Source organism: Medicago sativa, chromosome 6 (genome assembly GCF_051527215.1).
Source record: "Medicago sativa cultivar Bolivia chromosome 6, Bolivia_mono, whole genome shotgun sequence".
In the NCBI taxonomy this organism is placed as follows: domain Eukaryota; kingdom Viridiplantae; phylum Streptophyta; class Magnoliopsida; order Fabales; family Fabaceae; genus Medicago; species Medicago sativa.
Window position 1 is genome coordinate 88,900,208 of NC_140754.1, and position 258,483 is coordinate 89,158,690.

General features: G+C 33.9%; 21 protein-coding genes, 6 long non-coding RNA genes, 1 other non-coding gene and 3 pseudogenes across 51 annotated transcripts; 12 read left to right on the plus strand and 19 right to left on the minus strand.

The window, feature by feature from the left end:
* The first annotated feature begins 6,018 nt into the window (after window positions 1-6,018).
* LOC146917980 (uncharacterized) lies at window positions 6,019-16,542 on the plus strand. Its single transcript, XR_015015939.1, has 2 exons — window positions 6,019-6,925; window positions 14,934-16,542. It is a non-coding gene; the product is annotated as an uncharacterized LOC146917980 (long non-coding RNA).
* On the plus strand, window positions 6,937-14,255 carry LOC146917981 (uncharacterized). Its single transcript, XM_085719660.1, has one exon. The coding sequence runs from the start codon at window positions 7,900-7,902 to the stop codon at window positions 13,339-13,341; it is 5,442 nt and encodes a 1,813-aa protein (XP_085575786.1). The 5' UTR covers window positions 6,937-7,899; the 3' UTR covers window positions 13,342-14,255.
* Window positions 8,407-8,513, minus strand: LOC146917982 (small nucleolar RNA R71). The gene has a single exon (XR_015017110.1). It is a non-coding gene; the product is annotated as a small nucleolar RNA R71 (small nucleolar RNA).
* A 12,876-nt stretch (window positions 16,543-29,418) lies between the features above and the next one.
* On the minus strand, window positions 29,419-29,999 carry LOC146917983 (uncharacterized). The gene is made up of 3 exons (XR_015014220.1): window positions 29,796-29,999; window positions 29,610-29,695; window positions 29,419-29,470 (listed from the first exon to the last, which is right to left on the minus strand). It is a non-coding gene; the product is annotated as an uncharacterized LOC146917983 (long non-coding RNA).
* A 2,103-nt stretch (window positions 30,000-32,102) lies between these two features.
* LOC146917984 (uncharacterized) lies at window positions 32,103-34,244 on the plus strand. Its single transcript, XM_085719663.1, has 2 exons — window positions 32,103-32,405; window positions 32,892-34,244. The coding sequence occupies exons 1-2, from the start codon at window positions 32,111-32,113 to the stop codon at window positions 33,968-33,970; spliced, it is 1,374 nt and encodes a 457-aa protein (XP_085575789.1). The 5' UTR covers window positions 32,103-32,110; the 3' UTR covers window positions 33,971-34,244.
* A 1,305-nt stretch (window positions 34,245-35,549) lies between these two features.
* LOC146917985 (protein APEM9-like) lies at window positions 35,550-37,921 on the plus strand. Its single transcript, XM_085721975.1, has 4 exons — window positions 35,550-35,601; window positions 35,758-36,008; window positions 36,583-36,911; window positions 37,434-37,921. Exons 1-4 carry the CDS (start codon window positions 35,550-35,552, stop codon window positions 37,561-37,563), a joined length of 762 nt encoding a protein of 253 aa, XP_085578101.1. The 3' UTR covers window positions 37,564-37,921.
* Window positions 37,922-41,050: 3,129 nt separating this feature from the next.
* LOC146917986 (putative F-box protein At3g10790) lies at window positions 41,051-42,395 on the minus strand (annotated as a pseudogene).
* Window positions 42,396-46,031: 3,636 nt separating this feature from the next.
* LOC146917987 (F-box/kelch-repeat protein At3g06240-like) lies at window positions 46,032-51,631 on the minus strand. The gene is made up of 3 exons (XM_085721976.1): window positions 51,604-51,631; window positions 47,001-47,809; window positions 46,032-46,426 (listed from the first exon to the last, which is right to left on the minus strand). Exons 1-3 carry the CDS (start codon window positions 51,629-51,631, stop codon window positions 46,403-46,405), a joined length of 861 nt encoding a protein of 286 aa, XP_085578102.1. The 3' UTR covers window positions 46,032-46,402.
* Window positions 51,632-52,010: 379 nt separating this feature from the next.
* Window positions 52,011-53,781, minus strand: LOC146917988 (F-box/kelch-repeat protein At3g06240-like). Its single transcript, XM_085721977.1, has 2 exons — window positions 53,484-53,781; window positions 52,011-52,945 (listed from the first exon to the last, which is right to left on the minus strand). The coding sequence occupies exons 1-2, from the start codon at window positions 53,779-53,781 to the stop codon at window positions 52,011-52,013; spliced, it is 1,233 nt and encodes a 410-aa protein (XP_085578103.1).
* Window positions 53,782-58,949: 5,168 nt separating this feature from the next.
* LOC146917989 (F-box protein CPR1-like) lies at window positions 58,950-60,469 on the minus strand. Its single transcript, XM_085717344.1, has one exon. It carries the CDS (start codon window positions 60,426-60,428, stop codon window positions 59,076-59,078), a length of 1,353 nt encoding a protein of 450 aa, XP_085573470.1. The 5' UTR covers window positions 60,429-60,469; the 3' UTR covers window positions 58,950-59,075.
* A 2,169-nt stretch (window positions 60,470-62,638) lies between these two features.
* On the plus strand, window positions 62,639-63,877 carry LOC146917990 (uncharacterized). Its single transcript, XR_015014221.1, has 2 exons — window positions 62,639-62,758; window positions 63,497-63,877. It is a non-coding gene; the product is annotated as an uncharacterized LOC146917990 (long non-coding RNA).
* Window positions 63,878-70,228: 6,351 nt separating this feature from the next.
* Window positions 70,229-70,951, minus strand: LOC146917991 (F-box/kelch-repeat protein At3g06240-like). The gene has a single exon (XM_085721978.1). The coding sequence runs from the start codon at window positions 70,949-70,951 to the stop codon at window positions 70,229-70,231; it is 723 nt and encodes a 240-aa protein (XP_085578104.1).
* Window positions 70,952-77,949: 6,998 nt separating this feature from the next.
* On the plus strand, window positions 77,950-78,732 carry LOC146917992 (uncharacterized). The gene is made up of 2 exons (XM_085721979.1): window positions 77,950-78,366; window positions 78,436-78,732. The coding sequence occupies exons 1-2, from the start codon at window positions 77,950-77,952 to the stop codon at window positions 78,730-78,732; spliced, it is 714 nt and encodes a 237-aa protein (XP_085578105.1).
* Window positions 78,733-79,268: 536 nt separating this feature from the next.
* LOC146917993 (uncharacterized) lies at window positions 79,269-80,815 on the minus strand. The gene is made up of 2 exons (XR_015015937.1): window positions 80,675-80,815; window positions 79,269-80,117 (listed from the first exon to the last, which is right to left on the minus strand). It is a non-coding gene; the product is annotated as an uncharacterized LOC146917993 (long non-coding RNA).
* A 1,250-nt stretch (window positions 80,816-82,065) lies between these two features.
* On the minus strand, window positions 82,066-84,827 carry LOC146917994 (uncharacterized). Its single transcript, XR_015015938.1, has 4 exons — window positions 84,577-84,827; window positions 83,753-83,868; window positions 82,494-82,618; window positions 82,066-82,405 (listed from the first exon to the last, which is right to left on the minus strand). It is a non-coding gene; the product is annotated as an uncharacterized LOC146917994 (long non-coding RNA).
* Window positions 84,828-87,138: 2,311 nt separating this feature from the next.
* On the minus strand, window positions 87,139-88,567 carry LOC146917995 (F-box/kelch-repeat protein At3g06240-like). Its single transcript, XM_085719664.1, has one exon. It carries the CDS (start codon window positions 88,539-88,541, stop codon window positions 87,333-87,335), a length of 1,209 nt encoding a protein of 402 aa, XP_085575790.1. The 5' UTR covers window positions 88,542-88,567; the 3' UTR covers window positions 87,139-87,332.
* Window positions 88,568-91,803: 3,236 nt separating this feature from the next.
* LOC146917996 (uncharacterized) lies at window positions 91,804-94,323 on the minus strand. Its single transcript, XR_015014222.1, has 2 exons — window positions 93,820-94,323; window positions 91,804-92,014 (listed from the first exon to the last, which is right to left on the minus strand). It is a non-coding gene; the product is annotated as an uncharacterized LOC146917996 (long non-coding RNA).
* Window positions 94,324-102,094: 7,771 nt separating this feature from the next.
* LOC146917997 (uncharacterized) lies at window positions 102,095-103,950 on the plus strand. The gene is made up of 3 exons (XM_085717345.1): window positions 102,095-102,292; window positions 103,244-103,561; window positions 103,667-103,950. Exons 2-3 carry the CDS (start codon window positions 103,307-103,309, stop codon window positions 103,745-103,747), a joined length of 336 nt encoding a protein of 111 aa, XP_085573471.1. The 5' UTR covers window positions 102,095-102,292; window positions 103,244-103,306; the 3' UTR covers window positions 103,748-103,950.
* Window positions 103,951-104,078: 128 nt separating this feature from the next.
* Window positions 104,079-107,579, plus strand: LOC146917998 (uncharacterized). Its single transcript, XM_085721981.1, has one exon. It carries the CDS (start codon window positions 105,615-105,617, stop codon window positions 107,577-107,579), a length of 1,965 nt encoding a protein of 654 aa, XP_085578107.1. The 5' UTR covers window positions 104,079-105,614.
* A 219-nt stretch (window positions 107,580-107,798) lies between these two features.
* LOC146917999 (uncharacterized) lies at window positions 107,799-111,176 on the plus strand. The gene is made up of 4 exons (XM_085721982.1): window positions 107,799-108,638; window positions 108,757-109,297; window positions 109,694-110,390; window positions 110,570-111,176. The coding sequence occupies exons 1-4, from the start codon at window positions 107,799-107,801 to the stop codon at window positions 111,174-111,176; spliced, it is 2,685 nt and encodes an 894-aa protein (XP_085578108.1).
* Window positions 111,177-116,896: 5,720 nt separating this feature from the next.
* Window positions 116,897-121,459, plus strand: LOC146918000 (uncharacterized). The gene is made up of 4 exons (XM_085721983.1): window positions 116,897-117,681; window positions 117,979-118,304; window positions 118,449-120,146; window positions 120,303-121,459. Exons 1-4 carry the CDS (start codon window positions 116,897-116,899, stop codon window positions 121,457-121,459), a joined length of 3,966 nt encoding a protein of 1,321 aa, XP_085578109.1.
* A 3,441-nt stretch (window positions 121,460-124,900) lies between these two features.
* Window positions 124,901-126,162, minus strand: LOC146918001 (F-box/kelch-repeat protein At3g06240-like). The gene is made up of 2 exons (XM_085719665.1): window positions 124,978-126,162; window positions 124,901-124,939 (listed from the first exon to the last, which is right to left on the minus strand). Exons 1-2 carry the CDS (start codon window positions 126,160-126,162, stop codon window positions 124,901-124,903), a joined length of 1,224 nt encoding a protein of 407 aa, XP_085575791.1.
* A 4,692-nt stretch (window positions 126,163-130,854) lies between these two features.
* LOC146918002 (F-box protein CPR1-like) lies at window positions 130,855-132,171 on the minus strand. The gene has a single exon (XM_085721984.1). The coding sequence runs from the start codon at window positions 132,169-132,171 to the stop codon at window positions 130,855-130,857; it is 1,317 nt and encodes a 438-aa protein (XP_085578110.1).
* An 8,557-nt stretch (window positions 132,172-140,728) lies between these two features.
* LOC146918003 (putative F-box protein At1g32420) lies at window positions 140,729-145,369 on the minus strand. Its single transcript, XM_085721985.1, has 2 exons — window positions 144,263-145,369; window positions 140,729-141,169 (listed from the first exon to the last, which is right to left on the minus strand). Exons 1-2 carry the CDS (start codon window positions 145,367-145,369, stop codon window positions 141,068-141,070), a joined length of 1,209 nt encoding a protein of 402 aa, XP_085578111.1. The 3' UTR covers window positions 140,729-141,067.
* Window positions 145,370-149,392: 4,023 nt separating this feature from the next.
* LOC146918004 (F-box/kelch-repeat protein At3g06240-like) lies at window positions 149,393-150,632 on the minus strand (annotated as a pseudogene).
* Window positions 150,633-158,801: 8,169 nt separating this feature from the next.
* Window positions 158,802-160,362, minus strand: LOC146918005 (F-box/kelch-repeat protein At3g06240-like). The gene has a single exon (XM_085719666.1). It carries the CDS (start codon window positions 160,211-160,213, stop codon window positions 158,996-158,998), a length of 1,218 nt encoding a protein of 405 aa, XP_085575792.1. The 5' UTR covers window positions 160,214-160,362; the 3' UTR covers window positions 158,802-158,995.
* Window positions 160,363-163,890: 3,528 nt separating this feature from the next.
* On the plus strand, window positions 163,891-175,608 carry LOC146918006 (uncharacterized). 18 transcript variants are annotated; one of them, XM_085719681.1, is made up of 20 exons: window positions 163,891-163,984; window positions 165,310-165,351; window positions 165,487-165,567; window positions 165,672-165,701; window positions 167,081-167,128; window positions 167,313-167,402; window positions 168,238-168,349; window positions 169,554-169,599; window positions 169,722-169,793; window positions 170,961-171,023; window positions 171,130-171,284; window positions 171,372-171,436; window positions 172,279-172,429; window positions 172,561-172,666; window positions 172,782-172,917; window positions 173,609-173,673; window positions 173,768-173,932; window positions 174,159-174,231; window positions 174,319-174,381; window positions 175,274-175,608. In XM_085719681.1, exons 1-19 carry the CDS (start codon window positions 163,978-163,980, stop codon window positions 174,354-174,356), a joined length of 1,545 nt encoding a protein of 514 aa, XP_085575807.1. In that variant the 5' UTR covers window positions 163,891-163,977; the 3' UTR covers window positions 174,357-174,381; window positions 175,274-175,608. The 18 variants fall into 18 exon arrangements, with proteins under 18 accessions (XP_085575807.1, XP_085575809.1, XP_085575810.1 ...); XM_085719683.1 differs by having other exon boundaries at window positions 175,277-175,608; XM_085719684.1 differs by having other exon boundaries at window positions 175,312-175,608.
* A 1,105-nt stretch (window positions 175,609-176,713) lies between these two features.
* On the minus strand, window positions 176,714-180,252 carry LOC146918007 (protein PLASTID MOVEMENT IMPAIRED 1 pseudogene; annotated as a pseudogene). Its single transcript, XR_015015940.1, has one exon. The product of XR_015015940.1 is annotated as a protein PLASTID MOVEMENT IMPAIRED 1 pseudogene (transcript).
* A 2,010-nt stretch (window positions 180,253-182,262) lies between these two features.
* LOC146918008 (putative glutathione S-transferase) lies at window positions 182,263-184,640 on the minus strand. Its single transcript, XM_085719695.1, has 2 exons — window positions 184,281-184,640; window positions 182,263-183,257 (listed from the first exon to the last, which is right to left on the minus strand). Exons 1-2 carry the CDS (start codon window positions 184,587-184,589, stop codon window positions 182,886-182,888), a joined length of 681 nt encoding a protein of 226 aa, XP_085575821.1. The 5' UTR covers window positions 184,590-184,640; the 3' UTR covers window positions 182,263-182,885.
* A 9,969-nt stretch (window positions 184,641-194,609) lies between these two features.
* LOC146918009 (disease resistance protein RUN1-like) lies at window positions 194,610-200,854 on the minus strand. Of its 6 annotated transcripts, none has more exons than XM_085719671.1 (7): window positions 200,060-200,854; window positions 198,736-199,846; window positions 198,266-198,544; window positions 198,097-198,166; window positions 196,361-196,539; window positions 195,420-195,655; window positions 194,610-194,750 (listed from the first exon to the last, which is right to left on the minus strand). In XM_085719671.1, exons 1-5 carry the CDS (start codon window positions 200,557-200,559, stop codon window positions 196,436-196,438), a joined length of 2,064 nt encoding a protein of 687 aa, XP_085575797.1. In that variant the 5' UTR covers window positions 200,560-200,854; the 3' UTR covers window positions 194,610-194,750; window positions 195,420-195,655; window positions 196,361-196,435. The 6 variants fall into 6 exon arrangements, with proteins under 6 accessions (XP_085575797.1, XP_085575794.1, XP_085575793.1 ...); XM_085719668.1 differs by having other exon boundaries at window positions 198,061-198,166; XM_085719667.1 differs by having other exon boundaries at window positions 196,361-198,166.
* A 49,764-nt stretch (window positions 200,855-250,618) lies between these two features.
* LOC146918010 (cyclin-dependent kinase D-3-like) lies at window positions 250,619-256,835 on the plus strand. Its single transcript, XM_085719696.1, has 7 exons — window positions 250,619-251,054; window positions 252,104-252,402; window positions 252,480-252,588; window positions 254,259-254,384; window positions 254,905-255,140; window positions 255,232-255,546; window positions 256,157-256,835. The coding sequence occupies exons 1-7, from the start codon at window positions 250,950-250,952 to the stop codon at window positions 256,203-256,205; spliced, it is 1,239 nt and encodes a 412-aa protein (XP_085575822.1). The 5' UTR covers window positions 250,619-250,949; the 3' UTR covers window positions 256,206-256,835.
* Window positions 256,836-258,483: the final 1,648 nt, after the last annotated feature.

The following is a 258,483-nucleotide window of genomic DNA, read 5'->3' on the forward strand; positions in this document are numbered from 1 at the left end:
TGTTAAATAAATATGTAATTTATCAGCTCAAGTAACACATCAATATTTTTCCATGGTTACTTTCCAGCAAATACCAAAAGTCTTCTCATGGATAATTACATTAGGCTAAGAGTAACCACAAAGATGAAATTGACACCACATCTCCGTCCTAATCTTTAACGCACTAGGTATATAAGTCATCTCATTTATATGTTTCTCACCACATACTCTTGCATCCAATATGAAGTTTTAACTCATATATGACATATTAACATATCTCCTTTACGTGTGAGACTTTGTACATTTGTAATCTGGTAACATAACCAAATAAGATTAGAGAAAACATAACATGCTATAAAAGTGGGTTGGTGGTGATTTAATGAAAGAATGTTTTTATTCTTTTCATTCATGAGAAGAGAGAAAGTAAATTAGAAAAAGATAGAAGACAAAAAAGCAATTGTTGAATAATGCTTTCATTAAATTAATAACTACTGTGTTCATATGCATTGGAAATAAATAATGACTTGAAGTACAGTAAATGTAAACAAGAGGAACAAATGTGTTCAATGTATTCTTAATATATTTTTTTCAGTTTCTATGAATTATTAATTTATGATTTTCTTGGGACCGAAAATTATAAAGGGATCTCCCGAAAAATTATTATCTTATTATTTTATCGAGTTTTTCAATTTTTTACATTGGCCCAAGTCGGGACCGGACAAATTTATTATTTTAAAGAGTTTATTAATTTACCGAGTATTAAATTAAAGAGTTTCTACTGTATGGTCAATTAAAATCACAAAATGTTCAAAAAATTTGGTTCGCGGTGGTTTCATGGAAAGGGGTTTATGTTTCTTTCTTCCATGAGAAGAAATAAAGAAAATTAAAAGCAAAAAAAAAAAATCAAAAAAGGAATTAAAACACAAGGGAAGATAGGCGAAAGAAAATAAGTGTTGTGCATTTTTTGTGAGAGTATAGAGAATAGTGTGAGTTGCTGGTTATTTTATGGGTTGGTTGAAGGAGTCCGAGATTTTTGGGTAATTATTTTACCAAAAAATTAGATTCAATTAAACAAATGTCACATGATTTTTTTTAAGGAAAACGTTACATGATATTAAATTGTCTAATAAATATATATTTTTGTCAACTCAACATAACACATCAACAATTTACCATTTTCACCTGCCACAAAAGTCCAAAAGTGAATAAATTGAAATAATAGACGTTGAATGAAAAAAAACATATGGAAGAGAATGCCATATAAAAACTAAACTTTAAGATGAAAATAAACAAATGACATCCAAAAACTAAAAAACCGGTTGATAACAATATTGTGATTTTCGCATAATCCTACATTGAGTTTGATCATCTCAACATACAAAGATAATCCACACACGTGAGTTTGACACCACATCTTAACCTAAACCTTAAGAAATTATGTATATGGATCATATCACTTATATGTTGCTCAACATCTACTCTCACATCCAATGGGAAACTTTAGCTCACAGTCAACACATCAACATATCTCACTTAAGTATAAGACTCTCCGCAGCCGACATTTGTCACTGGGATTCACTCATGCTTCATTCGCAAAGTCGAACCGAGTTATAATATCATCATTCGGCCTTATGGAAAGGGTCAGCACTGGTGTTAATCTACTCATTAGACATAGAGCAACCACATAAATGAGAATAATACATCTTCATCCAATGTTTTAATTACGACGAAATTCTAGCCGTGCTTGGCACGGGTGTCCATACTAGTATATATATATATATCAAAATCCAAATCTCATTAAATTATTTAACTGCGCTATCAGTGATATCTGTTTTGTTGAGGCAATTATTTACTAATATTATTTTCTTATTGAAAGATTACTAATTTTCTTTTAACTAAATTTTTATCATCTATACTATATACTTCAAAAAATATATATTATACTGTATATAAAGACAATATATATATATATATATATATATATATATATATATATATATATATATATAGAGAGAGAGAGAGAGAGAGAGAGAGAGAAAATGAATTTAAAATACATGAGTTTGAATTCAATATTCCGTAACAAATTAGCCCTAACTTAAGTGTTTTTTTTTTCCTAAGAAAAAATTACTTCAAAAAAGTAATTGTAGTATAGTATGGACTATGGAGTAATGTTCCCAACTTGGCCAAGGTTCAATCCTCGCATCTAAATTCCATAGGTAAGCCTCAACAAGGCGTACAAATATAGTTTTAGATCACCTAAATATGAAGATACAAATTTTGTTAGTGAGAACTAATTATAAATTAGCATAAAAGCTTATTTATTTGAATAAGTTATTTTTTATAAACTCAAAAATAAGTCAATGCAAACATATCTTAAATAAGGAGCTTAAAGCCAATATGAGCCCTTTAAGTAAAACAAACGGGCACCCGACCCTTATGCTACAAGAGTATAATTGTCAAAACATCCATACTTAGACGTCAAAATCTATATATTGAGCAACCAATTACAAAATCAAGAACACATTATCATTCCAAAAACAAAAGCCTCAAAACTCCTTGAGAACTAATTGACTCAAGTGTTGGAGTATATTTGCCAATACACCACCTTGCACTGATGAAGAATCATCGTTGACCATCGCATCAGCTTCGTCACACCTCTTGCGCTCGTCTCTTTTAATCGTCTCTTTTAAAATAATAATTTTATATTCAATAAGTCTATCTCTTTCGAAATTTTAGTTAGTGTCCATTAAATATAGAAAATCATAAATTGTGAAAGACATCATAGAAAATTTTGATATTATGTATTTTTCAAGTTTTAATATAAGTTTTTTCCCAAATCTAAAATTATTTAAAAACTAACGACAAAATTCTACATTGAGTTTAAAACATATGCATAGATATTTATTAGTACTCCTAATTTTATTAAATTATTCTTATTAAGTATTGGTGTGTTACCACCAGTCCATCACTAAAATAGTTCAACTTGTGGTGATCTAGTGAGAGACCTCATTGATAGTTTTATTGAGCAATTCCACAATAAGCAATAAGCATGCTAGGGAACTTTCTCTCAATCTTGTTATTTTTGTGATGAACTCTTTTGTGACTGTTCATCTTGCTCCTCTAGCTCCTTATGACTTATGACGAAATTATTTCTCAACTCTCTAGATTCGGAGACTTTACTTGTCAACTAGAAGCAAATTGGGCGTCCTTTGTCTGATATTCGCCCGAGATCTGACTTGTTATGAGTTGAGAGACACTTTTAGCTCTCAAATTTTCAGCCCCCATTTCCTGGGCTAAAGTCATGCCGGCGATCAATGCTTCGTATTCAGCTTGGTTGTTGCTTGCCTTGAACTCGAACCTGAGGGATTGTTCTATGAGAATGTCGTCTGGTCCTTCCAAGATCACGCCTGCACCGCTACCCTTCAAGTTGGAAGAACCGTCTACAGATAGGAGCCACAGGAAAGGGGCTTTTTCCTGAGCTGGCGAGGAGAGCTCTACGACGAAATCCGCCAAGACTTGAGATTTGATGCTTCCTCGAGGAACAAATTGTACGTCGTACTCAGATAGTTCAATAGACCATGCTACCATTCTTCCTGCCAGGTCTGGCTTCCCAAGAACTTGCTTGATGGGGTAATCGGATTTTACGACAATCTTGTGGCTCTGGAAGTATGGTCGTAGCTTCCTCGCCGTTGTGACTACGGCTAGAGCTAGCCGCTCTATCTTCTGATATCGTAACTCTGCGCCTTTAAGCACCCTGCTAACGAAGTAAATTGGTTGTTCTCCTGTTTCTGATTTTTCCACCAAGACCGTACTCATGGCGTTTTCTGAGACCGCCAAATATAAGAATAAGATGGCGCCTGAACTTGGTCTTTGGAGAACAGGCGGCTTTGACAAAAAAACTATTTATTTGCTGGAAAGCCTCCTCACACTCTGGCGTCCACTCAAATTTTTCCTTCTTCTTGATGGAAGCGAAGAAAGAGAAAGCCTTGTCTCCGGCGCAGGATAAAAAACGAGATAATGCTGCTAATCTTCCCGTGAGTTGTTGTACTTCTTTGATGCATGGGGGGCTTCTCATGCTGATGATTGCCTGACACTTCTCGGGGTTTGCTTCAATGCCTCTTCTGGTTAAGAGGAAACCTAAAAATTTTCCCGCCTGTACTCCGGAGGAACACTTTACTGGGTTCAAATGAATTCTGTATTTCCGAACCTGGCTCAGAATCTCTTCTAGGTCGTCTGCATGACTACGCCCTTCTTTTGTTTTTGCTACTAGATCATCAATATACACTTCTAGATTGCGCCCTATCTGCTGAGAAAAAGTTGTGTCCATAGATCGTTGGAAAGTGGCGCCTGCGTTCTTGAGGCCAAAAGACATGACTTCATAGTGATAGTTCTTGGTGTTGGTCATGAACGCCGTTTTGGGAGCGTCCAGGGGGTCCATACGTATCTGGTTATATCCAGAATAAGCGTCCATAAAACTCAGGGTTTTGTATCCAGAGGCGTTGTCGATCAGGTGATCAATGTTGGGGAGGGGATAAGGGTCTTTAGGACATGCCATGTTTAGGTCAGTGTAATCTACGCACATTCTCCACTTCCCGTTTGCTTTCTTTACGAGAACCGTATTGGCTAACCAGGTAGGGTACTTTATTTCACTTATGAAGTGGGCGTCTACCAACTTTTTTACTTCGTCGTCTACGGCTTTTCTTCTCTCTTCGCCCATTTTTCTTTTTCGCTGCACAACTGGTTTTACGCCGGGCTTTATTGACAAATGGTGGCATGCTACGTCAGGATCCATTCCGGGCATTTCAGATGGGCTCCAGGCAAAGAGATCTAGATTCCTTCGCAGCAGGTTTGTCAGGGCGGTTTCTTCTTTGGGACTTAGGGACGTACCGATCTTTGTGGTGTGATGAGTTTCAGGTCCAATAGAGATTTCTTTTAAATCCTCGGTGGGCTCCAGGCGTTCTTGTTGAAAATCCTCCTTGGGATCTAGGTCAATCACATTAACCTCATGCGTTATCTCGTTATTGGACTTCTTCTTGGTTTTCTGCAGGCGCAAACTATTGTGGTAGCATTCTCTAGCAATTTTCTGATCACCTCGGATGGTGCCGATTTTCCCATCATTCAACGGATATTTCATCACTAAGAATTTAGTGGACAAGAATGCTCCCAGGAGATTGAAAGACGGTCGCCCTATGATAATATTGTAAGAACTAGGCGAGTTGATCACGAGATACCTGACGCGAATGGTTTTGGCGTGAGAACCACTTCCGAAAGTTGTTTTTAGGGTGATATATCCTCTTACATGAACCTGCTCGCCCGTAAATCCTGCCAGCGTCCCTTTGAAAGGTTGTAGTTGTTCCGGATCTAAACCCATTCGATCAAAGGTGTCATAGTACAGTATATCGGCCGAGCTGCCTGGGTCTATTAGGACTCTCTTCACATCCCAGTTAAAGATCTGCAGGGTGATGACCATAGGGTCATCATCGTGTGGCACAACGTCTCGGTAATCTCTGGCTGAAAAGGAAATGTCAGGCTCGCGCTGATGATCGTGCTCCTCATACTCTTGGCATAACATCACTTGCCGCACGTACTTCTTCCTGGATGAACTTGACTCGCCTCCTCCGGCGAAACCGCCAGATATAGTGTTCAATGTGTGCCTTTTTTCTTCGGCGACTTCTTCCTTCTTGCTCGCCTTCGGCCTTTCATCCCTCCTGTCCCGAGTGTATCCCCGCAATTTCCCGCTCTGGATTAGTTTCTCAATTTCTCGACGAAGATGTATACACGAGTCGGTGTCATGGCCTCGTAGTTTGTGATACTTGCACCATTTGTCTTTGTCTTCCCCCATGGTGGTGCGTTGTGTCGGGGGCGGCTCTGGGATCAGTTTTGTTTCGTAGATTTCTTTCATGATGCGCTCCGGCTTTGTGTTCAAGGGGGTGAAGCTGTCCAAGTTCGGCTTGCGGTAGTAGGGATTGAAAGGTCGTTTGTCTGCTCCTCTGTAGGGGGCGCGGTCCCTGCCGCCTGGTGGTTGATAAGGACTGATAACACGCAAAATACATTGGCTAAATAATTTAATTTTTATTTATTTTAGGGTCGTTTATTATGTTTTGTATGTCTTCTGGTTAGTATTTCGTTGTGTTTCAGGTAACAAGGGTGTTAAAAGTAAAAGAATCAAGAAGGAGGTGAAAAGAGCAACTTGAGTTAGTGATGACATCATGCTGATGTCACACCCAACCCAAGACAGATCAGCCAAGAAACATTCCCCTAAATTGTGCAGCAAAACATTCCATTTTTTCAGCTTTCTTGTCTGCTGCTCCAAAAGAAAAAAAAAAGACTTGGACTCTATAAAAAGAACAAGGAACGCACAAGAAAAAAGAGGAGAGCTTCATGTTGTTTAGCTCCTAGTTTATGATTCAGCTCTAGCTTTTACAAATTGGAGAATACAATTTGTTGTTTATTGTAATTTAAAGCTTTGAGTACTTTGTTCATTTGCAATTTCAATTCAACCGTATAAGCACATATAATTTCCATTACCATTGTTGTCATTCCCTTCATTTCAAGTGCTGCTACTTAATATTCCAATCCCAATTACTCTATATGTGTGTGCTGTGCATATCTACTTTAATGGAGAATTGTTATTGTCCTATTATCCATATATTTTCATTGCTTGAATCACTGTTCGGTTTCAATTCCATTTAATAATTGCTTGCTGCCTGCTGCCTGGTGTGCGCCGTACTCTCTCTCTCTCTCTATATATATTTCTCCATTTACTTGGGTACTATATATTTTCTGTTTGGCTACTGTAGGTACAAGCATCTCACCGTGTTTGTGCCTAGTTATTATTTGTTTGTTTGTTTAGTCCATTATTTTGCAGTACGGTACTAAAATATGCAGTCTGCATAGAATTGTTCGAGGGAATTTATACTCAATTAAAGTGGCCAGATTTTAACAGGTATAAATTATTTGCTTTTAGTATGAATAAATTAACACCTTGTATGTTTAATATAACTATGTGTGAGTAGATTTTTATAGAGTCCGGAATGTGATGAACGTCGTATCAATGGTACTCTGTTAAATTGTATGATTATAAATTGTAACAGGAATTATTTTTAAGTCTGAAAATTCTGATTTTTTAACGATTAATATTTACAGCGAAAGTTGAAATAAAGGGATACCGATTTCATATCGAAAGAGTGAAACCTGTATCTGACCGTAGAATTTTTAGGAATTGATTTTGAAATACAGCGAAAGCGTTTTCTTTAATTAATTTAGAAATTTCTAATTTTCAAAAAGGCTATTTTAAACTTATGGTCGTACACGCGAAAGCTGGCGCTTGTGAGTTTAAAATATGGTACCGGGCGCGCGAAAGCCGACGGTACCTTTAAATTAAAATTTCTACTAAAAATAACTTTTCGCGCGTAAATTGATTAGTTTTCAAACGGAGTTTTGAAGTTGTAAGGCGTACACGCGAAAGCGGTCGAATAGATTACAAAGTCAAAACTCGGTGTCGTACATGCTAAAGCTGGCGACCCCTTTAATTTAATTCTCTTTACGCGCGAAAATATTTTCCTGTTACAATAATAAAATATAACTTAACAAGTACTCACGGTCGACGCGCATTATATTCCGGGCTCTCGTCATTAAAATTAATTAAAAATAGTTATTTTCCCAATTTTGCAACCAAATCAATTAGCATCGCCTTAGATAAACAACGTGACAATAGATAACGGTACTTGACATTGGTCTCTGTGGGATTCGACATCTTTTATACTAAAACCGATATTTCCGTGCACTTGCGGAGGATATCAAGTTTTTGGCGCCGTTGCCGGGGACCAATTTAGGCAATATCGTAACTCCGTTGTCACACCGTATAGACTAAGGCATTTTTTTTATTTGTTTTTCTTTTAAAAAAAAAAAAAACTTTGCATGCGAAAAACTCGAAGTGCTGGAAATCTAGTCGGCTACATTGACGAAATCGAGCGCTACTTTCGAGCTAGACGCCGATTGTTCTCTCATACCCCGTCGCAGTCTGAGACTCAATCAGAAATGGGAGACAACAACAACGATAACCGGCCACTGAAAGAATTCGCTGTGCCCTCTGATGAGGAGCCTCATACGAGCATTGTACGTCCCGCGATTGCGGCGAACAATTTCGAACTCAAACCTTCTCTGCTGCAAATAGTACAGCAGAACCAATTTTCCGGAAACCCGACGGAGGATCCGAACTTGCACCTTTCTGTCTTCGTACAGTTCTCAGATACGCTAAAGGCGAATGGCGTCGACCCTGAAGCCATTCGTTTACGCCTATTCCCATTCTCCCTAAGGGACCGAGCCAGAGCGTGGCTACAATCCCTACCGTCCAATTCCATTACAATATGGAATGAGCTTAAGAAGGCGTTCCTAGCTAGATACTTTCCGCCAAGCAAAACAGCTCAACTCAGGAACCAAATCACCTGCTTTAGGCAGACAGATGGTGAATCGCTTTTCGAAGCATGGGAGAGATACAAGGAATTAATGAGAGCTTGCCCACACCATGGACTAGAAAAGTGGCTCATAATTCATACCTTCTACAATGGTCTATTGTATAACACAAGAATGACCCTTGATGCCGCTGCAGGAGGTGCTCTCATGAACAAACCATTTAATGACGCCTATGCCCTTATTGAAGACATGGCGCAAAATCATTACCAGTGGGGGAGCGAACGCGCTCAAGGGGATAAAACACAACCCAAAGCAGGAATGTACGAAGTTAGCAACCTTGACCACATGAATGCTAGAGTAGATGCGTTGTACCATAAGCTTGACAACCTGTCCCTCACGCCACCAGCTACTGCTGCTGCTGTAACTCCAAATTGTGAAATTTGTGGAGTCCTTGGACACATCGCTGCCGAGTGTCAACTGCTAGCTGAAACTAATCACGTAAACTATGCGCAAGGTAACCCGTACTCTAACATGTACAACCCTGGATTGAGAAACCACCCTAACTTTTCCTACAAGAATAACAATCCTACCTTTGCGCCCAGTCCTGCACCAACAAATCCACCTGGTTTTCAAGGCCAAAGAGGAGCCCCTGTTGCTCCTGCTGCTCCAAAAAAGTCAAACTTGGAACTTATGATGGAAAACTTCGTTTTGGCTCAAACTCAGCAAAATAAAGAGTTCATGAATCAAAACATTCATACCAATGAACTGATTAAGCAGTTGGCTAACAAAGTTGATGCTATGGCCACCCATAACAAAATGCTAGAAACGCAGATATCCCAAGTGGCCCAACAACAGGCAACTACAGCTGCCCCAGCCGGAACATTTCCAGGCCAACCGCAACCAAACCCCAAGGGACACGCTAACGCTATAACGCTGCGAAGCGGGACAGAGTTAGAAGATCCCATTGCTATGAGAGTTAGAGCCGAAAACAAAGGAAAAGGTATAGTCCCTGACAAAAACATTGAGAGTGAACCCGTTGACCATGGGCAAACATCCAAGCCTAAGGAGGTAGTGGAGAATGAAAAGGAAAAACCTTATGAACCCCCTCCTCCATACAAACCTCCAATCCCTTACCCTCAAAGACTCACAAAATCTAAAACAGAAGGTCAGTTTGAGAAGTTCGTAGAGCTTCTAAAGACGCTTCACCTCAGTATTCCTTTCTCGGAGGCGATAACTCAAATGCCTTCCTATGCTAAGTTTTTAAAGGAAATACTGACTAACAAGAGGAAGATCGATGAAGATGGTACTGTAGCACTCACTGAGGAGTGCAGCCCCATCATCCAAAATAAGATGCCGCCAAAGCTAAAAGATCCAGGGAGTTTTTCAATTCCTTGCGTCATCGGTAACCATATCATCGATAAAGCTTTGTGTGATTTAGGTGCTAGCGTGAGTCTGATACCCCTGTCTATTTGTAAGAGGCTAAATCTAGGAGAGTTGAAACCAACCAAAATGTCCTTACAATTAGCTGACCGTTCCATAAAATACCCAGTTGGAATACTGGAAGACGTTCCTTTAAGAATCGGTCAGTTGTACATTCCCACTGACTTTGTTGTCATGGACATAAGTGAAGACTCTCACACCCCAATGCTCCTAGGAAGACCCTTTCTAGCCACTGCTGGTGCTATTACTGATGTAAAGAGAGGAAAGCTTACCTTTGAGGTTGGCGAAGAAAAGATTGAGTTCATACTGTCTAAATTTATGAAATGCCCTGCCATAAATGACACATGTTGCTTTGTTGACATAATTGATGAATGCATCAAGGAACTGTCATCGGAAGCTCCACCAACTGAGATGATGGTTGCGACTTCAACAGAGGAAGTAAAGGAAAACGAGGATGAGATTTCTCAACTACTAGAATGCCTCAACCTTACTCCTGAACCTATGCCTGAACCAGAGCAACCAAAGATAGAGCTCAAAGAACTTCCCAAAAGCCTTAGATATGAGTTTTTAGACAGTGAATTGAATCACCCAGTAATAGTTAATGCTGACCTAGGAAAAGAGGAAACAAAGAAACTCCTTGATGTATTAAGAAGATATCCCAAAGCAATAGGTTACACAATTAATGATCTTATGGGAATCAGTCCCTCTGTATGTATGCACAGGATTATGCTGGAAGAGGATTCTAAAACCTCTAGAGAGCATCAGAGGAGATTAAATCCTAACATGAGCGAAGTGGTAAAGAAAGAAATAATAAAGCTTCTTGATGCCGGGATTATCTATCCTATATCTGATAGCAAGTGGGTTAGTCCGGTGCACGTGGTGCCAAAGAAAGGTGGCATGACTGTGGTGCAGAATGATAAAGGAGACTCAGTCGCCAAACGCACAGTAACAGGATGGAGAATGTGCATTGATTATAGAAAGTTAAACAAAGCAACCAGAAAAGATCATTTTCCTCTCCCGTTCATAGACCAGATGCTTGAGCGTTTAGCTAAGCACTCATATTTTTGCTACCTGGACGGTTATTCGGGATTCTTTCAAATCCCAATCCACCCGGATGACCAAGAGAAAACTACTTTCACATGCCCCTATGGTACATTTGCCTATCGGCGAATGCCTTTCGGACTGTGCAACGCACCTGCAACTTTTCAGAGATGCATGATGGCAATCTTTGCCGACTTCCTAGAAGACATTATGGAAGTTTTCATGGATGATTTTTCTGTGTGCGGTTCGAGTTTTGAAAACTGTTTAGCCAACTTGGAGAAAGTATTGGAGAGGTGTGTAAAGGTCAACCTCGTGTTAAACTGGGAAAAGTGCCACTTTATGGTAAATGAAGGCATAGTCCTTGGCCATGTGGTGTCCAACAGAGGGATCGAGGTTGACAAAGCAAAAATTGAAGTTATTGAGAATTTGCAACCTCCCACAACTGTAAGAGAGGTCCGAAGCTTTTTGGGACACGCTGGTTTCTACCGGCGGTTCATCAAAGACTTCTCAAAAATCACCAAGCCATTGACTGGCCTTCTGATGAAAGATGCTGAGTTCATTTTTGATGAACAATGCCTTGAGTCTTTCCAACTGCTGAAACGTGCATTGATCTCTGCCCCAATAATGCAACCTCCGGATTGGAGCCAACCCTTTGAGATCATGTGTGACGCTAGTGATTATGCAGTAGGTGCTGTTTTAGGACAGCGAAAAGATAAGAAATTACATGCAATCTATTATGCTAGTAGGACACTTGACGAAGCTCAGATTAATTATGCCACGACCGAAAAGGAGCTTCTAGCCATTGTCTTCGCAATTGATAAATTTCGTTCCTACCTAGTGGGATCGAAGATTATCATTTATACAGACCATGTAGCTATCAGGTACCTACTAAGCAAGAAAGATGCAAAGCCGAGACTTATTCGGTGGATACTACTGCTCCAAGAGTTCGACATGGAGATCCGAGATAAAAAGGGAACAGAGAATGTAGTAGCGGATCACTTGTCAAGGATCAATGATGGTAAAGTGGAAGAATTGCCCATAAACGACCATTTCCCTTATGATAGGTTGGTGGCATTTGTTAAGGCACCTAGATATGGTCATCTTGTAGACTTCCTAGAGGAAGGAAGTCCAGACATAAAAAAGGAGCCAGATGAGGCATTAGCTTTGGGTAAAACTACAGTTCCATGGTACGCTGATATCATCAACTACCTAGCTGCTGGAGTTCTGCCCCTCGATCTGACCTATCAACAAAAGAAAAAGTTTTTCCATGACCTTAAGCAATACTACTGGGATGACCCCCTTTTATTTAAGAGAGGTGTTGACGGTATCTTCCGTCGATGTATCCCAGAAGAGGAGATAGAAAGTGTCATTACCCACTGCCACTCTTCACCATGTGGAGGACATATGAGTAAGTCTAAAACTGTTGCAAAGATCCTTCAAGCTGGCCTTTTCTGGCCCACCATGTTTCGAGATGTTCATATTTTCACTATGAAATGTGATCGTTGCCAGCGCACTGGAAACATCTCCGGGAGACATGAAATGCCCCAAAAATACATCTTGGAAGTGGAAGTCTTTGACGTCTGGGGAATAGATTTTATGGGTCCTTTTCCAACATCGATGGGAAATAAATACATACTTGTTGCTGTTGACTATGTGTCAAAATGGATCGAGGCCATTGCCTCTCCCACTAATGATGCAAAAGTAGTGGTTAAGATGTTCAAAAATGTCATATTCCCAAGATTTGGTGTCCCTAGGCTTGTCATCAGTGATGGTGGATCTCACTTTATATCAAAAATATTCGAGAAACTCATGACAAAGTATGGAGTGCGGCACAAAGTTGCAACCCCGTATCATCCACAAACAAGCGGCCAAGTGGAAGTCTCTAACCGAGAAATTAAGACCATCCTTGAGAAAACTGTCTCAACTTCTAGGAAGGATTGGGCCGCTAAACTTAATGATGCACTCTGGGCTTATAGAACTGCCTACAAGACGCCTATTGGGACCACCCCTTTCAAATTAGTCTATGGGAAGTCTTGCCATCTTCCGGTGGAACTTGAGCATAAAGCATATTGGGCTATTAAAACCCTTAACATGGATTACAAATCTGCCGGGGGAAAAAGGGTGTTAGAGTTGAATGAGTTGGAAGAGCTAAGATTAGATGCCTATGAGAATGCTAAAATTTACAAAGAAAGAACAAAAAAATGGCATGATAGGCGTATAATCAGAAGAAAATTTAGAGAGGGGGAGCTTGTATTACTGTTTAACTCCAGGTTGAAATTATTCCCTGGAAAGCTCCGCTCTCGTTGGTCCGGGCCGTTTCAAGTGAAAAAAGTAACGCCTTCTGGTGCAGTCGAAGTGTGGAGTGAATCCACCGGCCCATTTACTGTGAATGGCCAGAGGTTAAAACATTACACCTCTGGAGAGGATGTTGAGAAAGGCGTTCAATACGCCTTGACAAAACCCTGAAAGCTGAGTAAGGCGTCGAGCTACCGACGTTAAAGGAAGCGCTGCGTGGGAGGCAACCCATAGTTTTTATTTATTGACTTTATTTTTGTGTTTATTTTGTTTTTAAGAAATAAAAGATCAGTCAGAATTGGCAAGGATATATGGATGATCCAGCATCATGGGATGCCCCAAGATGACCATGACAACAATTGATCTTCTGGGTAGTATCTTTCCTTCTCTTTTATTTTTATTTATTTCCATTGAGGTCAATGTCAGTTTTAAATGTGGGGGAGGAATTTCCCTCCTTAACAGTCTAAGTCTTAAGTATCGAGTCAATAAAATGTGTAGTTTTTGCTTTGTTGTCCAATTCTCCCGTGTTCTTGAACTTGTTTATTATAGATGAATTTGCTTGTTTACTTGACTTTTTCTAGTTTAGTAACAAATGTTTGTTCAAGTGGTATTCCAAAAGTTCAAAAGGAGGAGTGACTTGTGATTTCAAAGGCGAAGTGTACGACAGTTAAAGATAGGTAGTCACAACTCCCAGATATCATAACTGTAAGGTTCATGACCAAATTTTATTTTTCCAATTTACTTATATAGAGTGTTCCATGCATTTACATTTCTAGAACTTGCAATTTTTCTCTACTGTTGATTGATCTTTGTCATTAGCACACTGAGGCAAAAGTGCTTGGTCATGTGAGCCTTTTTGAAGCCTACCCTGATTTTAATTGTTATATTTTATCCTTTTCTTAGCCAAATTGAGCCGGTAGGTTTAGAACTTTTTGTTCGGTGACAAACTACATTACAAGCTTAGAGACTTTTAGGACTTGTCCCATATTGTTTTTCTGAGTTAGGCATTGTAAAATGTTGCTAAACAATAAGTTTAGGGTTGCTATTAATTAAGTTTGGGGTGGGGGTACTAGAGAACAAAGAAAGAACATGATCATAAAAAAATACACACAAATGGTGTATCAAAAAAAAAAAAAAAATAGAATGAAAAAAGGGACAAAACATTGAAAATCCGAGTAACTTTAAACTTGATTGTCCCAAAAGTTACAAGTATTCTCTAGTACCTTTGCAAGTATTGTTGTTCCAAAAGGTGATTGAATGATGGATTGAATTTTGTGCTTAACTTCCGTAGGAATGCCTAACTCAAATCTTGTGTAGCCTACTTATCCAAATATTATCCCACCTTCACCTAAGCCCCGTTATAACCCTTAAAGACCTCAAAGTGTGCATTGATATTGATTTTGATTGACGTTTAGAAACTTTTCAAGCATATGGTAATATGTAGATTGCATGTCGACTGTGTGTGAACCATTTTTATATTGTTGCGTGGAGTTGTGAATTGGTGGATGCGTACAAGTCAAACTAGTTCATCTTTAGCTAGTATGGTGTTGAACTTTTGGGTACTATCACTTGATCAGGTAATTGTTATCTTACTGTCGAATGTCAGCTTTGCAAGTAAATTGCTTGAGGACAAGCAATGATTCAAGTGTGGGGGAGTTTGATAACACGCAAAATACATTGTCTAAATAATTTAATTTTTATTTATTTTAGGGTCGTTTATTATGTTTTGTATGTCTTCTGGTTAGTATTTCGTTGTGTTTCAGGTAACAAGGGTGTTAAAAGTAAAAGAATCAAGAAGGAGGTGAAAAGAGCAACTTGAGTTAGTGATGACATCATGCTGATGTCACACCCAACCCAAGACAGATCAGCCAAGAAACATTCCCCTAAATTGTGCAGCAAAACATTCCATTTTTTCAGCTTTCTTGTCTGCTGCTCCAAAAGAAAAAAAAAAAGACTTGGACTCTATAAAAAGAACAAGGAACGCACAAGAAAAAAGAGGAGAGCTTCATGTTGTTTAGCTCCTAGTTTATGATTCAGCTCTAGCTTTTACAAATTGGAGAATACAATTTGTTGTTTATTGTAATTTAAAGCTTTGAGTACTTTGTTCATTTGCAATTTCAATTCAACCGTATAAGCACATATAATTTCCATTACCATTGTTGTCATTCCCTTCATTTCAAGTGCTGCTACTTAATATTCCAATCCCAATTACTCTATATGTGTGTGCTGTGCATATCTACTTTAATGGAGAATTGTTATTGTCCTATTATCCATATATTTTCATTGCTTGAATCACTGTTCGGTTTCAATTCCATTTAATAATTGCTTGCTGCCTGCTGCCTGGTGTGCGCCGTACTCTCTCTCTCTCTATATATATTTCTCCATTTACTTGGGTACTATATATTTTCTGTTTGGCTACTGTAGGTACAAGCATCTCACCGTGTTTGTGCCTAGTTATTATTTGTTTGTTTGTTTAGTCCATTATTTTGCAGTACGGTACTAAAATATGCAGTCTGCATAGAATTGTTCGAGGGAATTTATACTCAATTAAAGTGGCCAGATTTTAACAGGTATAAATTATTTGCTTTTAGTATGAATAAATTAACACCTTGTATGTTTAATATAACTATGTGTGAGTAGATTTTTATAGAGTCCGGAATGTGATGAACGTCGTATCAATGGTACTCTGTTAAATTGTATGATTATAAATTGTAACAGGAATTATTTTTAAGTCTGAAAATTCTGATTTTTTAACGATTAATATTTACAGCGAAAGTTGAAATAAAGGGATACCGATTTCATATCGAAAGAGTGAAACCTGTATCTGACCGTAGAATTTTTAGGAATTGATTTTGAAATACAGCGAAAGCGTTTTCTTTAATTAATTTAGAAATTTCTAATTTTCAAAAAGGCTATTTTAAACTTATGGTCGTACACGCGAAAGCTGGCGCTTGTGAGTTTAAAATATGGTACCGGGCGCGCGAAAGCCGACGGTACCTTTAAATTAAAATTTCTACTAAAAATAACTTTTCGCGCGTAAATTGTTTAGTTTTCAAACGGAGTTTTGAAGTTGTAAGGCGTACACGCGAAAGCGGTCGAATAGATTACAAAGTCAAAACTCGGTGTCGTACATGCTAAAGCTGGCGACCCCTTTAATTTAATTATCTTTACGCGCGAAAATATTTTCCTGTTACAATAATAAAATATAACTTAACAAGTACTCACGGTCGACGCGCATTATATTCCGGGCTCTCGTCATTAAAATTAATTAAAAATAGTTATTTTCCCAATTTTGCAACCAAATCAATTAGCATCGCCTTAGATAAACAACGTGACAATAGATAACGGTACTTGACATTGGTCTCTGTGGGATTCGACATCTTTTATACTAAAACCGATATTTCCGTGCACTTGCGGAGGATATCAAGGACGCCGCTCCGAATTGCTGGGCGCGCGTTCCCTTGCGTCTCTTGCCTTCTTCTCAGCGTTACTTTCTTCACCCTTGATGTAGCATTCTGCCCTGGCCATGATTTCTTCCATGGAGTCGGCGGGCTTCTGGGCCAGGGATTCATTGAACTGCCCTGCTCTTAGACCGTTCTAGAAAGCTCCTACGAACACCTCTTGGTTTGGGTTGGTCACCTTTATGGTTGTGTCGTTGAACCTGGCTAAATAATCCCTGAGGGATTCGTTGTGTCCTTGGCGTACGTTGAATAGGCTGGTTGCTGAAACTTTGCGGTGTCGGCTAGCGGAGAATTGTTGGGTAAGTTTTCTGGTCATGTCTTGATAACTGAGGATGGAGAATCGTGGAAGGCTCATGTACCATCGTAGGGCGGCATCCGAAAAAGTACCCGCCAACAGTTTGCATTTGAGAGAGTCTGGAGCTCCGACCACGGCCATCCGAGTGTTAAAGGCCGTAATGTGCTCCATGGGATCACTCTTGCCGTCGAAAACGGAGAGGTGGGGAGGTTTGAAGTTTTCTGGGACTGGCGCGTCCCAGATTTCGGCGGACAGAGGTTGTGGTTCGGGATCGTCCATCTCGCCCTGATTCGACTCCTCCTTTTCCTCTAAGTGTTTCTGTTGAATGTTCTCCATCGAAGCTTGTAAGGCATCGTTTCGATCCTGCAGTTGAGCGAGTTGGGTTCGCATGGACTCCAACTCTTCCTGTGTTGCCATGAGGAAAGGCTTTTCTCTAAATCGTACGTGGGGTGCGATTTAGGTTGGTTAAAAGGGCTAGGGTTTCTAAATCGCAAGGGAATTTTACGATTCAGAGGTCTAGTTTCAGGGTTTCCGATATGTCGATTCAGAAACGTGGTCAAGGTTAGTTTTACCTTTTCCCATAGACGGCGCCAACTGTACTTGCAAAAGTACCGTAAGGACTCTAGGGTTAAGAATCGTATACTAGGGAATGCTCCCACAGACTGATTATTGGATGATCTGGGAATGCTCCCACGAGTGGTATTTATAGCCTTCCATGGGCTTGGGCTTTGGTTACTTGGTTTCCAAGCAACAGGGGCATTTAGGTACTTATATTAGCTCCAGGCGGTTTCTAGAAGCTCCATGAGCTGGTGCCTTTCGGCAGGGCGCGCCCGAGCTGGGGAGCCCTCTTGGAGGGCGTCCTGGCCTTTCTGGGGGTCTTAAACCTTTAAAAGAGAGTCTGGGGCCCTTCTGGAGGTCTCCCGGGACTTTAGGAATATTATGACGGTCCAATACAAAAGAAGGATTTGTAACATTTGAAAATCAAAACAGAAAAGGATTACGAAGAGGAGGACAAACATGAATGAGTAGTAAGAGATTAATTTCAAATGCATTATATCATAGTTAGTATTTCAATTAGCATTTCATAATCGTACCATGAATCTATAACATATTATAACAAATTTTGTACCTTCATTGTAAGAGACATGTTGCAAGTTACTACTTATTCTAAAATTCATTAATTGACCATAATTTTGTAGATAAAAATTACTTGTTCTTTTCGACATGTGAATGAAACAATTACTAAAACACACATTTAGGCATGAAGAATGTAGTAGGAGTGGAGACAATTTCAAATTCTAAATCCAAAACACGCATTTGTCATTCAAAAAGAACATGAGTGTTGAAAGTGAAATCCAATGAAACATTCAATCAAACATGTAAAAGGAGAAGTAATTAAAGCTAATAAACTTCAACCAAAGGTGAATAAATAAAAATAAATGCATGGAAGAAGGAAACGCTCACTCTAGATCAGGAATCAAGTCACTTCTGCAATCACCATCACATAAACTGCCACTCAATCCGCTAAAGGAAATCACCACCACATAAAACGGCACCGCTGGCCTTTTTCAGACAACCACCATGAGAATAATGAAATTAGTGTCTCCAAAGCTTGTTGAAACCTTTTTCGGCAACCTGGCATAGATGGGAGAATCAATAAGAAGAATTGAAAAAGAATAAAAGATTGGTGGAGATTAAAGATATCTACAAATAAGGGAGAAGGCAAAGGGCACATACAACACAACATCAAAACAACGACACAACCGATGAGTACTGCGATTGAAGTTGTTGAGATCATGACCACCTTCTGCCACTTTCTTTGCTCCCTCTAACTCAATGTTCAAGAAATATTGTCAACGGATCTCCTTCGGTTCTGCTTCGTTATGCTACCACTGCCGTCTCAACATAATAAAGCAAAAACAGAACTTGAATCAGTCAACATAACTGGAAGAAAAAAATAAATAAGTGTCCAACAGAACTTGAATCAGTCAAAAGGAAGAGATGTCCATTTGCATACACAATGGTGATCCACGTACCACCAAATAGCTTGTAAAATCTCTGAAGGACCTCTCACCCATCTGCGAATTACACCTTTCCATTCTTCTTTTCAACTGCAATTTCAATCTCGTTATGATTTTGGTCACGTATCATAACAAAGGGGGCAACTTCTGTTGGAACATGTGTGGAAATTGAGTAAAAAGACTAAACACAAATTCTCATGTTGGGTAGAACTAGTGTTGTGTGAATTGAAAAAAGTGGAAGTCCCACATCGGATGGAACACACACATTAGTAGTGTTTATATAGTGGGGGTGTACCTCTAATTAATGGGGGTACATAAGCACTAGAGAAAAAAATATATATTGATATATATTTTATTATTTGGAAATGATAAATTAAATAATTAATTTAATCATTATTAGAAAGTGCTTTCTTAGTCCCCAAGTTTTGCTAAAATATTTTGGTACATAATATAATATATTTTTGTACTAAATTTAATATATTTTAGTACTCAATTAAGATATTTTTGTACTAGATCTAATATGTGAATTACTTAATCGCAAAGTAATATGTTACTTGTTCCCAAAGTTTCTCATATTACTTGTTTCGAAAGTTTCTCACTTATTAGTTGTGAATCTTCTCTATAAATAGAGAGCTCACACAGTGCATTCCACACACCAAAGAGTTTCATTGAGTTGTCGGGAACTCTTTCTCTCTTCTCCCTTTTTTGACTTGTGTTGACGAGTCTTTCATCTCTTCTCCCTCCTTCGACTTGTTTAACAAGTCCTTCTCCTTTTTCTACTCCTTTCTGTCCCTTCGAAATTAAGAGTGTTCTTAAGACCATAGTCCCTTTTCGGTTTAATGTCCCTTCGGAATTAAGAATGGTCTTAAGTTCATAGTCCCTTCGATAATATATGTCCCTTCGGAATAAAGAGTACTTTTAAGATCATAGTCCCTATTTGGAATAAACAATGTCCCGTCGGAATCAAGAATGATCTTAACGGTATATAAAAATTATTCAATAATTTTATTTGAGGAGAAATGGTGGTAACACCATATTTGAGTGGTCATAGTACTATATTGATATTTTGGAGAACTTAAAGGTTAGAATGGTGGAAACACCATATTTGAGTGGTCTCAGCACCATAATAGAATGGTAATAATACCATATTAATTTGAGTGGTTTCAATATTAAAGAGTGGTCTTAGTACCATATTTGACGGTGTAATTCACGAACGATTTTCTACAGTGCAGTAGTTAATCGAACAGTTGTAGCTGGGCTTGTTTTATCCTGGAGGCGGCGTGGTTGATAGTCTACCTTGCACAATTTTAGGTAGTGCCACGAAACGTCTTAAAGAGAGCGACCTGGTCGTGACTCAACCTAGTAACAACTTCGGTAGATAACAGAATTTGGAAATCCAAATTTAACAGTTTGGAAATCCAAAAACAACAATTTTAAGACGTTTCGATCTGCTATGTCTACCGAAGAAGTTACTTACTGAGATTAAGTTGTCCCTAAATACAGAAGGGATAAATCAAGCTATAAGAATTACATCTTTCAACTGAAACAAAGAAGTGTTTGCTGTTATAACAACAACACTAAGAAAGAAATTCACATAGTCTAAATATGTTTTAAACTTATTGTGAATAAAAACTCCAATTGTACGTGATTATCATTGATAAAGATAAAAATTGACAAGTTTGTTATAAAACAAAAAAAAAGGGGTTTTGGATCGGAAAAGAAATCATGAGAGGTTATTATTTGATGAACTAAGGTTTTTCGGATGAAACTTAAATCGCGTGCCATTTTGATGCCTTTCAAATCGTCACCATATGAAATGCTTATGCTTAGTTTTTATATAATTCTCATGATAAGAAACAAATTGTCTAAAGCTTTTGAACAGTTGGAATGTGTCGTGGAACAAACAGGAAAAGTTTTCCATTCAATTGGACATTACTATTTATATGAAAATGGATCAATTGAAAAGAAAAAAAAACGGTTTTGATGAAACGGAAATTATACGAGAATTTTGTTCCAAATGTTTTGTATAAATAAGAAAGAATCTGAATTTCAGATTTCTATTGAATAAGACTGAGTTGACTCAGACTTAAAGAGAGACTTGTGTGCTATGCATTCTTGTTGGAAAAAGATGGCATGTTCAAAATTAAAATTCTCCTTCTATGTTATTAGTTGTGTGATTTTAATATTTGACATATCAAAATTGATCACGAACAAGTGTTTAATTTTAAACATGAGTAACTTGGATTTAATTCCAACGTTATAATTAGACAATTTTATTTATTGCAGTCAAGAAATATGAACCAAAAGTTCATATAAATCAGAATTTAGAGAATATGAATCTCTAAACATAATAAATTATGATATGTGTGAATTTGATGGCACATAAATTAGAAATGATAAAATGATGTTTTTATCATATTTATTGATGACTGTGAATTTTGGAAAATAAAATTGATATGCTTGAATGTTCAATTTTTATAACGAAAATTGAAATTTATAGAGTACCCAAGTCTAAGAACAAAAATTCCAATTAAGAAATTTTTGAAGAAAAGACAATCCAACTTGTCTTATTTTTGAACTTGGGATTGTCCGTACTATATTTGGCTTAACACCCCAAGAGAGTTAAACTCACTAGTAGAGCCTATGAATGTGTATTCATTAGGTATGTTATAAATAACGAAGCATATAGGTTTTAAGACCTAAATGTTAAAGTGATCATAGAATTAAAAGATGTTGATTTCTATGAAGTAAGTACCCCTGTAAATTAAAGAATAGTGGGGGCACTAGTGGGGGTAAACTAAATTCCCCTTGTATATTAAGAACTAGTGTGGGCACTATATCTGATCATATGTCAGTAATCAGAAATAGTTATGAGAACATCGTACGAGATGTTATAGAACCTCAAAGAGGTAAGAAAGCAATAATTGCTAAAGAGTATGGACCTTATGGTTTATACATTGGAAGAAGAATCATTAAGCCTTAAAGAAGTTATATCCTCATTGGATGCTGAATTATGGCAAAAAGCAATAAACGATGAAATGAATCTTCTAGAGTCTGACAAAACATGACACTTGGTTGACTTGTCTCATAGTTGCAAAATCAATCGGTTGTATTTGGATTTTGGAAAAAGGAACTAAAACCTGATGGTACGGTTGATGAATACAAGGCTCTCCTTGTAGTCAAAGGTTTTAGACAGAGAAAAATATAGACTTCTTCGACATTCATTCACCAGTCACGAAAATCATATCCATAAGAGTACTAGTCCCTTTAGCCGCCGTTCATAACTCGATAGTACTCCAAATGGATGTGAAAGTTGCCTCTTTTTATGGTGAACTAGAAGAAGAAATCTATATGAAACAACCTGAAAGTTTTGCGATTCATACACAAGAAAACAAGGTCTGTAAGTTAGATAATTCTTTGTGAGGTCTAAAAAGGAATGACATAAATTTTTTGACATTCTAATGCTATCGAATGAGTATAAAGTGAATGAAAGTGACAAATAATATTTGCACGATCATATGTCTCTATGAAGACAACCTGCTCATATTTGGTTTAAAGATTCATGTTATGAATTATGTGAAATCATTGTTTATCAACAACATTGATAAGAAAGACCTAGACAAAGTTGAAGTAATTCTTGGTTTCAAGATTACTAGATCAGAAAAGAGAACTTTTTTGATAAATCTCACAAAGTTGAGAAGATCTTAAGGAAATGTAATTATTTCACCGTAAACTTGCAATCATATATTATGATCAAGTGTAAGAACACTTGAGATGGAGTTAGAAAAACAAATGTGAGCATCATTGGCAATACTTAGGTATGCCACTGAATGTATTAGACCCGACATTGCCGATGTCGTAAAACTCTTGTGCAAGTTTACTAGTAGACGGATGAGAAGCATTGTCATGCTATAGAAAGAGTCATGAGGTGCCTTAAGAAAACTATGACTCTAAGATTACTTCACTAGGAGGAACCTATTGTACTTAAATGGTACAGGATATAAAATAGAACATCTTTCAGATGAATATTTAGCGACTAGTGTTTGTATATTGAGCATCACTAGAGGAGTTGTTTGTTAAAACAAATGATATTGACTCAGTCCACTATGGAATGAATCTGAGATGAGAACACTAGAGAAAACTAGTGGAGAAGCAAGTTGACAAGATGTTTGCTAATTGAGATCCCTTAGTGGATAAAACTGTTTCCAGAAGTGTTAAATCATTGTGATAGTCTGCAGCTATTACAAAAATTGAGAATCGTTAGAGACGATAATTAAGGCATGAACACATAAAGGATTAGAGAGCTAGCTACTCTCAAAAGGAACGGTTAAAGTAGATCATGTACGTACTGATAAAGAATTAGTTAATCCTTTGACGAAAGGAATTACTAGAAAGAAAGTCCTAAACACATCCAATAGGATAGGACTAATGCCCAAAGGTCACAAGTGATGGTAACCCGACCTACATGACTGGAGATCCCAAGAAATAGGTTCAATGGGTAATAACAAGTCACAAGTGATAGAACATGCTATGATAAAAGTAAGAAAGCATGATTCCTGCAGCGATAGAAGGATGAGATAATAGAAACTCTTAATGAGATCTATACTCTATTTGGAGTGGAGTACATAGCTACAGGAGTACTCTTGATAGACTCACCTATATGAATGTGGAACTAAGGGCCGGTTCCTATGGGATTCGGGGCAGAATACCTAGAGCGTTCGTTAAAACCGGGATACACGTGCAAGGCCATAAACGCACGGGCTTTTAGAATACACCTTATGAAAAGGTTTGTGTGTGGGTTCTATGTCTGAGATAGAGTTCAATGCTGTAAGCAACTCTTGTTAATCAGAATTTTACTCGCTATGCAAAGGTTCAAGTTGTAGGCGACACCTTTGTTTACTAGCAAATCTTATGGAGACGTCTTTGACGTTATTTCTGAAACCATTTTTTAAATTCAAGTGGGGGATTGTTGGAACATGTGTGGAAATTGAGTAAAAAGACTAAACACAAATTCTCATGTTGGGTAGAACTAGTGTTGTGTGAATTGAAAAAAGTGGAAGTCCCACATCGGATGGAACACACACATTAGTAGTGTTTATATAGTGGGGGTGTACCTCTAATTAATGGGGGTAAATAAGCACTAGAGAAAAAATATATATTGATATATATATTTTATTATTTGGAAATGATAAATTAAATAATTAATTTAATCATTATTAGAAAGTGCTTTCTTAGTCCCCAAGTTTTGCTAAAATATTTTGGTACATAATATAATATATTTTTGTACTAAATTTAATATATTTTAGTACTCAATTAAGATATTTTTGTACTAGATCTAATATGTGAATTACTTAATCGCAAAGTAATATGTTACTTGTTCCCAAAGTTTCTCATATTACTTGTTCCGAAAGTTTCTCACTTATTAGTTGTGAATCTTCTCTATAAATAGAGAGCTCACACAGTGCATTCCACACACCAAAGAGTTTCATTGAGTTGTCGGAAACTCTTTCTCTCTTCTCCCTTTTTTGACTTGTGTTGACGAGTCTTTCATCTCTTCTCCCTCCTTCGACTTGTTTAACAAGTCCTTCTCCTTTTTCTACTCCTTTCTGTCCCTTCGAAATTAAGAGTGTTCTTAAGACCATAGTCCCTTTTCGGTTTAATGTCCCTTCGGAATTAAGAATGGTCTTAAGTTCATAGTCCCTTCGATAATATATGTCCCTTCGGAATAAAGAGTACTTTTAAGATCATAGTCCCTATTTGGAATAAACAATGTCCCGTCGGAATCAAGAATGATCTTAACGGTATATAAAAATTATTCAATAATTTTATTTGAGGAGAAATAGTGGTAACACCATATTTGAGTGGTCATAGTACCATATTGATATTTTGGAGAACTTAAAGGTTAGAATGGTGGAAACACCATATTTGAGTGGTCTCAGCACCATAATAGAATGGTAATAATACCATATTAATTTGAGTGGTTTCAATATTAAAGAGTGGTCTTAGTACCATACTAGTATGGATACCCGTGCCAAGCACGGGCTAGAATTCAACCATACTTAAGTATAAAAATGTTGTATGTATCAATTGTAAGTTACATTTCAACATTGAATAAAAGAGTGGAGGTTGGACAACATATAAGTTGGAAGACTCATATACTTAATACCTTAAATATTCGGTGAAAATGTAATATCATTCTCACTTGGATGATTGCTCTAGCACCAATGGATCGATCCACATCATCGTGAGTTCCCCCATAAATTCCAACGGTCGTAACAAAACTCGGTTCGACTTTGTAGCGGAAGCGCGAGTGGGAGAGTTGTTATTGTGTCAAATGTGAGTAAAAGTTCAACATTTGAATTCAAGAGTAGATGTTGAGCAACATAATATATCTAATGTCTTAAGATTTAAGGTGAAAATGTGGTGTCAATATCACTTATGTGGTTTCTTTTAGTCTAAAGTGATGATTAAACTAAATGTATGATCCCCGGTAGTAAGAAAATTATGAACTATTTTTTTAAGTTTTTAGATGTCATGTATTTCTTTCAAACATAAATTTTAAATGAAACATGTATTAAATTTGTATGAATAAAAGCTCTCGCCAATTTGAGATTTTGAATGAGTCGCTTATACACATTACTCATTTATCTTTTAATAATAATACTTAATAAGAATGTAATTTCTTTACTGTCAAAAAAAAAATAAGAATGTAATTTCTTCAACAAATGAGTTCCACAAATAACTATATTGTTATATTCCAACAACACTTATTTATTTTAAAATAATTTATTTAATTAGATCTGTATAAAAGTGAAGAGAGTCGTTTCATAAACATTATTCTTTATTAGGCCCACCACTGTTTATTATGGTGTTAACCCTATGGCTTTAAAGGTAAAGGGGTCCTAGGAATCTTAAATTAAGTCGGGAGGTTAGTAAAGTTTGACCATTAACTGTTCCACCTAGAATCAAACTCATGTTCTCCATAATAATTCGTCGTTGATGGAGCTAATTAACCACATGAACAAAATTTCTTGTTTTATTTATATAATTTTTTAATTTAACATCGTGGTGATTTTGTTTGAATCTACAACAATTAATAATCAACATTTATTTATCCTATAAAAAAATTAACATTTATTTATTCAATATTGGTATTAGCATCTTCTTTCTATTTTCATAAACTCCTAAAACATACAACACTGATTACATTCATATTTAAAAATGGTTTTTATAATATATCATTTCCATGATTTTTTTGGAGAGAATATCCTTTCCATTTATATAAATTAGAGCAATTAGAAAAATATACTCATGAGATATTTTGTATTTTTTCTCTCAAGTACTCCAGCGGTTAAATTCACACAATGAGGGGTATAAGTTTGAACATTGACACATGCATATCAATTTCAATGGAGCTTCCAACCGAGTTGCAATTATAGGACTGTAAAATTTATTTAAGCATTAATATGAATTATGAAATTAGAATTATTTGAAATATTTTTACTAAAAAAGCATTGATTGTAATGGGATTGAACTCAAGTGGTTAGTGAGTTCCAAATTAATCAGGAAACCCGAGTTTGATTTTTCAGTAGAACAATCTTTCGATCAAACTCCGGTATACAAAGAGTCCTTTACAACAAAAATATTTTTTTTCACAATGAAAAAAATTCCTATTTTGAGAGGTAAAAAATTAATTACTTCACAAATGTTTATAATTTAAATTTAATTTCAATTGAATACCGGTATTAATCATATTTATGTGGTTAAAGGTCACTGCATGAAATATATTAACAATATAAATATAAATTGCATATTAATAAAAAATGGGAATACAATCTTTGGTTTAATTTCAAAGTAACTTTTTAAAAATTAGCAACAAATTTGCTTAATTTTTTTTTTGTTGCAATTCTCATGGTCCAAGACAAAAAATTGTAAATTATAATTAGTGATTATGGTGCTATGAATAAGAAACTTCTATAATAAGCTGAAAAAATTTAATGTATATCGTATAATATTTAAGGCTTTAGTAAAAAAATTAAAGCATTTTTTTTACAAAAGTTTAAAGCATTGTTGTATACTTAGAAATATTTTATCACAAATAAATTTCAGCATATGTGGTCATATCAATGAACAAAGTTCATTTGATTAAATGTCATAATATTTTCGAATGAAATTCAAGATGATAAAAACAACAATTGGGACAAAGACCATCACTGAAATGAATAAAAAAGACCGTGTTGGCTCTTTTTTTGAATTCGATTTATGTCCCTAATTTTTTATCGGGTTAGATTTACATCCCCTACTTTTTTTTCTCCATAAATTTTATTTTTATCTTAAAAAAACTTGTTAGTGTAGATCCTTAAAATGTCAATTATTTTCTATTTTTAATTTGCAAAATGTTTTTTTTTAGGGAATTAGCAAAATGTCTTGAATAATATTTAAAATGAAAGACATAAGATTTTCTTGATTATCATAGTTTAAAAGTTATATATTTAATTAAGAAAAAAGATATCCTATAAAAAAAATGCTTTTGTAATGTCAAATGTTAGTAATTAGTGTTAGATTTTTTTTCTTTCCCGAAACAAAATTAATTGTTTTCTTCTTCATCCAATTTTGTACCAAAAACCTATAACATCATGGAAAAACACATTTAAACGAAACCAATAAATACATTGAATTAGACAATTGATATAAAATTAAATGCTTGCATGAGTTTGCATCTTTTGTAGAAAAATAAAAGAAAAAAAATATCATGTCCACATGCTATGTTATGGTTGAATGTTGAGTGGAAAAACAAATATTTTGCTTGTTATACAAATTATATTTGTTGGAAAAAAAATTATATTTAGCTTATTGTTAAAAAATACGTGTATGATTGAAACCTTTCATGATTTTGTTAAATCTAATTGGTCAAAAATTAAGACAAAGGATGCATGAATCCATTTGATTGGTTGAAAAATCAAACAATGATAATAATTTGATGGTTGTCATTGAAACGTGTTTTTTTTTTGAGGAGGCAAAGTGTCATTGAAAGATATTAATAAGAAATCAAAAATTCATTTAGTTTTGTTATTATAAGACTTTTGCAACTTTCCACTTATAAATAAGGTAATTAATACAAATATTAATGCAGTTTTAAAGCATATGTGATTATTAATTTTAATAATAGAATGAATGATGGATAGAAAAATATGACATTGAATAAAACATAATATTTTTTCATTTAAAAAACATAATAATTTAATAATCTTTAATTAGGATATTAATTTTAAAAATAGTATAAACTCATTTAAATATTTAATTAGGATGAAGGAAATAAAATATAAATGATTGTAAGGTTTACTATTTTTTTGAAAATGCACTTAAAATTTTAGGATTGCACCTTGCTCCCTTTTAGTTAAAGAAAAAGGAACTTTTTGACTCAAAAAACAAAAATCAAAGGTGCCATAAAATTGATTTTCTATTATGTATTTCTTATCTTTTTCACTCCAAAGTTATCGATTCAATCAATTTTTTGAAAATAGGATGTATTTCTTCTTGTCTATTGACTGGTTTCCATCTCAAGCATAAAGTAGCAAAAAAAAAAACCAAAATAACATATAAAAGAGCAAGATATTAAAAGTAAAATAACAACATAAGAAACATAAGAAAAATTAAACAAAAAAGAATAGATAGATAGAAAAAGTTGTGAGTATTGAGGGATTAAAATAAAACAAAAGGGGGATGAAAGTGATTATATTTGAACGTGGTAATAGAAATCCTTTGTATATATTCTAATTTATATGTGATGCATTTTTTCTTTTCTCTTGATTGGCTTCCATGTCCAAAATAAAGATCCGAACAAAAACAAAGAACATATAAACACCAAAAGAAATCACATAAAAAGGAACATAACAATAAGAAATGTTAAATAAACAATAAAACAATAAAAAATAAAAAAAATAAAACAAAAAGATAATGAGGTTGAAAGCAGTGATTTTTTATGGGAGGAAGAGAAAGATGAAAATAATAAAAAATCAAATTGTCTATATATAGGGGAAAAATCATATCATGATCAATTTTGATTGGTTGGTGAAAAATAAGTGAGTCGTGATTCAATTTTGATTGGCTAATAGAAAATGAATGAGTCAAGATCCATTTTGATTGGTTGATGGAAAAACATTAAATGAAATGGGGTGTATGAAGATGCCACATGTACTTTTGCTCAAAGATGTAAGCTTTTGTATTATATAAAGATTTGACGGTGTAATTCACGAACGATTTTCTACAGTGCAGTAGTTAATCGAACAGTTGTAGCTGGGCTTGTTTTATCCTGGAGGCGGCGTGGTTGATAGTCTACCTTGCACAATTTTGGGTAGTGCCACGAAACGTCTTAAAGAGAGCGACCTGGTCGTGACTCAACCTAGTAACAACTTCGGTAGATAACAGAATTTGGAAATCCAAATTTAACAGTTTGGAAATCCAAAAACAACAACTTCTAAGCCAAAAACACGAGAAAAACACGCTGGCAGCCTTCCCTTCTTCTGAAAAAACCAAAAAACGTGTTAACATCATATTCTGTTTCTGAATTTGAGTTCAGCATTGCTATCTGCATGCAACACCATTGCGAAACACAACAGTAAAACAATCAAAAGACAGCAAAAAAAACTAAAGAGAACTCACACTGCAACAGTCATATTCCATATGAAAGGTCCTCATGTTAACCAAGTCCTTTTTTCTGTCAATTTCAGGTCCAACATTCCCTTGAACTGGCATCAACAAATATCAATCAACATAGCATAATAGTATTTTGAAAGATCTCTACATTTGTTAAAACAAACAGTATTTCATACTATCACTAATCCTTACCTTTAACGGCGACCAACGATCCAGCAGATGATCTATCCTTAGCATACATAGTGTAGTTCTCCAGACGAGCCATACCTTCGTACCACAAAGCTCAAACCAAACCGTCTGAATGCAAGGTTAGAGAAGTTTGAATTGTGTTGATCTACTTCTTCCATCAAGGCACTTATATATAAGAAAGGTCTAGAAGAAAATGATAGCACATGAAGCAGTCATCATTGAGGGTTGTTCTGCTACAAATGTGAAAAGAAGACTTTTTTTGCCAATTAACCAATTTGTCAACATGTTTCCAGGTTTCAATTAGAAGGGCATCAGAGTAAAAACATACAAAAAACTAAAACCCTAAAATTTGCACGCCTGAGAAATTGCAAATCAATATTGTTGAGTTTTCAAAGGGGAAATCTAGGGCAACTTTGCAGTATTTTGTTTCTTTTATAATATTAAGATTAAGATTAAGATATTCCGGCGGCCAAAAAAACATATCAAATTGATTCTCGGATCCATGATAGACAAAAAAAGTACATGAATTCTGAATCGACTAATTCCATTCGAAAATACAACCGTAATTGATATTTCAAAATTCATGAAAGTAGGTTTCATAAAATTGAAAAACAAAACATAAAACTCAATTAATCCCAATAAATTAAAACATGAAAACCCGCTCTGATACTACTTGTTGGAAATTTAGATCTAATTTAATAAAACATGTGCAACAATTATGAATCAATAGCGGAAGCAAACAAAACATTGAACATGATTATGATCAGATCTACGACATGTTTGATTTATAAGGATATTTTTTTAACAATTAGACCCGCTATGTTTTTTTTATTACGATAATGCTTATAATTTTTGTTTTAGTGTCGTATAATATGTATAATTATTTTTATAAAATTTTGATTTTAATTAAAAGTACAAGTATAAATGCCTAAAAAAATTATACTTATATATATTTTTCACCTTTTATATTGTAACAAACTATGCATATCTTTTTCTTATTAAAAAAAACCAAAAAGATCTTTTTCAATGACACCAACAATGTAACAAATATAATATTATATAATATAAATTCTTACCTTTTTGAATGACACAAAATATATGGTATTCTTATTTAAAAAAAAAAATATGGTATTCTTATAACAAAATTTGTTATAGAGTACAATTGGAAGAGAAAAAAAAAACCAACTATTCTTTTTATATATATTTTGTACAATATTTTGTCAAATAACTTTTAACTTAAAATTAACTTTAAAACTAAAAAAAAAAAATATAGAAACCAAACAACTTTAGCTTCTTTCTTAAAGGCCTTTTTTTAACTTTGTTTAAAAGTAGTAGGGTGACAAAACGGTACCTTAATTGATACTGTGTTTGGCCTAACTTCTTAAAAATGTAGAGAAGTTGAAAAAAAGTCGGGTCAAACGGTACCTTAAAGTTCAATCTTTAACATTATTTTTCGCTCACGTTTGTTATTGTTAGAATATTTAGAGCCCGTTTGTTACAGTTTTTTTAAGAAAAAAAATCATTTTTTTTAACAAAATAATCACTTTTAAGAATATTGCCTCCGTTTGTTACAATTTTTAAAAAAAAAAATCAAAATCTATCTTCAAATGAGAAGCTCTTAAGAGCAGCTTCTAAAAAAATAGATTTTTTTTTAGAGGAGAGAGAAAATATGATTTAAAAGATTGAACTAACTTTGTAACAAACAAATCCTTTTTATATAGTTGTATCCAAACAAACTAAGTACCTGTTTGCCATCACGGTGGATACCCACCAAAACCACGTTTTGCCAAACTCTCCAATTTGGAGCTTCACAATTTTCACGGTGGAATGGGGAAAGGCAATTTAAGTTGAAAACGTGATGGCAAACACACGCTAAATTATTTGTTTGGAAAAAAGTGATTTTTATTATGGTAAACAAACGCAAAATAGATTCTAATTTTTCATAAAATGTCTAAAATATAATCTCTAAATTATTTTATGTCAAAATCACTTTTATTTTAATCCATAACAAACAGGTCCTTAAACCTAAATTTATTTTTATCTATTTGTTACATGTGTTATTTGCATTGAAAATTGAGAAACAATTTTTTAAAGAAAAAAGCCGAAAGGGTTGTTTTTCTTTATATATATATATATATATATATATATATGTATGTATGTATGTATGTATGTATGTATGTATGTATATATAAGAAAATTAGGGTTGGTTATGATACAACAACAACCCACACGCATCGCATCGCATCGGATCTGAATTTTGGATTAGTCGGTTTCTTCAATTTAGGATCGGTTTCTTGTTCGTTAATTCAACGGCCTCCATGGCAAACGAACATGGAATTGGGTTTCTCGAGGAAGTAAGATCTGTGTTTCATGGTAAGAGGGAAGAGTATGAAGAGTTTATAAAAGACATACATGCTTTTAAGACCACATGGATTAATGATTATCGAATCACCAGACTTGCAGTTCAAAAATTCAAAGAAAGGATGAATAAGGTACTTAAAGGGCATAATCATTTAATTTTCAGATTCAACGCCTACATGAAGCATTTTCGTATCACACTTCCAATTCCAATCCCAATCAATGATCATCAACAACGAGGAGGTCATAGGACTGGTTAGTACTTGTTTTTACTATTTTTTATAAGGTCGTATATTATTCCTTTGTAGCTAGGTATCAAGGTTTTAAATACAGAAACGATACCGTGATATCGGCCGTTACAAAACGGTATAGGCAGCCAGCGGTACCTTTATCTGCCGTTTTAATGTTGAGAGGAAAAATCACACCAAAATGCCGTTACGTATTGCTGTTACAGGCGCGAAACCCGCCGTTACGGTCGCGAAACATCCTTAATTATGCTAGAACTTCATATATGTTTCTTCTTTTCAGCTTCATTACTTAATCTACATTGCTTCCTCTTCTACCTTCTTGTTTTTACTATTTTTTTCGAAAAAATGGGAAAATAAATATTTCTTTATCTCCTCATTTTCTATAATATTATGGGACCATAATAAATAAAAAAAATCATATGTTTTAGAAATATAGAAAAAAAAAAAACATGTTTGTAAATCACCTAACATCATCCTTTGTTGTGATACAAAGGACAAAAAAAGAAGAAGGTAGAAGAGAACTGTCAACTTCCTTGGGATTTGCTTGACATCATTTTGAGGAATCTAGATTTTGATGACCTCTTTCAATTTGGTAATGTATGCAAAAATTGGCGAGAATTTCATAAAATTTATTGGAGGAATTTCATGGCATCCCAAGAACCATTACTTGTCCAAAGGTGTGTTGTTAAGAAATCTTTCATCTTCTTCAGCTTACCTCACCATAAAGTTTATCACTCAAAGATGATCAATAACTACTTCCGATTTGCCTATCAAGGGTCTTCTAGCGGATATTTAATCATGACACGAAAGGATAATTCATTTATACTTATTAATCCATTTACAAGAAGAAATATGCTAATCAATAACTCAGTCTTCAATGTTGATTTCAAACATTTTTCTTGCAAAGTCTTGCTTGCTTTTTCCAAAGGCTCGGAGGAATATGTCTTGGTGGTTTTATGTATTAATTCTGATAATTTGCATGTCTATCAATCTCAAAATCTTTGTTGGATTGCTTATTCGGGACCACATAAGGTTGTTGACTTTGCTGTTTTAAATTATATCGTATATGTTGTCACTGACAAGGCCAACATAGGGATACTCAGCTTGAAATATGCAAATATAAATTTTTTAGAACTGAAGAGTACTCCTGGTGTAACTTCTAATTGTTGGTCACACGTAGGGTTGGTTAGTTGTGATGGATATCTTTTAGTGCTTAATATTATGTCAAAGGTAACGTTTAACGTGTACAAGATAGACTTCTCTACCATGGATTATGTCAAGTTGGAATCTTTGGGTGACATTGCAATATTTTATCTTCCGACAAAAAAGTATTATGCACTGAGCAACCCGCGCATGTGGGGTTATGAGAACAATTCTATCTATGCCCTCGATGTTCCATGTGGCAAATACAGGGTGTATAAAGGAGATAACAATAAAATGCCAGAATTCATTCATCCTGGTGTTACACGCAGTGAACTTCCACATCCTAGTTATTGCTGCTCAAAACAACGTTACGTAGATTGGTGTTTTAGACATCTACAATATGAGGTAGATTATACTCTCATTGAGTAGCATGCTTATTATTCTACACTTTGGGTTGGACCTTATTCTATTTGTTTTTTCTTTGATTTGTGAATAAATGGACTGGATTGGAATATAGATTGGTGTTTTAGACATCTATAATATGAGGTAGACTATACTCTCGCTGAGTAGCATGCTTATTATTCTACACTTTGGGTTGGACCTTATTCTATTTGTTTTTTCTTTGATTTGCAAATAAATGGACTGGATTGGAATATGTTGTACTGGTTTACAGTTTTATTATTTTATTGGACAAGTTTTGGAATTCTGCTCTTATTGTGGCACATTGAGGAGAAGCATATCATGCAACATGAAAGTTTTAAATATTATAATTCTCATCTCTTTTAATCTATTTTTTTAAGGATCTCTTTTAATCTCTTAGAATCACTAATTTACATATAAAAAAAATCAATAGTTTTCAATAAAAAATTAAATAAATCATTAGTTTTCAAAATTTAATATCAGCTTTCTCATTGTTGTATATATAAAATTTATAGAAACACTGTATATAAAAGCCTCTTTTGAGAGTAACCCGTAGCAAAGGAATTGACCCATGCCCAAAATACCTCGTAAAATGCTTGTTGTATTGTAAGTAACGCAAGGGGAAAGGAATCACTATTAATTTCATTTTCGAGAAAATATAGGTCCCTGGATCGAACCAGGCTCTGATACCATATAGACTAGGAAGTTGTGTAATCCTATAAAATCAACATAATACTCCTTATAAAAAGATCATATATATTCCTTGATCTCAACCCATATTCGTCAACATTTATGCACACATATTAGTTTCATAGAATGAACAACAAACTCTCATCTTCCAATTCATTTGCAATAACCAACTAATGTTTTGAACTAAAGTGCACTCACTCGTTGTCACTATGTTATTCTCCTAAATGTTGTTCACTGTGACCTTCGCATCAAGACATAACTTTACTTTCTCATATCCTTTGTACACGCCATTTTTTAAAGGGAGATGCTATATGTCCAGAGAAAATATACAGCGAAATCATCCCGAATACAGTACAGCCATTGAATTTATCAATTGATTAAATTGCATGGGCAGATGAAAATTAAAAGGGGCCCACCACCCATACATATTTGCAGTGATGATCATATGTAACATTCTTCGTTATTTTGTTTTGTAGCTATCTTGTTTGTTCCATGTATGAAGAAGCTGAATCATTATCTTCTTCCATTTTGAAACAATTGCGCAATGATTATTATGATGATAAACCCATTTCAACAACTCAAGATATGTTTCAATCAACTTCTATGGTCCTCATTCAAGCTTTCAACCAACTTGGCAAGTAAGTCCCTTTTACATTTTTCTCAATATTTCATCATTATTGACCAGTTTGGATTGACTTATTTTTTAGCTTATGTAAATTAATAAGCTTTTATGTTAATTCATAAGTTCTTGCTAACGAAAATTGTTTCTTCATTAACTAACTTGACAATCTTATGAATGAATATTACTAAAAAGCTTGTTTATTTGCATAAGTTGTTTTGCATAAGCTCAAAAATAAGTCAATCCAAACGGACCTTATATATAAAATTACTAATTATCATGAATGCGTGGCTTGCTGCAGGACTCCAGAAATTCTTGATCAACTCAGAGAGTATTTCATTTCACTAAAAGCTATTCCTGCACAAGTTCTACTTACTGGGTATAATTCTTTTTTGCTTAGTTTTACAGTTCACACTGATTGTATACCATAATATCGATTTATAAGATATGATATGATATGATTATGTGTTTTTCTTATTTCTTTCAGAGCTTGTTCGAGAATTTCTCGAGGAGTTTCTTAACGGATGGAGTCTTGGGGATGGACAATATCATGCTGTCATTGCAGAAGAAAAGGAAGGCCGTGAAAGTAGATTTGAAAGACACTTTGTTCTTGGAATCGATGAATATTTGGAAGTTGTCGAGGTCTATGCCATCACACTTCTTGCAACGGTTTTAAAAGAGGTAGATCTTGCAGTTTCCTGGGTTGAAAATGCTCCATTGCCTGAAGAAAATCGACAGGTAAGAGCATTATCTGTAGATTAAAAGTAATTCTTCTACATAGAAGATTAAAGCTTTTTTATCAGGTATTTTTAAATGGAATTGGGAAACAGAGTTATGGTGTGTTTTCCTGATACGAAATGCTCAATTTGCCAGCTGACATGCACTTTGTGAATATCAAATCAACTAAATTTTCCTGTACGGTTAATGACGTTGAGTAGCAACGAGGTATTAGGTTATCATTATGCACAGATTGGAAGAAGCAATGTCAACGATTGTTTCTAGTATTTTCCTATTGTTTATGCATATTGTTTATGATTCAAAGTTTTAATTTTTTTGGGCGTGTATAGTTTAAAACAAGAAGTATATTAACAAATGTTACTCTAGGTAAAGTTACTAACTTTGACACAATAATCTTTTCCAATATATCTTAAGTTTTGAATCTGTAAATATTTGACCATTCTCTGCAATATGACGAAACTACTAGTTTAGAAAATTTAAAAATTCATCTTTTTCTAAATATCATGTTTGTCTTAAGATGTGATTTTCCCTTTCATTTGTTTTACTAAATATTGGTATGCCACTGTATTCATAGGAACTTCTGAGAAGGTTACGCTCTATACGTTCTCTTAGAAGTACCACATCGTCTCAAGTTGCCTCTCTACAATCGCCTACAAATGACAATGGAACTTATTCTTCGAAAGAACTACATGAGTATAAAGGATCACCTAGAGCCTTGACAAGCAAACATGCAGTTGTCTCAAAACTGTCTGAACGAATAGAGGCATGTTCCTGGTGTTTCCATGCTATTAACTTGAAGTTCGCTAATGCTAAGATTGTTGTACCTAGTGGGAAGATCATGCTTGGTTGTTTGATCTTGTTCGCCTGTTATGTTTTGAGAAGAAAGCAAGCTACTTTGAAAAGGTAATCACTTGAATTCTTGGCTCCCTAGTAGAATGTGTCTGTTAAACACCTATAACCCATTGTCCGTGTCCTCTCACTATATAAGAGCTGCCTGTCAAAATTCGCTTTGTTTAGATGATTTATTTTTCACTGTTGGTGGTGGCTGTATTTTCTTTATAAAATTTTAACATGTATTGAAGGCTAAAGGACTATCTTATATTTAACTTAACCTTATTTAATTTTTTACCAATAACTTGATAAAAGCATGCATAATTTTTACATACATTAAGGGGCTATTATTGTGAAGTTAACTTGGATAGTGTTTTCGGGCAAACGTAGGACTAATGGACTTCTAAATTGGGAATCGTAGCTTGTGAGTTGTTCTTGTTGGGAGCATGCTATACTGTAAAATAATACTTTTGTCACTATGCTTTCTTTAATGTAACCAAAACATGTTGAATTGACCAAAAGTGAATTCAACAATATTTACTCTACTATCTTAAGGGATTGTATTTTTCTGAATAAACACTGTTCATGGTTTAGGATTGTAAGAAGACAAGTGATTGTGACAAAGAAGGCTTTGGTCGATTTGTGGGAGCTTGCATTTTCCCATCAACTTAATCCTTTAGCAGCTGTTCAACCCCTCACTACTGCAACACTTCAAGGTCAGTGATGGTGTTGTTGATCAAGCCTGACCTTCATGAGTATGCCACAAGTAATCCTCCAAAGATCATTTTGACTATCCATCTAGTTCTGGAAAGGCAATATATTGTTTAAACAAAGCCTTGAGGTTTTAGTGCTTTGAATTTGTGTGAAAACTTGCACATGATAAATGATTATAATATTCTCTTTACTAGGAATGTTGATTTTAGGCAGCCGTAGGGGAGCACACCCAGCAGGCGCTTTGTGCTATGTTGTAAACCTTTTGCTTGGCGGTTATATACTGATATCAATGGCGATATCTTCAAATGTTTCAGTTGGATTTATTGTGTGACAGAAACCAATTCAATGTTAAATCATTTAAAATTAAATCTGCAATGTTTTTCATTTAGTTAGAGAAAGCATGCATAAGATCTTGCGAGCTCATAGTCATAGGATGCAAATCCACCATTTCTACTTTGTAATATATTTCATGTGGAAGAGAAAATTGATTAAGCCATATGGCTGAAGCTCTAATTAAATTTGAACAACACCATTCTTCTTATTCCTGAATACCAGGTAGTAGTACTTAATGAAATTGCAAGAATTTTGAAATGAAGAGAATTGAGTTGAAATGTTTGAATTGAATTGTCAGAGCTCATTGTAACATTCAAAGCAAAATGCAACATTGTATTCATCTTAACTAATTTCTTCCATAAGTACTTTTGGTCAATATATATACAATATCAATTATGAGAGTTTTATGAAATTATTAGCTTTCTTAAGCATTGAACCATATTCATCAAGATTGGTAACCAAGATACCTCGTAAGGATAAAGCAACATTCTAACATTGAGAACCATCATATCCTTGTATTTCTATTCCATCCTCAGCTAGCCAGAGGTAGTATTTGATTCTTCAAATGTGATACTTAAATGCCTTACAATTGGCCTTCTCCTACCAAAAACAAACATGTTTAGTACCTGTTTGTTCGTGGAGAAGTTATATATATACTCCTCTGTCAATAATTATAAGACTCTTAAATATAAGATACTCTATAGAATATCACATAAAGTGATGATTTCTTTACAAAAATATTCGTTTTAAGTTTACCTCGAAAAATATAAATATGTAAAAAAAAAAAAAAAAAACAAGAAACTAACTCAAAGAGTTTGATCTAGTGATAAAAAGACATGTCTTGAACTAAATCTAGTTTGAACCTCATGTTCTTTTAGCCATAAGATGTTCTTATTTTTTTGGTGAAGGTTATGCAAAATACAAAAAATAAAACAAAGGCTAACTAGAAATCGAAAGCATCAAAGTTGAGCAACGAGAGCAGCCCATCAGGGCGTGTCACCCAAGTTGTCACTCCAAGAGTAGAGTTCCTTTCCAACTTAGCCAAAAAATCTGCACATACATTGCCTTCACGGAGCACATGTTTGAACAGCCTATTTAGAGTAGGATGTTCTTATTTTGTTTCAAGGTAGTATCATCACCCTATTTTTTTTTCTTATAAAAAAGTAAAATAACAAGAAACTAAAATATAGTGTAAGCCCTCATTTGGGTCCCTCAAAATGTCATTCACTAACACACACGTCCCTGTATAACATAAATTATTAAAAACTCCCTTAATGTTAGTTATGTTAGTCAAATTAGTCCGAAACATTATCTCGGTGTTAACTTTGATGATGCATCCCTATTTTTCGCCATGTCAAATGCTTACTGGAATGCCCACATAGGCGAGAGACTAAAATGAACACAATAACTCTCTCATCTTCTAAAAAAATATGAGCAAACTTCAATCTTCGTCTTCTTCCTCCTCCCTCTATCAAACCTCCATTAAGCATCATCATACGCAACACCACAACAACAAAATCCAAATCCAGACACTCAAAATTAGTACTTTTATATTTATTTTCTTTTGAAAACCATCGACTAATTTATTCAGCTTTGGGCATGCAGCAGAGTTAAAACTCTTAGGGAGAACTTGCCGTCCATTTGGGTTCCACAATGCTCGAGGGATTATTCTCTGCAGTCGCGCGCGGAGGATACCCGGTTTACACAAAAAAATATAAATATAATAATCAAAATCCAAAAGTTCCGAATATAACGGATACATCTATGCTATTAAACACCAAGTTAACGTTTTGGATGCATTTTACTAATAGAACATACATTTCGGGAGTTTTTGATTCATTAAATTGATCCACTGACTGATATGATAGCGAATGCGAGTTTTAGAGATCCAAACAAGGGTTTACTCATAATATATATATATATATATATATATATATATATATATATATGAAAAATGCTGAGTAAAAATTATACAAAGCTGCATGCAACAAGAAAACTAAAATTTATCAAAGCAAAATAATCTGCATTAGTAAAGAATGACAAATTTGAGTTTACTTATTTTTTAGCTTATCTAAACTCTAGTGTAATAGTTAAACTAAATAGTATAGTGTTGCACTTTGTATCCTTCCATTTTGTATCCTTAAATTTTATTGAAGGTATGTCTGTTTTTTTAATGGCATTGAAGGTATGTTTAGTGTACGAGACGTGTTAATGTTTTACACCGGCAAGACATTGATGCATGTGATTACACTCAATCACTTCCATTTTCTATATTTATTTTCAGTGTCTACATGTTAGTGTTATTTTCGTGTCTATCTCAGTACATCATAAATGTTTAGAGGTATAATATACAATATATAACTTACGTGCTCATTATGGTTTATTGGTTCAAATCCCCTTGCTGAAAGTGTACTACTACCTCTCATACAATCTACTGCAGAAGAGGTTCAATGATTTTTTTTTCAATGTGTGGCATTTAAGAATACAAATCAAGAGTGATGAATAAACTAGTAAAGTGAACATTTTCTTGTTTTGTTTTAATTGCATAAAACTATACAGTTACTATATATTTTTTGCATGTTACTCTTCTTTCTTTGCTCTCTTCATAAAATTGTTTAGAGGCATTGTGTTTGCTCAGTTTGCAGCCTCTGTTTGTGTGAGACTCAAACGAGGCAGAATTCCGCGCAATCATTTTTGCCCTAGAATGAGAGTATTTTGTAAGGATTATTACTTTAAATCTATCTTGGTTCCTGCTTTTGGTGCCTGGGATATCCAGTGGAGTTTCTTCAGTCCTAAGTTTGTAGCTTCAGCAGAAATCTCTCCATTCAATGTATTGAAATTCCCCAATTATGTCTTTTTTTCTGGATCAGCATAAAGACATTATAGAAATTGTTCTAACTGACAAACAAAATGAGTTATTATAAACATCTTGTAAGTTTTCTTAGTACAATTTACATAAACCTTTTCATAAAGAAAACCTTGTACTGCCTTATGCAAAAGTTATTTATTAGAATAAGAATCAGACTTTAAAACCACATTGTTACAAAAACCTTGCTATGGAGGTGAAGGAAAGATAGCCTATATCAATGAATGATCCTTAGACATGTTGAGAAAGCTTACATTCAACAGCTTGTTGGAAAAGTACGAAATGTGATAGAAAGATATTAAACATCAAAATAAAATCCATAAACCAAGATTCATATCATTAATTGTTTTGTAACTTGTCTTGAACATAATATTATGATGTATACATGGAAAAAACCTAATAACCATTGCCATAAACCTCTAGGGTGAAATCTGAGATTAAAAAAGAAAAATATTCAACCATTTATTCCACCAATGAGAAGATGACTTTCCTTGTGAATGACTACCCGACAACAATGCCAGTATCCTTTAATATCAAACCAGTTCGTTATCATTTCCTCCGAAGAATAAATCCCCATTCTTACCCTCTCCAATAGGAAGATGAATGCCAGGTAAGGGCTCAAGAATGAAGAGTTTGGTCCAAGACTCCTTCACACCAACTTCACCCAAAATTGATATGTGAAAAGTAACATTTTCATAATATGAGATCAAAGCAATGTGGTCATTTAATAAAGACAAGTGTCTCATCACACATCTAAAGCGTCTCATCGCACATCCAGAATCAAAATCAATCAAAGTTGAGGGCATGAGTGTTTTACAAAACACCTCCTTGCTTAAGTCAAATGACACCAAATATGCTTCTTTATCATAATCATCATCATAAGTCCACCAATGACACACTCCATTCAAGTACACATAGACACCTACAAAAGTCGTCATACCACAAGGCATATCCAAATCAAGTTTCCTCCAAGAGTTACTTCTTAAGCTATATATCTCCCATACGTCGTCGCGTGACACACGGTAACTATCATTTTCATCATCACCTTCAGAGTCACTATAATTTTGATAGTCAGATAAATTTAATTCATAATGTACATGTCTAATGACGTTATAGTCATCTCTAACACGGTCATAACCAAATCCATGAAGCTTTTCCAGTTCAATCTCATAACGTACCGAGGGCTCTAACTGAGTAGGGCTTGGAGGAAGGAGCTTAAATTCGTCGGTAGTTGGATTCCATAATACAACAGTTGTACCATTTTGGCAAAGACACATGATTCCGTTAATAACGGGACCCAATATAAAACCAGGGTTGTTAATCTCTCTAAACAGAGGTGGCGGACATAATTTGACTTTCTTCTCAAGCGTCTCGCCAGAAAGCAAATACAACACATAACCATGATCGGACGGATCTGGCTGAGTCTGTTGTAGGAGGAGACATGAACCATCGTCCTCATAAGCATCAGATATGAAACTCATGCAGTACATGTTCATGAAAATAGGGTTTTCAAATAAGCAAGACCATGATTTACTTACTGAAGTAAATCGTTTCAAAGATTTTAGAGGCAATTTTGAGAGAATGGAAAATGCAATATCTTCGTGAATATGATTGCTAACCTTTTCAGTTGAAAGAGAATCCATCGATTTCATCACAGTAACAAGCGATAGCGTCTGATGTGAACCGCACTGACACTCACGTAGAGATAGTGTCTGTTGCTAACATGAAATTTAGGTTTTCAAATGATTTCTCGTTTTTTGTATACTCTAACAGTTTATACAGAAAAACTAAATTAATTTTTACTCCAAATCTTTTTTTTTTATATATATAACAAACTTCAAAATCCAAATCTGGTTGAGGCAATTATTCAAAATCCAAATCTGGTTGAGGCAATTATTTACTGATATTTTTTTCTTTTTTGAAAGATTACTAATTTTCTTTTGATTAGTTATCTATTTTCTTTTAACTAAATTAAATTAAGTTTTTTCTGCCAAGTTTCCTGTGAAGCCAATGGTTGTAAGGTCGTTGAAGTACACAATTCGAGACTGGCACCAAGAGAAATTAAGTTTTTTCACAAATCTAAAATTATTTAAAAACTAACGAAAAAAATCTACATTGAATTTAAAACATATGCATAGAGATATTCAGTAGTACTCCTAATTTTTATTTTATTTTTGGTCATGGTAGTACTCCTAATTTTATTAAATTATTCTTATTAAGTATTGGTCTGTTTACCACCAGTCCATTGCTAAAATAGTTCAACTTTTTTTTCACAAAATTAAATGATATTCATTCATCCAAATTGATAGAATACACAATACAATACAAATCCAAATTCGCTAAAAACAAAAAGGATGGATCTATGAATAAACTCACAGCATTCATGTTAATAGCATAAAACGGCAAAGTACCTATGCATAAATATGACTATATTCAAGTCTCTGAAATACTCATGTCTCCGGATCTGCAACGTTGACGGCGCCAAAGTCATTAATCGGATTTGCACTTGCTCAAAGCTAATCTTTCAACCTGAATCAAATAAACACCGCACTAAGACGGGAAATCAATAACACACCGCACAAAGACGAAAAATCAAAACAAATAAAGTCGTGCAGAGACGACAATATCACAAAAACAAACGAAAAAAACTGAAAATATGTGAAATCACTTATTCAATTAGGATAGAAGGAAAAACAACTCGGATGGATGATTTTTATCGAGGAATAATACACTGTGGACTTCATTTGTACTTTTATCGAGCAATTCCATAATAAACAAGGAGCAATAAATGCTAGGGAACTTTCTCAATCGTGTTATTTTTGTGATGAACTCTTTTGTGACTGTTCATCTTGCTCCTCTAACCCTTATGAGTTATGACGAAATTATTTCTCAACTCTCTAGATTGGGAGACTTCACTTGTCAACTAGAAGCAAATTGCTATATGAATTTGTTTGTAAACTTTGGTCACTCTAGAACTTTTGAATGCATACTTTCCAAAACAAAAATAAATAAATAAACTATTTTATGTCGTTTGGAGAACCATAGTTCAAACCAAATCGTCTGTTTATCGTACTTTTGATCTTGTGTAGTTTTTTAAAATCATACGAGATATAAAAGCTCTCATATTTTTATACCTAAAGTTCTCGACGTCATCGTTAATAGAAAAAACGGGGAGCTTCAACAGTGACAACGGTTCAATGATAACCAACAATCAATCAAGACACCGCATCTCTACTCAAACTCTTTAGACATTAAGTATAAATGGAAGGACATTCGGGGATCGCCACTCTTATATATATCAAACAATTAGTTCATTCTTAATCAATAAAGAACTAATCACTCACACCTCAAAAATTCATCCATGCATTTGTGTGTTCCTCTCATTTTTCTCACTCGGCAAAACCGTACTCTTCTGAATCTGGCACTACATTAATGATCAGGGTCGGCCATGAGGGGGTGCAAACAGCTCTACTGAGCTGAGCCTCCAAAATTTTGGGGCCCAATTTTTTTATTTTTTTTAAAAAAAATATACTGCACGAAGAAATTGAATATATTCTAAAAATGCGTCATTGTTTTAAGCTTTGTAGATATAGCGTAGCGGTTCACGTTCGTTTTGGCATGTCTCAGGTCAATGGTTCAACATCCAGAACCTCTATTTTGCTTCTTTAGTTTTAGTTAATTGAATTTTTTTTAGGATCTCCTTTTTGCTACTTTATTTAATTTTCATTTTTTATTTTGCTTCTTTAGTTAATTGAATTTTTTTTTAGGATCTCCTTTTTGCTACTTTAATTAATTTTCAGTTTTTTAGGATCACCATTTTGCTTCTTTAATTAATTTAATTTTTTTTAGTATAAGAGGGCACTCACTCTTTTTCCTCCAATTCAGTATATATCTCATTAGCATATTGGATTATATATTTACAAATAAAACCACAATATAACTTTTTTTTCTTCTTATTTTTGTTAGAGCACTTCTTCAAGTTTTTTGCACATACTTGTCGTATAAAATAACAATGTTCTAATAATGAACATTATAATCATTCTCTAGAAATAACATTATAAACTTTATTGCTCAAAAAATAAAAACATTATAAACTTTATTTTTTTGCCTAAGTATAAGCTAAAGAATATAACAACGTAGAAGGTTGATAAAGATATTCCTTTGAAATCTTTTGTTAATTTTATTGATTACAATATTGATCATTTCTGTGTTAGTTACAATGATGACCATTTCTTAATGGATCTTATTTTCAGTATGAATAGAGGCTTGCTCTTTTAAAAAAAATGTTTTTATTTTATGAGGGGCCTTTTTTTAATGTTAGAGCCGAGCCTCTGATTCTACAAGGACGGCCCTGTTAATGATCTAAATTATAATCTTCTAAATTACATGTGCATATCACCTAATTTATATATCATTCATTTCCCTAAAGTTTTGTTAAAAATAATGTTTTTACCATATCAAAACCATAACATCCTTCAACTTCAGAGATATAAACAGAAACACATAGCAAAATACACTTTTTGGTATGTCAGTGGACAGTGTATACTGATTTTGGTTCTTTTGGATGTAGCAAGGTTAAGGTTCTAAAACGGATAACAACTCTTAATAAAAATGTAATTAATTTTGGTAGGTCACCCTAACAACCAGGAGATAACATATTATTCATATGCTATTTCTAATATTTGGGAATTACGTCTGTGCATAGCAGCCTTTTACCATCACACCATGTACGTTGAGAACATAAACATTAATAATATGGTTGTTTCTCCATATTATGCTGAAGAGGAAAGACATAACGTCGAGTAACATTATGCTAAGGAGGAGGAGTATTATGTTGAAGAGGAAAGACATAAGGAAAAACATCATAGCGTGGAGGAGGGAAATTATGCCCAACGATTTCTGAAAGAAAAAAAAAACATGAATATCAACATAAAAAAATATATAAACTATTTCTTATCGTGTATCGGTACTTGCGTATTTGTTTGTGGTACTTCTGCTAATTTGTTCGCAAAACACCCTTATAATTCATAGAAACTGACAAACCAACAAACTGAGACAAATCCTGGATTCATCCACAAGAGCTTATAATTCAGAATTCAGATAACTGAAACGAGCTTATAATTCAGATAACTGAAACGAGCTTATAATTCAATGCATTTCAATATTTAAGCTTGTTCGCAAATGCTTTTGTTTTAAGCAAAACAACATATTTATTCCTTTACTCTTCTATTTCGAAAACCATAATGCACTCAACAATATATACATATATGCTACCTAATTACAATACCAAACTCAACAATACATTAGCAATTTAGCAAACCATAAGAAAGCTCAGTTTAATTAGAGGGGGAAATCATATTATCCCTTCATATACATTGCAGACTTATATGCTCCACAGAATGACCTCCACAGACAAGCATTAGAAAACAGGAGAAAATAAAAAACAACAAAACAGCACCCTTGAGTTTTTAACAAGTGTACTACCAGTGATTGTGTTTTGTTGTGGTAGGACATGTTAAAAACATCTAAAAGGGGATATAGACTTTTTAAAATCACTGTTTTGCTTAAACTCATGGACTAATAATAATGCCATCAAATATCAATGCATTATGTAAGCAGATTGGAGACTCTTACAGCAGCCATATGCCTTCTATGGAGGTGAAGGACAGCTACCCTATACCAATGAATTATCCACCTTAGTCCTTAGACATGTTGAGAAATCTTACCTTCAACAGATTATTGGAAAACAACGAAATGTGATCGAAGACTGTCAATCTCAACGCAGTAGAACTTTACTAACAATAAGCAAAAAGATGCCCTTCAAGTTTAAAACTTTTAACAAACCATTGAACATGATATTATTTCTACAAACCATTAAGCATGACAGAATCATGGAATGCAGCATATTAGCTAATCAAGTTTGCAAGTAAAAATTAATTCTACAAAATATTAGAGGTCATTCGGTAAAGGAAAAATATCATTCTTAGAAATGAAATAAAAAAGCAATTCACGAACAGAGAGATTAAACATCAAAATAAAATCCATAAACGAAGATTCATACGTCAGCTGTTCTATAACTTGTCTTGAAACTAGTTATGATTTGCGCAATTGACAAGCCAATTTGCATACAAGATAAAAGCCTAATAACCCTTACCATAAGCCTCTAGGGTGAAATCTGAGATTAAAAAAGAAAACAATCAACCATTTATTCCTCCAATGGGAAGATGGCTTTCCTTGTAAATGACTACCTGACAACAACGCATATAGCCTTTGATACCAAGCTCCTCCATCTTCTGAGTTCTCAAGTTAAGCCAAACCAGTTCGTCATCATCTCTTCTGAAGAATAAATCACCATTATTTCCCACACCAATAGGATGATCAACGCCAGGAAAAGGCCCAAGAATGAAGAGTTTAGTCCAAGACTCCTTTACACCAAGTTCACCAAAAATTGATATGTGAAATGTAGCCGATTTGTCATAATATGAGATCAAAGCAATGTTGTCATTTAATACCATCAAGTGTCTCATCTCAAATCTAGAATCACAATTATCAATAAAAGTTGAGGGCATGCGTGTTTTAAAAAACACCTCCTTGCTTAAGTCAAATGACACCAAATGACGTTCTTCATGATAAGAATTATAATCATCTTCATTGCACCAATGACACACTCCATTCAAGTACACATAGACACCTGCATAAGCATACATAGCACAAGGCATATCCAAATCAAGTTTCCTCCAAGAATTACTTCTTAGGCTATATATCTCCCACACGTCCTCACGTGACACGCAGTAATAATCATCTTCATCATCACCTTCAGAGTCACCATAATGTACACATCGAATGACCTTATAGTCATTTGTAGCACGGTCATAACCAAATCCATGAAGCGTATATTGAGCAAACTCATAACGTACCTTGGGCTCTAACTCAGCAGGGCTTTTAGGAAGGACCTTAAATTCGTCAATAGTTGGATTCCATAATACAACATCTGTACAACTACGGTAAAGACAAACAATTCCGTTAATAACGGAACCCAATATAAGACCATGATTTACTTACGGATCTAAATCGCTTCAAAGATTTTAGAGGCAATTTCGAGAGAATGGAAAGTCCAATATCATTATGAATATGATTGCTAACCTTTTCAGTTGAAAGAGAATCCATCGATTTCATCATCGTAGCGAGCAATAGCCTCTGATGCGAAGAACACTGTCAAACTCCACGGTAGCGATTGGTGTAACATGCAATTAGGGTTTTCAAACGATTTCTCGTTTTCTATTTACGCTATCAGCTTATATAGAAAAACGAAATTAATTTTTACTCCAAATCTATTTTTTTTTTACTCCAAATCTAATCTATATGAGGCGGTTATTTACTACTAATATTTTATATTCTTTTGATTCGTTATCTATTTTATTTTAACATAATTAGATTAGATTTTAACACCCGAAAAAACAGATTAGATTAGATTTTTATATAAACAATAAAAAATTGTTAAAAAGAAAAAACAATTGTAAACAAAAAAAAAAAGTTAGGGACTTAGTAAGCTTCATTTGGTTCGATTTTTGCTACCGTTCCTCTTGAAATTCAAATTAAATCAAACCAATGAAAAATGAGTTTCGTTTGTTGTAAGTTCAATCATATTTACATTTAAAAAAAATTAAAAACTTCACTTCATCTATCGACACAAACGTTAAAATCTATTTTATGAAGAAAAAAATGATTAAAAATCAATCCAAAAAAAAGTAATAGAATAAAATGTTATGTTGAAATCATTTTAATATGATAATGTTATATTTTAACTTAAATTATTTTTTTCCTAAAAAAAACTTACTTCAAAAAAGTAAGTCTAGTATAGACAATGAATTAATGTTCTTGGTTTGGCCAAGGTTCAATCCTCGCATCTAAAGTCCATTGACAAAGTTGAGCCTCAACAAGGCGTACAAATGCGGTTGTGGATCACCTATGCTTGAAAAGAATCGTGAAACACCAAACAATGAGTTCAAATCCAATATGAGCTCGTTAAGTAAAACAAGCGGGCACCCGACAACCCTTGTGCTACAAGGGTGTAATCGTTAAAACATCCATACTCAAGCAGCCAGCTGAAAATCTATTAAAAGAGCAATTCACTACATAATTAGGTACGCATTATCATTATATCGAAAAAACCTTAAAACTCCTTGAGAACCGATTGACTTGAGTGTAGGAGTGTTTTATCTAGTACACAACCCTCCGCTAGTGAAGAACCAATGTCAACGTCACATCAGCTTCGTAACACCCACTCTGCTTGTCTCTTCTAATCGTGTTCAAGAACAAGTAACATGTGAAAGACATCATAATTTTTTTTTTTGATGTGGTGTGTCTTTAAAGATTTTAATATAAGTTTTTTAACAATTATAAAATTATTGCCTGGAATATTTAATTTGATATAATCTCATTGGTTATGTTGATGGCACCGCGGCAAGTCCAACCACAATTGATGCAACCTACACTCATTTTGAAGTACATGATCAATTGATCCTTCATGTCAGTATCTCTCTATTGATCCCAGTGTAGACTTCACATCTAGTTTGATACATTCTCACTGAGACGTTTGCAAGCAAAACTCATGCACCAAAAAGAGAGACTCTATAGATTCATCAAAAGATCAAATATGTCATCAATACCAAGGTCGTAGTCTTAAGAAAAAACAATATCAATCACCAATACACAAGGAGCTTCAATATGAACGATCCTTAAATTAGGAGCTTTTCTTCCTAGATACAAATTTACAAGCAGTCATTCATCTCTAGTGTAAAATATGATAAATTTTCTTTCTCCTTTCACATCTTCTTATTTAAATTTAAATGCTCAAATCCAAAAAACTTAAAATCAAATACCTAAATTTTTGCAGCAATATCTTCATTCAAAAGCAATGGTTCGAATTTAAGAATAAAAAACAGCAAGTCATTCATCTCTAGTGTGAAACGTGATAAATTGACACCTGGATGTTGTTCATCCCTCGTTGCGGAACAAAAGTTGTGGTTCTAACTGCTAAAAAATGTAACATAAAGGACAACAATGCAATCTATGAGAGACCTCCTTCGTAAGTTTATCAAGAGATTCCTTATGAAGCAATAAGCATGCTAGGGAACTTTATCACAATCGTGTTATTTTTGTGATGTACTCTTTTGTGATTGTTCATCTTGCTTCTCTAGCCCCTTATGACGAACATTGTTTCCAAACTCTCTAGATTGGGAGGCTTCACTTACGAGCAAATTGTATTGTGAATTTGTTTGTAAACTTTGGTCACTTTAGAACTTTTGAAATTACAATACCTCCAAAAAAATAACTATTTTTATGTCGTATGAAGAAGTATATTTTTGAATAAAAACATTTTTTCATTGTATTTTTGAACACATGTGTGGTTTTTTAAAATCGTATGATGGGAAAAAGTTCTCATATTTTTATCTCAAAAGGTTTAGACAGTCTATAGCATGCAACGGCTAAATTAATTTTGAGGTTCTCAATGTCATCTTTATAAAATAAAATAAAAATTATAAATTTGTTAGGGAATTCGGGAAGCTTAAAGAGTAATGACGGTTCAATAATACAGGACCACCGAGAGATTGAAATATCACATCTCTACCTAAAACTTTTAGAAATTACGTATATGGTATGGATCACACGGATGTGAGTATTGGATTGGGGGAATGTTCAAATTCCAATGTCACTCACTCCTATAGAATGGTTCCTATGCTGGTCAGGTGTGAATTTCTCTGGATTTCAAAATTATCTATTGATTTCTCTTCGTTTTGTGGTGTTCTGGACAACCAACGAAATAGATTGATCTTAGAATCAGAAAATCCAGATTGGGAGTATGTGTTCTATATGATTAAATTGAGGCTAGGATTCTCGTCGAGTGGTTAGGGATGTTAACTTAGTACGTAATTGGAAATTTACAGGTAAAGTGAGAAGTAAAATCTCTTGGTGTCCTCCTCCGCCAAGCGTGTGTGATGGAATATTGACGGATATTCTAGGACGAAGCCTGGTCTGGCAAGTATAGGTGGAGTCTTGAGAGATTGTGGATTGTGCTAGCTCAGTTTGCAGCCTCTGTTTGTGTGAGACTCAAACGAGGCAGAATTCCGCGCAATCATTTTTGCCCTAGAATGAGAGTATTTTGTAAGGATTATTACTTTAATGCACTTTAAATCTATCTTGGTTCCTGCTTTTGGTGCCTGAGATATCCAGTGTCTTTTTTCTGGATCAGCATAAAGACATTATTGAAAGGAATCTAAGGGAGTTGGCTTTAGGGTTTTTCTGGGATTGTATAATGATCAACTGTATAATTCAATGACCCAACGACATATTATGTTATCCATTTTTAAATTTCGATCCAACATCAAAATGAAAAAAGAAAAAGAAAAGGAACAAAGATGCGTGATAACTTCAAAAATAACAGAAAGAAAAAATGAGAAGATTCAACCTGGTGTGAACACTGGACTCATTTAACACGCTTACCTAGTCAACTTGGAACCAAACGATGCATTCTTAGACAAATTTATACGATTAAAGCAAAACATTTAAAAGACATAATCAATTATACGCTTAAAGCAAAACATTTAAAAGAAAAGACATAATCAAGACCTGAAGAACAGTCAAAACCATAACATCCTTCAACTTCAGAGATATAAACAGAAACTCATAGCAAAAAACATCTTGTAAGTTTTCTAAGTACAATTTACATAAACCTTTTCATAAAGAAAAATGTACTGCCTTATGCTAAAATTTCAATTTAAAAGTTTTTTATTAGGATAAGAATCAGATTTTAAAACCACATTGTTACAAAAACCTTGCTAGTTACAATACCATGTTGTGAAGTGACATTTTTAGACATTGCCGTTGACGATTGTTCCACCGATGATCAACAACCTTATGTATTCTATGGAGGTGAAGGCATATATTCAACAGTAGTTTGTTGGAAAAGTACGAAATGTGATAGAAAGAGATTAAGTTCCCAAGTATAAATTACTTCTACATAATATTGGAGGTCATTCAGTAAAGGGAAATTATCATTCTTGCAAACGAAATAAAAAAACAAACCACAAATAGAAAGATACTAAACATCAAAATAAAATCCATAAACCAAGATTCATATCATTAATTGTTTTGTAAGTTGTCTTGAACATAATATTATGATGTATACATGGAAAAAAACCTATTAACCATTGCCATGAACCTCTAGGGTGAAATCTGAGATTAAAAAAGGAAAATATTCAACCATTTATTCCTCCAATGGGGAGATGGCTTTCCTTTTTTTTTGTTTTTGAAAGAAAAGGAAGACGGCTTTCCTTGTAAATGACTACCTGACAACTATGCATTTCGCCTTTGATACCAAGCTCCACCATCATCTGGGTTTTCAGGTTAAACCAAACCAGTTCGTTATCTTTTCTTCTGAAGAATAAATCACCATTCTTTCCCTCTCCAATAGGATGATGAATGCCGGGAAAGGGGCCAAGAATAAAGAGTTTAGTCCAAGACTCCTTCACACCAAGTTCACCCAAAATTGATATGTGAAAAGTAACTTCTTCATAATATGAGATCAAAGCAATGTGGTCATTTAATACCGTTAAGTGTCTCATCTCAGATCTAGAATCACAATTATCAATCAAAGTTGAGGGCATGAGTGTTTTACAAAACACCTCCTTGCTTAAGTCAAAGGAAACCAAATATGCGTCATTATCAACATAATCACCATCATCCCACCAATGACACGATCCATTCAAATACACATAGACACCTACTTGAGTCCTCATACCACAAGGCATATCCAAATCGAGTTTCCTCCAAGAGTTACTTCTTAGGCTGTATATCTCCCACACATCCTCACGTGACACGCTGGTTGGCAAACTTAATGTATGACTTCCAATTGCATAGTCAGGTACAACTAAAACATAATGTACATGTCGAATGACCTTATAGTCATTTCTATCACTGTCAAAACCAAATCCATGAAGCCTATCCCGAGCAAACTCATAATTTACCGAGGGTTCTAACTCAGCAGGGCTCTTAGGAAGGACCTTAAATTCCTTGATAGTTGGATTCCATAATACAACATTTATACCACCAAGGTAAAGACAAACAATTCCGTTAATAACAGGACCCAATATAAAACCACTGTTGTCATACTCTCTAAGTGGAGGTGGTGAACATTGTTATCAAAAACGCGACTTAAGTCCCAAAATCCTGGTTTTTGCGACTTTGCGTAGCTTCAACGACTCAAATTCATAGCAAAGTCCCAAAAACAGGCAAAATCCTATCAAAGTCGCACAAAATCGCACAAAATCGTGAAATCCATTCAAAATCGCAGGATTTTGATGGATTTTGAAGGATTTTGTTCATTTTTTTGATAAGTGTCAATTTTTGACCCGGTTCGTAAATTGACCCAATTTGAATCCATGATCCGTTCTATAAATACCCAAAAGGCAAAATTTTTTCATTCTTTCACTTCCCCCCACATTTATGTACTATATGCAATATATAACATATATTTGACATTATTTTTGTTTTGGTAGAATCCTCGATTTTGATTGCGATTTTACGAGTCCCGACTTTGCTATGCTATATCGATTCTACAAAAGTCCTTGAGTAAAATCCTTCGATTTTGATTGCGATTTTACGAGTCCCGATTTTGCTACTCCCTTTCGACTTGAAGTAAAGTCCCGATTTTGATAACCTTGGTGGTGAACCTAATTTGACTTTCTTCTCAAACCTCTCACCAGAAAGTAAATACAACACATGACGGCTATCTAATGGATATGGCAGGATCTGTTGTAGGAGGAGACAAGAACCATCATCCTCGTAAGCATCAGATATGAAACTATTGCGATACATGTTCATGAAAATAGGGTTTTCAAATAAGCAAGACCATGATTTACTTACGGAACTAAATCGTTTCAAAGATTTTATAGGCAATTTCAAGAGAATGGAAAATGCAATATCTTCAGGAATATGATTACTGACCTTCTCAGTTGAAAGAGAATCCATCGGATCACAGTAGCGAGCGATAGCGTCTGATGCGAAGCACACTGACAAACTCACAGTAGCAACAGCGATTGGTGTAATATGCGATTAGGGTTTTCAAATTATTTCTCGTTTTCTATTTACGCTATCAGCTTATATAGAAAAATTAATTTTTTTTTAAAGAATATAGAAAAACAAAATTAATTTTTACTCCAAATCTATATGAGGCGGTTATGTAGTACTAATATATTTTATTTTGTGCAATACTAATATTTTCTTTTAACTAAATTTAGATTAGATGTTAACGAAAAAAAATAGATTAGATTTATACACAAAGTTTTAACATCAAGAAGTTGTCAAAATAAAAAACAATTGTAAAGAAAAAAATAGTTTATATGGCAGCTCTGATTTTTTTTTTTTTTTATATAAATGGGAATTCTTATGTTGTTAGGCTGAGTATTTTCATGTGAATTCTAATCCTGACTTCCTAGTTGTGTGTAGTATTTTTATTTTTATTTTGACAAATGTGTGTAGTATTAGATAGTGTTTGTTGCCACCTCTTCCATTTTTGAGCCAACTTATAATCTCAAAGTGAGTGAAAGTCGTCAACTGATGATTAAATTGACTATGAGTAGTTTGGGACTTAGTCAGGTTCATTTGGTTTGATTTTTGCAACCTTTTCTCACGAAATTTGAATTAAATCCAGCCAATAGAAAATGAGTTGTTTTGATGCGGTTCAATCGGATTGTGATATGTCCGGTAATGATCAGATAGAGGCAACATAGTAGTCTTTACAGCGGAGCGAAAGGTGTCTGCGAACACGTTAGCACTTCATTGAAAGTAAATCATACATTATCCAAGTCACTGAGATAAATGTGGTTGAGTATGTCTAAGTGTATGTGTAAAGTGAATCATACATTGAAAGTAAGGTTGAGTCACCCTTATATAGGAGAAAGAGGCGCTAACCGTTTCCGCGAAATAAGGCACCTAATGTTAGGGCCGTTGGAGGCCACGTGCATGGTGCAGGAAGAGTGGGGGTGTGTTTCAATGCGGTGACACGCACTGGAACTAGCGTGCTCACTCAGGACGTTATGTCCTGCTTCGCAGGGCTTGATTCGCGTGTCTTCATGGGATTTGCGTTCTAGCCGGTCCAGCACATATGACATTTTTAAAAATTTAAAATTTTTACTTCATATACCTACACAAACATTAAAATATATTGTATGAAGAAAAAATAGATTACAAATATACAGTGTTATAAAATGCTATATGGAAATTATTTTAATATGATAATGTTATATTTTAACTTAAGTTTTTTTTTTTTTTTTGGTTGGAAAAGCTTAGTTTAAAAAAAGTAATTGTAGTCTTAATTATGGCGTAATGTGCCCGACTTGGCTGAGGTTCAATCCTTGCATCTACGGTTCATTCACAAAGTTGAGCCTCAACAAGGCGTACAAATACGGTTGTGGCAAGGTTGTCAAAATCGGGACTTTACTTCAAGTCGAAAGGAAGTAGCAAAATCGGGACTCATAAAATCGCAATCAAAATCAAAGGATTTTACTCAAGGACTTTTGTAGAATCGATATAAGATAGCAAAATCGGGATTCGTAAAATCGCAATCAAAATCGAGAATTCTACCAAAACAAAAATAATGCTTAATATATGTTATAAATTGCATATAGTCATAAATGACTTAAAGTTCAAAGATCATAAAATACATATACATAAATAACTCAAAGCCTGGATGCAAATATTCTTTAGTAGTCATAATAACGCTAAACAACCTTGACAAAATACTTAAAGACAATTTATGCCAAGATAAAATTCTTTAGTGCGGTGGAAGTGAAAGAATGAAAAATTTTGGCATTTTGGGTATTTATAGAACCGGGCCATGGATTCAAATTGGTTCAATTTACGATCCGGGTCAAAAATTGACCCTTATAAAAAAAATGAACAAAATCCAGCGATTTTGAACGTATTTCATGATTTTGTGCGATTTTGATAGCATTTTGCCTGTTTTTGAGATTATGCTATGGATTTGAGTCGTTAAAACTACGCAAAGTCGCAAAAACTTAGATTTTGGGACTTAAGTTGCGAGTTTAACAACCATGGTTGTGGGTCGCCTATGCATGCAAAGAGCCTTGAAACACTAAATTAAATTAAATAAGGATCTCAAAGATAATATGAGCCTGTTACGTAAAACAAACAGGAACACCCTTGTGCTACAAGGGTGTAATCATCGAAACATCAACACTCACACAACCATCTGAAAATTTATTAAAAGAACATTTCACAGCAAAATTAGGTACACATTATCATTCTAAAAAAGAGGCTCAAAACACTTGAGAATCAATTGACTTAAGTGTTGGAGTGTTTTTGCTAGTACACACCCTGACGCTGGTGAAGAACCATTGTCAACAGTCACATCAGCTTCATCGGACCCACTTCGCTCGTCTCTTCTAGTCGTGTTCAAGATCAAGTAATATGTGAAAGACATCATAATTTTTTTTGATTTTGTCTGTCTTTAGAGGTTTTAATATAAGACCATCCACAATGGTGGGTGCTTCACCTATTTAGCGCCACATTAAATAGGCACCTCCATTGTGGAGTATAACATATGGGTGCTTATAGAGGAGGGTGGCTATGGAAGCACCCCCCCCCCCCCCCCCCCCCCCCCCCCCTCCCTCTCCCTCTCTCTCTCTCTCTCTTCATTTTTCATGGGTCCCATTTAATAAATCTTAGTAAAATATGAATAAATTTTCTTAAAAATGTATTGATATAGAGTTATTTGTGGGGCCAATTTAATAATTTCTTTTGAGGTGCTGGGTTGGAGAAAATTGGTGCTTATTAAGTATTACCGTAAAATTGGTTATGTGGACATAGGGAACCCATTTAAGCACGCAATGTGGGATGCTCTGTTGTGGATGTTCTAAGTTTTTCACAATTATAAAAATATTGCCTGAAATATTGGATTAAATATCGTCCTTATGGGATATAATCTCATTGGTTGGTTATATTGATAGCACCGCTGCAAGTCCAACCACAACTGATGTAATTAAGTTTAAGTACATGATCAATCGATCCTTCATCAAATAATTATTTTTCCTCATGTGACTTGATTGAATGCATGTAAAAAAATGTATGCAAATTAAATCTTTTTTTTTTTTTGGTTACAAATCTATTATTTAAAATGTAGAAAAAAATCATCAAATAATTTAGAAAGATAAAACCACAATTATTTATTTGTTGGAAATTTTGCATTAAAACTAACTCGTACTTTTTTAGGAAGCAGGTAATTAGTTTTCTTATTAATTTTTCTTTTCATGAAAAAGTGTATATTACATCTTAACTTAAATAAGTAGGAATTGTTAAATTTTTAAATTAACTAACTAATTTATTTTGAGCTTTTTTTTTTTTTTTTTGAAGAAGCTATAGTGAATATATTAACACCGAAACAGTTCTCTACCTAGCATAAGAAGTGCCAGAGAAGGCACTAAGTTACAATGAGTCCAACAATGAAAACATAAAACAAAAAGAAATAAATAGAAAAGATCTACAAGGTTGCTCTCATACATGACAAAGGATTAAGTCACTATTTGTGATAATTAAAAGTGAACATAGCGTCGCCCCCGCTTGTAACCACACAAAGGATATTAACTTTATTTTGTACAATAATAGCTGCATATGGTCAACCTTATTATTAAAAATCTGATTGTTTCGTTCTTTCAAAATAACCCAAACAGTTGCGAACCATATGAGGTGTAATAAAGACCGCAAAACTTTTGAAGACCGACGAAGTTGTCCATACATTAAGAAATGATCCACTAAGCATGACGGATGAGAGGCCAAATTAATATTACCAAAGTGTAAGCAAGTGTAAGAACAGGTGCATTGCAGTTTCCACCAAATCACAACCATGTACACAAAGGTTATTGGCAGGTAGAAGAATTCCACGTCTAACTAAATTATCCCGTGTTGAAAGTTGATTACGAAAAAGACGTCAAACAAGTAACAAGACCTTCAGTGAAACTTGTTTGTGTTAAATGTCCAAGAAACGCTCCTCATCAGTATAGGCCCTTAGATGAAACCAAAAAATGGTATACCACACTGAATGAGTACCCTTTAATTAATTAATTTATATACTAAAATATTTTTTTTGAGGAAATATACTAAAATATTTGTTAAGTATTTTTTAAACTTTGTTCACTCTAGAACTTTTGAAATCATAGTTTAAATAGAAAAGTTTTTTTTTTATCGTTTTTCCAACATATGTGTGGTTTTTCAAAATCGTATGTGTGAGTGTGTGTGTGTGTTATCAATTTGTATATGCATGAATCATAGGTCTCTCTAGTGCAGTGCTGGTTGGATCAAACTATCAAAGGTATAGTAACCTTAAAATTCATTATAAACCTTAATTACATGTTTGTCTGTTTGTACCTTTAACATTGGTATACACTAATAAAAGAACAGAATTTTGCAACTAAATAATTTTGAGCCAAAATAAATAAGCAAACTCCAAAACCTATTCTCCCAAATCTGACTACCTATTCATTAACATGGATATGTCACGCTAACAACTAACAGATTATGCATATGACATTTCTATTATTTGGAATGCACATCTTTAAGTAGATGAATAACCCTCTAGATTCATCCACAAGAGCTTCTAATTCAGCTAACTGAAATGAGCTTTATAATTCAATGATTTAGATACAATAGTACAATATTTAAGGTTGTGTGCAGAATCTTTTGGTTTGAGCAAAGCAACATATTTATTTCAAAAACCATATAATGCACTCAACAATACATAAATGCTACCTAATTACAATACCACACTCGATTCTCAAGAAAACTCAACATGTCTAAGGAGGATCATTCATCGATATAGGACAGCTACCCTATACAAATGAATGATCCTCCTTAGACATACTGAGAAATCTTACATTCGACATATTGTTGGAAAACAACGAAATGTGATAGAAGACTGTCAATCTCAACACAGTAGAACTTTACCAACAATAAGCAAAAAGATGCCCTTCAAGTTTAAAGCTTTTAACAAACCATTGAACAGATTATTTACAAACCATTAAGCATGACAGCATCAAGAAATTCACAAAAAGAAAGAGATTAAACATCAAAATTAAATCCATAAACCAAGATTCACATCATCAATCGTTCTATAACTTGTCTTGAAACTAACTATGATTTGCGCAATTAACACAAGCCAATTTGCATAAAAGTTAAAAACCTCATAACCATTTTCATAAACCTCCAAGGTGAAATCTGAGATTAAAAAGGAAAAAAAAAAAATCAACCATTTATTCCTCCAATGGGAAGATGGCTTTTCTTTTTTTTGTTTTTGAAAAAAAGGGAAGATGGCTTTCCTTGTAAATGACTGCCTGACAACAATGCGTATTCCCTTTAATACCAAGCTCCTTCATCATCTGGGTTCTCAGGTTAAAGCAAACCAGTTCGTTATCATCTCTTCTGAAGAATAAATCACCATTCTTTCCCTCTCCAATAGGATGATCAACGCCAGGAAAGGGCCCAAGAATGAAGAGTTTAGTCCAAGACTCCTTCACACCAACTTCACCCAAAATTGATATGTGAAAAGTAGGCGACGGGTTATAATATGATATAAAAGCAATGTGGTCATTTAATACCATCAAGTGTCTCATCTCACATCGAAAGCGTCTCATCTCACATCCAGAATCAAAATTATCAATCAAAGTTGAGGGCATGAGTGTTTTACAAAACACCTCCATGCTTAAGTCAAATGACACCAAAAATGCTTCTTCATCATAATCATCATCATAATAATAATGATCATCATCATCGACATCGACATTCCACCAATGACACACTCCGTTCAAGTACACATAGACACCTGCATGAGTCCTCATACCACAAGGCATATCCAAATCAAGTTTCCTCCAAGAGTTACTTCTTAAGCTGTATATCTCCCACGCATCGTCGCGTGACACGCTATCGATTTCATCATCACTTTTAGAGTCCCTAACACTTTCATCATCACTTTCAGAGTCACTATCACTTTCATCATCACTTTCATAGTCACTATAATTTTGATCGTCAGATAAATTTAATTTATGATGTACATGTCGAATGACCTTATAGTCATCTCTAGCATGATCATAACCAAATCCATGAAGCCATTTCACTTTAATCTCATTACGTACTGACGGTTCTAATTCAGTTGGGCTTGGAGGAAGGACCTTAAATTCGTCAATAGTTGGATTCCATAATACAACATTTGTACTACTATGGTAAAGACAAACAATTCCGTTAATAACGGGACCCAAGATAAAACCAGGGTTGTTACACTCTCTGAACGGAGGTGGCGAACCTAATTTGACTTTATTCTCAAACCTCTCGCCAGAAAGCAAATACAACACATGAATATGATTTGATGGATTTGGCAGATTCTGTTGGAGGAGGAGACATGAACCATCGTCCTCGTAAGTATCGGATAGGAAACTATTACGGTACAAATTCATGAAAATAGGATTTTCAAATAAGCAAGACCATGATTTACTTACCAAACTAAATCGTTTCAAAGATTTTGTAGGCAATCTCAAGAGAATGGAAAATGCAATATCTTCAGGAATATGATTGCTAACCTTTTCAGTTGAAAGAGAATCCATCGATTTCATCACAGGAGCTAGCGAAGGCGTCGAACTCACAGTAGCGATTGGTGTAACATGAAATTAGGGTTTACAAATTATTTCTCGTTTTCTATTTGTTTACGCTATCAGCTTATATAGAAAAACTAAATTAATTTTTACTCCAAATCTATATGAGGGTGTTATTTACTACTTTTATTTTTATTTTTGAATTAATAATATTTACATTTTTATTTACTACTTTTATTTTAATCCTTATTTATTAATTTTGTTACGTATGCAGCAACTTAACCTAATTTTTTTCCCGTTCATTTGCTTTATTAGGTTTGCAATTATCTTACTTACTAAAGCTTAACCCCTAAAGCTAACCCTAACCCTAATATTTTCCCCCCATTTTTCCCTCCACTTTTCTAAGCCATTGGATCTTGCACATTTAGGCGCCATTCAATTTAGCCATTGATCATATTTCATATTTATCTCTTCTATTTTTTGAAACAACTATTTCATATTTATCTCTTCTATTTTCCGAAACAACTATTTCATATTTATCTTTTCTATTTTCTGAAACAAATATTTCATAGTTATCTCTACTTCCGAAACAAATTGGCCCTACAACTATTTCATATTTATCTATCTTACTTACTAAAGCTTAACCCCTAAAGCTAACCCTAACCCTAATATTTTTCCCCCATTTTTCCCTCCACTTTTCTAAGTCATTGGATCTTGCACATTTAGGCGTCATTCAATTTTAGCCATTGATCATATTTCATATTTATCTCTTCTATTTTTCGAAACAACTATTTCATATTTATCTCTTCCATTTTCCGAAAAAACTATTTCATATTTATCTCTTCTATTTTCCGAAACAACTATTTCATATTTATCTCTTCTATTTTTCGAAACAACTATTTCATATTTATCTCTGCTTCCGAAACAAATTGGCCCTACATATTTATCTATAGCCCTATTTTTCTGAAACAACTATTTCAAATTTATCTCTACTTCCGAAACAAATTGGCCCTACAACTATTTCATATTTATCTATAGCTCTATTTTTCGAAAACAACTATTTCATATTTATCTCTTCTGTTTTCCAAAACAACTATTTCATATTTATCTATAGCCCTATTTTTCCGAAACAACTATTTCATATTTATCTCTTCTGTTTTCCGAAACAACTATTTCATATTTATCTCTACTTCAGCTTAACCCCCCAAGCTATCCTTAACCCTAATATTTTCCCCTCATTTTTCCCTCCACTTTTCTCAGCCATTGGATCTTGCACATTTAGGCGCCATTCAATTTTAGCTATTGATCATCTTACATAATGCCAGCAGAATTTTGTTATCAAGTTTGCTATAATTTTGGCCAACCGAGTTTTGTTATGAAGTTTGCTATAATTTTGGCCATCGCTAAGCCATCACACAAGCAAACCCTAAAAAATCAATCTAAGTCAAATTTCTTCGTTTTATCGCAAACAAACCCCTAAAAAAAATCAAAAATCAATCAATCAAAGGTAAATTTTCTTCTTTGTTTTATCGATTACTCAGATTATTATTCGATCGATCCAATTTGTTATTGGTTTACTTGATTTGTAATTTGTTTTGTAACTTTGCAGAGTTGTTGGATAATGGATGAATGTGTTTCCAATTCTCACACTTTGATTCTCACGCTTTCGTTTCTCACGCTTAATTTTATCAGCTTCCAATGTTCCCTTGATGGTATGTACACATGGCTCAAGTTTCTTCAGATTAAGTGTTCTCTTTCTCTTTACTTTGAAAAAGGAAAAAGAAGATTTGCCTCTTTTCTCATTTCTCCTCCCATCGCCTCCTTTCAGTTTCATCATTGAAACCTAATCGTTTTCACCAGTAAGAACAACAATTTCATTCACCCAAGTTTTAAAACCCTCATTGCCTCCGCTTTCGGCAATGTCATCTGAAGACCACCGTCCATGGAGGTATACAATTTGTTCTTTCTCAATTTCTTACTCAATTTGTTCATTCTCGATTTGATATTGATTTCGATTTATGATTTCACTGACAATTCCAGTGTTAGTTATACTATTCCAATTCAATTTTTGATTTCGGTTGAATGATACTGGTGAGGATTTCAGCTTTTGATTTGTTTCTACCATAGGTTTTAGGTTCCATCATGTACCATGTTACAATTGATGGTGACATATTTTATATGCATCTGCCACTGCCAGATTTTAAATATCTTGTTTGTTATCTTTTTGTGCAGACTGTTTTCCCTGAATTTGTTGACCTAATATCACAGGGTTTGAATCTCTGAATAGTGCAAATGCGCATCTTAGGCAACACCAGAACTAATAGGATGGCAGTGACAGATGATATTTTTAGGTGTGCCACTACACTTGCATGCATTTATGCGGCTTCAATGACACATTAATCTGCTAAAAATTCTTGCAAATTATAAATATATCTCACATATATTTGCACTTTAATTTACTATAATTCCTTTGGCTTTTTGTATAGGTTATGATTTGGTCCACTAAAATGCATTTGAATTGACATAGCAATAACATACTACTTTGCACAAAACCCGCTACCATGTAAGGTCATCCATTCCGTTTTTCTTGGGTCCACATTGCTCTTTTGATTACTGAATACATTCATTCAATGTTTTATAATGATATGAGTGGCGCATGACATATTTATTCAACAGATGAGACTTTTCATCGTTCAATTAATATAGAAAGCACTGAAAATTAAGGGTGTTGCCTTCCATAACTTTGTACTGCTATTAGAAATTGAAGCATGTTATGAATTTGATTAAATGTCCAATTATTATGTGATATCTATTATTTTCATTTTAGTGCTTGCTTTTTCCTTAAAAGTCTCTGTAAAATATAGTGTTTGCTTTGCTTCAAGTCTTTGCAGCAGAAGTCTGAGATAGAAAATATAACGTTCTCATGTTTCAATTATTGTTTGCTTCAAAATACAAAGCTTAGATTCTGAGCTTCTACAATTATTTTCCTACTTTTATGCTGATTTAAAGAACAAATGCTAATTAATAAATTGGTAATGTAATGTTATTGAAACTATTTAGCTATTGTAGTGTATGTTTTACGGTTGCAGACTAGCCAACAAATGGATTTTGAATGATTACAGGGACCTGTTGATGCTTGCTTGATGAAGGAAATAGAAATGCATTTGATCCATTTGGCTGGTGAATTTCTGTTCAGTTCTCAAGTGATCACATTGTTGTATGGCAATGGAGTTTTGTAACTATATTTGTACGCTTCTATATGTGACTATGGTTCCTACTTTTTTTTGTAGATTAATAGTGATCATTGGTTGGTGTTTTTATCTTCAATTAAATGACTATTTATTGTTGCTTACTTACTTGCACATGCAACCACACTCTACTATGTTTTAACTCTTTACCTTCTTTGTACGATGGATCATCATGAGACCACATATTAGAATTTCAGAAATCTTAGATTCAATTTTCTATGATTGGCTGCTTGAGCATTATATTTGTATGAAAATCCTCACTTATCAACATTGGTGGTTTGTTTTTTTTACAACATTAAACTTTTTCCTCTTAGTGCTTATGTAACACCCATACTAAACGTATCTAGAAAGTTTAGCATGTGCATTAATCTGATACTGGATACATTAAAAATTTACAACTTATTACATGATAATTATACATCTTATACAACCACAGTGTTCGTACATTGATTCTATAACATAACTTATCCAAAATCTAGTTGGTGCTTCCTTGAATCCATGTCATCCTGCTGCAATTCGAACGAACACCTGCCGAAACATCTATCCAGCTTGTAGCTTGCCATCCCAACCTGTTTATCTGAAACAAATAAGGATTGGGATGAGACATAATGTCTCAGTGAGTTCCACCTAATTCTAGGCTATAGGCAACCTCAAGGGAAACCTACGGTCGCCACGTGTCTACTTTACAACCTGACGGTTGATTATACGTGTGTGGGGACTTGCATACTTAGACGGTTGTGCATACTAGGACCGTCATAAAAATCATCTTACTTGTTATAGGCTTACTAAAATCTTGGGTGTCATGGCGGTCAAGGGAACCTAAGACCACTATGCCAAGATACGGTAAACGCATCGAGGTCTTCATGTAACATGTTCATGACACAATCCTAAGCCGGACGATTAGGGAAACCTAAGAACGTCATCGGCATCATATTCTTTACTTGTCCTAGTCATGACTTGTACTTAACATAAACATACATGAGTACATTCGTGATCATAAACATATCATACATAATCGCGTCTAAGTTCATTATTCATTATGTTAGCGTTGAACAAACATTCTTATCTTGGTTCATTTTACGGAGAGCCCCGGGTGGAGTAACCCCGAGAACAATCCCATACATGACCGATGTATGTACATCAGACTCCCTCGGTGTCGTGCGGGTCCCTTGCGGATTGAACCGTTCCCCTTAGGTCGAGAACCTCCCGTATCCCCCTGACGTGGATAACAAGAGACACGAACACCGCCATGCGGTTATAATCTTAGTCTTAACGTCGTGAAAGATTAAACCTAATCATACATGCGAGTTACCTCAGAACCTTGATCGATCCGATTAAAGGTAAACTCTTACTTGATCATACTTATTCGTGGACGTAGAAATATTCTTCGCATTTTATCTTACATAAACATACATGATTAACTATCTAATTCTCGACAACTAGTCAAGGCTCTAGTTCATTCCCTTACTTGAAGTATAACTTGCTACCCGTTCAAGATTTGATATATCTCTAACATGCCATGCTTTACTATACAAACAAATACTCGCTTCACCTTACTAAAGACTATTTTAAGAAAAACCTATGCCTTGGGGACTAGTTATGAAGGGTTCACATTTATAAGAGTTTGCGGGAGCGAAGAACCGAACCAAGGTAAGACAAAAGGGAAGAGACGAGCGAACAGGGCAGAATGCCACCATTCACTCGCCTCGCGAGTGAGCTTACTCGCAATGGCGAGTAGCTACTCGCCTTAGCGAGCTTGGGGGCGAGCAACCCCCCCATTCGGCTCCTCATGCTCGCCTCGCGAGCTCTGTACTCGCAGTGGCGAGTTAGTGCAGTTCAGCACCTGCACAAAACCTGTTTTAAGCCAAAAATCTCCATCACAAAGTAACCCAAGGCATATAATGTCTCTAGTAATCATAGGAAACCTGTAAAACAATCATAGCACAAGTATTTGCAAGTATAATAAGCTTGGCATGAAAAGGGGTGAATCATATCCATGTACAGAAACCCTAGAAATATAATTTTCTCACAAGCATAAACATAAATTCCTGAAGGTGGGATCTAACTAGGATCTCACCTAACCAAAGTCTTGCTATTCCTCAAGCTTTAAACTTCAAAGCTTCAAACCCTAGCTTTTGATTCACCCACAACCATTGCTTTAGCTCATCAATCCATCTTCAAATCATATTTCCCTTTGTTGCCTAACCATGAGGAAACCATAGATTGCACAAGCTCATGCTTCAACTCCCAACTTAACCAAAACCCTAAATTGAATCTTTTCTTATGTGGAGAAGTAGAAAAATCAAACAAAACCAAGCTTCCATAAATTTAAGGGATCATGATGGGGATTAGTATAAACTTGTCATGGAAGAGAAGAAAATATCAAGGAGGGATTGTGAAGAAGAGAAGAGGAGGGCGTGAGGTTTAGAGAGAAGGAAAAGCAATTCCCAAAACCAAAACCTAGAGAGAGAAAGAGCAATGGATAATGAAGAAATTTGGGCCAAAATCACTTAAATACCCCTCTTGCGTGAAATTACTTAAATGCCCTTCATCTTACACGTGTTTGCACGTCTCTGGCACTTAACCCGTGACTGCCAGACATTCAAATTAAACATTTCCATCATACTTATTTTCCATAAACATTAATCCTCTGACACGATCGAATGGTAATATTCCGATACTGACAGGCGGGATATTACATTCTACCCCCCTTAAAGAAATTTCGTCCTCGAAATTTAGAAATCAACTACCAACATCGCAACTAAAACTTGCCTTCTTCGGTTTCTGTTAAGTAATATCTGATCATTACCCACTTCGAAGAGTTTCGAAGGATGCTTCCTTATCAAACATACTATCTTTGGTTTAGTCATACACTCTTGAAATAGTCCAATGTAAGCTTTCTTCATTTACACATGTAATTTATTATGTTTTTCTTAATCCGCATGAATCCGAACATATTCTTCTTGATGTTAATATCTTCCTCAAAATCCCTGAGTCATCTTAACACATCGTGATTAAAACTTACCCTTGCTTCATGTGGACTGGTTGTTTTGATTCCATAACCTATCCGCTTAACATTAACCATTCGTAGAAGTGGCTTATCATTAACTGGAGCACTCAGGTTTTGCCTTGCAACTCCCGTTTGCATCATAAGCATCTTATCGTACATACATATAGTCCATACTTAGTCTTTCTTACCATACCTTGTGACTCATACTTCCTACTTACTTTGGTTATCCAACAATTCTCTCATCGCATCTTGAAATCTCAGGAAATATTTCGTTTCTCATTGCATCCATATTCATGGCAACTCCTATAACTTGACATAGAAAAGCGAAATCAAATACACCGATACGCTTGACATCCATTAACTAATCTCTTAATTCGCAAATTCGGAGTCTTTCGTCTTAACCCAATTGTACCTGAATACCTTCCATAAAATTTATATGTCCCATATAACCCTCTGAAGAACATTATTGTTCATTTGCCAAACTTACTTTCCATCGCGTTTCATATACTTCCAAGTGTCACCTCTTGTTAGATAATAACGATACTTGTTCCAAGATATTGCTTCATAAAATTTTCTAAATATTGGTATATGGGTCCTTGGAACGAATAGATGCATGACTAAAAAAAACAAAATAACTTCGTTTCCAAGTTCCTCAATATCCATCTCTATTTTAGGAGTTTTAAAATCATAGTTCGAAATTATCTTAGCAAGTATTGTCATCTTTTAACAAGTTTAGCACTTGTGGGTATGAACCTCATCATGCATAATTCATGAGTCGTGTTTCCTTTCGTGATAACATTCTTAACTTCCAAAAGTAGATTCCTTCCTATTCCTTTTTATCTTTGCATGCATTTCCTAGACATACTTTACTGTTAAACATAAATCAGGTAGGATCTCTGATTCACTTGACAATATCTCGTTCTCTTGTTTCAAGAGCACTAAACTTGAATCTTAGGAACACCGTATTCGGATACTAGTCACATATTGTTATCTTCTCCCGATCGACACCTCTTCTTCATAACCGGTTATCACACTTGATAGCTTAATCATTACTTTAAGTCGCAAGAAGAAACCTTTTGAACCTTACATGTAGTCCTATTGCCATAAAGCATACACTTCTTAGCCAACTGACAGTTCTTGCACTGGTTCAACATCACCGATTAGGCAACCCGATTACTTCATATGTAGCGATTCTAGTCTCCCCTATCTTACTTGGTGGAGACTTATCCATAATATCTTTACTTAGCGTTTTCGGAAACTTCTTATTCGTCTCATAACATTCTTACCAAAATCGTGTTACTACACTTGTCTTCTCTTACCATTCCTCTCGTAGGTTCTTACTATCATACTCACGGCTCTGTAATTACCATCAAAAACCTTGCTGACCATTTCCGTTACGCCACTCTGATTCCCACATGTTGTCTTTAATCAATACCTTAACTCATTGAGACGGATAAAACTTCACATTTCCTTCTGCCCATGTTTACTATCTTATCAAATCTTCTATGTCGTAACCAACGCTACAACCCTGCACTTTTACCACCTTGCGAGATTAAGGCTAACGGTAGGTTTATCATATGCTCGCATTACTTTCCTTACATATATATCTTACATACTTATCAGTTGAACTTATCTCCTGACATAACGATACCATACTTAAATTCGTTCTCGAGCAATTTTGACCCACGGTGCACATTCGCGTTGCCACATAATTACCATGGTAGACTCATCATGTACTCATACATACCTTCCTTGAACATCCAACATTACATCTTCGTATTCTCACAAGCTACGCTTTGCTTAATCTTACTAATGCTTGCTCATTAATTTTCTTCTTGAAGAAAACTTCATAAATTTGCACACAGATTATTGGTGTTGATGTTTCTTTATTATATATATATATATATATATATATATATATATATATATAAAATATTGAATTTTGGGTCTCGGTCGTTACTATAAAATTCGTGGAACGAGTTGATAACACAACAGTGTAATCAAATCTTGCTCCAAGTGTTCAAATTATTTTTCATGTGTTGTAACTGACCGGTGCCTACAGAATTCCATTTAAAAATTACGAACACCAATTCCAATCACCCATATGCGTATAACTTTTGTAAAATTTTATAAACTTTGCAAATATTAAAATTTGTCATAGTAACGAGCCTTAGTAAATGAATTAAGCAAACCGTAGATTCGAGGGGTAACTAATACTCCACAAAATCTGAGAATCTTGTGATCTAACATAACTCCTCACCACCTTAACTTCTTACTTCCAGTCTTCACGTCCATAACGTCCGTTCCATATACCGGAACCTCTAAACTCTTGATCTAACCCCTTTCTAACCTTGACACATTAACTTCCAAAGTCACCTTAAACTGAGTCGACTCCGTTAATGGTTGTCCATGCCTTTTTCCTTTGAAAACCTTAAGTTGTAATGTGCATTCGTTACTTGATGTTATAAAGAGTGTTTATTGCAAAAAAAGGTTGTGAAGACAACTCTCCAATAGTCACTACGGACCCTTGAGACGAACTAATAGTTTTCGAGAAAAAGAAACTAAAAATGTCGCCCCAGGTTCGCTATCAGCGAAATCCACTGGAGTAATTTCGCTACTAAACAACACTCAAATGGAATGATTTCAATCATGTAAAAAAAGGTCAAATTGATAGATAATTACTTCTCCATAGTTTCTCTTTTCTTTTCAACAAAAATAAACACAGATTCTGCAGTGTAATAAATCAAACAACTGAATTTGAATGAAAAGACACCACAGCAGTAAAATTTTATGATGTTATTGACCTCATTCATTTGTATAGTTCAAAACTCAACTGCATATTATGTTATCCATTTTCCGATTCTTCATCCAACCAAAAAAACCCTTGTCTTGCCTTATGCTAAAATTTCAATTTAAAAGTTATGTCTTAGAATAAGAATCAGACTTTAAAACCACATTGTTACAAAAACCTTACTAGTTACTATAGCATGTTGAAAATTCAGTGACATTTTTTGACATTTTGAGTTTTTTTTTTATCAAAGTCATGTGAGTGATCATGTATGTATGTGTATATGTATGTGTCTCTGTGTGTTATATGAAAAAAAAATAAGGATCTTCTAAACAATACACCACTAATACTAATGTAAATTAGGGGACTTAAAACCTATTTAAGCTAAATACATACAAATGCATTTAACTTAGGTCACCATCAAGAATTTTCTGCAATTAGTTTTGGTATGTTGCCCTAACAACCAAGAGAAGACAGATTATGGAAATGTCATAATTTATATCATGATCAAAATCTAGGTTGACTTTCAATTAAGACATACCAGAGGATCTTCTAATTAGGTTATAATTGATCAGCAAGAATTTTACCAACAATAAGCAAAAAGATGCTCCACATGATACTAGAGGTCAGTAAGGAAAAAATATCAAACTAAAATCCATAAACCCAAATCCATAAAACTATGATATATGACAAGCCAATTAGCATACAAGGTAAAAACCTAATAACAATTTCCATAAACCTCTAGGGTGAAATCTGAGAATAAAAATGAAAATAATTAACCATTTATTCCTCCAATGGGAAGATGGCTTTCCTTGTAAATGACTACCTGACAAAAATCCATATCGCCTTTGATACCAAGCTCCTCCATCTTCTGAGTTCTCAAGTTAAGCCAAACCAGTTCGTCATCATCTCTTATGAAGAATAAATCACCATTCTTTCCCACTCCAATAGGATGATCAACGCCAGGAAAAGGCCCAAAAATGAAGAGTTTAGTCCAAGACTCCTTTACACCAACTTCACCCAAAATTGATATGTGAAATGTAGCAGATTCGTTATAATATGAGATCAAAGCAATGTTGTCATTTAACACCGTCAAGTGTATCTCACGTCTACTCTCATATTCAGAATAAAAAATATTAGTCAAAGCTAAGGGTATGAGTGTTTTACAAAACACCTCCTTGCTTAAGTCAAAGGACACCAAATATGGGTCATTATCAGCATTGTCGTCGTCATCCCACCAATGACACACTCCATTCAAATACACATAGACACCTTCATAAGTATAAATACTTCTTAGGCTGTATATCTCCCACACATCGTCACGTGACACGCTAGTTGCCAAACTTAATGTATCACGTTCAATTTCATTGTCAGATAGATGTAAATAATAATATACATGTTGAATCACCTTATAGTCATCTCTAACACTGTCATAACCAAATCCATGAATATGATTGCTAACCTTTTCAGTTGAAAGAGAATCCATAGATTTCATCATCGTAGCGAGCGATAGCCTCTGATGCGAAGAACACTGTCAAACTCCACGGTAGCGATTGGTGTAACATGCAATTAGGGTTTTCAAATGATTTCTCGTTTTCTATTTACGCTATCAGCTTATGATGACAGTCAGTCATTCATTATTTTTAGAGAGTCTTTTTAGTAAGTTTTTGGTTTATTTTTATTATTCTAGTATTTAATTTAGAGTTATTTTGAATAAATTAATGTTTTTAAGTTATTGTGTATTATTATTATATTTAAGTGAAAGAAAAGCTTGGCAAAATGGAATCTCATTGATGGCCACGTGAGAATGCAACAAAAGGACCATTATTGCCACCAAAATAAAGAATTCCACAAAAGAAGTGATGGCCACGTGATGTATAAAAGAATGTGATTGCCATCAATAAATTAATGCATAAGGGAATGATAGTGGCGAGCATAAACCAGCACAAAGAAATAAAGAATTGTGAAGCTATCGTACTACGATCCCTAGCATCGTACTACGATGTTGAGTTGTTTTGGAAATCTGCAGCTACTGGAAAAATCGTAGTGCGATGGTAAAGCGTTGTACTATGATGGTTGCTCAACTTTATTGTTTTCTATATAAACCAATGCTGTTGTTTGAGGAAAAGAAGCGAAATTTTGGGGAAATAAATACATGGAGAAAAGGTTGGAGACCAACAAAACTCATATCCGGTCACCAATTTCATGTAATAAATATTTCTTTCATATTAGTTATTTATGCTTTAGCCATGAATAGCTAGATCCTTTGTGATTAGGTCAAAAGATGATTCTGTTCTAGCTCATGTTTATGTAACCTGTAACTCTTAATCTTTATGAATGTTATTCTAGTTTATTCAGTATAAATTGTTATTAATGCTTTTATGATTCTGACCCAATATAACTGATTCTAGAGTTTATATGACTACTGACACTAGCGTGTAACTCTGACATATTTATACTGTTCAATCTAACGGACAATCTAGGGATGGAGCGTTGTTAGGTTGTGATAATTGAATTAACGGACTTAAAACCTTTGATGATTATAGGTTCACCTAAGGGATTACAGAATTATAATTATAAAAGAGGGCTTAGGATCAAGGGATTGACCTAAGCTATTTTGTTAATTTGTCTTGAACTGAATATCATTTGAAAAATTAAGAAACAGGTTGCTAATGAGTGATGAACAGATGAATTGATTGACCTAGTCATCTCTCCATATTATTTCTTAAACCAATTTTTCCTTAACCATTTTATTTACATTTGCAAACCAAATCTATTGCCTCAGTGCACCCCCCATTTTACATACATCCTTAATAATAACGTTACTACCGAGTAGAAGTTGAAACAGTCCCTGTGGATACGAACTTATAAATTTTATTACTTCGATATATTTTTAGTACACTTGCTAAAAGTCTATCAGCTTATATAGAAAAACGAAATCAATTTTTACTCCAAATATATATTTTTTTTACTCCAAATCTAATCTATAGAAAAACGAAATTAATTTTTACTCCAAATATATATTTTTTTTACTCCAAATCTAATCTATATGAGGCGGTTATTTACTACTAATATTTTATATTTTTTTGATTAGTTATCTATTTTATTTTAACTAAATTAGATTAGATTTTAACACCCAAAAAAAAGATTAGATTAGATTTTTATATAAACAATAAAAAATTGTTAAAAAGAAAAAACAAGTGTAAACAAAAAAAAAGTTTAACTAACTGAGTCAATGTTATTAGATTGAGTATTTACATGTACAAAGTGCCAGAACACAGGCACCTCCCTACCAACAAACAAAAAGAGTCAAAGAGGAACACTCATACAAAGAAGCGGATGTGTCCACCAATCATACCAGCTATAACTAAAAGATGTATACTTTGCTTTCATCCATAGAAAAGAGTAGCGCTTAACTTTGTCAAGTAAACCGTGAGTATCGGAAGGCTCGTTCTGAAAAATGCATCTGAATTATAACATTAACTTTTTGGTAATCGGGTTGTGTGTGAGTATCAGATAGTGCTTGTCACCATTTCTTTAATCTTCAGCCAACAACTTATAATCACAAGGTAAATGAAAGTAGTCAACTGGAGATTAAATTGACTATCATTAGTTTGGGACTTAGTAAGCTTCATTTGGTTCGATTTTTACCGTTCCTCTTAAAATTCAAATTAAATCAGACCAATGAAAAATGAGTTTTTATTTTTTTTATTTTTGTGGTGGCCGGGGTTCGAATCCCAAACCTTTGCATATATTATGCATTGTCCATACCAACTGAGCTAAGCACACGAGGACAAAAAAAAAGAGTTTTGTTTGTTGTAAGTTCGATCATATTTACATTTAAAAAAAAAATGTAAAACTTCACTTCATCTATCGACACAAACGTTAAATAGATGAAGTGAAGTTTTAATTTTTTTTTTAAATGTAAATATGATTGAACTTACAACAAAAAAAATTATGAAGAAAAAAATGATTAAAAATCAATCCAAAAAAAGTAATAGAATAAAATGTTATGTTGAAATTATTTTAATATGATAATGTTATATTTTAACTTAAATTATTTTTTTCCTAAAAAAAAGTTATTTCAAAAAAGTAAGTGTAGTATAGACTATGAAGTAATGTTCTTGGTTTGGCCAAGGTTCAATCCTCGCATCTAAAGTCCATTGACAAAGTTGAGCCTCAACAAGGCGTACAAATGCGGTTGTGGATCACCTATGCATGAAAAGAATCGTGAAACACCAAACAATGCGTTCAAAGCCAATATGAGCTCGTTAAGTAAAACAAACGGGCACCCGACCCTTGTGTTATAAGGGTGTAATCATCAAAACATCCATGCTCAAGCAGCCAGCTGAAAATCTATTAAAAGAGCAATTCACTACATAATTAGGTACGCATTATCATTATATCGAAAAAGCCTTAAAACTCTTTGAGAACCGATTGACTTCAGTGTTTGAGTATTTTATCTAGTACACAACCCAACACTAGTGAAGAACCATTGTCAACCGACACATCAGCTTCATAGCACCCACTTTGCTCGTTTCTTCTAATCGTGTTCAAGAACAAGTAATATGTGAAAGACATCATAATTTTTTTTGATGTTGGGTGTCTTTAAAGATTTTAATGTAAGTATTTTCACAATTATAAAATTATTGCCTGGAATATTTAATCAAATGTCCTCCCTATGGATATAATTTCATTGGTTATGTTGATGGCACCGCTGCAAGTCCAACAACAATTGATGCAGCCTACACTCATTTTAAAGTACATGATCAATTGATCCTTCATTCATGCCAGTATCTCTTCTATTGATCCCAATGTAGACTTTACAATTAGCTTGTGACATTCTCACTTAGATGTTTGCAAGCAAAACTCATGCAATAATCATGCACCTGAGAGAGAGACTCTATAGATTCATTAAAAGATCAAAATCCATATCTGAATACCTTCATAGTATGAAGGCTTTATCTGATCAATAAGTCATCATGAACTCTCCCTTAGACAATGTGGATCATGTCATCAATACACATACTAATATTACCAAGGTCGTAGTCTTAAGAAACAACAATATCAATCACCAATACACAAAATCCACGTAGTACTTAAGACTTGCAAATATGAGCGATCCTTAAATTAGGCCCTTTCCTTCCTAAACGCTAAGGCCACAAATTTACAGGGAGTCATTCATCTCTAGTGTGAAATGTGATAAATTTTCTGTCTCCTTTCACATCTTCTTCTTTAAATTTAAATGCTCAAATGCAAAAACCTTAAAATCAAATACCTAAATTTTTGCAGCGATATCTTCATTCTAAAGCAATGGTTCGAATTTAAGAATCAAAAACAGTGAGTCATTCATCTCTAGTGTAAAACGTGATAAATTGACACTTGGATGTTGTTCATCCCTCGTTGCGGAACAAAAGTTGTGGTTCTAACTGCTAAAAAATATAACATAAAGGACAATCATGTAATGTGTGTGTGTATTCTAAAATGTATATACGAAAAGTCTAAATACAAATAAAAACACAGAAGAATGGAAGAAGAAAATATCATCTTTCTTAGAAGTCTAAACAAATGATTATTAATAATCCATCCCCTATTATAGCCCTGTTATCAGATATTGTCAGGATTTGGCCTTTTATTATAGTTTCTATTTGCACATATTTATGATTATGCAAATGGAAGGATTCAATCATGTAAAAAGAAAGGTAAAATTGATTGATAAGTTCATTTCAATAGTTTCTATTTTCGTTTCAACAAAGATCAAAACAGAGTCTGCGGTGCTGTAAATAAATCAAAGAACTGAATTTGAAGAAAATTGCTGTTGACACATTCCATATGGCTGGGACACACATGTAAAATACCCTTTTACCCCCTCGGCAGTTAACTGCTGAGGAATTTGAAATCCGGCTGCAGTTAACTGCCGAGGAATTCCTCGGTAGTTAACTGCTGAAGATTTCTGAACATAATCAACACGAAACAGAAGCAGTTTCCAGTTCTTTCTTTGTCTTCAAACACATCTAAAACCACCCCAAGTGCCCTTCAATTTCGATTTTTGAGCAAACTCAAGTGCATCATCTCCATTTAATCACAAGTAAGTATCTTGACTAATTTTTAATCATAATGTTAGTTTGTGTAGGTTTTTTTTTTTTAAAAAAATTGGTAGTTTGCATGTGGTTAGGGTTGATGTTGGAATTGATATTTAGATGATTGCATGTACTTTATAATTGAATGTAGGTGTTGTGAATGTTGTTTGAATGAGTTTTAAGTACAATGTGGTTTTGAATGATGTCAAATTAACACAATTTGAGTTTGTTTGAAACTTTGCACACAAAGTGTTTGAAAAAATGCCCAAATGAGAATTGTATTGATTTTTTAGTTAGTTATGTACTTAGAGATAAATGTAGTTGATGGAAATGATGTTTAGATTATGTTTAAGTCGAATGTGGTTTTAGAATGTGATGTCAATGGTTTTTAGAATGTGATGTCAATGGTTAGAATGTGGTTTTAGAATGTTATGTACTTAAGATAAATGTATTGATTTTAATGAAGTTTATTTGTTAATTTTTTGTGTAGATATGTCTAATCAAGAGCCACCGATTGATCCATCTAAAATGATTGGTGGTAGGCGTGCGATGACTCAAAGCCACCGGAAGGAGAGGCAAAGGGGGCACATCCCAAAGAGGGGAAGAGGTCGGAGGGCGGATGGTTCAGGGACTTCTCAGGCATCTGAGGCTTCTCAGGCGCATCCTGAACAGTCACAGGTGGTTGACCCGACCCAGGAGGTGGAGTACCTGAACTATCAGGATCACCATGATGTGACTGATGGTGGGTACGATGAGCAGTATATGCCAGAGCCGCCACATATGCCAGGGGAGCCAGACGAGGATGACATTGCTATGGCGGCTGCCCCGGAGGTGTTGCCTACGGACGCTCCCTTTCCTGGAGGACCGCAGGACATATCTTTGCTTCACTCTTATGCCAATCATGTGGCATTGCCGCTTTGGTATAATAAGGATGACGTAAGTATTTTTTTTTTCTAAATGTTCTTTCTTTATGTTTAATTACGTGTTTTTTATATGTGTTTTTTTATATGTGTTCTTATATGTGTTTTTTTATATGGATGACGTAAGTAAAAACAATTATGTGTTCTTTCTTTTAGTTAACTTTTATATATGTTTTTTTTAATTCCTTTCTTTATGTTTAATTATTTTCTTTATTTTTCCTTTCTTGATTTAAATTGTTTTATTTATATGTTTAGATTATATGTTTTATTTATATGTTTTATTGATATGTTTTATTTATATGTTTTATTTATATGTGACTTTCTTTAAATATGTTTTATTTATATGTTTTATTTATATGTGATTTTCTTTAAATTGTTTTATTTATATGTTTTCTTTATATGTTTTATTTATATGTTTTCTTTATATGTTTTATTTATATGTTTTCTTTATATGTGATTTTCTTTATATGTTTTCTTTATTTTTATTTTAGCATTTGTTAAGTTTAATATTTATTAGTTAAATGTTTACATTGTTTAAACTATGTTTATTTTTCTATTTTTTCAGTGCCGCAAGAAGCGTTTTGTAAAACCAATTAATCATGGCCCCAAGATTTTGAGTCTCGGACGTCCAAACCCCAATCAGAGATGGTTTTGGGATCCGCTTATGCAGAGTGGCTTACATGATTTGGTATACTTGGGCTACGCCACTGTGTCTCACGCTTTGCTGATGACTCTATGCGAGAGGTGGCATTCTGAGACCAGCACTTTTCACATGCCTATGGGGAAGATGACTGTGACTTTGGATGATGTCGCATGTCTTATGCATGTCCCGATTGAAGGGCGGATGTTGGGCCACCGGAAGAAGATGCTGAGACATGAGGGAGAGGCACTACTGATGACTCACTTGGGTGCGTCGAGGACGCAGGCAGAGAAAATCTGCAATACTGAGTATGGTGGATACATTAGTTATCCAAAGCTGAGGGAGTTTTATACGACGCACCTTGGTAGAGCCAACCTTTTGGCGGATACACAGGATCCAGAGGAGCTGGAGGAGTTGGAGAGGGTTAGGACTTATTGTGTGAAGTCCTACCTTCTATACTTGGTTGGATGCCTGTTGTTTGGGGATAGAAGCAACAAGCACATCCAGTTGATTTATTTGACGACTATGGCGGACGGCTACGCGGGGATGCATGCTTATTCATGGGGAGGGATGGCACTTGCATACTTGTACGATGAGTTAGCTCAGGCTTGTTTGCCCGGAGACAGGCAGCTTGGGGGAATCGTGACACTGCTCACTGTAAGTAAAAATTAAATTTAAATTTAATTTTTTTTGTTAACTATTATTATTTTGTTATATTTTGTTATATTTTTTCGTTAACTTTAATTTTTTTTGTTAACTATTATTATTTTGTTATATTTTGTTATATTTTTTTGTTAATTGTAAATTTTATTTTTTTAGTTAACTTTAATTTATTTATATGTGATTTGTATGGTTTATGCAGGCATGGTTTTTGTCGCACTTCCCTAAGTTTTACACTGTTGATCCAAACCCGGACTACATTGAAAATTTACCGGTTGCGGCGAGGTGGACTCTTCAGAAGGGTCATGGAGAGGGGGCCACGTATCGGTCATTGCTTGATCGCATTACGTTTGATGACGTATGCTGGAGGCCGTACGAAGGGCACATGGAGTTCCAGCCTTTCGAGGAGGTATTTTGGTATTCTGGCTGGATCATGTGCGGCGATCGTAGGGTGTACCGTCACCTGCCGGAGAGGGTATTGAGGCAGTACGGATACGTCCAGTCCGTACCTAGACCTCCGACGGATGTTCCAGCGCTGACACCGGCTGAGATTGTGCAGGCCTTCGCGGACTTCCGCACTCACACACTTAAGGAGGCTGATTGGGGTGAGCAGGCAGGATAGCAACCATGGCGTATGGCAGAGGGCTATGTACGATAGTACACGATTGTGTCTCACCCTCAGATTTTGCCACTTCTTCCGGGAGATGTTCCGAGGCCTCCAAACGAGGAGCAGATCGTTGCAGAGCAGTGGGAGCGGTACGAGGCGAGAAGCTCCTCTGACACCTATGACATGGTTAGCGGCGTTGTTGCCCATGCTGATGAGTTTTTGGGTCAGGAGGTGATGAGCATGACCCCTCAGCAGTTGTATGCGGCCTTGCAGGATGTTAGGCAGCAGATCGCGCCGATCATTACCAGGAGGAGAGCCCAGAGACCGAGGAGGAGACACCAGCAGCACCAGCATGACCAGGACCAGCAGTAGGATTAAGACTGCTAGTATTTTTAGGATTTATTTTTAGGACTTGGTGTATTTTCATGACATTTGGCCGTTTTGTTAGTACTTCCAGTACATTTGTTGTTACTTTGTTTGGAAGACATTTTTTTATGACAATTGCTCGTTTCCGTATTATATTTTCAATTTCAATTATGTTTGTAATTTTATTTGATTAGCTTTATGGTTTGGCATCGAAACAATGTGTTTACAATGTGTAAAAACACATGTAACAGGTTCTGCCTTCAACAGGTTCTGCAAATTCTGGCTTCAGGACGACTCGGCAGTTAACTGCCGAGGAAAAGATGAAACCGGCGGTAGTAAACTGCCGAGGTTTTCCTCGGTACTAAACTACCGAGGTTTTCCTCGGTACTCAACTGCCGAAGTTTATTTTTTTATTTTTTTTGTTTTATTTTGTTTACAATAGAATTGTGTTAGAAAATTATTAGAAATTCTTTAAAAATTATTTTATGTTATTTAAAATATTGCGATAGAGTGAATTCCAATAAATATTGCGATAGCGTGAATTCGAATAAATATTACAATAGCATGAATTCGTTCGAATAAATATTGCGATACAGGTTTCGTTACATTACATAAACGACGTATTTAAAAAAAAAAAAAACAATTACATTACATTCCTGAATGTACCTTCCAACTGCAACAATTATCTTACCACTGAATGGGGCAAATTCAAACTTACCTCTGAAATGGGGTAAATTCAAACTTGCCAAACGGCGAGGACTCAAGCATTTCGCTCGCTATTCATGCTTTCCTTTGAAAAGAATAAATTTTTGTCAGGCTTGATTTAGATGAAGGTATTCAAGTGCCACCGAAATGAGGTCCATTCCTTGACACCTAATACCTTCATCTAAACCAGCCTAACAAGAATTTAATCTTTTCAAAGGAAAAACATGAATAGCGAGCGAAATGCTTGAGTCCTCGCTGTTTGGCAAGTTTGAATTACCCCATTTCAGAGGTGAGACAAATGTTGTAGTTTGAATGCACCTTACCCTAACTAATGACGATCTTCTGGTGGAATCAAGCTGTTGATGATATCTTCAGTTGATCTCAGCAACGTCACCCGCATATCGATCCACTGGAACTTGGTGTGCTCCCAAAACATGCTCGTCACGTTTTCGTCGTTCTTTAACTCCACCCAAGTGAATGATACGCTCCCCTCGTCGAGCTTTGGACGTTTATACAGAATATTTTGCACCCTCCTTGTGTCTCTGGGGTTGACTCCTTGGTAGAATTCATTCAGTTGATCCTTGAGACCTCTTAACGCTACATCAAGGCACCGAACCTTCAACCTATGAGTTTCTCCGCCGTTGAATGTTGCATGAACGTCGATCCATCCGGCCATTGTTTCAAATCTACACACATAGAAATTTAAAAGAATCAATGAAAAACTCATTCAAACATTGCAAATTATACATAGACTCTAAAAATCATAAAAATAACCCTAAAATGTAATTGTCTAAAAAAAAATTAACGCAAAATATAGCAAAATTATTCAAATTATATTTACTCTTAAAATAAATCATATAGTCTTACTAAAATAAAATTAAAAATATAAAACACCAAATTAAAAAATAACCCTAAAATTTTTAAATTATAACATAATCATCATGCAAACATTTTAACAAAATTAATCAACTAACATCTAATCTAAAAATGATTTATAACATGTAAATCTAATTAAAAACTAAAATAAAAAATTAATTTAAAACACCAAATTAAAATATAACCAATAAACTTTAAACTATAACATAAACATCATACAAACATCATACAAACATTTTACTCTAAAAATGAATTATACTATGTAAATCTACTCAAAAACTAAAATAAAATAAATCTACTCAAAAACTAAAAAATAAAAACATTTATAACAACTAAAATTTAAGTTAATAGCATTATAATTACTTACTTGTGATTTTGTTGAATAAATTTGGTTGGATTTGGTTGGGTTTTTTAGAGAGATTTGTGAGAGAGATTTGAGAAAAAAAATTTGAAGATGTGATGAATAATGGAGATGAGAGAGCTTCTGCCAGACTTGTAGCAGAAAACTTCGGCAGTTAACTACCTAGGAATTCCTCGGCAGTTAACTGCAGTCGGATTTTTAATTCCTCGGCAGTTAACTGCCGAGGGGGCAAAAGCGTATTTTACATGTGTGTCCCAGCCTTCTCTAATGTGTCAACAGCAATTTTCGAATTTGAATAAGTAGACACAGACACCACAACAGTAAAATGTGATGAGTTTATGGAACTCATTCAACCGTATAATTCAATAACTCAACTGCATATTATGTTATCATTTTCCAATCTCCGTCCAACATTAAAATGAAAATACAATGAAAAAAAAAAGTAAAAGAAAAGGAACAAAGATGCATGATAACTTCAACATTATCTTGACAGAACAACATGACAGTAAAAAAAATGAGAAGACTCAACCTGAAGTTGACAAATACACAAACAAGTCAACTTGGAACCAAACTTGAAATCATGCACTCTTAGACAAATTTTTAGCGCATAAAGTAAAACAAATAAAAGACATAATCAAGTTATCCCTTCATAGTCTGCATCCCAAAATTTTCTTTAACTGAACTATGCTAGCAACATTAATGCTAAAGGGAAAAAAAAGCCTAAACTAACCCAAAATTAAATAAAATTTCAAAAAAATGAATTACCTCAAAGACCTGAAAAATGTCACTTTAATTGGAAAATGGCAACCAGAAAACCACGGAATGACCTCCATAACAGAAGAAAATAAAAAACAACCAAAACAGCATCCTTGTGTTTTGAACAAGTGTACTTCTAATGTGTAGGAATGTGTGTAGAGAGACGAGATCAGAACTGATAAAGTGATTGCATTTTGTTTTGGTAGGACATGTTAAAGACAACTAAAAGAGGATATAATTGGCATCCCAAGCAGGTATCACTACAGCATTTTCTCTTTTTTGCAACAGTCGAAAATTGTTGCCAAAACTATGAAAATCGTTGCCTAAGAGAATAGGGAACGTTTTTCGGGCGTCCCCTATACGAGCGTCGCCTAATGTCTAGGGCGACGATTTTTTGCACTTTTGGGCACACTATTTATAAGCGTCGCCTAAAGTTTGGGTAAAGGGGACGATTTTCCCAAGCTACCTAAGGCAACGCTTTTGATTGTTGCCATAAAAAGCAACAGAAAATAAGCGTTGCCTAATCTTAAATAGAAAATAAAAAAAAATAATGCCTCAATCTGACTTTTCCACTCTAATTTTTGCTTTAAAAGTCTTATAAAAAAATGCATACATATGGTTATGTTACATCACATAGAAGATACACAATAATAATTCATTAGAAATCAAGCGTACATAGGTTCATTGGAAATTAACAAAAAAAGATCATGGTTAAACAACACAATAAAATCATGCTCAGTCATCTTAAATTGCTTAAACAACATAAAATAAAAGACAAAAATATACAAAATTAAACCATCACATATATTAACAAATAAATTCTAAGCATTGACCAAGCTAATTTAGTCCCATTTGAAGCACTTGAAAAAATTCCCCTTGTTGGTACATGATCTTGTATGAACATCAAACATACCAACCAAGCCAGTCTTATGCTACAAATGAATCCCTCAACAATTGGATCATTTCCAGAGTAGCCATTACCTGAAACATGAAAGGAATTCAATCACATTCTAATTGACGTACCATATATTTGATAATATAAGTAGACAGAAAACTGTGATTATCTTACATCTTACAAGTTCATGAAATTCACGTTTGAAGGACGTGATAGGCAGTGGGGTAGCCAGGACTCGGGCCAGACGGTGCAAGATATTTAATAGATATAAGATATAGTCGATTGAAGTCGTCAACCATCTTCAATAAAAAAAACTTCGTGAGATTAACTCAATTAGTAAGGACATTGCATTATAGATGCAGGGACCGAAGTTCGAACTCCGAACATCTCACGTATTCACCTTAAAAAATGAATTTCTAGACACTTGACTACTAGACAAACAAAAAATAAACAAAACTAAAAATGAATTAAAATACTCATTCTAATTATAAACCTCTTTTGAAATTTTTCTTTGTCTCTAATTAAAATACTCTTTCTAACTAATTCCCTAAAGCATTAGTTATGGAAACAAAAAAAGAAAATTATGCATTGAAAATAGTACTTTTTACACTTTTACGAGTTTAACTACACAAATTATAAGATATTTTTACTATATTTTCTATCTTAATTAGTGTTCTAAGAGCATTGGTTGACATTTTCCTTTTTTTAAAAAGAACTTGGTAGAAAGAAAGAACAAAAGAAGAAAAGGAAATCAAAATTTCAATTGAAAAATACAAGAACTCAAAATACACGACCTACAAGTTTGTGTCCACTCCACGTGAACCAAAAGTGAATGAATAGATATGAAAAACAGTAACTATGGCGGCGTATGGCATGCAAGCTAGGTGGAAGATCATTGCCCAATGGATTTCAATATATTTTAGGGGGTTCAATTAGTACATTTTACTAGTATATTATATTAAAAGTAAGAAAAATCAATGGTATCATGTGTAATTTTTCTAGTTTCAGGGGGTTCACCTACACCCCCTCACTACAACGTGGGTCCGCCCCTGGTGTTAGGAGAGGGGATGGATTCTTTATCAGACTATGTACTCAAACCATCTGAAACAAATGGAAGCACAAAGCACAAATTTTAAGAGCATAAGACACAAGTCAATAAATCAAGTTCAAATTGAATGGATCCTAAGAATGGAGATAACAGCAGTCACATAATGAGTTTATCTTAAGGTTTAACTGCAAGAGTATGACTCTACTACACATTTCTCTTAACCTAACTCTTAAATGAAATGACAAGTTAACACCGAAAACTAGTACTATTGTCCATCATGTCAAAAACTTCACTTCACCATAAGTCTTTAACCAAAAAAAAGAGGAAGATGAATAAAAAACATTAACTCAAAAAGCAATAATGCAACGACACAAAGAAGCAATACCTGAATGCAGAAACGCAAAGAAAAAAGAGCGCAGCAACGCAAAGAAGCGAGAATGCAGCAACATTGAAGATGCAACAACACGGAGTATGTCGAAAACGGTGCTGCTACCATATGCCCTTTAGAAAACAAGTTCAGGGACGTCAAAGATGTGTGTACTAACTAACATGAATAAGATAAAACAAGGGCATCAACAAAATATTGAATAAAAAGTTTCTATCAAAACAAAATCTAATTTTTAAAAGTAAACCGCAACAATAATCTATCAAAGTAAACATCAAATGCATCCGATAAGTTCCAACCAATCATCCTTAGATTTTGAGATAATATCAAATATCAATAATATATAATAGTATGTAACCCTCATGTTCGGGGTTCATCTAATATCAATACATCAGCAATATCTAAAGCAAAAAGAACTGCAACATGTTTGTTTTCTAACCGTGAAAACCAAACTACACATCACGACAAAAAATCCACATAAAGCTAACAGCAGCTTCAAGAATTCATCCTAACCCTTCTGAGTAGAATACTGATTGAGATCTGAATACATCTTCTTACAAATCTAACAAGCCAAGAGTGAAGATAATTTCACTAATAATTATCTAAAAAAGCATAAATCCACTTTACAGCAGGAGTAAAAAAAACCATTCAAACATAACCCATTTTGCATAACATGATATTGATTCCTTGGTTATGAACATCAAAATAAAACCCAAATCAAAATAAAACAAATAGAAAAAGATATGAACAGCGAGAGAATAGATCCAAACTTCCTAAATGATAAACTTCAGTGAGAATCAAAAAGAATGAAAAACTAATCATACTGTGAGATTCGGAGGATTTGGGAAATCTAAGGGAACTGAGGAGGGACTGAAATCAATGGATTTGAGGAGGCAACTGTCGAAATCGAAATCGATGGATTTGAGGAGGCAACTGTCGAAATTGAAATTGAAATCAGAAAGAATTACGGCTTTGAGGCATGAACATGAATGGATTTGAGTGTCATCATGAGGGTGAGCCGTGAATGGCTTTTTTCACGTTTAGAAGTGATTTTGTGGTTCTAACGTGTATACTTTGTCAGATAGAGATTTTATGTGGTTCTAATTTTTTTTTTCTTTTTCTATCGGTTCACCAAAAAGATTTGGTTAAAAAAAAAATGTTTGTTAGCTTTTACCTAAAAAAATGTTTACTTATTATTCTTTAATGAAATAAGTTATATTATTTGTCAAATAAAAAAGTTCTACTTTTTTGACAAAAAAAAAAGTTCTACTTTTTATGTCTCGTAAGACAAATCTAATGTTTATGTTTTTTTTTTCCTTATCTAATATTTATGTTAATTAATAATTAACAATATATACATTACCTAAACTTTTATTTTTTAATAATTGGCTATATAAAGTCACTTGATTTTGAATATTAAGACAAAGTAATGTCTCTCGTTCACAGGGAACATCCAAATAAAAAATAAAGTAATGTATGTTCAATTAAGATATTTTATAAATAATATTATTTTCCCCTCAAAAAAATAATAATAATATTATTTTACTTAAATATAACAAATAAATGGGTTAATTGTACTTAAATACAATACAAACTCTAATACGATTATTGTAATTTTTTGCAAGTACACCCATAATTATGAATTTTTCTTGACAAATGCTCAGAGATTTTTCTCTTAAGAAGTAGGGTCATCATTGATCTTAGTGGTAGATTGTTGTGCTTTGCTAAGACCAAATTGTTTAATCGCAAAATTGAAAGTGAAAAAGTCACCTCAAAATCATGTATTTTTTTTTATATATAGTATAGATAACTAGCGAAAAGACGAGCACTCACGTGTCCATCTTTCCACTCATTGTATTATGTTAACGTTTGAAAATTATTAACGGTGTTTTTATTATGAAATTTTTATTTTGATTAAAAGTATAAATATAAATGTTTGTTACATTCAAATTATAACAAACCAAACTAACCACATTTATCTATTTCATTGACATCAACAATATAACAAAAAAAAAAAAAAACTAAATTCGTATCTTTTTAATGACATCAACAACATAGAAAAAATTGTTTAAATGTATAATTGGTATAATGAAAAAGGCAGCTCAAAATCTCCTATTTTTTTAGATATATTATAAATAAATAGTATATAATATATAATATAGATATACTTGATCTAGTTTGTTACACTTTTTGTAAAGATAAACGAAAAAAACTAGACATATACTTGTATCGTGTTTTTTACACGATAAGTTGTGTGATAATCAAAAAATAAATATCGTGTTTATTACATTTTTTTAATACTTGAATTCACTCTCATCCATTATCTTTTTTAAATGATTAAAAGAGAAAGAAAATATTGGATGTATATAGTTTATTACGTTCTGTTATATTTGTTATTCATATTAAAAGTTAAGGGCAATTTTAAAATGAGAAAAAGGCAGCTCAAAAGAGTCAAAATATGCTAATTTCTTTATATTTAAAATAGATAACAAAAGAATATTATAGATAACAAAAGGATATTATACTTTTAATGGAAAAAATATATTATTATCATTATAATTAACTTTTTTTTATTTATCATCAAAATAACTACTACACGCTTTTTTAAAGGAAAAATAATTTCTTACTTTCCAACAATTTTTTATTAATATACTTTCCAACGATTTAGTAGAGCTAATTTCAATAGCCACTATTGTTAAATTTACCCTTTTGGTTTGAGATAACATAACATTTGAAAATTGTCCCCAATGATAGCTAAGGGGACATTTACCAGTTGTTGCAAAGTAAAATCTGTAGCTACACTTAAAATCGTCGCCTATTACATTTTAGGGGACGTTTTACGGTGTTGCGAAAAAATAATTGGGAACAAGCATAAAACGTCCCCTTAGCTATATTTTAGGCAACGTTTCTCACTTGTTGCATAAAAAAGTGTTGCCAAAGACAATAAATGGTGTAGTGTATGACTCTCTGCATAAAATTCATGGACTAGTAATGCTATCAATGCATTCTGTAAGCAGTTTGGAGACTAGTATAATGCCAAAAAGAAGTTGAATGTTTCTCCCATGAACAAGCACTCTCTGAAGGTGAAGGACAGCTACCCTATACCAATGAATGATCCTCCTTAGTCCTTAGACATGTTGAGAAATCTTACCTTCAACTGATTGTTGGGAAAAAACTTAATGTGATAGAAGACTGTCAATCTCACACAAACCATTAAGCATGACAGAATCATGGAATGCGGCTTATTAGCTTATCCAGTTCCCAAATAAACATTATTTCTACGTAATATTAGAGGTCATTCGGTAAAGGAAAATATCATTATTGCAAATGAAATAGTCATTCAGTAAAGAAAAAATATCATTCTTAGAAATGAAATAAAAAAACAATTCACAAATAGAAAGAGATTAAACATCAAAATAAAATCTATAAACCAAGATTCATACATCAATCATTCTATAACTTGTCTTGAAACTAATTATGATTTGCGCAATTGACAAGCCAATTTGCATACAAGGTAAAAACCTAATAACCATTACCATAAACCTCTAGGGTGAAATCTGAGATAAAAAAAGGAAAATAATCAACCATTTAATCCTCCAAGGGAAAGACGGCTTTCCTTGTAAATGACTACCTGACAACAATGCATTTGCCCTTTAATACCAAGCTCCTCCATCATCTGAGTTCTCAAGTTAAACCAAACCAGTTCGTTATCTTCTCTTCTGAAGAATAAATCACCATTCTTTCCCTCTCCAATAGGATGATGAACACCAGGAAAAGGCCCAAGAATGAAGAGTTTAGTCCAAGACTCCTTCACACCAACTTCACCCAAAATTGATATGTGAAAAGTAGCCGACTGTTCAAAATATGAGATCAAAGCAACGTGGTCATTTAACACCGTCAAGTGTCTCATCTCTATTCCAGAATCAAAATTAGCAATCCTAGTTGAGGGCATGGGTGTTATACAAACCACCTCTTTGCTTAAGTCAAATGACACCAAATATGCGTCATTATCATCATCGTCATCGTCATCCCACCAATGACACACTCCATTCAAGTACACATAGACACCTACATTAGTCCTCATACCACAAGGCATATCCATATCAAGTTTCCTCCAAGAGTTACTTCTAAGACTGTATATCTCCCACACGTCATCACGTGACACACTGGTTGGCAAACTTACCGCATCACTGTCATAGTCAGAGTCACTCTCACTTCCATAGTCTGATAAATTTAATTTATAATGTACATGTCGAATGACCTTATAGTCATCTCTAGCATGATCATAACCAAATCCATGAAGCCATTTCACTTTAATCTCATAACGTACTGACGGTTCTAATTCAGTTGGGCTTCGAGGAAGGACCTTAAATTCATCAATAGTTGGATTCCATAATACAACATTTGTACTACTGTAGTAAACACAAACAATTCCGTTAATAACGGGACCCAATATAAAACCAGGGAACGGAGGTGGCGAACCTAATTTGACTTTATTCTCAAACCTCTCGCCAGAAAGCAAATACAACACATGACTATAATTTGATGGATATGGCAGAGTCTGTTGGAGGAGGAGACATGAACCATCGTCCTCGTAAGCATCGGATATGAAACTGTTGCGGTACAAATTCATGAAAATAGGGTTTTCAAATAAGCAAGACCATGATTTACTTACGGAACTAAATCGTTTCAAAGATTTTATAGGCAATTTCAAGAGAATGGAAAAGGCAATATCTTCGTGAATATGATTGCTCACCTTTTCAGTTGAAAGAGAATCCATCGATTTCATCACAGTAGCAAGCTATGGCGCCTGACGTGAACCACACCGACACTCACGTAGAGATAGCGTCTGTTGCTAACATGAAATTTAGGTTTTCAAATGATTTCTCGTTTTTTGTTTACACTATCAGTTTATTTATATAGAAAAACTAATTAATTTTTACTCCAAATCTTTTTTTGTTATAACAAACTTCAATATCCAAATCTGGTTGAGGCAATTATATACTAATATTGTTTTCTTTTTGAAAGATTACTAATTTTATTTTGACTAGTTATCTATTTTCTTTAAACTAAATTAAATTTTTTATTATCTATACTATATAGTATATACTTCAAAAAAAATATTATATTGTATATTACTTAAAAAAATTATTATACTGTATATAAAGAAAATATATTTTTTTGTATATATAAAGAAAATAATATTTTCAGCTATTTTGGGTTGGCATTTCTCTTTCTAAAAATATCATCAATTTTCAATACAAATAACACATGTAACAAATAGATAAGAAAAAAATTTAGTTTTTGTTCCCACAAAAAAAAATAGATAAGAAAAAATTTAAATATTAAAAAAATATAACAAACACGATATGAATATATATATATATATATATATATGATTTTTTTCCTTTATAATTTAAAAAGTGTAACAAACTAGATAAGTATATTTATACTTACTTTTTCATTATCCCAATTATACCCTTAAACAATTTTTTCTATAATAAAGATTGTTGTTGGTGTAATTAAAAAAAGAATTTAGATTGTGTTTTTTTTTGTTATATTGTTGGTGTCATTGAAGTATATAATCATGGTTAGTTTGGTTTATTATAACTTGAAAGCAACAAACATTTACATTTTTAGTTTTAATCAAAATCAAAATTTAATAAAAAACACTGTTCATATTTTTCAAACGTTAACACAATAAAAAGAGTGGAAAGACGGACACATGAGTGCCCGTCTTTTCGCTAGTACATATAAAAAACATGGACTTTTTTTTAGGGAATAAAGAAAATGGACTTAAAATACATGAGTTTGGATTGGCTTTTTCATTAACTATTTTACCTTTTATTTAAACTATTTTATTTACTATTTTATTTTTAATTATATTATTTACAATTTATTTAAAAAATTAAATCTCATTAAAATAAAAAATATTCTACTACAATAGGAAAAATATTATCAATATCTATATCTATATTATATATAAAGAAAATAGCTTTGTTTGCCTCTTTTGACTTGGCTTTTTCTCCTTCTAAAATTGTCCTCAAATTTCAATATGAATAGCACGTATAATAAAGATATGAGTAAATTCAAATATTAAAACAAAATGTAACAAATTGTATATGTCCCGATTTTTTATTTATCATTTAAAAAATATAATGATGAGAGTGAATTCAACTATTAAAAAAAGTGTAACAAACACAATGTTTATTTTTTCTTACCACACAAAATATATGGTAAAACAAACACAATATGCTATATCTATATTATATATAAAGAAAATAGCTTTGTTTGCCTCTTTTGAGTTGGCTTTTTCTCCTTCCAAAATTGTCCTCAAATTTCAATACGAATAGCACGTATAATAAAGATATGAGTAAATTCAAATATTAAAACAAAATGTAACAAATTGTATATGTCCCGATTTTTTATTTATCATTTAAAAAATATAATGATGATAGTGAATTCAACTATTAAAAAAAGTGTAACAAACACAATGTTTATTTTTTCTTACCACACAAAATATATGGTAAATCAAACACAATATGAGTATATGTCCATATTTTTTCCTTTATCCTTAAGAAAATTGTAACAAACTAGATCAATTATATGTCACTATATATACTTCGAAAAAAATATTCGTATTTCCGCTCTTTTTATTGCGCTAACGCATGTAGATTATCAACGATATGTTTTAGAAATTTTGGGTGTAATTTGTAAACAATATTTTATATAAATTTTTTGATATAGATCAAAATTATAAGTATAGATATTTGTGACTTTCAAATGTAACAAATTCGACAAACCATATTTATCTTTTTCAATGACAACAATATATAACATAAGTTCTTATCTTTTTAATAACACCTACAATATAACATTACTATAGGATCTTTCTTTTAAAAAAACTATAAATTTGTTAAAGGGTATAATTGGAATAACAAAAAATTCAACCCAAAATCTTCCTATAATCTCTTGTTCTCTTTATATATAGTATAGATAATCAATAAGAAAAGGTAAATTATCATCAATACACTAAGAAAAATGTTTTCAAAGGAACAATTAAAGCGTAAAATAGTGACTTTTATCATATCCATGCTCTCAAAGGTAAGTCCTCATAACATATATGAGATAAAATATTTATTCCTGGATCATTGATTATGGAATCAAGTTGCAAAAACAAACTTTTGTTTCTCTTTTCACTTATTCATGTTCTCTCGATCACTGTCATCATAAAATCAAAAAGAACAAATTTATTTTACTTTGGGGTTAAATCATTAATATTTGTTTAAGAAATAGTTTCTTAACTATTATTACAATACATTATGTTAATACTCTATCAAGGATTACTTACACATGAATAAAAGGTTTATTTCTAAGAAAAACTTTATTTCAAAAAAGTAAGTGACATATGGACTATGGAGTAATGTTCTCGATTTAGCCAAGGTTCAACCCTCGCGTCCATTCACAAAGTTGAGCCTCAACAAGGCGTACAAATGCGATTGTGGATCACCTATGCATGCAAAGAATCGTGAAACACTAAACAATGAGTTCAAAGGGTTTGACTCTTAAGTTCTTATGAAAAGGGATATGTAACACCCACGTCGTGGCTTTCGATATCCCGCTAGGTGGATACGAAAGTTTCCCGACCTAAGGGGAACGGTTTAAGCCGCAAGGGAGCCCCACGACAATAGTAGGAACCGAAACACATCGGAATGAGAGGGATCCAGAGGCCGTGTAGGTATGGGACTACATGGTTGAAGGAAGGCTTATAAGAATTGTTAGGTACTACCCATATCAACAAGATGCATCTTCTTTTCGGGAGCTCAATCCATAGGAACTCCACAGTTAAGCGTGCTTGGCTTGGAGTAGTACTAGGATGGGTGACCTACCGGGAAGTTTCCCGGTAAGCATGTGAGTGAGGACAAAGCATGCTGAAAAGACTCGTGTTGGTTTGTGGGGTCAGTCGGCAATCCTGTAGGCAGTCTGGGATGTCACACCCAAATGTAACACCCATACTAGACGTATCTAGAATGTCTAGCACGTGCGTTAAGTTTAGTATTGGATACATTAAAATTTTACAACAAAACAACTACGAATGAATATATATACAACCAAATGCGTTCGTACATAATAATACAACTCAACTTTCCTAAAGATATTATGAATGCATCCTTGATTATCCATCTCATCCTGCAGCGGGTACGAACGAACACTTGTCGTAACATCCATTCAGCTACTAGCTTGCTAATCCAACATGTTTATCTGAAACAAATAAGGATTGGGATGAGACATAATGTCTCAGTGAGTTCCCCTAAATCCTAGGCTATAGGCAACCTCAGGGGAAACCTACGGTCACCACGTGTCTAAAATACAACCTGACGGTTGATTATACGTGTGTGGGGACTTGCATACTTAGACGGTCATGCATACTAGGGCCGTCATAGTCTTATCTCACTGTTATAGGCTTCACTTCCTATACGTGTCATGGCGGTCGAGGGGAAACTAAAACCGCATTGCCAAGAATACGCTCTACGCATTAAGGCCCAAGTCTAACATAATCATGACACGATTCTAACCCGGACGATTAGGGAAAACCTAATATCATCAACGGTATATCTTTCTCTATACTTGCTCTATGCATAACTATGTTGTATCTAACAACATATTCCATCCTGCTATCATGCTAGTTTGACGATCTACGTCTATGTTCTACTATTCTTGACGATCTACGCCAAGGCTCTACTAATTCTTGACGACCTACGTCAAGGCTCTATGACATAACATAAATATATCTAACAAATATGCATAGTCAAGTTCATTCATAACGTTAGCGTTTAACAAACAAATATTATCTGAGTTCATTTTACGGAAAGCCCCGAGTGGAGTAACCCCGAGCGCAATCCCTATCTATCCGATGGAAACCTATCTAAGGTATAACCAACGGCACTCCTGCAGTGACGTGCGGGATCCTTACGGCTAACCCCGTTTCACCTAATGGAAACCTCTTGAACCAACCTAGTGTGGACACAAGAGACACGACCACTACATCTTGCTAAAGCTTCTAGGTGAAGAGATATCTAATCGCCTCACAGCTTCATTAAAATCTTGGTCTAAATATATGCATGAGTATTAAATCTATACTAGCTATCTCTTTTACCTCGGATGTCTATGCGATCCGACTAGAGGTAAACTATGTGCTTACTTAACTTACTACGTGAAGAGATATCTAATCAATTCACGTCTTGCCATACTCGTATGGCACTCTAGTTTCTATTCGAAGAGATTACTCCATGCCACTTCGCAACTAGTCAAGCATACTACTCATGCCTAACATTCTATTCTCTACTAACTATTATAGTTCTTGACAAGCTATGTCAAGGCTCTACTTTCATCCCATGCCTAGTTCTTTGCTACCCGAATAATTCGGCTAAAACTCTCTTGAGCCATCCTTGTAATACATGCTAAGATTGCCATGATTAATGGTGCAAGGATCAATTGACGATGTGTGCAAATTTTCAATACTTTCTGAAGACCGAAAATGCCATAAACCCAAGTTACGAGCCGTTTATAAATTTCATGATTTGATAAAGCCAAGCTTGTACCAGTAGAAAGATAAGTAAAAACAGTACAAGAATACACCGAAACGATCGCTACGGACCCCCACGCGATTGCCCCCAAGCACCCGAGCGCAGAACAATGCGAACGTTGTCCTGTCTGGGACGCCTGGCGCTAGAGGGAGGGCGCCTAGCGCTGGCTCCCTGACTTGTGGGCGCCTAGCGCCCTTGTACAGGCGCAGCGCTGCGAATTTTTGCGTTTTCGGTGCTTTCGGCTACGGGTTTTCGCCATTTTCGACCCAAAACTCGACCAATTGGACCCTGTAATGCACCAATACATCCAACAACATATATAGCTTCATTTAAACATATCTCATGGCAATTTTTAGCATGTAAACAACAAGAATTACCTTGGGGTTACTTAAATTTCGTAAAAGCAAAACTAACATAAAACATGATTTTTCTACAAGATTACACAAACCCAAAGGTGGGTATTCTATCTATGGAACTCACCTAGGTTGTTTCTTGTGTTTGCCTCAAGCTTCAAGCTTCTCAAAGTTCAAATCCTAACTTGAATCCAAGCTTCTACTCATTCCCTTTGTTGTTCCTTGCCCACAAGCTTCTTTGATTCATGCTTGCATATCCCTTGATGATCTTGGAAGAGTTTGAGGGGCTAGAGAGGAGGAAAGGGGGCGGCCTCTAGAGAGAAGGAAGAGAGAATTCTTCACCCAAAAACCTAGAGAGAGAAGGAAGTTGGAAAAATGAGATATTTTTGGGCCAACAACATATAAATATCTCTCCCGTGTGCAAATACCATTATACCCTTGCCTCAAGCGTGTTAAATCCGACACTGATGCTTAAGTCAACTCTTGACTAATATTACTCATTAATATCTTTCGTCGCACTTGACGTTCTGTAACACTTAATCTCTGATATCTAACTCATACCTGACTTATGCCATTAATAGACATTTCCATGATCATTTGTCCTCTGACACATTCATCAGACGAACTTTTGATTAGCAGACAAGCGGGATGTTACAGGATATATGACACAAGGCCTTCTTAATGTGTCATTTTACAATTCTCTTTATCAGTGGTATCGAGATTCTATGTGTAAGTTATGCACACATGTTCTAATGAATAGTTGGTTCAAAGCTTGCCTACCAAACTATTAGGAGATACGCTTGGTATGGTTGTGCAATTGACATCAAGGAACTCATAGTATCTTGGAGGAGATTCGCTGGTCTTTCTATTGCATCAAATATACAGTTCTTGGTGAGGGCGAATCAAACCTAAAGGTTAGTGTGGCAACCCCATATGTTTTGAGTTTTACATCAATAACCATTAAACTTTTCTAGTTTCAAGTGCAGCAGCCTCTTCCCAACAATTAAGTTATACAACTGGAATGATCCTTAAATTAGGCGCTTTCCTTCCTAGAACACTATATATTAAGTATTTTTGTACCAATCAGAATTTAACAATTGTGAGCCAAGAATAGGTAGGATGCTTTGTTTGGGATATTGGTAAATATAACATAATCTTCATTAGAACAGAGTATCTCTATAACTAAAGTCATTTGCTTATGGTCTTTGATAGGACAGTAGGTGGACCAAATCCTAATGAAGAGGAGGTCTTAGTGACCGTGAATGATGAGAGGCCCAAGATTTGGAGGGTGTATGAGAGAAAGAGGAAGGGAGAGAGTAAGAAGATATTCTCTAAATAAATCTTAGTAAAGATATTATATTAGAATTATATTAGAAATATATAATAAGTATATTATCCAAATAAATCTTAGTAAAGATATTATATTAGAAATATATAATAAAGATATTATTCAAATAAATCTTAGTAAAGACATTATTTGATAATATGTCCTTGGTAGTATTCTATATAAGTCAATATGTAGAGGGAGTTCTAGGCAAGCAATTAGATTATTTGTTAGTACACTTTTAGGGTTGGCAGCAAGAGACTTTGCTGAGGAGCTTTGCTCTGGAACTTGTAACTCTTTTATTTATTCCATCTACTTAATAATATTCACCACTATTCTATAGTTTCTATTGATTTCTTCTGTGTTATTGGCTCTGCTCTATCAATTGGTCCGACCTACCGTTGTTGATGCCACCCAAAATGATTGATCGTGTCGACGCGGTGGAAGAACGTTTGGGGCGCTTGGAATTGAGTTTTGATTCATTCCGTGAGACACTGCTCACAGAGATTCGTAACGAGATTCGCAACACAGTGCAGAAGGAGACACCACAGTTAAGCCCAATAACCGGTTCTTCGTCCCTTGATGAATTTCGTCTCTCTGCAAAGAAGGTAGAACTGCCTTCCTTTAATGGTGATGATCCAGTTGCATGGATCACCCGTGCTGAGACCTATTTTGAAGTTCAACGCATTTCTGAGGATGTTCGCATTCAACTCACCAAGTTGAGTATGGAAGGTCCAACAATTCATTGGTTTAATTTGTGGATGGATTCTACAGAATCTTTGACATGGGAAGATTTGAAGGATGCTATGATGATGCGATTTGGTGCAGGGCGTTTGGATAATCCCATTGAAGAACTTAAGGAGCTCAAACAAACGAGTTCGGTGGAGGAATACATTGCTGAGTTTGAATTGTATTCATCGCAGTGCGGACGTTTGCCAGAGCAGCAATTTCTAGGTTATTTTGTGGGAGGTTTGCGTCACGACATTCGCTCTCGTGTTCGTACCTTCAAACCACGGAATCGATACATAGCTATGCAGCTAGCACGTGATGTGGAGGCTGAATTTGCTGTTTTGACTCAGCCGGGTCAAGCATACGGGTCACGCTACAAACCGAGCCAATCCCAAAATTGGCCTCGTCCTAACAAGCCGTTTTGGGCCCAACGCGATGGGGATTCCATTACCCCTGCCAACCCGACTTGTTCTGGATCTACTGCGACATCAGGTACCAGTCGCTTCCAACCGGGAGGGAAGCCTTCGCAACCCCCTTCCTCTGCTGTGAGTTCAACCGGGAGTACCAACGACGGCCTTCGCAAGGATAATCGTAGCCGTGGAGTGCGGCATATTCCCTTTTCTGAGGTACAAGATCGGCGTTCAAAGGGGCTGTGTTTTCGTTGCAATGAAAGGCGAAACCCTCTTCACCAATGCACGACGAAACAACTCTGATTGATCATACTTGCGGATGACGAAGGTGTTAATGAAGACGGAGAGGTTATGGTGCTCGAAGCTATTAATGATGAAGAAAGGGAGATTGAAGATCTGGAATGTAAGGTGATTGGATTGTTCGGGTAACCGATACTAGTGACGTGGGTGTTCGAACGATGAAGCTGGAGGGTTTTATGCAAGGTGCTTCTGTTCTGGTCCTTATAGACAGTGGGGCAACTCATAATTTCATTTCTCCCACCGTTGTCGAAGCCTTGGGTTTGCCCATTACTAACATCAAACCAATGGGGGTCCGTTTAGGTGATGGTCATCGTATCATGACTTTCAGAAAATGTGAAGGTGTGAAACTGGTAATGGGAAATGTTCACGTCACCGTGGAAGCTTATGTTTTGGGGCTGGGGGGTGTTGATCTAGTCCTTGGTGTAGTGTGGTTGGAAACTTTAGGGAAGGTGACAATGGATTGGAAGGAGATGTCGTTGGTTTTTAATCATTGAGGTCAAAACGTCCAACTGAAGAGGCAGCATAACACCGCTACAACAGTCACCCTACAGAGTTTTGTGGCGAAAAAAATGCGACTTATAGAGGGTTGTTGTTGTTCTACATCAGTGGATGTTGGTGGAATGGAGTCTCGTCCACCAAAACAGAACAAGGAACTGCAGCAACTACTATCTCGCTATTCAGCAGTATTCAAAGAGATAAAAGGTCTTCCTCCAATCAGGAGTAATGCTCATGCCATTGTGTTGCAACACGGTGCTGGTCCCGTAAGTGTCCGACCTTATCGATACCCTCATTATCAGAAAGATGAGATAGAAAAACAAATAAAGAGTCTTATGCAACAAGGGGTAATTTGCAACAGTACTAGTGCTTTCTCTAGTCCTGTGATATTGGTAAAAAAGAAAGACAATTCCTGGCGGATGTGTGTTGACTATAGATCACTTAACAAGGTGACAGTGCAAGACAAGTATCCTATTCCGGTGGTGGATGAGCTATTGGATGAGCTGTATGGTGCAGGGTATTTTTCTAAGTTGGATCTCAAATCTGGGTACCACCAGATTCGGATGAAAGAAGAAGACATTCATAAGACAGCGTTTCATACTCATGAGGGCCACTATGAGTACTTTGTTATGCCATTTGGCCTCACCAATGCTCCAGCAACCTTCCAATCAGTGATGAATGAAATTTTTAAGCCGTTTCTGCGCAAATTTGTCTTAGTATTTTTTGACGACATCTTGGTGTACAGTATGGATTGGACTACTCATTTGGAACACCTTGAAGCTGTCTTGCAGGTGCTACAACAACATTGTTTTGTGGCAAATCAACAGAAATGTGCTTTTGGTCAGAGACAGGTGGAGTATTTGGGTCATGTGATTTCAAAACAAGGAGTGGAAGTCGACCCTAATAAAGTGAGTAGCGTTATTAATTGGCCTTTACCCAAAAATGTCAAAGGAGTGCGTGGATTCTTAGGATTAACTGGTTATTATAGAAAGTTCATCGCTAATTATGGCAAAATTGCCAAACCCCTCACGGAGCTGACGAAGAAAGATGGTTTTGTGTGGAATGTAGCAGCTGCGGGTGCGTTTGAGCAACTCAAGGTTGCTGTCACTTCTGCACCTGTTTTGGCTTTGCCGAATTTCGAAGTTCCCTTTGAGATTGAGTGTGATGCCTCTGGTAAGGGAGTGGGGACTGTTTTAATGCAGTTAAAGCACCCTATAGCCTATTTTAGCAAGGCCTTTTCAGGTTCTAAACTAAATAAATCTGCCTATGATAAGGAGCTCATGGCATTGTGATGAGTCATAGATAGTATTAATTATTGCCTTATTTAATTTAGTTTTATTTTAGATTTGATTTAGTTTTATTGCATTTTATTTTATATTAGAATATTTTACTTCAAATTATGTTTTATTTTATTTTAGGAATAAATATATGGTGGAAGGTGTCTTGGAGCAAAAGAAAGAGGACTGGAGCAAATACAGTGCGAAAATACGAAGATATGGAACAAAAATATGTTCCCACCAAGTCAGAAGCTTGGCACGGCCAGTGCCAACATGTGGCACGGCCGTGCCACCTCCAGAAGCCACTTTTGCTGCTTTTTCTTCAAGGCCAAGTTACCCTGTTGCAGCTTTACTGTTTTACCCTTTTAGTTGCTTAGTTTCTAAGTCGATTGTAAAGCTATAAATAGAGTAGCTCTCCACCATAAACAATCATCCTTTACTTTGTTTATTTCTATTACTATTTTAATAAAAGTCTTTATTTCCCTTTTACCTTCTTCGCAATTTACTTTACCGTTATTTTCTCTCTTCTTCCCCCATGTCTACGATGAACATGAGTGAGTAGACTTCTTAGTCTTAGGATTATTGGGGAGTCTAATGACTCAATCCTAAACAAAACATGTCTAAACCCTAATTTCTATGTAACCCTAATTTCTAATCTAGATTCACCGTCTTAACGTGGATTAACAATTATCAAACTGTGGAAGCGAAAGCGGAGGGTTTGATAATCGTTAATCCATCATCCCAAACATCAATTCATAAAGCGAGAGCGGAGTCTTGATGTTGGAACAAGTGAATCTAGACAATAGTTGCAAAACAGTGAAATAGTCTTTGCAACTATTGAGACAAAGAGTAGTTTCAATCCTCTATGCATCTTCTAGTAATCATGTCAGTGAAATAGGCTTGGTTGCTAGAAGTAAACTCTCACCGGACTTTCATCGGAAAGGTGAGGGGCTAAGGGAAACCGGTCTTTAGAAATTAGTGTGTAAATCATGAAATTAGATGTTTAGGTTTTGTCTAGTGAAGGATTAGTTATTAAGATGAACCAATGATCCTAAGGCCTTTTATTATTATTGTTTTTACCTTCAGCAATCAAACCCTTTCTAATCAACTTTCTCTCCTCTAATCATTCATTAAAAGTTAATTAAATTGACCAACTCCCTAGCGGAACGATACTCTACTTACTACTATTACTTCGATAGGCCGTGCGCTTGCGGTTTGGCTCTATCACATTGGTGCTTGCAATCCAACATTGGAGACATTATTTTTTGGGAAGGAAACTTATAGTGTATTCAGATCAAAAGAGCTTGAGACACTTGATCAAACAACGGATCACTATGGTCAGTCAACAAGAATGGATTGCAAAATTATTGGGGTTTGACTTTGAAGTGGTGTATAAGGTGGGGGTGGAAAATAAGGTGGCGGATGCTTTGTCCCGTCAACATGAAGACTTGGAACTGAAAACCGTGATATCTTATCCCATTTGGCAGCAAGGAAAAGACTTACATGCTGAAGTTATGCAAGATCCAGCCTTGAAAGGGATCATTGCAGCATTAAAAATCGATCCTACCTCCAAACCAGGGTACGAATTGAAAGGAGGGATCTTATTTTACAAAGGCTGATTGGTGATACCTGCAGGATCTCCCATTATTGACACTCTCTTGAGTGATTTCCATTCTTCTCCAACTGGAGGGCATTCCGGTTATCTTCGTACATATCGACGAATGGCAGGGACACTTTATTGGCATGGAATGATGAAAAGGGTGCAAGAGTTTGTGAAAATGTGTGATACTTGTCAGAGAAACAAATATGCCGCAACTACTCATAATGGATTACTTCAACCTCTTCCCGTTCCTGAAGTAGTATGGAGCGAAATCTCCATGGATTTTATTGTGGGCTTACCTAAGAGTAATGGGTATGAAGCAATCTTAGTGGTGGTGGATCGACTTTCTAAGTATAGCCATTTTATTACATTGAAGCATCCTTTTACTGCTCGTACTGTTGTTGTTGTATTTGTGAAGGAAGTAGTGCGATTGCACGAAGTTCCTGACTCTATTCTGAGTGATCGTGATCCCTTATTTGTGAGTATTTTTTGGAAAGAACTTTTTAAGCTGTTGGGAACTGTTTTGAAAATGTCTTCGGCCTATCATCCTCAAACGGATGGACAAACAGAGGTTATTAATCGTTGCTTGGAGGCTTATCTCCGTTGTTTTGTTTCGGACCAACCCAAATCTTGGTCACATTGGGTTCCTTGGGTTGAGTTATGGTATAACACTACCTTTCATATCTCTACTGGCTTCACTCCTTTTAAGGTAGTTTACGGAAGGAAACCTCCGGTATTGGTGCATTTCTTGGAGGGAGAGACTAGGGTTGAGGCAGTGGCACAAGAATTAAGGGACAGAGATGAAGCTCTACGTCAACTTAAACACAATCTCCATCGAGCTCAAGAACAAATGAAGTTATATGCAGACAAGAAGAGAAGGGATGTGCATTTTGATGTAGGTGATTGGGTTTTCCTTAAGCTGAGACCTCATCGACAACAATCAGTGGTGAAGAGAATTCACCAAAAGTTAGCTCCAAGGTTTTTTGGCCCTTATCAGATTGTTCAAAAAATATGAGATGTAGCTTACAAGTTGGAGTTACCGGAGTCCTCTAAAATTCATCCTATCTTCCATGTCTCTCAGCTGAAGAAGGCTATAGGAGACTATCATCCTACAGAGGAACTGCCCATCAGCTTGGATGCTGACAAGAGTGAAGTGCAACCTGAGAAGCTCTTGTCTTGGAGGGATAAATTTGAAGAAGGACATCACAAGAAAGAATGGTTGGTTAAGTGGAAAGGTCTTGATGCTAGTGACGCTACTTGGGAGGATGAATTACTGCTGAGGAGTCAATTTCCAGACCTTAGCCTTGAGGACAAGGCTATTTTTGAAGGAGGGGATGATGATAGGACAGTAGGTGGACCAAATCCTAATGAAGAGGAGGTCTTAGTGACCGTGAATGATGAGAGGCCCAAGATTTGGAGGGTGTATGAGAGAAAGAGGAAGGGAGAGAGTAAGAAGATATTCTCTAAATAAATCTTAGTAAAGATATTATATTAGAATTATATTAGAAATATATAATAAGTATATTATCCAAATAAATCTTAGTAAAGATATTATATTAGAAATATATAATAAAGATATTATTCAAATAAATCTTAGTAAAGATATTATTTGATAATATGTCCTTGGTAGTATTCTATATAAGTCAATATGTAGAGGGAGTTCTAGGCAAGCAATTAGATTATTTGTTAGTACCCTTTTAGGGTTGGCAGCAAGAGACTTTGCTGAGGAGCTTTGTTCTGGAACTTGTAACTCTTTTCTTTATTCCATCTACTTAATAATATTCACCACTATTCTATAGTTTCGATTGATTTCTTCTATGTTATTGGCTCTGCTCTATCAGTCTTTGTTTTGTAGGTCTTTCATGTTTGTGTTATAATTTATTAGAACTAATAATAAACTTATAGAACTTTTCACTATATTATAACCCTGCTATAGTTAAAAGCACTTACTTATAAGTTTTAACAACATGAAGTTGGTAGAGTGTACATACCTATCAGCATATATTTTATTGGTCAGGATTAAATTTTTATTTTACTAGTTCGAATATTTGAGTTTATATGGCTGATCTAAATTGTCTATTTTTTTAATTAAGTTCCCTGAATTGAAAAGTATTTGTTTGATAAGGCCTTTTGTTGGAACAATGGAATGGAACTTCTTCCTCTTGAGTTTGAAGCTATATAATACACATTAAATTTTTATCTAAAAGGCTATATTGACATATCTGTGTTAGTGTTGAGTGGCATCTGTGTTATATGTCTGCTAAAGTATTTATTTACTTGTACACATTTTTTTTATGTACTACTTTTTTTTATGTACGGACTTTAATATAAGTATTTATTTATTATTTAGTGATTTTGCATTTTCTTGTGGAATTTATTATTTGTCTGTGTGTAACTTAGGATTAATTATGCACCACTGAATAACTTGATGCTGGAGATATTGAGTGAACAAGAGACGTGTACAAGTAAGCAGCCTTTTGTGAACCTCCGAGCATTGTGTTTAAATAATATATGTTTTGTTCCTTAATGTGATACTGAATTGAGGATTTGAAGTACTTTCTGTGTATGGTTTTCCGGAATTGTATGCATATTCTTTATGGGGTATCTTTGTTGGGAATCTTGTTAGTCTAATAATCATGGTGTCGTTCACCGAAAGTCAGTGCAAGCTTTTTAGATCAATGAGATTTTGGGGTTTGATTCATTCCTGGTTCTTATCTAGGGGTACTGTTTTTAAAGCAATGGTTTTGTTTTTGCCTCCTCTTTGTTTGATGCAATAGCTTTATGATCTTTTATGTGACAAAATTATTTTGTAATAGTTACTGTAAATTTTTATTATTAGTTCTTGCTAGTTAATGTTAGTTCTTGCTTGCTATTGAACGTTCTTCATACTTGCAATTGCATTCTTTTGATAAGTGCCCTATTTTTTTGTTAAATTGCTTTCAGTTTGTGATTCAGTGGTCACTGTGGTTGCTTTCTTTGATAGGCAATGCTTTCTAAGTTTTGTTGTACTTGTGGACCTCATTTTTCTGTGCTTTTGATATTGGATTATTTTATTCTCAATTTTTATTGCGTTAGATTAATGATGAGTTAATGACCATATGTACGTGGTTGATGTTAGAGAATATGTGCTACTGTTCTTTCAACTTGATTGTTAGCAATTTTGTACAATTTTGTTTTAGTTTGGTTATACTAGTTTTAAATTAGATCTTTGAGGTATAATATGATCCAGTGTTGAAGTGCTAGTGATGTACCATAAGGTCAAGTGTTCTTACAAGCTAGACACAAAGTCATATTATAATTTCGACCGATGTAAAATGTCATTTCTATAGTAGTGTTTTCAATTGTTTTGATTGTCATATTAATGAATTCTATTTTAAAATGTATTCTTATAATCTATATATCTTATAATTTTTCAGGAAGAACTAAACAAACATAATAATGAGGTAGAAACTTCTCAATCGGTTGGGACACAAAGTCATATGCCTTGGAAGAATGACATTTATTCCCGAGTAAAAGGAGCTGAAAAGAGGAGACATGTGCGTTGTTTTGGCAATATTCCCAAACCTAAGAAATCAAAAGCTTCTTTGTCTGAAAATCAAGAACTGAGGGATGAACTTAAGAAAATGCGAGAAAGTCAAGAGAGGACAAATGTGTTTATGGCAAATATGATGTCAGTGATACAAAATCGATTATCTCAAGAAGATTTGAATGATATTTTACAAGCTGCAAAACAGGTATATTATATAATTGATATTTTACTTTTCGAGTTCAGATTTCGAATATTATGAGAACATGAATTAAGTACAGTTTGTAACGTATTTCCTTTTTATTTTTAATAGGCCTTAGATGGTGCTAGTGCTCCAAACCAGATAAATTCTTCAAGTCGATGCAATGATGAAGACGGAAGAGAGGAAGATTAGAAATTGTTTTTATCTTGGATATGTTTAGGCTCATCTAGTGTTTTTTTTTTATTTAGTATCTATATTTGTGTTTATTATATAAAATTGACATTATTTTGTTATTTTGATATGTTTGTAAGACTTACTACTTTGATCATATAATTAAAATTTTCTTTGATGTTACCTTAATTTTGTGTAGTGCAATAAAAAAGTATTGCCGAATATATTATTTTTTTGGTCAGGAATTATTGTGAAAATTTTATTATTATTAAAAAATATTTATATTAGGGTGAGTTTTATTTAAAAAAAAAAAAAAGAGAACCTACAGCAACGGACAGTTTGGTCCCTATTGATAAGTGCCAGGAAGTAGTATTTTAAGCATTCATTTATGGCACGTTTGTTACTTGTTTCACAAGTTATCTAGGGAAAAGCCGAGAGAAAATTGAATTTTGACCTCTTACGCTTTAGTCATCTTACTCTACCCATTTGTGCAGGAAATGAATGTCAAGACATCAAGCAAGAATCAAAAACAACAAATTTGGGCAAAGGCAATCTCGCCATGGCGAGCCACTGGCGAGCTAAAAGGCGAGCAACTCCAGAGAGCTCCAGGCCACTTCGCCACAGAGATGGCCATGGCGAGAAATTTCGCCAGGCGAAATACTGGCGAGCTGAATGGCGAAGAGTTCCAGAAAGTTGGAAGATCAGGACAAGAGAACTTCGCCATGGCGAGCAAAATTCTTCCTGGCGAAGTAAGGCGGTTTCATCTGAGCCTGGTGACGTGGCAGAAACCCACTGGTGAAGGAAGCTCATCTCGCCATGGCGAGACAAATTCCGCCAGGCGAAATATAACTTTTTTAGATTCATATAAAAGCTCAATTGCTCTCATTTCAGACATTATCTTATCATATCTTAGAGAGAGGATAGGGCGAAAATACAGTGTATTCATTGGGCAATAGTGTTTGATTGAGATTTCATCAAGATCCTTGGAGAAATCAAGTTCCTTGCATGGATTCTCAACTCTTCTTCCACTTTTGTAAAGTTCTCATGACAATGATGAACTAAATCTCCTTAGTTGGAATTAGAGGTACTTGATTGAGCTTAGAATGTAATCTTTAATCTTGTAATATATGATTCTAGCATTTTATATGATATTGAAGTTATTCTTGCAATTCAATTCCAATCTTTGATTTAATTGATATTGAAAAGTACTTTTGAATCTAGGTTTAGAATATTCATCTATCAAAACAACAATTCTAGACATAGGATTGATGTTTTGATAATCACACAAGGTATTGGAACTTAAAACTTTCGGATCGTTGAATAGATTGAGAAATCATCGATTAAATGATACGATCGACAATTGGATTGTTTAATGGTTTGGGAAATCAGCCATTGAACAATACAATTGATTTCATAAGATTATTTGGACACGAATAATCTTGTTGAGCGATACGTGATAATATCGGTAAAAAGCTAGAATTCATATAGGTGATTATTAGGTTATGTTTGACTCTTAATCAAAGAACTCTAATTCCAACGCTTTTACGCCTTATTACTCTCCACTTTTACTTTGGCAATTTAGTTAACTTAGTTAAAAACAAACAAACAACTTATCTTTTAAACTTAAAATGATATGTGATGTTGAACGATCTTTGATATCGCACTAGTCCTTGAGGAGACGATTTATACATACTTATCTTGTTTGATGCAAAAATACTACATCAAAATGGCGCCGTTGCCGGGGACTGGCGTTTAGATATCAGAGATAATACGACTATTATATCGTTTTAAGCAATTTTGCACATAATTGCTTTGTATAGAGATTTATATCATTCATTTATTATCCTTGGTGTTGCTAATCTTGTGGTTAGACTCTTGAAATTTGTATATGCGAGGTACAGTTCCACCAGAGAAACTTAAATTCGATCCTGAAATTGAAAAGACTGCCCGTAGGAACAACAGTTTGAAGAAAAAGAAAGAAAGAGAACTAGCCAAACAAAAGCAACAAGAAGGAACCTCAACTTTCATTCCTTCATTAACCACCTTATTTGAAGAAGAAGAAAGCATGGCTGGAAATGGAAATGGTCAAAACCCCCCAGGAGGCAATCAAAGTGTGATGCCCTCTTGGACAAGTCCAAGACGGTTGGCTCATCTTGGAAAGGACAAGGAGAAACAAGTGGAGCTTAAGTCTGGAACTATACAACTTGTCTCAAATCATCCTTTTGTCGGGCTAGATCATGAAGATCCTTATCAACATTTATCGGTGTTTTATGCCCTTGCCAACAGTCTTGGTCAATCTGAAGCTGATGAAGAAGCTGGGTTTGTTAGGTTGTTCCAACATTCACTCATCGGCAAAGCTCGGGAGTGGTATCTTGATCAACCGCCATCTGTTTTGAATGATTGGAATGCACTCGAAAAAGCGTTCCAAGAGAGATTCTTTCCGGATCATAAACACATGGATACTAAATCTGCAATTGCAATGTTCGCTCAAGGTTCAGATGAGTCTTTATGTGATGCATGGGAGCGATACAAGTCATTACTAAGGAAGTGTCCAAAGCATGGATTTGACGATACAACTCAAATCCATATGTTCCGTGGAGGATTACAACCAGAGCCAAAGCTTATCTTAGATGCAGCTGCACAGGGTTCTTTGATGGGATTAAGTCCAAAAGAAGCAGTGGATATCATCAACAAGATGTCACTCAATGATCGAACAGCTAAACACAATCGAAGTGGTGCCTTGAGAAAGTCTGGAATCCTAGAGTTGGGTTCAAATGATGCTAATCTAGCACAAACCAAAATCCTAACTCAACAACTAGAAGAAATGAAGGCTCAAATGAAAGAGATGCCTAAGCTCATCAAAGAACAAATGCAAAAAGAACAGAGGCATCAACAAGTCCATTTTTGTGAGATGTGTTCCGGTGATCATCCAACGGGGTATTGTCCACCACAACTTGAAGAGGAAGTCAATTATGTGGGCAATCAACAAAGGCCGGGACAATTTCAAGGTCAATATCCGGGCAATTCTAATCAACAACGGTATCCGAACAACAACAATTTTCAAAGAGGAAACAACTTCAGACAACCGTGGAGATCTAATGCCGGGCCTTCAAATCAACAGCCATACAACAACAACTTCCAACAATATCCACCACAACAAGATCGTACACAAAAGATTGAAGACACCCTCAATCAATTTATGCAGCTTACAATGGCCAACCAACAAAACAACACCGCTTCCATCAAAAATCTAGAGACACAAATGGGACAACAAGCTCAACACTTGAGCCAAATCTCTCAAATCTTGGCCAATCAACAAGGAGGTGCCTTCACAGCCAACACTCAAAATAATCCCAACAATAACCACAATAGCAACAATGGAAAGAACGAGCAATACAAAGCCATTTCAACAAGAAGTGGTAAGGTAATTGGACAAGGGATTGGTGATAACTTGGAGGTGGAAAGACAAGTTGTTGAAGATAAAGAGGAGGTGAATGAAGAAGAAGGTGAGAAGGAAGAGGAGGATGTACATAATGATGAAGATGTAGATAATAGAAGTTTAGTCGAAAATGAAAAAGAACAAAAAAATGAAAAAAAAGAAAAAATTCAAAAAGATAAAGGAGTAGTTGAAAAGGATGTGGAGAAGAACAAGAAGAAGGAAGTCGGGAAGGATGTGCCGGCTCACAAGCTCCCATATCCAAAAGTACAATCAAAGAAGGACTTGGAGAAGCATTTCAAGAGATTTCTAGACATTTTCAAGAAGTTGGAAATCAACATACCATTTGCCGAAGCTCTTGATCAAATGCCAACATATGCCAAGTTCATGAAGGAGATCTTGTCCAAGAAGCGTTGATACAATGATGAAGAAACAATTCAACTTGACGCCAATTGTAGTGCAATTATCCAAAGACGGTTACCAAGGAAGGAAAGAGACCCCGGAAGAGTGACATTACAGGTGGCAATTGGTACCGTCAATGTCGGTAAAGCTTTAATTGATCTTGGTTCAAGTATAAATCTTATACCATACTCAGTTGTTAAGAGGGTTGGTGGCTTAGATCTTAAGTTAACCAAGATGACTCTTCAATTAGCCGACAAATCCATAGCCCGACCAATGGGAATAGCAGAAGATGTGTTGGTTAAAGTGGACAAATTTGTGTTTCCCGTGGATTTCGTGGTAATGGATATTGAGGAAGACGATGATGTGCCCTTGATTCTTGGACGAGCATTCATGTTAGCCGCAAGGATGATGATTGATTATGATGATGGATTAATGAAAGTGCGGCTGGACAATGAAGAGATCAACTTCAATCTCCATGATGCAATGAAACATTCCAAAGACAAGGGAGCTTGTTTCAAGGTGTATGCAATGGATGAGGTGATCATGGACACACGGAAGCAACTGCATAAACCTACAACCCTTGAAAGAGTGCTCACTGATGCACTCAATGTTCTTAGTGTTGAAGAAGAAAGGGAGATTGAAGAATGCTTGAAAGAGCTTGAGACTTTGAAGGAAATTCCCCCGAAGAAAGCAAAAGTGGAGGAATTGAAAGACAAAGACAAGGTTGAAGAACCAAAGATTGAGATGAAAGTCTTGCCATCACATCTTAAGTATGTGTTCCTTGAAGACGATGGCACAAAACCAGTGATCATTAGTAGTTCTTTGTCAAACAACGAAGAAAAGAAATTGATCGAGGTACTCAAGCGCAACAAAGAGGCAATAGGTTGGAAGTTGTCCGACCTTAAAGGTATTAGCCCTTCATATTGTATGCATAAGATCAACATGGAGGAAAACTTCAAACCGGTGGCTCAACCTCAACGTCGGTTAAATCCCACAATGAAGGAAGTAGTCCGAAAGGAAGTGGTTAAGTTACTTGAGGCCGGAATGATCTATCCTATCTCGGATAGTTCTTGGGTAAGCCCGGTGCAAGTAGTGCCAAAGAAAGGTGGTATGACGGTGGTAAAGAATGAAAAAAAATGAGCTCATACCAACAAGAACCGTCACCGGGTGGCGGATGTGTATTGATTATCAGAGACTTAACCAAGCCACAAGGAAGGACCACTTTCCATTACCTTTTATGGATCAAATGCTTGAACGTCTTTCCGGGCAAGCATACTATTGTTTCCTTGACGGTCATTCAGGATACAATCAAATCACAGTCAATCCGGAGGATCATGAAAAGACCGCATTTACTTGTCCCTTTGGAATCTTTGCATATAGAAGGATGTCGTTCGGTTTATGCAATGCACCGGCCACATTTCAAAGGTGTATGCAAGCAATATTCTCTGATTTGATTGAGAAAAGCATTGAGGTATTCATGGATGATTTCTCCGTATTTGGATCATCCTATGATGTGTGTTTGAACAACTTGGACACCGTACTGAAGCGGTGTAAAGAAACCAATCTAGTGCTTAATTGGGAAAAATGCCATTTCATGGTGACTGAAGGCATAGTACTTAGTCACAAGATATCATCAAGAGGCATTGAAGTTGACAAGGCAAAGATTGATGTAATAGGGAAGCTCCCACCACCAGTAAATGTCAAAGGTGTACGAAGCTTTCTTGGCCATGCCGGTTTTTACCGGAGATTCATAAAAGACTTTTCAAAGATAGCAAAGCCATTGAGCAACCTGCTCAACAAAGATAAGTCTTTTGTTTTTGATAATGATTGTTTAATTGCTTTTGAAACTTTGAAAGAGCGGTTGACCTCCGCACCAATAATCACTGCTCCTAATTGGAATTTAAACTTTGAATTAATGTGTGATGCGAGTGATTATGTTGTTGGTGCTGTGTTAGGTCAATGCAAGAACAAAAATTTTCATGCTATACATTATGCAAGTAAAGTTTTAAATGAAGCACAAATAAACTATGCTACCACTGAAAAGGAATTACTTGCAATAGTGTATGCATTGGAAAAATTTCGTTCATACCTTGTAGGTTCCAAAATTATTGTCTATACTGACCATGCAGCTATCAAGTACCTCCTTACCAAGTCTGATTCAAAGCCAAGGCTCATCCGGTGGATGTTGTTATTACAAGAATTTGACTTAGAGATAAAGGACAAGAAAGGTACAGAAAATCTTGTGGCTGATCACCTATCAAGGCTAATGAACAAAGAAGTGACAAAGAACGAACCGGAAGTTCGTGAAGAATTTCCCGATGAAAAGTTGTTTGCCATCAATGGAAGACCATGGTTTGCCGACATGGCGAACTACAAAGCAACTGAATTCATTCCCGAAGACTTTACTTGGCAACAACGCAAGAAGTTCCTTCATGAAGCCAACCATTATGTATGGGATGAACCATACTTATTCAAGATTGGAGCGGACAATCTCTTGCGTAGGTGTGTTAATGATGAAGAAGTAAAGAAGATCCTTTGGCAATGCCACAATTCACCCTATGGAGGTCACTTCAATGGGGAAAGAACAGCCGCAAAAGTGCTTCAATCCGGTTTCTATTGGCCAACACTCTTCAAAGATGCCAATACACATTGCAAGCATTGTGATGAATGTCAAAGAACCGGATCCATGTCAAAAAGGAATGAAATGCCATTACAAAGTATCCTTGAAGTGGAAGTCTTTGACTGTTGGGGTATTGACTTTGTTGGTCCTTTTCCTTCATCATATTCCAATGAATACATCTTGGTAGCCGTTGATTATGTCTCAAAGTGGGTGGAAGCCGTAGCATCGCCTAAAGCCGATAGCAAGACGGTAATCAAGTTTCTAAAGAAGAATATTTTCACCCGATTTGGAACACCAAGAGTGTTGATAAGTGATGGAGGTTCTCATTTTTGCAATACACCACTTGCCAAGGCATTAGACCATTATGGTGTGAAACACAAAGTAGCATCACCATACCATCCCCAAACAAATGGACAAGCCAAGGTATCTTAGAGAAAACTGTCTCGGCATCAAGAAAGGAATGGTCAACAAAACTTGACGAGGCATTGTGGGCTTATAGGACAGCTTATAAATCTCCTATAGGTCTCACTCCATTTCAAATGGTCTACGGGAAATCTTGTCACTTACCGGTGGAGCTGGAACATAAAGCGTTTTGGGCGCTTAAATTCTTGAATTTTGATCAAGACAAAGTCGGTGAAAAGAGAAAAATTCAAATGCATCAACTTGAGGAGATGAGAAACCAAGCATATGAGTCCTCAAGGTTGTACAAAGAAAAAGCCAAGAAGTACCATGACAAAAGGATCATGCAGAGAAACTTTAAGCCCGGACAGATGGTATTGTTATTCAATTCAAGATTGAGACTTTTTCCGGGAAAATTAAAGTCCAAGTGGTCCGGGCCTTTCATGGTTAAAGAGGTGAAACCTTATGGTGCAGTGGAGCTAAAGGATCCCATTACTAAAGCTAGTTGGACAGTCAATGGGCAGAGACTCAAGCCCTATTTTGGTGGTGAAGTTGATCGGCTCACGTCGACAATCTCACTCAACAATCCTTGACTTCAAATGAAAAAGGCGTCGAGCTAATGACGAAAAACTAGCGCTTGTTGGGAGGCACCCCAATTTTGTAAGTAATTTTATTGTTTTTTATGCATATTAGGCTTAGGAGTCATCAAACATATCAAAAATCCAAAAACAGAAGCAACCTGCAAAATTCTGATCTGAACTGTCATTTTCGCCAGGCCAAATATCCTCCGCCTGGCGAAGATTACAGGTCATTTGACCTGCGTACCATTTAGCTCGCCATGGCGAGATTATCCTCCGCCTGGCGAAATTGTCAAAAATGGCAGTTACGTTTTCCAAAGCCACTATCTCACCATAACTCCTCCCAACCACCCACTAACCCTCATTACATCAAACTTTCGGTTTCTTTGTTCTCTCTCTCCACCAAACCCATTTTTCTTTCTTCCAAACCCTAGACTCACAAACAAATTCACCACACAAATCCAATCCAAGTCAAATCAAGTCAAGTTTCAATTTTGCATCCCCTCTGCATTTGATTTACTCAGGTTTGTTATTAATCTCTTTCATTGCTTACTGTGCATGTCTTGTTCTTGACAAAAACTCTAGGTTAGTTGACAAAAATTAGCATTAATCTCTTCTTCTTATCAATTTGAATCCCATAATGACAGAGATGAACGAAAATCAGAGTACAATGATTTGTTCTTTCATGCTCACACCACAACTTTTGAATTTGCTAACCCACTCTTGTAGATTTTCGAATAAAAAGGGTTCTTATGGTGAAACTCTGATTTAATTCATCTCTGGGTCATAATTAGGGACAAAATTGAGTGATATAAGTTAGAACAATCATGCAATAGGACAAAACAAGGGAAACTGATGAATTTTTGTGAAATGGGTTGAATTTTTGAATTCTGGGCATGCTCGCCATTCACCTCGCCATGGCGAGGTGTTCATCAAAAAACCCAGAAACTTGAATGCTCCTTCGCCATGGCGAAGTTAGTTTCGCCTGGCGAAATTCACAGGAACAAGAATTTTTTTTTTTTAGTCTAAGATGTGTTCAATTTAGTCATCTCTAATCAATTTACTTGTGAATTGTCTGGATTTCCTGGTTGTGTTATTACAGGAATGGCACCTAAGAATCAACAGAAAGCATCAGCTTCTGCCAGAGGCAAGAGAAAGCAATCTGAAGCTGAACCGACTCCAAGACCTTATGACGAGCACAGATTCTTTACTGTTGCTCACCAGGACCGGTATCACGAACTATGTAAACGGAAGCTTTGGCATGACAAGCAGTTCCAAATCTCAGCTGAAGGGAAATACAAAGTGCTTGCTGCCATCATTCAGAAGCGAAAATGGGAACAACTGGTTGCCCCTCACCCTTAAATCAACACTGAAATCGTGCGTGAGTTCTATGCGAACGCCATGCCTTTAGAGGGGGAAGAATTTAGCTTCAAAACCATGATACGGGGTAGGGTGATCACCTTTGATCGCCAAGGCATTAATGACTACCTTGGGAAACCTTACAAACTCAAAACCCCCGATGAACTCTGTCCATTTCACCTTCAACAAAACAAAGGGAATTGGGACCATTCACTCATTCAAGCAACCATTCTGCAACCGGGAAAGGGGTATGAGACAAGTGTGACCGGGCGTGACACAGTTAAGAAGTGTAACATGACCCCCATTGCTCAAACTATCTTGAAATTGATCCTGTTCAATATCAAACCCAAGAGCCACCTTTCCACTTGCACCATTGATATCCCACCCCTCATCTACTACATCCTCACCGATCAATCGATTGACGTTGCGAGGATCATTGCTGAAGAACTAAAGGATGTTGCTTTAAGCAACAAAGAGAGGGTCCCTTTAGCCTTTCCCGGATTGATAATGGGATTGATCATTAGCCTCCGCATAAAAATCCCGAACCATGTTCATGAAGAATTGCATAATCCAATCACTGATGCTATCATTGCAAGGCACAGTGACAAAGAGAAAAAGGGTAAGAAAGGTACCGGAGCTTCCTCCTCACACCAACCTCAAGCTCCATTATCAGCTGATGATTTCTCACACATGGACCCCGCCCAGAGGCAGTGTTTTACCTACACTTGGGATTATCTGGATGCTAACAAGCGGGCGATGACTTCATTGCATGACTCTATGTACCGGATGCAGCTACATGCCGGTTACCCACAGATAGCAGATCATCAGGTTCCTACTCCGGAGGCTTACCAGGCTTATTGTGCTTGGCCTGGGGACAGGCCATTTATCTATGGGGGGATGGTGGTCCTTCATTTATGCAGGTTGATGAGCCAGCGGATGATGATCAGGGTGGAGCAGACCAAGATGATCCGGACGCGGTGGTGAGTGCAACAAATTCAAGTGAAGGCACTCCGAGTTATGAGGAGCAAGAGTTTTGAGGAGCAGGACTGAAGAGAAGTAAAGAAAAGATTTGAAAGCACACCTGAAATGAGTGATATTTTAAGATGCTTTCAGTCAATTCTTTATTTCTAGAACTCATCTTTTAGTGCTTTATTTTAATTACTTGTTGAACTATTTGCTTCTGTATTGTGTTTAATTTGCTATGTGTGACTTCAGTGTTATGTTTTGAACTATGTTTGAACTATTACTGTGCTCGTATTGTGGGGTGTTGTATTGTGATATTGTTCAAGACAATGTGTTTAATTACGGTGTGTTCGTATTGTCTAATAATGTATTGTGTTATTTTAATTTTGTTAAGTACTTCATTTTGAATTATTCTAAAAAATGTGGAAGTTTGTTTTGGTTCATTACTATTGCGTGTTTGAAAGAACTTGTAAATGCTCAAAGTGTCAAATTGCAAAGTGCTTGAAAGATAGCCAAAAGAGAAAAATCTCAGATGAATGATAATGATAGAAAGTTGTGATAAAGCGCATAGCCAAGGTACAAGTTTCCGGTTTTTCTAGATTTTTACTGGAATGTGAAACGGGTACTTTACACAAATTTCATGTCATTTAGTTCTCCGCGATAATATGTTGTTTGTGAACCACCTAGTTCTAGCCAAAAAGTGAGGAAACCTCAATGTATTATACTATATGCAAGGAGACCGGCATTTATTGTTTAACTCAGTTGTGTTATGTTAAATCTAATAACTGTTTTGAATTGTGTGAAGGCATGGAAATGATCAAGGCAGATTTTTGATAATGAGTGAAACATACTTGACCACAAATAGCCTACCTTGTGAGAAGAGCGAGTATTTGCTAACCCACTTGAGCCAAAAGAATCGGAGTCCTCAATTGTGAACTGTCAATTCATAAGCACATTGCTTGATGAAATTGCCCATAAATTTTTTTCAAAATCCAGTTCATTTTTGACACACTTTAGGACTCTGAAATGTTTTTAATTGTTGAACCCTAAACCGTCATTGATTATTTGTCCCTTTTGCCATAGAGTAGGGGAACATTCAAATAGGGTAAGTCTTAAGTCAAGTTGGGGAGAAAAAGGTAGATGTGAATCATCTGTCAAGTAAATTGGTGAAAATTCATTTTTTTATCAAGACAACATTGTTTTAACTTCAAAAAAAAAAAATGTGTGTACATGATGAAAAAGAAAAAGAAAAGAAGAAAAGGAAAAGGAAGAAAAATCCAAAAATAGAATAAATTGTCAAGATCAAGGTGTATCATGTTTAAACACCTAGGGTTTGCTTAGAATTAAAGGGAATCATGTATATTTGCCTTTTGAATGTAAATAGAATGAATGTCCCCTTATGCTTGGCCTTTTGAATTCAATTGACCCACAAATGTCCTTTCTTTTGTAGCCGAGCCAAGTTACAACCCTTAAAAGACCTTTTGATCCATGTTTTTGTGCCTTTTGAAACGATATTTGGATGGACACATAACTTGATTGGAATGTTAACTTGATTGCCGGATGTGTGTTCATAACCCTCACTCATTTGATTTCAATTGTTTAGTTACTTACAAAGAAGTGTGTTAGGTGTGGTTCGTGGATAAATGTGTTATTGACTTGAACTATTTGACATGTAATTTGTGCTTAGAACTCATTTCACATTTGCAGTGGATTGTCAGATAAGTTGAAAACGTCAGACTTGCCCGCGCATTCATTTTGAATCATTCATCTGCAAAAGTTTTCAAAGAAATTTGTACTTGAGTCTTGTTTTAAACTTGTTATGTTTTCAATATTTTGTTTGGGGACAAACAAAGAGTTAAGTTGGGGAGAGTTTGATAAGTTCCAGGAAGTAGTATTTTAAGCATTCATTTATGGCACGTTTGTTACTTGTTTCACAAGTTATCTAGGGAAAAGCCGAGAGAAAATTGAATTTTGACCTCTTACGCTTTAGTCATCTTACTCTACCCATTTGTGCAGGAAATGAATGTCAAGACATCAAGCAAGAATCAAAAACAACAAATTTGGGCAAAGGCAATCTCGCCATGGCGAGCTAAAAGGCGAGCAACTCCAGAGAGCTCCAGGCCACTTCGCCACAGAGATGGCCATGGCGAGAAATTTCGCCAGGCGAAATACTGGCGAGCTGAATGGCGAAGAGTTCTAGAAAGTTGGAAGATCAGGACAAGAGAACTTCGCCATGGCGAGCAAAATTCTTCCTGGCGAAGTAAGGCGGTTTCATCTGAGCCTGGTGACGTGGCAGAAACCCACTGGTGAAGGAAGCTCATCTCGCCATGGCGAGACAAATTCCGCCAGGCGAAATATAACTTTTTTAGATTCATATAAAAGCTCAATTGCTCTCATTTCAGACATTATCTTATCATATCTTAGAGGGAGGATAGGGCGAAAATACAGTGTATTCATTGGGCAATAGTGTTTGATTGAGATTTCATCAAGATCCTTGGAGACATCAAGTTCCTTGCATGGATTCTCAACTCTTCTTCCACTTTTGTAAAGTTCTCATGACAATGATGAACTAAATCTCCTTAGTTGGAATTAGAGGTACTTGATTGAGCTTAGAATGTAATCTTTAATCTTGTAATATATGATTCTAGCATTTTATATGATATTGAAGTTATTCTTGCAATTCAATTCCAATCTTTGATTTAATTGATATTGAAAAGTACTTTTGAATCTAGGTTTAGAATATTCATCTATCAAAACAACAATTCTAGACATAGGATTGATGTTTTGATAATCACACAAGGTATTGGAACTTAAAACTTTCGGATCGTTGAATAGATTGAGAAATCATCGATTAAATGATACGATCGACAATTGGATTGTTTAATGGTTTGGGAAATCAGCCATTGAACAATACAATTGATTTCATAAGATTATTTGGACACGAATAATCTTGTTGAGCGATACGTGATAATATCGGTAAAAAGCTAGAATTCATATAGGTGATTATTAGGTTATGTTTGACGCTTAATCAAAGAACTCTAATTCCAACGCTTTTACGCCTTATTACTCTCCACTTTTACTTTGGCAATTTAGTTAACTTAGTTAAAAACAAACAAACAACTTATCTTTTAAACTTAAACTGATATGTGATGTTGAACGATCTTTGATATCGCACTAGTCCTTGAGGAGACGATTTATACATACTTATCTTGTTTGATGCAAAAATACTACATCACTTATACCAACGGATATGGAGGTTGACTAAAGCTATTTAATAGGTGTAAAATTTCGTTGCTATAGCTCCTAAATCTATAGCATCAAGCTAATTTTTCGTTGGTATAAGCTATTGGGACGTCATTCTTGCCGTTGGTATAAGCATAGTATCCTAGACGGTAGCAGGTGGGCGTTGGTATATGTTTTATGACCTATACCAACGGCTTTTGAGACCTTTACCAACGGTTTCTGCCGTTGCTAAATGGCAAGTTTCTTGTAGTGGATGCAATCTTGGGCCCTTTCACAAGGATGCATCTTTAGTGGATAGAGCAGTATCTAAAGCTACTTTCGAGTTACATAAAAGTGGTTCAGTAAACAACCAGGAAGGTAGGCCAGAAGTGGGTGAAGGGAGCAAGCTGGCTGGTTTTAAAGCGTCCAAACAGCAAGTTGTTAGTGATGGTGTTCACAAAACTCGACATACTATAAGTGCAGATCATCGACCAGCAAAACGCACAGCTTCATGTCCTCCAGGGCGTGTTCATTCTGAATCAGCTGGCCCTTGGAGTGTGGAATGGGTTAATAGGTGCAAAAGACAAACCAAAGAAGTGGACAGACCACAACATCACATCGGCAGCAAAGCTAATTCATCTGGTGTGCCTAGAGTTTCAAAAAAGAGAGGCAATGGGTATCTCCGACATTGTGCATATAATTTGAAGCGAATTGCGAGACTCTCCGATAAAGATCGCAAGGACGTGCTTCGTGCTCTTCAAAAGACTCAAAGGCGTCGGAAAGGGATATCGGTGGGATCTAAAGATAAGGCAACGATTAATGATAGCTCTTCATTTAGTGGCTCTCAGTCTTCGTTTAATAATAATGATTGGACGCATTGGTTGGTATTGCATCGTAATGATAAGGAGAGGGCAGATGATGTTAAGGGGATTGGAAAGAAGGTGGGTTTGAATTTTACGGGGGATAAAAATAATAAGTATGATGTGTTGTCCGGGGTGGGTAGAAGAAATTCAGATGGAAATGGGAAGGAGGGATAGGAGTAGTGGGTGGTGTGAGGTGGTGGGGGGTGTGTGTTTTTTGTGATGAAGATTATTTCTTGGAATGTTAGGGGGTTAGGTGGGTTTGAAAAAAGAAGGGAGGTGAGTCAATTGGTGAGGGAGAAAAAACCATTTATTCTTTGCATACAAGAATCAAAGTTATCTAGTTTTGATGTATCAATTTGTAAATCTATATGGGGTGATTTAAATGTTGATTTTTCTTTTCAATCTTCGAGGGGAGCTTCTGGTGGTTTGGTTACGCTTTGGGATGTTAAAGAGGTTGAGGTTTGGTCATCTTTTCAGCTTGAACATGTGTTAGGGATTCATGGCCGGTTTGTGAAGTCTGGGGAAGAATTTTTTCTGTTGAATATTTATGCTCCTTGTGATATTTCTCGTCAACAAACACTCTGGCATAATATTTCTATGAGGATTGCATCTCTTTCGGACGTTAATGTCTGTGTGTGTGGGGATTTTAATGCTGTTCGGTGTCTTGAGGAACGGAAAAGCGTGGGAAATTCAGGTAGTCCTACAGGAAGCGCCTATTTCAATCAGTTTATAGATGGTAATTGTTTGATTGACCTACCCCTCCGGGGTCGCAATTTTACGTGATATCGGGGAGATGGGAAGTCTATGAGTCGGATTGATCGTTTTTTGCTATCGGGAAAATGGTGCTTGACATGGCCGAATTGTTTTCAATTGGCGTCAGCGCGTGGCCTCTCAGATCATTGTCCAATTGAGTTGAGTATAGATGTAGAGAATTGGGGTCCTAAACCTTTACGTATGTTGAAATGTTGGGAGAAATTTACAGGTTACAATGATTTTGTCCGTGACAAGTGGAAGATTTTTCAAATAGATGGTTGGGGTGGTTTTGTTTTGAAAGAAAAAGTAAAGTTAATTAAATTAGCTTTAAAAGATTGGCATCAACGTCATTCTAAGAATTTACCAGCCAAGATTGCAGATTTGAAGGACCGTATTACAGATATTGAGATGAAGGCCGAATCAGTGTCCTTGTCTGATGAGGAAATACAAGAACTTCATGGCCATTCTGAAGAGTTATTTTCGTTGTCTCGGATAAATTCAAGTATTTGTTGGCAACAGGCGCGGATGCAATGGTTACGTGAAGGAGATGCAAACTCTAAGTTTTTTCATAGTATCATGTCAGGCAGGAGGCGCAGGAATTCAATTCAGTTTTTTATGGTGGACGGTGTGTTGGTTGAAGGGGTGGACAATGTCAGATCAGCTGTGTTTTCTCATTTTTCGTCACACTTCCAAGCACAAAGGTCTAATCGTCCCAGTATGGAAGCCTTGCATTTTCGGTCTTTATCTTGCCGTGAAGGGGCGGGTCTTATTAAGCCTTTTTCGTTGGACGAAGTTAAGGCGGCAGTGTGGGATTGTGATAGTTTCAAATGTCCAGGGCCTGATGGTATTACTTTTGGTTTTGTGAAGGATTTTTGGGATGTGTTGAAGGATGGCGTTATGCTGTTCTTGTCGAAATTTCATAGGAATGGAAAATTGACTAAAGGGATAAATAGCATGTTCATTGCGCTTATTCCTAAGGTTGATAGTCCGCATCGCCTTAATGATTTTCGCCCTATTTCTTTAGTGGGGAGTATGTATAAAATTTTGGCAAAGGTTCTTGCAAATAGGCTTCGAGGGGTGATTGGTTCGGTAATCTCCGGTACTCAGTTGGCTTTTATTAAAGGTCGTCAAATTCTTGATGGGATTTTGGTGGCCAATGAGATAGTAGATGAAGCCAGAAAGAGTAAGAAGGAGTTGATTCTTTTTAAGGTTGACTTTGAAAAAGCGTATGACTCTATTGATTGGAGTTATTTGGATGAGGTAATGTTGAAAATGGGTTTCCCGACTCTCTGGCGTAAATGGATTAAAGAGTGCATTGGGACAGCTACAGCCTCGGTTTTGGTGAACGGGTCTCCAACAGAAGAGTTCTCTCTAGGGAGGGGTTTCAGGCAGGGTGATCCTCTTTCGCCTTTTTTGTTTCTTTTGGCTGCTGAGGGTTTTGATGTTTTGATGAATGCATTGTCTGTAAACAATTTATTTAATGGTTACAAAGTGGGCAACAGTGATCCGGTTATGGTTTCTCATCTTCAATTTGCGAATGATACATTAATTTTGGGTGACAAATCGTGGGCCAATATCTGTGCTTTGCGAGCTGTTCTTATTTTATTTCAAGAGATGTCTGGACTAAAGGTGAATTTTACAAAGAGTCTTTTGGTTGAGGTGAATGTCCCTGGTTCTTGGCTGGCCGAGGCAGCTATGGTTTTAAATTGTAAGGTTGGCTCAATTCCGTTTATGTATCTTGGGTTGCCTATTGGTGGAAATGCTCGTCGGTTGGCTTTTTGGGATCCTCTTGTTCAGCAGTTACACTCTAGACTGTCGGGGTGGAGTTCGAGATATTTGTCTTTGGCGGGCCGGTTGATTTTGCTGAAGTCTGTCCTGTCATCGTTGCCTGTTTATGCTCTTTCTTTTTTCAAAGCTCCGTCAGGTATCATTTCTTCTATTGAATATATTTTTAATAAATTTTTTTGGGGTGGGAGTGCAGACCACATGAAGATAACTTGGATAGATTGGCAATCTATTTGCCGGAGTCAGGAGGTTGGCGGTTTGGGGGTAAGGAGAATTAGGGATTTTAATAGTGCCTTACTAGGAAAGTGGTGTTGGAAGTTGTTGGTGGAGAGGGATAGTTTGTGGTTTAGGGTGTTGGCGGCTCGTTACGGTGTGGAGGACGGTCTAGTTTCTGAGGGTGGTCGTGTGGCATCTAGTTGGTGGAGGGATATAACTGCTTTACGATCGGAGCTGTGGTTTCACGGTAATGTTAATCGGTTTGTTGGTGTTGGCAAAAATACTCTATTTTGGCCAGATGTGTGGTTAGGAGGTGTGTCTTTTAGAGATAGATTCCCTAGACTTTTTGAATTGTCATTACTTAAGGGGGAGTCAATTTTTGGCATGCATGAGTTAGGGTGGGGGTTTGCGGGAGATGCTTGGCGATGGAGGCGGAGGTTATTTGCGTGGGAAGAGGAGTTAGTGGGGGAGCTTAGGATTTTACTTCAAAATGTCTCTTTGCAGGTTGATAGAAATGATAAGATGCTATCGAGGTTGGAAACATCTTCCGTGTATACAGTTTGTAGTGCTTATAATTTTCTGAATAACAATTCTTCTGTTGACATTTCGATGCCCGCTTCTTTGTTGTGGCATAAGGACGTACCTTTGAAGGTGGTGTTATTTGTTTGGCGTTTGTTTCGTGATAGGCTTCCTACCAAGGACAACCTTTTCCGTCGACAGGTTGTCGACTTCGATTCTCAGCTTTGCGTTGGTGACTGTGGGGAAATAGAAACATCCTCACATTTGTTATTACATTGTGATTTTTTTCGTTCTGTTTGGTTCTTTGTTCTTAGGTGGCTCGGCATTTCCTATGTTATGCCTTACGATGTATCAAGCCACTTTATTCAATTCAGCTTTATTGGTGGTGCTGCCAAGTCAAAGAGTTCTATTTTACAGGTTATCTGGTTTGCGACAGTCTGGGAGATTTGGAAAGAAAGAAATAACAGGGTCTTCAATGATAAAAAATGCACTATTCCGCAGGTGGTTGATAAGATTAAGTCATTAACGTTCAGGTGGTTGAAGGGGAAACACGCTAACCTCCCTCTCAATTATCATTGTTGGTGGCTTAGTCCGTTAACCATTTTAGCCATTGGCTAGTTGTTTTTTCTCCGGTTTTTGTCCGCTTTGCGGTTTGGCTTTGCCTTGTAAATATTGTTTGGACTATGTTTGTATTCTGGTGTTCTTCCTTGGCACATCTTGTGCTAGGAAGACCTTTTTGATGTGGTAATATAATTTCATTTTAGCCTCTTCAAAAAAAAAAAACAATACATATATGCTTACCTAATCACAATACCACACTCGATTCTCAGCATTAACAAACCATAAAAAAAAATAAAAAAAAAAATAAAAACTAAGTTTAATTAGGGTGGAAAACAAATTATCCCTTCATAGTATGCATCCAAAAAATTTCCTCATAGACTGCAGAGACTTATATACTTCACAATTTCAACCTGAACGTCTCACTTTAATTGGAATACGGCAACCAAAAAACCACAGAATGACCTCCACAGACAAGCATTAGAACTGAAACAGAAGAAAATAAAAACAGCAAAACAGCACCATTGTTTTTAACAAGTGTACTGCTAATGTGTAGGAATGTGTGTGTAGAGAGAAACTGATAAACTGACAGAGATTGTGGAATGCGGCTTATTAGCTTATCAAGTTTCGAAGAAAAAATTAATTCCAAATGACACCAAATGACATTTCCTTACTAAACACCTCCCTTCTTCATGATAAGAATCATAATCATCTTCATTCCACCAATGACACACTCCATTCAAGTACACATAGACACCTGCATAAGCATAAATACCACAAGGCATATCCAAATCAAGTTTCCTCCATGAGTTACTTCTTAGGCTATATATCTCCCACACGTCGTCACGTGCACGCGGTAAGGATCGCCTTCAGAGTCACTATAATTTTGATAGTCAGATAAATTTAATTCATAATGTACACTTCGAATGACCTTATAGTCATCTGTAGCACGGACATAACCAAATCCATGCAGCTTTTCTAGTTCAATCTCATAACGTACTAATGGTTCTAATTCAGTCGGGCTTGGAGGAAGGACCTTAAATTCGTCGATAGTTGGATTCCATAATACAACATTTGTACCACTTTGGTAAAGACAAACAATTCCGTTAATAACGGGGCCCAATATAATACTAGGGTTGTTACACTCTCTAGATTATTGGGCCCCTTATGACGACGAACATTATTTTTTTTGTGGAAGTATTATACTTTCAAAAGTTCTAGATTGACTAAAGTTTAGAAACAAATTCACACTGCAATTTGGCTGTAAGTGAAGCCTCCCAATCTAGAGAGTTTGGAAATAATGTTCGTCGTCATAAGGGGTACAAATGAATTTGTTTCTAAACTTTAGTCAATAATCTAGAGAGTTTGGAAATAATGTTCGTCGTCATAAGGGTTGTTAATAACGTTCATAATGTTCACTTACAGCCAAATTGCAGTGTGAATTTGTTTCTAAACTTTAGTCAATCTAGAACTTTTGAAAGTATAATACTTCCACAAAAATAACTATTTTTATGTTGTTTGGAGAAGTATATTTTTGAATAAAAACATTTTTTCATCGTATTTTTGAACACGTGTGCTTTTTTAAAATCGTATGATGGGAAAAAGTTCTCATATTTTTATATCAAAAGGTTTAGACAGTCTATAGCATGCAATGGCTAAATTAATTTTGAGGTTCTCAACGTCATCTTTATAAAAAAAAAAAAAAAAACTATAAATTTGTTAGGGAATTTGGGAAGCTTAAAGAGTAATAACGGTTCAATAATACAGGACCAACAAGATATCAAAATATAGCATCTCTACCCAAAACTTTTAGATATTAAGTATATGGATCACACGAATGTGAGTATTGGATTGGTGGAATGTACAAATTCCAATGTCACTCACTCCTATAGAATGGTTCCTATGTTGGTCAGGTGTGAATTTCTCTGGATTTCAAAATTATCTATTGATTTCTCTTCGTTTTGTGGTGTTCTGGACTATGTGGAACCAACGAAATAGATTGATCTTAGAATCAGAAAATCCAGATTGGGAGTATGTGTTCTATATGATTAAATTGAGGCTAGGATTCTCGTCGAAAGGTTGGAACTCGTTGTGTCCTTTCAGCCCGGGTGATGTGGTTAGGGATGTTAACTTAGTACGGAATTGGAAATTTACAGGTAAAGTGAGATGTAAAATCTCTTGGTGTCCTCCTCCGCCAAGCGTGTGTGGAAATGGAATATTGACGGATATTCTAGGACGAAGCCTGGTCTGGCAAGTATAGGTGGAGTCTTGAGAGATTGTGGACTGTGCTAGCTCAGTTTGCAGCCTCTGTTTGTGTGAGACTCAAACGAGGCAGAATTCCGCGCAATCATTTTTGCCCTAGAATGAGAGTATTTTGTAAGGATTATTACTTTAATGCACTTCAAATCTATCTTGGTTCCTGCTTTTGGTGCCTTAGATATCCAGTGTCTTTTTTCTGGATCAGCATAAAGACATTATTGAAAGGAATCTAAGGGAGTTGGCTTTAGGGTTTTTCTGGGATTGTATAATGATCAACTGTATAATTCAATGACGCAACGACATATTATGTTATCCATTTTTTAATTTTCGATCCAACATCAAAATGAAAAAAGAAAAAGAAAAAGAAAAGGAACAAAGATGCGTGATAACTTCAAAATTATCTAGACAGAAACAATAATAACGGAAAGAAAAAATGAGAAGATTCAACCTGGTGTGAACACTGGACTCGTTTAACACGCTTACCTAGTCGACTTGGAACCAAACGATGCATTCTTAGACAAATTTATACGCTTAAAGCAAAACAATTAAAAGACATAATCAATTATACGCTTAAAGCAAAACAATTAAAAGACATAATCAAGACCTGAAGAACAGTCAAAACCATAACATCCTTCAACTTCAGAGATATAAACAGAAACTCATAGCAAAATACATCTTGTAAGTTTTCTAATTACAATTTACATAAACCTTTTCATAAAGAAAAATGTACTCCCTTATGCTAAAATTTCAATTTAAAAGTTTTTTATTAGGATAAGAATCAGACTTTAAAACCACATTGTTACAAAAACCTTGCTAGTTACAATACCATGTTGTGAAGTGACATTTTTAGACATTGCCGTTGACGATTGTTCCACCGATGAACAACAACCTTATGTATTCTATGGAGGTGAAGGCAGATAGCCCCTATATCAATGAATGATCCTTAGACATGTTGAGAAAGCATATATTCAACAGTTTGTTGGAAAAGTACGAAATGTGATAGAAATAGATTAAGTTCCCAAGTATAAATTACTTCTACATAATATTGGAGGTCATTCAGTAAAGGGAAATTATCATTCTTGCAAACGAAATAAAAAAACAAACCACAAATAGAAAGATTCATATCATTAATTGTTTTGTAACTTGTCTTGAACATAATATTATGATGTATACATGGAAAAAAACTAATAACCATTGCCATGAACCTCTAGGGTGAAATCTGAGATTAAAAAAGGAAAATATTCAACCATTTATTCCTCCAATGGGAAGATGGCTTTCCTTTTTTTTGTTTTTGAAAGAAAAGGAAGACGGCTTTCCTTGTAAATGACTACCTGACAACTATGCATTTCGCCTTTGATACCAAGCTCCATCATCATCTGGGTTTTCAGGTTAAACCAAACCAGTTCGTTATCTTTTCTTCTGAAGAATAAATCACCATTCTTTCCCTCTCCAATAGGATGATGAATGCCGGGAAAGGGGCCAAGAATAAAGAGTTTAGTCCAAGACTCCTTCACACCAAGTTCACCCAAAATTGATATGTGAAAAGTAACTTCTTCATAATATGAGATCAAAGCAATGTGGTCATTTAATACCATTAAGTGTCTCATCTCAGATCTAGAATCATAATCATCAATCAAAGTTGAGGGCATGAGTGTTTTACAAAACACCTCCTTGCTTAAGTCAAAGGAAACCAAATATGCATCATTATCAACATAATCATCATCATCCCACCAATGACACGATCCATTCAAATACACATAGACACCTACTTGAGTCCTGATACCACAAGGCATATCCAAATCAAGTTTCCTCCAAGAGTTACTTCTTAGGCTATATATCTCCCACACATTGTCACGTGACACGCTGGTTGGCAAACTTAATGCATCACGTTCAAAGTGACCATCACTTTCAATTTCATATTCAGATAGATCTAAGACATAATGTACATGTCGAATAACCTTATAGTCATCTCTAACACTGTCATAACCAAATCCATGAAGGCATCCATGAAGGCTATCCACACCGTGCTCATAACATACCAAGGGCTCTAACTCAGTAGGGCTTTTAGGAAGGACCTTAAATTCGTCGATAGTTGGATTCCATAATACAACACTTATACCACTAAGGTAAAGACAAACAATTCCGTTAATAACAGGACCCAATATAAAACCACTGTTGTTATACTCTCTAAGTGGAGATGGCAATCCTAACTTGACTTTATTCTCAAACCTCTCACCATAAAGCAAATACAACACATGATGATAATCTAATGGATATGGCCGAGTCTCTTGTAGGAGGAGACAAGAACCATCGTCCTCGTAAGCATCAGATATGAAATTGCTGCGGTACACGTCCATGAAAATAGGGTTTTCAAATAAGCAAGACCATGATTTACTTACAGAACTAAATCGTTTCAAAGATTTTATAGGCAATTTCAAGAGAATGGAAAATGCAATATCTTCGTGAATATGATTACTGACCTTTTCAGTTGAAAGAGAATCCATCGGTTTTATCACAGTAGCGAGCGATAGTGCCAGATGCGAAGAACACTGACAAACTCACGGTAGCGACAGCTATTGATGTAACAAGCGATTAGGGTTTTCAAATTATTTCTCGTTTTCTATTTATTTAGCTATCAGCTTATATAGAAAAACTAAATTAATTTTTACTCCAAATCTATATGAGGCGGTTATGTAGTAGTACTAATATAATTTTTTTTTGGTGCAATGCTACTAATATTTTCTTTTGATTAGTTATCAATTTCCTTTTAACTAAATTTAGATTAGATGTTAACGACAAAACATAGATTAGATTTTTACACAAAGTTTTAACATCAAGAAAAAATTAGATTAGATTGTTATATAAAAAGAAAGTAAAAGAAATTGTCAAAATAAAAAGCAATTGTAAAGAAAAAAAATAGTTTAAATGGCAATTCTGATTTTTTTTTTTTTTTACAAATGGGAATTCTGATGTTGTTAGGCTGAGTATTTTCATGTGAATTCTAATCCTGACTTCCTAGTTGTGTGTAGTATTAGAGAGTGTTTGTTGTCAACTTATAATCTCAAAGTGAGTGAAAGTCGTCAACTGATGATTAAATTGACTATGAGTAGTTTGGGACTTAGTCAGGTTCATTCAGTTTGATTTTTGCAATCTTTTCTCACGAAATTTGAATTAAATCCAGCCAATAGAAAATGAGTTGTTTTGATGCGGTTAAATCGGATTGTGATATGTCCGGTAATGATCCGATAGAGGCAACGGTCTCGCTCGGTGCTCCGGTACGGCGACAGAGTAGTCTTTACAATGGAGCGAAAGGTGTATGTGAACACGTTAGCACTTCAAAGCCCAAGTCACTGAGAGAAATGTGGTTGAGTATGTCTAAGTGTGTAAGTAAAGTGAATCATACGTTGATAGTAAGGTTGAGTCATCCTTATATAGGAGAAAGAGGCGCTAACGGTTTCCGCGAAATAAGGCGCCTCATCTTAGGGCCGTTGGAGGCTACGTGTACGGTGCAGGAAGAGTGGGGAGTGTTTCAGTGCGGTGACACGCACTAGAACTAGCGTGCTCACTCAGGATGTTATGCCCTGCTTCGCGGGGCTTGATTCGCGTGTCTTCATGGGATTTGCGCTCTAGCCGGTCCAGCGCCTATGACATTTTTAAAAAATTTAAAATTTTTACTTCATATACCAACACAAACATTAAAATATATTGTATGAAGAAAAAATAGATTACAAATATAGTGTTATAAAATGTTATATGGAAATTATCTTAATATGATAATGTTATATTTCAACTTAAGTTTTTTTTTTTGTTTGGAAAAACTTAGTTTAAAAAAGTAATTGTTGTAGTCTTAATTATGGCATAATGTGCCCGACGTGGCCGAGGTTCAATCCTAGCTTGCATCTACAGTTCATTCACAAAGTTGAGCCTCAACAAAGCGTACAAATACGGTTGTGGGTAAGGTTGTCAAAATCAGGACTTTACATCAAGTCAAAATGGAGTAGCAAAATTGGGACTCGTAAAATCGCAATTAAAATCGAAGGATTTTACTCAAGGACTTTTGTATAATCGGTATAAGATAGCAAAATCGAGATTCGTAAAATTGCAATCAATATCAAGGATTCTACCAAAACAAAAATAATGCTAAATATATGTTATAAATTGCATATAGTCATAAATGACTTAAAGTTCAAAGATCATAAAATACATATACATAAATGACTCAAATCCTAGATGCAAATATTCTTTAGTAGTCATAATAATGGTAAGCAACCTAGACAAAATACTTAAAGACAATTTATGCCTAGACAAAATTCTTTAGTGTGGGGGAGAAAGAATGAAAAAATTTGGCCTTTTCGGTATTTATAGAACCGGGCCATGGATTCAAATCGGGTCAATTTACGAACCGGGTCAAAAATCGTCCCTTATCAAAAAAATGAATAAAATCCATCAAAATCCTGCGATTTTAAACGTATTTCACGATTTTTTGCGATTTTGATAGGATTTTTCCTGTTTTTGGGATTATGCTATGGATTTGAGTCGTTGAAGCTATGCAAAGTCGCAAAAACCTGGATTTTGGGACTTAAGTCGCGAATTTAACAACCATAGTTGTGGGTCGCCTATGCATGCAAAGCGCCTTGAGACACTAAATTAAATAAGGATCTCAAAGCTAATATGAGCCTGTTACGTAAAACAAACAGGAACACTCTTGTGCTACAAGGGTGTAATCATCGAAACATCAATACTCAAACAACCATCTGAAAATTTATTAAAAGAACATTTCACAGCAAAATCAGGTACACATTATCATTCTAAAAGAGAGGCTCAAAAACACTTGAGAATTAATTGACTTAAGTGTTGGAGTGTTTTTGCTAGTACACATCTTGACGCCGGTGAAGAACCATTGTCAACAACCACAACTGCTTCATAGGACCCACTTTGCTCGTCTCTTCTAGTCGTGTTCAAGATCAAGTAATATGTGAAAGACATCATAGAAATTTTTGATTTTGTCTGTCTTAAAGGTTTTAATATAAGTTTTTCACAATTATAAAATTATTGCCTGGAATATTGGATTAAATGTCGTCCTTATGGGATATAATCTCATTGGTTATATTGATAGCATGATCAATCGATCCTTCATCAAATAATTATTTTTCCTCATGTTTATATGGTGTGAGTTGATTGAATGCATGTAAAAAAAATTACTTTGTTGGTGTATGCAAATTAAATCTATTATTTAAAATGTAGAAAAAATCATCAAATAATTTAGAAAGATAAAACCACAATTATTTATTTGTTGGAAATTTTGCATTAAAACTGATTCGTACTTTTTAGGAAGCAGGTAATTAGTTTTCTTATTAATTTTTTTTTCATGAAAAAGTGTATATTACATCTTAACTTAAATAAGTAGGAATTGTTAAATATTTTTTAAATTAATTAACCAATTTATTTTGAGCTATTTTATTTTATTTTTTGTTGAAGAAGCTATAGTGAATATATTAACACCGAAACAGTTCTCTACCTAGCATAAGAAGTGCCAGAGAAGGCGCTAAGTTACAATGAGTCCAACAATGAAAACAGTAAACAAAAATAAAGAGATAGAAAATATCTACAAGGTTGCTCTCATACATGACAAAGGATTAAGCCACTATTTGTGATAATTAAAAGTGAACATAGCGTTGCCCGCTTGTAACCACACAAAGGATATTAACTTTATTTTGTATAATAATAGCTGCATATATGGTCAACCTTATTATTAAAAATCTAATTGTTTCGTTCTTTCAAAATAACCTAGACAGTTGCGAACCATATGAGGTGTAATAAAGACCGCAAAACTTTTGAAGACCCGCGAAGTTGTCCATATTGTAAGAAATGATCCACTCAGCATGACGGATGAGAGGCCAAATATTACCAAAGTGTAAGCAGTGTAAGAATATTACCAAAGTGTAAGCAGTTTCCTCCAAATCACAACCATCTACACAAAGGTTATTGGCAGGTAGAAGAACTCCACGTCTAACTAAATTATCCCTTGTTGAAAGTCGATTACGAAAAAGACGTCAAACAAGTAACAAGACCTTCAGTGAAACTTGTTTGTGTCAAATGTCCAAGAAACGCTCCTCATCAGTAGGCCCTTTAGATGAAACCAAAAAATGCTATACCACACTGAATGTGTACCCTTTAATTAATTAATTTATATACTAAAATATTTGTTAAGTATTTTTTAAACTTTGTTCGCTCTAGAACTTTTGAAATCATAGTTTAAATAAAAACTTTTTTTATCGTTCTTTCCAACATATGTGTGGTTTTTCAAAATCATATGAATAATCGTATGTGTGAGTGTGTGTGTGTGTGTGTTATCAATTTGTATATGCATGAATCATATGTCTCTCTAGTGCAGTGCTGGTTGGATCAAACTATCAAAGGTATAGTAACCTTAAAATTCATTATAAACCTTAATTACCTGTTTGAGCCAAAATAATTTTGAGCCAAAATAAATAAGCAAACTCTAAAACCTATTCTCCCCAATCTGACTACCTATACAAATTCATTTAACTTGGGTGACCTTCCAAAATTTTCTGTAATTAATTTTGGTATGTCACCCTAACAACCAGGAGATAGCAGATTATGCATATGACATCTCTATTATTTGGTTTGAGCAAAACAACATATTTATTTCAAAAACCATAATGCACTTAACAATACATAAATGCTACCTGATTACAATACCACACTCGATTCTCAAGAAAACTCAACATGTATAAGGAGGATCATTCATTGGTATAGGACAGCTACCCTATACAAATGAATGATCCTCATTAGACATATTGAGAATTTTACCTTCGACATATTGTTGAAAACAACAAATTGTGATAGAAGACTGTCAATCTCAACACAGTAGACCTTTACCAACAATAAGCAAAAAGATGTTGTTTACAAACCAATGAACAGATTATTTACAAACCATTAAGCATGACAGCATCATGGAATAAAAAAGCAATTCACAAATAGAAAGAGATTAAACATCAAAATTAAATCCATAAACCAAGATTCATATCATCAATCGTTCTATAACTTGTCTTGAAACTAACTATGATTTGCGCAATTAACAAGCCAATTTGCATAAAAGTTAAAAACCTAATAACCATTGTCATAAACCTCCATGGTGAAATCTGAGATTAAAAAGGAAAAAAATCAACCATTTATTCCTCCAATGGGAAGATGGCTTTTCTTTTTTTTGTTATTGAAAGAAAGGGAAGATGGCTTTCCTTGTAAATGACTACCTGACAACCATGCTTATTCCCTTTAATACCAAGCTCCTTCATCATCTGGGTTCTCAGGTTAAACCAAACCAGTTCGTTATCATCTCTTCTGAAGAATAAATCACCATTCTTTCCCTCTCCAATAGGATGATCAACGCCAGGAAAGGGCCCAAGAATGAAGAGTTTAGTCCAAGACTCCTTCACACCAAGTTCACCCAAAATTGATATGTGAAAAGTAGGCGACTGGTTATAATATGATATAAAAGCAATGTGGTCATTTAATACCATCAAGTGTCTCATCTCACATCGAAAGAGTCTCATCTCACATCCAGAATCAAAATTATCAATCAAAGTTGAGGGCATGAGTGTTTTACAAAACACCTCCATGCTTAAGTCAAATGACACCAAAAATGCTTCTTCATCATAATCACCATCATAATAATAATGATCATCATCATCGACATCGACATTCCACCAATGACACACTCCGTTCAAGTACACATAGACACCTGCATAAGTCCTCATACCACAAGGCATATCCAAATCAAGTTTCCTCCAAGACTTACTTCTTAGGCTGTATATCTCCCACACATCGTCGCGTGACACGCTATCGATTTCATCATCACTTTTAGAGTCCCTAACACTTTCATCATCACTTTCAGAGTCACTATCACCTTCATAGTCAATATAATTTTGATCGTCAGATAAATTTAATTTATAATGTACATGTCGAATGACCTTATAGTCATCTCTAGCATGATCATAACCAAATCCATGAAGCCATTCCAATTTAATCTCATAACGTACTGACGGTTCTAATTCAGCTGGGCTTGGACGAAGGACCATAAATTCATCAATAGTTGGATTCCATAATACAACATTTGTACTACTGTAGTAAACACAAACAATTCCGTTAATAACGGGACCCAATATAAAACCAGGGAACGGAGGTGGCGAACCTAATTTGACTTTATTCTCAAACCTCTCGCCAGAAAGCAAATACAACACATGACTATTATTTGATGGATATGGCAGAGTCTGTTGGAGGAGGAGACATGAACCATCGTCCTCGTAAGCATCGGATATGAAACTGTTGCGGTACAAATTCATGAAAATAGGGTTTTCAAATAAGCAAGACCATGATTTACTTACTGAAGTAAATCGTTTCAAAGATTTTAGAGGCAATTTTGAGAGAATGGAAAATGCAATATCTTCGTGAATATGATTGCTAACCTTTTCAGTTGAAAGAGAATCCATCGATTTCATCGCAGTAACAAGCGACAGCGTCTGATGTGAACGAATTGACACTCACGTAGAGATAGCGTCTGTTGCTAACATGAAATTTAGGTTTTCAATTGATTTCTCGTTTTTTGTTTACACTATCAGTTTATTTATATAGAAAAACTAAATTAATTTTTACTCCAAATCTTTTTTTTGTTATAACAAACTTCAAAATCCGAATCTGGTTGAGGCAATTATATACTAATATTGTTTTCATTTTGAAAGATTACTAATTTTATTTTGACTAGTTATCTATTTTCTTTTAACTAAATTAAATTTTTATTATCTATACTATATACTTCAAAAAAAAATTATTATACTGTATATTACTTAAAAAAACATTATTATACTGTATATAAAGAAAATAGATTTTTAGATTTTTTTTTTGATATATAAAGAAAATAATATTTTCAGCTATTTTGGGTTGGCATTTACTCTTTCTAAAAATATCAACAATTTTCAATACAAATAACACATGTAACAAATAGATAAGAAAAAATTTAAATATTAAAAAAAATGTAACAAACACGATATGAATATATATATATATATATATATATATATATATATATATATATGATTTTTTCCTTTATAATTTAAAAAGTGTAACAAACTAGATAAGTATATTTATACTTACTTTTTCATTATCCCAATTATACCCTTAAACAATTTTTTCTATAATAAAGATTGTTGTCGGTGTCATTAAAAAAAGAATTTAGATTTTGTTTTTTTGTTATATTGTTGGTGTCATTGAAGTATATAATCATGGTTAGTTTGGTTTATTATAACTTGAAAGCAACAAACATTTACATTTTTAGTTTTAATAAATCAAAATTTCATAAAAAAACACCATTCATATTTTTCAAAAGTTAACGCAATAAAAAGAGTGGAAAGACGGACACGTGAGTGCCCGTCTTTTCGCTAGTATATATAAAGAAAATGGACTTAAAATACATGAGTTTGGATTGCCTTTTTCATTAACTATTTTACCATTTATTTAAACTATTTTATTTACTATTTTATCTTTTAATTATATTATTTACAATTTTATTTATAAAAAAATTAAATCTCATTAAAATAGAAAATATTCTACTACAATAGGAAAAATATTATCAATATCTATATCCATATTATATATAAATAAAATAGCTTTGTTTGCCTCTTTTGAGTTGGTTTTTTCTCCTTCCAAAATTGTCCTCAAATTTCAATACGAATAACACCTATAATAGATATGAGTAAATTCCAATATTAAAACAAAATGTAATAAATTGTATATGTCCGGATTTTTTACTTATCATTTAAAAAATATAATGATGAGAGTGAATTCAAATATTAAAAAAAGTGTAACAAACACAATGTTTATTTTTTCTTACCACACAAAATATATGGTAAAACAAACACAATATGAGTATATGTCCATATTTTTTCCTTTATCCTTAAGAAAATTGTAACAAACTAGATCAATTATATGTTATTATATATACTTCAAAAAAATATTTTTATTTTTGGTCTTTTTATTGCGCTAACGCATGTAGATTATCAACGATATGTTTTAGAAATTTTGCGTGTAAATTGTGAACGATATTTTATATAAATTTTTTGATATAGATTAAAATTATAAGTATATATATTTGTGACTTTCAAATGTAACAAATTCGACAAACCATATTTATCTTTTTCAATGACAACAATAATATAACATAAGTTCTTATCCTTTTTAATAACATCAACAATATAACATTACTATAGGATCTTTCTTTTAAAAAAACTATAAACTTGTTAAAGGGTATAATTGGAATAACAAAATATTCACCCAAAATCTTCCTAAAATCTCTTATTCTCTTTATATATAGTATAGATAATCATTAAGAAAAGGAAAATTATCATCAATACACTAAGAAAAATGTTTTCAAAGGAACAATTCAAGAGTAAAATAGTGACTTTTATCATATCCATGCTCTCAAAGGTAAGTCCTCATAACATATATGAGATAAAATATTTATTCCTAGATCATTGATTATGAAATCAAGTTGCCAAAACAAGCTTTTGTTTCTCTTTTCACTTATTCATGTTCTTTCAACCACTATCATCTTAAAATCCAAAAGAACAAATTTATTTTATTTTGGGGTTAAATCATTAATATTTGTTTAAGAAAAAGCCTCTTAACTATTATTACAATACATTATGTTAATACTCTATCAAGGATTACTTACACATGAATAGAAGGTAAGCGGGCAACAAGCTGCACCACTAAGCCTTTTTGGATGGCAGAACCAACCCTCGTGAATACAACATTCATGAACCTAAGAGACATGACATTGTTATGCATGACCCTTTGAACTCTATGTAGAAGGTCACCAGCCTCTGGTGCAAGGAAACCGAAAGTGTCGAAAGCAAATGGTATAAAAGCATGTTGATTATCAGAACACGTTTTCTCATGTTTAGCCACTTTTTTGACGCAGCTTTTAGGGTTGCTTGTCCTACCATAAAATGTCCCGACTTCTAATCCCACAAGTGGTGAAACACCAGTCATGTCCATACATGTATGTTTTCCTCTTACTCATTTGTACACCCACAAGTGTAATTGACAAAACATCCATACTCACGAAGCTAGCTGAAAATCTGGATGAAAATTTTAGTGTTTAGCCATAGATCAATAGATACAAATTATAGCATATCAACAATAACAGAGAAAGAACAAGAAATTGTGTACCTTTGAATTAGATTGATGAAGGATAACCGTAGACAACGCCGACAACTATGAGAGGGGTAACTACCCTCATTCCGTCTAGCTCTAGGTTTTCTCACCAATCTTCAGAATAATTAACCGTCTAATGGAATGACGTTTAAATAGCTAAACGGCTGAGGGCAGGGACCTCTCATTGGGCTTATCTAAATGGTCCAACCCATCACGGTCCATTTAGTAACAAAAGCCCAATCACTCAAATTCATCATATAATTAGTGCTTAACACAATAGACCATAATTTATATTATGACATCAACTTATAATAATTGATTATTGTCAATCCATAATTGATTAATTAAATAATTAATCCAACAATCTCCCATTTGGATGACAATACTCAATTACCGAAAAAATAAAAAAATTCACTTGTCATAAAGAATTTAAAAATTTAAAATTACATGTATGGTCAAAGCACTAATCATTCAAAAGAGAAGTAAGCTTTAATGCTGCAGAAATTGAATCCGATAGGGAAAACAAATCATACAGATTAAAGACTCACTTTTCTAACAAATGATGAATCTATAGTGACACGTTTGAATTAAAAAGAATATGTCACTAAAGAATAGCCCAAGCATTTTAAAAATGCTATAACAAACTCCTACTAACCCAAAATAACATAGACTTAATCAAATTATTATGAGTTACAATACTCATATATAAGTATGTGGTTAGTGGTTCTGCCAATGAGTTTTCAATTCCATAAAAGTCATATATCCACATAGGTATAAGAGTAGTAATTACTTATAGGGATAGCCTATAAAGAGATAGTAATTATATTTAGTCAAAGTCGATAAATGCTCTATGACATTCAATTAATCCAAGTTTTATAAAAAAAATGTGACTATGAAAATCCATAAAAGCAAAATAGGAAATTCAATAATCCCCAAATTGGATTAACATAGACACGTAGTTTAAAGAAAAATATGTGGATTAATGTGGCCACTAGAATGTCAATAACAAAAGAACATTTATGATTATCTCAAATTATAAGTACCACAAGAACACAATATCATACTCGATAGGAGTATTGATATTATACATTGTACTTACTATTTATGACCTCAAAAATGTGGAATGTTGGTAAAACAGAAACACAATGTATATTTGCATGCCAAGAAGTTACTGTGCATATTCCAACAAAATTGACTTAAGCATCCAATTATGATGCTCATTGAGATCGATAGAATTTTAACATATATCTCAATATAATAGAATGAGACTAAAGTTTAAAGTCTCTTAAGCTATGCCATATTTTATAGTGTGCACAAGAGTATATGGCGATAACGAGAATAATATTGTGTACACATTTCTCTTGATCTCACATATATATAAACAAGAGTGAGATTTCTCATTTGAGCTCATAATATATAATGTTGTGTACACACTCCCAATAATCCCACATATATATATAAACAAGAGTAAGTGAGATTCTCATTAGTGATCACTGATATAAAAATATTATAATAATGTAATATTCAACAGTGGGATACTTAATTGCTAGTGCAAAATTATTAACATAAGTGGTTATATAATTTTAACTAACAGAGTTTCATGAACTCAACCACATATTTTGCACATAAACATAACAGAATTATTAACACAAGTGGTAACTCAAGGATAATATAAAACCCCTTAAATACATATTTTATCAATGGTAGATATCATCAAGAAATGAGTTTCATAGTTAACCACATATTCTGCATTTATAATTAAGGAGAATGTAAATTTTCATTTAAGAAATTTATAACACAAAATCTCCTTTTTCACAATTAAAATTCCAAAGAATTTTATAAATATAGTAACCTTTATATGACAGAATATGATGATTATATAAAAAAAAGTTATCATCATATGAGTGAGATAAGTCTCTTATTATTATAAAATGGGATATAAGACTCTATTCACAATTTTAGTAACTCACTCAAAACTCAAATGCTACAATTATACTTACACACATTTGAGAAAATATCAGGTTACACGCAGCGGAAATACACAAGACTTATATTTTATTACTGAGGATATAAAAGAAAATAGTCATAAGCTTCCATAAGTATTAAAGAATAGCAATAGCATAATTAATATTCTCAATATAAGTCTCTACAATAATTTCATATCTAAAGTTATGAAACAAATAAATATATTTGTTTATGAGATATAGTTAGTTGACATGTAGAATTTTTCTCACTTGTTGAAGAATGATATTTTCTCCACTTGGTGGAGAATGATAGTTAAACTATCTTACCCACAAAAGGATGATTATGTTAAGTAATGTCATACCGATAGGGTATGTTCATCACGTTACACAATACATAGCAATGATTCTCCCACTTGATAGAGAACTAATCATGATAGTTGAATTAAAAATTTGAAAATATTTTAAATAAAATATTCAACTATTTCTCTATCACAAAATGATATGTTAAGTAACGTCACACCGATAGGGTATGTCCTTCACTCATATAACAAAGGGATAGTAGCAATCCAAAATATTTGTGTATATATATATATATATATATATATATATATATATATATATATATATATATATATATAAAATCACATATAGTTAAAAATTTAATTCAAAATATAATAATATTGGATTGCAAAATTTATACAATTTTCTACATGTCTTTTAACAAAGTAACTTACTTATATTAATCCCATTCAAGGATCTTAAGGATAATAAGTAAGAACTATATCATCACAATTCTTATGTCTTACAAAATTTAAACCTTGATAGAGTATTCTATTATAATTGACATAAGAATAAACATTTTAGGTACATTGAATAATAACAACTATATTAATAACAACACACCGATGGGGTATGACTGTTATCAATATAATGCTAATCTGTTTAACAAAATTCGCATAATTGTATTCACGATAGGTGAGATTACAATTATACAAATAAATAATGTTTATGCTTAAGAGAATATGATACAATAATATCATGCATAAACAATTGTACTTAATTTACTCATCTTCGTTCATTTTCAAATGATAGAAAAATGTGCTTAACAATATTTTAAAATAGCACATCATGAATATGACTTTAGAATTTCTTTTATATGAAGTAGTATAATAACAAAAGTTATTATTTGGAATACAAGTGTCAAAACAAATTCCAAAATTTACCAAAATATTCAGAATATTATTATTTGGCAAAAGAAAATAAAAAAAATTGGAATTTTAAATATTGAACATGCGCCCCCACGCGCTACAGCTGCGAGTGTTTTTATTTTATTTTATTAATTTAGCGCGTGGAATTCACGTGCGTTGCATCTTCTTTGCCCGGATAGGTTAAGCGGGTCGATATTGACCCGTGGGTGCAACCCAGCTGTTTCTGGCGATTTTCGCATTGAAAAGCGGCAATTTCGGTACGGATCTCATCGATTTTGAGAGAAGAAAAGAAGCCATATATTAATTGAGGATTATCGACTCGATTGACATATCTAAGAAATTAGGGTTCATCCCAAAATTTGAAACTAGACTGATTTCAATTTGATACAGGTTCGGTTCGGAATTGATCCATTAAGGGAGATCAAAGATCGAAAATGGGTTGTTAACCGAACCCGAAAGAACAGAAATATTAAGGGTTTTTTCATCGCAACATTTAAAGAAAAATAAAATAATTAATCCAACAAATCTATATATTGAGCAACCAATTACAAAATCAGGAACACATTATCATTCTAAAAAAGGCCTCAAAACTCCTTGAGTCCTAATTGTTTTAAGTGTTGGACTGTCTTTGTCGATACACCACTTTACGTAGATGAAGAATCATCGTTGACAATTGCATCGTCTTCGTCATACCTCTTGCGCTTGTCTCTTTTAAAGCAATATTTTTATATTCAATAAGTCTATCGCTTTCTAAACTGTAGTGTCTATTAAATATAGAAAAATCATAAATTATGAAAGACATCATAGAAAATTTTGATTTTGTGTATGTTACAGGTTTTAATATAAGTTTTTACACAATTCTAATATTATTTAAAAACTAACGAAAAAAATCTACATTGAATTTGAAACATATGCATAGATATTTACTGGTACTCCTGATTTTATTAAATTATTCTTATCAAGTATTGGTGTGTTTACCACCGGTCCATCACTAAAATAATTCAACTTGTGGTGATCTAGTGAGATACCTCATTGATAGTTTTATTGAGCAATTCCACAATAAGCAATAAGCATGCTAGGGAACTTTCTCTCAATCGTGTTATTTTTGTGATGAACTCTTCTGTGACTGTTCACTAGATTGGGAGACTTCACTTGTCAACTAGAAGCAAATTGCTGTATGAATTTGTTTGTAAACGTTGGTCACTCTAGAAATTTGAATGCATACTTCCCAAAACAAAAATAAAAAAAACTATTTCATGTTGTTTGGAGAAGCATAATTCAAACAAAAACGTTTGTTTATCGTACTTTCGATCTTGTGTAGTTTTTTAAAATCATACAAGGAATAAAAGCTCTCATATTTTTATACCTAAAGTTCTCGACGTCATCTTTAATAGAAAAAACTAACTGTTTGTTAGTGAATTCTGGGAGCATCAAGAGTGACAACGGTTCAATGATAACCAACAATCAATCAAGACACCGCATCTCTACTCAAACTCTTTAGACATTAAGTATAAATGGATCACGACTCTTATATATATCAAACAATTAGTTCATTCTTTTTTTTTTTGACAAAGATCTAATCACTCACACCTCAAAAATTCATCCATGCATTTGTGTGTGTTCCTCTATCATTTTTCTCACTCGGCAAAACCGTACTCTTCTGAATTTGTCACTACATTAATGATCTAAATTATAATCTTCTAAATTACATGTGCACAATAAACTGAAGCACGATAGAACTCACCTAATTTATATATATCATTCATTTCCCTAATGTTTTGTTATAAATAATGTTTTTACCATATCGTGTAAAATGTGTGTGTGTGTGTGTTTATATTCTAAAATATATAACAGATATTGTCAGGATTTGGCCTTTTATGCTCTCTATTTGTGCCTATTTATGATTATGCCTATTATACAACAATCAAATGGAAGGATTCAATCACGTAAATAGGTTCTCTTTTCTTTTCAACAAAGATCAAAACAGAGTCTGCAACACTGTAAATAAATCAAAGAACTGAATTTGAATAAGTAGACACCACAACAGTAAAATGTGATGAGTTTATGGAACTCATTCAACCGTATAATTCAATAACTCAACTGCATATTATGTTATCATTTTCCAATCTCCGTCCAACATTAAAATGAAAATACAATTAAAAAAAAGTAAAAGAAAAGGAACAAAGATGCATGATAACTTCAACATTATCTTGACAGAACAACATGACAGTAAAAAAAAAAATGAGAAGACTCAACCTGAAGTTGACAAATACACAAACAAGTCAACTTGGAACCAAACTTGAAATCATGCACTCTTAGACAAATTTTTAGCGCATAAAGTAAAACAAATAAAAGACATAATCAAGACCAGAAGAACAGTCAAAGCCATAACATCCTTCAACATTGGTATACACTAATAAAAGAACAGAGTTTTGCAACTCAAAATAAATAAGCAAACTCCAAAACCTATTCTCACCAATCTGACTACCATTAGGTTACTCATTCAAATACTGGTATTAATCCTTAATTAGGGGAGAAACCAAATTATCCCTTCATAGTCTGCATCCCAAAAATTTATTTAACTGAACTATGCTAGCAACATTAATGTTAAAGGGGAAAAAAAGCCTAAACTAACCCAAAATTAAATAAAATTTCAAAAAAATGAATTACCTCAATGATTGCGGGCTTATATACTTCACAATTTCAACCCGAAAATCTCACTTTAATTGGAATATGGCAACCAATAAACCACGGAATGACCTCCACATACAAGCATCAGAATTGAAACAGAAGAAAATAAAAAACAACCAAAACAGCATCCTTGTGTTTTGAACAAGTTTACTGCTAATGTGTAGGAATGTGTGCAGAGAGACGAGATCAGAACTGATAAAGTGATTGCATTTATTTTTGGTAGGACATGTTAAAGACAACTAAAAGAGGATATAATTGGCATCCCAAGTAGGTATGACTCTTTGCTTAAAATTCATGGACTAGTAATGCTATCAATGCATTCTATAAGCAGTTTGGAGACTAGTATAATGCCAAAAAGAAGTTGAATGTTTCTCCCATGAACAAGCACTCTGTGAAGGTGAAGGACAGCTACCCTATACCAATGAATGATCCTCCTTAGTCCTTAGACATGTTGAGAAATCTTACCTTCAACTAATTGTTGGAAAACAACTTAATGTGATAGAAGACTGTCAATCTCAACAAAAACCATTAAGCACGACAGAATCATGGAATACGGCTTATTAGCTTATCAAGTTCCCAAATAAACATTATTTCTACATAATATTAGAGGTCATTCGGTAAAGGAAAAATATCATTCTTCCAAATGAAATAGTCATTCAGTAAAGGAAAAATATCATTCTTAGAAATGAAATAAAAAAGCAATTCACAAAGAGAAAGAGATTAAACATCAAAATAAAATCCATAAACGAAGATCCATACATCAATTGTTCTATAACTTGTCTTGAAACTAATTATGATTTGCGCAATTCACAAGCCAATTTGCATACAAGGTAAAAACCTAATAACCATTACCATAAACCTCTAGGGTGAAATCTGAGATAAAAAAAAAAATAATCAACCATTCAATCCTCCAAGGGAAACACGGCTTTCCTTGTAAATGACTACAGGACAACAATGCATTTGCCCTTTAATCTTTCAGAAGACAATTACGATAAAGATTTCATCAACACTTGTTATCAGATTTTGATTCTAAATTCCATTTGCTGATCCAAAGATTTGACAAAAAATTATGCACATTTTGTTAATAATTTTGACATTTTGAAAGTTAGTTGCTTTTTCTTTATTGATTTAGCTTGTAGATGGAATTTCCTAACTAATGATTCTTTGAGCCGAGTTGACCAATTCAAGAATGGATACTAAACTTCAAAATTAACATGTTAGCACATTTCCTTTATGTTTAATCCAAATGCATAATATAAAGCTGTTACCGTAAATATTTAACCACAGCAGAATTACACCTATATTCTACAATATTCATACTTATCTAGATATGAAATTGTTGCGATACATGTTCATGAAATTAGGGTTTTCAAATAAGCGAGACCATGATTTACGTACGCAAGAAAATCGTTTCAAAGATTTAAGAGGCAATTTGGAGAGAATGGAAAATGCAAGATCATCATGAATATGATTGCTAACCTTTTCAGTTGGAATTGATTTCACCATCTTCTCAGATTCAAAGCGCCGAAGTTGAAGTAGCGATTGAAGGTGAAGACGTTGGTTCACAAACCTCTGTAACCCACTCACATGGTAGAGATTGAAAGGGAAGATGATGAATTAGGGTTTTGAACGATTTATCATTAGAGAAAAAAAAATTAAAAAAATAAATACAATAAAAATAATACTAATAAACTTGTAATATAGTATTATTTTTGGTGTCCGAAACTCGAACTTGCATATATTATATTATTTTTAAATTAATAGCGATTGAAACTCGAACTTGCATATATTATATTATTTTTAAAAAAGTTGAAGTAGCGATTGAAAGTGAAGATGATGAATTAGGGTTTTAAACGATTTATCATTTCCTTTTTACACTACTGCTGTATATAGAGAGAAAAAAACTCAAAATAAATAGAATAAAAATATAATTATAAAAATAAACTAATAAACTTATTAAGTTTGTGCTCTGACAATTAAAAAAGAAATTTTCCCTCAAAAAAATTATAAAAATAACTCATAACCTAATCCAATTAAATTATAGGGTTAATAGATCTTCACCCCGTCACTTCCGATTTTCCCATTGTAAATTTTTTTTTCGATTTACCCCCTGTAAAAAAGAATTATTTTGATTTACCCTCTAATATGCCAAACAAAAACCAACATATTTTAAAGGTAAAAAATGGTGCACCTTTGATGTTGTTGTGAAACATAGACTCTAGATATGACCTGTGTAATGGGACACAATTGTTATGTCGTTGTTTATTTAAGAATATGTGGGATGTGGAAATCCTAACATAAAGCAATGCTAGAAAATGAGCATTCTATCCCAAAATTAAATTAAAAATGAATGTGAGTTCAGGTCTTCCCTTTGTGCTTAGTAGAAAACAGTTTCCCCATTAGACTAAGTTTTGCTATTACCATAAATAAGTCACAAGGGCAGACCATTCTCAACGTCGGAATCTATCTTCCACGACATGTTTTCAGGCATGATCAATTATATGTAACTTTATCAAGAGGAGTTTCTCAAAATTCAACAAAAGTTCTCATTAAAGAAGGGAAAATAGAAGGAGAAGATTGAAGCTTTACGAAAAAATGTAGTTTTTAAAGATATTATTTTATCGTAATCATATCCCCCACACGACTAGTTACAAACGCTTTTTGACAAGCATTTGCCAATGTTTCTTTTCAACAAAAATCAAAACAGATTCTGCAGTGTAAATAAATCAAACAACTGAATTTGAATGAAAAGACACCACAGCAGTAAAATTTTATGATGTTATGGACCTCATTCATTTGTATAGTTCAAAACTCAACTACATATTATGTTATTCATTTTCCGATTCTTCATCCAACAAAAAAAAAAACCCTTGTACTGCCTTATGCTAAAATTTCAATCTAAAATTTCAATTTGAATAAGAACCGGACTTTAAAACTACATTGTTACAAAAACCATACTAGTTACTATAGCATGTTGTAAAGTGACATTTTTTGACATTTTGAGTTTTTTTATCAAAGTCATGTGAGTGATCATGCATGTATGTGTCTCTGTGTGTTATATGAAAAAAAAATAAGGATCTTCTAAACAATACACCACTAATACAAATGCATTTAACTTAGGTCACCATCAAGAATTTTCTGTAATTAGTTTTGGTATGTTGCCCTAACAACCAAGAGAAGACAGATTTTGGAAATGTCATAATTTATATCATGATCAAAATCTAGGTTGATTTTCAATCAAGGGATCTTCTAATTAGGTTATTATTGATCAGCAAGAATTTTACCAACAATAAGCAAAAAGATGCTCTGCATGATACTAGAGGTCAGTAAGGAAAAAATATCAAACTAAAATCCATAAACCCAAATTCATATCATCAATCAACTTATAACTTGGCTTGAAAAAAACTATGATGGCTTTCCTCTAGGGTGAAATCTGAGAATAAAAAAGAAAATAATTAACCATTTATTCCTCCAATGGGAAGATGGCTTTCCTTGTAAATGATTACCTGACAAAAATCCATATCGCCTTTGATAACAAGCTCCTCCATCTTCTGAGTTCTCAAGTTAAGCCAAACCAGTTCGTAATCATCTCTGATGAAAAATAAATCACCATTCTTTCCCACTCCAATAGGATGATCAACGCCAGGAAAAGGCCCAAGAATGAAGAGTTTAGTCCAAGACTCCTTTACACCAACTTCACCCAAAATTGATATGTGAAATGTAGCAGATTCGTTATAATATGAGATCAAAGCAATGTTGTCATTTAACACCGTCAAGTGTATCTCAGGTCTAATCTCACATTCAGAATAAAAAATATCAGTCAAAGCTAAGGGTATGAGTGTTTTACAAAACACATCCTTGCTTAAGTCAAAGGACACCAAATATGGGTCATTATCATCATTGTCGTCGTCAACCCACCAATGACACACTCCATTCAAATACACACAGACACCTACATAAGTATAAATACCACAAGGCATGTCCAAATCAAGTTTCCTCCAAGAATTACTTCTTAGGCTGTATATCTCCCACACATTGTCACTTGACACGCTATGTAAATAATAATGTAGATGTCGAATGACCCTATAGTCATCTCTAACACTATCATAACCAAATCCATGAAGCATATACCGAGCAAACTCATAACGTACCAAGGGCTGTAACTCAGCAGGGCTTTTCGGAAGGACCTTAAATTCGTCGATAGTTGGATTCCATAATACAACATCTGTACAAATACTGTAAAGACAAACAATTCCGTTAATAACGGGACCCAATATATAACCAGAGTTGTTTCGCTCCTTAAAAGGAGGTGGTGAACCTAACTTGACTTTATTCTCAAACCTCTCACCAGAAAGAAAATACAACACATGCCGATCTAATGGATGTGGCATAGTCTGTTGTAGGAGGAGACAAGAACCATCGTCCTCGTAAGCATCAGATATGAAACTATTGCGATACATGTTCATGAAAATAGGGTTTTCAAATAAGCATGACCATGATTTACTCACGGAACTAAATCGCTTCAAAGATTTTAGAGGCAATTTAGAGAGAATGGAAAGTCCAATATCATTATGAATATGATTGCTAACCTTTTCAATTGAAAGAGAATCCATCGATTTCATCATCGTAGCGAGTGATAGCCTCTGATGCGAAGAACACAGTCAAACTCCACGGTAGCGATTGATGTGACATGCAATTAGGGTTTTCAAATGATTTCTCGTTTTCTATTTACGCTAGCAGCTTATATAGAAAAACCAAATTAATTTTTATTCCAAATCTATTTTTTTTTTACTCCAAATCTAATCTATATGAGGCGGTTATTTACTACTAATATTTTATATTCTTTTGATTAGTTATCTATTTTATTTTAATTCTGTCAAAAAAATCTATTTTATTTTAATTAAATTAGATTAGATTTTAACACCCGAAAAAAAAGATTAGATTAGATTTTTATATAAACAATAAAATATTGTTAAAAACCTGGAAACAACCTCTTGTGTAAAAAACAGGGTAAGACTGCGTACAATACACCAAATGGTGGGACCCCTTCCCAGACCCTGCGTATGCGGGAGCTTCAGTGCACCGGGTTTGCCCTTTGAATAAAAAATTGTTAAAAAGAAAAAACAATTGTAAACAAAAAAAAAGTTTAACTAATAGAGTCAATGTTATTAGACTAAGTATTTTCATCTGAATTATAACATAAACTTTTTGGTAATCGGGTTGTGTGTGAGTATCAATTTCTTTGATCTTGAGCCAACATATAATCACAAGGTAAATGAAAGTAGTCAACTTGTGATTAAATTGACTATCATTAGTTTGGGACTTAGTAAGCTTCATTTGGTTCGATTTTTGCTACCGTTCCTCTTGAAATTCAAATTAAATCAAACCAATGAAAAATGAGTTTTGTTTGTTGTAAGTTCAATCATATTTACATTTTAAAAAAAAATAAAATTAAAAACTTCACTTCATCTATCGACACAAACGTTAAAATATATTTTATGAAGAAAAAAATGATTAAAAATCAATCCAAAAAAAGTAATAGAATAAAATGTTATGTTCAAATTATTTTAATATGATAATGTTATATTTTAACTTAAATTATTTTTTTCCTAAAAAAAACTTATTTCAAAAAAGTAAGTGTAGTATAGACTATGAAATAATGTTCTTGTTTTGGCCAAGGTTCAATCCTCGCATCTAAAGTCCATTGACAAAGTTGAGCCTCAACAAGGCGTACAAAAGCGGTTGTGGATCACCTATGCATGAAAAGAATTGCGAAACACCAAACAATGCGTTCAAAGCCAATATGAGCTCGTTAAGTAAAACAAACGGGCACCCGACCCTTGTGCTATAAGGGTGTAATCATCAAAACATCCATGCTCAAGCAGCCAGCTGAAAATCTATTAAAAGAGCAATTCACTACATAATTAGGTACGCATTATCATTATATCCAAAAAGCCTTAAAACTCTTTGATAACCGATTGACTTCAGTGTTGGAGTGTTTTATCTAGTACACAACCCAACACTAGTGAAGAACCATTGTCAACCGTCACATCAGCTTCATAGCACCCACTTTGCTCGTCTCTTCTAATCGTGTTCAAGAACAAGTAATATGTGAAAGACATCATAATTTTTTTTTTTTATGTTGGGTGTCTTTAAAGATTTTAATGTAATTATTTTCACAATTATAAAATTATTGCCTGGAATATTTAATCAAATGTCCTCCCTATGGATATAATTTCATTGGTTATGTTGATGGCACCGCTGCAAGTCCAACAACAATTGATGCAACCTATATTCATTTTAAAGTACATGATCAATTGATCCTTGATTCATGCTAGTATCTCTTCTATTGATCCCAATGTAGACCTCACAACTAGCTTGTGACATTCTCACTGAGATTTTTGCAATCAAAACTCATGCAATAATCATGCACCTAAAAGAGAGACTCTATAGATTCATTAAAAGATCAAAATCCATAGTATGAAGGCTTTATCTGATCAATAAGTCATCATGAACTCTCCCTTAGATAATATGGATCGTGTCATCCACGCTTTTGAATGGTCGTCTTGGTATCGAGTATGGTGAGGTCATTCTAATTTTGCAAGTTATTTAAGGAGGGACAAAATTGTGCCAAAAATATCTCTCGTAGCTATTGCAGTAAAAGGGAGCAATTTTATAACAAAATTAGAAAACATATAAGCGATCAAACAACACCCAGATCAACATGTCAGTTGTGTGATAAACTAGGTCATGCAATCAAGGTTTGCTACATGCTCAATCATCAAGAAACAACAATATTAGTGTGAAACGTGATAAATTGACACCTGGATGTTGTTCATCCCTCGTTGCGGAACAAAAGTTGTGGTTCTAACTGCTAAAAAATGTAACATAAAGGACAATAATTCAATCTGTGAGAGACCTCCTTCGTAAGTTTATCAAGAGATTCCTTATTAAGCAATAAGCATGCTAAGGAACTTTATCTCAATCGTGTTACTTCTGTGATCGATGTACTCTTTTGTGATTGTTCATCTTGCTTCTCTAGCCCGAACATTTTTACCCAACTCTCTAGATTGGGAGGCTTCACTTACAACCAAATTGCAGGGTGAATTTGTTTGTAAACTTTAGTCAATCTAGAACTTTTGAAAGTATAATACTTCCAAAAAAAAGAACTATTTTTATGTTGTTTGGAGAGGTATATTTTAAATAAAAACGTTTTTTCATCGTATTTTTGAACACATGTGTGGTTTTTTAAAATCATATGATGGGAAAAAGTTCACATGTTTTTATATCGAAAGGTTTAGACGGTCTATAGCTTGCAACGGCTAAATTAATTTTGAGGTTCTCAACATCATCTTTATAAAAAAAAAAAATATAAATTTGTTCGGGAATTCAGGTCTGAATGTATAAATTTTGAGTATTGAATTGGTGGAATGTTCAAATTCCAATGTCCTTGGATTGGTGTATTAGTTTAGTGTCCTTTCAGTCCGGGTGATGTAGTTAGGGATGTTAACTTAGTACGGAATTGGAAATTTACAGGTAAAGTGAGAAGTAAAATATCTTGGTGTCCTCCTCCGCCAAGCGTGTGCGGAAATGGAATATTGACGGATACTCAAGGACAAAGCCTGGTCTGGCAAGTATAGGTGGACTCTTGAGAGATTGTGGACTGTGCTAGCTCAGTTTGCAGCCTCTGTGGGTGTGAGAGACTCAAACGAGGTAGAATTCCGCGCAGTCATTTTTGCCCTCGAATGAGAGTATTTTCTAAGGATTATTACTTTAATTCACTTTAAATCTATCTTGGTTCCTGCTTTTGATGCTGTCCAGTGGAGTTTCTTCAGTCCTAAGTTTGTAGCTTCTGCAGAAATCTCTCCATTCAATGTATTGAAATTCCTCAATTTCTGGATCAGCATAAAGACATTATTGAAAGGAATCTAAGGGAGTTGGCTTTAGGGTTTTTCTGGGATTGTATAATTCAATGACCCAACAACATATTATGTTATCCATTTTCGAATTTTTGATCCAACATCAAAATGAAAAAAAGAAAAAGAAAAGGAACAAAGATGCATGATAACTTCAACATTATCTAGACAGAAACAATAATAACAGAAAAAATGAGAAGATTCAACCTGGTGTTAACACTGGACTCATCCAACACGCTTACCTAGTCGACTTGGAACCAAACGATGCATTCTTAGACAAATTTATACGCTTAAAGCAAAACAATTAAAAGACATAGTCAAGACCTGAAGAGCAGTCAAAACCATAACATCCTTCAACTTCGGAGATATAAACAGAAACACATAGCAAAATACACTTTTTTCAATGTATACTCCTTCTGATTCACTTGACAGTGTAGTGAATAGTTAAAAAGAATTAAACTGGACATTATAAATTTCATTACTCAAATTACACAACAGAGTTATTTATACAATAGAAATTGTTCTAACTGACTTTAAACATCATTCTTGCACACGAAATAAAAAAACAAACCACAAATAGAAAGATTCATATCATTAATTGTTTTGTAACTTGTCTTGAACATAATATTATGATGTATACATGGAAAAAACCTAATAACCATTGCCATAAACCTCTAGGGTGAAATCTGAGATTAAAAAAGAATAATATTCAACCATTTATTACCAAGCTTTTTTTGTTTTTGAAAGAAAGGGAAGATGGCTTTCCTTGTAAATGACTACCTGACAACAATGCCAGTATCCTTTAATACCAAGCTTCGCCATCATCTGGGTTCTCAGGTTAAACCAAACCAGCTCGTTATCATTTTCTTCTGAAGAATAAATCCCCATTCTTTCCCTCTCCAATAGGACAATGAATGCCAGGTAAGGGTCCAAGAATAAAGAGTTTAGTCCAAGACTCCTTTACACCAACTTCACCCAAAATTGATATGTGAAAAGTAACTTTTTCATAATATGAGATCAAAGCAATGTGGTCATTTAATACCGACAAGTGTCTCATCACACATCTAAAGCGTCTCATCGCACATCCAGAATCAAAATCAATCAAAGTTGAGGGCATGAGTGTTTTACAAAACACCTCCTTGCTTAAGTCAAATGACACCAAATATGCTTCTTTATCATAATCATCATCATAAGTCCACCAATGACACACTCCATTCAAGTACACATAGACACTTACAAAAGTCGCCATACCACAAGGCATATCCAAATCAAGTTTCCTCCAAGAGTTACTTCTTAAGCTATATATCTCCCACACGTCGTCGCGTGACACACGGTAACTATCATTTTCATCATCACCTTCAGAGTCACTATAATTTTGATAGTCAGATAAATTTAATTCATAATGTACATGTCTAATGACGTTATAGTCATCTCTAACACGGTCATAACCAAATCCATGAAGCTTTTCCAGTTCAATCTCATAACGTACCGAGGGCTCTAACTGAGTAGGGCTTGGAGGAAGGAGCTTAAATTCGTCGGTAGTTGGATTCCATAATACAACAGTTGTACCATTTTGGCAAAGACACATGATTCCGTTAATAACGGGACCCAATATAAAACCAGGGTTGTTAATCTCTCTAAACAAAGGTGGCGGACATAATTTGACTTTCTTCTCAAACGTCTCGCCAGAAAGCAAATACAACACATAACCATGATCGGACGGATCTAGCAGAGTCTGTTGTAGGAGGAGACATGAACCATCGTCCTCATAAGCATTAGATATGAAACTCATGCAGTACATGTTCATGAAAATAGGGTTTTCAAATAAGCAAGACCATGATTTACTTACTGAAGTAAATCGTTTCAAAGATTTTAGAGGCAATTTTGAGAGAATAGAAAATGCAATATCTTCGTGAATATGATTGCTAACCTTTTCAGTTGAAAGAGAATCCATCGATTTCATCACAGTAACAAGCGACAGCGTCTGATGTGAACGCACTGACACTCACGTAGAGATAGCGTCTGTTGCTAACAAGAAATTTAGGTTTTCAAACGATTTCTCGTTTGTTGTTTATACTATCAGTTTATTTATATAGAAAAACTAAATTAATTTTTACTCCAAATCTTTTTTTGTTATAACAAACTTCAAAATCCAAATCTAGTTGAGGCAATTACTAATATTGTTTTCTTTTTGAAAGATTACTAATTTTATTTTGACTAGTTTATCTATTTTCTTTTAACTAAATTAAATTTTTTATTATCTATACTATATACTTCAAAAAAAATTATTATACTGTATATTACTTTAAAAAAAAATTATTATATATAAAGAAAATAGATCTTTTTTTTTGTATATATAAAGAAAATAATATTTTCAGCTATTTTGGGTTGGCATTTTCTCTTTCTAAAAATATCATCAATTTTCAACACAAATAACACATAACAAATAGATAAGAAAAAATTTATATATTAAAAAAATGTAACAAACACGATATGAATATATATATATGGTTTTTTCTTTTATAATTTAAAAAGTGTAATAAACTAGATAAGTATATTTATACTTACTTTTTCATTATCCCTATTATACCCTTAAACAATTTTTTATATAATAAAGATTGTTGTTGGTGTCATTAAAAAAACAATTTAGATTGTGTTTTTTTGTTATATTGTTGGTGTCATTGAAGTATATAATCATGGTTAGTTTGGTTTATTATAACTTGAAAGCAACAAACATTTACTTTTTTAGTTTTTATCAAAATCAAAATTTCATAAAAAACACCGTTCGTATTTTTCAAACGTTAACGCAATAAATAGAGTGGAAAGACGAACACGTGAGTGCACGTCTTTTCGCTTGTATATATAAAGAAAATCGACTTAAAATACATGAGTTTGGATTGGCTTTTTCATTAACTATTTTACCTTTTATTTAAACTATTTTATTTACTATTTATCTTTTAAATATATTATTTACAATTTTATATAAAAAAAATTAAAGCTCATTAAAATAGAAAACATTCTACTACGATAGGAAAAATATTATCAATATCTATATCTATATTATATATAAAGAAAATAGCTTCGTTTGCCTCTTTTGAGTTGCTTTTTCTCCTTCCAAAATTGTCCTCAAATTTCAATATGAATAGCACGTATAATAATTAGATATGAGTAAATTCAAATATTAAAACAAAATGTAACAAATTGTATATGTCCGGATTTTTTATTTATCATTTAAAAAATATAATGATGAGAGTGAATTCAAATATTAAAAAAAGTGTAACAAACACAATGTTTATTTTTTCTTACCACACAAAATATATGGTAAAACAAACACAATACGAGTATATGTCCATATTTTTTCCTTTATCCTCAAGAAAATTGTAACAAACTAGATCAATTATATGTCACTATATATACTTCGAAAAAAAATATTCGTCTTTCCGCTCTTTTTATTGCGCTAACTCGTGTAGATTATCAACAATATGTTTTAGAAATTTTGCGTATAAATTGTAATCGATATTTTATATAAATTTTTTGATATAGATTAAAATTATAAGTATAGATATTTGTGACTTTCAAATGTAACAAATTCGACAAACCATATTTATTTTTTTCAAAGACAATAATAATATAACATAAGTTCTTATCTTTATTAATAACACCAACAATATAACATTACTATAGGATCTTTCTTTTAAAAAAACTATAAATTTGTTAAAGGGTATAATTGGACTAACAAAAAATTCAACCCAAAATCTTCCTAAAATCTCTTATTCTCTTTATATATAGTATAGATAATCAATAAGAAAAGGAAAATTATCATCAATACACTAAGAAAAATGTTTTCAAAGGAACAATTAAAGAGTAAAATAGTGACTTTTATCATATCCATGCTCTCAAGGGTAAGTCATAACATATATGAGATAAAATATTTATTCATTGATCATTGATTATGGAATCAAGTTGCCAAAACAAACTTTTGTTTCTCTTTTCACTTATTCATGTTCTCTCGATCACTGTCATCATAAAATCCAAAAGAACAAATTTATTTTATTTTGGGGTTAAATCATTAATATTTGTTTAAGAAATAGTCTCTTAACTATTATTACAATACATTATGTTAATACTCTATCAAGGATTACTTACACATGAATAGAAAGTAAACGGGCAACAAGCTGCTCCACTAAGCCTTTTTGGATGGCAAAACCAACCCTCGTGAATACAACATTCATGGACATAGGAGACATGACGCTGCTATGCATGACCCTTTGAACTCTGTGTAGAAGGTCAACAGCCTCTGGTGCAAGGAAACCGAAAGTGTCGAAAGCAAATGGTATAAAAGCATGTTGATTGTTAGAACACCCTTTCTCATGTTTGGCCACTTTCTTGACGCAGCTTTTAGGGTTGTTTGTCCTACCATTAAATGTCTGACCCCTAATCCCACAAGTGGTGAAACACCAGTCATGTCCATACATGCATGTTTTCCTCTTACTCATCCGTACACCCTAACATCCGTAGGCCTAAGTGTCGATCTTCTATCTAGTGGGCATTGAGATTTGTCCATTTTTTTTCAAAAGTTTAATGATTTCAATTTCATATATGGATCCTTTTCCATATTTTTTTCATATATGTTGTACGATGATGATAACCAAAATATTTCACTTTTGTCTAAATAAAAATATCTCACATTCATGCATTGTTAAAAAAAATTAGTCCTCGTGAGCTTAGCTCAGTTGGTATAGACAATGCATAATATATGCAAGGTCCGGGGTTTGAACCTCGGCCACCACCAAAAAAAAATAAAAATTCATGCATTCTTCGGTTAAAAAAAATTAAAGGTAAAAAATAAAAAATAAAACTCATAGGATTTAAAAAAAAAAATAACATAAGAATGCATGAACTTTAATGTTGTTGCGAAACATAGACCCTAAATATGACCCGTGTAATGGGACATAAATTATTATGTTGGGGTTTGTTTATGAATATGTTGGATGTGGAAATCATATAAGGAAACAATGCTAAAAAAAAAAGAGCATTCTTGTCCACAATTATATTAAAAGCAAAAGCGAGTTTATGACTTCCTTTTATGCTTAGCAGAAAACAGTTTTCTGCTAGACTAAGTTTTTCTATTGCCATAAGTAAGTCACAAGGGCATATCATTTCCAATGTTGCAATCTATCTTCCACGACGCGTTTTCAGCCACTGTCAATTATATGTAACTTTATCAAGAGGAGTTTCTCAAAATTCAACAAAAGTTCTCATTAAAGTAAGAAAAATACGAGAAGATGGGGAGTTTAAAAAAATGTTTTTTAAAGATTTTTTTATCGTAATATAAGATTTTTCCCTTACATAACAAGTCATTGTACATTTATGTTATCATTTCACTAATTATTACTCCGTCTGTCTCACAATAGGTGTCATCTTTACTATTTTTCTTTGTCGCAGATTATTTATCCATTTTACAATACCAATACAATATTTATTATTCTTTTGCACTCACATACCCTTGTTTATTTTATTTCAATCATCAAACTACATTATTAACTATAATTAATAAGGGTGTTTTAGTAAATTAAACATATTTTACCATTAAAATCAACATTATTAATCATTTTCTTACTAACCGTGTAAAACTCAAAAGGGACACATATTGTGAGACGGAGGGAGTATTAGAAGGAACAATAAATAATCGTTATTTAATTTCATTATTTCAGTTACACTCTGGAACGAATTTATCTTTTTGAATGCTATATCTTTGGTTATTGATAAAGATAAGAATTTTTATTATATTCGTTGTATTGTTAGTAAAAGATAAACAAATTTTGTTACACGTCAAACAATTATCCATCTCTACTATTTACCTTTATTTTTCTCATATAAATAAAGAGTTTAATTGTGGTGGGTTGACAGTCCAAAACAACTTTGCATACACAATCAATCAAAACATTTTGAATTGCCACGTAAATCAAAAACATTAATTGATGTGTTGATTTTAAATGTTTTGATTGTTTGTGTGTGTAAGGTTGTTTTGAACCGTCAATTCATCACCATTAAACTCATAAATAAATGTCAAAATTTCTCTCTCTTGTCAACTTCTCAAACCCTAGTCGTCGCCACTTTTTTTCTTCTTTATCTACCAAAGAGGGTGATTCAGGATCAATTTTGACACAAAATGACACCTTTGAATTGTTTTTCTTTCTTTTTTACTTAAATAAGTGATTTCCACATATTTTCAATTTTATTTTTTTTTGTCTTTGTGATTTTGTCGTCTTTGCACGACTCGGTGTGTTTTTTATTTCATGTTTTAGTGCAGTGTTTATTTGATTGAGATTGAAATATTAACTTTGAGCAAGCGTAGATTCAATCAATGACTTTGTTGTCATCAATGTCACATATCCTAATACACAAGTAGTTAGTCATATTTGTAGGCATATATACTCTGTCATTTTATGTTATTAACATGGATGTTATGAGTTTGTTTGCAAATTCATCCTTTTTGTTTTTAGCGAATTTGAATTGTATCGATGTATTCTATCAATTTGAATTAATGAATATCGTTTATTTTTATTACTCTAATGTTATGTGAGTATCAGATAGTGTTTATCACCACCTCTTTCATCTGGAGCCAACTTATATTTTACAAATAAGTTAAAATGGAATATATTAATACCAAAAAAACGTTCTCCCTACCACAAGACGTGTCAAAGGTGAATGAAAGTGGTCAACTTGTCATTACATTGACTATGAAGAGTTTGGACTTAATCGGGTTCATTTGGTTCGATTTTTGCATAAATTTCTCACAAAATTTGAATTAAATCAAACAAATGAAAAATGAGTTGTTTTAGTTCGGTTCAATTGGACTATCAGTTTTAAAAAATTCAAAAACTTGACTTTATCTACTGACACAAACAATAAAATTTATTTTATGAAGAAAAAATAGATTAAAAATATATCCAAAAAAAGTAATAGTATAAATTGTTATATTGAAATTATTTAAATATGATAATTTATATTTTAAGAGTCCGATTGTTATAATTTTTTAAGAAAAAAAATCTATTTCTTTAAAAAAAAATGTCACTTTTGATAGTAATGTATGTGTTTGTTGCGTTTTTAAAAAAAAAACTAAAATCAAGTTCAAATGAAAAGTTGTTAAGCTATACTTTTTAGGACCAAACCGCATGAGGAACCTGATTACGATGCAACTTCTTGCAGGGAGCGTTCAAGGAACATATTGTTTGAACAAACCGCGGCAGCGCCGATGGGTTTGAGACCAATCTAGATGGGGTTTAGGGTGGTGTCGTCAAAAACGAGTGCACCACCGCCGTTGAGAACACCAACCTACTAGAGAGACGACGAACCACCATCACTTCCGATTTTGAGACGCGAATCTGAAAGAGGAACGATGAATTTGGGAGTCTTCACTTGTTGTATGAATTTGTTTGTAAACTTTGGTCCCTCTAGAACTTTTGAATGCATACTTCCCAAAACAAAAATAAAAATACTATTTTATGTCGTTTGGAGAAACTAAAACGTTTTTTTATCGTATTTTCGATCTTGTGTAGTTTTTTAAAATCATACGAGGAAAAAAAAGCTCTCATATTTGTATACCTAAAGTTCTCAACGTCATCTTTAATAGAAAAAACTATATGTTGTTAGTGAATTCAGGGAGCTTCAAGAGTGACAACAGTTCAATGATAACCAAAACGATCAAACAAGACACCACATTTTTACTCAAACTCTTTAGACATCAAGTATAAATGGATCACCACTATATATATATATATATCAAACAATTAGTTCATTCTTAATCGATAAAGAACTAATCACTCGCACTTACTAAAAAATTCATCCATGCCTTTGTGCGTTCCTCTATCATTTTTCTCACTCGGCAAAACCGTACTCTTCTGAATTTGGCACTACATTAATGATCTAAATTATAATCTTCTAAACTACATGTGCATAATAAACTGAAGCACGATAGAACTCACCTAATTTATATATATCATTCATTTCCCTAAAGTTTTGTTATAAATAATGTTTTTACCATATCGTGTAAAATATGTGTCTGTGTGGGTGTGTATTTATATTCTAAAATGTATAACAGATATTGTCAGGATTTGGCCTTTTATGCCTCTATTTGTGCCTATTTATGATTATGCCTATTATACAACAATCAAATGGAAGGATTCAATCATGTAAAATTGATATACAAGTACATTTCAATAGGTTCTCTTTTCTTTTCAACAAAGATCAAAACAGAGTCTGCAACACTGTAAATAAATCAAAGAACTGAATTTGAACAAGTAGACACCAAAGCAGTAAAATTTGATGAGTTTATGGAACTCATTCAACTGTATAATTCAATGACTCAACTGCATATTATGTTATCCGTTTTCCAATTCTACGTCCAACATGACAATGAAAAAAAGTAAAAGAAAAGGAACAGGAGATGCATGATAACTTCAACATTATCTTGACAGAACAACATGACAGTAAAAAATGAGAAGACTCAACCTGGAGTTAACAAATCATGCACTCTAAGAGAAATTTTTAGTGCATGAAGTAAAACAAACAAAAGACATAATCAAGACAAGAAGAACAGTCAAATCCATAACCTCCTTCAACATTGGTATACACTAATAAAAGAACAGAGTTTTGCAACTCAAAATAATTTTGAGCCAAAATAAATAAGCAAACTCCAAAACCTATTCTCACCAATCTGACTGCCATTAGGTATACACTGGTATTAATCCTTAATTAGGGGGGAAACCAAATTATCCCCCCTAATGTAATGAGTTTATGGAACTCATTCAACCGTATAATTCAATAACTCAACTGCATATTATGTTATCATTTTCCAATCTCCGTCCAACATTAAAATGAAAATACAATGAAAAAAAAGTAAAAGAAAAGGAACAAAGATGCATGATAACTTCAACATTATCTTGACAGAACAACATGACAGTAAAAAAAATGAGAAGACTCAATCTGAAGTTGACAAATACACAACCAAGTCAACTTGGAACCAAACTTGAAATCATGCACTCTTAGACAAATTTTTAGCGCATAAAGTAAAACAAATAAAAGACATAATCAAGACCAGAAGAACAGTCAAAGCCATAACATCCTTCAACATTGGTATACACTAATAAAAGAACAGAGTTTTGCAACTCAAAATAAATAAGCAAACTCCAAAACCTATTCTCACCAATCTGACTACCATTAGGTTACTCATTCAAATACTGGTATTAATCCTTAATTAGGGGGGAAACCAAATTATCCCTTCATAGTCTGCATCCCAAAATTTTCTTTAACTGAACTATGCTAGCAACATTAATGAATTACCTCAAAGACTGCAGGCTTATATACTTCACAATTTCAACCCGAAAAATTTTCTTTAACTGAACTATGCTAGCAACTTTAATTGGAATATGGCAAACAATAAACCACGGAATGACCTCCATAAACAAGCATCAGAACTGAAACAGAAGAAAATAAAAAACAACCAAAACAACATCCTTGTGTTTTGAACAGGTGTACTTCTAATGTGTAGGAATGTGTGTAGAGAGACGAGATCAGAACTGATAAAGTGATTGCATTTTGTTTTGGTAGGACATGTTAAAGACAACTAAAAGAGGATATAATTGGCATCCCAAGCAGGTATGACTCTCTGCATAAAATTCATGGACTAGTAATGCTATCAATGCATTCTGTAAGCAGTTTGGAGACTAGTATAATGCCTTCTCCCATGAACAAGCACTCTGTGAAGGTGAAGGACAGCTACCCTATACCAATGAATGATCCTCCTTAGTCCTTAGACATGTTGAGAAATCTTACCTTCAACTGATTGTTGGGAAAAAACTTAATGTGATAGAAGACTGTCAATCTCAACACAAACCATTAAGCATGACAGAAAACTTAATGTGATAGAAGACTGTCAATCTCAACACAAACCATTAAGCATGACAGAATCATGGAATGCGGCTTATTAGCTTATCAGGTTCCCAAATAAACATTATTTCTACGTAATATTAGAGGTCATTCGGTAAAGGAAAATATCATTATTGCAAATGAAATAGTCATTCAGTAAAGGAAAAATATCATTCTTAGAAATGAAATAAAAAAGCAATTCACAAATAGAAAGAGATTAAACATCAAAATAAAATCCATAAACCAAGATTCATACATCAATCATTCTATAACTTGTCTCGGAACTAATTATGATTTGCGCAATTGACAAGCCAATTTGCATACAAGGTAAAAACCTAATAACCATTACCATAAACCTCTAGGGTGAAATTTGAGATAAAAAAAGGAAAATAATCAACCATTTAATCCTCCAAGGGAAAGACGGCTTTCCTTGTAAATGACTACCTGACAACAATGCATTTGCCCTTTAATACCAAGCTCCTCCATCATCTGAGTTTTCAAGTTAAACCAAACCAGTTCGTTATCATCTCTTCTGAAGAATAAATCACCATTCTTTCCCTCTCCAATAGGATGATGAACACCAGGAAAAGGCCCAAGAATGAAGAGTTTAGTCCAAGACTCCTTCACACCAACTTCACCCAAAATTGAAATGTGAAAAGTAGCCGACTGTTCATAATATGAGATCAAAGAAATGTGGTCATTTAACACCGTCAAGTGTCTCATCTCTATTCCAGAATCAAAATTAGCAATCCTAGTTGAGGGCATGGGTGTTATACAAACCACCTCTTTGCTTAAGTCAAATGACACCAAATATGCGTCATTATCATCATCGTCATCGTCATCCCACCAATGACACGCTCCATTCAAGTACACATAGACACCTACATTAGTCCTCATACCACAAGGCATATCCAAATCAAGTTTCCTCCAAGAGTTACTTCTAAGACTGTATATCTCCCACACGTCGTCACGTGACACACTTGTTGGCAAACTTACCACATCACTTTCATAGTCAGAGTCACTATCACTTCCATAGTCTGATAAATCTAATTCATAATGAACATAGCGAATCAGCTTATAGTCATCTCTAACACGGTCATAACCAAATCCATGAAGCCTTTCCAGTACAATCTCATAATGTACCGAGGGCTCTGACTCGAATGGGCTTTCAGGAAGGACCTTAAATTCGTCGTTAGTTGGATTCCATAATACAACATTTGTACTACTATGGTAAAGACAAACAATTCCGTTAATAACGGGACCCAATACAAAACCAGGGTTGTTAGACTCTCTAAACGGAGGTGGCGAACCTAATTCGACTTTATTCTCAAACCTCTCACCAGAAAGCAAATACAACACATGACGATGAACACGTGGATATGGCAGAGTCTGTTGTAGGAGGAGACATGAACCATCATCGTCGTCCTTACTAGATATGAAATTGTTGCGGTACATTTTCATGAAATTAGGGTTTTCGAATAAGCGAGACCATGATTTACGTACGCAACTAAATCGTTTCAAAGATTTAAGAGGCAATTTTGAGAGAATGGAAAATGCAATGTCATTGTGGATGTGTTTGCTAACCTTTTCAGTTGGAATTGATTTCTCCATCTTCTCGGATTCAAAGCGCCGAAGTTGAAGTAGCGATTGAAGGTGAAGAACTTGGATTGCGAACCTCTGTATCTCACTCACATAGTAGCGATTGAGAGTGAAGAAGATGAATTAGGGTTTTAAACATTTGTCATTTCCTTTTTACACTACTGCTATATATATATGGAGAAAAAAACTCAAAAATATAATTGTAAAAAAAAGTATAATACTAGTAAACTTATAAGTTTATGCTTTCCCAATTATAAAAATAATTTCCCTAAAAAAATTGTAAAAATAATTTATAACTTAATCCAATTAAGTTATGTATCATAGTGTCACTTTGTTAGTCTGTTTTTCTTAGGGATGGCAAAATGGGTTGGACCCATCGGGTTGACCTGTTTAACCCGCTATTTTTTACGGGGTGAGTTGAGATTTTGAAACAGCCACAAATAGGGTGTCCTTTCCGCCTAACCCGCTAAAAAGCGGGGCGGGTTGGCCCGTTGGGTTAATATGTTAAAAAGAAACTCTCTTTTTCACTTCTTTTTATTTATAAGTCACAATCAATTTTCTAACTTTCACTTTTGGTTTATGATTTTAGCCTTATATATATATTTAACAATTAGTTAATTTATAACTCATGGAGTTTTTATTTTCAACGTCTTATTGATTTATTATGGAATTTTAGAAGATGTAATTTATATGTTTGAATAATTATTTTTATATTTTTAGTGGAGTCATTAGTTATATATTTAGATTTTATTAAATTTTCTATAAATTTATATATTTTTACATTGTTTATGCGAAGATTTTAATTAATAATTTTTAAAAAAACACTGACGGGTCAACCCGCCGGTTTGGTCCATCTCGCTCCGCCCCTTTTTAGACGTTGGGGGGGGGGGGGGGGGGGGGGGATTTGACACTTTGCTAGCCATAGTTTTTGTAACATGTTATAAGTACAAAGGTTTCTCCACCGTTTAACGATGATTAATTTCTTTCGAAAAATTTGGGCACAGAAAATTGGTTCTTCACTCATAATTGAATTTACAAGCACGAGTCAAAAATAGAATGTAAGACCACTTGATTAAAGAGTTCAAATCCTATATCATTTGGACCAATTAATTATTTTTTACAATTGGACCAATTCATCGTTGGTCGTGCCATTTTCTTATGTTATTTTCAAAAATATCTATATGGTGAAAGTTTTTTAAATGACAAATTTTTTTAATGATCAAATCCTTACACAAGACGAACAGAGATCGACAGTAAAAACTATGAAACAAAAGTGTCGTATATAAGTGGAACACCCAAATGAAAAACCATAACGACACCAATACACCCACCACCTAAACTTTGGGATACCACAAAACAGAAGTCTAACCATCGGAACAATATTCAACACCTAAATCAAAGCCAAACTCCCACCCTTCCTTGCGAGTGATCAATGAAACAAAATCCAATCACCTATGGATTGTTGCTCTTCGTATCCCCACCAAAAAAACCATATAATTGATCAAAGCACCTAAAAGCATAATATCAACTCCTCGTCACCGCAGATGAGCCCAAATAAACTCACGAACAATGACTTATTCCAACACTCCACCACCACTCGACCCTTAGTCCGTCGAAGAAAACATCATAACAAGCCCAAAAACTTAAGTCAAGAAATTGACTCCTGATATCAATTCAAAAGCAATCATCACACAAGCCTCCAGAAACAAATCACGAAGGCATTCCTTAACCCTCGGTTTACAGCATAAAACACCATAATCAACTCAAAAATTTGGAACTGGACACTAACTAACTCCCGATCTCGAATCAAAAGTCATCACCCCACTGGAATCTAAAAAACAAATCCTTAAGGCAAATGACATGTCGAGTTGTAACGCAAGCAGGAAATATCAGCATAGGGCTTAGCTCGTAAACATCCCACAACTAAGAACAGCCCAGAAACAAGTCATAAGCCAATTGAAGGAGATTAACTAGATACTCGCATGCTTAACTCTTAACAATATAACCTCACAAAAAGTATGTCAAGGATCATGAAATGGATCATATTGGTTATGTTGATGACAACACTGCAAATTTGGCCACAACTGATGCAATCTATATTCGTTGAAAAATACACAATCAATTGATCCTTCGTAATTTTATCACTAAAGTTATGAGGCATAAGGAAAAGGAGATCACAATCAAATCTTGGTCGTTGCTAATCATTTTGCAATCTAAAAGAAAAAAGAAACAATTAAAATTTTAAATAGACCGTGGAACAAAAGTCATTGGTTGTGAAAGCAAAGAAAGAAAGGGAGATCTTTCTCTTGTGATGTGTTTGGCTATGAGAAGAGAGAGAAGAAAGAAATAAGTGAGAAATAGTGAGAGAAGAGAAAAATAAGTGAGAAATCAAGTAGATTTAAATAAATTATTGTTTACTAGAAGAGAGTGAAATTGTGACCAAAACCCTAAGAAATATTTTAGACAAGCTAAAATCAAATATTGATATATTTAGGAGGACCATTTACTTATTTAATCGAAATAGTTAACACTAATTTATAACTCTCCAATTCACATTGTTCACACTCAAATACATATAATAAATCGTATGGTGTTTTAGTTAAAATAAAATGAAATAAAACAAAGGGTGTTACACACATCTACATGAATTCCAAATAGACTCCATCCTAACTTCAACGAGATATCAATCGAATACGATGCAGAGGATTCTAGCATCATCAATATTAAATAGTTGAATCCTTTAAACTCTTTTAGTGATAATCCCTATCATACAACTTTCACCTTCTCCACTAATTTTTCCAATTGAAATTTTCTATTTCCTAACACAATAACTTTTATGACTTTCTGGATTAACCATATGCTCATAAACCAAACAATAAGAGAGCAACTTTTACCTCATTTTTAGATTTAAACTAAATTTATTTTCCAATTTATTTGGATTTAATCAAAGTTTAAATCATGGTTGAAACAATTTTGACAAGACTTTATTTGGCACAAAACCGCGCTTCTCATAATTAAATGGTTTGTTTGGATTCACGGTATGGTTGAGTTTTTCACGTCCCTAAAGGCTTTCTAAATGTAACTTTTTGAACTAACAATTCTTAAGTTTTGGAAATGACACGTTTGGTGGATATCTCACCATACTTCCAAACAAATACAAAGTGATTACACTAAAAAGTGCAATTTGATTTGATTCAAATTCGTGCTTAAGAGTATCTTTAATTATTTAATTCAATAAATAAAGATACAACAAACAAATCTTAGAGATTGGTCTAATGTCGTGTAGCTTGAGACTTAAAAGTGTTATACTCTATGATGAAATGTTCGAAATAGCGTTTGATATGGGTTTCTCGTGTCCCAAATCGAAATTAATTTGATTTTAATGAAGCTACAATCAATAGAGTTAGGTGAACACACATTTTTGCTCTCCTATCCTATAAACAAACATAGCCTCACATTTCAATCCCCCAAAATTAATAATTTATGGTTTGAACAATTTCTAGATTAGTCGGTCCTGAGTCGACATACCGAAGTGATGAAATTAGATTAGTCGATCTCGATATACTGAGGTGATGAGATTAATATTCGTATCGATCCGTTCAAGATTTAAAAGAAATAAAATTTGTAAAATATTAAAAAATGAAATAAAACTAGGTTAGGTTAAAGAAGCTACTCAAAATCAATCTTACACACACCACCGCACACAGTTAAACCCTTCTTCCCCAACCGAATTTCTCACTCTCTTCAATCTTCATTCGATTCGCTTCACTTCATCCATGGCAGGTAATTCACCATCTTCATTCCTCTTTCCAATTCACCGCATCTATATCCATTTCCATTTTCACATTTTTTTGAATTTTTTTTGAATTTTTTATTATATATTCTCTGTTTTCGATTTCTTCATCGTTCTTCATGAATCTACTTTGAATCACAGTATTCATCAACGATTTTTCACTTCCGTGTTGTGAATCTTATCATACCTATGTTTATCATGTTAATTTCTGTTTATTAAGCTGATTTATTTGTTACTGTGTTTATTAGGGTTCATAGCGATTAATTTAGGTTTTAGTTATTATTTATACAATATGTATTGCTTAATTTCGTTATTTTTGGTTTAATTTTGCTGATTTGGATTCCTTGTGTGTGGAGATTAATTTGTATATTGGTTTTGTGGGGTTTGGATTTGCTTATTATTTTTTCAATATTGCTTAATTTCGTTATTTTAAGTTTAATTTCATTCAGTTTGATTTCTTTTGTGTGAAAATTAATTAGTATATCGAGTTTGTGGGGTGTGAATTTGCTTAATTTCGTTAGTATGAGGTTAATTTCAGTCAGGTGGATTCCTTGCGTGTGAAATTTAGTTAGTATATTGGTTTTTTGGTGGTTTGAATTTGGACTAATTTTTAGCTAATTTGGAGGAATGATATTGCTTAATTTCGTTATTGTTAGATTAACTTCAACGAGTTGAATTGAATTCCCCGTGTCTGGAAATTAATTAGTATATTGGTTTTGTCGGGATTTGAACTTGCAAATTGTTTAGCTAGGTTTGCACAATTTGGAGGAATAATAGATTTTAAGCTGTTTTGTTGGGATCTGATAGTTAATTCCACTGAATTGGAGGAATAATAGTATAATTTTGTTATTATTATTTAACTCCACTGAATTGGATTACTTGTGTGCCAAAATTAATTAGTTTATCTGTTTTGCGGGGTTTGAATTTGCACATTTTTTTAACTAGGTGTACACTATTTGAGGAGTAATACAATATAAGTTGTGGTGTCTTAGGAGTACTTATTTGCTTTATGCTTAGTTTTATGGTTTTGTGCTAGTATCCATGTCTAGGGTGGTAGTAAATTTATTGCGACATTGAGCTGAATTGCATTTTATTGGGATTCTTAATGAGGCGGTGTATGGTTTGATTTACAAATATTTTTTTATCATTCATTGTTTCTGAAGAAAAATTGAAGCTGAAATAGAATTCATGATTTTTCCGGAAGTAATTCTACTTTGAGGTTTTGTTGAACTTGGAGATGTTGATGGGAATGTTTCCATCATTTTTATTTAATAATTGTTAATTTATATCTTTTTTTTTTTGTGGCCAATGTTAGATATCGAGGAGGACATCCGTTCTTTACAGCTTGAGTCAGCAGGTAATTGAAAGGCCAACTGATATTTTATTTATTTATTCTTATAAATTCTTTATACTATATATCAAGATTGCATTCAAGTCATTTTATCAAATTTTTCAAAAAAAAGAAGTCATTTTTATCCAATCTTTGATGTAGACATAGCAGAAGACAGCAATGGAGTTGTAAATCCAGATGAGGGAAAGACAGAAGTTGAGGAATCTGCTAATACACAACAAGGTTGGTAGTAAGGAAGTGGTTTGTTTTTTGTTTGTGGTATTTTACCTCTGGGTTAAAAACTTATTCATGACAACATGCGTCTTTTTCTCTCTCTTTTTTTTCAGAAGTTGAGGAACATATTAATGCAGATGAAGGTTGGTAGGAAGTGGTTGATTTTTTGATTTTTTTTTTCCTTCGCTGGATACAACTTAGGGGCCGTTTGTTTTAGATTCTAAGAAAATGGATTTTTCTTTATATTTCGAAAAATAGATTTTTTTGAAAATTTAGTCAAAAATAGTAGAAGTTATTTTAAATTCGTTCGATATAAGTTAAAAAAGAGATTTTGACATTCACAAACTTAAATATTTATTGTTCGAGATTTTACATAGTAAAAATCGCATAGTTTTTCAAAATGACATTTTTCAAAAATGATTTTTATGAAAAGCTATTTGAAATAGCTTTTTTTTAGAGATTTTTTCAAAATTTAGTATCCAAAAAAAATTATAACAAACTTAGAATGACATTTTAAGATAAGCTATTCAAACGGATTTTTCATTTGAAGATTTCCTTGAAAATTTCTTTGTTAAAAAAAAATATAACAAAAACATATCACACTACAAAAATCTATTTTAAAAAAAGCTATAACAAACGGGCCCTTAATCATGACAATGTGTACCATTGTCATACTTTAAAACTATTTATTTATATACCATTTCTGCCATTTTTCTGTGTTTTTTACTTTTTTACTTCTGTTTTGCTCTCATTTACAAAATTTACTTTCAGCTAAGTTATCTTCATAGTTTTTAGAATAATTTGCCTGTGCTTCATACGTACAGTGATAAATGTGTCGTTGTAACACCTTTTGTTCCTTCGCTTTGCACAATCAGTTAGGAACTCAGAAAATGGTTAAATTGGAAATTTAATGCTACCTGTTATTAGGACCAACAAATATTATAGAAGTTGGACCGGAATACATATATACATTATTGTTTCCTTCTATTTCTTTTGCCTTCTTAGATTCTTGTATTTATGAGCCTATTATTAATTGGGAAATGCTAACAAGTGCCCTTAAGGCATTTGATAAGTTTAAAATGGAAATTTTATCTTGGGATTTGTGTATTCAACACATTGAAAAATCAAAAATCAACATTTTGTACATGAAAGTTATCATTTGTTTCCATTTTTAAATCCTTAACAAGTTCCCTAAGCCACTTGTTAGCAAGACCCTTATTAATTTTATTGCAAAATTTTTATTTGTTACTTGTTAGTGTTTAATTGGATCTTGTATGGAACTCAATACATAATTTTCTATATCCCACTGTACATCTCTTACATGCTCTTCTTATAGAATTTTATGTATTCTGCAATAGAATTTTACTTGCTTATAGAACAAGGGCTAATGAAAACTGCATCAGCTCTGTTCTAGATTATTTTCTTGGTTGCTTGCTATCTATCTTATTTCCCTTAATACTGCATTCCATAACATAAATTATTGTTAGAGTTTATATTAAGAAATTTACCCCGGTGGTTTCAGATCCTAAGCAAGAGGTTCAAGCACAATCTATTAAGACTGAGATAAAAGGTAACAGATAAGTATTACATTTTTTTTCCTACCAAAAAAAAGGATAAGTATTACATTTTCATTTATGTGAATGTTTATCTTCTGATTTAAATTTCTGTATCAAAATTAAACAGCTCATGGCTAATAAAGACGTTGATTTCCATTTTTCTGTTGTTGACACCACGACTTTGATGTGTATTGACAGATAAGGAAATTCCTCCGGTGCAAGATGAAGATGACGCGGATATATTATCTAAGAAAAGACACTTAAATGTTGTATTTATTGGTCATGTGGGTAAGTTCATGAATTCTCAAGGTTCCTTTATCGCTATGGATTAGTAGGAGTTCTTCCGTTTGTTTTGTGTGGAGTTGTTCATGAAGTGTACTGTCATATGTGTATCATCTGATCTGATTATAGGATTTAAAGGCGTAAATTTTGCCCCCCCCCCCCCCCCCCCCTAGAGTTCATAAAATTGGTCTAGCTGCAATGTTTCAATTTTAATATCTGATTAACAGGAGCTCTAGTTTATTGTGTTCATTAATACCCTCATTCATAGTCTTCTTCTTCTTCAAAAAAAAAATACCTTCATTCATAGTTAAGATGGCTGAGGAAGTCTGAAGTTTAAGAGCATTGGTGATGATAAATGTAAATGGATTTTTAGATACTTTAGGAGGATATATCATAAGCTAATAACTGATTTAAAACACCTGAAGATAAATCAACTTTGATATATTTAAAATTTTGTATTTTCTTTTTGCTGTATTATATATGCTTAGAAGTGAAGCTTAGACACAAACATGGATGTTAGATGTGTATGTGCATGTGCTTAGGAGTTCAATGACCCAAAATAGTCGGATATGGGCAAGTGCAACCCAACCAGGGCCCTAGGTTTTGACAAGTATATTCTAGAAGGGCTAGGAAGGGAATTGTTCAATGTAAAAGAGGTGAGTGTTAGCTGGCTTAGTTAGTTATGGGTCTCAGGAACTATTACTTACGAGAGAGTATAAGAGGTAGTTAGTTAGATGTGCAACTAATACTTATTGAGTTATGTTCTTCAGCATCATATATATATTTTAGACATTGATTGCAAACTACGATAAGAGTTACATAAGCTGCATCTTGTTTCCAGATGCTGGTAAGTCTACTACAGGAGGCCAGATACTTTACCTCAGTGGCCAGGTTGATGAACGGACAATCCAAAAATACGAGAAAGAAGCCAAGGACAAAAGTAGAGAAAGCTGGTAAGTTCATTTATCTGTGTTTCTTGATAGTGGATGACACATTTATTTACTTCTGCTTTGCTGCCTCAATCAATATTTGTTTAGCTGTTTTTGTCATTAAGGCAGTGCTCTTCTTAGAACTAGTAGGAGTTGTGATTGTACATTGGTTTGGTTTACTGCAACACGGGGTCTTACCCTGTTCTTGCAGTTCATAGGTTTACTGATATATTGTTAAATTTTGTTGCATAAGGTTATAGAGCCAACCCAATTACTTTTGTACTGAAATTGGACAAGTAAAAACACTATTGGGCCAAAATCAATCTGACAACTTTTTGGACAACAATCTGGCCAGCCTGATCACTGTGATTTGAAATCAGGGCATCATCCTGATTGTTTAAATCAGGCCCGTCAGCTCAAATTTATTGGACTAAAATTGGTCCAATCAATCTCGTGGCTGGAATTAGGCCAGTCAACCTCTTCTGTCTGGAATTGGGCCTGCCAGTTAGATAAATTATTCGGGTTGAAATCGAACCATCTAGAATTTGTTCATTCTAGGTTTTAAATGCCCCCAAATGACTTTTCTCGAAGGAGTAACTTTTTGCTACACTAATGGAAATGTAAACCAAACATGTAGCAAACTCACTCGCCTCTTTTCTTTAGGTTTTTCCTTAATCCCGAACACATATTCACCAAAACAATAAAATAAAATTCGAACACACATTTGTTGACGATTGCATGCCATCTTCTATAGAACCATTCTTCTGTAGTTTATGTATATGGTTTTTTCACATAGTCAATGTGTTGCTTGCAAAATGTTTTGAAAATCAGGCCTTTTACTAAACTGATGAAGAAATTGATTCAATGTTGAAAGGTTCATCTATGGTTTACTCTGGTTGAACTGGATTGTATGTTTTTTCGGGTACAAACTGGAATATGTCTTCGAATATACGGTGTCAATTGTTGGCCCATTTTGTTATTTCCCCTCGATTTCTAATTAGGCTTATCACTTTATTGTGGGCCTATAGGTATCGATCTTGGTTGAACCGACTGGTCAAGCTTTGTTTTCTTGACAATGAGTCACTCAAACTATGAAAGTGTAGGATGTGGTCATATTGTTCATTTTTTATGTTAGGCTAACTTTTTTTGGTTTAGGGATCATAGCTGAATGTGTTCATGCTTGAATGCATTGGTTGATTCTAGTTAATGATTTGAAATTAAATGATAGGTATATGGCTTACATAATGGACACGAATGAGGAAGAGAGGGCAAAGGTACGAATGAATCTGCTGATGAAGTTTAAATATCTCATTCTATTTAATGTAGTTTTTATTTTTACTCGTTAATTATATATTCTTGCATTTATATAATCAGGAAATTGTTGTGCTGATTGCAGGGAAAGACAGTTGAAGTTGGAAGAGCACATTTTGAGACGGAGACATCGAGGTTTACGATTTTGGATGCACCAGTGAGTATTTGCATCATTATTCTTTTAGGAATTTTCTCCTACCAATAACGATGGTTATCAGTCCCATGTGTTAACTCAGAATCATAGTAGTTTTCAACTCTAGGAACTCGCTTACAAAATCATTTCAGGGTAGATTTGCACATAGTTTTATAGACTTGCATGAAATCACAAGTTTGACGATGGTTTCCAAAGCCCAGCATGCAACAGCCAAGTGATAAAGCTCTGGCGGACAAAATATTAATTTTTGGTTGCAGTCGAACCTGACTCCACAAATGCATCTTAACATTCTAGTGTGAATCCATCTCCAAAGGAGGTGAAAGATCTCAACACCAGAGCTCCCAATATAAACAATACAAAACACCAGAAATCATGAACAAAACATGTTCCAAGTTTGCAATAAACCCAAACGGGCGACAAGACGAAAGAAAAACCTAGTTCTACCAAGTTGAATCCAAGCCGGCCTGGATATTTTTTTTTATTTAGGTTATAGAGTATTAATTTGTGAGCTTTGCATAGTTGATGTTTCTTTCTTTTTTTATGGTCGGTTTCTTCTCGCTTCTAAAGGCTACTTATCCATTTATTTCTTGATGCTAGATATATTCTAGCATAATATTCTTCTTTGATCATAAAATTAAAGAAATCTATTTTCTTGACTTCAGGGAGTAGACAAAAATGCCCCTGAAATTGCACATTGTTGGTCATTTTAGCCTCATGTTACCCTCTAGATAGGATTTTTAATATTAGCTAACAAATATGAAAACCATTTGTCATTCATATGTAATTTTCAGGAGCTTATTTGATTTAGAGACTTATTTGAAATTGCTGCTAATGGAATCTAACATGTACTAAAATGACCAGTAGTTTACAAATTCAGGGACATTTTTGTCAATTTCTAATTTCTAGGGACGAACATGCTAGCAACCTAAATTTTCATAGACCAACTTAGGTTCTCACTCCAATTCATAGTTTTGAATAGTTAATGGTCTTGTGTTTATTCTGGTTTGAAGTATTCTTTTGGCCACTTTTGCTTGAGTCAATTATTGCTCTCTCTCTCTCTCTCTCTCTCTCTCTCTCTCCCTCCCTCCCTCCCTCCCTCCCTCCCTCCTTCTGCTAATTTTTTAATGAGCATCTGTTTAATATTTGTTATAAACTGCAATGCTTCTACAGGGTCATAAGAGTTATGTTCCTAACATGATCAGTGGTGCATCTCAAGCTGATATTGGAGTATTGGTTAGTTGATCTATGATGTGTGACACTTTATTGATCATCAATAGATGCTTCTTAACAATCATTTGATGAGATATCTCTGTCTTTATCTCTATGCTGCATCAATCAGGTAATTTCTGCTCGAAAGGGAGAATTTGAAACTGGATATGAGAAAGGTGGTCAAACCCGTGAACATGTTCAGCTTGCAAAAACCCTGGGTGTGTCTAAGCTGCTTGTTGTTGTTAATAAAATGGATGATCCTACAGTGCAGTGGGAAAAAACTAGGTACTCTTTCGCTCTAAACCTGGCTTCAACACCAACTCCCAGTGTTTTTATTACAAATGTAATGGGTTTTCTGTCTCCGTGCTCTAGGTATGACGAAATTGAGTCAAAGATGATACCATTTCTTAAGCAATCGGGTTACAATGTGAAGAAAGGTACGCTGGAACTTTATTTTTGACTTACTTTCCTATTAGGTTTTATTTATTATGCATGTACACAATACGAGTATCGGATATAATACGTATCTGACATATTGATACATTGTTCCTCAAGAAATATATGACGTGATACATTTATTTATATACATATATAAAAATATTCACAAAATACTGTAAATATATTGGTTCATATAATTTATTATAGAAGTAGGATAGTCACAAGAAGTTGGGCTTCTATTGGTTCATATAATTATTGCATCTCTGTACTGAAGATCCATTTTCAGTAAAATCAGGAACTGTTTTCTCTCAACTGGTTAACCTGTCCTCTAATCAGCAAAAAGACAGGTTCTGCTTGATTGGTTTTAGCAATTAAGGACTGAGATTTGGGGGTATTCTGGTTGTGCTACTGCACATAAGTTTCTTTTTTCCCTCTTCTTCAAGCCATGTCTTTGCCAAAAGGGTTCAAATTGACACTTACACCCTTGCAAAAAGACAGATTTTAAAATAAAAGGATTAATAGTGGACACGACAGCAGTTTGGCGCCTCGATATGTGGCTACAACAACCGCTATTGCTGACGGCGGCTTGCTGGCCAAAAGTGTCGCGCTGAACCCTACCACCGCTACACTATTCTGCTATCGTGGCGCTATTGACAACATAGGTCCTTTTGGTAGGCATTTAGAAAAGTTTGTGTAAAAACTGGTCGGTGAAAGAAAGATCTCTTTTATAATCAACTTCTGGTATATAATCTCATTATTTACTAGTCTCAGACCAGTTTGGTTAGTTGTGAAGGGAGATTGTTGTTGTTATTATTATTAAGTATTGTTATTTATTTACCAGATGTCCTGTTTTTACCCATATCTGGGCTAATTGGTGCAAACCTAAAAACAAGAATGGATAAAAGCATTTGTCCATGGTGGGATGGTCCTTGCCTATTTGAAGCTCTTGACTCCATTGAAGTTCCTCTACGAGATCCTAACGGTCCTTTCAGGTATGGTGTGTTTGAACTTAGAACATTGTGTTGCTTCCTTATCCCTCTCAAAGGTCCATATGTGTGTATGTAAGCACGCACACACATGTATTTGTGCATTTTTGTTAAGGTTTGATTTTTGATTCTCATAGGATGCCTATACTCGACAAATTCAAAGACATGGGAACTGTTGTTATGGGAAAAGTGGAATCTGGCAGTATTCGTGAGGGAGATTCCTTGTTGATTATGCCAAATAAGGTTGGTTATTTTATCTTTTATTTATTGATTTTTTTTATGGGCAATTATGAACTTTGTCCTTTCTTTTCTACTGCTTTTGATCCCCATCTGAATGTGATTGCATATTAATCTGTAGGATCATGTGAAAGTTGTTGCTATATATATTGATGAGACTCGGGTTAAACGTGCTGGACCTGGTGAAAATTTACGGGTTAGAGTATCCGGTGTTGAAGAAGAAGACATATTATCTGGGTTTGTCCTGTCTAGTACTGGTAAGCTTTTGCTGTACTACGAAAGATGTTTTCTAGCAAATTTTTGTGAAAATATAGTAAAAGAAATTTAATTGAATGAAAGATGCTGCCTAAAATGTTAGAGCATCCATAGTAGGACCCATTTATATTTATTTTGTGAGGTGCTGAGTTGGAGAGATTTGATACTTATTAAGAGTATTAGCATTACAAAATTATAACAATGAGTGATGTGTAAACGTGGGACCCATTTAAGCACTTAAAATGTGGATGCTCTTTCACGATCATATTACATGTAGTATGTAAAAACTAGTGGCCTGCCTCCTGGTTCATTTATTACTTCTGCATGTAATATCAAGGTCAGTCTTCGTATCCCCTTCCCCAATTTTTTTTTTTTAAAAGGCAAAGCCTTCATATAGAAAAAATAGTTTGCTATGGCATGAGATGTTCAAACATGCTACTATTGTATCATGTTGTTGCAGTTTTCTTTAAGCAAGTAAGACCTTTTTTCTTTTTAGTTATTGGGTTGGGAGCCTAGGCTTAAATTCTGGTAGGTTGACATTCATTTGACATGGTGTCAGAAGGGACCTTCCAATTTTCCCTTCACACATGTCCTACCCAATTCAATCTGTGGGACTCTTCAATTTTAGATTATGGTTGTGTTTATATGGTTATGCATTTTCTAATTGGTTTTGTGTTCTTTGTCTGATCTCAGCAAATCCAATACCAGCTGTTACTGAGTTTGTTGCCCAGCTGCAAATTCTTGAATTGCTGGACAATGTACTTATTCATCCTCTCTCTCTCTCTCTCTTTGCATTTGTTTCTTTACAAAATTTCTCTCTATTGATCCAGAACTTCTATTGTATAAAATTAGGCAATTTTTACTGCTGGGTACAAGGCTATTCTGCACGTCCACTCTGTAGTTGAAGAATGTGAGGTTATTGAGCTCATACATCAAATTGATCCAAAGACAAGGAAGCCTATGAAAAAGAAAGTTCTCTTTGTGAAAAATGGTGCAGGTGTTGTGTGTCGAATTCAGGTACATGCCCCATTGTAAATTTGGATACAAATTTGGTTTAACAAATTATTATATTGCTATACTAGGGTTTTCCAGGGATGTTAACCTATTTAAACTTATGATGATCATGTGGGATGATTGTTGAGTTTCAGATAGAGGAAGTAGCTGCTTATGGAATGGTCATTTATTATTGTTTTGTCAATATCATTAAACTTCATCTGATTTTGTTTTGGAAATGTTCTTGCAGGTTAATAACACCATATGCATCGAGAAATTCTCTGACTTTCCACAACTTGGGAGATTCACTCTTCGCACCGAAGGTAATTTTTAAGAGATGATGTCTTTATTTTTTTTGTCCAACTACGGTCCTTGTAATTATGCTGAAAGCACATTACTCTGTCCTGCAGGAAAAACTATTGCCGTGGGAAGGATCAATAGCCTTTAAATTTACACCACAATTTTGACTTGAGGTAAATAATACATAAAGTCTATCCTTGCATCTTTCTCTTGTCAAGCTGCTCTGGCTTTTCATGGCCAACCTTTTTAGTGGTAACTTTTGTGTCACATATGATGGTCCTGCTTGCTTCTTTAGCAGATAATTCTGGTCAAGTATCTTTTCTACATAGCTTATTCCCCTCTCCCCCTCCTTCTCCTCCATAGGCTATAAGAAAATTTTAAGCTGAATAAAAATAATGATAGTAGTTGTTAATGCACAAAAATTGGGGTCCTAAGGTGAAATCAACATTCAAAAACAAAGAATTATGCCTACGGTCTACAAGAATTTTGATCTGCGTTTGCAGTCTAAATTATTAGGTGTTTATTTTAGTTCTCAACTTACCTTTTTATAGCCTCTTATGTGGCGACTAATTGCTTGATCATGCGACTCGCGATGGCAGCTCGTGGGATGGCTAAGGGTTGCCCTTCCCATTGCAATGTCTGAGTGGGTTAGTGGTTGTCATAGTTGGGGGGGTGTCATGGATTTGGTGAGAGATTGGGATTTGGCGCACAATCCTTTCCTCGGTGGTCTCATACTTTGGATAGAAAGCTGGGGGAGCTCAGTCTGATGTGTGCCGAACAAAAGTGTTTTCTCTTTTGAAAATATCATCGAGTCTAGCAATTTTAACCAAAAAACACGGTTCTCTAAATTCTTGGAAGAAATAATGCCATCTTTTTATAGATTATGGTTTTCAAACAGCTGGATACTCCTGCACTGTTAGAACTGTGACTACCTTATGCTTTTTGATTCATCTTTTACAATGAGAAACTAGTTTTTGACTGGTTTACCACCAGGCTGACTAAAATTCCAGTATTCATTTTTGATTTTTATATTTGTGCAAATTAGTTATTGTATTTATATTTCAGCAGGATATTAATTTGGACATAACGTAATTCCTGCACAGACAAATGAAGTTGGCCGCACTGAGACATAGTTTACAAAATATTGAAATATATCCATGATGAAGAGTAATTTGTTGCTACCGGTACATGTGTACTTTTATGTGGTCTTTGCTGCTTCAGTGTGGGTGAAAACTTTCCCATGTTTCACCCATTTCAATTGTTAGTTGAGAATATATACTAGAGTTGTGTTTGAAGGATTGATTTCGTCAAAACTTGGTTTAAATGATTGTTATTAAACATGGAGCATTGGTTTCAGAAGATTATATTTTCTTAAAATTAGTGATGCTCAGTTTTTTTAATTAACGTGCAAAGCATTCAACTATTTTTGAAACGGAGTATATAACATCCAATAAAATGACAATTGTAAGCATTGGTATTATATCAAATGCAATTCGCCGGTGATGAAAGTATTTGATTGCATTGACTGCATGATAAGTTGACTGATCCTTGAAATATACTGCCCAAATTTGTGAATCTAAAGGCAACCAAACATAATTAAATTAAAAGAAGTCGGAGAAAAGAAAGCACAAATCATAGTTGTTGAAATCGTAAATCGCTGTGATTTATTTATTTATTTTTAACCAAAAGAAACTATTTTTATTCATTCAAATAAATAGAGTAATTAAATACAATACAAATTCAAAGTTGTTAAAAATAATAAGAAAGAATTTGCAGATAAAGATAACATAAAATAGGAAAATGTTTAAGCTTACAAATTTGCAGACAAATATTCAACCGTTTGAAATATCTATGACTTTGACTCAATGTAGATGGTATCAAAATCATTCATCACTAGATCAATTATTTTAATGTGTTAACCCATTTTTACCATAAGAGCATGATAATCCAAGTTTTGTTGGAAAATGGAAGAAAAAAAAATGCACCAAGAAGGGAAATTGAAACAAACAATGCAGTGAGTCTAAATGTAATGAACACAACATCAAAATGGGGGAAAATCACACCAAAGATGGGAAATTAAAACAAACAATGCTGTGATAAGATGACAACCTCACAAAAATTGCAAAAGAAAACTAAATATAAGTGGAAATCACATATTTAACTAATAGAAAACAAAACAATTTGGAAGACTAATTTCAGACTAAAATCCGGTAGATCAAGAAGAAAAAATGGTGACAATTAGGTTAAGAGAGTAGAAGAATTGTTATAGAAAAGTATCATTTTCGAACAATAAGAGCATAAAAAGATTTCTAGTTCAGTAAACATGTTTAAAAGTTTTTTTTGACTCAATATTAACAGGTATTGATTAAGATAATAAAAGTATTTTTTGACTCAAAATTAACATTTTTTTTTTCTTGAGGGGAACGAATTAACAATTGTCTTGCGTAAAAGGGCAAAATATATTAATAAGATATGGGAAAAACATAAATGGATAGGGGGGGAATGTGAGAAAAAGGGTCTGCATACATAACATTCCTAAGTAACACTTTATTAATGATTCTACCAAAAAAAACCTAATTATTACTTGCAAGTAAAAATATTTGTACTATTTTTTTATATGCAATATCGACTATTGAGCATTCTCTTAAAATTTTGATGTATCATCATCTGAGACATGAATACAAGTTTGTGCAAGCATGACAAACACCGAACAAGACATTGACACGTAGACAGTAGTAGTAATAATTCAAGAAATAAAAACAATTAAATATAACTAAATGTGTAAGCGTCGTGCCAGTCTCGAACACCAGACACACCTTTAATCTAAAGTGTCAGCGTTACATAAATCATGACAGCTTATAACTAAAGAAGAGTATACATGCTTATTACTTTAAACAAGTTTAACATCTGGATTTCTAATAGTCTTTAGCCACATATCAGCCATGATTCTTGATGAAATGCTCCACAACAAATCTTGCCCTTTTACCAATGCATGTTTTCCTTTCTTCCCTGCCTTTCCTAATCCATATTCAATCAACCATTGCATTGAAGTTAGCCTTTGTTTCTCACTCTCCCAAGCATTCTTCCTTCCACTGCCACTCCTCACCTTAAAACCTCCCACATGCATGCTACTTACTTTGAACCTCTTCTCCTCATCATCTTCATCATGATCATCACCCTTTGTGTCCACATTTGTTGTATGAATTAACACCATCATAGGTCCTCCAACTGCTTCGTATCTTCGTATTGGATCTCTCAGTTGAACAACAAACATCAATGTGATATTTGATAGTTCATCAATATCAGAACTTGCATTAGTGTTTTTAGAGCTTTGGTCTCTAATCCAATCCTCAAGTGAAATAGCAGAACTCAATAGATCTTTTTCTTTGTTCCCTTCTTTGACTGAAGAAACTTCAAATGGAGCTTCTTCTTCAGCTATGCCAGCTTGAATTTTCAATGCTTCAATAGCCATGAACTCAATTTTCTGCATTGTAAAGGCTAGAATTTTCTCTGCAGTTAGTGGAATGTCGTCAACATTCCAAATTCCAGTCGAAATCCTCTCTTGTCTGCCTAAACTCATTGCATTCGCCATGTCTTTCAATGCTGAAACTATTCGCGCAGCGCTTGAACTTGCTCCTTCTTTGTTTCTACCTTGTATGATAGCAGAAGCTATGCCTTCAAAAGCAATCTGTTCAGCAGTTTTACCTATCAGTTCATCTATTGGCATCAATGAGAAAATTTGAGAGGTGAGTTCATCAAGATCAATTGCAGCCAGTTTCTGAAACAACTCTAATCCATTTAAGGGGTCTTGTGATGTTAACACAAAAGGCTTTGACATTTGCATTGCTAGCTTTGGAGTATCGTTTCGAGCTACATAATTGTCTAAAGGATTCATAGATGCTAAGTATCCTCCATCTCTTGTTTGAACCACACAACCTAAGCCTTTTCCAAGATCAGGAAGATACACTTGAGAATTAGATTCTCCACATGATGAAGAATTATCATCATGTTCTTCAAGATGCAAAGGTGGAATTTCAGATTGGTTGAGTTTGTATAATCTAGACTTTTGATCTTCAAGCATATGAAGAAACTCTCTTGTAACATTTTCTTCATCAGAATCCAATCGTTGTGATTCCGTGTCAAAATCTTTGCTATGTTCTCCCATCATGGATTCAAGAGCCTTTATCTGCTTAGAAAGTGAATCAAGCTCATTTAATCTTGTTAAGTGTAATTGATCATGAACTATTTCCTTGACAATTTCACTTGAAGGTGATTTCACTTCTATAGATTTCTCTGATCCTTCTCCTTCATCTTCTTTCTTCTCTTCAACTTCAATTCCTCTATCAACAACCTCGAACTCCGGAAGATCAAGATCCTCCACCTTTTCTTTGTCATCAACAAGTTTATTAGTAGATGGATATGAATGATGAACTAGATTTGGACCATCATCAAGATTCAAATCATCAATTTCTTGAATATCTTCAGCTAATCTTCGCTGTGAAGGAGTCCAAGCATCATTTCTGTTTGTGATTCTTGGACTAGGCATGCTAAACGATGTCTTGGATCGTCGTCGAGCGAACGAAGATGTGAGGTTTTTGAACCTACTACTAGGCTTCAAATTCTCTTCATTGTTATATATTTCAACTCCTCCATCTTTCCCCATGATTTGAAATCCTAGTTTCATAACCAACTCTCCTCCTTTAGCTTTTCCTTGCAAACTAAAGCTTGTTTCCCATTGCCTAACTCGATTTCCTTGCCGATTTTTCTCAATTGATTCTTGAATCAACTGGCTTAAATCCACCGAGTTTCTTCCAAAATCAAGCTCTTTAGCATCAACTGCAAAAAGGTATATCCAAAATGGTCTTGGCTCAAATTTAAGATTTTTACCATTACCTTGTTGATTGCAATAAACATGACACCTTAAGAAAAGTGTTTCTTCAAAATCTGCAGCACCTTGAGAAACCCTTGATGGCATTGTTTGAACAGCACCATCTTTATTCTCTTTCTTTCTAACACAAACAGAAAGTCTTAATCCATTCATTGATGAAGGAAGGGATTGAGCAGTGAGAATTTCAACAGAAAACAAACAACTTATTTTCTGCTTTCCAATGTGAGAAATAGCCCTAATAGGTTTCCAATTCCAAATCCCTTTCTTGTTTTCACCTGAATTTGTTCTTTCATCAAACTTATTGCTTTCTGATTGAGTTGAGGGTGACTTGCCATTGGCATCTTCTTGATTTGTTTTTGATTTCCATGGAGATAAGGACATGCGACGCGACCGAGGTTTGTGGCTGTTTTTGTTGTTGTCAAGTTTAGCAGTGTCATTATCATCTTTAGTAGATGGAACTAAAGGAACTGAGGTTCTTGGAAGAGCTAGAGAAGCTGCTCTTCTAGCTGTTGTGTGTGATTGGTAAAGGGAATCACTTAGAGCCTCTAGTTCTTCAAGGAGCTGGACATTGGAATTTCTCTTGGTAGAGTTATCAGCTGCCATTACTAGGGAATGAAGAAGTTGTTGTAGCAAAATAAATTGGAGATATTATTAATGATTATGTCTAAAAAAGAGAGAAGAGAGGTTGAGTTTTTGGAACTTGGATGATGATAAAAATGCTCACATATAAGCTTTGAAAGTTGGTTAAATTAGGACTTGAGGTTGGAAGACTAATATATCCCTTTCTTTTTTTAATTATAGTTTTGTAGAAAATTTTATTTTTATCTATCGTTTTTAAAGTTTAGTGTAACGTTAATTATTGTTTTGTCTATAATACTCATGACTATTTATCACCCAGAGAGAAATAAGTAGACTTAGATAATATAAAACAACGGTATTATCTTGTAAAAAATACAGTATTATAGGAAAAAGACTTAATTTTATTAATTTTTATCAAAATTAATAAAATTTATTTAACGTCTTTGGTATGTGTAAATATCCTTTAAACCACAATTAAAAAAAATGAATGAAAAGGTCATCGTGAACTTAACTCTGTTGATAAGGACAATGCATAATATATGTAGGAGGTAGGGTTCAAACCCCGGACACCTCATTTCTCCATATTTAAAAAAATGTTTGAGTTCCAATCACTATACTACTTGAAAATAAAATGAATGGAAGGAGAATGAAGCATGAGGAAATTGTGAAGTTGTTGGTCATTTCTCAACCAAGAAAATCTTATGAATAGTATTTGTGGTGGATAGAACATGAACGGTAGCATTGCATTGATGCCTTGATGATCAAGACAAATATGAATTTTGATAGGTAGAGTGGTCCAAATGAATTTAATGTCCTTTTTCTTATTTAGGTACAAGTGGCCAATGTTACGTGGGAATAGGGATTTTCAAATCAGAATAATTTAAGCAACCTTATCACAATTTTTTTCATGTACATCACTTTTTATACATGCCATAACTTTTGATGGGATTTCATTTCATCTTTTTAATGTCTATGAAAAGACATAGATACAAAAATTTCACACAACATATACTCCCTCCATACCACAATAATTGTTACGGTTGCTTATTTTACACATTAAAAAAAATTATAAATTTGGTCAAAAGAAAAAAAAAAAGTCTATTAATAAAAGAAAAATAATAGTAATTTTTATCAAACTAAAAATCAAGTATATTGATGTATTTTCCATAAAAAAATGTATTGGTATACTCTTTTTTGTTGGTAGATAGACAAAATGTAATAATTATTAGAAATTCATACATATAAATGAGTGAGTCGGGGTTTGAATTCCAATTACAACGTTCAATTTATAAATTTCGGTATTTTTATCAATCGAGTTTTGTGGACATATATTAGCTATTTTGGAACAATTTTGTATGCACATGTGACAGTTATTATAGGACTATAGAAGTAACAGTTTAACATATAATGTTACCATACATGAGAAACAAGAGGAAAGAGATGTAGGCATGCATGCTTTTATTTTTGTTGCCAAATAGCATATGCTTTAAGATTTTGGCTACATGGAGAAAAGATAAAATGATTGGTTTGAAACAAAAGTTAAATTAGTTTTTAGTCAAACAGAATGGTCTGGTTGTATTAAGTATATAGCTGTCAGCAATTGTTTGGCTATGATTCAACCATGTAAGTTAGTTATACATTAGCCATTTAAGTCTTAGGTGTTGAAAGAGAAACACTTTAATATTTCCAAGATGATACGTGTACAAGAGCATACTCACAAAAGTATGGCTTTTTCTTGTCTTTAGTGGCAATAGAAATATGGTTCAAAATGTTTGAAGGAGGTTTGAACACATAAGAGTCAAAATTTTAGATTAAAAAAAGTGAAGTTTGTCTTTCATACCTAGCAAGTCTATTTTTTGTTTCTATAATTCTAATTAAGAAATTATTTTTTGTTGTTTTTATTGAAGTGGTATTTACTATATTTTTTTTTTAGGAGTGGTATTTACTTACAACTTAAGTTTTGTGTACGGATACACCGACGGTGCAAAATTAAAGTTATTGTGGCAAGATAAATGGATAAAACACTCCAAAGGGCCGATCTCGAGGTTACACACTTGATTGTGCTGTCTGTTTGGTTGTCGGTTGGACTAAACATGACGATCATGGTGAATTTCTTAAAAAGGGGAGAGATTATCTAAAAATAACAGTAGAGTGTTGGAACATGATATTACGACGATGGTTCAAGACACAATGTATGTAAGAATGATGGTTGCGAGAACGATGCTGAAACAACCATTATTAGATGTCTTGGTAAAAAAATATTTCTCTTCTAATATTACTTGGCCATAAAGATTTAAGAGGGAAACAACCATTATTAGATGATTTAATGTAAATTTTCCCTATATAACTTGGTCATACTAATATTTTTGACAATTTAGTGCATAGATATAGCTATGTATCCAACTGTTTGGGGATTTACTCCTCCTATATTTTCAAGTAAATGGACCAATAAATAAATATCTGTGAATTGTATTTAACCACAGAATCACAATATAGCATTTGAAAATATCTGTGAAGCTCTATAGTCCCTTCATTTCATAGAAAACTTAATATACATAAAATCTGCTAAGATGATCAACACCACATAAAAGCAAACTCCGAAGACAACATGAGCTTATTATAACATATGCATACTTGTTTACACAAATCCACTTTCATAATTTAGTATGAATTGAAATCATCTTTCTCCTTTACCTATCTTATTTTCTATCTTCAAATAAAAACATATTTAAATAAAAAAATTACTCTGAATTTCACATTTTCTAATAACGTCATGAAATCATACATTTAATGTTGTTGCACGATCTAGACCCTCAAATCAAGAGCAGATATAGTCCACATTTAAACTTTGATAAATAAGGTCTAAATACAACGTAGAAATGTGAACCATCTCTTCTTGATGAGAGGGTCTAGATCAACGAGTGCATGATATCATGAATGCAATGCATCCAAATCCTTATCTAAAAGCAACATTCTATTTCTTACCCTATTTTTATTTATTTTTTTGCTCAAGTTGTGTTTTCATTGGAAACACAAGGAAGAGGATAGATAAAGAGGACAACTTTTTTTGGTGCATGTTTGGTATTAAGGTGGGTTTGTCAAAATCACGAGAAGTCATAAAGATTTTTTAAAAGCTACACTTTGTAGTTTTTACAAAATCTCAGTGAATCACCGTGATTCTAACATATCCACCATGATTCCAACATACACTTAGTCCTCCTTTTCACTCGATGCCAAGGAACGAACATAGTTGATGCCAAAGCTAAAATATTCAACCACCATTTCCCTTGGTGGAATGCAATCTTTGATAGGTGAAGTCTGGATGAAGTTATGACCCCATTCATGAAGAGAAGGAAACTTTTCAGCATTAATTAGTTCCATTTCTCCAAGTTCTTCAAGAATATTAAGCCAATATGATATCCAACCAGCTACAATATCAAGATATCCTATCTTCTCTCCACCAAAAAACTTTTTCCCTTGAATCTGCTTCTCAAGAAATGCAAGTGACTCAATTGCAGCATCTACAGCTTTTGCTTTTTCTTCTCCTTGGGCCACACAGGCTCCCCATACACCAAAAATACACTGTTTCCATGAAAATAAGCTTTAAGTTATATCAAACAGCTAGAGCTTGAACTAAAAGTTGTGATGAGTTGAGTTATGTGTGGCCTTTAAATAATGAATAGTTCTTGCAAAACAGCATGTGCCTATTAAGCATAATTAATCAAATGATAAGGAGTGAATCAACCATTTTAGTCCTTAAAGCTGCAAGGATAGAACAATTTGGTTTCTGAAATTATAGAAATTTTTAAAATGATATATCATTTAGTCTATTTGTGAAAATTTCAAGACTAAATTGATCACCGACTTAAAATGACTTAGGTAATTGAGAATTTTTAACTTCAGAAACAATTCTAGAATGAAAAATGCTACAAGTGTCCTTAAAGCACCTACATTCATACCACCAAATTGGGTAGTATAAATAGATCACACTCGATATATTATATTATTTCATACTTCTCATTTATTTAAACAATTCAATTATATTTTTGAAATACTTGTACTACTCATCCAAAACAATACAAAGGCTCCCACTAGATCCATAATAATCAATCACAATCCATTATTTGTAATTTATATATTGTTTTATTCTAACACAAATATAAACCACCGTGGTTCAATTGGGGAACCGTGGCAAATTTGTGGTTGCTTTTCAAAGCTAAATATCCATATATTTCTGATATAGTGTCTTTTGCTTCAGTTAAGACACGACAATTGTCAACCGATAATTATGCAACTAAAAAAAGTAATTTTTACATAGAAATTGACGTAATTATTACTATTAAACGACTTTGACTTGTCTGTTTATGACAATTTTTTTTTATGTATTCCTTAAACAATGTTTTTATGACACTTGTTAGCATATGATAATCTCGAAAAGTACTAAATAATGACAATATATAAGTTCAAATAAGCAAATTTCCATAGGCATATCTTCATAAAAGAACTTCTACTATCAAACAATTGCTAGCAAAACAGACAGAAATTTTTGATCTACAAAGAAACAAGTAAATATTTCAAGAATGGATAATATAGTATTATATTCACCTTCTCATCAATAAACTTTGCCCAAAAACGAGCTAATGCTTTCTCATATGGATCTAGTGGCAACAAAGGGTTGTCCTTCCATGTCTCATCTATGTACTCAAGGATAACAAGTGATTCAGCAATTGATTTTCCATCATGAAGTAGCACTGGAACTTTCTTGTAAACAGGATTGGACTCAAGAAGTAAAGGACTCTTATTTAATAAATCTTCTTGTATGTATTCATATTCAACACCTTTTATTCTTAGAGCCCATTCAATTCTTGCACAAGGGAAGCTTTGAGGAGTGGCAATTAGCTTCACTTCAGCCATTATTGTAACAACTATATTTTGTAAATAGGGAAGTGAATACTACTCATATATGATATTGAGTGTCACATAAGCAAATTTATATTGGAGTAAATATATATAATTTGTATTTCTTTGACGTGGTAGGATGTAATTTTGTAATAAAAAAAGTTAGTATGGTTACGTTCAGTATTTAAACATCATAATCTATGTAAATTTACATTCAAATATGGTGTGCTTAGTTTAAGAAACTGAAAGTGACCCAAATGAACAAAGGGAAGCCTATTTTGAACCTGGTCATATTTTGATCTGGTCTAGTAATTTTTCTTGGGATAAAATATACCAAGACACTCAGAAACGGAATCAGATGAGACATGATGGAAAATATATGTGTGTGTCTATATATATATATATATATATATATATATATATATATATATATATATATATATATATATATATATATATATATATCTTCTCTGCAAGATGCATTAATTAGAAACATTTTATGTGTTTATATTGGACTCCTTTTTTTCTCCCATACTTTTGTTTTAGTGTTAGAGGGAGATTGATTTCTACTAAATTGGGGCATAAGCCCCACAAGAAAACAAACAATTTTTTTTAGGGTTAATTAAATTTTTAGTCCATATAAATATTTACAGTTTTGCTTTTAGTCCCTGCAAAATAAAATCACACTTTTTAGTCCCTGTGACATTTTCCTTAAGCATTTTAGGGACCAAAAATGTTGATGGAAAATTTTATAGGGACTAAAAAGTGTGATTTTATTTTATAAGGACTAAAAACAAAATTTTAAATATTTACAGGGACCATTGACTTAATTAACCCAAAATTTTATGAACATTTGCCATTGAAAAAAAAAACAAAAAATTCTATGTTAATACTACTACAGATTTTATTATGAAAAAAATAAAATATTATTATAGATTTTTTCAGTCCCTTAAAATTGACTGGGCGCTAACCTACACTTACCATAAGTTCACTTTTTTTTTTTTCTTTGGATTAAGCTCACCTTTTTACTTTCTAACCTTTCATTACTTCAATTTCAATTTGGGAACCTTCTTTAGAAGTTGAGATTGTTGGAGCTAACACACACCATCTATCAACTTGGGGAACCTTCATTGGAATATCTTTGCATGGGACCTAGAAGTTGGATTGGAGAAATAAGTATATTATTAGCCTGGGTGGGTGGATTGTCCTGATTAACTCATTAAATTTCATTCCGATTTTTTATCATATAATTCTTACTTAGTGTGGAACAATATTTTCACTCCAGAGAGGGTGGCTAGCCCAAACTAGTTCATTTGTTTGGTTGAAAGGAAATTGGGGAATGGTGGTCAAACACGCGTTTGGCTAGACATTTGGTTGGGTAGTGCCTCTTTGTGTGTATTAGAGAAAGAAGAAGATAATAAGCCAAGCAATAATAGTTTACTTGGATCCTAAGCTAACTAGTTTACATTTCTGTTTTGTACTTGTTTAGCTTGCTGAGAGTACAATTGTACTACACTCTATTCCTATAAATACTCCTTGTAACTACATTCACAATAATGAGAAATGAGACTTTTTCCATTCTTTGAGTTTCATAACGTGGTATCAAGAGCTTTTTTTCTCTCTTCCATGGCGGAAGTTAGTTACAGAAGTTAGTTACGATCCAATTTCTCATCTTCTTCGTTGATTCTTGTTGATTTTTGCAGAAACCTTCACGGTTTTCTTATCTGCACTTGATTCTCTCGTTGATTTTGCACTTTGTTGCACTTCGTTTTTGCACTCTGTTTTTTCGCAATTCTCTTCGCAAATTCACCATGGTTCGTAACAACCAACCTGATACTGAATCAGTGTTTTATGTTCATCCAAGTGAAGGACCGAATTCAGTGATTGTTGCTCCTCCATTGGATGGATCCAATTATCTTGCATGGAGCTGTTCCATGATCCGTGCTTTTGGCGCGAAAAATAAATTGAAGTTCATTGATGGATCTATGGAGATTCCAGATGATGATGATTTGAATCGCGCTGCTTGGGAACGGTGTAATCATCTTATTCAATCTTGGATAATCAATCCTGTTACTCCTCAAATTGCACAAACTCTGGTTTTTCATGAAAACGCCATTGATGTGTGGTTAGACCTCAAAGAACGCTTCTCCAAGGTTGATCGTATTCGTATTGCTACTCTTCGTTCTAAGATCAATAATTTGAAGCAAGGTTCAAAATCAGTGTTAGATTACTTCATTGAGATGAAAACTCTTTGGGAAGAGTTGAATTCACATCGTCATATGCCACATTGTACCTGTCCTCATCCATGCCGTTGTGCTGCCATGTGCGAAGCTCGCAATTTCAGGCTTGAAGATCAGGTTATACAGTTTTTGACTGGTTTAAATGATCAATTCAATGTTGTTAAGACTCAGGTGCTCATGCTTGATCCACTCCATTAACAAAGTTTATTCATTGGTTATACAAGAGGAAAGTAACAACAGTTCACTGCATTCCTCCATTGATGAACCTTTATCTGTCATCAATGCTTCTGATGCACGCAAACCTTTAGGCAGAGGGAGGGGTTATTTCTCTGGATCAAAGCCACCTAGACATTGTTCATTTTGTGGCAAGAATAATCATACCATTGAATATTGCTATCAGAAACATGGATTCCCAAATCCAAATTATCAGAAGCCCAATGCTTCTGTAAATGCCTCAAGCAGTTTTGAAGATAATGAGGCTCAATCAGGAAGTTGCAATGATGCTTCTTCATCTTCCACTACTAGTATTTCTCAGGAGAAATATGATCAGTTGCTTAGCTTGCTACAACAAGTGAATTTGCTTCCTGCACCAACAGTTTCCACTCCTTCTTCAAGTGCTAATCATATTCATACTCCTTCTACTTCCACTTCTATCTCCAAACTTGAGTCAGGTATATCTGCCTCCATTTTTTCTTGTTCTATATCCTCTAAATCAGATATTTGGTTATTAGATTCTGGAGCCAATGAACATATAGTTTCCTCTTCACATTGGTTCACTTCTTTCCATAAAATTGCACCAAAACCTGTCAATTTACCTAATGGTTCTTCTGTTCTAGTTGAATATTCTGGCACTATCCACTTCACACCTCACCTTTACCTTGCTGATGTTCTCTTTTCACCTTCATTCAATTTCAATCTTATTTCAATTTCTAAGCTTTGTTCATCTCTCAATTGTTGTGCTATTTTTCATGACAATAAGTGTTTGTTACAGGATCTTCATTCCAAGAGGATGATTGGTTTGGGTTAACCTTTTGCTGGTCTTTATAGATTAGTTTTAGATTCTAATGCTTTTCCTTTACATAATAGTGTTTCTGTTAATCATCTTTCCACCAATAAAACCTTTACCATTCCTCATTCTGCCTTATGGCATTTCAGATTGGGGCATGTTTCCCATAAAAGATTGTCTCATATGGTTTCCCTTTATCCTTCATTAACCTTTGATCACAAAGCCACTTGTGATATATGTCATTTTGCTAAACAAAAACAATTACCCTTTTCCAAGAGTTTGTTTGTTGCTTCTAGTAAATTTGAATTGTTGCACTTAGATATTTGGGGCCCTTTGTCCATTCCTTCTGTACATAATCACATATATTTTCTCACCATTCTTGATGACTATAGTAGATTTGTCTGGATTGTTTTGTTAAAACACAAGTCTGAAGTATCCCAACATGTCAAAAACTTCATCACTCTTATAGAAAACCAATATCATATTACCCCTAAAACCATTAGAAGTGACAATGGTCCTGAGTTTCTTTTAAATTCATTATATGCTTCTAAAGGTATTTTTCATCACAAATCATGTGTTGGGACCCCTCAACAAAATGGTAGAGTTGAAAGGAAGCACCAACACATACTCAATGTAGGTAGAGTCCTTCTTTATCAGTCAAAGTTACCTGCTTCCTATTGGTCATATGCTCTCCTACATGCCACCTTTATCATCAACAGAGTCACTTCTCCAACTCTAAACAACACTTCTCCTTATCAGTTACTTCATAATAAAGTTCCTGATATTGATTCATTCAAGGTTTTTGGCTCATTATGTTACTCTACTTCCCTTCACTCTCATAGAACAAAACTAGATGCCAGAGCCGGAAAATCTGTGTTTTTAGGCTACTCTGTTGGTTTTAAGGGCTTTTTCCTATTATATATTCACACTAGAGAGATTCATATCTCTAGAAATGTCAGTTTCCATGAACATATTCTACCTTACCCTCCTTCTTCCTCTTCTGTCACCACTGATTGGGATTATTTCCCATCAGATGCTTCCACTGCAAGTAACCCATCCTTATCACCACCTACACCCACCTTTATTGACATTGATCCTTCTCCTCATGATGATTCTCCTTCCCCACCATCCCTTCCATCACCTCCTGCTCTGAGAAGGTCATCCAGAAATGTTAATCCACCATCTCATTTACAAGACTATGTATGTAGTCTTGATCATTCTTCTGCTTCACATATTAATAATGTTTCATATCCTATTCAACATTACATGTCTTTTTCCAATTTGTCACCTTCTCATTGTGCTTATACTTTATCTTTTGACTCCCACACTGAACCTACCACATATGCTAAGGCAAGCAAATTCAGTTGTTGGAATCAAGCTATGCAATCTGAACTGACTGCTCTTGAGAATACTGGGACATGGAAACTGGTTGATTTACCACCAAATGTGAAGCCTATTGGTTGTAAATGGATCTACAAAATCAAATATCATGCAGATGGCTCTATAGAAAGGTACAAAGCACGTTTAGTTGCTAAAGGTTATAATCAAATAGAAGGTTTGGACTATTTTGACACATATTCTCCTGTTGCCAAATTAACAACTGTTAGAACTGTCATTGCTTTGGCATCAATCAATCACTGGCACATTCATCAGTTAGATGTCAACAATGCTTTTCTTCATGGAGACTTGCAGGAAGATGTTTACATGCTTGTTCCTCAAGGTATCACTCTTTCCAAACCTAATCAAGTGTGTAAACTGGTTAAGTCACTTTATGGATTGAAACAAGCCAGTAGAAAGTGGTATGCGAAACTTACATCCCTTCTTCTTCATCATAAGTTTACTCAATCCACTTCTGACCATTCTTTGTTCACCAAAAAGACCAATAATTCATTCACAGTGTTACTTGTTTATGTGGATGATGTGATTGTTGCTGGTGATTCTATTACTGAAATTCAATCCATCAAGGCCATTCTGCATGCTTCATTCAAAATCAAGGATCTTGGTCAATTGAAGTACTTCCTTGGCTTAGAGGTTGCTCATTCCTCTTCAGGTATTTCTCTTTGTCAGAGAAAATACTGCATTGATTTACTGACTGACACTGGCCATCTTGCTTGCAAGCCTGTTTCTACTCCCTCTGACCCCTCTTGCAAGCTTCATACTGATTCTAGTGCTCCATATAGTGATGTACCATCATATAGGAGATTGATTGGCAGACTCATTTATCTTACCAATACAAGGCCAGATATCACTTTTGCAACTCAACAATTGAGTCAGTTCCTCACAGGTCCAACTGACCAACATTTTCATGCAGCCACTAGAATCTTAAGGTACCTCAAGAAATGTCCTGGCCAAGGTTTGTTCTTTCCCAGAGATTCATCTCTATGTTTGTCTGGATATTCAGATGCTGACTGGGCTGGATGTTTAGATTCCAGGAGATCCATTTCAGGTCAGTGCTTCTTTCTTGGTCAATCCTTGATCTCTTGGAGAACTAAGAAGCAATTGACTGTCTCAAGATCTTCTTCAGAAGCTGAGTATAGTGCTTTAGGTGCAGCAATTTGTGAGCTGCAATGACTTCTATATTTGCTTCAGGATCTGCATGTTACACTTGCTAAAGTCCCTGTGCTCTATTGTGACAACCAGAGCGCCCTCCAAATTGCAGCTAATCCAGTATTTCATGAAAGAACCAAGCATCTTGAGATTGATTGTCACTTGGTGAGAGAAAAGTTACAAGCAGGCATTATGAAGCTGCTCCCTGTTTCTTCTTCTGATCAGTTCGCATATTTTTTCACTAAGCCATTACTTCCCCAACTTTTCACACTCTCTTATTCAAGCTGGGAATGTTAGATATCTACCATTCTCCAGCTTGTGGGGGGCTATTAGAGAAAGAAGAAGATAATAAGCAAAGCAATAATAGTTTACTTGGATCCTAAGCTAACTAGTTTACATTTCTGTTTTGTACTTGTTTAGCTTGCTGAGAGTACAATTGTACTACACTCTATTCCTATAAATACTCCTTGTAACTACATTCACAATAATGAGAAATGAGACTTTTTCCATTCTTTAAGTTTCATAACAGTGTGTTCGTTTTTCGTGACTATTTTTGTCTTGGGTTAAAAAGATAGATATAAATCTTGGGGAGATGGAGAACATGAACAGAGGGGAAGAGAGGTGGATTTTCCTTTGGCATGAGGTTATTTGTGTGGGATGATGAATGTTTGGAGGATCTTTCATCTATGCTTGAGTATGTTAGATTCAATTCGGATGAGGATGAATGATGTGGACAGGGCCAGTCCTTTAAATTTGGATGCCTTGGGCGAAACATGAGATAGTGCCCTTATAAAAAAATTTAACAAAAAACATAAGGGTAAAATAAATGAACCGGAAATATTATTGCACATTTTCATTTGACATTGTGAAGAAAAAAAAACACAAATATGGATCTTTGAAATGCTAACCAACTAGCTATAAACTAGGATCCATGCTTCAAAGTATATACTCGACAGTTGAGAATTTATTAACTAAAGAGAACATGTTTTACAAAATAGCACAGATGGATCATAATTCAATGTTTATATTCATAAACCACTGTAAAGAGATGAACCGTCAATACTTTCTTAAAGACTTGGGTGCCCGCCAGAAGGGCCAATCCCACATTTTCATCACTTCGCCTTGTCCCAAGACTCGTGCTTGGGGGCTGTGAACCGTCATAATATTCCTAAAGGCTTAAAATCCCTCTAGAAAGGCTCTAAGCCCTCTAGAATGGTCCAGGCGCCCTCCAGAAGGGCTCCTGAGGCCTAAGCGCGCCCTCCTTAGGGCGCCGCCTTTCTTAGCTTTTAGAAACCTCTAGAAACCGCCTAAAATACACAAATATCCCTGTTACTTGGGGACCAAGCAACCGAAACCCAAGCTCATTGAAAGCTATAAATACAACCCTTGAGAGCATTCTCAAGGCATCCAATATTCATTCCAAACTCTAGAATACGAGAAAACCCTAGTTTTCCTTACCGTACTTTTTTAGCAATTACAGTTGGCGCCGTCTGTGGGAAGAGGTAAAACTAACCTTGACCACGTTCCTGAATTGCAAATCGTGATTTAGAAATCTTAAACCTAAAAACTACTGGCGATCTCAAGAAAAGGGAAGCCGGCGAATACCAAAAACTCCTCGGCGATCTCAAAGAAAAGATGGCCGGTGAAGATCAAACCAACATCGCTAATCGATGTCAGCGTGATATTGTGTCAGGTTGTACCTTTCTAACTTTTTTATTATCCAATAATCTGTTTGTCGAGATCATTGAATCATGTTTGTTCATATGCGTATGTTATTCATCTAGTGCTGTTCATGATTCGATGGATATATATATGACTTTCTTGCTGCGTCACGTTTTCAAAATTCTAAACATATGGATGTAATCTCTTTCTTGCTGCCATGCTTTTTGGTTTTGTATATTGTGCTTGCAATTGAAAATTGTTAATTTGGTTTTAGAAGCTGATACACCACGCCACTTGCATATCCGCTGTGTGAATTTTAATGGATGTGCTTGCAATTGAAAATTGTTAATTTGGTTTTAGAAGCTGATACACCACGCCACTTGCATATCTGCTGTGTGAATTTTAGGGGATGTATTGGATTATGATTCTAAGGGATTTTAAAAAACTTTTTAATTATGAAAAAGTCTTGTGGTATTCAATCAAGACTCTTTGCAATTTAAAAAAAAGTCTTGTGGTATTCAATCAAGATTCTTTGTCATTTTAAAAAAGTCTTGAGGTATTCAATCAAGACTTTTCATCACTTAAAAAAAGTCTCATGATATTCAAAATCATTCAAATTTAAAAGGATTGTTTAATAAATTAGATTTTGATGGATTTTGTGAGATTGTCTAGTGAAATTTTAACAAAAAAAAGTCTTTCATGAAGACATAAGATTTCTTGGGATTGTTTTTCTTTAAAAGTTTTTACTATCTCTTTCTTATCCCTTCTTCCTTCTCTCTTCTCCCTTCCCTCTCTCCTCTCTTTTCTCCATCCTCTCTCTCCTTTCTCTCTTCGTCTCTCTCTCTCTCTCTCTCTCTCTCTCTCTCTCTCTCTCTCTCTCTTCTCCCTTCCCCCTTCTCTCTCTCTCTCTCTCTCTCTCTCTCTCTCTCTCTCTCTCTCTCTCTCTCTCCTCCCTCTATCTCCTCTCTTTTCTCCCTTCTCTCCCTCCTCTCTTCCCCCTCTCTCTATCTCTCATAAAAATAAAATAAAAAATAAGAGTATGTATTCAAAATATTACTCCCTCCGTTTCAAAATGAGTGTCGTTTTAGGTGTTTACACACATATTAAGAAATGCAATGATTAAAAGAAAGATAATGGTTATTTCACCAAATTATCCTTATTAACTATTGATTAGTTTTAAAAGTAATACTTTGGAAGTAGTGTGCAAAGTATTAATTGGATGGTACAATTGAAAAGAAAAAGTTATTATTGCATTGGAAACTGAAAGTGACATTCATTTTGAAACAATTTTTTTTGGCTAAAGCGACACTCATTTTGAAACGGAGGGAGTATGATAGAGAGTGTGTTGCAATCATTTCTTTTCAATGAATCCTTAAAATTCATAAAATCTTTTGAAATCTTATAAATCCATAAAATCCTTTAAAATCTTATGATGTAAATCCATTGAAATCCAAATTGAAAATCCTGATTGTCTTTTAAAATCATGAAAGTCATTAAAATCCTACAAAATCTTTTAAAATCTTTGAGACTTTTTTAAGCAAAAATTGTCCTTCAAAATCCTAATCCAATACACCCCCCTTAATGGATGCATGTGGAATACCTTTCTAGTCATCATAATTTATTTATTTTATTGAAACCAAATTATGGGTAAAAATTAATAAGATGATTGTATTTTCAAAATCAAAACCAATTTGTCTATCAAACCTGTTTGTTACAAGGATGTATTATCAACTACATGTATGTGTGGGTATCAAATCTCGGAGCCTGTATATTATTATTTAGGTTAATCCATGAACATTGTTCTTCGAGAAAATATTCAGGTAAACAACAAGAAAATCAAGACCAAGAAAGATGAGGCGAAGCTACTCTTGCTTGAAACCAAATCGGTTATAATTGTGAGGCTTGAAGATTATGATTAGGTAGCCAACGTATGTATATTTTTGTCAGGAGAATTCTACAAATCTAAGGCCGGACGAAGACTTCAACGAAAATTGGCAAAGGTCGGATGAGCAGTTGACTTGGCGAGGAATACTCACCACATCAATATCAGATAAGAACATTATTTCTATGCTAAGCAATTGTTTAAATTAATTGTTCCAAGTTAGACGCCAAAACTAAAAACTACTATTGTATAGGCTGAAGTTATCACTTGTTAGTTCTCACATCAAATTAAATTAATTAGTTAAATAATGGCACCAACCAATGAGAAATTATAGGAAGGTAGAGCATGATCAGTAAATTTTAGTTGAAACCAAATTACTAGAAAAACCAAGTCAAACTCATTAATCACATGCCAATTTATCGAATTCCTAGTGTTGATGAACTTTACTTGTACTTTTATAAAAATCGGACAGCACTTGGGTGACATAATGTCACCGTGACATTAAATCTGGGCCACACCACACATTGTCATTTGCATCTGGGCCACACAACACATCCATGAGTACATTTGTGTGGCCCAGATTTAATGTCACAGTGACATTATGTCACCCAAGTATTTTCCATAAAAATCCTGTTGGTTAGAAAATTTGATTGTTTTACTATCCTATTAACTGGCAGACATATAGGGTAGAGTTAACCTACTAAAACTTGACTTCTCATTAAGCATATAGTAATTCCCTTCACAATATAAGTATCTTTCTTTTAATAAACTATGTACTGGTGGATTGATAACATTTGGTTGAAAACACACTGACAATGATTCCATCTGCTTGCCTCTTTCTGCATTAAGATTAGTTACAAAATCAAACAATAAGTATAGCTTATTTAATAATATTTTCATCAACAACAGTTGAGAAAAGGTAAGCATAACCAGTAGCCACAAAATCTCATAATCATCAACATTTTCAACTAAATGTCATTTAATAATATTTTCATTATCATCAAATACATTTTCAACTAGGTATAACATGCTTACATAATCATCAACCCATTTTCAACTAAATCTCGTATATTACTTTCTTACTATCATCATGACATTTTCAACTATGCATAACATGCTTACATCTACCTACCATATGGAATCACCAATCACATCATAGATTGTTATGCAGAGAATGAAAATGCAAATGCCATTGCAGTAGTAATCTTGAATTCCATAATCCCCCTACCATGTTACCAAAAAATGACAGTAATAAATAGTATTCAATTGATTATGTTGGACCATGTCAGATATATAACTCAGACACAAGTCATATAACCAATAAAGTTCCAGAACTCCCTCAGATTGGATCAGAATTGTGGACTCTTGAGCATCTAACATAACAATTCAAATCAAAGCTAATGATCAAATAAGATCCTATATACCACTGTTACGATAGCATAAATTACTCCATCAAATATAGAAAATACAATTAACAAAAGCAACACCCTTAAACCAAAAAATGTTACCTCAGGATGCAGATTAAAGAAATTAATCATCCTGGAATTAAAATATCATATAAGAGCCAAATCAGTAGAATGTAGAATGTCCGGAGTGATCTTCTAGAACTTCAAATACCGAGCTGATCTTCAAATCCGGTTCCAAACACAAGCTCTTCTTATCAACGACAACAACCACCTTTTCGATTTCTATACCTTTGGGAAGTATATACTTCATCCGCGCTAGATGAGCGTATGAGAAGTTTCTGAAAATATAACACGCTACAGTCACTTCCTTAATCTATAAATATACTTCATTTTGTACTCTTGCATCATTCTTTATCTAATATATTGTATCTGTCATTAAAAAAATAAAAAAGTAAAGGATCATCTAGCTGTAGTCTAAAATTTAACTTCATATGGTGCACACATCAGTGAAGTCAACCAAGGATCTCAGAAAATGGCAGTTTGTTCAAATTTAGCTACGCTACAGTGCTATAGCATTAGCCTCTGTTTGACAACACTTTGTACTAAACCGCATATCACAAAAGAATAGTGGTTTGTTAAAACTCTACTATGGTATAGTGCTGCTATATGCACCATTTGACAACCCTGATACACTTACACACTTTGTACTAAACCGCATATCACAGAAGAATAGTGGTTTGTTAAAACTCTACTATGGTATAGTGCTGCTATATGCACCATTTGACAACCCTGACACACTTACACACATACACATTTGGAGCACCAACACTTCTGATTGAAGATGTGTCCACTGTCCGACACCGACATATTTTTTCAAATAATTACAGCTGTCAACATGTCAGTGTCTCATGTCAGTACTTTGTATATATACACATATAAAGATTATTTTAATTAAAGCGAAAATATCAAAATACAACCTTAAAACGGTTAGTATCTATATATAAATAAATAAATTTGAGGGAATTTGAAAACAAAACAATTACCTCTTAGCAAGAACTTCAACTTTGTTGCAAATATTTTGAAAAGATTATTTTGCAAATAATGGTTCAGTCTTCTTATCACACTTGAGTGGGACATGCAATTGATTTATCAACTTCTTGGAAAATCTTCTCACAGTTGAAATCCGAGGCATCTTTCACTGATTCATCACATGCTTTTCGATCTATTATATAGAGACGAAATTAACAATGATTCAGCAAAAACAACAAAAACTGTTGGCATTGACTCCAGGAATGCGATTAACACACAAAAATCAAGAAGCAATATACATTGTAATAAATAGCATCACAACATATTAATCTCAACAAAATAAAAATCATCATTACTCTTGATCTTTTGAAAGAAAAGCATACGGAGTGAATCATATTAACTAGATCCAGCAAAGACGAATATTTTTCATGCCATTTATACAAACCAGCACGATTTTGGTTAAATACATACTTTGGGATTTAATTGTACTTCAGACAATAAAAACTAATTGTGAAAAATTAGGATGGTCCACAATAACACTAGAATTCACTATTACCCTCGGTTGAAGTTCTAACACTAGAATTCACTTTCATCATAAACTAGTGTATGTTTTGAAGAATAGAAAATTAGTTTTTAAATAACCAAAAAATAGTAAGAATCTATCAAGGCACTGTCACATCAACATCTCACTTATCATATCATGAAAATTCATCTTCAAAATGTATAAGTAGAAAAAAAGTCATTCATCTTAGAAGATAGGGGATTAAAATCATTAAAATCATATAGTTAAAATCATATAGTTAATATGATTTTTCATGCCATTTATCCAATGACTCATCCAACATGGGAGAAAGACTCTTAATGCTATCTAATTCTGAAAGATTGAGTTCCTCTAATGAAGAATATTTGAGAGGTGGAATGGTTTCGATCTTTGGACAACCGAGGAAACTTAAAAATTTAAGTTTATCCAATGGCTCATCCAACATTGGAGAAAGACTCTTAATGCTATGTAAGTCTGAAAGATGGAGTTCCTCCAGTGAAGCTAATTTGAGAGGTGGAATAGTTTCAATCTTTGGACAATAGTGGACCCTCAAAATTTTAAGTTTATCCATTGCCTCATCCAACATAGGAGAAAGACTCTTAATGCTATTTAATTCTGAAAGATAGAGTGCCTCCAATGAAGTTAATTTGAAAGGTTGAATAGTTTCGATCTTTGGACAACACCGGAAACTCACAATTTTAAGTTTATCCAATGACTCATCCAAGATCTGAGGAAGACTCTTAATGTTATGTAATTCTGAAAGAGTGAGTTCCTCCAATGAAGGTAATTTGAGAGGTGGAATATATTTGAGACGACGACAACGCTGGACCTCCAAAATTTTAAGTTTATCCAATGACTCATTTAACATTGGAGAAAGACTGTCAATTCTGGATAAACCTGCAAGATTGAGTTCCTCCAACGAAGGTAATTTGAGAGGTGGAATATATATGAGATGTTTACAGTTTTCAACCTTCAAAATTTTAAGTCTATCCAATGACTCATCCAACATGGGAGAAAGACTCATAATGCTATGTGATTTTGAAAGATAGAGTTCCTCCAATGAAGTTAATTTGAGAAGTGGAATACTTTCGATCTTTGGACAATTGAAGACACTCAGAATTTTAAGTTTACCCAGAAACCCAATGGAGTCATCAAATGTAATTAAATCCTTACAATTCTGACATGAAAATTCTTCTAAATTTTGGAGACCTGATATATCAGGTATCGATCTCAAAGAATCACAATAGTGAAACTCGAAAGTTCTCATATTCTTGAAGGGCTGCAAAACAAAACAAAACAAAACAAAAAACAAATAAATAAATGAGTTTCGATCTTATTCTTAAATATAAGATGGGGGATATAAATTCATCACGCTTGCCTTCTTGAAAAAGACTTCTTGTGGACAATTAAATGTAGAGTTCAATTTGCATATTGTGAGTTGCCTCGGAAAAAAATCAACAGGTAAACACTCTTCTGATGGATATTTCCACAAGTGCAGTACTCTTAAACTATTTGGAAGATGCTTTGGACTTTCAGAAAAAGAAACACTTTCAATAACAAGTGTTCTAAGCTTTGTCATATTCTTAAAAGCCTCTCCATCCCAATTTACTACAATATTGGAACCCGAACACATCATGATTCCAATTTTACTTGTTCCCTATTAACAAAAAGAGCACAAATGAATCAAAATATATGTCTATACTTTAGAATTTAATTACACATATTTAAATAACATTACAAATTATAAAGGAAAAATTAGTAATATGAGCATTGGTAACATGGATAATGAAGAGGTATAATTCAAGGTTAAAGATGAAAAGTTTAATCATTCATATCAATTTTACTCACCGTATTTTCTTCTAAAACTTCAACTATGTCTTTAACAGACCATAATCTACTGCGTTCTCCAGGCTGATCCGGTGATTCTAGTCTGACAATTTCTTTTCCCATGTCTTCTATCAGATCATGTAATGTCAAAACATTATACTCGCTTATCTTTATGAGAGATTTTTCAATTAACACATTGATGTGATCTTTCTTTTCGTCACCATAATGAGCATGAAGTATTTTTTCGACAAATTCCAGATTCTTTCCTTTGAAAAAACAAGCTATGTCAAGAAAAACATCTTTCTCTTCTTGGACCAAAGCATCAAAGCTCACTTTAAGAATCTCGAAGATCTCCTGCTTAGGAATCTTTTCGTACCGATCTAGCGCAGATTTCCATTCTTCTATTTGTTTTTTAGAAAACAAGTGGGAACCAATTATTTCAATAGCTAATGGAAGGCCACTAGTATAGGTTAAAGCACGATTGAAAACATCTTCAAAGCTTGGACTAACTTCGTTAGTTTCAAAAGTTTTCCATCTAAGAAAATCGTAAGCTTCATCCTTGTTCAACATTTTCACCTCATGTGTTCTTTCAACCCCATGACCTCTTAGCACTTGTGTGTCACGGGTCGTGATGATAACTCTACTTCCTCGACCAAACCATCCCGGTTCTCCAACAATAGCACGTAATTGATCCAACTTGTCAACATTGTCAAGAAGCAAAAGAACCTTCTTTTGTTTGAGCCTAACTTGAAGTTCTTTGATTCCCTCGTTAACACTTGTTACTGTGAATTTATTTTCTCCAAATATTTTTGAAAGAAGGATATTTTGGAGATGTATCAACCCCTGTTTCCCTGGATTTCCTCTTACATCTTCAAGATAACACGAACCATCAAATTGATTGACAATTGAATTATAAACCACCTGAGCAAGAGTTGTTTTCCCTATTCCACCGATTCCATGGATTCCGACCATATATACTTCATCATCAGACTCAACATTCAAAAGCGATAATACATCTTGTTTTTGGGCCTCCAACCCAACTAGGTAATCAGGAATTGATAAGGAAAAAGGTTGGATCACTCTTGAGACGTCTCTAACAATCTTATTAACAAACATGTATTCATATCCATGCCTGCCCAGTATTAGAAATGAAGTCATCCTAGAGAATGTTTTTAACACTTTTATTACAGAAATACCAGTATTAAAATTGGACCATCGGATCTCAATCAGACTGTTTCATATGGCTTGCATGAGTGCATGTTGAAAAAAAAAAAAAAAAAACTGGATTGTAACCGGTGGTAAATTGTAGAAATTAGACAAGAAGAAAATATAAGAGCATACATACCCTGTCTTCCATTTGTAAACGGTACCAGACAAATTAGCCACTTGCTTCAAAGCATTCTTCCATTTCTGTAACTTATCTTCGCTATACCAATTGCTCGCTTTATGTTTAGCCATTGCTTCTCCATAAGTTCCTTCTTCTGACCATCTCACAATTGAAGGCTCAACTTCATAAAAGATTGGCCAAACAAATCGACCCCTTCCCTTTATGCATTTAAGGATATGACAAAGTTCGTCTAAACAAAAGGATGAAGTTGCATAATCCGGAGAGAGAACAACGATGGCCGCCTTTGATTTTTCAATAGCTTCGAAAAGTGATTTCTCAATATTATTCCCTTTGTAAATGTCCAAGTCATCCCTGAAGATGCGGATCCCCCTGTTATGTAGAGCATTCCAAATATTTCCAGTAAAATCAAAACGTGTATCAGGGCCTCTAAAGCTGAGGAACACGTCGTATTCGTATCCATCATTCGTGATGGATGATGATGATGGTGATGCAGCCATGAGAAGAGTGGAAAGGTTTTTTTGAATAATAGAAGAATGGAAAGGTTAATATGTATTGAGTATGTTGCTCGGATCTTTCAAGTCCTCAAAAAACGTTGCAGTGTGTTTCTGTATTAAGATGAAACTGACAAAAAATACACAGAAATGAAACCCAGGATGAAACTTAAGATGAAGCTTATAATTGATAGATACAAAAAGTAGTGATGGAGAGAGAGAAGGGAGAAGAATCGATGGAGAAAAGAGAAGAAACTTTGCAGTGTGAGGGAGGCGCGGCTGTTTGTTTCTGTTTCTGTATGAAAGGGGAGAGTGAAATTAGGGTTTATCATCTCACGTAAAGAATTTGGGCCTTATAAAACAAACAACATGTAAAGCATCACTTAGGAAGATTGCTCTTTAGGCCCTCAATATCTCTTTAGACCCCCTAAAAACACGAAATTAACCTTTGCACTTAAATATCGGAGACTCCGGGACATACAATCCGGTAGTTCATTTTAACTTTCCATATTTGCACCTCTGGTAGGTACCTATTCTGGATGAACAAATTTCGATTATTTTTTTACACCCCCGATTCTTTTTTACACCTCCGATATATCCTAGCTCTCAACAGTAAATATCATGATGTGTTTATTTTCTCCCGTACGAGCATATGCTAATATCATGATGTGTTTATTTTCTTCCATATACCATGATGTAACTTCTGGTCTTACGATTTAAGTAATAACTTTTGTTCTGGAATTATTTTTGTTGGTGTGCATATGTATAATCTATGTGTCGCGTCATTTTTCGGACGGTCGAAAGTCATTTGATCGGCGTTCGACCCGCTTTTGATTTCACGACTGAACATTTAATTTTTTCAAAAGAAAGTGGAAAAAGGTTCAAATACCACATTTTTAGGGATTAAGGGTTCAGGGGTTGGTTGTATTTAGGGAAGGTGTTAAGCACCCTAAATATTCGTAGTACTCTACGAGAACCTTTTGATCTTATTTAACTTTTGTGCTATAAACTTGTTTGCTTAAAAAATGGAATTCGCAATGATAAAAGAAAATAAAGACCTAATTTATCTACATTTTTATTGATTTGGAAGGACACGTGTCCTTTGCCTACGTACCCGTGAAGGATCAAAACCTCGTAGTTCGGGGTAGAAATTGACGTTTGATTTGTTTTGTGTTTTATATGAGTTTTGAAAAGGGTTTTAAAATGAAAAGCCAAGTGGCAAATTGGAATTTGTTTCTATTTTTGATATTTGAAAGAAAATAGACTTAAAGTAGAATTAAATTGATTGATGATTTGATTAAGAAAGAAAAAAAATGACGATCGCTTAATTTGAGATCAAGGTTTGTTTATAAAAATATTTTTGTGATTTTGATATGTTTGCATGTTTTTGTTATTTTGAATAATGATATGAAAATTATATAAGCAGAATGAGAAAATAATGTTAAGTTGAAATAAGAGATTATTTTGACACGGACCAGAATACTCTGGAGAACGATTATATAAGCAGAAATATAATATTAACAGATGATTTAGGACCAGAGCACTCTGGATTAATTTAATTAACAAGGACCAGATTGTTCTGGAGAATAATATAATGTTAACAGTTAATTTAGGACCAGGGCACTCTGGATTGAGGTGTGTATTTAATGACAAAATTTAAATATGCATATGATAATAGTGGACAATAGAATGTAATGCAAAAAATAAAATTAAAATGCATGAGAGGAAAATAAAAGAGATTAAACGAATTAAAAATGCATTAGAAGAAAATAAAAGAGATTAAACGAATTAAAAGTGCATGAGAAGAAACCAAAAGAGATTAAACGAATTAAAAATGCATGAGCAAGAAACTAAAAGAGATGAAACGAATTAAAAATGCATTAGAAGTAGGGGTGGGAACAGGTCAGGCCGTCCGACAGGGGCCTATGATTTTTGAAGTAGGCCAGGCTTAGGTCTTACAAAGCCCGGCCCGGCCTAGCCTATTTCCACCCTAAATTAGAAGAAAATAAAAGAGATTAAACGAATTAAAAATGCATGAGAAGAAAATAAAAGAGATTAAACGAATTAAAAATGCATGAGCAAGAAAGATAAGACGTTAAACGGAATTGAAATGCACGATTAAAATAAAATGTGATGCAGGGAGGGGGTGCAATAAATAAACAAGGGGGTGCAGGAATAAAAAAAATGATAAACTGGGCTCAAAAGAGGGAATGGGCGCTGTTGGGCTTAAGTTAGACCGGTTCGGTTCAACAGAACCGAACCGGTTCAGAGCACTATATATACAGGGGAGCCGGTTTTTTCCTCATTATTTCTTTTCTTTCTCTTTCTTCTTCTCTCACTCCCTCACGTCTCTCTTCTTCCTCTCGTTTTCTTCTTTTCTTTCTTTCTTTTTTTTTTTATTTTTTTTTTACTATTCTTCTACTTCTTTTCTTTTCCTTTTTTTTTTAAAACAACCAAAAAATAAAAATAAAGAAAGGATGACCTAGATCAAAACAAATGGTTTATACCTTTGGGTTAATGGATTGGATTTGTGAACGGTTTGGTTTGAGGTCGGTTTGGTGATATTTGTGCTGGATTTCGATTCTTTGCTGTTTGGTTGTGTGATGTTCGATTTTTGTGTGGTTTTTGTGGAATCGAGTTGTGTTGTGACTGGATTGTGGGTTGGATTGGTTTGGGTTTGTAATGGATTTTGGGTTTGGATGGATTGATGTTTGTGATTCACTGTGTGTTTCGATTGCTGGATTTGGGATCAGTTTCTATGATTATTGATGTGTTGGAACTGTTGATTTTGCAGGTTTCGATTGATGAGTTTGTGCGTTGTAAAAATTGGTTTTTTTTCTAGTAATTATGTGCGTGATTTGTTGTGTTGTGTTCTTGTTTGGCTCGGCTGTTCTTGTGTGTTTTTGCTTGCTGGAAATTTTTTTGTGTCCTATGTTGGTTGCAGGTGACTCTATTTATAGAGACGTGGCTTGGAGAGGAATGAAGGGTAAATGCTTTGATAGGCTGTTTGCAGCTGGTTGGACCATTTTGGATATTATTGGACACAATTTTTGGACTTTTGATATAAATAATAATAATAATAAATAAAAAAACTAAAAGTAATTAACTAAAAATTTAAAAATTAATTAACTACAAGAAAATATAAAAACTAAAAGTAAATAATAAATAAAAATTGAGAGAAGAGGGCCCGACTCGGAACCAAATATGAGGTATTTTAAAATACCTCTCTGCCGAATTTTTCGCTAAAAAGTCGAAGACTGATCAAGGTTAGAGGACACGTGTCTGTGATATCTTGGGTCAAAAATTGGGGTATGACAGATGCCCCTATTTAAGTTTTTTTGTCCAGAGACTTGAAGATAGAATCTTTGATTTGACGGGCCGAAGAGACTTAAATACCAAAAGTGCACCAATTTTGGCCTAAGATGTTATGAATGCAATACTTATGAATAAAATGGTATGCATGTATGTGATGCAATTATGAATGCAACAATGATAAACATATGTCGACTGAGGGACAATACTGACAATGATTGCTGGGGAGGAAAGAATGCCAATCACCTTTGAAGTGATAATAGCGAACATGACAAGAAATGAAATTGTCTATTACTTTTGAAATAGTAAAGACGAATAAGACAAGACACGAAATTGTCAATTACTTTTGAACTAGTAAAGGACAATGTCTGTTACCTTTGAAATGGTAAAGACGAACAAGAAATAAATTTGTCTATTACTTTTGAAGTAGTAAAAGACAAAGTCTGTTACCTTTGAATTGGTAAAGACGGATAAGAAATAAATTTGTCAATTACTTTTGAACTAGTAAAGGACAATGTCTGTTACCTTTGAAATGGTAAAGACGAACAAGAAATAAATTTGTCTATTACTTTTGAAGTAGTAAAAGACAAAGTCTGTTACCTTTGAACTGGTAAAGACGGACAATGAATAAATTTGTCAATTACTTTTGAACTAGTAAAGGACAATGTCTGTTACCTTTGAAATGGTAAAGACGAACAAGAAATAAATTTGTCTATTACTTTTGAAGTACTAAAAGACAAAGTCTGTTACCTTTGAACTGGTAACGAGGGACAAGAAATAAATTTGTCAATTACTTTTGAACTAGTAAAGGACAATGTCTGTTACCTTTGAAATGGTAAAGACGAACAAGAAATAAATTTGTCAATTACTTTTGAACTAGTAAATGACAATGTATGTTACCTTTGAACTTGTAAAGACAGACATAATAGGAATGAATCCGTCTATTACTTTTGAATTAGTAAGGACGTGTCTGTTACCTTTGAAATGGCAAAGACGAACATAATGAGAAATGAAAACCGTCTATTACTTTTGAAGTAGTAAAGACGTGTCTGTCACTGTGAATTAGGTGAAAGACAAACGTGATAGAATTTTAACAAAGGAGACTCGAGATAAGGTTTTGAACAAACACTGGGGAAATTTGGACTGATATTGGTAAAGATGGATATTTGGTGGGACCTGCTACTTGAAACAAATTTTATTGGTGACAAACTCTGAAACAGCCACATTGGGGATGACATTGTTATGTATTGGAGTAAGACATATGAAGTATAACACAACCATGCATGAATGATATTTGTATGAATGTTATGTATGCATGAGTGAATGAGTGTATGAATGTATGGATGTATGAATTGTAACTTGTATGAGTGTATAAACTGTATGTGACAGGTGGACTCGGTGAGACGAGATAAGACATGTAAGATGGGAGGCGGACTGACATCGCAGTACAAACACTCGATAAACTTCCTTGGAGATGATATTATTGTGAATAAATTGAGCCGTTGATGGGGTGAAGCCCGACATAAGGTAGCAATTGATGCTCCTGGGGATAAAGCCCATTGTTGACCAAAAGTTTGGAAGAAGTCGCCATTCGTCAACCGGCGCAAAGTGTACTTCCATCGACATGCTTCAACAGTCATGTTTTTTTTTGAAAATCCCTAACTTTTGCCTGGACCGCCCTTTCGGGTTTTCAGTCCACCGGGAGTATATTCCTTTTTTATGCCCCTAATTTTTGCCTGGACTGCCCTTTCGGGTTTTCAGTCCACCAGGACGCTCTCTATTGCCTAAGCCGCCTTTTCAGGTTTTCAACTTAGCGAGCTTTGATTGATTTTTTTTTGCATTTTTGGACTGTGACAGCATCTTGCTCAATGTAGAAGTTCTCTCCACAATGCTTCGTCATGTTTCTCTTTCGGAATGTAACCGTTCTCGAGGTGGATGTTGATGTACGCTTCCCTTACTCACGAGTTCAAAGAGAGTGTGTTTGTTGTTCACACTTTTCAAAAGATGTAAAAAAAAAGTTTTATTTTTGAAAATTTTTTGCTTCAAGTATTGCCATAAAAAATAGAATAAATTTTTGCAAATAGAATAAATGAGAGTTCCAAATAAATGGGCACATACTCAAATTTGATGAATTGAGTGGTGGCCTACCAATGGCGTGGCTCCACGGATCTTTGAAAATTTTGGAAAATGGTAAATATAAGGGAAGGTACATTGAACACAATAACCGTTATGCTCCCTAACAACTTTGAATTGCCCCTGTTCCGAGTCTTTGATATGCAGATGCTTCGAATCGGAGGTTCTTTGGTAGCCGGTATGCCCCAAGTGGATTGTGCTGACTGATGCAGTTACTTTGTCATGATCCTTAACTTTTGCATAGATCGCCCTTGCGGGTTTTCAATCTACCAGGATGATCATTTTAGTTCATGTCTCTAATTTTGCGTGGACTGTCCTTTCGGGTTTTCAGTCCACCGAGACACTCATTTTTGCCTAAGTCACCTTTTCAGGTTTGCGACTTATCGAGCTTTCTTTTTTTTGACAAAGTATTTCTTGAATGCACCAGCATTCATATGACGTGTGAGTTTGTCACCATCCATAGTTGTAAAAGTCATTGCACACGAGCCTTCATAGTTTAGGCGGCCACTTGCCCCTGGAGTCTGTTTGGAAAGGTAGTGTCTCTTTGAGCACAAAGTCTCTTCCTTGAATTTCATGGGGACGAACCTTCTTGTTGGAAGTTTGTTTCAACCTCTTTTGATATAGTTGTACAACGTCGTCATGCATTTTAAGTTTGATTAAGCTTGGACTGTAGTAGAACTCCTATTGACGGGACTTTCGACCTCCACGAGAAGCATGGCCTCCATGTTCTATACTGAGGGAAGGAGGGGGGGTTGCCCCTGTTCAAGGGTGTACTGCAGTACAATTGTCATGAAGTGTAGATGGTAGCATCTTGTGCAGTATTTGTAAATGAAAGCCATCCTCTGGACAATCTTCTTAATTTTTGTTTGCAGCTTCGACGGCTAAGATGCCCCAGTATGCGAGAGATCTTGTCGGAAGTCCCTTTATTTTCCTCTTCTTCATCTTCGGACACAGGGAACTCAAAGTTGGAAGAGAGTACATGGTTATTGTATTCAACGGGTTTATTAATGCATGATTTGATTATTGATTTTGACAAGGATAAGTTATGATTATGCAGATATTTGAGAATGATTAAAAGAGATGTTTTTTTTTGTGATACCATTTTTCTAGAAAAAGCAAAAAATAAAAAGATAGTCGGGATCAAAACGAACTTTTTATTTAATGATGAAAAATGCTTGAAGCAAAAAGCCCTAAACCAGTTCACTTCCGTTTCGGGTGGGACGAAAGGTTTTTTTTTTTTTTGAAACAACATAAAGCAACAAACAAACATATTATTTTTGAAAAAATGAGTAGTAGAAATAAACATCAGCAAAGACCCAGTTGCAGCTAAACATTCCATATACCATCTGAAGCTCATGGACCTCTTGCTCAAGCTAATCCATCTTTTGTGTTTGTACGAGTGTTTGCATATGCGAGCCGAACTTGGATAAAGACATCGGACCACTTTACTGTTGGATTGACCGTTTGTAGATAAAGACAAAGTATGAGACACGGACTAGAAACTATGAATGCACATGATGTATGAAATGCATATGCAAAAAAATGTACAATTTTTTTGTTATCAAAGGATTTGTCAAGGTGAATTGTAAACATCGCGGATGAACATGATTTCATTTGAAAATTTGTAAAGATATTGCAACCGGTTCTATTTCCAAAAGGTACGAATGAAACCAAGGAAGATTTTTAAAGTTTGTATTTCTTGGTGTTCATCTTTACAAGGTGGAATATCTCTGATGTTTACAAAAATTTATCTAAATCATTCGATGTTTTGATGAGAAAAGTTTTTATGCATGTATGCGTGATTATGCTACACAAACAGTGAAAACGTGGTGAGGTTTAAGTCCATATGTTGGAGCCAAGGATAACAACGCCATTTGGTAAGGACCATGGTTTAATTTGTACCTGTATCACGGGTTCTACCAAGTTCTCAGAGTTTTTAACCGCTTCCGAATGTCGTCGGGTTGCGGAAATACTTCCGGTCCAACAATGTTCGTAAGAAAGTCTCGTCTGAGTGTAGAATCACGTATCAACTAAACCAAGATTACTCATGATTAAACCAAGGTAACTAAAGGTTCTCAACTTTTAGCGGTCACTTGAAAATAACATGTCAAACACGAATACTCATGCCAACATAGTATGTTTCCAAGATCCCTGAGTTGAGTGGGGTTATCACATGTGCTATAACCAAAATTCACTCTTGGCAAAGCACTATGATTATACCACCGTCCTATCTTAATTTTCCCTCAAGCTCGGGTATAGAGCTTATCTCACCACTCAAGTTAAAAAGAAAAGAAGAAAGAAGAACAGATATACATGGATTTCCATCTTTAAAAAAAAAAATTAGCAAGTTTATAGCACAGAATTTAAACAAAACCAAGTTAGGCTTAAACCTCTTACTTAAAAATCCCCAGTAAAGTCGCCATTTCTGTCGCGTCATTTTTCGGACGGTCGAAGGCCATTTGATCGGTGTTCGACCCGCTTTTGATTTCACGACTGAACATTTAATTTTTTCAAAAGAAAGTGGAAAAAGGTTCAAATACCACATTTTTAGGGATTAAGGGTTCGGGGGTTGGTTATATTTAGGGAAGGTGTTAAGCACCCTAAATATTCGTAGTACTCTACGAGAACCTCTTGATTTTATTTAACTTATGTGTTGTAAACTTGTTTGCTTAAAAAATGGAATTCGCAATGATAAAAGAAAATAAAGACCTAATTTATCTACATTTTTATTGATTTGGAAGGACGCATGTCCTTTGCCTACGTACCCGTGAAGGATCAAAACCTCGTAGTTCGGGGTAGAAATTGACGTTTGATTTGTTTTGTGTTTTTTATGAGTTTTGAAAAGGTTTTTAAAATGAAAAGCCAAGTGGCAAACTGGAATTTGTTTCTATTTTTGATATTTGAAAGAAAATAGACTTAAAGTAGAATTAAATTGATTGATGATTTGATTAAGAAAGAAAAAAAATGACGATCGCTTAATTTGAGATCAAGGTTTGTTTATAAAAATATTTTTGTGATTTTGATATGTTTGCATGTTTTTGTTATTTTGAATAATGATATGAAAATTATATAAGCAGAATGAGAAAATAATGTTAAGTTGAAATAAGAGGTTATTTTGACACGGACCAGAATACTCTGGAGAACGATTATATAAGCAGAAATATAATATTAACAGTTGATTTAGGACCAGAGCACTCTGGATTAATTTAATTAACAAGGACCAGATTGTTCTGGAGAATAATATAATATTAACAGTTAATTTAGGACCAGGGCACTCTGGATTGAGGTGTGTATTTAATGACAAAATTTAAATATGCATATGATAATAGTGGACAATAGAATGTAATGCAAAAAATAAAATTAAAATGCATGAGAGGAAAATAAAAGAGATTAAACGAATTAAAAATGCATTAGAAGAAAATAAAAGAGATTAAATGAATTAAAAGTGCATGAGAAGAAACCAAAAGAGATTAAACGAATTAAAAATGCATTAGAAGAAAATAAAAGAGATTAAACGAATTAAAAATGCATGAGAAGAAAATAAAAGAGATTAAACGAATTAAAAATGCATGAGCAAGAAACTAAAAGAGATTAAACGAATTAAAAATGCATTAGAAGAAAATAAAAGAGATTAAACGAATTAAAAATGCATGAGAAGAAAATAAAAGAGATTAAACGAATTAAAAGTGCATGAGAAGAAACCAAAAGAGATTAAACGAATTAAAAATGCATTAGAAGAAAATAAAAGAGATTAAACGAATTAAAAATGCATGAGAAGAAAATAAAAGAGATTAAACGAATTAAAAATGCATGAGCAAGAAACTAAAAGAGATTAAACGAATTAAAAATGCATTAGAAGAAAATAAAAGAGATTAAACGAATTAAAAATGCATGAGAAGAAAATAAAAGAGATTAAACGAATTAAAAATGCATGAGCAAGAAAGATAAGACGTTAAACGGAATTGAAATGCACGAATAAAATAAAATGTGATGCAGGGAGGGGGTGCAATAAATAAACAGGGGGGTGCAGGAATAAAAAAAAATGATAAACTGGGCTCAAAAGAGGGAATGGGCGATGTTGGGCTTAAGTTAGACTGGTTCGGTGCAAGAGAACCGAACTGGTTCAGAGCACTATATATATGGGGGAGCCGGTTTTTTCCTCATTACTTCTTTTCTTTCTCTTTCTTCTTCTCTCACTCCCTCACGTCTCTCTTCTTCCTCTCGTTTTCTTCTTTTCTTTTCTTTCTTTTTTTTTATTTTTTATTTTACGATTCTTCTCTTCTACTTCTTTTTTTTCTTTTTAAAACAACCAAAAAATAAAAATAATGAAAGGATTGAAGGTGAGAAAAACACAAGAAGGGGGGGTTGAATTGTGTTTTGAAAAATTCTTCGTTTCTCCTAAAAACTGAACACACTGATCAGAAGCTAAGTGAGACAGCTTCTGAAGTGATAATCAGAATCTAAATGCAGCGGAATAAAACAGAGAGAGAGAAGAAGAACGACACAAAGCAATTATACTGGTTCCTTCCACAATCCGGAAGTAGTACAGTCCCCCTTGCACTTCCAAGGAGATTTCACTAAGAGTAATATCTGATTACAATTGCTCAAGCACGCAAGCAAGAGACTTCCTTTGCTCAAGCACACAAGCTAGAGACTTCCTTTGCTCAAGAACACAATCAAGAGACTTCCTGCTGAAGCACAACTGCAAGAGACTTCCTAACTAAACAAAATTACACAGAAAATTGTTTAAGGTTGAACACTTGATATACAATCAGAGGTGCTCACAATACAAATCAGATACAGACTCAATGGACTTAAGAATTTCTAAGATATGACTTTGAGACACAGAAATTCTAAGTGAATGCAGAACAATTTCAGCAGAGGTTTGACACTTGTAAAAATGTTGTGAGTCTTTCGTTCAGCGTTCTTGCATTACCAAAACTCTAAGTCTTCACTCCTTTATATAGAGGTGTGAAAGAGACGTTGTGAAATTGCCAGCACACCAAAGAGTCGTTGTTTGAAGCTTGATCTTTCACCAATGATCTTTTGCCTGATTTGGTTGTTGTCCTATGAAGAACCAATTTGAAATCCATTCCTTATCCAAAGGAACATCTATGCAGGCGAAGCCGTATTCTGGAGCTGTTTTCTTGTCTTGTAGCGTGGACACAAAACAGAGTAGTGGAGAAGGTGGTTGTACAGTTCGTACAATAGTACAATGTCAACGCTTTCGTCCAAATTGCAAGCACATGCCTTCAAACACCTTTGAAATGACCTTTGCAATGTTCCACTAATTTTCTGCTGTGTTTTCGAGTCCAATAGACAGCTTTTGCAATGTAGATTCTTTAATCTTTGAATCTTTTGCAAATCCAGTTGATCTTCAGCTTCTGGTGAAATGACTTCTGATGAGGCAGCTTCTGATGATGCAGCTTCTGCAGCTTCTGATGGTGCAGCTTCTTCAGCTTCTGATGATGCAGCTTCTGATAATGTGGCTTCTGGACCTCTTGTCTTCAGGAGCACTATTCTTCAGGAGCACTATTTCTTCAGGAGCGCTTTTACTATCTTCAGGAGCAGCTTGACTTCAGGAGCGCTTTCCACTTTCAGGAGCGTATTGCCTTCAGAATCATCTAAGCTTCATTTTCTTTTGCTCTTTATTTGCTCATTCAGAACCAATTAATGATGTAACTTTTTAACTGTGGTCCTGTACACTTGAACAAATATTAGCTAGTCCAATTTACAATTTTTAATACCTTGTTATCATCAAAACTCTTTGAGGTTCATTGTTAAACACATTTTGTTCCAACAAGGATGACCTAGATCAAAACAAATGGTTTATACCTTTGGGTTAATGGATTGGATTTGTGAACGGTTTGGTTTGAGGTCAGTTTGGTGATATTTGTGTTGGATTTCGATTCTTTGCTGTTTGGTTGTGTGATGTTCGATTTTTGTGTGGTTTTTGTGGAATCGAGTTGTGTTGTGACTGGATTGTGGGTTGGATTGGTTTGGGTTTGTAATGGATTTTGGGTTTGGATGGATTGATGTTTGTGATTCACTGTGTGTTTCGATTGCTGGATTTGGGATCGGTTTCTATGATTATTGATGTGTTGGAACTGTTGATTTTGCAGGTTTCGATTGATGAGTTTGTGCGTTGTAAAAATTGGTTTTTTTTCTAGTAATTCTGTGCGTGATTTGTTGTGTTGTGTTGTGTTCTTGTTTGGCTCGGCTGTTCTTGTGTGTTTTTGCTTGCAGGAAATTTTTTTATGTCCTATGTTGGTTGCAGGTGCCTCTATTTATAGAGACGTGGCTTGGAGAGGAATGAAGGGGAAATGCTTTGACAAGCTGTTTGCAGCTGGTTGGACCATTTTGGATATTATTGGACACAATTTTTGGACTTTTGATATAAATAATAATAATAATAATAAATAAAAAAAACTAAAAGTAATTAACTAAAAATTTAAAAATTAATTAACTACAAGAAAATATAAAAACTAAAAGTAAATAATAAATAAAAATTGAGAGAAGAGGGCCCAACTCGGAACCAAATATGAGGTATTTTAAAATACCTCTCTGCCGAATTTTTCGCTGAAAAGTCGAAGACTGATCAGGGTTAGAGGACACGTGTCTGTGATATCTTGGGTCAAAAATTGGGGTATGACACTATGAATAGTCAATTTTCGCTGGGCCATAATTCTAGCAACAATATTTATTCCTGGAACCCCCATTCATGTACCATTTACTTTGCAAACTGAACTAACTGCTTAGTAAAACATAAATAATAGACTAATAGCGATATATTAGAACAAAAACAAAATGGACTCACGCAGAAGAATAAAATTGAACAGGAAACTTAGTTCCAACTTCATAGAAGGAAGTAAAGACATAGAAAATAATGGAGTGAACGAGTAAGTTCTGATTTAATAAGAGCGTGATCAATTAATAGGCGAGATAGTCCAAAATTAGTAGGAGAACTGAAAAGAATAAAGTCAAATAAGATATTCCCAATTTAGAAGAACAGAAAATATGGGCGAGTTAATAAAAGAGAAGACAACGAGTAATTAGTTCTCATTAAATAGGATTGAATATGATTTATTTTGAAAGTTTGGAAGTAACATTATATTTCAGATAAATAAAGTTTGGGAGGCAAACAAGCCCTCCAAGGGCAAGATCAAACAAAAGGGATAACTCATCAAACAGCACGCCATAATGCATATGGAAGCAATTGTCCCGCCATTAAGAACAAGAATATGAAACTCTAAGTTATCCTAACCTTTATCGAACTTTGAGATTTGTTTTGCAGGTTTTTAACGAGGATAAAAGCCTTCTCAGAGGGAAGTCTTCCCTCAGAGTGGGAAGCAGGATTAAAAGCCTTCTCGGAGAGAAGCCTTCCCTCAGAGTGGGAAGCAGGAGGATAAAGCCTTCTCGGAGAGAAGCCTTCCCTCAGAGTGGGAAGCATGATTAAAAGCCTTCTCAGAGAGAAGCCTTCCCTCCCTCAGAGTGGGAAGCAGGATTAAAAGTCTTCTCCGAGAGAAGCCTTCCCTCAGAGTGGGAAGCAGGATAAAGCCTTCTCAGAGAGAAGCCTTCCCTCAGAGTGGGAAGCAGGATTAAAAGCCTTCTCCGAGAGAAGCCTTCGCTCAGAGTGGGAAGCATAAATAAGATACTTGGGCACCATAAAAGCCCGCCCATCAGAGATTATTTCAAAAAGTAAATATCATAAAGTTATAAGGCGCCGTTCAAGGTTCGTCTGTCAGAATTACATAAAAAAGATCACAAAAAATTACAAATACGCTGTGAGTCGAAATATAAAGATGAGAAATCGCCAAAGCTCGACAGCTAGATCTAATCGAACAAAAGCACAGACAATTCAACGGCACAGAAAAATCCGTGATGACAAGTCGCTGGTGCGTTTACAAAAATTCATCAGCGCAGAAAAATCTGTGCTGACAAGTCGCCGGTGCGTTTACAAAAGTTCATCAGCGCAGAAAAATTCGATCGACAACAAGTCGATGGTGCGTATTCGCAGAAAATCCAAGCTAACAAAAAAGCATTTATATCATGTCAAAAAACCAAGCCAAAAAAAGTCGCCGGAACATCACGCATAAATGATAACGCGAGCTAACAATATCGCCAAGTAAAACATAAATAAACTAAAGCACATTCAAAAGGTCACAAAATCTGAACCGTTAGATCTTTCAATAAAAAGAGCTTGCCTTGTGTTCTTTCAAATACTCGCCCCTAAGGAATAGCCATAAACAAATCAACTCGTCACGATGATACAAACCACTTTGCCTTCTCCCAAAGACTTGTGCTTGGGGGGCTATGAACGATCAACCTATAAACAGATCAGAATGCATACTCCCTAGAGAACTCTAAAAAGAATATAACACCACCCTAGGGGGCTCTCAAAAATCAGGTAACAGATACCTATAGAAGATGTACATATCGTAAGCAACACATAGACAAAAAATTTCAAGTAGATTAATCACTTTGCCTTGTCCCAAGACTCGTGCTTGGGGGGCTGTGAACCGTCAATACTTTCTTAAAGACTTGGGTGCCCGCCAGAAGGGCAAATTGTAACGCCCACTTTGATATTTAATTATTTTTATTAAGTTAGAGTCTATTTATGTGATTTATTTTAAATATGTGAGGTGTTGGTATTTTATTAAGTGACTTTATTCTATTATTTATTAGAATATGAGAATTATTAGTGTAAGTAGAATTGGAGGTTAGAATAGAACGAAGAATAAGTTATTGGGCCTAAATAGATTTAGGAAGAGTGATTAGTATTATAAATACGGAAGCTTAGGTTAAAAAGAGTTTTACGTTAAACCGCTTTTTGGAAAAGAAGAGAACAAGGAGAGAAGAGAAGAGGAGAGAACCCTGGAGGCTGTCGATTTCATCTGTTATAAGGTAAGGGTGAGACTATATTTCACTAATATTAGGTCTGTGAGTCATTAGATTGCATCTAACATGCTTTAGGATGAGTTTGTAAGGGGGAGTTTCTGTTCATCTAAGGGTTGTATGACATGTAGGTAGTAAAGGGTTTATAATTTTCAATGGTTTCTTATTTGAATCTATGATTATATAGGTGTCCTTTTCTGTTCTTCGTGTCTGTGTATAAGTAATCTAATTTTACTATCCTATGAGTTAGTATTAATCAATGACCATGCACTGTTCCTTTATTAATTAGGGGTTATATACTTTGCATATTTACGAGTAGCTATCATGAATCTCATGATTTAAAAAGCAATTGATTATTAAAGGATTTTGTATATATCTCCTGGACTATGAAGATCAATATTTGTAACATGATGCTAATTGACTATTACACGTTTTATGTAAAGAATTGCAATTATATTAATTAAAATAATACACTACAATTTCATTGTGATGTTTATAAAGATGATAGTAATACTCAAATTATTTTTATTATTATTTTAACGTGTCTAAAATAATAAGCTTTTGAATTGATTAGGTATTAATTTAAGGGTTATTAATTTTAAGGGTTGTGTACTCATGTGGGTAGCAATGAGTTCTTAACTTTCAGTATTTTTATTTATTCTTATAATAAATCTTTGTTATATTAAGTTCTCTTGTGTTATTATAACTATAAATTTGATTATAGGCTGTTGTGGTTTTTGAGTTTAGTAGATAGATCATATTTCTAATTTAGTTGGCAGAATCTCGTGTGACTAAATAGATCTTAGATTTCAGCAACAGAAAGAGTGCAAATCGGAGTTATTTTCTAATGAAATTTATCCATAAAATTGCCTTGAGATTATCTAGGCTTCTCAGTCATAATCTCTTTCTGCAATACTTTTGTTAGGTTATTATTATTAGAGGTGGTCTTATTCTTTAGTTTAGAGTATGTTAAGTTGTGTGTAATCCTACTGTGCTCATGTCCTTATTGTAAAGTTATGATGATTAAGAGTGGGTGTCTAGTTTTAGAGCTATTCAAACCTTATGAAATAATGCTTGTGAAAAGGAAATAATGCTTATAAAAAAATATCACCTACAGAGTATAACACTATAGCTTGTTTTCTAGTAATACTTTTCTTTTAAAAACGTATTTGTGGAGTAGAGATTGACATATAACCTAGAAATTGTTTAAGAGAAAGGCCGTATGCTGCTCGTAGGTTTCTCTCAATTAGAAAAACATGTTTTTATCTTGGAAAGAAAAATAAAAATAAAATAAGAATTGAATTGATTTGATATTAATCGATGAGCAAAGATGAATTATTTGATGATCTGTATTGATGTGTTATTTGATGATTTAATTGATGTGAAAATTGAAGATGTGTTATTTGAAGATGTGTGATTTAAAGATGTGTTATATAAAAATATGTTATTTGAAGATGTGTGATTTAAAGATGGGTAATGTAAAGATGTGATATTGTTATTTATGCACTATATGTGTTAATTATGATGTCTATGTTGATGCGATGTTTAAGATGTTGTTGATTATCATTTGATGTTGTTGTATTATGATGCTGATATGAGATGAATTATTTATATGCTGCATATACTGCTGAGTCTTATTTAAGATGTAAGTGTCGGTCTAAGTCAAGGAGTTATAAGATCTTCATGAAGTTCTAAGACGTGAGATGTTGAGTCCATACATACTCATTTAAAGATGAGGGCTCATGCGCTGGAGCTTTTACTCAACCAGAGACGAGGGCTCATGCCCTAGGAGCTTTTGCTCAATAGCGACGAGGGCTTATGCCCTAGGAGTATATTTATGCTCATAAGCGACGAGGGCTTATGCCTAGATTGGTACCACATGCATTTGCATTTCCATGATGATTCAAGATGATTTAAGACGTTAAGAGTTGCATAGTCGAGTCTAAATGCATTGTCGAGTCAAGTTGTTAAGTTGTGATGTTTTAACGAATTACTTTGTGATTCGTTTTAGTATGATGATATGTGACGATGATTGTGACTGCTATATGATTATATATTGCTAAGATGAAATGATGATGTCTATGTATTTGATTATAATTGTTAAATTATAAGATGTTTCTTTTGTTAAATGTAATTTATGATTTATGAGCTTAATATTATTGTTTGAGAAATCTCACCCCTTCTGCTTGAAAATGTTGCTCTTCGTATGAGTAACTTGCAGGTAACCAAGATTAGGCGTGGTCGTGAGTGGACTCCTCACAGTGTGTCTTTAGGTGCTCTGATGCGTAACGGGATGAGAGTTTTGACATTGTTTCTATTCCTTACGTATTGTTTTAAGAGATTTATAATGAAGTTGTTGGATTTGAACTAATTATTATGTTTTAGATTATTTATGAGACTTTTATGATGAGGTCTTCGTGCCAAAGACTATTTTTAGACGTTGATAAATTCTGCTGCGAAATATTAAGTAATTTGTTGATTGAATTTGAAGGATAAATATTTATTTAATCCATTTAAGATTTTTATGAAATGTGACATTCCGTTCACGATGAGTTACTCTGATTTTATTAAGAAATTTTTATGTTGGGAAAACGGGTGTTACAATTGGTATCAGAGCAGGTCGGTCCGTCCGGCCAAGTAGATGAGTCGTTGTGTCGCGTCGTCATGTTTTCTAGTTAGTAGTTATGTTTTATTATGTGATCATTTCTAACTGACTAACTTTGATGTGATTTTTATGTATAGTTTGAAGTTCTATTTTGACATATATGGTTTAAGATGCTGAAGCCAAATTAAATTCATTTTCTCTTATGCTCTGAATTTCGAGGACGAAATTCTTTTAAGTTGAGGAGAGTTGTAACGCCCACTTTGATATTTAATTATTTTTATTAAGTTAGAGTCTATTTATGTGATTTATTTTAAATATGTGAGGTGTTGGTATTTTATTAAGTGACTTTATTCTATTATTTATTAGAATATGAGAATTATTAGTGTAAGTAGAATTGGAGGTTAGAATAGAAAGAAGAATAAGTTATTGGGCCTAAATAGATTTAGGAAGAGTGATTAATATTATAAATACGGAAGCTTAGGTTAAAAAGAGTTTTACGTTAAACCGCTTTTTGGAAAAGAAGAGAACAAGGAGAAAAAGGGAGAAAAGTCAAGAGAAGAGGAGAGAACCCTGGAGGCTGTCGATTTCATCTGTTATAAGGTAAGGGTGAGACTATCTTTCACTAATATTAGGTCTGTGAGTCATTAGATTGCATCTAACATGCTTTAGGATGAGTTTGTAAGGGGGAGTTTATGTTCATCTAAAGGTTGTATGACATGTGGGTAGTAAAGGGTTTATAACTTTCAATGGTTTCTTATTTGAATCTATGATTACATAGGTGTCCTTTTCTGTTCTTCGTGTCTGTGTATAAGTAATCTAATTTTACTATCCTATGAGTTAGTATTAATCAATGACCATGCGTTGTTCCTTTATTAATTAGGGGTTATATACTTTGCAAATTTACGAGTAGCTATCATGAATCTCATGATTTAAAAAGCAATTGATTATTAAAGGATTTTGTATATATCTCCTGGACTATGAAGATCAATATTTGTAACATGATGCTAATTGACTATTACACGTTTTATGTGAAGAATTGCAATTATATTAATTAAAATAATCTTTATATAATACAAAAGGATACTTCTATGAGCATAAGTACATGTGGCGCCTCATTTTGCTTCTAGCATTTAATGCTCCTCAAACAAATTTTTTGCAATGCATAATGCTCCTCAAACAAATTTTTTGCAATGCATAAGACCTTTGATTAGACCTTTGATCAAGACAGTTGCCATAATTATGTATTATGTAAATTTTAATCCAACCGTATTTTATGTTTATGGAGGAATCCAACCGTATTGTATACGTACGATATTATTATATACATTCATTCCAGACTAAAGTTTTTTTTTTCTTTTCCACTCTAATTTCGACTCTAATTGACCGATCAATTTTACATATTAGTTACCGATATTTGTTGTGATTACTTGGAGATAACTTAATTATTGTGTACTTTTTTTTTTGAAGGAATTAATTATTGTATACTCTTTCTGAAATTTTTTTAATCTTCGAAAATAAGATTTATCTTAAATAGGATCAACGTTATGTACATCGTATCAAAACAGAGTACCACTTTTATATATCATCGTATCAAACTAATTTTTTAAGTCTCCGAAAAAAATGTCGTCCGTATACACTGTTTTTAATCAGAAAAAAATAGCAATTGACCATACCATTTTTTTTTTGGCAATTACTCTGTTTGGACTCCAATGTTTTTTATTTTTGCCGTTTTTTTGTTTCTGTTTTTTTTTTATGATATCATGCTATTGCCGTAATCAATACATAATTAATTTGGTTTACAAATATGGTAACTTCTTTACAATTTCATCACCGATTTTTCTACACTATATGGTGTTGCCCACTCAAAGCAATAATGAATTGGTCAAATGATCAGTGTTGCCGCGCTGAAGGAGTTTTTTTTCTTATTTGGAAATAGTTGATTGATATCATGTAGTAGTAGAGTGTATAGAAGGAAATAGTTGATTAATGGTTAATTTGCAATCAAGTGCTACAATAATCTCTATTATAAACATTTCCCCTATTTTATTTTGATAGTACACATGGCAACTTTACAATGATATGTGCATTTAATGTTTTCCTTCATCTACACACCAACATGCTTTTTTTTTTAGGGAATATACACACCAAAATGTCAAGTGCTAAAATTCGGATGAGTATTTATTGTACCAGAATTGCAACTGAAAATTTTGGAAAACAAAGGGTAATGAGTTTCTTTATTTTTTTTTAATAAACGTAACATTACATATGAAATAACTCTGATGTACTAAAATTTGGAGGAGTATTTAATGTACCATGATTGCAACTGAAAATTTCGGAAAACAAAGGGTAATGATTTTCTTGATTTTTTTTTAATAACAATTGTGACCTTATTGTGACTAATCAATTAAAAATTCTATTGACAATTGTAATCAACTTAAAAAATTACTGTTTTGTTTTTTGAAAATTTTAGTATTTATAAAATTGTTGCTACATTGTTTAAATTTTTAGTGTTTGAGTTTATAATTTTACGCCACGATATTTGATAGTGACAATAATTTTTTTTTTTAAGGAATGTTTATTCGCCTTAACTACTAAGGATGCATTGAAAAAAAAACAAAACTTATTTGACTAAAGAGCTTATAATGAAAATAGAATAAATGGAATGTTTTATTCAAATTGTTACCTATTTTGCAAACATGCTAATAATGACAATAAATAAAAATTAATTGTATTAACTTTGTAGGGATGTAATTCACTATAAAATAAAAGATCTAATTCATTTTCACTTCATTGTAAAATTCATTCTCAAATTTCAATATTTTTCCCAAAACCTTTCTTTAGGTTTATTGAAACGTTTTCTTTATTTTAAATTTTAAATTCTTTTTCATGGAACCAATTTCTCAATATCCCTCTTTTTGTTGTTCAACTTTGGTTTGTTCATATATTTACACAATTTTCTATTTTCAAATTTAATTATAACACATCAGTTGCTTTTTTTTTATGGAAAAAGAGATGTTCATCTATTTTGGTGGTGAAGCTTATCATATTTACTATTTGTCAATTCATTCATTTGTGTTGTACTCTTTTTTTAATCTATTTATGTTGTGCACTTTTTAAACAAATTTGACCATGGACATGAATTGACCTCCTTTTGCCAATTCGTGCCAAAAAAATTCTCAATAAAAAAATACCGGAACATATTTGAAAAACAAAATTTCAATTTAAAATTAAATGTCCGGACATATAGACTTGCCACTAAAAGATTGTGATGAAAATATAATTGCTGCTTTTTTTTATTTATTTTTGTAAAAATTATTCGGTGCCTTGAATATTGTGTACAAAATTACTTTCCAAAGATTAAAGTTGAACTATATCACTAAATTTTTGGAATTTAATGGTATTTTTCAATATAATTTAAGAAAACAAAATTAATAGAATATAGCATTTGGCTTGCTTAAAAAATATAGCATCAAACGAGTAAATTCATTTTTCTTAAATTTTAGTTTTTTGGATGTCATTGGTTTTTTTTTATTGTTTTACGGTTTATTAAACATTTGGTTGTCCGCGTGAGCATAGCTCAGTTGGTTTGGACGATGCATAATATATATGCAAGGTCCGGGGTTCGAACCCGGCCACCACAAACCGGGGTTCGAACCCGGCCACCACAAAAAAAAAACATTTTGCTTGCTTCAAATCAAAAGTACACGTGACATCTTCACATTCTCCATCTCATTTAATGCTTATTTATCATCCAATTAAATTGAATCATGACTCATTTATTTTTTATTAGCCAATCACTTTTCAACCGTGATAATGAATAAAATCTTATGTCTTTCATTTGTATATAGTATTTAGGACAGTTTTCAAATTAAAAATAGCAAATTATAGATATTTTAAACATCTTTTCTAACAAGTTTTTTTAAGCTAAAAATTTAATAAGAAAAAATGAAAAATAAAAAAACTAAAGGACATTAACTTAACCCAATATTCTGTCCAAAAAAGAAAAAAAAAACTTAACCTAATAAACAATTATGGACATAAACCGGATTAAAAAAATTGGCAACACAATATTTTCCATTAATTTCTATGATTTTCTTTGTCCCAATTATCTTTACTGTCATCTTAAATTTCATTTGAAAATATTCTAACTATTCATTGCTTTCTAATTTTTTTCCGGAAATATTCAAATATAGAAATAATCTTATTTTAAAAAGATTGACACTTTTTTTCGACATGGTCATGTTGATGAAGTTTGGTAAAACTTTGGTTTTAGAAAATGGTCATCCAAACTTCATTGTTATAATCTTCAGTTAGTAGGTGAATTGACTGACTCAACCCATACCTAATAATGAATAGTCGATGGTATTTGGTTTTTTAGACATTGTTAGGATAATGATCTTAATTGATTTGATTTGATCTTTATATATGTTCTTTTTTTCCTTAAATTTGTCATGTTCTACATTTTTTTATACAAGAATGTTATGTTCGACATAATATTGATCCTTATATAACAATATATTATTCTTGGAGTTATTTTGGAATAAAGATATAAATCAATTATTCGGATTCCATTTTCATAAAACACTATCGTTAATTATTGTCAAAGAAATCAATATATCATGTTCCATTTCCGTCGTTTTTGAATATGAATCAACCATTAATGTAAAAAAATTAATCAATCAATGTATTTGACTTCTCTTGCTTGGAGTGGAAATTTTATATCATCAAATTATAAAATGTATAATTAAATTAAAGGAAGGATTAAATGACAATAAAAATTCATGAATGAATTTATATGAAAAATAACCGTTCAAATAAGGCTTAACAAAAAGATTCAAATAACAAAAAGACAAAAAAAAAACAAAAAGATTCAAATAAGAATATGTAGATTTTACAATGATTAAAGAGACAAATATGTCTTGATAATAATAAAAAATGTATAATTACTTCAATGAAAATAATAAGTAAAAAAGGACAATTATATGAAAATATAAAAGATTTTTTTTTCTTAGCAACTAATTGGGTCTCAGTTTTTACATTAACCCATAAATGTAAATTTTACAATATCATATTTCTAATCAATTATCATTATCAATTATTTAATAGAAACGTAGAAGTCACAATTGACACATTAACATATATCCTTTGAGTGTGAGACTTTATACATCTGTGATCTGTTGACAGTCAAATAAGTTTAAAAGGAGACACAACATGGTTAAAAAGATGGATTGCTGGTGTTTTCACGGAGGGAAGTTTATGTTCCTATCTTTTAAGAAATGAGAAAAAAAAATTAAGAAAGAAAAAGAATAAGAATACGAGAAAGAAATTTGAACAATAAAGAAATGGTAGAAGAAAAAAAAGTAGCGTGTTTTGTCCATAAAAGTATTGGAAATAGAGTAAGTTACTGATAATTTTATGGGTTAGTTAAAAGAGTTGGAGATTCAAAAGTAAATAAACTCTGTTAAAAAATAGACTCGGTTAAAAAAGGGCACATCATTTTAAAATGTCTTATAATCACGTACTTTTTTTTAAGGGAATAATCACGTACTTTTTCTACTCATCATAACACATATGTATTTTTCCATTAAGTGATTCAACCAAAGACCAAAATGTGAAGGTAATTTATATGCTATTGGTTGGATAAAAAAAAACGTGCAAGCAAATGACATCCAATAACTTATATTTGATATAAAAAATTGAGCAAATTAAAATTCAAAAACTAAAAGAACATTTCATCATAATGTTCGGAGTTTTGAGGGAGCCTACAATGGATTTGACCATCACATTGGACTAAGAGAAACCCTACAAGTGAGATTGAGATCACATATTTGCCTAAAATCTTAAGACATTATGTATATTTTTCATCTCGCTTATATGTTACTCAGTATATATTATTGCAGCTGATGTAGAAGTTTAACCCACACATGACACATAAACATCCCTCCCTTAAATGCGAGACTTCATATGTTTGTGTTATGGTGAGATAGCCACATAAGTTCAGAGGCACAACATGGTAAAAAAAAATCGGTTGGCGGCGATTTCAAAGAGGGTTGTTTGTTTCATTCTTTCACAATAAGAGATAAAGTAAATTAGCAAAGGAAAGAAGATGACAAATGAATTTAAACTTGAGAGAAATTAAAAGGGAAAAAAATAAGGAGTGTTTTTATCCGTAAGAGTCATTAAAAAAATGCCACTCAATTTAAAATAGGTAATTATGCTACTAAAAAATTAGACTCATAAAAAAATGTCACTTAATTTAAAATATCTAATAAACATGTATTTTGTCAACACATCATAACACATCTACATTTTTCCATTGTAAGATCCCACAAAATACCAAAAATGAAGGAATTTGAAATAATAGAGAGGTTGAATAAAGTTTTTTGCATGGAAGCAAACGACATTCAAAACAAATTTTTTAGATAAAGAAATCAAACAGATAAACCCAAAAACTAACAAAACAAATCATTATTATGTTCAAATTTCCATGGGAGCCTACATCGCTTTGTATTATCACATTAGACTAAGAGAAGTCACACAAGTGAGATTCACATCACATCTTCTTTCAAAGTCTTAAGGATTTATGTATATGAGTAATCTCACTTATATGTTGCTCGCATTTACAATGTGGAATTTTAACTCACACTTGACACATTAACATCTCTCTATTAATGTCTGGAATTCCGTGTCTGTGATCCACTACCAAGAATCACTCCCGCTACTCCACAATATTGAACCGGGATGTGATACCACCATTAGAATTTCTGGAGGAGCCTACACTGGTGTAGATCGACAATTTGGAGAAAGAACAACCACGCAAGTGAAAATGATACCACCATATCTTCATCCAAAACTTTAAGGCTTACAAATAAGATTTTTGTTAACTGACACTTGATACATCGCAACATTCTCTCCCTCAAATATGACAAAAATCTAGCCCGTGCTTGGCACGGGTGTCCGTACTAGTACACTACAATTTCATTGTGATGTTTATAAAGATGATAGTAATACTCAAATTATTTTTATTATTATTTTAACGTGTCTAAAATAATAAGCTTTTGAATTGATTAGTTATTAATTTAAGGGTTATTAATTTTAAGGGTTGTGTACTCATGTGGGTAGCAATGAGTTCTTAACTTTCAGTATTTTTATTTATTCTTATAATAAATCTTTGTTATATTAAGTTCTCTTGTGTTATTATAACTATAAATTTGATTATAGGCTGTTGTGGTTTTTGAGTTTAGTAGATAGATCATATTTCTAATTTAGTTGGCAGAATCTCGTGTGACTAAATAGATCTTAGATTTCAGCAACAGAAAGAGTGCAAATCGGAGTTCTTTTCTAATGAAATTTATCCATAAAAGTGCCTTGAGATTTTCTAGGCTTCTCAGTCATAATCTCTTTCTGCAATACTTTTGTTAGGTTATTATTATTAGAGGTGGTCTTATTCTTTTGTTTAGAGTATGTTAAGTTGTGTGTAATCCTACTGTGCTCATGTCCTTATTGTAAAGTTATGATGATTAAGAGTGGGTGTCTAGTTTTAGAGCTATTCAAACCTTATGAAATAATGCTTGTGAAAAGGAAATAATGCTTATAAAAAAATATCACCTACAGAGTATAACAGTATAGCTTGTTTTCTAGTAATACTTTTCTTTTAAAAAGGTATTTGTGGAGTAGAGATTGACATATAATCTAGAAATTGTTTAAGAGAAAGGTCGTATGCTGCTCGTAGGTTTCTCTCAATTAGAAAAACATGTTTTTATCTTGGAAAGAAAAATAAAAATAAAATAAGAATTGAATTGATTTGATATTAATCGATGAGCAAAGATGAATTATTTGATGATGTGTATTGATGTGTTATTTGATGATTTAATTGATGTGAAAATTGAAGATGTGCTATTTGAAAATGTGTGATTTAAAGATGTGTTATATAAAAATATGTTATTTGAAGATGTGTGATTTAAAGATGGGTAATGTAAAGATGTGATATTGTTATTTATGCACTATATGTGTTAATTATGATGTCTATGTTGATGCGATGTTTAAGATGTTGTTGATTATCATTTGATGTTGTTGTATTATGATGTTGATATGAGATGAATTATTTATATGTTGCATATACTGCTGAGTCTTATTTAAGATGTAAGTGTCGGTCTAAGTCAAGGAGTTATAAGATGTTCATGAAGTTCTAAGACGTGAGATGTTGAGTCCATGCATACTCATTTAGGGTGTGTTTGGTTTGGAAGAGAAATTGTGAAGAGAGAAGTTGGTAAGAGAGAGTATGAGAAGAGAGAAAAAGATGAGAAATAGAGTAGATTTGATGTATTGTTTGGAATAAGAGAAAGATGAAAGAAATAGAGAAGAGAGAAATGTTAATTCTTTATGATAGTACCAAAATACCCCTTGATATTTTAAAATCACAAATAGCAATTAAAAAAAGCACAAAAAATCCATTGATCAGCTCACCCCACCATCAGGCTTACAATTGTAATTATTATTTTTTATTTCTAAAAGCAATCCAACCCATAGCTATCATTTTCACAGCTTTCAAGTGATTTACTTACCATCCCATTTGATGTACTTCTTCTTCATTCATTCCCCTACGTCTTTTTTTTTTCTTTTTCGAATTCATATGTTCTCTATTGTCTTATTTAAGATTCTGATAACAGAAATTAAACTCCTAATTATCCATTCCCCTTCTCACCTCAAGATATATACATTAATTAATAAATAAATAAAAAATGAATGATACCCATTTCTTCACATAGGCCTACACTTCCTCAACTTACTCTTTGATGCATAATCACTGTGTTCAGGTTGGATTGTCTTCTTTATTTGCAGTTTGTAATTGTGTTTTTGCCTCATCTTTGTTGATCAAGAAAATAAGGGCAAAAAAGGAACAACAATGAAAAACACAGTTTCTCTAGACTTTCTTCGCAGTTTTGTGGAGAAGAGAAAAAGCGCGGGACCCACACCAAATTGGTCTCTCTTCCCAATTTCTGCGGTCTCCCAAACAGGAGAAGTGCAGCATCTCCTTCCTTTTTCTCTCTTCAATACTTCTCTCGCCTCTATTTCTTGCTAACCAAACACAGTGTTAAAGATGAGGGCTCATGCCCTGGAGCTTTTGCTTAACCAGAGACGAGGGCTCATGCCCTAGGAGCTTTTGCTCAATAGCGACGAGGGCTTATGCCCTAGGAGTATATTTATGCTCATAAGCGACGAGGGCTTATGCCTAGATTGGTACCACATGCATTTGCATTTCCATGATGATTTAAGATGATTTAAGACGTTAAGAGTTGCATAGTCGAGTCTAAATGCATTGTCGAGTCAAGTTGTTAAGTTGTGATGTTTTAACGAATTACTTTGTGATTCCTTTTAGTATGATGATATGTGACGATGATTGTGACTGCTATATGATGATATATTGCTAAGATGAAATGATGATGTCTATGTATTTGATTATAATTGTTAAATTATAAGATGTTTCTTTTGTTAAATGTAATTTATGATTTATGAGCTTAATATTATTGTTTGAGAAATCTCACCCCTTCTGCTTGAAAATGTTGCTCTTCGTATGAGTAACTTGCAGGTAACCAAGATTAGGCGTGGTCGTGAGTGGACTCCTCACAGTGTGTCTTTAGGTGCTCTGATACGTAACGGGATGGGAGTTTTGACATTGTTTCTATTCCTTACGTATTGTTTTAAGAGATTTATAATGAAGTTGTTGGATTTGAACTAATTATTATGTTTTAGATTATTTATGAGACTTTTATGATGAGGTCTTCGTGCCAAAGACTATTTTTAGACGTTGATAAATTCTGCTGCGAAATATTAAGTAATTTGTTGATTGAATTTGAAGGATAAATATTTATTTAATCCATTTAAGATTTTTATGAAATGTGACATTCCGTTCACGATGAGTTACTCTGATTTTATTAAGAAATTTTTATGTTGGGAAAACGGGGTGTTACAATTGGTATCAGAGCAGGTCGGTCCGTCCGGCCAAGTAGATGAGTCGTTGTGTCGCGTCGTCATGTTTTCTAGTTAGTAGTTATGTTTTATTATGTGATCATTTCTAACTGACTAACTTTGATGTGATTTTTATGTATAGTTTGAAGTTCTATTTTGACATATATGGTTTAAGATGCTGAAGCCAAATTAAATTCATTTTCTCTTATGCTCTGAATTTCGAGGACGAAATTCTTTTAAGTTGAGGAGAGTTGTAACGCCCACTTTGATATTTAATTATTTTTATTAAGTTAGAGTCTATTTATGTGATTTATTTTAAATATGTGAGGTGTTGGTATTTTATTAAGTGACTTTATTCTATTATTTATTAGAATATGAGAATTATTAGTGTAAGTAGAATTGGAGGTTAGAATAGAAAGAAGAATAAGTTATTGGGCCTAAATAGATTTAGGAAGAGTGATTAATATTATAAATACGGAAGCTTAGGTTAAAAAGAGTTTTACGTTAAACCGCTTTTTGGAAAAGAAGAGAACAAGGAGAAAAAGGGAGAAAAGTCAAGAGAAGAGGAGAGAACCCTGGAGGCTGTCGATTTCATCTGTTATAAGGTAAGGGTGAGACTATCTTTCACTAATATTAGGTCTGTGAGTCATTAGATTGCATCTAACATGCTTTAGGATGAGTTTGTAAGGGGGAGCTTCTGTTCATCTAAGGGTTGTATGACATGTGGGTAGTAAAGGGTTTATAATTTTCAATGGTTTCTTATTTGAATCTATGATTATATAGGTGTCCTTTTCTGTTCTTCGTGTCTGTGTATAAGTAATCTAATTTTACTATCCTATGAGTTAGTATTAATCAATGACCATGCGTTGTTCCTTTATTAATTAGGGGTTATATACTTTGCAAATTTACGAGTAGCTATCATGAATCTCATGATTTAAAAAGCAATTGATTATTAAAGGATTTTGTATATATCTCCTGGACTATGAAGATCAATATTTGTAACATGATGCTAATTGACTATTACACGTTTTATGTGAAGAATTGCAATTATATTAATTAAAATAATACACTACAATTTCATTGTGATGTTTATAAAGATGATAGTAATACTCAAATTATTTTTATTATTATTTTAACGTGTCTAAAATAATAAGCTTTTGAATTGATTAGGTATTAATTTAAGGGTTATTAATTTTAAGGGTTGTGTACTCATGTGGGTAGCAATGAGTTCTTAACTTTCAGTATTTTTATTTATTCTTATAGTAAATCTTTGTTATATTAAGTTCTCTTGTGTTATTATAACTATAAATTTGATTATAGGCTGTTGTGGTTTTTGAGTTTAGTAGATAGATCATATTTCTAATTTAGTTGGCAGAATCTCGTGTGACTAAATAGATCTTAGATTTCAGCAACAGAAAGAGTGCAAATCGGAGTTCTTTTCTAATGAAATTTATCCATAAAACTGCCTTGAGATTTTCTAGGCTTCTCAGTCATAATCTCTTTCTGCAATACTTTTGTTAGGTTATTATTATTAGAGGTGGTCTTATTCTTTTGTTTAGAGTATGTTAAGTTGTGTGTAATCCTACTGTGCTCATGTCCTTATTGTAAAGTTATGATGATTAAGAGTGGGTGTCTAGTTTTAGAGCTATTCAAACCTTATGAAATAATGCTTGTGAAAAGGAAATAATGCTTATAAAAAAATATCACCTACAGAGTATAACACTATAGCTTGTTTTCTAATAATACTTTTCTTTTAAAAAGGTATTTGTGGAGTAGAGATTGACATATAACCTAGAAATTGTTTAAGAGAAAGGCCGTATGCTGCTCGTAGGTTTCTCTCAATTAGAAAAACATGTTTTTATCTTGGAAAGAAAAATAAAAACAAAATAAGAACTTAATTGATTTGATATTAATCGATGAGCAAAGATGAATTATTTGATGATGTGTATTGATGTGTTATTTGATGATTTAATTGATGTGAAAATTGAAGATGTGCTATTTGAAGATGTGTGATTTAAAGATGTGTTATATAAAAATATGTTATTTGAAGATGTGTGATTTAAAGATGGGTTATGTAAAGATGTGATATTGTTATTTATGCACTATATGTGTTAATTATGATGTCTATGTTGATGCGATGTTTAAGATGTTGTTGATTATCATTTGATGTTGTTGTATTATGATGCTGATATGAGATGAATTATTTATATGCTGCATATACTGCTGAGTCTTATTTAAGATGTAAGTGTCGGTCTAAGTCAAGGAGTTATAAGATGTTCATGAAGTTCTAAGACGTGAGATGTTGAGTCCATGCATACTCATTTAAAGATGAGGGCTCATGCCCTGGAGCTTTTGCTCAACCAGAGACGAGGGCTCATGCCCTAGGAGCTTTTGCTCAATAGCGACGAGGGCTTATGCCCTAGGAGTATATTTATGCTCATAAGCAACGAGGGCTTATGCCCTAGATTGGTACCACATGGATTTGCATTTCCATGATGATTCAAGATGATTTAAGACGTTAAGAGTTGCATAGTCGAGTCTAAATGCATTGTCGAGTCAAGTTGTTAAGTTGTGACGTTTTAACGAATTACATTGTGATTCCTTTTAGTATGATGATATGTGACGATGATTGTGACTGCTATATGATGATATATTGCTAAGATGAAATGATGATGTCTATGTATTTGATTATAATTGTTAAATTATAAGATGTTTATATTGTTAAATGTAATTTATGATTTATGAGCTTAATATTATTGTTTGATAAATCTCACCTCTTCTGCTTGAAAATGTTGCTCTTCGTATGAGTAATTTGCAGGTAACCAAGATTAGGCGTGGTCGTGAGTGGACTCCTCACAGTGTGTCTTTAAGTGCTTTGATACGTAACGGGATGAGAGTTTTGACATTGTTTCTATTCCTTACGTATTGTTTTAAGAGATTTATAATGAAGTTGTTGGATTTGAACTAATTATTATGTTTTAGATTATTTATGAGACTTTTATGATGAGGTCTTCGTGCCAAAGACTATTTTTAGACGTTGATAAATTCTGCTGCGAAATATTAAGTAATTTGTTGATTGAATTTGAAGGATAAATATTTATTTAATCCATTTAAGATTTTTATGAAATGTGACATTCCGTTCACAATGAGTTACTCTGATTTTATTAAGAAATTTTTATGTTGGGAAAACGGGGTGTTACACAAATCCCACATTTTCATCACTCCACCTTGTCCCAAGCTCGTGCTTGGGGGGCTGTGAACCGTCATAATATTCCTAAAGGCTTAAAAGCCCTCTAGAAAGGCTCTAAGCCCTCTAGAATGGTTCAGGCGCCCTCCAGAAGGGCTCTTGAGGCCTAGGCGCGCCCTCCTTAGGGCGCCACCTTTCTTAGCTTCTAGAAACCTCTAGAAACCGCCTAAAATACACAAATATCGTTGTTGCTTGGGGACCAAGCAACCGAAACCCAAGCTCATTGAAGGCTATAAATACAACCCTTGAGAGCATTCTCAAGGCATCCAATATTCATTCCAAACTCTAGAATACGAGAAAACCCTAGTTTTCCTTACAATACTTTTTTAGCAAGTACAAGAGACGTCTTCTTCCTCCTCCTCCTCATCCCAAGAAATTGTTTGACATTTTACTATTATATCATATAAAAAAATTGTATGTCCTCGTGAGCTTAGCTCAGTTGGTATGGACAATGCATAAAATATGCAAGGTCCGGGGTTCGAACCCCGGCCACCACCAAAAAAAATAAAAAAATTGTATTACTATTAAATAGATAAATGAATCATTTGGTACCAGATAAATGAATCATTTGGTACCTACTCTTGAGAGACTATATTATATCTATATATTAAATAGATAAATGAATCATTTGGTACCTACTCTTGAGAGACTATATTTAAATAGATAAATGAATCATTTGGTACCTACTCTTGAGAGACTATATTATATCTATATATTAAATAGATAAATGAATCATTTGGTACCTACTCTTGAGAGACTATATTATATCTATATGGCACGAATACTTATGTTTTTGGCTGTTGTTGAATGTCAATGATTTGTGTTAACAAAATTAAGATGGAGAGATTATAGATTGAGAATGAAAAGAAAGGATACACATAAATTAGAGTAAAATAATGTGATTTTTAAGTGTTAATATATAAGAGCTAAAACACTAACCTTTAAGATGTGTGTGTGTATAATAGGTAAAATAATAAAATTTTGGTAACTCTAAAAGTCATGTACCCAGGGTTGCTGCCCCTTAGGGCCATGCTCAGGGCCACCCCTGGATGTGGATTCCATATAATGAAGGCAAGTTTTTAGTTAAATAAACTTATAATATGATTGCTCCAATGATTTTGAATGACGGTGTCAGAGATCTTTAGGAATCTCGGGTTTTCCATAGTTTATAGAAGATCCTGACTTTGTCCAAAGTGGTGGCGTTTTTTTAGAAACGTTTTTTGAATTACATACATTCTAAGGTTAATTCAGCTCACAGCGGAGTCATCTCAACAAATAGGTCAGTTTGTTGTGTTCTTTGTGGGGGGAAAGATGAGATTGCTTTGCATCTGCGTTTGCATTGTGATTTTGTGTTCAAAATTTGGTATGGGAGATCCATTGGCTTGGTTTGGTTATGATAATTCATCATAACATGTTCACATTGTATTAATGTTTTAATGTGGTTAAAAGAACTAAGAAACACAAAGATATTTTGGTTTGTCTGGCTCATTATAGTATGGCTTATTTGTAAAGTAAGAAAAGATAAAGTTTTTTCAAATATGAAAAAAGAACATTTGGAATTAGTAGTGGATGAGATCAAAAAGGCGTCGTGGAGGTGGGGTTTGAGTCGGTTGAATATGCCCCATTTTTTGTTTTATGAATGGTCTTGGAGTCCTTGTCGATGTATGTGGGAGATGAATCATTGTTTTCTAGAGGTGCAATAAGAAGTTTTATATCAGGCAACCTGGTGGAGGTCTTGTTGTGTTTTTTTGTTGAAGTGTGACAAGCTTTTGAAGTTGAGTTTGTAGACTTGTAAGTCTGGGTTAGTTTTTAGGTGGGGGTGTTTTTCGTGGTTTGCTTGGTTTCCTCATGTTTTTTTTTGTTGTTGTTTTGGGAGTTGTTGTGTGGTGCGGGAGGTTTTGCCCATTATGGTATTCTTAGGCGTTTTGTTTTTTTTAGGAAGGATATTGCATTGGTTTGTTTAGCCCTGAAGTATAATTTTTGCTCTTTTTTTTCCTTTTATGGTTTTGGAAAATGTTTGTTAGACACCCAAAATGTGTATACATTTGTCTTGAGAAGGATAGATATAAGCGAGAGTGATGTAATAGAAAGTGAGAGTTAGAGAGAAAAAGTGGTGTACATTGAATGAGTGTGGGAAAACAAATTAAGATGTCTAAATATCATTGTTGAATGAGTCTTGGTTTTAATTTTGTGCTAGAGGTTGGTTTTGTATAACTGTTTTGCATTCTTGGTTTTATTTGATTGCTTATTTGTTAACTAATTTGAATTTTAAACCCCAAACTAATTCGGAAGATATTTTCAAAACTACTCTTTACACATGTAAGATTACCCATGAACTTGTTCACTCTCTCACGGTTACACTCATTGAACATTGTTTGTGTTTCGAATTTGCTGGACTTAAAACTAAAAATGATGGCAAACAAGGTCATATATATTGATTTATTTCTTGGAGTAAGTTTACAATAACAATATAATAATGAAGAAGAGATCAACAAAAGTAGACAATCATTATTTTTATTTCTTATAAGAGAAGTTTTATTTGAACAATCATTTGATTGACAACTTATGTAACAACCATAATTTACAATGAAAAAGTAGGTATTTCCACGAAATAATAATGTGAATATGAGAGAAAAAAATTGTTACAAACGTGGCCGCAAAACATTATTCCTTTTACACAACCCTTGCGGGGGCCCAAGTTCATAAACATGGTCTTCATATTTCTTTGCCTTTGGATTATAAAGTTTGACTTCATCTCTAAATATTTGCCAATGACAATGTTTTTCTTTATAACATGCATAAGTATAAAAATAGGCTTTGAAACTTTTATAACAATGTGATTGATTTTTCATATAGACTCTGCAAGGTAAACTGTAATATATAAAACTAAAACTAGGCCATGGAGCACAGAATAAAAGACGCACTGTGTTTGGCTTTTCATAGGACCACTTAAGTAGTATGTCCCATGAACTTTTTTCAGGACAACTAATTTGAGCATCAACATGACGTTCAAAGGTTATTGTAGCAGTTTGTCCTCCAAGACAACGTCAATCCCATGCATATGTGACTTGAGAAAATAAGATGAATGTTAAAACAAATTGCATTGCAATGTTTGTGGAAATATTACCATTAACTAATTTGGTAATAGTTTTTTCTCTCATTAGTGCCATCATGGAGATTCCAATTTTAATTATGCATATACAATCTACACAATTTTATCTTATATAGCTAAAATGAAGTGTGGTTATAATTGTTAACTTAAAAAAAAAAGTTATAATTGTTGGAGAAAGAGAACTGTTACCATGGACATTTATATGCTTTATGTTAAACAAATTACATTAATTAATTCTTTATATAACTGATCTATGTGACTACAGTGTGACTACAAGTGTGGTGGATAGGAGGGAGAATAAGTTTGGCACATAGTATGTCATACATTTAATTATTTAAATATAAGTATTCGATAATTGGATTAAGTTCACGTTTATTTATTTATTTATTTTTGGATTAAGTTCACCATTTTACTTTCTAACCTTTCATTACTTCAATTTCAACTTGGGAGCCTTTTTTAGAAGTTGGGATTGTTGGAATATCTTTGCATGGGAAAGAAAATCAGTGGGGTGAAGTGGAATGTTGTGTTTAATATTTGGCATGGATGTTCCATTGGCTTGGTTTGGTTATAATAATTCTTGATAACATGTTGGCAATGTATGAATGTTTTAATATGGTTAAGAGAACTATGAAACACATAAAAATATTTTGGAAAGATATTCGTCCTTGAATTTTGACAAATCGGTCAAATTCGTCCCTGAATTTTGCGAAATAGCTATTTAGTCCCTGAATTTTACAAACGTCCATCAAATCAGTCCCTCCGTCAAATAGCACCGTTAGTGGTGATGACATGTCCTCTTGCATGCTGTGTTGTCATGTACACGTGTCAACAAGTCACCCACGTGTACAAGGACTAAATTGATGGAAATGGTGAAAATTCGTGATTTAACTTTTGAGGGTAATTTTTCCTGTATTTCCAATTATACCCCTCTGTTACCATTGTCTTTCATCCTCACATTTTCACTCAGAAGCATCAAACAAGTCCCTAACCTTTCACCTTCCGGCCTAAACCGTCACCCTCTTCACTTCTCCAAAATCATCATCATCAACAGCGATCAACCTTGGAAAAGATACGGTTTTGAAGTCAGATTTCGTGGTTTGTCAAGGTAACGCTATTCAACTTCGTTTTCCATTCACTGCTGTTCGTTTCTCCCTTTTTTATGTCTGTTTTTTGTGATTATCGATTTTAGTTTTAGGCATTATTTTTTCAACTTTTAACTTCATATCATGTTTCGTTGATGATTGTTTGTGATTGTTGTGTGTTTGATTGCGTTTTTTTTATTAGTAATTTTAGGGTTTTTGGGTAGAAACATAATAATTTCATGTCTTAATGTTTGGTTACTAAAAATGAAGAACATTATATTCGTACTGAACGAAATCACATCCTGATTTAAACATTTTATAAAAAGGGTTTTTTGAGGTTGGTATTGAAGTGTGATTTGCATGTTTGATGTTGTTTTGCTATTGATTTTAACTGATGTTGGCCAAATTCGCAGGATGGAAGACTGTATTACGATAATCCTGCATCACGGTGGTTGCTTAGAGCGAGATCAGTATCGGAGGCTGCAATACATCGGTGGTGAATTTTGTGTTTGGGAGAAAATTGATGTTGATCTGTTTTGCTTGTGGGACATTGAGAAGATGGTGAAACATTGCAGAGGTTACTTCAAGGTATCTAAATTGTGGTATTGGAAGCCGTATGAAGGTGCTGAAGATGATATAAACATCTGTTTGACTCCATTAACAACTGATAAAGACTTATGCGATATGGTACAAGTTGCAAGGGCAAATGGAAATGAAGTGGAAATATATGCACAACATGTGGTGGATACGGAAGAGGTTGAAATTGTGCCATTAACAAATGAAGAGAGGAAGGAGCTTGAGAGAGCAATGGAAGAGTCTTTGAGAAGCATGGCCAAAGGAGGATTAACAACTGACGATGAACCAATCAATATTATGGAGGTTGATATTTTAAGTGCTAAGGAAAGAAATGTGGTGGACTGTTTGGTTGCTAGTGTGCAAAACAGAGTATATAATGAAGAGAAAAATGATGATTATACTCACGGAATGGAGGAAATGACTTGTGATACTCAAGGAAATGATGAAGACAATGTTGGTGCTACTGAAGAGGAAAATGTTGGTGTTGTGCAAGGAAATGAAGAAGTTAATGTGGATGACAATGAAGGGGGAAACATCACACCAGAAACTCAACCTGAAGAAACAGTGACTCAGGCAAATGTCACCCAACAAACTCAGGCAAATGTGGGTAAAAAAGGAGGTAGGAAGGGGAAAGAGAAGCAGACTTTACCAACAAAAATAAAAAGACCAGTAAGAAGGGGAAGTAGGACTGGAATTTCAAATGACATGCATAAACAAACACCACTGAGGGGTCCTGCTCCACAGAATCCAACTGCTCCTGGAATTATTAGAGTTTCAAATCCAAATTACGGGCCATCCGCTTCTACTCAACCCCAATACATGGAGTTTATCCCAACTCCAGGATTCCCAAAGCATTGATGCTTGTTTAAATTATGCTTTTGGACTAGTTGAATTATTACTTTTTGGACTTGTTTAGTTTATGCTTTTTTGGATATGTAATCACTTAAGAACATCAAATGATTTGATGACTTGATGATAATGTAATTTGCATTTTTTGGCTATGTAATGACTTATGAACATCCAATTATATGACTTATGATGATATGCAAATGTATGTCTTTTTATAATCAAAGTGTTTGTCTTTTACTTTTTACTTTATTTAGCAAAAGTATGCACCAAGGATCACAGTGATATCTGTTGTGAAAATTCAAGGACCTATTTGATGGTATTTTTATTAATTTGAGGATCGTTATGATGGATATGTATAAAATTTAAGGACCATTTTGATTGAAATTTTTTGACAGAAGGGTTTGATTCATTCATTTATAACCTCTTTTCATTACAACATTACATGGACTTGGCACAATACAATAGCATTCTAAACAACTCAATCAAACATAATACTCCTATCAAAATCTTAATCAACCTAAGCTCACTTCCTACACAATCAATTTTATCCATCAACCTTATCTTCCAAACCTCTTCTCTGCCCCTATCATTTGGCTTCTCTATCAACCTTGCATTTCTTCCATGACCAGCACCATTGTTTTTAAAATAGCCTAGTTCTTCAACTTCATCAACCCACACAAAAAATTTACAATTTTCATCATCTTCCTATACAATCAAAAAACAAAATAAGTACTATTTAAACAAACCATTCACACATCACATAACCATTGTTAAACAAACCTTATGCAGAGGGCAGACATAGAAAGACCTTCTTGGGTTTTGGACAGTGTTTGCTTTTCTTACAACACAAATTCTAGGACACCAACAATGAAGCTCTCTCACATCATCATTGTACATAGAGCTTGAAGATAAAGACCGACTGTTGTAGTTGTTTTTGCCCATACGCCCACCACCCATCATTCCTGAACACCAAATCTTCAACAATCACCAATGATTTTTTAATTTTGAAATTAATCAACAAAAAATTAGGGTTTTATGTTTTTTGAATTGGGGAAGAACACCTACTCAATTCATGGAAGAATTTTGGGGGATTTTGAACTCTAGGTGACAAATAATAACATTAGGGTTCCAAATTTATATATTTGGGGAAGAAAGAGTCATTAATTTGGACTGGAAGAGAGAGTCGTTAGTGAGTTCAAGGAGAAAGAGTCGTTGCCAATTTTCTGAAAATCCATAAATTTGGTCCTTGGACATTTTCTGTAAATCAATCAATTTGGTACCTGCTTGCGTGGCATCTAACGTGGTAAGCCTTGTAAGAGGTTAACGTTACACGTCACCTCCGTTAACAGACCAACTTAACGGAGGGACTGATTTGATAGACATTTTGTAAATTCAGGGACAAATTTGGCCGATTTGTCAAAATTCAAGGACGAAATTGAGGTATTAGTCGCATTTGGAAGTAGTGGATGAGATCTCAAAGGTGTCGTGGAGGTGGGGTTTGAGTCGGTTGAATATGCCCCATTGTTTGTGATACAAGCCCAACAACAGACCCTAAGGAAACGTATCCCAATGAATGAAAGCAGAAAAATTATCAGTACCTTTCTTATTTTTTGTAGCTAGTATTTGGGAGATTTGATCCCTTCTCGAATTGGGTATCAACGTACACTCGTGTACACCTATCAGTTTGTCTTATGAATGGTCATGGTCCGGAGTCCTTACCGATGTATGGGGGAGATGAATCATTGTTTTCTAGAGGTGGAATAAGCAATGTTTCTTAGACACCTAAAATGTGTATACATCTTGAGAAGGATAGAGATAAGCAAAAATGATGTAATAGATAGAGAGTTAGAGTCTCTAAAAAAAGAAAAGAAAGAGAGTTAGAGAGAAAGAGAGGTGTACATTGAATGAATGTGAAAAAAATTGAGATCTCTAAATATCATTGTTGGATGATTCTTGGTTTTATTCTCATGCTTGAGGTTGGTTTTGTATAGCCCGTTTTGCATTCTTTGTGACCTTCCTCTTTACTCCTTACAAATGGGAGAAACTCTTTTAATAATTTTTTAATAAAATTTTGATAATTCAATAAAAAAAAACTTCAAATTGTTTGTTTATTTTTTTTTAACTAATTTGAATTTTAAAACCCAAACAAATTTGGCAAATATTTCCAAAACTACTCTTTACACATGTAAGATTTCCCATGTAAGATTACACTCATTGAATATTGTTTGTGTTTTGAATTTGGTTGACTTAAACTAAAAATGATGGTAAACAAGGTCATATATATTGATTTATTTCTTGGAATAAGTTTACAATAATAATATAATAATGAAGAGAGATAGACAAAAGTTGTCAATCATTATTTTTATTTTTAACAAAACCGGGATACAGAATCATAAACATGGTCTTCATATTTCTTTGTCTTTGGATTATAAAGTTTAGCACCATCTAAAAATAATTTCCAATGACAATTTTTTTCACTGGCACAAGCATCAAAAGAACGAAAGGCTGTGAAACTTCTATAACAACGTGGCTCGTTTCTTATATAGATGTTGCAAGTAAATCGTGTTTCAAAAATATTAATCAGTGGACCACAAAACTTTAGACGCACTTTGTATTGATTATCATTGGACCACTTAATCGTATCCCATTCACTTACACTAGGACATCTGATATCAACATCAATATCATTATCAAGTTTTTTTTTTTGAAATAACCATCAACTTCAAAGGTTATTGAAATAGTTGGTGCTCCTAAACAACGCCAATCCCATGCATATGTGACTTGAGAAAATAATACAAACGTTAAAACAAATTGCATTACAATGTTTGTGAAAATATTAGCATTAACTAATTTGTTAATATTTTTTTCTCTCATTAGTGCCATCATGGAGAGTCCAATTTTAATTAAGCATATACAGTATACACAATTTTATCTTAAATAGCTATAATGAAGTGTGGTTATAATTGTTTAACGTAAAAAAATGGTTATAATTGTTGGAGAAAGGGAACAGTTAAGATGGGCATTTATATGCTTTATGTTAAACAAATTACATTAATTTATTCTTTATATAACTGATCTATGTGACTACAGGTGTTTGTGGATAGGACGTGGAATAAGCTGATGGAGCTAGACTTGTCAAAATATTAATTAAGATCTAAGTTTGGCACATAGTATGTCATACATTTATTTTTATGATATGAGTATGTCCTTTTAAAAGTCTGATGTGATGTTCTTTAGAAAAAAAAGTTTGATATGATATGTTGAACTATTTTAAAAAGTATTTTTCACATGAACGTATTTAAATAAGTAATCATACGTGCATTTAAATAGACCAATTATCTAATAGGCCAATGAAATGAAGAAAGAAAATCAATGAGGATAAACTTTTTTATATTTAACATGACATTTTAGAGAATTTACCTACATATGATACTATATTTTAATTCTAATTTATAAAAATACATTTAAATATGAAAAAAACAAGATATCATATTATTATTATTATTATTATTATTATTATTATTATTATTATTATTATTATTATTATTATTATTATTATTATTAGAATCCCATCAATTTTTTGTTGGATCAATGCATATTTTAACCAAATATTATCTAAGGTTTATATAAACGATGTTTACCCTTGTGGGCCTAAGTTTCTTGGCCTTCCAGATGTCGTATTGCTCCATATCGATTTGTCATGGACTTATACTCTCACATGTAATTAACTTCAAAATGTAGTGTTGCTCCAAAACCATTTAAGGGACTTATACTCACAAAGATGTAGGAGACATCAAATGTCGTATTGCTACAAGGGTCAAGACTTACACTCACATATTTCTTAGGACTTTACCAACAAACTAAGAACTAAGAAACATGTTCTGATAAATCCTCATAACATGTTCACAATGTTTGAATGTTTGAATAGAGTTGTGAGAACTAAGAACAAAGAAAGGGAATTTGGTATGTCTGGTTCATTAGGGTATGTCTTATTTCGGAAGAAATGAGTCATAATTTATTTTCATATAGGATCAAAGAACCTTTGGATTTAGTGGATGAGATTCAAAAATAAAAGTGTTGTGGAGGTGGGGTTTGAATCCATTGGATAAAATCCATTGTTTGTTTTATGAACGGTCATGGGATCCTTGGGGATGTATGCAGAGATAAAGATTGCAGGTCATTGTGTTGAGTATTTGAGTATTCGCTTCGGTGGAATTTAGCCTGGGAAAGTAGACTTATTTCCCACCATGGGAAAGTCTTTTCTAATCATTGGATCATTCAAAGAACACACTATTACAATAGTCTCTCAACACTAGATTTTTATCTTAGTATCTTCTCCAACCACTTTCTCTCACATGCCTCTTTCACCCACTATTCATCTTCCATATCTGTACACATTTCACTGAATTTTTCTTCTCGGTACCCTTGACTCTTCTCTTGTTCTTCTTTTCTTCTTCTTCTCCTTCTTTTATTTGTCAGCTAAATTAAGGAATTAATTTTGCTCAGTTTTGCTAGTTATGATTATGAAGTTACACATAAATTAAAGGATAACCACTACTTTACAATCTTTTCTTATATGATTAAAACAAAATCTTACTATATAAACATAAGATACTACAATCAAATGATTTAACATAACAATTACCCAGTAAAATGCTTATCAAAATAAATCCTAACTCCCCAAATTTTGGTTTTTTGGTCTGACCCCAATTTATTTCCTTCAGAACCAAAATCAAATTAATTATCCTGCACAATTTTATTTCTCTTCTTGTTTGTTGCATTGGCCGATGCAAATTTCAGAAGATAAAATGAAGCTTGTTGTGGTGATTTTTCAGATTCGAATCTGTTGTTGTGATGTTCCAAATCTGGGTTTCAGATCTCAACTTTTATGAAGATGAATTATTTGTTTGAAGAACACATAAATGAATGAATTAATGAAGATGAATAACTGGGTTTTAGATTAGATTTCTCTCTCCATAGGTGACGATGAGTTGCATTAGAGATGATGTGAAGAAAATATAGTGTGGATAGACTACAATAACAATGTTGGTACTACTCAATCTAATGGTAAAAAAAAGACTTTCCCATAGTGGGAAAGAAGTCTACTTTCCCAGGCTAAATTCCACCATTGGCTTCTTCTACTCTCGTTATATAAAAACACAATACTACCAAAATTACTTAACTATCCATACCTCAAAATATAAAAACACAATACTACCAAAATTACTTAACTATCCATACCTCAAACTTTTTTTTTAGGGTTATTGTTGTCAAATACTACCAAAATTATTTAACTACCCATACCTCAAACTTTTCCTTTAGGGTTATTTTTGTCAAATACTACCAAACCCACTTTCTCACATTTCTTTATTTAATAATAAATTTTTCTCTCTTATCTCACTTTCTCACATTTCTTTATTTAGTAATAAACTTTTCTTTCTCATCTTTATTTATTTATAATAATAATTTTTTCTCTCTCATCTTTATTTATTTAATAACAAATTTTTCTCTCACCTTTATTTTTTAATAATAAACTTTTCTCTCTCAATCTCACTCTCCTCTCTTATCATTTTCTTACCAACTTTCTTCATTTTTTTCATTTTCTCTCTTTATTTACAACTCCATTTTCTCTACTAATTTTCAATTCAGTTTTACTAACAAGTTTTTTTTAAGAGTAAACTAACAAGTGTTGTTGTTATAGCAGAATATGATTTGGTATTTTACGATAACACTATTATATAATACGTTAATTATGTTTTTTCACGGGACGCATATTAATATTTTTTAGACTCAAACATATTAGTAAATAAAATCTATGATTATTTTTATTTATTAGCTTTTTTCATATCCTCAATACTCAGTATCGAAAAATATTATAATATACTATGATTAATCATACTTCAATTTTTTTTGTTGTTTTTTTTAAAAATGTATCACTAAAAAACCCGTTGGATTGTACAATTGTAACATGAGGCCCATTTTAGTAACTACAACAAGTGATCAATTTTAATTAGTATTTTTTAAATATCTCTAATTAAACACCGCAATTGTCTAAGTTTTATTAATATCTTAATAAAATATATGTGGGTGTATGAACTATATATTAATAAAAATATATATGAGTATATGTTTGTTTTTTGGGAATATATTAATATATTCTTATTCCTGAAATTTAATGGGAACTACATATTGATAAAATATAAATGAGTATATATTAACAAAAATATACCACACTATTTTTTTTTTACGGGAATATGTTATTATATATTTATTTAATACAAATGAGTATATATTAACAAAAATATATCTCACTATATGTTTTTTTACGGGAATATGTTAGTATATATTTATTTATGAAATGTATTTTCATTTATTAGCTTTTTTAATATCGTCAATACTATTAACAAGTACAATATTATAATATATTATGATTAATCATACTTCAATTTTTTACGTTTTTTTTTTTTTGAAAATGTATCACTAAAAAAATCATTGGAGTGTACAATTGTAACACGGGACCCATTTTAGTAACTACAACGAGTGATCGGTTTTATTAGTATTTTTTTAATATCTCTATTTAAACACCGCGACTGCCTAAATTTCTCTCTCATCTTTCTAATATTTTTCACCCTCAAACATATTAGTAAATAAAATCTATGATTATTTTTATTTATTAGCTTTTTTCATATCATCAATACTAAAACAAACAAAAAAAATTATAATATACTATGATTAATCATACTTCAATTTTTTCCGTTGTTTTTAAATGTATCAATAAAAAACCCGTTGGAGTGTACAATTGTAACACGGGACCCATTTTAGTAACTATAACGAGTTATCAGTTTTAATTAGTATTTTTAATCTTTCAAAAAAAATAGTATTTTTTTAATATCTCTATTTAAACACCGCGACTGCCTAAGTTTTATTAATATATTAATAAAGTATATGTGGGTGTATGAACTATATATTAATAAAAATATATATGAGTATTTATTTGCTTTACGGGAATATATTAGTATATTCTTATTTATGAAATTTGATGAAAACTATATATATTGATAAAATATATATGAGTGTATGGACTATATATTAACAAAAATATATCTCACTGTATTTTTTTTTTTTACGGGAATATGTTAGCATATGCTTATTTATGAAATATATTTTACGATATTAATATTATATAATACATTAATTATGATTTTTCACGGGATGCTTATTAGTATTTTTCACACGAAAACATATTAGTAAATAAAAACTATGATTATTTTTATTTATTATCTTTTTTAATATCGTCAATACTAAAATTTAATATATATTTGTTCATATTAAAATTTAATTATTTTACAATTTTTCATTACTACCGATCAATATATATATTATTATGCTTTAAATACTTTACATATTTTCACTATGGACAAAAAAAATCATTATGCCAAGCGCAGCCAATACGCGACACGCGACGGAGCCGCGGCCATACAGCGAGGCGAAGCCGCGCTACCCGTGCTGTAGCACGGGTATCTCGACTAGTTGTTGCTAAAACAAATACTCATGTATGATGTTGGATACGATGTTCCAATATCTTGGCACGGTTCAATGTGTCATGTTTATGTGGCTTGCTTTACGCAAGCTTTATCTTTATGGAAACCACGCCTTATTTCTTGTTCACCAAGTAACGTATTTTTGTCCAGAATCAACTGGGTGATTTGTTTCTAAAATATGGACAGTATTTTAGGATTCCTTGGTGGTGTTGTTTGGCGGTTCCTAAAGATGTTCATACTGTTTTGGAGTTGCTATATTTGTTTCTAATTTGTTACGTGAGATCACTAAAGATTCTATGAAGATTTTATTCACGTGACTTGTGGTCCAAGAGACTTGTGTTTCCAGAAGAAATATATTTTTCAGATGGATATTTTTATTTGTGAAATATATTTTCAAAAGAGATTTTGGAAGATATATTTCTGAAGAATATTTGTTTCAATATATTTCTGAAAAGAATATTTGATTCAAATATATGTGATTCCAGAAGAAAGATAATTTTCAGATGGATATTTTTATTTGTGAAATATATTTTCAAACGAGATTTTGAAAGATATATTTCTGAAGAACATTTGTTTCAATATATTTCTGAAGAGAATATTTGATACAAATATATGTTTAGCCTATGACGAAAAAACCGATGTTGTTGAATGGCTATATAAGGAAGACTCATACCCTAGTTTTATTTACCAATTCAATGTCATTGAATTGAGTCTTTTATGGTTTTATTGTTAAGCGTTGTGCTTTATTTGGTGAGCCTCTCTTTGCATCATATTGATGCACTGAGCAGGACTTATAGTTGAGTTGTATCAAAACCATAACTTTACAAAAGAATAGTATTTTTAGGGTTTTGAGTCGTCTTCTTTGTGTGTTCTTCTCTTGTATCGTTTTGATGCAAGTCTAGGATTGTTTGTTATTTGTGAGCCTTTCTTGTATAACATTGATGCAAGATTGGGACTGTTTATTGAGTTGTAACTCGTGTGCTACACCAAAGCTTTGAAGCAAGGTTATAGTTTGTGTTTGAAGGTAACTTCATCATTTTGTGTTTAAATCTGATAATCACAGGGGTTGTGATTGATTGTAGGATAGTGAGATGGGATCTCAGATCTAGGAGTTCCTAGGTTGATGTCTAGACGGGTAGGTTCTAGGCCTTAAGTTGTAAACGTGGTTTACTGAAAACTTTAGAATAAGGACTACACTAGTGGATTTCCTTCCTGGCTCGGTAGCCCTCAGAGTAGGTGTGTTTGTCACCGAACTGGGTCAACAAACTTCCATGCCTTTTTACTATTATGTCATTTATATTTTCCTTGTGTTGTTTGTTTTCTGCTAGCACGATGTTCTAAACATTACATTCAACATCTGTAATTTGTGTCTGATGTTGGAACGTCGTATAAAACATCTGTAAGCTAGCTTGCCGGAATTTCAATTGGTATCAGAGCATGCACCCTATCTGTTATTGGGTGAGCTTCAGGGAAGATAAATTATGGACTCATGGACAGCTTTAAGAAAGGAGTTTATGTGATTGATGTATGGATGGATGTGGGTGGTTGTGCTTCTGGTGTATTGATGTCTTACCAAATGTTCTGACATCCTATTGTGAGAATTTATTTTTCTTTGAAGTTGGTTGCTTGTGAGAGTTTATTTCTCTCTGTTTTATTTTGTAGGAGTTTATTTCTTCCTTGGTTTTTTTTTTTTGTGAGGCTGAGTTCTATCTCTATTCCGCTGTGTATGCCTCTGATTTTTTTGGAGATGTTCTAATGTTTCTTGTGCATTATTTTTGAAGGTGTTTTTTTTTAAAGTAATGCTGAAATTTGTTACTTTCTTTCAAGATATGTTCTTGTGTTAGAATGAAAGAAGGTATGATTGTATCCCTCTAGTTTGTCTGTATGAGCTCATATTGTTCAATTCAAGAAATAATCAAATCTGTTTGTCTGTGAGAATCAATATTGTATGTTCAAATCTACTGTCGGATCTGAGTACACAGCAGCTGGTGGCAGTTGTTCTAACCTTGTGTGGGTGAAGGAAATGTTTAAAGAGTGTAATGTTGAACAAGATGATTCAACATTGCGTTGGGTCAGTTTTAGTAAAATTGATATTCTCAAGAATAATATCCTAAATAGTAACACACTAGCCCTGGAAAGAAAGCTGGTGAAGGAGTTTTTGATGTATATCTCTTATGTTTGTGACTATCCTCTTAGCAAGGAGTACCAAAATGTCTATGTCAGAGGAGAATGTGTCAACTTCTCTCCCAACACCATCAACAAGTTTCTTGGGGTTGAAGAGACCGATATTCTTGAGCTAGAGGTGAGTGATAATCAGGTGTGCAAGATCACTGCCAATCAGGTCAAAGTGTAGCCTAAGAAGAAAACGATTTCCTCTGGCAAATTGTTTGTGAAATATGCTATTCTCAACAGTATTGATGCAGCAAACTGGGTCCCTACCACTCATTCCTCTGATATTGCCATAGGGTTGGGTAAGTTTATTTATGTTGTAGGTTCTAAGGCTAAAATGGATTTTGGTGCTTATTTCTTTGAACAAACTGTTAAGCATGCCGAAATCAATGATGTTAAGTTCCCCATAACTTTTCCTACCTTGTTGCGTAGTATTATCTTAAACCAGCACCCTAGTATTAAGATTGTCAATGTTATTGCTAAGACGAGAGAATCTCCTCTCACGTTGCACTATAAGTTGTTTGGTGCGGATCATGTTCCAAACATTGTTGGAACATCTGGAAGTGCTCCTGCTGCAGGTCTGTTGTATAGGGAGGATATTGTTGGAGTATCTTCTGGAGGTAGATTGTTGGAGATGATGTTGAAACATCTCATCTGTCTAATTTTTGTTTCTCCTCTTAAAGTTTTCTTGTAGCATGTCTTGTACTGTTGTGGTATATACTCCTGAAGGTTTACTGTTGGGATATTTTGTGGTTAAAAAGGGGGAGTAAATGGTATGCTTATGCCTATATGCTTGTTTGGCTTATGCCTATATGCTTATGCCTGCATATATGTCTATTATTGCATTTATTTTGCAATTATTCTTGCATGGTATTTGTTGTTGATGTTGTCACTGATGTTACAACTTCTTGATGTATGTCTGTTATTGCATTTATTTTGCAATTACTCTGGCATGATTGTTGATGTTGACACTAATGTTGCAACATCTTGTTGTTATGGGAAAATCTTTTAGTTTCAGTATTTTTATCTTGTGCATGTTCCCTGTTGAATGTTCTGTTGAATGTTGGAACATGTCTATATGACTGTATAGTCTGCTTTGATGGATATTCCCTGAGGTAATAGCTAGCCCTGAAGTTTTCCTTTAATTATGCATTAGGAGTTTTAGGTTTTTCAACTCTTCTATATGCATGTTCAGGGGGAGTAATGGAATATTGTTGTCAGTAGTCCCTCATAAGTTGGTATATTGAGGGGGAGTGATACTATGTTTGTGTGCTTGAAAATGTTCAAGTTGTTTGACAGGATGTGAAGTATGATATGGTAAACATCTACCTGTCAGTCTTCTGTAAGTATGAGAAATTTAGTTTTTTCCTTGCTGATGTATTGAGGGGTGTTCCTGTTTGATGTTGTACAAGATGTTGGAACATCTAATTATATGTGGGAATTTATTTTTCCCTGATTGTAGCATAGAAATTTATTTTTCCTCTGCTTGTTTGGTACTTGTGAGACACTGCCTTTTTCTAAACCCGCTGCTGCATGTCTCTGATGTTAGTGATACCTGCTTGTATGTCTGAAGACCTTTATGAGGCATCCTTTGTTATTGTGCACATTTCTAAATCTCTTTAGTGATACTGATGTATCTTTTCATTGGATGTTCTCTCTCACTTAAAACGAATTTTAGCTTAAAAACTCATTTTATCCTAAACGATTCTACACCCAAAACCTTTGATTCAAAACATAAATTCTAATCAATCTAACTCTTTTTTCACAAAAGTCACAAAAACGCAACAACTTGACCACAACATAACATTTACCACCACCAAATTCATGAATTCACAACACAAATACATACCTAATAACATTTATAGCACGTGGGTCATGAATTCATCAATAATCGACATCAACATCACCATTTTCACCAATTTAAGCTAGAACTTCAAAGTAATCAACTTAACATATATCAACAATGAAATTCATGCATCAACAACAAGTTTCTAATAATTTTCACATACACAAAATCATCACATGAAAAAGAGAACGAAAATCAACATACAAACTCATTAATTTTACAATTCAACAAAGTCAATCATGACCCAAAAGCTAAAACATGATTATAGCTTATTATAGAGAACAAACCTAACCCCTTACCTCAAATTCCCTTAGCTTTAGCTAAATCTTCACTCTCTTCTTGAATCCTAGCTTGCTCCTCTCTTCACTTCACTTGTGTTGTTCTCTTTTCTTCTATCTTCACCTCTCTCTTAATTCTCTCCATTTTTCTCTAGCCACCCTTTTATGTGAATGTGTGAAATGAGAGTCTAACCCTAATTTCCACTAATGTTATCCTTTTATTCTCCAACTAATGGGCTAGGTCATCTCATCTCGTAATGGGCCTAGTGTCTCTTATCACTTAATTAAAAATTTAATACTCACTTAACTCTTAAAACATCTCATTATTTACCATCTCAAAATAATTACCTCAAGTTACTACGAATCTTGGTAAAAATAACTATTCACACTAAAACACTAAAATATTCTTCACTCTAAAATCACTAGTTTACCCTCGCTCCTCAAATGACCAAGATACCCTTAGTCCTAAAATCCACTAATTTCATGTCAAACAAACAAACAAGCAATTAAAAGCATATAATAAATAAAATAATCCTAACGAGAAACGGACTGTTACACAATTCACTTCCAAATCCTCAATTTTTCATCTAAATTGCAACCAAATCAAAATTCCCAATTCACACTCTCGAAACCTTAATTTCTTCCCGATGACCAATTTATCGTAAATTGTCGATTTTGGTAGCTGAATTTGAAAATTCAATAGATTTCACTAAACGAATATTTGTGATAAAAAATGGAAAAATTAAATATGTGTAAGAAAGTAGTTGATAGATTTTCAAACATGTTAAACAATGTTCCAATAGCGGAATCAAATCATTTGCTTGACATTTGTTTGTAGTGAGATCTTACATGCTCATCATTTTTTGCGCATGCAGTCAAAATTAATAAAAAATAATATAATGTAGATTTTCATGAGACTCTCTCCAACAAAAAAATCTCTCGACAGAGAGAATCATCAATATCATTCCAACAACACCCATGTTTTTAGATATGCTGACAAAATGATAAATACTACATGAAACTCACAAGCAAAAAGAAAAGGTCTTGAGTTCAAACTTGAAACACATGATATCTACACAACAATTTTGACTTTTGTCAGTTAAACTAATACTTATTAATTCCAATAACATTAAACATAAGCTTTGTATCACAGCGTGTCTTCCATAATTACGTTTACCCATGCTAATTTCCCATAAGCTATACTTCTCTTCTGCAAATCATGGCGGGTCATTGTGATTTTGATATTTCCACTATGATACCAAACATACACTCTATGACATTGCAAAACAGAAAATGATAAAACTTCAAATTAAAGTTAAAATACCTTTAGGTTAGATTAGTATAGTATTAGAATCATATACCAATTCTTTATCAACAAGTGTATATGTTGCATCTCTCTCTCTCTCTCTCTCTCTCTCTCTCTCTCTCTCTCTCTCAATTCGAAACCCTAATCAACTCCACTACAATCCACTTCCAAATCCTCAATTTTTCATATGAATTCCAACCAAATCAAAATTCCCAATTCACACTCTTAAAACCCTAATTTCTTCCAGATAACCAATTTATTGTAAATTGTCGATTTTCGCAGCTGAAATTGAAAATTCAATAGATTTCACTAAACGAATCTTTGTGACAAAAAATGACAGAATTAAATCTATGTAAGAAAGTAGTTGATATATTTTCAAACATGTTAAACAATGTTCCAATAGCGGAAACAAATCGTTTGCTTGACATTTCTCATCAGTGAGATCTCATATGCTCATCATGTTTTTCACATGCAGTCAATTAATCAAAAAGAATTTGAATGATATAGATTTTCACAAGACTCTCTCTACGGAAAATAATCACGAGATATAATCACCTTCCTTTCAACAACACTCATGTTTTAAAGTATGCTAATGCTAACAAATGATAAATTCTGCATGAAACTCACACACACACACACACACAAAGGAGAGGTCCCAAGTTCAAACCTGAAACATATCATATCATCATAACAACTTTGGCATTTGTCAATTAAACTAAGACTTATGAATTCCAATAGCTTTCAACATATGTTTATATGGCAGCGAGTGTTCCAAAATCACGTTGACCAATTATAAATTTTCAAAAGCTATACTATATATGGTCCGTTTGGATATGCGTCGTCTTCACAAAACATGCATACCCGAGACAAAACTTCCGCTGTTTCAAGAAGCTACTGGAGGAAACTTATTGCCGCCATGATTTCAAGTAAACGTGGATTGCTAGATGCATATTCAAACAACAAATATGTCATACAAAATCGCGGTGGATCATCGTAATTTTAATACATCCATTGTGATATCAAACATACATTCAATTATGTTTGCAAATTAGAGAAAAAGACAAATCTAAAACTTCAAATTAAAGTTAAAAATCTTTAGATTAGATTATTAGTAGTATTAGTATCATCGTAGACCAATTATCAACAAGTGTAGCCGTTGCATCTCTCTCTCTCTCTCTCTCTCTCTCCTCTTACGCTCCATTTCTCTTTTTGTGCTTCCAGCGCATTCTCTCTCTCTCTCTCTCTCTCTCTCTCTCTCTCTCTCTCTCTCTCAATTCAAAACCCTAATCAACTCCACTACACCCCCCACTCTCAAATCCTCAATTTTCCATCTGAATTTCAATCAAATCAAAATTCCCAATTCACACTCCCGAAACCCTAATTTCTTCAAAATGACCAATTTCTCATAAATTGCCGATTTTTGTTGCTCAAATTGAAAATTCAATTGATTTCACAAAACCAATCTTTGCGACAAAAATGACAGAATTAGATCCGTCTAAGAAAGTAGCTGATAGGTATCTCAAACGTGAGGTGCTTGGTGAAGGTACCTATGGTGTTGTTTACAAAGCCATTGATACTCAGGTAGATTTTTTTTTTTTTGCTTCCAATGTTGAATTTTTTTCTATAAGTAATTATAGTGAAATTATGGTAAATTTCGGTGTAAAAAGTGATTTTTTGAATAATTTTTATCTGGGTTGTGTGAATTGGACTTTTAAATGAAATTTTGAAGTTGTTAGTGTAGTTTGAATGTGTTATAGATAGACCATGAAGGAAATTTCAGTGAAAAAGTAGGATTATTTGAATTTTTTTTTTCTTTTCTGGTTTTGAGAATTGGACTTTTGAATGAAATTTGGAAGTTGCAAGGGAAATTTAAGTGTGTTAAAGATTAGAGTATGAGTGAAATTATGAGGAATTTCAGTGAAAAGTGATTTTTTGAATAATTTTTTTGTGGGTTGTGTGTTTGGACCTTTGATTTAAATTTGGTAGTTGTTAGAGAAGTTTGATTATGTTATAGATAGATTGTGAGGAATTTCGGTGAAAGAAAATACGATTTCTTGAATAATATATGGTATAGATAATGAGGAAGAATTTCAGTGAAAAAAATAATGATTTTTTGATTTTTTTACCTGTGTTGTGAAAATTGGACTTTTAAAATAAAATTTGGAAGTTGTTAGAGATATTTGAATGTGTTATAGATTGACGGGGGTTAAAGGAATCTTGAAATATTAGGAAAATAGATCTTTATAGTGAACTCTGGAGTAATATAACGTGTGTCATATTGCGTTTAATGTGTCATAGGAGAATATTCACGAGTATGTCTCTTAAGTTGTTTAAGATTTTAGATTTGATGAAGGGGTTAAAATGGCCCTTACGATTAAATATTCATGCGTGCATTGCTCTTGTATTACCTTGCAATGGTGAATTTTAATTGAAAATTTTATTTGGAACGATGAGGGATTACTAGTTGATGTTTTTTTTTTTGAAGGAGGGTTACTAGTTGATGTTGTTATGTTGATGTGTGTAAATGTCTTCATGAGCTGGCTTTTTATTGAACAGTGAAAATGATAGGACATCAATAGTACTATTATTATCCTGTGGTCCTTACAAAGATATATTTATTTCATGGACAGACGGGGCAGACGGTTGCTATTAAGAAGATTCGGATTGGCAAGCAGAAAGAAGGGGTGAATTTTACTGCTCTTAGAGAAATTAAACTGCTTAAAGAGCTCAAAGATCCCAATATAATTGAGTTGATTGATTGCTTCCCACATAAAGGGAATTTGCATCTTGTTTTTGAATTCATGGAGACAGACCTTGAAGCTGTCATAAGAGACCGAAATATTTTCCTTGCACCGGGTGATATAAAATCTTACCTTCAAATGACGCTAAAAGGTCTTGCTCATTGTCACAAAAAATGGATATTGCATAGGTGGGTGTTAGATCTGGTTATTACAAATTGAAATGTGCTATTAGTTCATACTGAAAAGTTTTATTGTGATTTTGCAGGGATATGAAACCAAATAATTTGTTGATTGGACCTAATGGACAACTGAAACTTGCAGATTTTGGTTTAGCACGTATTTTTGGAAGCCCGGATCGCAGGTTCACTCATCAGGTTTGTTTTTCATGTATAGTATCATGGGAATCCCTTTCAGAATGTGGGAGTAAGCACGTAGACAACTTTGGAATTTGTTAGAAAATCTGTGTTAATTGTGGTAGGCCACCGCTATGTTATATTATTCGACACTTTTTCTGTTTGCCTTCCTTGCAACGATACAACACCTTTAGTGTGTAGGATTGAAAGGGTGGGTTTAGTCGCACACGGCCTGGAGATATAGCCTTTTTGTAGTGCTTATAAGGCTTGGACAATCATTACCTTGCGAGCTGGTTTTGTGGGTTGAGTTAGGGCTAAAACCTAAGATGACATCAGAGCTATCCTAGATATATTAATGGGTCACCCATATTATTCATACACCAGACCAATAGCCCTTGGCAATTTGGAAAAACCCAAGTCTCACATTAACTAGAGATAAGACCTAAATTAAACTTGTTAAGTATGGGTAATTCTCACATTTGACGCAGATTTGTAGGGTGGAGTTGATCTCTTAGCCCAAACCCGAAGATGATAATAGCGCTTGTCTTAGATCTTATATTGGGTTGCACGAATTGCTCACAATCACGGTCCATTAGGCCTGGCCGTGAACAGCAGTATTGGAAACTCTTCCTTATTTGCAGCCACCCCTACTGTGGTCTTTTATTCGGCCACTTTGTCAGCATTTACTGTCTTGGTGCAACAACATTAGCGTGTTTTGGTTGAAGAGGTGGGTTTAGTCCCACATCTCCTCTATAGTTTGTAATATTTATAATGCCACTTAATGAATCCGGTTTTGTGGGCTGGAAACCTAAAATGCTGTCAGAGCTAGCCTAGATATATTAACGGACCACTTTTATTATCCACTTACTAGAATCAATAGCTTTGGGTGTAGCGGTTGTATTGGTAAAATCACTCACTGGTGAGAGGATTACTAAGTCAAAACAACCCTCACTTTACAAACCAGTTTTTGTGGGGTTGAGTTAGGCCTAACCTGAATTCTAAGATGAACTATTTTCCTTTGATAAAACTCAGCTTTCTTAGTAAACTGTGAATTTTAAAATTAAATTATACCGTTTATCATCCCATTTTCCTCATATTCTTTTACTATCAATTTGGCAACTCCACGCGATGTCAGCTCGGTGGTAAAAATGTGACCCTGTAACCTCAAGGGACGTAGTTCAAATCACATATAGCACAGTCGTAAAATGACCATCACTGCCACCGTTACTAATAGTTTCCATTTCCCCATTGTTTTTAAATTAGCAAACTTTCCTAAAAGTTGGAGGATGATTTAAGTGTTTACTCAGTGGATTTAATCTTGAATTGTCCACTATTACTTGTTTATGTCCCAAAATCTAATTAGAAGAGGAGATGGAAAATTAAGGTTGTGGAGATAACCATAATTTGATGTATTTGAGAAATGTATTAGATTTTGGGGCATGTTTTCTAGAATTGTGGTTCTCCAGGATAACCATATGAATGATGTATAAGCTGTTGAATAAGTAGCAGCTTACATCCAAACTTCTATGGGATAAAAATATTTCTTTTGGAACCGTTGTCTGTCTTTAAATTTAATTGTCTTCTCTACACGTAAGCTTTTGCCTAATATTGAACATTACTCGTTTCTGTTTTATGCTTGTATTATGCTTTCTCTTGATGTATTTTCAAATTTGACTCTTATATGTGAATAGGTATTTGCGCGGTGGTATAGAGCACCTGAGCTATTATTCGGCACCAAGCAGTATGGCCCAGGAGTAGATGTTTGGGCTGCAGCCTGCATATTTGCTGAGCTTCTTCTTCGTCGACCCTTTTTGCAGGTAAACCAAGATCATCATGGTGGTTGGGTTATATATGGATTATTTATCTGGTAAATCGCAAATGGTTGATATTCTAAAAAAGATAAAATTGATGTTTTTTCTTTTGAAATTTACCTTTTACTAGACTTTCAACTATTTAATCAATGTTAGGATGAAAATAACTATTAAATTTTATCATGTAGTTCAAATTGCAGTCTCAAAAAACCATTGTAGTTGTTTTACTGAATTAGGAATTAGGATCAGATCAGGAGCTGATGCTGTGGTGTATATATTATATTATATTATATTATATAGAAATTATTGACTACTTCAAAAAAAAAGAAGAAATTATTGAATATTTATTAGTTTTGGCTTCCATCTTATTCCTGCTCTGATATTTTTCTTTTGCAGCTTTCTTTATAATCTAAGTGTGCAGCGCCATCTATTGCATTGATTATTTTATTCATTTGTTTTTGTGTGCTTACACATCAATCTTTCTTTTGGTTAGTAATTTCATGGGTTTGGTTTTATTATTTGGTAGGGATCAAGTGACATTGACCAATTAGGAAAGATCTTTGCTGCATTTGGAACTCCATCTCCTTCTCAGTGGCCTGATATGGTATACCTTCCAGATTATGTTGAATATCAATTTGTGCCGGCACCTCCTCTGCGGTCTTTATTTCCAATGGCAACTGATGATGCTTTAGACTTGTTGTCTAAAATGTTCACGTATGACCCAAAAGATAGAATTTCAGTGCAACAGGCATTAGAGCACAGGTATTGCCCTAAAATAAAGATTCTGTTAAGAAAATAAATTCATTTATTTCCTTTCTTTTTTCCTAATTTAATCTCTCCTCTTCCACTTCAGATACTTCACTTGTCCTCCTCAGCCAACAGATCCAGTTAAGCTTCCAAGACCTGCCCCTAAGAAGGAAATTAAGCCATCAGATTTGAATCCTCCAGAGGGTCCCACTGTCTTATCACCTCCGAGAAAGACTAGGAGAGTAATGCCAGGACGTGATGGACTTGAAGGCAATTCTTTGCAAGGAGATAGGGTTGACGATAATCATGGTAACCTCAAACAGACAGGTGGTGATAATACAGGGAAGAATGAGCCTGCGCCAATGTCGCTAGATTTTTCTGTCTTTGGATTAAAACCTCCAAATAGACCAACAATTAACAGGTAATACATCTTTGACCATCCAGTAATTTCAAAGTGGCATTATAGTCTGTACTTTGTGCTTTCATCTGTGTCAAACATGAAAAAAGTTGATAATAATATTCTCTATTGAACTTAGATATTGAACCATAGTAAAATGTTATTGACAGAGAAAGATATGGAGGGCTTAATACTGTCTGGTTTGTGCATAATGAAATTTCAAGGTCTAGTGTAATTTTTTTGAAATTTAAATGGTGGAGCTGTGTTAAAGCCAACTATACTAGTACTAGGTGTGGTATACCTAAGTGCTTCACTGTACTGCTGGTTGTAGTCTACATCAAACTTCTGAAACCATGTTGAGTCACAATCTTTATTTTATTCGTAAATAAGATCATTGAGAGCAAAATAATTTTTAGGTGTTGAAATGAATATGTAATTGCTATGTTGAAAGGCATCACGAGTCTTGACTTGTGAGAAATCTTACTGGAGATGGATCTATAGAATACATTTTCATCTTTTATACATTTAATAATGCTGCCCAAGTGTTTGTTATCTATTAATTTCTACATGTAAATGATCTTTTTTGTTTGTTTTTTATTATTTTTTTTAAACTTCTGTTTATTTTGTTTTGCAGCGCTGACAGATCACATTTAAAAAGGAAATTAGATCTAGAGTTCCAGTAACCAGAATACTCTGACCGCCGCATTAGAACATGGTGTTTTTATGTAGCTGATAAATTGCTGTGAATCAGCTTTCATTGTATGTCGTTCCTTATCTTTGTCGATCTGCATGAAGCTGCTATGGATGTCTAGATGTTTAAAGGAAGAAGTTGCAGTGCAAACTGATAAACATCTCATTTCAATAGTAGTTCAGAGACCAAAAATAACTATTATAGAAAAAAAAAGGTTGACAGTAACCATACTCTCTGGACCCTTTGTTGTCATTTATGTTCGAAGTGTACAAAAAAACACAAAACTTGTACAAGTCTGCGGAAGAAGGCCTTGAGTGAGGGCATATTCTGTAGCCCTTGCTGTATCTGACTCTTGAGAAAGCTATGTTTGGGGAAACTGATTTTTGACATTAATTTGTTATTTTGATCATAAGAGAAATTATTGTTTAAGGACAAAATATATATTTTCTTGGGTGCTTCAGACATGTTTTGTTTCCTGAACAAAATATTTAGGAAGAGATGTTAGTTGATTGCATGCATGCATTTATGAGTGTGGTTTGTTCCATTTGTTAGACTAATAAATACTTTGTTGGTTATTGCCAAAAAGTTTTATAAAATAAAAAGTTATACTTTATCTAAGAAATTTTAGTTCTATATATGATTGTGCCACTTACATCATGATTACTTACCTTAATCAGTCTAAGATTTTGGTATTAGAAGTAAATGTTGTTCTTAGCTTGCACACAATCATGATACTTAAAAGATTAAAAGTGAAACCATGCCTATAGTATAAATTTTCTTTATTAAGTGCATCCTCATTTAAATTCTAATTCAAAAGATAAAATAGTTTCATCACCAGTATTGATAGATTATATGCTAAGAAATAGTTATGGTTTTGCAATAAGTACATGACACTCAAATTTTGTCTCCAATTACCAGTTCCCTCATAAAGTTTCTACAAATAAAATTCTAAAAGAAGTTCTTCAACTATTGAGCAGTGGAAGTGCATTAGCTTGGACTCTGCTTCCTTGTACTCTTATTGCTGACTTATTTGCCTAAACAATAAAGATAATGCTGCAAGAGTCATTTTTAGTTGATAATAAAAATATAATGAATATAGCAGAGTAAATAGTCATTTTAGTCTTTGAATGTGTGAGTTGCTATGACTATAGTATCTAAATCTATCAAAATTTCAACAATATACTTAAATATGCTTTTGTTAGTTAGATTGTTTATCATAGGTGTCTTTCGTTGGTTAGTTTGATCTTTAAGTGTTTCTTCTGTTAGTCAGCTTGGACTAAAAAAAAGAATTTCCCACAAGAAACAAGGCTTATTATAGTCAATAATAACAACATAATGAATTAATATATTTTTAATCCCTCAATTTACTTTAATTCAATTGAACATAAACCTATTTAAAAGTATTAAATTGAGCATAAGTCAAATATAATAGCTACGGTCCCAAAGAAATGTTTGTAGGGATTTAAATTAATCTATGAGCTATTCACGTGAGCTTAGCTCAGTTGGTAGAGACATTGCATAATTTATGCAGGGGTTGGGGTTCGAATCCCGGACACCCCGCTTCTCCACATTTAATTATGTGAGCTTTTGCGACTAGGCAATTATGTGAGCTTTTGCGACTAGGCTACTATGTGAGCTTTTGCGACTAGGCTACTAGACAAAAAAAAAAAAAACTAATCAATGAGCTCAACTGCTAACACTTTTCAGAAACTAGAGAGTGAATATGTACGGAGAGAAGAAGCTTGGAGTTGAATTTTTTCAAGAGGTGGAACAAAGAGTTTTGTTGCAAAAGCATGTTGGTATAGTTCTTGGGTTAGTTTTTGGTCATGTGATGTAGGAGGTTCTACCTGTTTTGGTTTTGACAAACATTTTTTTTTTTTTGTATGTTTGGAAAGGTATTACTTTGGTTTGTTTAGCCCCCCCTAATGTAGCCGTTTCTATTTTTCTCCGTTAAATGCTTTCGGAAAATGTTTGTTAGACATCTAAAAGGTGTACACACCATGATAGAGATAAAAATAAGCTTTTTATTAATGTGATAGGATAAAAAGAGTTAAAAGAGAAAATACGAAGTTCAATGAATGTAGAAAAAAAATCAGGGTGTTTAAATAACATCATTGGATGGTTTTTACCTTTCTTTTTGGGCTAGAGGTTTTTTATGTAGATTTCTGTTCTTTACCCAACACATTTTGATTGCACCCAACTGAAATATCGAAAATACCCATGCATGAGTTAACTCAAGCAAGTGTTAAATTCTACGCAATTTAACTCAT

Coding starts and splice junctions, on each gene's coding strand:
- LOC146917992 (XM_085721979.1), top strand. CDS start 77,950: ATGCAGGCATGGTTTTTGTCGCACTTCCCTAAGTTTTACACTGTTGAT. Junction 78,367..78,435: donor AGGCTGATTGGGGTGAGCAG/GCAGGATAGCAA, acceptor TCTCACCCTCAG/ATTTTGCCACTTCTTCCGGG.
- LOC146918000 (XM_085721983.1), top strand. CDS start 116,897: ATGTTTTATGACCTATACCAACGGCTTTTGAGACCTTTACCAACGGTT. Junction 117,682..117,978: donor ACGGGGGATAAAAATAATAA/GTATGATGTGTT, acceptor TCAATCTTCGAG/GGGAGCTTCTGGTGGTTTGG. Junction 118,305..118,448: donor TTTCAATCAGTTTATAGATG/GTAATTGTTTGA, acceptor AATTGGCGTCAG/CGCGTGGCCTCTCAGATCAT.
- LOC146917998 (XM_085721981.1), top strand. CDS start 105,615: ATGCGAGGTACAGTTCCACCAGAGAAACTTAAATTCGATCCTGAAATT.
- LOC146918003 (XM_085721985.1), bottom strand. CDS start 145,369: ATGGATTCTCTTTCAATTGAAAAGGTTAGCAATCATATTCATAATGAT. Junction 141,170..144,262: donor GCGATATGGATTTTTGTCAG/GTAATCATTTAC, acceptor TCATTGGTATAG/GGTAGCTGTCCTTCACCTTC.
- LOC146918009 (XM_085719667.1), bottom strand. CDS start 200,559: ATGGCTGCATCACCATCATCATCATCCATCACGAATGATGGATACGAA. Junction 198,545..198,735: donor AAGTTTTAGAAGAAAATACG/GTGAGTAAAATT, acceptor TTTTGTTAATAG/GGAACAAGTAAAATTGGAAT. Junction 198,167..198,265: donor AAGAAGTCTTTTTCAAGAAG/GCAAGCGTGATG, acceptor TTTGTTTTGCAG/CCCTTCAAGAATATGAGAAC.
- LOC146917999 (XM_085721982.1), top strand. CDS start 107,799: ATGACTCTTCAATTAGCCGACAAATCCATAGCCCGACCAATGGGAATA. Junction 109,298..109,693: donor AAGCTTTCTTGGCCATGCCG/GTTTTTACCGGA, acceptor CTGACCATGCAG/CTATCAAGTACCTCCTTACC. Junction 110,391..110,569: donor GCCGTTGATTATGTCTCAAA/GTGGGTGGAAGC, acceptor AACACAAAGTAG/CATCACCATACCATCCCCAA.
- LOC146917995 (XM_085719664.1), bottom strand. CDS start 88,541: ATGAAATCGATGGATTCTCTTTCAACTGAAAAGGTGAGCAATCATATT.
- LOC146917989 (XM_085717344.1), bottom strand. CDS start 60,428: ATGAAATCGATGGATTCTCTTTCAACTGAAAAGGTTAGCAATCATATT.
- LOC146917997 (XM_085717345.1), top strand. CDS start 103,307: ATGCCTTGGAAGAATGACATTTATTCCCGAGTAAAAGGAGCTGAAAAG. Junction 103,562..103,666: donor TTTTACAAGCTGCAAAACAG/GTATATTATATA, acceptor TATTTTTAATAG/GCCTTAGATGGTGCTAGTGC.
- LOC146917985 (XM_085721975.1), top strand. CDS start 35,550: ATGAATGCGTGGCTTGCTGCAGGACTCCAGAAATTCTTGATCAACTCA. Junction 35,602..35,757: donor ATTCTTGATCAACTCAGAGA/GTATTTCATTTC, acceptor TATTTCTTTCAG/AGCTTGTTCGAGAATTTCTC. Junction 36,009..36,582: donor TGCCTGAAGAAAATCGACAG/GTAAGAGCATTA, acceptor CTGTATTCATAG/GAACTTCTGAGAAGGTTACG.
- LOC146918005 (XM_085719666.1), bottom strand. CDS start 160,213: ATGGAGAAATCAATTCCAACTGAAAAGGTTAGCAAACACATCCACAAT.
- LOC146917988 (XM_085721977.1), bottom strand. CDS start 53,781: ATGGATTCTCTTTCAACTGAGAAGGTCAGTAATCATATTCCTGAAGAT. Junction 52,946..53,483: donor TGAGAAGAAAGTCAAATTAG/GTTCACCACCAA, acceptor TTTGATAACAAT/GTTCACCACCTCCACTTAGA.
- LOC146918008 (XM_085719695.1), bottom strand. CDS start 184,589: ATGGCTGAAGTGAAGCTAATTGCCACTCCTCAAAGCTTCCCTTGTGCA. Junction 183,258..184,280: donor CAAAGTTTATTGATGAGAAG/GTGAATATAATA, acceptor TCATGGAAACAG/TGTATTTTTGGTGTATGGGG.
- LOC146918001 (XM_085719665.1), bottom strand. CDS start 126,162: ATGGATTCTCTTTCAACTGAAAAGGTCAGTAATCATATTCACGAAGAT. Junction 124,940..124,977: donor GTTGTCAGGTAGTCATTTAC/AAGGAAAGCCGT, acceptor AAAAACAAAAAA/AAGGAAAGCCATCTTCCCAT.
- LOC146917987 (XM_085721976.1), bottom strand. CDS start 51,631: ATGTCTAAAAATGTCACTTCACAACATG. Junction 47,810..51,603: donor AAATGTCACTTCACAACATG/GTATTGTAACTA, acceptor TAGATCCGTAAG/TAAATCATGGTCTTATATTG. Junction 46,427..47,000: donor GCTATATGCGTTGTTGTCAG/GTAGTCATTTAC, acceptor TCATTGGTATAG/GGTAGCTGTCCTTCACCTCC.
- LOC146918006 (XM_085719676.1), top strand. Junction 169,794..170,960: donor TTACGATTTTGGATGCACCA/GTGAGTATTTGC, acceptor ATGCTTCTACAG/GGTCATAAGAGTTATGTTCC. Junction 172,918..173,608: donor GTTTGTCCTGTCTAGTACTG/GTAAGCTTTTGC, acceptor GTCTGATCTCAG/CAAATCCAATACCAGCTGTT.
- LOC146918010 (XM_085719696.1), top strand. CDS start 250,950: ATGACAGAATTAGATCCGTCTAAGAAAGTAGCTGATAGGTATCTCAAA. Junction 251,055..252,103: donor ACAAAGCCATTGATACTCAG/GTAGATTTTTTT, acceptor TTTCATGGACAG/ACGGGGCAGACGGTTGCTAT. Junction 252,589..254,258: donor ATCGCAGGTTCACTCATCAG/GTTTGTTTTTCA, acceptor ATATGTGAATAG/GTATTTGCGCGGTGGTATAG.
- LOC146917981 (XM_085719660.1), top strand. CDS start 7,900: ATGCGAAAAACTCGAAGTGCTGGAAATCTAGTCGGCTACATTGACGAA.
- LOC146917991 (XM_085721978.1), bottom strand. CDS start 70,951: ATGATGAAATCTATGGATTCTCTTTCAACTGAAAAGGTTAGCAATCAT.
- LOC146917984 (XM_085719663.1), top strand. CDS start 32,111: ATGGCAAACGAACATGGAATTGGGTTTCTCGAGGAAGTAAGATCTGTG. Junction 32,406..32,891: donor ACGAGGAGGTCATAGGACTG/GTTAGTACTTGT, acceptor TGTGATACAAAG/GACAAAAAAAGAAGAAGGTA.
- LOC146918002 (XM_085721984.1), bottom strand. CDS start 132,171: ATGGATTCTCTTTCAACTGAAAAGGTTAGCAATCATATTCACGAAGAT.